We start from the raw sequence: 271,304 nt of genomic DNA on the forward strand, positions 1-271,304 counted from the left end.
AAACTGCGTCTGACTTGGTAACTTCTAACAAAGCAAGAAACCTATCCTGTACCACTCGTGCACTGTCAACAAACCTTGCTACCAAAACTAAGCTTTTCGTGGTACTAATATCTGTTGTTTCATCAGCGATAAGAGAAAACTTCGTATTTCGTAGCGTTTCAAATACTCGATCATTGGCCTTCTTTCCAATAATCTCGGCGATCTGCGTTGACTTTGTCCTACCACATTTAATCAGCTTGGCGATACTAGAATCTGGACAGCACTCCACCAACAACGCTGGCAAATATTCCATTATCAAAAATGGCAGATTATGGGTTATGCAAAACATCACAAGTGCGAATTCGGCATTTCTTACTGTTATATGTTGTTTTTCTTGTTCAGGATCATAAAACATTTCAAGCGTATGTTGCTTTTTGCGCGATTCGCAGTTTCGGATATGTGTCGCAGTTTTCTCATGAACTTTCAGGTGAGCGTTGTGGTTATCTATAGCTTTCTCACAAGCAACACAAAAAGCAGATCCATCCTTGTTTTGTAGCCAATCGAATGATTGTAGCCATTCGGCTCTAAACTTGCGTTTGTAATTTTCATTTTGATTCACGTCAACGCTGTGAAAAATAATATGAAAAACACAATTAAAATATGTCAATGTCCTGTGCCATGTATGTTTTAATAAAACTACCTGCCCGATGGCTGCTCTACCGTGGTTGACTTCGGTTTTTTGATTAAGAACCTGAAACGAAATTAAATAGTTTTTTTGGTATTTGTATCATATCATTTAATTATAAAATTACTTACTTTTCCATTTTGATAAATTCACCTGCGCCTGCTGTTTGTCAATTTGTAGGGATGTGTATAGTTAAAAGTTAAAGGTAACGTACGATTATTGTATGTCGATTTATCGAACAATCTGAATTATAGCGAAGTTATATAAGGTGAGTGCAAGACACCACTTCTTCACGTCTTTTGTCAGTGTTTATGTGAACATTAAGTTCGAGCTGTGTTTCATTAACATTAAAAAAACTTTACACTGAACAGATGTAGCAATTTGTAGCTACTAAACAAATTGTGCCCGCTTACAAAACGGACCAAAATTTTAATTAGATGCCCATCGGCCCAAAATAAATTTTTTGGACCAGATTTGGTCCGAAATGCCCAATTTCGGCAACCCTGGTCGCGCTATAACGGCTCCTCTTCAAGCGACAAAATGCAAATAACCAATCACAGCACAATTAGCGGCTGATCTAATATTACTAATGTGATGAAATTATGATTCTGGTGAAATACCCAAAACAGAATACTCATACACTCACACATACACATACAGTACGCAGCAACATGCGCATACAGTGCGTGCATACAGTACGCTCCGACACGGCCATTCTGACATTTACACGTCCTCGTGTACTCAACATTTGATAAAATATTCAATTCAACATTTCTTTCATAAAAACTTTTAACATTTATTCTTAATGTTAACATAATCATATTAACGTTATCAATCATATTTCAATATTTCATTTATTCAACTTTAAATAATAATCTTTCGTCAATCAATATTTCATTTCCTATGACCAAAATTTCAAACCTAATTCATTATTTCAATCATCGTCTCACTTGGACGGGTAACCATCGTCTCACTTATTCAACTTTAAATAATAATCTTTCGTCAATCAATTTTTCATTTCTTGTGACCAAAATTTCAAACTTAATTCATTATTTCAATCATCGTCTCACTTGGACGGTTCATTTTCAATTTACACTTGACCCTTTGACGAGTTTGAATCTTCCCTGTCAATGTCTAACTCTTGAGGAACACTTCCTTCTGGAAGTTTTCTAATATCTTCATGACAATATTTACATATTCGCTTGCTTGATAACGACTTTAACCTATATCTGTCACCATCCAAAATCTCTATTACCAAAAACGGTCCCTTAAATTTTGGGTCTAGCTTGGTTTGGTGTCTCTCCTCGTTTTTAAGAAGGACATAATCACCAACACTGTGTCTTACAACGGCTGCCTTGGATTTATCGAATCGATTTTTATCGTAAGAAGCTAAAGATTTCATGGTGCTACTGGCTCTAGCTCGCGTAGAGTCTAAGTCCACTTCCAGCTCTGTGTCCCATGGAGGAACCAATCCGAGAGGTCGAGCTTCTTTCCCTATCAACATCTCTAAGGGACTTGCATCCGTTGCCCGATTAGTTGTGCAGTTTAAGGGGTTATATCCACTTGCGAGGCAGAAAAAACGCGTTTTTTTGTGAATTTTTTCCAAAGAGGCATTTTATTTTATACATTAATGAACAAAATGTAATTAAACAGAATTTAATGTACTTTAACAATCAGTGGTTTATTTTAAAAAATATTGGATCCCCTAGCTCCTGTAGATGATCTGCGGAAAGACCTCCAAAAAAAAGTGCTTGGCGGTGAGCAAGATATCTCTGGTCCAAATTATCTGAAAACCAAAAACCAAAAATATTTAGTTTAGTAATAAATAAATACAGGTAATGATCGAAGGTCTAGTCAAAATTTTGATTTTTGACAAAATGGCGGCTGTTCAAAAAAAAAATTCAGTTTTTCATGAAAATTTTTCACTTCAAAGTGGCTTAAAAAATCGAAATTATTGTCCAAAACCTTATTCCTTCGATCATTACCTGAAAAATATATCTGAGTAAGTCGTGTGAAAATTTCAAACCGATCGGTTTAGCGGTTTCGGAGAAATTTTGCTCACCGACTCTGAAAACACGGTTTTGAGATAAACGCGTTTAAAGTTTCGGGAACGATTTACACTAAATTAAAAATTTTTTTTTTCAACTTACATCGTGTCATCTATTCCAGCACCATAAGAGGAACCCTCTGCTTCGTCGTTTGCGTCCAAAATGTTTAGTTGTTGTTGTCTACGAGCCATTCTCCCCTCGCGCGTCGACCCTTGCGCTCTTGCGTCCGAAATTGAGATGCGCTCTGCGTCCTCTTTGCTCACGTAGGAATGAGCATTGGGTCCAAGTGATAATCCCATAGCACTCATATAATAAAGAAGAGATGTTTTACCTTCATTAAAGACCCCGGCTGCAATGTTTGCAGCTATTTCAATAATTTTAGAGCCAGCTGGAATAATTTTTGGAGTTATTTTCCATATCAGCTGATTATAACTTTCATTATTGTTCTGGGTAAAACCACCAACGCATCGTTCCAATAATTTTTTGTTACTTAGATCTTCGTAAATTGGAAAAATAGCTGATGCAACATCAGGTGGTAAGGCCTCATAATCATGTTTATAGCTGGGCCAAGTTCCCAAGGCTCGCGCTTTTTGCCACGAACACCACGAGTTTTCTCCTATAGGGCAATTATCATGCTGAGGGTTTTTATCTGTAGAGCAGTTATGGAAATAAGATGCCCAAATGGCTTTATACATACTGTCAACAGAATCACAGTGTCTCCTAATCGCTAAACCATAGTAAACAGTTAATTTATCAATAAGTTTCCCAGTCAATTTACCTTTGCCACCAAGTAACTTTTTTTTTTTTGTTTTTCCATTCTTATCTTTCATTTCTTCTACTGTATTATTTACTATGTCTCTTAGCCGTTTGCCCATTCTTTTTTGAACATGCCCAATACATTCTTTCTTCGTTACTTCTGTCTCACCATAAGGAGCAGCCTTCAAAATCCCCGAATAAGTTTTAGAGTCACCATCACCGATGTAGTTTATAAAACGAACTTGAAACTTTTCCAATGAACGTTTGAACATGGTAATAACAGCATCAACTTCCATTTTTCCTGATGACCCCTTGTGGTTAGCTGAGCATACGTCTTTGTGCTCTTCCCACCATTCCTGATATTCAGTCGTATCCTTGTGAGATTTCCAAGGCTCGCATTGCTTACAGTAAGAGCTTTTAACTAAAAGATCAATTATTTTTCCACTGTAGTATCCAATTAGAGATGTAACTCCAAATAGAGAAGTAAATCCTCTTTTTTTCCAAGTTCCATCTCCCGAGACTGTTAAATCACTCTTATGTTCATCACCTTGCTGTTCAGCCGTGGCATTCATTTCCTCAACACAAGCTTTTTTTAAAAGTTTATCTGTGACTACTGAGACACATTCGTGGATATTTTTAACGATCATATCATATGAAGTTTGGAGCAAAAAAGCTGGCATGTCCATTAGCCCACAAAATTGAGTAGCACCTTTCAAACCTAACCCAAGGGTTCTCATCATAAATATAAATCGTCGATTTATTTCATACGAGTGTTTGACATAGTTACAAGAGTTTACACTACGAGGATTACATTTATCACATAAGATAACAATTTTGAAACCAAGTCCACGTTCTGAGGCTGTTTCAAATTTTACTGGCTCACGGCAAGTTTTACACAATACATACTCACTAATAGCCGTAAACACAGTTATAAAATTTAAAATTCTATATTCAACTGACGTATCGCGAGTTACATATATTTCCTCTTGCGCTTTAAATTTTTTTGCTGAGGCGCTGAAACTGCTCTCATCATATTCCACGGTTTTCGGATTAAAAACGTTCTTCCGTTTATTTCTTCGAGACAACTGTGCTTTGGAAGTTCTACGAGTTTCTCTGCTAATTTTGCGAGGCATTTTTTACTTTAATTAATTAAACTATACACACTGAGAAATACACAAACTGAGCAGAAACACAACTTGTCCACGTGGAAGATCACTTTTAACTGATGAGTTCACATATTTTTAACTTAAAATTCCTCAACATAGGTTTCAGGTATAAACTAGACCTTTGTATTATTATCTTAGGGTCCCAAACACAATATAAGTGGAGAACAAAAGTATAGCGGCTAGCAGAACCAGGTGCTACTCCGGCTCGTGCTCCGCCTACTTTCGAACGCTCGGAGACGTTCTTACTAATACGCTCATATCTTCGAAACTAATTGTCGGATCGATTTGAAATTTTCAGAGAATATTCTTAAATATATGTACATTCAAAAAATGAAAAAAAAAAAAATTCGATTTTTTGAAAATCACAAGTGGATATAACCCCTTAATGCTAACCGCACTTCGCCAAGAGCCTCTTGCCAGGATCTGTGACTTAATTCAACTGCGGTTAATAGATTTTTAAGCGTACTCATTACCCGCTCAACTTGTCCATTAGCACGACTTGCCCCAGTCGCAATTAAATGAAGTTTAATATTGTTTGAACAACAAAATTCTGAGAACTGTGTGCTTGAAAAATATCTACCCCGGTCGGCTATAATGCGCGTTGGTACACCAAATAAAGAAATTGAAGACTTCGTGGCCTTGATACAGCTCTCTGTATCTATCTTGAGAGTATGATATAGGTGTACGAATTTTGTGAAGCCATCAATTTGAACAATAATATATTCCTTCAAATCACTTTTGCCACTTAATTTACCTTTGGAACAGGGTGTAGCTCTGCTTGAATTTTGCCAGAGTGTGACTTGGCTGTTCTACAGGTTATACAATTGTCAACAAATTTACGGACATATTTATTCATTTTGTCAAACCAGTAGTAGTGATGTACCTTGTCAGGGGTCTTTTGCCATCCTAGGTGCATGATCGATTCATGTACCTGATTTACCACTGACCACCTGAAAGTTCGGGGCACGACTGGTAAACATCGTGTTTTACCCATTTTCTGTATTTTGCGAAACAACATCCCTTTTCTTAAATCTTATGTTTTAACTATATCGTCTGGTAACTCGTTGGAATTCAGCTTACCAACAATGTTGACGATATCTGGATCCAGTTGCTGTTCGGCCAACAGCCAATTACTTGATATTTCTGCTATGTTTATTCGCTTTTCAGGTATTTTATCCAAAACTAACTGTGGTGGTGAAGGAACTGGGTTTCTAGATAGAAAATCTACAGTGCCATACGTTTCCCTTCTCTATATTGTATTGTGAAATTAAAGGTTTGTAAATAGGACCACCAACGGTGAACTCTAGGAGTTAGGTCTATTTTAGTGCGTGATGCCTTTAATGAGTTGCAATCAATATAAATCACAAATTCTCTTCCAAGCAAATAGTGACGAAAATGTTTGACGGACGCAAATACTGCCAACGTTTCGAGCTCATAGGAGTGGTATCTAGATTCAGCGGCGGAAGTTGTTTTGCTGAAATATTTTACAACGTGGAGTTGGTTGTTGATACGATGTAAAAGCATGGCACCAAATCCGATCGAGCTAGCATCAGTGTGCAATTCTATAGGGTGTTGTGGGTCAAATATTACTAGAATCGGCTCATTTGTAAGGATGCTTACAATTTTCTTTCGTATACTTTCGAGCTCAGCATTCCATACAAAACTTTCTTTTCCTGATGTTAGAGCGTATAATGGCTTCATTATTTGAGAAAAGCCAGGTACAAACTTGCGGAAATAGGATGCTAGACCAATGAACTGTCGCACACTAAAAACTGTCTGTGGCGGTGGCAAGGAGATCAATGCAGTAATTTTCCGCTTGCTTGGTCGAATTTCTCCCGCCTTTATCTCGTATCCCAGATACTGAACGGCTGTTTTCAAAAATCTACATTTGTTGATATTAAAAATAAATCCAGCTCCCGTGAGAATGTCTAGCACTATTTTTAGCCTTTCTAAGCCTAACTCAATTGTGGGCGACACAATCATAATATCGTCTACGTAAGCAATCACATACGAATAGGCCAAGTCACCCAAAGCTTGCATAATCGCCCGTTGGAACACAGATAGCGCATTCTTCAATCCGAACGGCATAGTTAAGAATTCATACTGGCCATCCGGAGTAACAAATGCAGTATATTCGATGGAATCGGGGTGAATTGGGATCTGGTGAAAACCACTTGCCATGTCAAGACAGGTGAAGTAATTCGCACCCCGCAATCTAGCAATCTGGTATTTATTAACGGCAAAGGATACCTGTCTGCTATCGTATTAGAATTCAGCTCTCTGTAATCGACACAAAGGCGATCTGTCCCATTTTTCTTTTTGACGAGCAGCATGGGACTTGCAAAGGGAGAACAACTGGGTCGAATGATATTACATTTTAGTAGCTCACTCAACTTTTCCCTAACGATATCTCTTTCTTCAGGGCTAAGTCTATAGGGCCGGCGTTGTACAGTTTTGCTATGGTCAACCAATCGAATTTTCATTTCACCTGTAGTAACACGAGTAGATGGTGTTCCCTTACTAAGTGCAGAGGAATAATTCTCAAGTAATTTTATTAATTTGTTTTTATCAGATTCACACAACTCGGTGTCAAGATTGGTGAGGTCAACTGGTTCCACATCTACTGAACAAATATTTACAGATTTGGCTTTCATAATTTCGAACTTGTTTGGAGATATAATAATATTGAATCCTTGATTAATGATTTCACGACCAATAACAATGTTACTTTTCAAATATTTATCTTGCACAACATGAAACAATATCTGAAGTGAGTTTTCGTTTATAGTAACCTGACTTAAAATCTGTAATGTGCTATATATACCAGTATCACCAATGCCTTTTAACATGATAATGTTATGAAAGCGCTTTCCGGACAACTTACCGCTAATTTTCTCTTTTATAAGTGAACATTCTGCACCCGAATCAAAGGAAATTGGGTAGATCTCTCCTCGCTGTATCATAGTTCCCTTCGGCTCTGGCACGTAACACTGGTTCACGGTCTTCTGTTGAAACAGTCCCTTTTTGCTTGTTGATGCATCATTTGAACATTGATTTGCAAAGTGTCCAGGCTGGCCGCACTTAAAGCAGGTAACTAATGGCTTATCCCGCTGAGGTGTCGCATCGGCTTTTTGTTGTATTTTCTTTCTGCACTCAGCAATTTTGTGTCCTGGTTTCCCACAGAAATGACACACTATTGCCATTCTCCTCTTCTTGATATCAGGTCCAGAATCGTCATCACGGTCAACATTACGGTGCTTTTGAAATGTGAATGCACCAAGTTCAGATTGTAGCTCGCTTCTAGTTTGCAACTTTGATGTAAAAACGGTTGTCCACATTTGCCGAATGCGCGAGCACAACTGAAACAGCTATTTCCTCTATATTTTTGTTTTGCCAATTAGCAGTTAGAGATGTCACCAAACGACTAGCGTAAACCGCAAGGGATTTCCCGTTAGTTGGGCGGCTGTTCAGCAAATTTAAAAACATTGCCGACGACGTCTCGTTGTTTTTATAGCGGTGGAGAAATAATTCCTTGAATTCATTCCACTTAATGCCGGGATATGAAATTTGGGTTAACCACTGTGAAGCACTGCCCACCATAGCCTCACTTAACGCCATGATCAGCTTGCTTCCTCCTATGGGCTGCTCCGTTAATATTATGTCTGCGGTAATACACCATTTCGAGGCATCGGCGTCTGCGTTATCAGAAAAAAATTTTGGCAAAGTGACGCCACGTGTTTGCTGCTGTTCGCGTGTTGATGCTTGCATGGTTTTTACAAGCTCCAACAGGTTTTGATTTTGCATCTGTAGGATAATGCGCCATTGATCCTCTGAGAATGCAGGAGGTGGTGCCGATCCCACTTCTGATGTCAAGGAACGCTCGTCTTCCATTTTTCCTTTTTAAAGCGCAGTGAGTTTTGGTGCGTAGGTTTTGCGATCTCAAATTAGACTGGCCTTCTTCTGTTTCTCTACCTCGCACCGAACCACACTCGACGACAGCGCTACCACGCTGTAGTCGCGCTATAACGGCTCCTCTTCAAGCGACAAAATGCAAATAACCAATCACAGCACAATTAGCGGCTGATCTAATATTACTAATGTGATGAAATTATGATTCTGGTGAAATACCCAAAACAGAATACTCATACACTCACACATACACATACAGTACGCAGCAACAGCGTCTGATTGCTTTTACGTGGGTACCCACCGGCGACGGCCCGACACCACGGTGCTCAAACGCACAACGGATCAAAACAATGCGTTGATCAGCGCCCCAAAAATGCCGAAGCATTTAAGGATACCAATCGGTAGTGTGGAATGGACACACTAACCACCTTGGTAGGGTTCGAGGTCTATCTAACCCTCTGCCATTCTATGGGTCCCGGCACCCGGTTGCATTGCAACTCCACATCGAGCCAAAAGGCTCTACCCGCATTTAGGTGTTAACCACAGCCACCACGATACTCCCCGAAGGGCCTCAAGAAGAGGTCGGAACAAGCTCCGAGGGCCCCTGTTCCCCGTGGTACCAGATTTAAGTCTCCGGTCAGACCTCGTACCCGAGACTACTACCAGTTGAGCTTCCATACAGCTCTGGACTGGTTGCCATTCCCCACACCTAAAACCCCAATCCCACAGCAGAACACACAGACAAGAATGGCTAAAAACTAATCAACCGAACGCCTTAAATTACGTCGCCGTCTAAAAACCTCTCGCGCATATTGCCCTAACATTTCGACATTCCGACGGTTGGCAATCACACCACTCACATCATACCGTCCATCAGTCCAACTAATCCCCACACCCACAAGATCCCTAATGTCTGAGTACATCGGGCATTCACAGAGGACGTGCACCCAGTCCTCTCTTGCCGACCCACAAACACACTCCTCACTTGTGGACAAGCGCCTCTCATGCAAATAAGCATTAAGAGGCCCATGTCCTGTAAGGAGGAATCCCAGGCTGAGGGAAAATCCAAAATCAGGGTTTTCCCCGACAAAGGAAACATCCCGAATGTACTCGTATGTCACGCGACCTTTGGAACTATTGTCCCAACGGTCTTGCCACCCACGAAGCATACATTCATTCAACAACCTTTCACACTCTAGATACCCCCTTTCTACATCACCGTCGGATATCCATCCATCTAGCAGCGGCATACAAAGCCTCCTTCTCAACCTGAAGGCAAACGCCCGTTGCACGACTAACAGGTCAAGAGGAGGCGCACCTAACAACACCTGCAATGCATCCGTACTCACTGTACGGCATACAGCAGCATAATGCGCTGGCACGCCATCAGATAACGTTTGCCAACCGACTTTAAAGCCGATTCGTACCATACAGCGGCACCATAAGTGGCACAGGCCACGAATAGGCCCCGATATACGGTGCGAACCGCACGTCGGCTAAAAGGCCCCAGTCAAATCTAACCACGCGCCGAACTTGCCCAACAATTGCCTGCAGCCGCTCCCTCAACAACACTAAGTGTGGAGTAAAACACATCCTTTCACTCATAGTTAACCCCAGGTATTTGACTTGCGTCACATACCTAATCCCTACCCCATTCAAACGTACAATCGGTGGACGACTCGGGGACAATCTGCCCTTAAGCAGCATTGTCACCGTTTTGTCCATCGATATGTCCACTCCCACATCTACCCCCCAATTGTGAGTAAATGTAAGGAGCTGCCCCCCACTCGCTCCAGTTCCTCACGCGAACGACCCTCAACCAAAATGAGCAGGTCGTCCGCATACGCACAGTGTTTACAGAGTGGCTCTAACTGCCGAAGCAGGGAGTCCATCATGAGGTTCCAAATGAAGGGACCACAGACGGATCCCTGCGGACAGCCACGTTCCACCCCAATCTCCACACTCCCGCCCACTCCTACCATAGATGCTTTTCTGTCCGAAAAATAACTCCGCCATAGAGTAATTTCCGGACAGCCAAGCTCCTCTAATCGCTGACACACACGATCCCAGCGCAAGTAATCAAATGCCCCCTTAAAGTCAATAAACATGCCAAGGACATATTTATTGACGTTTTCCCTAACTACACTCTGAACATACAACCACGCATCTTCTATACCACGTCTTTTCCTAAACCCATACTGCCTATCCGATCTAACACCCCGAGTTAGCTCCTGAAGCCGCTCAACCATAACCCTTTCCAGCACTTTTCCAAGCACCGGAAGGAGGCTGATACCGCGATAAGATCGAGGATCGCTCCTGATCTTACCGGGCGACTTCAAGAGTGCAACGACCCTAGCAACTTTCCACTCTCGGGGAAAATATCCCTCCCATATGCATTGATCATAAATGGCCTCCAAATATTCCGGAATGAACTTCCACAAGCATTTGCACATCTCTCCGTTCAAACCATCGAAACCTGGAGATCTTTTAGACCTGACCAGGCCAAATGCATAATCCAACTCCTCAGCTTCTATTGGAGGGACAGGCACCTCTTGTGCAGGAGGAACCTGAACCTCAGCCCTGGGAAAAAACTCGCCTAACAGAACATTGGCGCACTCTCTCCACGTCGATAATACAGTGTCACCTACGCGAAGAGAGCTAGCCATCTCATTTCGACGACCCCGACAGATCCTAAGGACCTGTCCCCAAGGGTCGTCCCTATTTTCCCCCACAAATCTCCTCCACTCTTCCTCCTTTACTCTCACAAGCATCTTCTTATATTCTTTCATCCCTACACTAAATTGATACTTGAGCTGAGACAGATTCTCCGAATTGGTCCGCCTGGCGCGTTGAAACAACCGCCTCAAGCGTCGGACAGACCTCCTCTTTGAATTTAACTCACTCGTCCACCATTTCACACCTTTCATTTTCACAGCCCTAGCTTTCCTAAACAATAAGTCATTCACACCCCAGACACATTCATATAGACGAGCAATTTGCTCGTCAACCCCCAATTCCTCAAACTCCCTAAGCGGTATATCCAATACCGCTTCCCTAACAGTATGTCCATATCGGTTCCAGTCAGTACACGAGGTACGCCATCGCCTCAATGGACTCCCCCCTTCTAACTGCGGGGTACGGGGAGTAACCATAATTTGTATTAAATTATGGTCACTAATTCCCCAACCCCCCCTAACGCTCCATTTACACTCGAACCTGCTCGCTGCTACCTCATTCATGAGCGTCACGTCGATGTCACTCACACCTCTAGGCCCCTCGAACGTGTACCATTCACATGGCTCATTTGCAATGTGGAGGTTATTAGCCACAACCCATTCGCTCATAACCATACCCCGACCGTGGCTCCGATATCCAGCAGTATGCCTGGATACCTTGCTGAACCACATCGGGGAGGTAGCGTTCGCATCAAGACACACGATGGCAGGAATGCTACTTTCACGTAGTAGCACCGCATCTATGTATCTTAAATAGGGCTCTAGAGGCTCGTCAGACTTGCAGTACAAGCTGACGACAATCATTCTGCCGAATTCCCCCTCGACACACACACATACTCCCCACTGTGATGAGTCAACTACTACACAAGAGTAGCTTGGCTCACACACAGCTACTGCGGCATTGACACCAAGGTCCGTAAAGACCCTGAAGCCCCCAGGGAGACCTCTCACCACCCCATTGGTGGAGTATGGTTCCTGGAGCAAAGCAATGCCGCAGCCCCCCTCCGACATACACGCCCCCAATTCACACATCGCGGCATAAGACCCCTGACAGTTCAGTTGATATAGTCCAACCATCAATGTCTAGCGTTCGCACGGGCAACAATGGCACAGTACACCGGGCAGACAGTGGACATCATCAGATGTCCAGCTGGCTTGCCCTTAAATGCACAGTTGCGACAATGCGGGGCATTGCCACAACCTGCACTCCTGTGTCCTTCTTGCCCACACCTACGGCAGACATCCTTCTTGGCTCTGCATTCTGCCACCCTGTGATCGAACCCCATGCATCGGAAGCAGCCGGGCGTCAGTTGGTCCGGCCGTACCCGGAAGGAGAACCACTTAACGTAGCAACGACCTGCTTCCAGGAGCGCGGACATTAGCATGTCCGTGCCCTCAAGGACAACATTCGTCACTCCATCAGGGCTGACCTTCCAAGGACCGCTGACCATCCTCACGTCCTTCTCAAGGCACCCAGGGCTGAACTCCTTGAGGTTCAAACGGAACAACTCTCCCATGAACTCGTCAGGGGAGATCTCCGTGTGGACCCCCTGGACCACAACCCTAGGCCCCAGCTTCCGACGTATGCTCACATCGAGCCCCACCTCGGAAAACTTGGCATTTTTCGCCAAGTTGTCCCTCTCGGCAACGGATGGGGTGCGAATAATCGCACCTCCGTCCTTCAACGGGCGCACCTCGTGCACCCTTACCCCCATGGAAGGCCCTACCTCCTTAACCACTTTCTTAATGACCTCCTTGGATGTAGTGGGGGTTTTACCCTTCACTACTACCGACCAGGTCTCGACTGGCTTGGGCACCGGCAACGCAGGCAACACAGGCGCAGGCGCCTGAGGTGCCGGCATCAGCGCTGCACCAGCCAGCGCAGCTCCAGCCGTCCTCCGAGGTGCTTCCTCCCTAGTTATCTTTGTGGCTTCCAACCGCCCACGAAGATGGGCGATCTCCGCCACCATCTCAACAAATAGCTCCTCGAACTCCAAGGAGTATCCAAGGAGGTCCTTTGCCACACTTTTCGGGACGCCGTCCATGTCTATGACGGCTCCACTAAAGGCCGTCACAATGGACTTGAAGCGCCCCATAAACGCGCCCCCAACTTTCTTGCGTTCGGCATCCCCACCGAACGTTCCCAAATTCTCCAGGGAAGCACCCAATTTCCCGCGGATTTTCTCCAATCGCTTCCCTGCTGGACCTAATTTCTCCCCCGTCTTCCGCCCCTTGCTCCCACTCCCAATCTTTCCACTTTCGGAAGCGCCCTCGCTTCCACTCGCCCCCGACTTACTCGATACCTTCAAAATCGACTTACCCAGCTTCTCCACCGGGACCGCTGCACCACCAGCGGTGTTCTTCTTAGTACGAGGGGGGGACCGCAAAGTCACCTCCTCCTCTCCGGACGTCGTTTCGTCCATCGCCGACGATGGCACCGCCGAACCGCTTGGAAGAGGGGTGTTCGCCCTCTTCCTCAAGCCTTCTAATTTGGGCATTGCCCAACGCTCCACCACTAAGGTTGCCGAATCCGCCGGATAAAGGCCTCCCGAGCAACAACAAAAATTGGGTCCCTTTTTGGGCGACGGCAACAACTGCACGGCAGGAATGAACCCCGCACAGGCACGCACACAGCGGCTGCACCTATCGGCGAGCCAAAGCAAAGCGCGAGGGCGTAGCCCACAGCGCCAACCAAAGGTCTGGCAAAGGTCACCACCAATGCCTTGCCGGACGGAACACTGTTCCCCGAACAAGGACGGTTCGACCAAGGTGGAGCTAACGCCGAGCTCGACCGCAGGCAAAAACGCAGCACGCTCTGTTCGCAGCACCTGCACAAGGTATTCAACCTTGGCGCAGTACTGTACCCACGCACAAAAGGGGACGCCCTTTTTACCGTTGCCAAATATGGCAATATAACAGCACGACAAACCTAGTGTACGCCCGCACTCTACACCCACGCCGAAATGTAACGGCACGCGCACACGAAAAGGACGCCAAAAATTAGCGGCACACGCCTAAAACCACGCCAGAAATTAGCGGCACACAAAAGTTGTAAACAACTTGGTATAGCGGCACTCGCTTGAGCGTCCCACAATATACCAACAAAGTACACTTGTACACAATTGTACAGTCACGCGAACAGTGGCGTCACTTGCACTGCGGCACTCACTCACGCTATATATAGCAGCACTCACACGCACGCACTATGTGTCAATAGCACGGAGTATAGTGGCACTCACTGGAGTGTCCAACAACACTACCGTACGGCACTTGCAATCACTCGTAAACACTGTACCGCTATGGTACAGCTACGACAAAGTAGCGTCACTCGCACAACGGCACTCACTAGTGCAATTAATCGTAAACACTGTACCGCTATGGTACAGCCACGACAAAAATTAGCGTCACTCGCACAACTGTATAACTACCGGTTATCACACGCGGATAAAGCACACAGGCACACAGCGAAATCGCAAAAATTAGCACACAGCACACGGCACGTCCGTTCAGCTCAGCAGTCACACTGACAATGAGTACGCAGCAACATGCGCATACAGTGCGTGCATACAGTACGCAGCAACATGCGCATTAGAGGTGTCCTTATTTTTAAAAGTCAATTTTTTATTCTTCGCCGGGCTGATTTTCTTTCCTTTATGTCCAATATTATTGAATTAAAAATTGGTGAACGATTCGTTAATATTTATTGGACCCGGAAACGATTTAAAATACTTTAAAATGAAAAAACACAAATTTTTATATACTATTTAATTATATAACAAAAGTTTATTTTTAATATATAATTTGCATTTTTATGCGTACTCTACAATATTTAGTGTATACACTTTCTCATAAATTTGTCTAGCATAATGTAATTACGAATCAATAGAATATAATGTAGATAATTAAGATATGGTAATGTTATACGTATGGGTTTCCTAAAAGTATATATTTAATTCTGTCAGATCAGTTTTTTTATATGAAGGGTATTTTTTTCGATATGCTTCAACAACCTGAAGCGTCAACTGCTTTTCCTCTTCATCATTGGTTAAAATTCTATTATATTCCTGAATGAATTTTACGCCTCTCTCGGCAGTATCATTTACAACAAATAAGTCCTTACAGAATGTCCAACCTTCTTCAAATTCAAATGACGTTTCCCAAATTGAAGGCTCAAGATCTATAAATTCCGAAGACAAACCAAACCGACTGAAAAAATACTTAGTATTCTCAGAAACAAAATCGTGTAAAGAGTAATTTTGAAAGTCTAATAAATTCGAATAGTTTCGACCATTTCCTAATTTTACATTTGGTTTTTTGAATTTAAGTTTTTCAACCATTTTACGTTTTTCTTCTAATGAAATTTTTAAATCAAAAAAGGCTAGAGCTACTGTTTCTTCAGCTATATACCATAAATGATTGATTGCTCATTTTCTTAAGAAATATTGCTGAGATTTCTGAGTCTGTTTTTGAATAATTTATAGCGTCGTGAATAAAAGTAAGATCTTGAAGTGGTGCATCTATGGCATTAGTACATCCGAACCAGGCTTTGATATAAAGTTTCACTAAAAAAATGCAAATATCGCGTAAACCATTTGTTTCCTTTTTTGTAAGTGAGAATTGATTGCGAAACAAAAATATTTTTAAAGAATACACCGCCTTTGACATCCAGCGTGCATGGCTAGTTGCGCCAGGTGTGTGAAAGTTATATTGCTCTGCCCCAAGAAAGATTAAAGCTAACTGAAGTAACTCTTTATAGTCTTCTCGATTTTGAGATTTTTCCAACTGATCGTAACAGAACTGTTTACAATTATCACGTTCAGCTATATTTACTTGTTCTAAAACAAATTTATCTTCGATGCCACTTTTAAATGATTCTTTATTTAAATTAGACCATGATTTCTTGAATCTTTCAAAAATAGGAACTCTGGTGTAGAGGTTGAAGATAATTTTAATTCGAAGACGCTGCGTAATAAAATTTCATAAATATGGTGACGGCAAGGTAGATTGATTACATTACGTCCAATTTTTTTTTCTAAAAGAGCTACAGCTCCACTGTGGATGCCAGTATTGGTGGCTGTTGTATCATATGATAGGCCATTCACTTGATTAACAATATTCCATGTGACTAATCTGTCATAAACTACATCAGCAATATTTTTACCAGTAGCAGATACTAGTTTCGGTGCACCAAGAAACTTCGATGTGCCGTTGTAACTTACCAAAACTGCAATTCGTTCAACTTTTGTGGATCCAATCAAATCTTGCATTAACTTCCCATCAAAATGAGCTACCAAAGTACCATTTTTACTCAGCTATAAATGATAAGAAGATTATTATAGAGTTTAAAATTGATTATTAATGATATTAGATTTTAAAGTAAAACAAACGTACATTGTCCTTAAAACCTGCCAAAATTTCTTCAGATTCTTTCAAACGATTTTCTTGACGCAAACGATGAATACTTGAACGATTTATGACAAGTTCCTCTACACAATGTCCTAATGCTTCAGCAGCTGCTATTAGAATGTGTACTGCCATACCATCAGAGACTTTCGCATTGTCCAGCGCTGATACTAACCGAGCAGTTATGAAATTTTTGCGACCTCGTTTTCGTTTTGATGTAGGATTTGAGATTTTGTCTTCTTCGTTGATGATGGACTGATCAATTGTTTTATCACTAACATTGTCTTCATCACTCCACTCCATCAATTGCGAAACTTTTATGAAATATGAAAAAATTAAACATTGAAAACTGGAATTTAATAAATAAGGTACTCAACTTACCTGTTTGTCTCGAACTTTCTTCTTCGTACTTCCTTTTTCGTGCAGCTTCCTTCTCTTATCTCTCCTGAACTCTCTTCTCTTTTTCATATAATGCCATATCGACACCAGTCATGCAACCAGGACGTCCTTTTAGTCTTTGCATTTCTAGAAACTCTTTATCTTCTACAATTTTAATTTCTTCTAATGCATTCGCAGTGGCAATGTCAAATAAATTGTCTAGATTTTCTAGAAATGTTTCGGCAAGTTGTTTTTGCGCATTTGATCTTTTATCAGGTAATGTTTTTTGGATATTTTTCCACTTATCATATAATTTTATTAATTTATCCTGACATTTGTGATCTTCTCGTATCGGTATACGAGCTTGATGCCAAAATATTTTAACTGCATCGATTGTCAATTTCGCACTTTGCTTTGCTGTAAGATCTACAAAGCGCATGTTATAAAATAAAACTTGCAAAACCTGTCGATCTGACGGAAGTTTTGCGCCATTGATTTGGTGTGAAACATTCCCTATTAAATCGACTTTTTTTAAATTTTCAATGGCTTTACGTGTTATAAGCCTTGAAGTACTTGGTGCTTCTTCCGTAGTCAATTTTGCTATTTTGGACATCATAATTTTTGCTTCTTGAATCTAATGACTATGTTCAAAAATTCTAGTCCATTCAATGCAGAAACACTATTTGAATAATAAATTAAAATTTTTCACTTCACTTCAGTTCACTTTTACAAAGCTGTCTAAGAGAAGTCTTCTACTGCTTCTTTAAAACAAAGCTTCCTCGGGAGGAAACATTTTGGAAAAAATACTTTTAGTTCATCCAATAGACTGACTTAAAAGTTATTCAATATCAAATATATCTATGAAAATTTTGTAACTAGGTGAATTTTTAAACAAAATAACTGTAGAAATATTTAAAAAATTAATTTAAAAAAATTCTTTTTCTTTGTCAAAAATTAGTCAAGACCAGTGTTTTACCGTCCTTATTGTTAGGATTTACGAAAAATTATATTGCTAAATAAATCTACCTAATATTTACGATTATTTTTATGAGTCCAATAATGCGAATTATATGAATATTAATAATTCAAATAAATATTCTACAAAAAAAAAGACGGTAAATCATATTTTTCTTATTTTAGCCATATTGCTAACTTGAAGATCTTTCCGGGTCCATTTAATATCATCCTATCGGTCCCAAATCGGTCCCGTGCCTCAATGCCAATTCAATGGCCTCAATCGACAAATGTGACGTGTGATTGTCGAGAAGCAGAAGAGTTGGTGAATCCGCATTCGCGCCCGTGTGTTTGATGAAATGTTGCATATATCGGATGAAGTCTTCAGATGTCATCCACCCAGAACCATTTGCGAAACCAACTGCGCCAAGTGTTGCATGCGTCATGTACACCTCTTTCATGTTGTTCCGTGGGAAGAGATAAAACGGCGGAATTGATTGCCCCGTCGCGCTAACGGACAATGCTAGAGTCACATTTGTGCCTCTCTCGGCAGATGTTGATGTTCCTACACGCTTTTTTCCTTTCGGTGCAATTGTTTTGACTACTTTCGTTGGCACAGTCGGGCATGGACATTCGTCCATGTTCCAAATTCGATGCGATTCGAACTGGGTGGCACTGAGCACAGACGACAGATTGTTGAAGAAGGCATCGACATTCTCTTTGTTGAAAGACTTTGCACGATTCTGACTCACTTGTTCCGCTGTTCGTAATGACAAATTCCGGTGACGTTTCATGAAGGCCAATTGCCAATCCATACTTGCCTCTTTGTTGGCATTCCATGAGTTCGGATACGAAATGCCGATCTTATTAGCATATTCATATGCAAGTTTTCGCAGTTCCTTCAAACTCAATCCATAGTTGATGTTGCTGGCGTCAAGAAGGTATTTCATCAGCACACTCTCTTGCTCTGCATTGAAAATCTGAAATAAAAATAAACAAGCTGAAAATTATGATCATTTCATGAACATTTTGCTTCCTCATAGAGATAAAATTTTTATTATCATTGGATCATTTTTAATATTTAGGATTTTTTGCGGGTTAAAATGCGCATGAAATGCGGTTCATGAAATGAATATAAAAAAATTTACGAAAATGACAAAAATTGAAATTTTTCGGATATCTGAGATGAAATTATAGAAAATTCTGAAGTAATGGATCATTTCTAAGATCAGGTTCGTATTCTACGTGTAAAAACTTGCAAAAATCAGCCCTAAATCTTTTGTAACAAAAAAAAGTCAAATTTCACAGATTTGTGCTATCAACTTATAAATTAATGTAAAAAAATTTCGATTGAAGAATTTTTAAAAAATTCATAATTTGAAGGAAAACAAAGCTTTCTTCATGAAGCAAAATAAATGAATTAATGAATAATAATAAATTTATTTGTGATTGAATAAAAAAAAATTAATGAAATTAACACAACTCACTGTTTTGCCGGTCGTCGAATGTTCTTTCAGCAAATTCTTCATCACATCAACATTATCAGCAGCAACGTCAATATTTGCCTTGTCAAAATTCGAAATGTGCCAAGCCAAAGTGCTTTTTGGAATGTTTTTCGCCTTTGCAGCTTGTCGAATGGAGTTCTTGTGCAATTTCACCAGCTTAATCACCTCCAAAATATTGTCGAAATCAATCGTCTTTTCTTTCTTGGCATAATAACGCGGCATTCTGTCACAGAAAACTTTATAAGTCTAAAATAATAATAGAAATTGACAAAAAACAAAAGCCCTGATAAAATTATGTATGAAAAAAACACTTATACATACATATCAATCACACGAATTTATATTGTAAAACATCAAGAACTAAGTGTCCAATAATACCCCCGAGAAAAGTGTCCAATAATTCCCCGAATGCTTACTTTTACAAAATGTCATAGTACAAAAAACACAATGCAAACTTCATGCATAGTTCCTTTATGCATCGGTGATTTAAGGTTACACGAATATTATAAATATACTTACTTGAATTAATACGTTGAAAACAGCAGTCAAAATAAATATAATACTTAGTGCAAAAAAAATTTCACAGTGTCGAATTTTTTTACTCTTTGACAGCGCTGAATCTGCGTGTCTAAACAGGTCGACTGCCTAATAAAAAGTGAGCTGATTACGATATAAGTGCATGGCTATTGGTTGATACCTCTAGCGTTACGGGGAGGAAAGATACCGAGCTGTCCAACAATTCCCCGTGTCCAAGAATACCCCGACCTCCCCTAACTTTTCGCGTCCCTCCTTATTTAAACTGTTGGGTATGTTGAAAGCTTCGCTACTGACTTCGTCTATGTGCAAAACGCCGCTATTAATTACCATACGATACTCGCTGTTCTGCAATACATCACGACCCAGTAATATGTCCGAGGGTAACATGCAGTCGTTAACAATATATAGCGTAATTGGAACGGGCTTGCCGTCTATCAGAGCATTTATTTTCACCTTACGCGTAACCTGAACTTCTGACCCTCCGAATCCGATGAATCGTTTACTTGCTTCGCAACTTGTCATACCCTCTGCTGCCTTAGCCGTAATCAATGAACTAACACTGCCTGTATCTACGAACGCCTCAAAATTCTTTCCATTCAATACCACTGTTTTTGTTATAGGAGGTGCTTCAGCGTTGTCGTTTGGTTCCACAATTTTTACTACAGTGGGCTTATTCGCACAAAATTTTGCTTCATGTCCCACCTTGGAGCAGATCGTGCACCGCTGCTTGCGTTGTGGTCGTGGACATTTCTTTGCAATGTGCCCGTACTCGTTGCAGTTAAAGCACTTCGGTCCCATTGCCTTGCTGTTACTTTGACCTTCCGTTTTTACCAGTGGATTGTTATAAAGTGGAGCTGCCGCTGTAGTTCCAGTAATAGCTGTGAAATTCTTCAGTGCCATTAGTAGTTCACTACATGTCGAAAAATTCATCATTGCCAAACTTCTGGTTAGTGCCACGTCATTGAGACCGCTTATGATGTGTGAGTTGATGGAGTTGTCATCGAGTCTATCTTGCTGACCCATTGTTAGCATCGCTTAAAAGTATTCAACGTAGTCCTCTCCATTTTTACGCTTTCGTTTTATTAGTGTTTTGTGCGTTTCAGCTGCATTGCATTTGACCGGGAAATCCATTTCAAACGCACTAACAAATTGTTCCCAACTATTAAATACAACTTGGGAATCCAACCATCGCTTTGCTATACCCTTTAATTTGTGTTGAATTGCTACGAGAACTAAATCCTCACGCCAATTGTATGCACCACATAACTGCTCGATTCGGATAATGAATTGTTGTGCTGATGTAAGATCTTTTATGGGATCAAAATCGGGCATAATCCCTACCATATCCTGTATTGACATTATCCCATGTGCTGTTGAACTTTGCGTATTACTACAATTCAATACTGGTTGCGTTGGTCGTGCGTTTTCATTATTCTGTTGCGTTTGGATGGTGGTATCTATGGACCATAATAGTCTATTATTATTAACCTGATTATATACAGGTCGAGGATTAAAATTTCCTGATTGCGCTAGTTGCGTTTTCACTTCTTTGTGAAAAACTTTGGTTGCGGTTAAATAATAGCCATTAAGTTATGTTTTCAAAAAGTTTATTAACTAAAAAGTCCAACGACTATGACCAGTCGTCCTCGCTGCTCGGCCACAACTGCCTTTACTTAATTTTTAAGTCTTAAATATACCCTAAGAACATACATATTGAGTTCGTAAATATGTGTGTTCGATATTCTACTCAGCACCGTCCAAATAATTTACTTTTGTTTTGATTTGCAACATAGTTGCAATTATTTCTATTTGTTTTACTGTGTTCTCTGATTTCACTCAAGTATGTTTTGCATACTTGAATGTTGACACCAGTAAGTTTTGTTTATCTGCATATACATATGTATGACCTCACGTCATTCATATATGTATGCAATGAACGGATTACAGTTAAAGCATATACATATGTAGGTATATTTATATTTCTTTAACTTCAATAAAACTCTAAAGTGCTGAGTGGCATTCCTAAGGCTCATTTTAAGGGGGGTCTTCTGGTCTCGAGGCCCTGAAATGAAGGGTTTTTTTTGGGGATTGATTGTGACAAATCCTGTGAATATTTAAAAAAAAAATTTTTTTATTTTAAAGGTACATGTCTTGGCTTTTAAAAAATGGTTTTGACTTTGAAAAAAATTAACACCCGCGACCTTGAAATGGCGGTGAAGACGTCCACCTCCAAACGAAACAGGTCTCCATTTTGGTCACGGTTTTTCCACCTGGGTAATCAGAAAGCAAAAATTAGATATGCGTTGTCTTCAGAGTTGCCCTGGTTAAGTTTTCCCGTGACAGATTTTTTTTTTTTTAATTTTTTTCAAAAGTTATGCAACAATTTGCAAAAAAAATGTTTTTTTGCTCATTTTTTGAACTTTAAAAGGTTATAAAAATGGAATGAAAAAAAATTTCAAAAATCGTACACGGGGAAACTTTGCGGTAAGTTTTCCGAACCTTTTAAGACCAAAACCATTGAAATCGGAGTATAACTACTATGAAAAGTGTGACCAAAATGCTTAAAAAACACGATTTTCGGGGAAACGCGTTTAAAGATAAAGTTTATGATAAAACGGCCGGAGGAGGGTACACTTCGGTGCCCAGAAAAATGTGAAAAAATGCGACAACAAAATTATGCAAAAAAAAAAAATCGATTTTTTTTTCGCTGGAGACCAGAAGACCCCCTTAAACAAGCATAAATTTCCATTAAAATATGGTTGTTTTCTTTTTAATATCTTTATGTGTGGGAGCGCACTACGGTCTGAAATTCAAATTTTTTGGCATAAATTAGAAGGAGTGGTACTAGGCCATTGAAATTTCGCATACAGGTTATATATGATTTAGTTAAGAAAAATTCCAAGAATGGATGAAATCGGTCATTCCCCAGGGGTACCTCCCTTGGACCTATAGTAAAAATTTTTGAATTTCAGCTCCAAAAATTGCGATATCTTAACGAAAATTGGTAAATATGTTATTCTCGTAATACGTATCGACGATACCAAAAATAGTTGAAATCGGCCAGTCCCTAGGAGTACCTCCCTTGGACCTATAGTAAAAATTTGGTTTCATAAAATGAAAAATTTGCATATGATAGGCAAAAGTGGTCATACATATGTTTTTACTGAAACAATTATTTTTATAATAACATTCCTCTTTAAATCTATTAACCATACGATTATTTTGATAATTTTTCGCTAACATATGCTAATAAATTTTGTATTTTTTTTCTTATTTCATCTTTTTTCTTTAAACTTAACTCATTAGTATAAATATTTTTAAAAACCCAATCCAAACCAACATTAGTTTTGCGATCGCCCTCTATCCAAACTCCAAGCATTTCTTCGTGTTGGAATTTAAAGGTTGTTGAAAATTACAAATATACTTAAATGGGGCAAAAACGGGCAAATGTTACATACAGCTGCGGTCAATATAATAGTAGTGCGCATACCATGTGAAAGAAATTGAAAAAAGTGGGATTTTTTTCCGCAAAATTTTTATGTTGTGTTTTATTTTAAAAAGTAATGACTTTTAACAATGTAATTATAAAAAATATTTCGAAAAAAACCAATGTAATGCAAATAAAATGATATTTCATATGAACTCTTCGAATATGGACGGTCAAAAAAATAGTAGTATGATTAATATAAAAAAGGATAACTAAGACATGTGGTCTTTTGGAAGGAATTTTATGTTAAAGTAAGACTAAGGCAATATTTCTTAATAATAATAGTATGTTATTAATACTTAGTAGGGTATCCTTTATTTGCAATTACTGCAGCACAACGTCGATTCATTGAATTTACAAGATTTTCACATCTCTCCTGGGAAATTGATTTCCATGCATGCTCCACTGTTTCCCAAAGCTGATTGTTGTTGTTTGGATTACAATTAGAAACTGCCTCTTTCACATCGCACCACAAATTTTCAATCGGGTTGAGGTCTGGAGACTGTGCAGGCCATTCCATTACCTCAACCCTATTTTTCTGGAACCACTCCTTCGCTAATCGGCTTGTATGTTTTGGGTCATTGTCTTGTTGGAAGACCCAAATCAGCGGCATTTCCTCCCGAGCATATGGTAGCATGACCTCCTCCAAGATTTTTACGTATACATGGCGATCCATCATTTCTTTTATCCAGTATATCGGTCCTACTCCATAAAAAGAAAAACATGCCCAAATCATGATACTGGATTCGCCGTGTTTAATCGTTTTGCTGGTATATTTCGGATTGTATTCTGAGTTAATTGGCCGTCTGACATATTGGCGCGATCCTTTTGCACCATGAAGCACAATTTTAGACTCGTCTGTCCATAAAATATTTCGCCATCTCTCGTCTGTCCATTCCAAATGACTCTTAGCAAACTTTAGTCGGTTGGCCACATGTCGCTTTGTTAATAGTGGCACTTTTCTGGGGCTGCGAGCTACCAAATCGTGTTCCCGCAAACGCCTGCGAATAGTTTCCACGCTTGCTTCCACTTCCAATTCCGTTTTTATTTTTGTTGCTGGCGTGAACGGATTATTTTTGAAAAATCTTACCAAACACTTAATCATTTTAGTGGACATTGCTGGATTCCGTCCACGTGTTTCTGGCTGCGATTTGTATTTAAGGGCATTACAAATCATTGTCGGTGAACAACCAACAATATCCTGCACTTCTTTATAAGTTTTCCCCATCGAAATCATTTTTTTTATAAGCTGCCGCTGCTCAGCCGTGCAGTGTTTGCCTCGTCCCATTGCTGTAAAATGTTTTAATCAAATTAAATCAAAATTATATACAAATACACTAACAAAATGTAATACTTACCGGTGAAAGCACTTTTATAATTGTTTTATATATTAAGTAAACAATTTGTATTTTGTATTTTATTTGTATTTTTTGAGAGCAAACTCTTCGCACTACTATTATTTTGACTGACTCAATTCAGCAAAACATTGGAAAAAAATGAATTTGAAAAAACAAATGCTAACTTTGACCGGTTTAAAGGTACTTTTTTATTGTACGCTCTATGTACAACAGTATTGTAAGGAGAAAGTAAAATAAAGGAGTCAGTAGGAAAAAATAAACATAATAAACTATATACCTTAGTAGCACTACTATTATTTTGACCGCAACTGTACATGATTTTAAAGAACATACCTCAAACTTCCACCGAACATAAAAATCTGGAACAATACGGGACAATACACACAACTTTCACTCCACAGAACACAGGTTAATTCGAAATTTTCGGTTAAAAAAGCTATTAAACAAAACTCCACACTATACAGATATGACACAATAAACCACATTTTTTTTTCATTAAGTTAAAAAATAGATGCTTTTCTTATATTCTTCCATTATAAATTTATTTCTTTTCTTTCCTTTTTAACTATTATCGAACAGCTGTTTTCTTAGAATATTTTACTGAACTGTTTACAAGTTTGTTGTTGCTTCAGAAGCATCATGTTTTACAGCTCATATTTAGAACAGAGTTACCATATCCAAATAATTTTTTGTATATTTTAGACCACTGAAATGTCTCAATTAATACTGCGTACCAATTTTTTTTAAAATAAGAAAAAAAAAATTGGATTTATGCCAAAAAATTTGAATTTCAGACCATAGTGGAGCGGGGCCATTCCACATAACTCGCAGGTAGTGATCATCATGTTTGTTGGTGTTGGGCTGCATATCAAACTCGAGCATTGATTTTGCTATGCTGTGATAATTTGTTGTTATTATAAAAGGCAACAATATCACAATGAATTTTGTTTGGAAGGTGGCGAGCATATTGAGGCTGTTGGCAATGGGGTTTTGTAGGCAAGTGATCACATCGCCAGCTGCTGTTTGGTTGCTCATTTTGACTTTTTCATTTCTTTGGTCTTTGAGCTCTGCAGGTAGTCGCTAACGTATTGAATTAGTTTGAGATTTACTCTAGTATTCTCTATGTTCTCTTGGAATAACGCATTTGATATACCCAATGATTCGAGTAGTAATACGATTTCTTCCTTTTGAACGGAGACACTACCAAAGTAGCCCGCTAAATTCCGGTTAGCCGTTCGACCAGCAGGTACAAATCCAAAAGTTGGGTTTGTTTCCGTTCTGGAGGCTTGCGCCATCAGAACGTCACCACATACTCCGAGACTTGGAACCTCTTCGAATAGGCAGTGATTTCTCGACGTCATAGTCGTTGTGTGGTATCCAGTACGATTCACAACATTGGTAACGGGTAACACATGATCCGATATATAAATTTCTTTACCTGTTTTATCGTTCACATGACCTATTGCTTTAATGTATAAATAGATTGGTTGTGGCACGTTTAACTCCTCGTCAGTCAAGATGCGCAGGTAATCTCTCTCGGTTGTCGTCAACTCTGAGTGTGCGCGTTGAGCTTTGATTTGAATCAGTCTCAACCAGAGATGTAGCGATGTAGCGTAATACATAAGCATCTCCTTTGTGAGGCTTTTCGTCAAGCTCTTATCGTCTGTTCCCAAAGCAGAATATACTTCAGAGACGATATTTTTCAGATTAGCAAAGCTATTCTGAAATTCGAGATTCACTTGTAGTTCCCGAACAGACGTGTCTATGCCAAAGATCGACGCAGCCCATAAGGGCGAATTCTTTTGCGGTGTCGGTTTCTTTGCATCGTCAAGTTGTGTGGGTGGTGGCATCTCGGTAGGCGGACGTTGTGTCTTTGCCTGTTTTTGGTTCGGCTTTCCAGTCTTGATCTTGTGTGGATCAAAGTTTTCTGGTTTGCCACGATATCCAGGTGCGATCTTCTTTAATTCGTCACGAGTATACGTTTTTGGTTGGTTTTCCATTGTTGTGGTTAAGACTCTTTTAGCGTTCAGCGTAGAATTAACTGGGTCTTTATCTCCTCAATCGACTCGAAACGCGTTCCCCGGAGTTGTCTCTTGAGTTTTGGGAATAGCCAGAAGCCACACGGAGCCAAATCAGGTGAATACGGTGGTTGCGGAACGATATGCGTGGAATTTTTGGTGAACTGGTCACGAAGAACGAGTGCAGTGTGTCATTCTCCTCTTCGGGCATATCGACTAAATCGCTATCATTAAAAGCTGCTTCTAAACTTTTAGTTGGTATATCCATCTGACGCGCACCAAATTCCCGCGTGCTACCTATCCCGCCCACAGATTTATTTGTAGATAGCAACACCCCCCTGTACCGACAATATTGGTTTTGTTCCGACGCATTTTGGCTTTCAAATGGAGTTTGTAGTCAGCCCAAACCTGAAAATTATAATAATCTCATTATAGAAATAAAAAGTACAATACACATGTCACTAAAGTTACTTTTCTCCAGCCGGCCATATCACGCATCGGTGGGGAAGTTACTCTCTTCCATAAATTATTAACTGTTGTTTTTGCGTTGGGCGTTGTAATACCCGACCAATAAGCACACACTTTTTGGGTTATGGATTTACACTTTATTGTTCAACTAGTACGTGTTACACCCGGAGCGCATCGGATACATACTCAATATCAAAATGTCATTTCTTTCCCTACGCACCATCGCTGTCAGTGTTCTTTGGCATGAGTTGCCACCCCATCGCTGTAAGTTGTAAGTCTTTCACATGGGTTGCCACAGGCGTCTTCATTAGTCCCTTTGCCAAATCTGGATGTGTTGTCATGAAGTCCACTAGGATTTCGAATTGTTTCTTTTGTGTTTGCTTGTTGGTCTTTGGAGTTGCCCTATATGTTTTTCCAAAAAGCTACAGTGAATTAATATTTCAAATTTATAAAATTATCAATTAATACTTACATATTTGGAAATTGCGTATGGCTATTACTTGTACAGTTGTACACTTTTGTTTAAACGCATTGCATTTTTTTCGTTTACTTTAGACCTGTTTTAAGATTACAACAATAACAACAACAAATATTCTTCCAAACTATTCGTTAAGGTAACAGTAAACCATCGTTGCATTTGTTTCTTATCTATTGCTTTTTGTTGTAAAATAACGGGTCTCTATTTAAAATTGTGCTTAAAAATGCTACATATTCATAGAAAAGCATTTTATTATTTAAATTTTTTTCTAATTCTTACATAAATTAATTATTAATATTTTATTATTATTATTATTAATATTTAGTTGTGCCGCCTTTCGCTGCTACGACATCAAATAATCGATTTGGCATTGATTGCACCAAACTATGCAGAAGGGATCTGTCCACATCCTCGCATGCTTCTTTTATTGCTAATTTAGCTCCAAAACTGTTTTGTAAGTTTTTCTTTGGGCTTTTTGACCGTAAATTTTCCTCGACATCCATCTCCAGAGATTTTCTATTGGGTTCAAATCGGGACTACAAGCGGGCCACCCCAACAGGTCAATTTTATGCTCCTTAAGCCAATTTCGAGACTCCCTTGACACATGGATGAAAGCGTTGTCTTGCTGAAAAATGCTGTCTTCGTCCATTTTTTCATCTAAAAATGTGATGAGGGCATCTTCTAACATATCGGTGTACGTTTTTGAGTTCATTTTTGACGGCACAAAGCACAGTTGAGCCTTGCCAGCTGACGAAAATGCTGCCCACATTATAACACTGCCACCACCAAAGTGACGCTTCGACATGCGTACATTATTTTTTTGTAGATCATGCCAATAACATGAGGATGAGTCAGGGCCATCTGAATTGAACTTCTTCTCGTCCGAAAACACAACTTTCCTCCATTCCGTAGTCCAATGAATGTGTTTACTTTTTTATGATGTTCCTTTAACATCGGCTTAGACTTTGGTTTTTTCCATTTTATATTTTCATCACTTCGTAAAATGTGCGAAATGTGTTTTGCCGTTACAGGAAGACCCAATTTATTTTTTATTTGTGTGCATTTCAAAAAAATTTTCGTAGCCTCACATTTTGTTTTTGTCACGCTGTGACAATTTTGTGTTGCCTTTTGTTGCTTTCTTTATTCCATAATTGTCTGCTTTCTTTAAGAAAGCACGCACAACTCCTTCCGATCTTCCAATTTTTCGTCCAATTTCACGATTGGAATAGCCCTCCTCATGGTAAACACTGACCAATACCCGTTCCTCATCATTTAAGTATTTTGCCTTAGGCATTTTAGAAAATCTGAAGAAATTAGGTTAAAAAATTTAATTTTTAACTTCACTACTGCACTCTTTAACAAACTATGCGTTTATATGAATATGAAGCATTTTTAAGCACAATTTTAAATAGAGACCCGTTATTTTACAACAAAAAGCAATAGATAAGAAACAAATGCAACGATGGTTTACTGTTACCTTAACGAATAGTTTGGAAGAATATTTGTTGTTGTTATTGTTGTAATCTTAAAACAGGTCTAAAGTAAACGAAAAAAATGCAATGCGTTTAAACGAAAATGTACAACTGTAGCAAAAAAATGCGATAGTGACAGCTGTTTGACATTCACTTTCGCAATATAGAGTGCTGCCGATGCGAAAAGGGAGAAAAAATTGCGAAAGCGCAAAATGTGAATGCGAATGTCAAAATACCGAGTACCGATTTTGCATAACGGTCAAATAATATTCCTTATTAACAGTTTGGCCAAGTGCACCACACCACGAAAATCGAAAAAAACTGTCATCATGACCTTTATTTTTGAACGACTTTGACGTGCTCTTTTCGGTCTGGCCTCGCCTTTAACACGATACTATATGCGCATATGTATACAAATTCACATATTTAAAATTGCATATGCCACCTTCCTGAGTGCCTGTTCAGCAAAACTGTTTAAACATCCGGGTCAGCTAGTAACTATATAAAACTTAAAATTTCAAAAAAAAATTTAAATTTTTAACTTACATTTTCAAGAAATAAACAGCTGAGAAAATGAAAAACGAGAGCGAAAGTGGTGTTGAGCTGTATCTATCGTACGTTCGATATAACGCTACGACATTTTTTGTTAGAAAAAGCAAAAACAATACTTCTTCAGTACTGCGATTCACTAACTCATCGATTCGACAATTGTATGTTTTGTCGACAGCATATGTCGATTGTGCTATACACCAACTTATGTTAACTAACACTGAACAGCTGTTTTCTTCTATTTATTCAAACTGGTAGAGAGTGGGATCTTTGTCAAATTAAATGTCAAAATGAGCGACTAACACAAAGAAAAAGAACAAAGAAACATACTAGCCAAGCTGTTAGATTCAATTTTAAGTGTTTTTTACCCATTATTTTTGCATAAAGTAACTAAAATAAAATAACTATGCTAATGTTAAGTAACATTAATTAAATGAATTAGAATGTATTGTTTTTGTTTTTAAAAATTTACTGACCGTAGAATTTATACACCATGTGTACATACGCTTATGCATACCTATATACAGCTCCGGTCAACTAATTAGCAATGCGTCGGTACCGGTATTTGTTTTATTAATAACTAGAAGCAGCCCTAACATTATTGACTATTCCCCAGTAGGAACCTTATTGTGAGTAATGCTAATTAAACTCAACTTGATTTTGAAGCGTACTTCAAATATGTTCCGTTTTTTTGTTAGAAATAAAATCAAATTGTTCTAATCTATCGTTCACGTAATTAACAACGCTTTGGGTTTAATGTCTAAAAAGTATATTTTTATTAAGGAAGAGTTAATATTTGGTTGAAAATCCATTACTTCTAATAACTGCTTCACATCTACGCGGCATTGACTCAATTAGCTTTTTGCAGACATCGTTTGGAATAGCTTCCCACTCCTTCTTGACTTTTGTTACCAGATCTGCAAAATTTCCTATTTTATGTAAGCGAACTTTCCTCTTCAAGTGCTCCCAGAGATTCTCGATGGGGTTCAGGTCGGGACTACAAGAAGGCCAGTCTAGCAATTTTATCATCTTTTCTTCCATCCACCGTTTTGTTGCTCGTGCGGTGTGCTTCGGATCGTTGTCCTGTTGAAAGATCCATGTAACGGGCATGTTGTCATCGTAAAATGGGAGCATTACTTCATTTAATATAGAAATATATTGATGCTGGTCCATACGACCCTCAATTTTAGTAATAGGATCAACATCACGCCATGACATAGCGCCCCATTCCATTATGTTACCACCACCCTGCTTAAGTAAAAAAATTAGCAATCAGTCGGTCTTGGATGCGCTTTGCTGTTAAGGATGGTGCATCTTGGTTTACAAAAATGTTCTTTGTTCTGGGCTCTGTGAATTCATTTTCGGTCTGGTATATTCCTTCTCTTAAACGAATATTATGTAAAACTGAGCACGCGTTAACTACTTGTCCAGTAAATCCTGGATCATACAAGAGTGTCCTTTGTTGAGACAAGCACCGCCACGTTGCCTTATAATACAAGAATTTCGGACTACCTTCCGGTTGGTTTGTTAGAGGAGTCATCAGTCAAGGCTGCAAAGGGTACCTGGAATCACCTGCAGAGAATTTTTGATTTTTAATTCCCTTATTTTTATTTAAATATATTTATTAATAGATTAAAAAGCCTACCACTCAAAAACATGTTATGGTTTCCAATTTCAAAATTCCGTTGCATAACCCTTCGCACCGCAGAGGAACTCCAAATATATGAATCGTGCCGTGCTCCCGGAAATTTGGCATTTACGTTTAAAATTTTAAGAGTAAGATCACATATCTGTAAAACATTAAAAGGGAATCTTGATTCTTGAATACTTTACAAATTATGTTGTTACCATTTGTACATTAAGCGAATGGTAGACGTGGTGGTTGACATACGCTTCTTCATGACGTTTCGGGGCCAAAATTGACACGTGCGTGCAATCGATAGCTCCAATGGTACCAATGGTACCTCCCACAAACGGGGAGGTTGCTGAAGCAAAAATTTCTTTTGCCGCTTGCCGCTCCACTTGGGTCATGGGAAATCTCACCTTTGCGCAAAACATGGAGCTGTTGATTGCAGCTGTTACCCGATGAATGCTACGGCTAACGGACGACTGGCTCATAGATATTCCCCATTGCTCACCTACGGGTCGTTGATAACACCCGGTTGCAAAAAATTGCAGTGCAGCTAGAACCTAGTTGTATAAAGGCAGAATTTAGAACTGAATTAGCTTGAATGTTACCAAATTTACCTGTTTTTCAGTCGAAATCGCTGTTATTCTGGAACCTCTAAGATGGCTGTCAAGCTGCGAAACTACGTCCTCAGTCAAGTCTGGAGTTAAACGGAATAACTTCTGGAACTCCCCTGCATCCAAATGGAAAGGATTGTCCACATGCCGGAGCAAACTTCGACCAACTATTTGAGGGCTCACTTCCTCCTCTCCACGCGATAAATCATAAGCCAAATACTCGAAGGGCATACTCGCGCTTTTTAAATAAGTTTTTGATCATATAATTTCACAGTATTGATTAAAATCACTATCGTGTATCTTCTTTATCGTGTGATTTAACAACACCAAAATTATTGTCGTTTAGTTTAAGGCAGATCTCCGGCCCCTGGTTCTCATTTTGCTCTAAGTCGATTATCGTTTTTGCCCGATATCGAATTACAGAAAGCCACCCCTGAAGAGTCAGGACTAGTTGTTGGTCCCTGATTCCTAATGTTTTGTCCATTTCCATGCTGTGTTGGCTCGTATTGCCGATTCTTTTGTGTGAATCTATTTGATCTATTATTTTCGTTATTATATTTCCTAAGCATGCCTGTCTCTTCTAGCAAGTAGAAGCATCTCTAAGTTAATTTTTACTTCTGCTATACATAATGCTAGCAAGGTTTGGATCTATGCCGTTTAAAAATGTCTTCAAAATTATCGACTCATTAATTTTTGGAGCCAATTCTAAAGGTTTATTTTCGTCTTGTTCATACTTCGTATTTAGTTTATCTAAAATATTTCTAATGGTAATAAAATAATCACTTACGTTATTATTCCTGGTGATAATGGCTTGATGGTACAGGTGGTATGTTTCCTTGATGTCAAACTTTCTGATCAGTTCCTATTTTATGGTGTCCCTTGTTGGGGCGGATCCCAATGTCCTAATAGCTTTAAGTGCTGGTCCTTGAATTTTCGTCCTTATATATCGTTGCAATGCTGCATTTTCCTTGAAGAGGGAGAGGATAATTTCTACCTCCCTGATGAAAGCTAACAAGTCGTATGATATGTCACCTCGAAACTCCTTTATCCTTGAAGCTTCTTTGATCAGTTCAATTTTTTGATTACAATCCTTAAGGATTTGTCTTAGCGATAAATTCTTCGGAATTTAAGTTAGAGTAAACTCGGTATTTTAAGTGCACCATGTTGAATTGTTATAATCCTTCAGGAGTCGTGCCCTTCTGTTATTAATTCTTCGGAATGGATTCTTTTTTGACTGCGCCTGACCATTTTAAGTGCAAGTCGCGGCTTTTAATATCCGTAAATGTTCATTAAGCGTACCATGTAAGCGTTCAATGTCAGAATTACCTGTCTTAAGGTAAGGCGTGGTTACGTGTGGCTCAATATTTTCTTCACTTAAAAATAATTTAACAGCGCTATGTAGTATGCAACGCTTGTTATCGAAGATGAGTTTATTCATTTTCCCTAAAAATAAAATTCGTTCTTTTAAAGCTGCTAGAATCGCAATCCAATTTCTATCATTTAATTTATGAAATGTTGCATATTTCGAGAATTTGTCTATAGTGGTTAAATACATTTTATTTCTGCAAGGGTACCAAATATCTATGTGAACTATGTCATTAAAGTGTGTAGGGGTTTCTGTAATTTGATAAGGAAGTTTTAGGGGGTTTCTATCGTGCTTGGCTATAGCGCAAATCGAACAATTGTTAATGTAGAGTGTTATCATTTTATAAAGCTTCGGGTAAAAATATTTATTCTTCAGCTCTAAAAATACTTCCTGTATACCTCTGTGATTATTGCGAATATGCTCATTTTCAATGATAGTCAATATATCGTTTTTGTCGGTAATTTCAATTAGCTTAATGTTTGATCGATATAAAGTTAAAGAATTATTATTAAAGTTTCTAAGATAGATATTCTGAAATTCGATAAAAAGGTCATCATCTTCGCAATACATACACATTATTCCTTTATCTATTAATATATTTTCCATGATATTCCTAAGATCTGTATCCGAGGTAATTTGTACGTGATTTTGACACTTTTTGTTTACGATTTTTAGTACACATTTCTCTTTCTTGCCATAACCTAAGTATAATTGATTTTTGTAATAGTTTACTGGTTTTTCAGTAATAAATATGTAATTCAAATTATCTTCAAATGCGCTGTGTATTGTTGCAGCTGTTGACATAATATCAACTTGATCGTCAATGTTTCCATTAAATTTATTCGCTTCACCTAATTGGCTATTAAAAACATTTATATTTTCCAAATTTTTATTTACACAGTATCTACTTAGCACATCAGCAACTGTATTATCTTTGCCTTTAATATGTGATATATCAAAGTCGTACTCATTAAGAAAGATTTTCCACCTTTGTAGCTTCATGTTTGGTTCCTTAATATTGTGTAGCCAAACTAAAGGTCGGTGGTCAGTCTGAATTAGAAATTTGCGACCGTACAAATATGTACGAAAATGTTTCACGGACCATACAACAGCAAGAGCTTCTTTTTCTATGGTTGAGTAGCGAATTTCATGGTCAGACAACGTTCGCGAAGCGTAACAAATTGGGTGGCCTTGTTGGCTTAAAACTGACCCAATTGCGAATTGTGAAGCATCCGTTGTAAGGATGAACTTTTTGTTAAAATCTGGTGGTTGTAACACTGGCTCACTAGTAATAAGTTTCTTTAGTGTCTCGAACGAATTAAGAAATTCTTGGCTCTTAAAATCTAATAAAGCATTTTGCTTCAAAAGCCGAACCATAGGGTATGCGACTTTTGCATAGTCTCGCATAAATTTGCGATAATAACCGGTGATGCCTAAAAATCGTTTGATTTCCCTTATGTTTGAAGGTGGTTGTTTCTATGAATTGCCTCAATTTTCGAGGGATCAGGTTTTATACCTTCACCTGTTACAAGGTGTCCTAAAAATTTTGTGGTCAATGCAGCGAAATGGCATTTATTTATTTGTAACTTTAAATTTGATTCTCGTAAAGTGTTAAATATTTTTTTAATGGAATCAATGTGTTCCTGAAAACTAGTGGAAAATATTAAAATATCATCAAGGTATACAACGCAAATTTTGTTGATATGTTCTCTTAATACATGGTTAATTAAACGTTGGAATGTTGCAGGGGCTGTCTTTAGGCCAAATGGCATACGATTAAATTCGTAATGGCCACTTGCAGTTGAAAAAGCTGTCTTAGCCCTATCCTCGGGGTGTACCTCAATCTGGTGGAATCCCTTAGCGAGATCTATTGTGCTAAAGTAACAACATTTACCCAACTTATCAAATATGTCTTCCATATTTGGAAGTGGGAATTTATCGTCTACTGTTTGCTCATTTAATTTTCTGTAGTCGATTACAATTCTCCATTTTTGTTTAAAGATTTATGATGAGGGGCCAAGATATCTAATACAAAATCTGTTGGTTTATACAATGATAAAAAATGTTTATTTAAATTACGTCGGATTGAACCAAACACTGAAGCTACTGTTTTGTTTATTAATTTCAAACAATGCAAACACAACAAACTCATAATTGTTTCTGCATATTTTAATTCTTTGGTTACATTGGCATCATTTGCTTGACTCAACATTGTGAACAATTTATTCCAAAAATTTGCAATTACATTAGGATTATATATTTCTGGTTGAGCTTGATGTTCACCTTCAGTTGTGGCTTCGATTGAGTCGGCTAACATAGGTTCATCCTGTCTAATGGGAACATCAGATTCTTGAAGTGATGGAATATATGATGACGCGGGATTTATTCCAGTAATAAGCACGGTATCATTTGTTGAATTGTCCGCACTTGAAGAAATCCTTCCTAAACAAGATTGAAACAACATTTTGTTAATATTCGATGGATCACGTAGACTCAGAACAGTTATTCTAAAATCAGAGATAAATTTCTCATAAATAGAAATCTCTCCACTGAAAAACTGACAAAGTTTAATCATCGCAACTTTTTTGGACATTTGTGAGGATTCTGAAAATGGTGTCTGTGGGTAATGATTCTTAAAGAAATATGTATCATCCCAAACCGTCAATTCATTTCCAGTAATTGATGAATCAGGACATTGATTTAAAATGTCATAAACTTCACTATTAGGAACAAACGTGTCCATTATCTGAATAATTAAATCTCAATAAAACAATTGATATAATTTTTCATATAACTTATTGATTAAATTGATTACATTAATGGAATTATATATTTTATAAAAGAATTTTTTTAAGGGAATTATGAAATAATAGATTGAATTAATCGATAATTTATAGAAATTATATTTATTTTCTTTCGGAAAATTTGTTTTTCTGGCTTTTGCTTTTTTCAAGCATTTGCCTTTTAAAATGTTTGCGTTAATCACAATAAATTTTGATCACTTAATCAAATAATTTGATTTTCACTTTCTTTCCGAAAATTTGTTTTTCTGGCTTTTGCTTTTTTCAAGCATTTGCCTTTTAAAATGTTTGCGTTAATCACAATAAATTTTTATTATAATACAGAAGTTCTTTTCGAACAATGTGATTAACTTTTTTTTTTTTTATTTAAATTTAAAATTTTGCAGTGCGTGTAAGGTTCGCGATGGACTACGCCAGAAAAGATGTCAAACGTCTTCTTGTGACAAAGAACTTTATTGAACTCTCAGTTTTACAAAAACTCTTCTTAACTTAAAGCTTAACTAATATTTAACATTTAGTGAGAATGGGAGAAAGTAAAGCTAGCGATGAATGTAGGAATGCATGTTGTGTGTATGTTGAGTGCGTGAGTAAGCGTGTGGGTGTAGAGTGTGAGAAAGTATGTTGTTGGTTTACATAAGAGTTAGCATAAGTAATTAAATATAAGAGTAAGACTAAGTTAGAATTAAGAGTAGGTATAATATAGGAATAGGGTGATCATGTAACTATATATATGTTATTTTTCCTGCTCTTTGTGTTGTTAAACGGTTCCTTTTTTTTGAATGAATGAAGCTGTGGGTGCTAAAGGAACGTTCAGTAGCAGCTGAAGTACAGGGAGCTGTTAAAATTCGAACAGCTAATTTGCTTAATTGCGTGCTTCCACAAATTCCTTTCCACCAAGTTACTGGAGAAATTTCATCCAAACAGCTCCAGACAAAAGTTTTTGCCCAGAAATCATTTCTGGCCTTGTAATTCGCAAAATCTGCCATAACATTTATGTTTAGCGCCTGTGACATTGTGTGAATGAATTCCAATGCATCTACCTCCTCAGAGGGATGAAGATCACTTCCTTGTGCCTTAGGATCTAGCAAATTTGCAGCTAAATGTATCGGTTTTATGGTTTTTTTAAATCGTGTATTCAATATGTGAAAAAACCTTAAGCCTTTTTAAGATTAGTTATTTCGGGGGGATACGCGAACACAACAATTGCCTGAAATATAACTAGCGAGCGCGTTCGTTGTAAATTCACAAGTGACTTCTTTATTTCCTACTTCATGTTTATATAGGTTTTCTTACCCTAAACTTAACTAACGGACCGTATATAATTAATGTCATGTTATGTTATCTATGTACTTATACATATATAAGTTTACCGATATTGTGTTTATATGAACACTTGGTTTACCGATATTGGTTAAATGAAAAACTTTTATAAAGTTTCAATTAATTTTTATTCCTCCTATTATTAGGAGTTGCCGAGTTGTGATGCTTCACGTTGCCAGTCTGCCGGGAAAGTGATTTTACAATTTTTAAATAGTTATTATGAAGATAATTATAATGTTTATTCTACCCTGCTCTGTTGCTGCGCTGCCGTCATTGCCTCTGCCAGCGCATCCGCTATTGCCACAGTTATTTGATGCAATTCAACATGTTGTTTTGTTTGTTTAAATGTTTTGCATGGTAGCAGACTTATCGTCATTTCTTGTGGGAATAGTGTGTGGGTAGCTGCCCTTGATATTGACGTAGCACATCTTGTTATTGTAGCAGCTCAAAAGCAGGTGCAGTTTCATATTACTTTAAATTTAGTTGGAAAAACAAGAGTTAGCTTCCTCTGAAATTTGTAAGCTTTTGTGGATGAACACGTAGCCGGTGTTAACTATCGTAATCTTCGGATAGCTGTGCTTGTTGTTGATTTCAATTTAGTTGGAAAAACAAATGATAGCTTCTTCTGGAATTTGCAAGGCTTCGTGGATAAACACGTAGCCGGTGTTAACTTAAACATAGTGTTATTATAGCAGAATATACTTTGAACAATTTTATAACAATTTATTTCGGATAATTACTTAAATTGATAATTAAAACTATAAAATTAATTTTGGATAATTACTTAAATTAATAATTAAAACTATAGGCCATTTGGCGTGAAAAACCTTAAGCCTTTTTAAGATTAGTTATTTCGGGGGGATACGCGAACACAACAATTGCCTGAAATATAACTAGCGAGCGCGTTCGTTGTAAATTCACAAGTGTTTCTTTCATTAGAATGGGATCATATGAATAATACAATTTTTCTTGTAAGCATCTAGCCTTAACAGATGAAATCTTAAATTTTAGTGAGCCTATTATTGTTCCTGCAGCACTCTTGAGGACCAAACAGCTATCACCACCAAAACCTGGCAATAAAACTTCAATTTTCTTTTTTGTTGAACAGGTAGTTTTTCCTTGTGCAAGTTGCAAACAGGATTCTTCCTCAAGAACAGTAGTGCTCAAAACAGTACAGCTTAAACTAATACTTATTAGTCCAGTTATCAAGATAATTAATAAGACATTAGAACTTAAATTCCTTAAAGAATAATATTCATTTCTTATTTGTGCAGGAGTTTTTATAGGTTCTCTTACATAGACAGATTGCTCAGATTGAATTTCAATTTTCACATTATCCTTTTCATTAATTTGAGTGTAAATTCTTTTCCCTTTGGTATAATGGAAACCTCTCAATCTATAAATAATTTTAATAGCTATGAATGTTAACGATTTCACAAACCTAAGTAGTGAGTATAAAATTTTAAAAGTCATTAACAATATTCTTAATATTTTGCTTACAATCACTAAAAATAAGGTTGCCATTATGGATATTAATAATAAATAGATTTTATCTATAGTATCATAACAATCTACTTTAAGAATATTCTTTAAACATAGTTTGCAATGAATTAGATCAGATTTGTTCTTTATTTCACATTGTAAATTATTAGAGTAAATGAGATTATCATCATCATCATACATGGATACAGAAACAAAATTTTCAATCAACAACATTGAATAAGGTAGAATTAGCTCACTGGATTTGTTACTAATTTGACATGAGACCCTACTACAGACTTTCAATCTTTTAATAGATTCAGGTAACATGTTGCATGTCAATATGTTATTAACACAATTAAACTCACAATCCTTACATATAGTAGCAAGATTCTTCCTCCTGGGTTGTGTAGGTTTTTCTATTGATAGAAGAGAAATCTTTGTGTACATTTCGTCAACCAATATCTTGTTTCCTTCAATGAATAGTGAAATTAATCCTACAGTTTTTAAGCCTATTTCACAGTAGCAAGGCTTTGTTTTAGAGGATCCTATATGTTTAAGATAAGCTGAGTCTCCATCACATAGTAGACAATCCTCACTTTTGCATGCCTTACATTGGTAATTGCTTAGTATATTTAGATCAGGGTCAAATTGATAATAATGTTGTTTAGTGACTTCATGATAAATTCCATTGAGTTTAACAATGGAGACTCTTCTGTATTCATTATTTATGTTGTTGGAACAATTTTTGATATTAATGGAGTCGATGGCACAGATATCTTTATCCTCTAAGTTTAAATCTTGAGATAATGATAAGAGGTGCTTGAGAAGAAGACTTGTATTTCAGTACAAAGATTCTTCAGAAAATCAGTTTTACTTTTAGGAAAACAGAAATTTTCCTGATAAACCTTATTCTTTGGACATTGCAATTTTCTAAAACACAATCTAGAGAATTCGACCGTAATATCTAAAATTGAATTACAATTCTCTCCTATAAACTTTGAAGAAAAGATTTTTGTGTTATCTTTACAAGAACCAACATAATGATTTGTTTTCAGTTCTTCATTTGAGTCTTCAATTGCATTTGTTGATACATCTCTCTTTGACTTCTTATCTCCATAGCTAAGAGAAAAAGAACCTCGTTTGCATCTGAGTAAATTCCCCTCTTCTGTCAAAGCTTGAACACATCTCCTAATTCTTAAATTGTCTTCTTCTGAGGAGTCTTTCAGAGTTTGTTGAATGCATTCAGTGCACCTATTACAATTCCTCTCTTGTGTTTTCTCATTTAAATCTCGTCTACTATAGATAGAAGGTTTAAATGTTATGATTGATGAAAGTGTTGTTGTTGTAACATCATCCTCCTTTTTCATTTTAACATCCAAATTTTCATGAAGTGTATTGTCCGATGATCGAAAAACTAGGGGATTTAAATCTGAATTTGTAAGTTCTCTAAGGTAATCAAGCCTCAAGGGTACTGTTATAGTGTTATTATGTATATCCATGTATATTATGGAATTAATATTTAAGGTGTTGCATGTTATAATAGCAACATTGCAGAACAGAAGCATTAAGGGAAGTTTATATTGGAATACCGTGTTGATAAAATTGTTTTTTATTAAGACTGTCTATGTGTGTGAGATTAACTCAAAACTAGGAAAACTTTTATAATGTACAATCCTATTATCAATCCTAGCACGATTAATAGTACTAACCATAGTCTCCAAGAAGAAAATAAGTTCATGATAAAACTTGACATAACTTCTAAGAAGTTCTTATTGAGTATTCCAAAAGTAACCTTTGTTGCTATTGTATAATCTTCACTAAAAATGTTTAAGTCATCTGTTTGAGTTAAAAGAGTACCAATAACTTTGAGAGTATGGGTATATTTATTGACATTTATAGTACATTCCTCTTCAACTAAGGATGAGTTGCTTGAGAATCTTATATTAACCCTCATCGGTTGTTAGAATTCGTATTACATATACGTTGTTTGGTATGCGCACGAATACAGGATTAAAATCCAATTAAAGAAAAAGCAGACCCATACATTTTTTGCACGACTTTTATTGTTTATTCATTCCTCATTAATACAATGATTTTTAAAACGTAAAAATTCAATTTGAAACTATTCGACAGGCACAATTATGGCAAATTGAATATTTATGACTAGCACAGATAAATCTCGCACACTTTTCACATCGGGAAGCGAAAACATTACGATTGTTTTTACTGGAACAAATATAACATCGGCCTCTTTTGTTGTTCGGTTGAAGATGAGACATTGATGTTTGAGGATGCAATTCAGCATGGAATTGCTGTGACATACGTGGTGGATGACTACGGTTTGTAGCAAATGGAACTGTGAGTGCTTCACCCAATTCCTCAAGAAACAATCTACAACGAATGTTAATATTTGTTTTTTTTCTATTCCAATCAGAGAAAATATGGGTGAAAATAATATAAGCGTTCAATGCACTTATATCTAGCATATTGCAAAAGAGAGCCATTGACCAACGATTAACTTTTCTCTTTGATCGAAACGTTCCTACCATTTGGTCGAGCGTATCTACTCCACCTTTAGTTTTGTTGTAAAAAGTAATCAAATTTGGCTTCTTCTTCGCTGATTGTTCAATTTCTAAGCCTCGATGATATGTGCTCTACAATGTCACAAATCGATTTTTTTTTTGGAACATATGACAACAAAAGGGCTTGCAATTGTGGCTCATAAACAAATTCTGTATGAAAAACTGGCTTTCGCTTCATATCGAGCAGTATTGGTGGTAATTCAGCTCGATTCTTTCGTATTGTTCCCACTATCGTCATTTTTTGCTTGTGCAAATCCTTAGCCAGCGCGTATGTTGTAAAAAAATTGTCACAAGTAACGTTTCTACTTGTCAGCCCATGGCACAAATCGAGCACAACACGTTGCCCAACATTTCTTTCCACAGCAGTGTTTGCAACACGGCCAAGATAAACTTGAGCATTATGAGTGTAATAGGACTCTGAATCGCAAATTATCCAAATTTTTATTCCATATTTTGCCGGTTTTGATGGAATGTATTGGCGAAATGGACATCGGCCACGGAATGGAACAAGTTGTTCGTCTATTGTGACTGTTTTTCCAACAGTATACAATGTCTTGAGATGTGCAGTCCATTTGTCAAACTCAAATCGAATAGGTGAAAGCTTATCACGCCGATTACGTTCCTCGCGGTCATCAAAACGAATGCCCCTTTGAATTTTCTTGAACATGTCAAGGCTCATGGTTTTGCGAAAAATAGCTCTGCCTTTATCTACATTCCACAACTGCGTAACCATATGACCGGTAAACACCAGCAAGAAGAAGCAATCCGAAGTACGCACGCAATTGCTGAATTGTCAAATGTTCCCAGTTGTTGCGATATGTTCTTGCACCAAATAAATTTGTCATTCTGAGAATATGCTCTTCAATTGGCGAAAGGATCAAAAGAAAAGCCGATAGAGGAGAATCAACCGCAGAAATAGCAAAAGCAGTAGGACCTGTGAGCAAAATGAACAAGAATGATAAAGTTACCAAAACTACCAAACCAAAAAAGGAGAAAAACAGAATAAAAAATACCTTTAGAAACATTCGATTGATGTCGAAAAGAAAATCTTCTACCACGGACAAATGGTTCTTTCGTATACTCGATCAATCCATTTTTCGAATTCATGCGAATATCGAGATTTACTGCGCTACCTTCTAAAATTTCTTGTGACAGTGGTTCGATATCCGATGAATCACTTTCAAGGCTATCGTCACTCGATCTTTCAGATCGCTCATCGTCATTTTCTTCATATTCACTCGATGTCTCAAGCTCTGAACTTTCACTTTCCAACTCATTTTCATCAAAAATACGATTTCGTAGACTGCGGCGATTCATTTTCTTCAAAAAATGGTAAAATTCTCGTAAAATATCAAAGATATTGTTAGTGATGATTGATTCTCCGTTAATAACTCAACACAATATTTAACACTGGCTAAGTTTATTTTATAATAAAATCAAAAGACAATAGAATATATATACACGGATTCGTAACTGATCTGTACTTAGGAAATAGATCTATATATACCTGAAAAACATGACAATACTTGTTTGCTTCTATATTTTGGGAAAACAAGTAGATAAGGGACGGAATTTTATTACTGATAAGACTGGATTATTTGGATTATTGAAATAATACCCTCTTTGATCAATATCAAATTCATAGTTCAGTTTTTTTAGAGGTATTAGATTTTGTGCATGAATAGTAGACAAGTCTAAGAGCTCTGATTCAAGAACAAGATTAAAGCCTTGTATGTCGGACCTTATAAGATCTGGAGGCAGAATACAACTCTTTGAATCAATTCTGGGATCTTTTGAACATCTTATTTCACCAATTCGGCCTTTTATGTGCTCATCCTTATTTGAGCAGTCCACTAGTGAAAATGTTCTTTTACTTAGATCTGTCATAATACATTTTGACTTAGCAGAAATAAAAGGTTCTGAGACAGATGTAATCATAAATTCACCCACACTATTAGATGTAACAGTTCCTGCTTGTAGAGTTAAATTGAATTCCATATTAGTGTAGTCCGAGTACATTTTGCTTTCTATGAGGACTTCCCAATAAAATGATGAACATTTTTCCAACATATATGTTTTCTGTAATCTATCTGGGATGAACTATAATTTTGAATAGCAACAGCTAGAGGAGGATACTAGAGAAGATCCAAACCAGTCACTGTCAATTTTTCTACATAAGGTTTTTCCAGGGTTATCTAAAGGTTATGTAGAAAAATTGACAGTGACTGGTTTGGATCTTGTCTAGTATCCTCCTCTAGCTGTTGGCGTAACAATATGGTTGATAGCTCAGTTTTTTCGGCATCATATTTTTAATTTCATTAAACGCGAAATATACCCTGTGTATATTAAATTCATTTGATTCGAGCTTACAAATCCATTCTGTAATGCAACCGAATATGTTTGAGCTTAAATTTAATTGCTCCCAAAAGATTTCGCTAAGTAACTGTGATTTTATATCGGCTTGTAGATTAATTTGCTCATGAACTGCTAAGACCTGAAGAGATGCTTTTGTTTTTATTACACTCTGCATTGAATAGAAGTAACTTCCCCACCTTGTTTTGGCTGGTAGTTTTAATTGTTCACCGATTCCTTTTTCTTTCACAATTTTAGCTAAAGTTGCTGTTAGAACTTGGTTGTTTTTAATTGTTTTCATTATATTTACAACATCTAAGTAATTCTTCTGTAAGGTATCGCATTTTAAAAAATCCTGACAAATTAAATGAAGACTATGCGCTACACAACCCATAGGCACAACATTCGGGTAGGCTTCTTTTACTATTTTGAACGCCTTTTGTATATTTGCAGCATTGTCACCAATTAACACAAAAAACTTTTGTTCACCGTATTCCTTCATGATTTTAATAATTTCCTCTGATAAATAGTTAGCTGTATGCCGATTGGCCTGTGTTGCCAAACTTTTCACAAATACAGTTTCTGGCTTTGATATGAGAAAGTTTACAACACCTTCATTACGAATGTTACTCCATCCATCACATTGAATATGTAAAAAAATTTGCTGTTTTTAGTTGCAGAGTAATGTCCATACTCATCTCGTTATAAATTTTATCCAAATATGTGAAGGAAATTGCTTTTCTAGTTGGAGTCTTGAAATGTGGATTAAGGTCCTTAAAAAAGTCCTTCCACAATGGATGCTCCACCATAGCCAAAGGAGCGCCGGTTACAAATATAGCCTTAGCTAAGTTGTATTGTGCTAAATTTGAAGGAAGATGCATATGTAAATCAGATGAAGGCGGAGGATCAGTTGCTGTCTGTATCTTGCTTATTGTCACATTGGTTGCAAGCATGTCTTGAACTCGTTGCTTTATTAATAATGGACACTTGATGCCCGTTATTAAATGTTTTGCCATTTTATTTACATTTGCAAATTTGTACCGCTGTTCGCAATGTGAGCATGAAACCTCATTGCTACCTCCGCTTCTGTGAAAATGTTTCCAAACAGTTTCATTTTTTGGTCTTCCCATCATTTAAAATATAATTACAACCCGCGCACTTTATTTCATTTACTAATCGCTGGGAACGAATATTTAAGAATGAATGAACGAAATTCTTTTTATGCACCTGATGCTCAAGCTTGGGTTTCGAAACTTTGATCTTTCTAGTTACTTCAGCATTGTTGTTGCCATCGCTCCCACTCATTACATTGAATTGCCATAAGTTCTTATTAAGAATTGTTGTGTTCGATGCAGACAAAACTGCCTTATCTGAGCAAAACGCATCAAGAAATGTATAAACAATTCAAAATAAATTCGAAAATGTTCACATTTCTGTTACTCTACGTGACAATGAGTATATACCCGAAATTAGGTAAATACCCGGGTATGAAAATGGGTATAAATGGGTAAATACCCAGCGTTGGGTAAATACCCAGGTCTAAACCCATCTCTACTCTTGGTTAGGTGTTCCGTTAACAACACCGCGTTACACACATTCTGTCCTATGAACCAAATATACTTTTTCGGAAAGGGGACAAAAAATAAAAATACACGTGTATCGGCGATTTTCATGTACACGAAAATGGTGCGGTCTAATATATTTAGTGGCACCTTGGACTTGTCTGGTTGTCCGTTTACGAAGAGGTCGATTACCCCTTGTGTTATGTGGCTCAAGTACAATTGGGTGTATAGGCCTTCGGATAGCCATCCACGGCGAGTTGCTTCTTTGGAACTAATCAGGGATGTCGTTCCAATTAATTTTACACTCCTCCTCCGCTTCAGGTTCAGCTTCTCTGACGCTGATATCCTCTTGTACTCTGGGTACGTTAGGCCATGAATGAAATAGTGTTATGAGCTGCCTCTCTCCAGCTCGCGTAGTAGCCCTTACCATTGAATTCGGGTAATGATTTTATGATATCTAAAGTCTCATTACATTGATTTGTTTCTGCAATGCTTTGTGTCTCGAATTCTGTCACATTATGTGTGCTTGTCAAATTTCTTAATTGAAGTCTTAATTGCTCTATTTAAATTTTTAAATCGTGTGTCTGAGCTGCAATAAGTTGTGCTAAAATTTCTCTATCTGTACTCATTTTGTCCCTTTATAAATTTATTCACTTTGTCACTTTACAATTTATTCTCTTAAAAATAATTTTTTTACTTTTTTCCGGTGGTAGGATACTTGATTGCTGTGATTTCTGGCAGAGCTCCTTCGTCCTTTGGAGGTCCTTAATGTCCAGATATCTTGGATAATTTGATTGATGAGTCTCAAACTACGTCAATTTAAGTTAGTTGATTGTAGGCACAGAAAATAAAAATTAACACTTATTGCTTTATTTCTCCTTTTTTTTATCCCCCTTTTTTATAGCAATATTGAAAACTTTGATCTTAAGGATTACCCGAAGTCCTTTTCCGATCAATAATTAATTTTTGTATTCTTATAGCCCCACGTTGGGCGCCAGTTAAATATTCACAGGTTGACTTGTCAGTCGTCACTTCAAATTGAGTCTAACTTTATTTAATTATACAATTCTTAATCTAACTTAACCTGCTGTCGGTTGCTGTCGCTGCCACTGCAGTTTGAGGAATCTATTTTATTTTGTTTTATTGTAGGAAAAAAGGTGGTTCGTTATTTTTAAACACGTTTACTCTTTGTCTTTTAATATGGAACTGAATCCAATCTTTTATTTCAAAAATTACTTAGGCTAAATACATGCTGCTTATACATAGAGTTCTGCCGCTGAGAGCAGCGACAGAACGGGAGAGCGTAGTATGCATGTATGTATGTATGTTATTGTACATATATACATGCAGAAGGCATATATATAATGCGCTGGGACCGAACGGTCGAAGCGTCAAAGTGCTTGCACTGCAGATCCCACGCTGCAGGCCAGTCCGCATAAGTGACGGATCATATTGCTGCACTTATATATTTGATTGTATAAACATAGCAACAAAGTGTCGCTATGTTGTGAGTATGGCATATGACCACTTGATGTATTGTATACTCTACAATACTGTGGGCATATGCTTATTAGGCATACAACATACTACATTATTTCCATAATGTATTTGGTGCTGCTGCCGGTTATTGTAACTCGTTGTCTGTTGTGCTATTGCTTTGTCATGATAATAATTATTCCAGTGAATTTGATATTTAAGACATTTGTGCAGCTGCCCCAGATGTGACATCATTTGAATAGCTAAGATTATCAGTGTCAGCAGTTTCGGTAGGAAAGCGGTTGCATTCCTCAACTTGACATGCTTACTGCGTCCAAGTAAAATTTAAAAATTAACGTTTACTATCGCATTAATATATAAAATAACACACCGTACCTACTAGGGGTGGGACTATTCGAATAAAAATTATTCGAATAATAAAATCTTTTATTCGAGAGGTATTCGTAATTCGAATAATATTTATTCGAATTTTTTATTCGTTTATTCGAATAATGCTATTCGAATACCTCACTATTCGAATACCTCACTATTCGAATACCTTACTATTCGAATACCTTACTATTCGCATACCTTACTATTCGAATACATCACTATTGGAATACATCACTATTCGAATATTTTTGGTAAATATTTATTTAGATTAGCGGACTACTAATCGGTTTATGTACAAGTGCATGCACCATGAGAAGGGCCAATGTAATTTTTATATTTTTAAAAGCATTTTCTCCCTGATGTAAATGAATATATAGTGAGGTATTCGAATAGTAAGGTATTCGAATAGTAAACTATTCGAATAGTGAGGTATTCGAATAGTAAACTATTCGAATAGTGAGGTATTCGAATAGTAAGGTATTCGAATAATGAACTATTCGAATTATTTGAAACGAATAGTATTATTCGTTTTATTCGAATAATGTTTATTCGAATATTATTCGAAAATAATCCCACCCCTAGTACCTACGCTTAGTAGGCACATACGCACAGCTTAAAACATTGCATTTCAACAGATGAACATTCTTTAATAGTAATGAAGATTTTGATGAGGCGCAACGGACCCAACCTTTGATTTGACTTCTTGATTTGCAGCTGATTGGCCATCTTTGCTGTTATGCAATCAAGTTGCGAAGTGGAATCAATTATAGGGCTCTACACGGTACGAAAATACCTTTCTTCTTTTGGAGATGAGTGAAAAGTCTGCTTGGGATATCCTGCGACAAAGGATGCCTAGTGCTTGTAAAAAATTTACTCAATATTTTGAAGGTGTAATACCATACAAAAATCTTTCGGACTTATTAATAAACTCTTGATTTTTGAATGTCATTGGGCAAGACAGACAAGTAAAACAAAATAATTGTGCTGGACTAGAATTTTAACCAAAATTCATAAGAGGGTCAAATGCGTAAAAAACGCCAGATATTAAACTCGCAGTTTAAATGGAAAGTGTGTATGTATGTAGAGCTTAGTCGATACGAAAAGTTTGAGGGCGTAAAGAAAATTAATATTCATATAATAAAGAAAATGTTAGCAATACTCGTACGCTACTATGTTACACTACAAACAATATTCATATGTACAAATATATATTATACATATACACATATTATAAGGTATACTACATTTTTGAAAGAAATCTTGAGTAATTGAAAGTAAATACTTAAAAGTTAAACTAAAAAGAAATCCGGAGAGGATCTTATATTTACAATTGCAATGAGACCACCAACTTCTCCTAAAAAAGGGTGAGAAAAAAAATGAACATGAAAAACAAAAATAGCTGTAAATATACTGTGCACCAACATAAAATGTTCTGCAATGACCTATGCTAATGCAAAAACAATTGCACATGAAGACGACAAGTAAAATTTATACGCCATACCTATAACTGTATTTTCTTATACTCATACAAACAAATGTTGCTTGTTGCTAGTGAAACTGATTGTTTTATAGTTGTTGGAAAGTATAAGAAGAAATTCGAAATAAATTGTTACTACAGACATACTTTAGTTATACTGCATAGTATTTACCAAAGGCCTGTTGCTGTTTTATATAGTAACACATACAATGTAGAAGTGTTATTGTAGTAGACTTATGTAGTTATAGTCTTGTAGTTGCATTAAAAATGTACACTTACCTAGTGATGCTGTCAATAAATGCTTTATAAGAAAAGAATACTTAAATATGTAAAATTAAAAATATTAGAATAAAAATATATGCAGGCTGGTCCTGATAGAGTTAATTTGTGGAATGAATAACATTATATAATTAAATAAATAAAAATATTATATAAATAAATAAATAAAAATATTATATAAATAAATAAATTAAAATATTATATAAATAAATAAATAAAAATATTATATAAATAAATAAATAAAAATAAAACCTAAGGAACTAAGCAAAATTGTATCTATGCACTGCTAACAAAGAGCCTTACAACCAAATTTTCAAATAAATGTGTTGTTAAAACTTGCACTTTGTTGCGAGTTATAATTTAAGTTGTAATTTCTTTCGGTGGAACCGAATTGCAAGCCGACAGTCGTTTGCACGGCGAACAAAATATGTAAAGGTCAGCTGCAAACTTCAAGCTTTTGGTTGGTTTTTTTTTTGGCTTTATTATTTCCAAATACTGGGAGTATTTACTACTTATATTACTGAAAAAATAGGTATGTATGTATTTATATATGATATAAAATAAGTATGTTTAATATATTTAATTAAATATACTAAATTAATAAAGTATAATAATTAAATTGTATTTAATTAAATATATTAAATTAAAATATGCAAAACAAAATTAAAAAATATTTTGCTGTATGAAAATTCTCTCTCTCACACAAAACTCAATTAATCATCCCTCTTTTGTGTACCTAGTTATGGCAGAGTATGTTAATTAACATTTCAGAGAATTTTCATTAACATTCTCTGCTTACGGCTCTGGTTGCGTAACAAAGTAACATTCTTAGTCTCTGCTAACTTAACAGTTTCTGTTAAGCCAGCAAAGCAAAGCGAGTTTACAACACTTTGATACTGCTACAAAAACCAATGCATGGAATTGCAGGCATTTGCTCGTCATATACAGATTTCTATGAGCAAAACCTGGGAAGTTCGGCCAAATTAAAAAAAAAAAAAAATAAGACATGCTTGACTAGACTATGCATAGCTTAATACTATAATACTGGTCTACTCATGATGTACTTTCATTATTTCAGCGACCATTTTTTATTCTGATCTGATCTGCAAAATTATAAAAATTTGAATCACATAATTATTTAAATTGTTCACAATTTAATTGAGTTTTGTAAGGTCTTACTTTTAACGCGTAACAACTGGTTTCCTTACGTAAAAATATTTCCTCCTAATAAATGGTTTTTAAACGGGTTTCAATGCTTTGAAAAATGTAAATGCGTATAAGTGGCACATTCTTCAAAAACGAAATATTGAAAATTTGTTTATTCAACTGTCTTATATTTAGCAAAAAAAAATTATATAATTTGAATTAAAATATTTAAAAATAAATATTCTTTCTTATTAAGCATCTAAGTAAATTTTTAAACCTTGTAATTGAAGCTAATTATTAAGCCTTTGTAAATGCTCTTTGAGCTGATTACTTTAAAATTAAGAAAATGTACTAAGTATATAAACTTCTTGACCAACTATAATAATATAATAATTATATCACTAATTACTATTGCATATAAATATTTAAAATGTAAACTAAAGTTAACAATAAAATTGAAAATATCCAACTCGAACGCTGTTGTTTCTTTAATTTTTGATGTAAGAATAAAGAAGGGAAGGAACCAGACAGGCAGAATGGGCTTTGGATGATATACGGTTCACTAGACAGGGCTAGTTTACTGGGCGGCATCCCTTGGTCAGGAAAAACCCGAGTCGTTCCGGTAACGTAGTTACCGTCTGACAAGACAACAGGCGGCACAAACGACTGCCATGGGAATGTAGCTCCAGACTTGCCCAAACACTGTTATTCGGAGAGCTATCGGTTGTGCCTCCTGATGTCTCGTCTTCAACACTTTCACAACGAGGCACAGATGCTCCCGGTAGAGGAGCACAACAAACTACTCAGCAAACAGTTTCTGTTTGGGTGCTACCGCAGGTTTCACCCATACAGATACCTGCTTGAGCCAGAGCCGCCTCCCAGACTAGTCAGGAAACACCTCCTCAATCTCGCCGACGAGATCCAGGACAAAGCGAACAGACAACTACTGCACCAGACAGGGTTTAGACAGACAATAAACGACATTCATCGGGAGACCCTTACCACCTTCTTAAGCTCCTGACCATCGAATGGCGTAATCGGAGTCCAACCACCACCTGCAGGAAATGAAAAGCTTCAGCTTCCCCGTGAGACCCGCGTAATATTGGCACAATTACGTTCTGGATATTGGAGCAGGTTAAACTTCTACTTATCCAGAATTGATCCCGACATACTAAACATATGTCCTGCATGTGAAGGCACCCCGCACGACACTAACCACCTTTTCATATGTCCCACCAAACGCACTCATCTAACACCCCTCTCCCTCTGAACCCAACCTGTCGAAACAGCTTAGATGATGATGACGAAGACGATCGGTGATTTACACTACACTGACAATAATAACAAGAGGCTTTGGATTAGAGAATGACGACTAACGGCGGCCATTTACGTTCGTACTAACCGCTTCAAGCTGCCAATGAATTTCACTGGGTGTATGATATTTACGCTCGCAATATCCGCATGTGTAGTGAAAGAGTGAGATCCCAGATGTTTAAAAACCTGTGCCCGGCAAGAGCAGGCAGCTGAGAAGAAGGTGCTGAGATGATTGCACCTCGTCCTCCAGAGAGCTTCTGCAGAAAGGACTTGAAGCAATCTCAAGCTTCACCGCAGGAAAATGTCCGGTAAGGATACAACTCGGTAAGGATATACACCCTGTCTTACAAACCAAACTTTATGATAAAAAATATCAAATTATAGCTTATGCCTCGTAGTGTAGCAAAGACGGCACTATTAACAGGCGGCTCTGGCAATGAATGCCGATACCACCTGTCTATGTCTATTCTTTAAGGGGTTATATGTATATTTTTAAGGGGTTAGAAGTTTAAAAAAATCGATTTTCTTATTGTTTTTTTCTTAATATACATATATTTAAGAATACACAGAAAATTTAATAACGTTCCGGTGAATATTTTCGAAGTTGCATGCAAATTTAAGAAGGCGTTTTAGAGTGCTTGAAAGTGCAAGGCCGGAGCGCGTTTTTCTCAAAAATTGCTGGACAACTATTACTCGAAAACGGCTAAACCGATTAGTCTTAAATTTTAACACTACTTATACATATATATATTTTTTTAGTAATTAATCGAAGATTTTTTCTCACCGATAAATATTTTTTTATAAACAATTTAAGGCCGAAATTTTGTTCAAAAATCGATTTTTTTTTTTTGATAAACCGCCATTTTTTCCAAAAAATTCATTTTTGTTTATAATTTCGATTAATTACTAGATTTAACATTCTGTAACCAAATCTGTTTGGTTTTTTAACTTCAGAGGATCCAGTTCAGAGATACAGTGGTCACCCCAAAACGTCTTTTTTGAGAGGAGCTCCCGGAGATGAGCTGTAGCTCCCTTCCAAATAAATATTTTTACTAATACTAAGTCTTGGCGGCTAAAATCTCGGCGGCCGCCGTAGCGTGACTACCATTCGCAATTCACAGAGAGAACGTTGGTTCGAATCTCGGTGAAACACCAAAATTAAGAAAAACAGTTTTCTAATAGCGGTCGCCTCTCGGCAGGCAATGACAAACCTCCGAATGTATTTCTGCCATGAAAAAGCTCCTCATAAAAATATCTGCCGTTCGGAGTCGGTTTAAACTGTAGGTCCCTCCATTTGCGGAACAACATCAAGACGCACACCACAAAGAGGAGGAGAAGCTCGGCCAAACACCCAAAAAAGGGTGTACGCGCCTATTATAAACAAAAACTTACTAAGTCTTAAAATACAGTTAAAAGATAACATAATATAGGGTAAAATGTAAAATTTGCTTTTTGAATCGGCTATAAAAAAAAAAAACTAATCAATATTTTTTCAAACTTTTTTTTTTATTTTGAAGATTGAACATTGTCATATATGAATGAAAACTAATATCGTTCAAATGACTGCCACGACTGGCTTTTTACAGTAGGACATTCGATCAACCCAATTTTTAAGCACATTTTCGATTGTTTGGACTCCAATTTCATGAATGGCAACTTCGATTTCGTCTTTTAAAGCATCAATCGTCTCTGGATGGTTCGCACGGCATTTATCCTTAACGGCTCCCCACAGAAAATAGGCCAACAGGCTTAAATCACAGCTCCGAGGCGGCCAATTGATATCGGAATTCAAAAACGGTAGCCAAAAGTTCGAGTGTAACTTTGGCAGTGTGACAAGTTGCACCGTCCTGTTAAAACCAAATGTCATTTATGTCATCCTCTTCAATTTTTGGAAACAAAAACTCGTTGAGCATGTCACGATAACGCTCGCCATTTACTGTAACCGCGGCTCCTCACTAATTTTCGAAAAAAATATGGCCCGATGATGCCGCCAGACCAAAAACCGCACCAAACAGTAACTCGTTGTGGATGCATTTGCTCCTCTACAGTAGCGTGTGGATTTTCTGAGCCCCAAATTCGACAATTTTGCTTATTGACGTAGCCACCGATGTGAAAATCAGAAAAGAAGAACACTCACCACTTTGGAAATAGGTTTTCAATATTTCCCAATTTTGTTCAAGCGTATAGCGTCCCATTTCGTAAATGTCAAACCTTTAAGTAAAGTATGAACACATTTCACATGTCATTTGTGTTACCATTCTCAAAAAAATAGGTGGTTCAAGAAGCAAACGCTATATGGCCAACCCTGTATATGTACCATAGATGTTAAATAATGATTAGATAATGCTAATGATTGCTAATTAGCCTTCTTTTGTGAAATTCTCTAATTCATTAAACAATTAGAATTAGTTCAACTAATTCCCATTAGATAATTGAAATTTTTATTCCAATGGTAAAACTAATTGCAATTAGTTGCCATTAGCAAAAAAAATTGGTTGACCTTTACAATTAGAAATCTAATTGACTTCTGCTAATGCAATTAGATATTCAATTAGTTAATTCTAATTCGAGCTAATTAAATATCTAATTGCATTAGCAGAAGTCAATTAGATTTCTAATTGTAAAGGTAAACCAATTTTTTTTGCTAATGGCAACTAATTGCAATTAGTTTTACCATTGGAATAAACATTTCAATTATCTAATGGGAATTAGTTGAACTCATTGTAATTGTTTGATGAATTAGAGAATATAAACCAATTGCATCAATTGCTAATTCTAATTGGAACTTAACATGTATGATATGTACAAATGTTTTGATTAATAAATTTTAAAAGTTTTCTGTGTATATAACCCCTTAAATACACTTTCTTGGCCTTAAGCGCTTGAGTGCCATGGCCAATATTGCCCGAGTGCTTGGAAAATTTCCTGCTATCGACAATTCCATTACATTATACTCGTATTTGATGTCAACGTTTTTACAATGAAACAAAATTTTTTTTTTGTAAATTTCATTTCCTTTATTTCATGAAATATATCGCATTAATAAAAATATTACAACACTAAAGAATTTATTTCGTTTTTTTTTTTGTTTGTTTCAAAACATAAATAAGTTGAATTGCTAATGAAAAGTTTAGATAAGACAATAGGTATATTTTTCTTTCATAACAAAAATGAGATAATCACACAGATATTGTGTTAATGAAATATTTTATATGAATTCGTAATTAAAACTTTTTTAAAATTGTAATTAATATTTAAATTTAACAATGCTCGACACATGCCACAGTAAATTGATGAAGTAATTAAAAATATTATTAAAATGAAGTACTTAAGTGTAAAAAAATACAATACAAAAAATACACAAGTAAAAGTAAAATCAATAAAAACGAGTTAAGAACATAAAAGTGTTAGCGCAATTTTTCGTTAAGTTCTTTTTTTTCTTTGCAAGTCGAAATCTTTGTTTTTTGTTTTTTTGTTTTTTGTAAATTTTATATTTCGTTTTCAAGTCATCTACATATTTTTAACTCTTAAATTCGGCATTCGATATTTTTCGTTACCTGCTTGAACCTGCCATTTGTTGTATTTGTTTTATTTAATATTAATGGTATATTAATTTTCGTTGTTTTTGCAATCAAACCTATTTTGCAGTAAAACATTCCCTTCAGTTGCGTACAAATTCAAGCGTTTTCGCGTGTTTTGCTTAGACTTTAAAGTTGTTATAATTTTCGTTATTTATGCTAAAATTGCCGTTAGTCCCCCAAGTCTGTGGTCTAATTTTACTCCAAGTCCAAAGTGTTATTGTTGTTTAGTATGCATTTGCACTAATGTTGGACAAAAATAAATTTGTTTTATATTTATTAAAAAAAAAATCTATAACCAATTTCTATAGAAATGAGAAATAATTATAGATCTGATTGTCCAGGCCCTGAAACGAAAGTGGCAAAAAAGAAAAGAGAAAAATAAATTAGTTCATTGGGAAAATATTTCAAAATGTGTAGATATGGAAACATAAAAAGCTTTATCAAAGAAGTGGAATAAATGGCGCGCAAAATTGACAAGGAAAACAGATGTGAGTAACGGTATTGGCGAACGCCGCACCTTTTGCCAGCGCTAGCTTGACACAAGGACATAAATACAGTCGAAGCTTGTTAAGTCGAACGTTTGAGATGTCACAGCTTCATGAAAGCGGAGTGAAATTGTGTTGATTTTTGTTGACACATTTTTCATTGGAACTATGGTTCGAGGCATCGAAGTTCGACTGTATTTGTAAATATTGAAAATTCCATAAAAACATACAACGGTAGAAGGAGCGGCAAGGAGCTATGTACCATGATTTTTATGCTACATATTTTTAGATTGTTTTAATTTAATTATTGTTTTTATTTTTAATGTTACGCTTTTTTATTTTATTTTTACTTTAATTTGTATATCACTTTTTTTTATGATTAGCTAAAATTTATTTATACGTTTAAATTTATTTTCTGTACTCGAAATAAAGTGAGAGATTTATTTGCTACTACTGAACCGATCGCCTACACTAAGCTACACATTTCCAGCCTGTCATAGGTTGTGCTTTATTTTTTAATTGATTTGGAAGTAAAATAAATATAAATAATTTTTGCACTTAATAGCTAAAGCACTGGCAGCTGTGGCTTTAACTTCTCTTCAATTGTCGAATGTTTTATTTTAATATCTCGAAAAGTGTTGAAGGTAAAGGTATGCGAAAAAGTGGTTTTAAGAACACTAATTTTGATACTTTTCAACAGAATTGCACTGATAGATACCGCAATATGGGTATCAAACAAAATGTATTAAACAAAATTACTTGCAAAATCATTTTGAGGGCTGCCGCCTTTTTAATATAATTGATTTTTTTATATAATTAATTTTAGGCAAAAGCGCGTTCCAATTGTTGAAGATTGAATGAGAAGTTTGCAATCATCTAACCGCATATTTAGATTTCATTTTATCGGCGTTGCCACCTAGGTTCAATATGCCAAATTAAATCAAAGTTTAAAGTTAAACATACCAATAGGATGTTCCTGAATTTAAATTGAAAACAATGTCTTTGCAAAATTATTTTGAGGGTTGCCACCTTTTTAGTTTAATTCATTTTAGGAAAAAATGCGCTAAAATTGTTCAACATTAAATGAGAAGTTTGCAATCGTCTAACATATAGATTTAATTTTATCGGCGTTGCCACCTAGTTTCAATATGCCAAATTAAATTAAGGTTTAAAGTTAAATATATCAAAGAAGATGTTCTTAAATTTGAATAAAAAAAAAGTATTTAAAAAAATTTCTTAGCAAAGTTGTTTTGAGGGTTGCCACCTTTTCAGTATAATTAATTTTAGGAAAAACACGCGCTAAAATTGTTCAACATTAAATGAGAAGTTTGCAATCGTCTAACATATAGATTTAATTTTATCGGTGGTGCCACCTAGTTTCAATATGCCAAATTAAATTAAGGTTTAAAGTGAAATATATCAAAGAAGATGTTCCTAAATTTGAATAAAAAAAAGTATTTAAAAAAATTTCTTAGCAAAGTTGTTTTGAGGGCTCCCACCTTTTTAATATAATTAATTTTAGAAAAAATCGCGTTCAAATTGTTCAAGATTGAAGGAGAAGTGCGCAAACCGCATATTTAGATTTCATTTTATCGGTTCAATATGCCACCTAAGTTCAATATGCCAAATTAAATTAAGATTTCAAGTTAAATACATCAAATAGGATGTTCCTAAATTTAAATTAAAAAAATCTTTCCGTTTAGTCTTTAGCACAGTGTTGCCACACTTCTAAAATAACAATTTATAATCGAGTTGTTTAATATATTAATTGAAATTTTGCGCTGTTTTTATATATTTTTTAATATATTTTTAAAAACTTTTTGTTTATTATTATTTTTTTGTTTATTAAAATTATTAATACCTATTTATATTATAATATTTTTTTAATTATTAATTATTACTTTTAATATTTTTTTGTTTATTAATTATTAATATTTGTAATATTTTTTGTTTATAAATTATTATTTTTAATAATATTTTGTTTACTAATTGTTATTTTTTTGGTTTACTAATTATTAATATTTATAATATTTGTTTGTTTATAAATAATTATTTTTAATAATTTTTTGTTTATTAATTATTCTAATTTTTATTAATTTTTCGTTTATTAATTATTATTATTTTTAATAATTTTTTGTTTATTAATTACACTGTGGTACAAAAAAAAAAGTTGCAAAAAAACTTTGGATCGGACATGGTGAGGGTTGTAGCCTTTGAAAAACTGAAAATAATGGTATAGTTGAAATTTCCAATACACCCCCAAAATCTCATTTTATGGCCATAAAACCGTTTTTCAGTAGGTTGATATGAACAATCACTCCTAACTTCGCCAATTTCCATCCGATTTCGAATTTGCTTTTTTAGTTCGAAAGAACAAAAACAAGCCTTTTTGACAGTGTGTTAACATTTTTTCTGAAATGACAACTGACGAGACTGTAGACGGAAGTATTTGGAATTTTTTTATTTTTTCTCTATTTTTTCGACTTTGACATAATTTTTACGATATTATCCGATATTGAGGATTTTTTTTAGTACAATACTGTTATAGTAAATTTAATTTTGCGTCGAATGAGCTATATTTGACTGTAATTGAATTAAAATTAATAGAGTTGTGTGGGTTTTAAGATTTTTTCTTTTTTTACTACGAGATTTGGTATGCGTTTCGAAGCATGAAAATTATAACAAGTGTCATTATAAACGCATAATATTTATTGGAGTATTGTGCAGTGCAGCACTGTACGGTATGGTACGGTGCAGTACACAACGGCACTAGTTCCAAACTTAAAAATGCATTGGAAACGGCCCTTTGGAGTTTAGTATGGTACGGTACATTTGTCATTTCTTCATCAGTTTTGAATACTTCTCTGTAAGAAATTCGATCATCATCATTCATCTGAAGTCGTCATCAACTAAATTCCATTGTTTAAATCGAGAAGCGAGCGTTTCAGATTGTCTTCCCGATAGAAGTATGTAAATCACGAGAAAGATCCTGAAAATCTGAATTTGATACAATGTCTCGTTCTGAAAACTTAGAACCAGACGGAAAGTACTCTTCATCATCAGGTTTATTGTTATCAGTTTGATCATCATCAGCAATGAGTTGAACTTCCTTCAGTTCATGACCTGCAGTTGAGTCAATCATATCGTCCAAGACTACGGGGTTCTTAACAGTTGCAACATCAGCATACTTTATGTGCTTTCGAGTTTTATAATGATGACCGTTTACGTCCGTTTTACAAAAATAACAACCATCTGGTTTATGATAAGGCTGATGATGCCATATCATCGGAGAATATTGAGAAAATTGACTTTTCTGGCAACGTTTTGATTTATATCTTTTGAATTTCAATGAAACAAACAATAAAACTTTGACGTTTTAATAAGGTTAAATTATAATAACAAACTTCTTTTGTTAATCAATGTACAGTGTGAACTTTGGCACACTTGGGAGCTTTTCCATATTTCTATTGAAAAAAAATGTGCTATAATATGTCAGATATTTTCTTAAGTTCTAACCAGTTCTGTTGTATGCAGTACAGTGTACTCTTATGTATTCATATATACTCCAATAAATATTACGTATCTATAATAACGCATCAAAACACGTCCTTATTCCCATTTAGCGTAAGCTATACCAACATTCCAAATTAGTAAAAAAAAAAAACAAAAAATCTTAAAACTCGCACAACTCTACTAATTTTAATTCAATTACAGTCAAATATAGCTCATTTGACGCAAAATTAAATTTACTATAACAGTATTGTACTAAAAAAAATCCTCAATATCGGATAATATCGTAAAAATTATGTCAAAGTCGAAAAAATAGAGAAAAAATAAAAAAATTCCAAATACTTCCGTCTACAGTCTCGTCAGTTGTCATTTCAGAAAAAATGTTAACACACTGTCAAAAAGGCTTGTTTTTGTTCTTTCGAACTAAAAAAGCAAATTCGAAATCGGATGGAAATTGGCGAAGTTAGGAGTGATTGTTCATATCAACCTACTGAAAAACGGTTTTATGGCCATAAAATGAGATTTTGGGGGTGTATTGGAAATTTCAACTATACCATTATTTTCAGTTTTTCATAAGCTACAACCCTCATCATGTCCGATCCAAAGTTTTTTTGCAACTTTTTTTTTTGTACCACAGTGTTATTATTATTTGTTTATTTTTATTTTTTTATGTTTTTGCGTACTATTTAATTATTTTATTTTAAAATATTTCAACCCTTTTAAATTTTTATTACACATTTATTTATTTCCTTTGTATGATGAATTTTTTTAATTTCGCTTAATTTAATTTTTGCACTATGTTTTTATTTATGTACATTTGACTAATTGGGATTATTAAATTTTGTTTTTTTTTTTAATTTTGAGTAAATATTTTTTATGTACCATTAACTTTTATATTCAAGATTATTTTGGATTTATTTAATTTCTTAGTTGCTCTATTTTAATAGATTTTACTCATTGTCCTAAATTAATTAAATTTTTTTATATATTTATGTTTTTCTTTATTTTTTTATATATATTTTTTTATTTTTTTTTTTATTTTTTTAGTTTAACTAAATTTATTTTTAAATTGGCTTTAAAGTTTTTTAAATTAATTTTTGTTTTATTTGATTTTTTTTTTTGTTTTTATTTTCTATTTGAAATTTTGCCATTTTATCTATCGTGACAATAATATAATAATATAATAATAAAAATCATTATTATTTTCAGTAATTTTTTATTTATTAATTATTATTTTCATTAATTTTTTGCTTACTATTTAATTGTTTTATTAGAAATTTACTGAATATTCCTAGTGCGAACATTGTTTTAAGTTTAATTTAGATTTGTTTCTATTTAAAAAAAAGAATTGTTTCTATTTAAAAAAAAAGAATTGTTTCTATTTAAAAAATTTCAACCATTTTAACTATTTATAAGAAATTTATTTTATTTGCCTTGTGTGAACAATTTATTAATTTCGTTTAATTTAAATTTGTTTTTATTTAAAAAGTTTCAACCATTTTAATTTTTTTTAAGAAATTTATTTTATTTCCCTTTTGTGGAAAAATGTTTAATTTCGTTGAATTTAAACTTGTTTTTATTTATGATCATTTGACTATTTGGATTTATTTAAATTTGCTTTTTTTTAAATTTATTGAAATATTTTTTATGCCATTACTCCTATATCCAAGTTTTTTTGTTTTTCTTCAATTTTTTCTTTGCTCGATTGTAATAGACATTAATGTTTGTTTTTAAATTAATTTAATTAGTTAATTTTTTTTTCAATTAAAAACACATTTGTTTTATAATTTATAATTATAATAATATATAATTTATAAAAAAAAATTATATATTTTTCAAAAGTTTTTTTATGTTCAATTGTTTTGATTGTTTTTAAATATTTTTTTTTATTAAATATTTTTTTTTAATGTTTTTTTTTAATTTTTTTAAACATTTTTTAAAATTTTTTTTTTAATTAAAAAATTTTTTTTTTAATTTTTTAAAATTTTTTTTAATTTTTTTTAGCTTTATTTTGTTTTATTTTATTTGTTTTAATGTAATTTGTTTCCTTTTTTAGTTTTGTTTTTGACATTTTGACATTTTATTTATTTCTTCATCTTTACCTTTATCCGTAATCGTTATCTGCATCAATATCTTCACATTCACCCTTATGTTTATTCTTATTTTTATCTTTATTTTGTTTTTATCTTTGTCTCTTTCTGTGTCATTAATTTTGTGTTTATATTTATGTTCAATTTTATCTTCATCTAATGTTGGTTTTTATCATTATCCCTATTTTTATTCTTATCTTTATCTTTTTTTTTTTTTAACGACCTTATTTTTTTCTTTGTCTTTATCTTAATCTCTAACTTTATTTATTTATTTTGTTAATTTTTATATTTTGTTAAATTTTATTGTACTTTAATTTATTTAATTTTAATTTATTTTTCTTTTATTTAATTTAATTGTTTTTTGTTTTAATTTTGTAAACTTTTTTGTCTTTATTGTCTTATTTCATATTCATCTCTAACTTTATTTAATTTTTTTTATATTTTTATTTATTCTAATTTTATTGTACTTTAATTTATTTTATTTTAATTTATTTTATTGTATTTTATTTTAAATTTTTTATTTCATACTCCTTTGCCTTGCAAGACGAAAACACTTTTCACATTGAGCAGAGTAAAGCCAATTCACGCGAATTAAGAAAGGACAAAAAAATAGCGAAACATAAAATTTAGGCAAAAAATAATTTATTCAAATTAAGTTACACAAATGTAAGTAAATTAGTTTGCTTTGTATGAGAGAAAACTTCACCTTTTTTCATTTTATAAAAATATTTTTTCGTTTTAAATTTTAAATTTATCTCGCTTTTAATATAACAAACAAAATTTGTATTTGCGTCAAAATACTCAAACGGAAAAGCCATTCTTAGCTCAGATAGAATAACAAAACAGATGTAATTTAATATAAAAATATTTTATTAGAATTGTTATAAAATAGAATTAGAAGAAAATTAGGCGCTTAAATAAGTTAATCGGTTTTAGAAGGAAAACGAAGAGAGAAAACATTTAGAAAACGAACGAACGAGTGTTTAATGCGGTTAAACAATATCAAGTAAAAATATAATACAATATTTATTTTTTATTCAATACGTATTCACAATTATTAAGAAAAAATCTTCATTCGTTCCGTCGGTAATTCATTGAGATGATAGTTTCTATCTTTTCAGTTTCTAGTTTTCACACTCAGTAGCCAAAGGTGGAGTTCTTCTCTCCGTACGATTTTTTTGCATTACAAAAAGCACTTCAATAGCTTTTGTTGGCACAAAAAATATTTGCGATAAATATGTGGACATTGAAATTAAAAAACAACAAAAAAAATACATTGAAAGAAAAAATTCATTTAATGCCAATTGTTTGTAATGTAAAGCTTCACATTTAAGGTGTTAATTACAGTTTGGTTAGCCAAAAAATAACAATTCAATATAATACAAACCTTCAATTCAAAATTATAAAAATTCAATAATTTCGGTTTTTGATTATTAATTTGAATTAGTAAACAGTTTATAAGGAAAAAGAAGAATGGAAATATTTCGATTTTGAATTAAAAGATGTTGACGAATTTGAATGGGCATCTAGGATTGATGTGAAACTTTAACGATTTTTTATAAATGTTTTAACTTTTACATTTATTTATTTATCGCAAATATTTTACTGTTTGAGAAAAATATTAATAATTTAACAAAAGGGGTTGAGCAGAGGCGGCTTTGCTAGCAAGCTTGTTTTCATAAGAGAGTCCACACCTTATTGAAGGAAAAAAATGTACAAAAATGAAGAAGATTTAAATTATAAGAAAAATTATTTGATTTGTAAAGCTTTAAAGCAAAGCCAATTAACGAATTGGAGACACAGGCGATCTACATATTAGGCGTGCAGGCGCAGTTGAGAATTAAAATGAGTTGATTGATGAATTGATTTGAGAGATAATACAACATGGATTAAGATGAAAGCTCGCATAGAACGCACTGGAGTTGCTTGTTAGTACTAAATTGGGGTAATGTATGGCCTGAAACGTAAAGCGATGGACGACGTATTGCACATTATTGGACATATTCCATCAAAAAAGCCGAAATAATTGGCGAATTGGCCAAACAGATCATCAGATCATCAAATATTTCGCACACTTTTCATGCCTAAACTAACGGCAAGGAGTGCAAACTCAGAAAGAAACTCAGGCGGAAACAAGACGAAGACTTTAAACATTCAACCATTCTTACGGCGTGGGTGTCTAAGGCGGAGTGAGATGAGCAAACAATACAGCAATACACTAGACGAAGCTCGCGGAGATCAGGTATCTATTGAAGTAAGTAGCAGTAAAGGCAGCATCTGAACGAGAGTTGATGGTGATAATTGAAATATAATTCATGCGGGTGGTTGACCACTCTTATATTAGAAAAATCTTTGCCTATAATTTTAGTTTGAAGTCCCAGAAGTTGGATAACCGTCACGGCTGCTGTAAAGGCCTATTTGAAACTTGTATTCTAGATTGTCGGCTTAAGAAGATGAGTGGATAGAGCTTGTCACAAAGAACGGAAAGGAATTAACACTTGAAATAATTCATGGGAATGTTTGGAGATCGCAAATTCCTTGGTTGCATAAACTGTACACCAAAGATGGATGACGACGGCTGTGGTCATTTACTCGAAAGACGGTTTAACTCTCTAATTTACACTACATTTCCGGACACCTAATATCCACCGATAATTCGTGATTTCTTGCAAACACCTTATCAGATACTGAAGGCGAACCTAGAGATGGATAGGCGATAAAAATCCTGGATGATTTTTGTGACGTTGAGTGAGCGCATGCAGCAACAAAGTTTAGTAGGTAAGCACACATTCAAAACTGTTTTCTCTCTATGTAAGACCTATATTTCTTATTAAATAGATTGTATTAACAAGCATTTTTGCGAGCGGGACGAAGTAACACCAGAGCACGTCCTCTGTGAATGTGTAGCTCACGCAAGATGAAGACTCAAACCCCTAAATCCATTGGCGGTGTAGAACAAAACAGCCTAAGTAAGTACTAAAATTCTATAGAACCCTCTAAGCCATATGTTAAGTACAATAGACCACAACAGAGGCCGCACTGCGTCATGCACAATAAAAACAAGGGTCTTAATAAATAAATAAATAATTGGCGCGTACACTTCTGGTTAGGTTTTAAGACGATGTGGTTCCACAAATGGAGGGACCTCCAGTCTTAAGCGGACTCCGAATGGCAAATGGTTTTTTTATGAGGAGGTTTTTCATGGCAGAAATACGCGTGGAGGTTTGCCATTGCCCGCCGAGGAGCAACCGCTATTAGGAACAACTTTTTCTGTCAGAGATTCGAACCTACGCACTCCCGAATAGTAGTCATACAACCAAACCTCTCAGCTACGGCGATCGGATCTTACTATAAGATATTTGTGTATCATAAGGAAAAAAGGGACACTGCGACCTAGAAGATATTTTCTATCTAGATGAATATTAACCCAAATTAAACTCATCTGTGCTTCAAGCGGAGGTGTATGCTGTTCACGAAGCAACGAACTTTTTTGTAGAAAACAGGTGAAGAGGCAGATCTGTATGTGTCTGTAGCGACAACAAATCTGCGCTCATGGCCTTAGACAGCCCTCCAACCACTTTAAGGGTAATTGAGTGCTGTAAATCCAGGCTGAACTATGTCGGTAGATGTAAAATCCTGATGTGAACATGGGTCCCGGTACATGTGGGCATCGCGCGTAACTTTACCCCTCCCTCTTTAGCTAGAATGGGCTCTGAGGGTAACTTCTTTGGCCTGGAACCCGTTCTGCCACTTCTTCTTTAGCCACGGTTAGCAAACGGGTTACTTCAACCCACCAGCGAGCTGGGCAGGTGGAGAGAGGCTGGAAATGGACAAAACTGATGTTTCCCCGTCATGTCCGACCGACTGTCGCAGATTCTCCTATCATTAAGGGGACTGTAGGCAGTAGGTTGGACAGATTACGGGCCACTTTCTGGGGGGGAAGCACTTGGAACAAGGTAGGCATCTCAGAGAGTGCACTCTGCCCAGCATGTGTAGAGGAAAATGAGACGGCATACTACTTTTGGTGCGTCTGCCTGGCTTTCGCTCGAATCAGGCTTGAGTCTCCTTGGTGCACTACTCAGATTTCTTTGGAGGTCGAGTAAATTTAACGAAAATAAAAAAGGGAAACCGAAGGCAGTACAATGGAATGCACTTGGCAAAAAAAAAAAAACAAAAAAAAAACAACTAATGTGGAACAAAAATCACTTCAATTAAGGGCTCGCGGTAAAGCAGAATAGACCGCTTCAGATGTCACAGTGCTCTATGGTCCAAAAAAACTCAGCTGCACTAGAGGGCTTTCTGTATCAGTAGCCAGTCGGTGCAACCGGTTTATGCAGGGCCGTAGAGAGCATATCCGGGCCCCGGGTGAAAATTGCAAATGCGGGCCCTTTCCAATTACGCCTAATTCATATAATTCGAATTACTCTCGAGTCTGGGCACCTCTGAGAACTCCGGGCCCAGGGTAAAAAGTTCCCGATCCTAACCCCTCGCCTCTCGTTGGGCCTGGGTTTATGTTATTAACAGGAGGGGCCCTAGCAAAAACTACGATGCAGGGAATAGAAGGTAGCGGCTTATTTTATTTATCATTTTTGGCAATTGAGCGATGTCATATAGAAAGTAAACAAGTGTGCAGTTTGACACAACAAAATTACAAAAACAAACCCCTGATATGCTTCGAAAATCTAAAGCAGCTAGCGGTGCGCCTACGCAAAATGAATAAGAAAAAATTTCAAAAGTCAAAATCTATTTTATATACAAAAAATAGTAATTCTCGCAGTACATTGATAGCTAAAAACCCTAAAGCACATAATAAGCATCTGGATAAGCTCCACTAACAAGAAAAAAATGCTCATAAAGCTCATCTACGGCATAAAACTAAAACTGTAGGTCGCTCCATTTGTGTGAGAAAGCATCGATACTCACATCATAAATTAGAGAAGCAGCGCGGCCAAGTACACAACAAAAGCAGGTAAGCATCAATTAAGCATATATGTAAATATATATAAACAATTAGCGCCTAAAAATATGCATCTACTGCAAAGCAAGCATATCTCTCACATTGTAATTTGAGCGCTAGCAAATCTCTCCATAGCACATTTTTAGCTGTGGTGTGTGGGTGTGGAACGCCTCCCGAAAACATTTTTTTTTATTAGCACATGGAAAAAAACGAGCTTTTACGCAAAATAAAATAATAAAAAAACAATAAAATTTTAAAGAATCAGTATTTCTTGTTTAGGTACCTTAGGATTTTGAATGAGCTTGACAAATACTTTGTTCGTTGATGAAGTAAATTATTGGATTAACGTTTTGTGATAAATTTCGCAATTTACAATCTTTACGCTTTTTTGTGTGTGTCTAATTTCGATTGGCCTATAAGTACGCTTGGCTGATGGGTGGTTGGTCGATTCAACGATTTTGTTTTTTTGTTTTTTTTTTTACATATTTACATACAAATAGTTAATGATTTTATATGCATGTTTGTATGTATGTATGCACTGAGGTAACGAACGATCGAACGAACGAATGAACGATTTTTCTTTGTAGATATTATTTTCGACGAGTGATGGTGCGTTTTTTGTTCAGTTTTTCTCTTTTTTCGAAATTTTGCATATTTTACAATTTTTTATGTTTGTTTTCGGTTATCTATTCTTACACGGTTATTTAGCAGAATTATTTTTTTTTTGGTTTCTTTTGTGTGCATGATTTATGTGGTGGTTTTATTGTTAAAATTGCGTTATTTTACAAAAATGAATGATTCGTCAAAATGCAAAATCTGGCTGGCGAAGTGTGCGTTGTTTTTTTTACAAAAGAAATTTGTGTTTAAATAAGAATTAGATGAACTTCAACTTTCTCATTAATTATGCTTAATTTTTTAAATTAATTTTATTTACAGCATACGAAAAGATGAACGCATTTTATACGCCTTCTTCTCTATGAATTTTTCATATATATTTTTTTTTTGCGTGTTTTTTATTAATTGAGTACAAAAAGGCAGTGTTGTTGTTCTATGAATCTCTTCCGTTTATATGCGTGTGTCGCCTACAGCTCAGCTGTTGCGTCAGACCAAATTTTTTTGTTTTTGCTTTTTCTTGGTGGTCCATGCACTTCGCAATCTTCTTCATTAGTGTTTCATAATTTACAAGTATTTCAAGTTTTTAATTTGCATCACCATTTTTTCTGTTCCTAAAATTAAAACCTAAACTCCTAATGTTCTTAAGTATTTATTTGTCCCCCTCCCCTTTTTGGCACCGCTCATTCTTATGTGCCGCCTACCCTTGACCCTTGGCCGTGCTAGACTTTGCGCCAACGACTCACCGAACCCTCGCGCGATTGCGACAAATAGTCCGGACTTTTGCTATTTCGTGTGAAGATCTCGGGCGACTCTGTTACGCGCGCCAAATCGCTGTTTATCGTCTTCGAGCTGAGCACGCGTGGACACCGCACCGACCAGGGGCTGCGTCGCGTTGCATCTGTCGCTGCGCGATACGCTTTCGGCGGTGGTAAGGTATCAGTTCTACCATTCGCCTTCGACCACGTGTCATAATAGTCGGCATAGCTTTTGTCCGCTTTCATGTCGCTTGGTGTGGGCGCTGGGGTAGTCTCCACGGATGTGTTTTCCAGTGAGTCCAACTCTTCTTCGAGCACGCGTTTGGCAGCTGCCTGCAGCTTTTCCATGGGCATTTGACGCAAATGACTGCTGTCGCGCTTTAGCAGCAAACTTTGCACCAGCTCGTTGACTAGCTTATCACTTACGCTGCGACTATTTGCCGGCTGTCCCATGATGGGCGAGGCCGGACTATTGGGCGTCGAGGGATTGTCAGCGTCTATGCTTGTGTTTTTACGCAATGGCAGCGAGAGCCGTTCGCGTCTTTGTGACAAAGTCTCGGCCTCGACGAGTGCATTCGGGTTTTGGCGACGTGTAATCGATACATTGTGCACGATCTTGCGTCGACTGGGCTTGAATTGTAGCTCATCGGCGAGCTCTCTACTTAACTTATCGTCATCGAGTGGGTCGTTGTCGTCCTGCAGCAATTTGAAGAGTCTGGAATGTGTGGCGGCACGTTGGTAGCTACTCATTTTACGTAGCTCGGGGAAGCTTTCCGACTCGGTGTCGGTTTCTGAGAGTGGTTTGTTCATATCGGTAACGCCAGAATCATCTTCCTCCATTTCGGATTCGGAACGTTGGGAACTGTTGCGTGAAAGCGTGCCTTTTGGTGTGCACCTCTCGACCGAGAGTGAGTGTATATTTATATCGGATTTTTTCGATACAGGTGTTTCCACAGCACCAGTTTCGAAGGCGGAAATTCTATCACGCACTGAGATTTTATTTTCTTCTTTCTTAAGTCCTAAGTCGGGTAAGCCGTTGGGTGATAGTTTCTTTTCCACAATGGGTTCAACATACACCTCAGGTAAATTCTGCTCGAAATTTGTGGGTGTGGCGCTGCGTTCTGCATTGGCATCAGTGGGTTCTGTGTGCAAGGCCGGGATTTCAGTGTTTGCTTTGTTATGCGCCATATCGACGTCAACGCTTTTACCTCTTACTGTGCTGGGTGTAACTTTTTCAAGGCTTGATTTTTTAGAAATGTTGCCAACGCCAAGACTTTTACCTGTGGTCGCACTTTGTGTAACGGTTGTTGTGTAGTAATTATTAACTGCATTTTCTATGTTTTCTTGTTCATTTGTTTTCATGTTTCCGCTCTCAATGAGCGAGTTCCTGTTGGAGGAACGTCCTCTTCTCACTTGCCGCTCAGCGCTTGCTTCCTTCTGCTCATCAATGGAGGTAGTGAAAAAAGCCATTGCTTTGCGGTAATTATTACGTTTTACGTTTGCCTCTTCTGCATCGTCTGTGGTCTTGATTTTTGTATTGTCTGCCACCACAGTGGCCATGGTTTCTTCATTATCGTCGTTGTGTATCCACTGCTCCAAGTCTTGGTAGGGTTTACTAAACTCATTCATCTCCATAGGCGGCTCCCACACATTTGCCACAACCGGTTCATGCAAAGAGGCCACCTCCCAAGTTTCCGTTTCCGCTTCCGTTTCCTCTTCCTCTACTGGTATTTCATTGAACTGTGCAGCCAGTCTCTTCTCTTCCTCCACGACTGGGTCAATATATTCGGGCTCAGCTCCTTTCGCAGCTTCTAATGATGCCCAAAGTCCTAAGTCAACAGTTGGCTCATCGGGCAAAGTGGCTGCGAAGGATTTGGGCACAACCTTTGTGTAAGGTGTCTCATCGATGGAATTATGGCGTTCCTGTTTGGCCCAGAATGATGCAGCGTTATAGAAATTGACATCATCTGTATGATTCTTTTTGGCCTCGATTTCTGCCCAGAAATCTATTTCTTCATCGGTATCAACTTCGCGTGGCTCTTCCGGGTAGAGTGTAGGGTCATAAGTAGTTGGAGTTTTCTCTGCAGTTTGCTTGCTCCTGTCGATGTTAGCCCAGTAGTCGATTTCCTCCTCAACGTGCACATTTTCTTTGGTGCTTGGTGTGGTTTGCTTGGCTGTAGCCATTGAAGCTTTAACCTTTTCAACAGATGCCCAGAAGTCTTCTTCTACTTCTTCCTCCTGCTCCTTTTCTTCAACTTTTTGGTCTGTTGTTGTTTCTACAATATTCGCTTCTTCCCGCACTACTTCTTCGTGTTCCTCAGAATTGTCCTCCTCGCTCTCACTGGTCTCTACTTCCAACTTTTCGTCAACTGCTGTAGAAACCTCGGCTCGTAGTACCGTTGACATTACTTCTGTTGCTGATTTCATTGCTTTTGGTCCATAGGTAACCTCATTTATAACTTTGCGCAGCATTTCGCTGGATTTGGTCTTTGTTTCCGCAGTAGGTTTGGAATTCTGTTTGGACTTTTCTATTTCAGCCCAGAAGTCGACTTCCTCCTCTGCATCTTCCACTTCTGCCACAACTGTGGCTACGGTCTCTGACCTAGCTCTGTTTGATTTTTCTGCTTTTTCTACAACTATAACATCTTCGTCGATTTGTTCATGTGTTTTCTTGGTTGCTGCCGTAAACGTCGACCAAAAGTCGTCCTTGGCATCAGCTAGTGCGCCTGGTAGTTTTAATTTAGGCACCGGTAGCGGTAAGTCATCCTCATCTCTACCAGCCCAAATATCTTCAACTTCTGTTTCATCTGCTTGAACTTTGGCGGCTATGGGAGTTTCCTCTTTTACGCTTTCCGTTGTTGGTTGTTGTTTTTCCACTGATTTGCCCCAATAGTTTGCCGATTGCTCCAACATTTTCTGTGCTTGTAGCTTGGTTGCGCGCAGGGTGGCAAAGAAGTCCAAGTCGTCCGAGGGCACCACTTGTGTTACTGTTTCCTTAACCTCACATATGTCATTTTTGCTCTTAGCTGGTTCTTTTACCACTGCCATTTTACTATCATTTTCCAGCTCTTTTTTGACTTCCGCTATATTATTAATCACATCGTTCTTAACCGTCTGGTCCATAAATTTATTACGCATATTCAATGAAAATGACACCGATACGTCTTCGCTGCTCGATCCCACAATATCGCATACCGGTTCCGGTGTAGGTATTTCTTCAATGGGATATGCCGCTGATACGCGACGTTTATCCGGCTTGCGTTCCATTGAACCGGAACGTGAAGAACCACTCAAACTGATGGTAACACTAACTTCAAAATCATCATCGTACTCTTGTGCCTCTACTGTTTCATCGTCGGAGTCGTGTTTGAGGTCCGCCACAACGAAAGAATTGCGTCTTCCTTCCGATGAAATGCTGTGACGTTTCTCCTCAATTTGCGATTTTCCCACCTCTACAGTGGCCACATTCTCATCGTTAAACGAGAACTTAAGCGGCAATCGTACCGTAACCGACGTCGAGTCTTCTTCTTCATCGTCATTGTTGTCATTCTCTTCGATCTGCTGCTCAACGTGGGCTTCTTTCTCGACAGTTGTTGCATCGCTGACACTAGAACCTTCACGACAAATGATCGTATTCGGTTTGTCACTACTACGTTCCAAATCGCTGTCCTCTTCATAGATAACACTCAAATTATCATAGTCCATGTCGTCATTTTCCTCAATACACTCATCCAGCTCAAGTTCCTCGACAACCTCTTCATTGTCTTCTTCATCGAATATGTCGCTTTCACCATCCGCTGTGGTTACGTCATCTTCATCATCTGTCTCAATTATGTGCGACTGGCGATTCTTATAGACCTGTATATTGGTCACAGATTTTATAGCCTGCAAACCGGTTGTCTCAACACATTTGGGTGTCTCATCAGAATCTTCTTCTTCGTCGCTGCTGCTTGCGCCATCAGAACTTACTTCTGTTTCCGAAGCTAAGGTGACGATTTGTGCAGGCACAGGCGACGCATTGTCCGTTGGTGACTTTTCGCCGAATTCCTTGTCACGCTCGCCTGCATAGTTCTTTTCCACATCTTTGCTCATATTTAGATTATGCTCGACCACTTTGGACATATCTTCTAAACGTTGTGTCAAAATGTCGATTACGGAACCCTCACGTTGTGCGCGTCGCATGGCATTCGCTTTTAATGCATTGCCGCTAGTTGCGATCTCCTTAATTTCCACGGCATCGTTGCGTTCCGGCGGCTTACTTTTCTCCACTTTAATATGGTGCTGTAGTATAACTTGCGACGGCATATCATCCGTGCTGGGCGTAACGATGATGTCGGGCAGTATGCTGCTGGCGCGACTCGATGACGTACTCTGACTATAGCTAGGCGCTACCGGGTAGGGATATGGATATGGCGGCATATAAGCAGGGTACGCGGACGCATTTGAGTCGTATTTGACATTTTGCGAATCAAATTCATTTATGTTTTGTGGCGGCGGAGGATGCATGTATGGATATGCGGGTGATGTGGTTTGAGTTGCTGACGGGTTTGGAGGATAAAAGGGATAGTAATATGGATATGGCGGCGGTGGATGGGTTGGATAAGCGGCATTGCCGGTAAGATCATTGTTAGTAGGCGGTGGTGGCATATGATAGGCGTAGGGCCAAGGTGGGAAAGCCTCACCGTTGGCGGATGGCATGGGGGGTGGTGGATACCAGGGATAAGGATATGGATAACCGTATGCGGGATAGGGATGTTTGGGTATGTAATGAGAACAAGAGTCGGAACTTAACGATGAAATGGAGGATGAGGATGAGGTGGTGCAAGGCATATATGGTGTAGATGTGTTGGTAATTTCGGATGTGTCCTCATCATATTTATTAACATTATTTTCTATAGATTTTTTAGTGTCAGTTATTTTGCTATGGTTCTCATTAGCTTGCAAAGGATTTTCGTTCAATTCAACACAATCGGAGGCTGCCAACTCGGCTAAAGTGTGTGTTATTTTTTTTGATTTTTTTTGTTTTGTTTTTTTGGAATAAATTTTATGTCAAGGGGTTTGGAAAGAAATAGAAAGAAGAAATAAGAATAGTATAATTAACGTAATGAATGCTAAAAAAATTAATAAAAATGTACAGGGTGCGAATTTTTTTAATTATCAATTTACCAATAAAATGCTACATACAAGTAACGAATGTGGATAAATACATATCGGCCGCTTGTGGAAAGAAACTCATAACTCAAAATTAAAAAAAAAAAATTATTTTCAGATAAGTATGCAGAAGGGAACATTTATTTATTTTCATAAATTTTTGATTAATTAAATTTTTTAATTCAAAAATTAAAAAAGAAAAGTTCAAATAAGTATGCAGAAGTGATAATTTATTCATTTTCATAAATTTTTGATTAATTTTCATATTTAAATAAAAAATTAAAAAAAAAAATTTTTTTGATATAAGTATGCAGTAGTGATAATTTATTTATTTTCATAAATTTTTCATTAATTTGAATTTTTAATTCAAAAATTAATTTTTTTTCAGATAATTATGCAGACGTGATAATTTATTAATTTTCATAAATTTTTGATTAACTCAAATTTTTAATTCTAAAATTAAAAAAAAATTTTTAATTCAAAAATAAAAAAAAACTTTTTCCAAATAAGTTTGCAGAAGTGATAATTTATTCATTATCATAAATTATTGGTTAATTAAAATTTTTAATTCAAAAATTAAAAAAAAAATTTAATTCAAATATTAAAAAAAAATTTTAATTCAAAAATAAAAAAAAAAACTTTTTCCAAATAAGTATGCAGAAGAGATAATTTATTTATTTTCATACATTTTTGATTAATTTAAATATTTAATTCAAAAATTAAATTTTTTTTAAATAATATGCAGAAGTGATAATTTATTTATTTTCATAAATTTTTGATTAATTTAAATTTTCAATTCAAAAATTATAATTTTTTTTTTTTAAATAGCCAGAAGTGATAATTTATTCATTTTCATAAATTTTTGAATAATTAAAAGTTTTAATTCAAAAATTATAAATTTTTTTTTCCAAATAAGTGATAATTTATTAATTTTCTTAAATTTTTGATTAATTTAAATTTTAAATTAATTTCATAATTTATTTATATTTATAAATTCTTTATTGGATGAAATAGTGTTCTTACTTTTACTCGGCGGGGCATAGCAGTTTCATTACTTTGAAGCCGTTTTTCTCACATTTTTCATATTTTGAGTTATGCCGTTTTTTCAGCAAACGAGAGATATGTATTTTTTGCATGAATGTACATGTGATAAAATGACATGTAAATATGTTTAATAATGCGTTGTTGTGATATATATGTAACTCATTTACGAAAAAACTGAAAAATCCATTTAGGGTAATTTCAGGGCCAAAATGCTCACATCACCAATAAATAAATTTTGCTACAGCATATCCAAATAATCGAACAAAAGTGTAGCGAAAGTCACTGCATTGCTGTTAAATTTTCATAGTTAATCATGCACATCTCCATTAAATTCATATTTAATAATATTTTTTTTAGTTTTTTTTTTTTGTATCTAAATTAGTCTCAAATACATGTTTGTTTGTATATGTAGGTATATGTATAAGTAATGTAGTTATAGTTTTGAGACTTTTATTCATACTGAGTTATAATTACATCAAAAAATTATTTATCCCAAATGGATTAGCTGGAGATTTTTTTGTATATGAAATTAATATTAATTAATAAAAAATATTTCAAAGCAAATTAAAAATCAAACATTAGAAAAAGAAGCGTTTCATTTCAGTAGTAGCTATGGGCCACCCCAAAGGTAACTACTTTTTGCAGTTATTGTTGTAAACTTCTTTGAATCGTAAGTTAATGCAAACAAAAGGTGAAATTTCCCTTAAACTCAAATAAATTCTAAAAAAAAGTAAAAAAATAAACCATATAAACTATAAATAACAGTTAGAGTGTCGGATGATTTTTTTTGTTTTTGTATATGGCTGGGGGGTGTATGTATTTTTGCTCGGATCAAATGTGTTCGTGAATTTGTATGGAATATATGAAAATATTCTTTGAAAATTTCATTTCTTGTAAGTGAAAGTTTTTATGTGTGTGTGTGCTTTTGTTTTTTGTGCGATTTGGCGGTATCAATAGATGAAGCCTCTTGTAAAATTTTAAAAATTAAGTGCCTGCTGTTCAAAAGTGCCTGCAGAAATAAAAAGAAACCGGTTCAACGAGGCTGCAGGTAATAGGTAAATTCTGAAATAACGCAAAAGAAAAAAAAAAAAAACAAAAAAAAGAAAAAAAAAACAACGCTGAGATACGAGCACTTAATTTTAGCTCCTATATTACGGATCTGTGTGCCATTTTTTTCCATCTGGTTATGTTTTGCATTGGCAAAAGCCCATTTCGATTTCCACGCAAGGCAGTTGGTACACAGAAATAAACGAAACTACCGACATTCGAAGCTCGTGTCGCTGGGAAGAGAATCGACTCTAACACCTAAATGAGTCCAATCAGCAAAAATGCAAGCAAAAGGGGAAAATACTATATGTTTAATAATAAAATCAGCTCTCGATTGATGTAGGTGCCCGATTCGCGCTTTGTCCGTTAGGCAGGCTTGCTGTTGTGAGACTTAAGGGGTTATATACAGTTAGAATTTTCTAAAAATCGATTTTTTTAATTTTATTTTCTTAATGTCCATATATGAAAGAATACACACAGATAATTTAATATCGTTCCGGTGAATATTTTCGAAGTTACGCGCAAATATGAAATGGCGCTTTAAATGCGGTTTTCTCAAAGTCGGTGACCAACATTGCCCGAAAACGGCTAAACCGATTAGTCACAAATTTTAACACGAGCTTCCTAAATATATTTTTTTTTTGGCCGAAATTTTGGTCAAAAGTCAATTTTTTTTGAGATACCGCCATTTTGTCAAAAAAATTTATTTTGTTTATTATTTCGATTAATTACTAGATTTAACATTACTTTAACGAAATATGTTTGGTTTTTCAATTTTAGAGAATGAAGTTCAGAGATATAGTGGTCAGCCCAAAACGTCTTTTTTGAGAGGAGCTCCCGGAGAAGAGCTGTAGCTCCTTTCCAAATAAATATTTTTACTAATACGAAGTCTTAAAATACAGTTAATGATAAAATAATATGTGTACAAATTTTTTGCTCAATAAATTTAAAAGTTTTCTCAGAAAAAATTTGGAAAGTTCGCTCTTTTTCGGCCTTCTAACTGCATATAAGCCGATGAACTGGCAAGAGAGGGTTCTGCCATAAATAACGTTCTTACAGTACCGGTATTCACACCATTAGGTGCAGTCAATAATACAATTTCCCTAAAATACCTTCGAATCGCAGATTGTAGATGGATAGACCAGACGAAATGCAAAATCAGCAGGGCGTTATGGCCCACCTACAACCTCAAGCAATCGTCGACAATGATAAACATGAAACGACGGGACGCCTGTAGACTAACGGAAACAAGGAAACAATCTTCCATTTCCTCTGCGAATGCCCTGCCCTATGGAAGGACAGAATGTTAACCATGGGCAAACCGCTGTGCGAGAGTCTCGAGCAACTTTCTAGCTTAAACGTCAACAGCCTAATAAGGTTCCTAAGTCTTGCTGTAAAATGAAGCGCTAGTTGGATTCTGGATGAGTCACCACTCTAACCAACCCACCAACTGTATATAACCCCTTAAGAATACTTTGTGCGCAATTTGGCGGCAGCTGTCAGTTGGGATCATCTCACCTTCTCTTCAGTTGCCTTGCTTTCAGAGGACTCAAGTCTAGGCAGTTGGGATCTCATTCTTTTGAGCTGCCCCAGCAGAGTTTCAGCCCTTCCCTTGTAATGGCATCACCTTGGACTAATTTAGTTTCTAGTCCAAACTAAACTAACCTAACCTGCGTTAGATTTAAAAAAAAAAAAAATGTTTGCTTGCAGTTTTAAAATTTTTCTCCATATAAAAAATGTGTGCGATTTTTGAGGCACTTCAAACTTCATTTTATTGTACAGAAATTTAATGCGCCATAAAACTGTACGAGTATACTCAGAAGATTTCTAAAAAATCTGCTTAAAAAGTTGGAAATTCTGATAAATTTCTGTGAATTTCATACAAAGCTTGGGATTTTGATTCATATGACTTTTTTGTTAAGAATGAACTTTTTTGTTTTTGAAAACTACCTGAAATTTAATTAAAAAAACTTAAATGTCAAACTTTTCAGCCACAAGGGACAAGGCAAATATACATCAATTAAAATATTAACCCTTTGCGGTTGTATGTCTACTCCCAGACACCGAAGCTTTTTTATCATTTCGGTCGTATGTCTACTCTCAGTAAGGAACCATAGCAATTTTGTACTGCATTTATTTATAAATTCAGTAAATTTTGCTTATCCTTCCTAATCTTACTTGTTATGCTTCGCTGCTCTTTCAACGCAAACTAATTGCGACACGCAAGTCCAAATTTAATACTTAATTTAATAATATCACTAGATCAGCGGATTTGCTTTTTTCTTTCGCCGTGTATGTATGTATGTCATCACAAAGTGGAATGACGAAAAGTCATGGTGAAAAGATTTTTAGAGGTGTACAACCTAGCAGGTCGTTATTCGGCTCTGAGCGAATTTGACAGATATGCCGACTTCATTCGAGGTGTGTTTCACTAAGCTAAAGAAACAGAAAACGAATGACGTAAAATTCAAAGTTTGCCTCAACATTTTGTTTCACCATTCCTAACGAGCAAACCTGGTATCTGTCATCCTTGACGAAAAGCCGTTCTATACGCACTATCGTCCAAAGCTTATAAACTTCGTGTCGGCTGTTAAAAGCGGTTAGTCCGTTTCTTTTTTCTTTTATCCCGATATTATTTATTCACCACGCTATATTCACCTTGAATGAATGAATTCGCCTTGACAAGGGATGAGTGGAATTTTTTGTCGATATCTGATTAATATTTACGAGGGATGCCCTGTATATGTCGGGATTGCAATCTGGCAACTGACAGCTGTATCGCAGTGTTTGACATTTTTTGGCTTTTACGTACTCAGAACGTTTTGAAATACCAGCGCTATTTGTGTTGTTTACAGTAACTTAGAAGATTCATCTCGGTCCAAAAATGGAATTAAATCGTGAACATTTTCGTGCGATTATTTTTTACAACTTTCGACGTGGATTAACTCAGCAACATTGCATGGATGAACTTAATTCATTTTTTGGCGATGAAGCTCCATCAAGGACCAGTGTTTATCGATGGTATGGTGAATTCAATCGTGGTCGTAGTTCACTCCATTGATGCTGTGCGCGAACTGATATTGCAAGATCGGCATGTGACCTATCGTGAGATTGAGACAATCTTAGGCATCAGTGGGACCAATATTCAATATTGCATAAACATTTGACTGTCAAAAAAATTTGTTCGCGTTGGATCCCACACAATTTGCCAATCGCTCAAAAAAAGGCTCGTGTCGATTGGTCGAAGGAAATGCTCAAAAAATACGATCGCCGGGCTTCGAAACACATCTATGACATCGTGACAGGTGATGAATCGTGGATTTACGCGTGTGAGCCCGAAAGTAAACAGCAGTCGACTGTATGGGTGTTTCAAGATGAGCCAAATCCAACAAAAGTTGTTCGCGCACGAAGCACTTCCAAGCAAATAGTCGCTTGTTTTTTCGGAAAAACTGGACATGTCGCAACCGTACCACTAGAACAACGCGAAACAGTAAATTCTGAGTGGTACACAACCATTTGTTTGCCAGTTGTCTTCCAAGAAATTAGGAAAATCAATCGCCAAAGATGGATCACTCTTCACCAGGACAATGCGACCTCTCTCACATCGGCTCAAACAACTGCATTTTTGAGCACCCAAAACATCGAATTAATGGGTCATCCGCCGTATAGCCCTGACTTGGCACCGAATGACGTTTTTTTATTCCCGTACGTAAAAAACAAACTGAGAGTTCTACGTTTTTCGACACCTGAAGAAGCGGTTGCGGCATTCAGAATGCATGTTTTGGAAGTACCTCATTCAGAGTGGCAAAAGTGCTTCGACAATTGGTTCAAACGCATGCAAAAGTGTATAGATCTTCATGGAGAATATTTTGAAAAACAATAAAGTGATTTTCGATGATTAAAATTTGTTTTTGTTCTTAATCCCGACATATAAAAGGCACCCTTCGTAATGCCTTTGGAATGATTTTTTTGTCGACGGTTAATATGTAATGCCTTTGTAATGACTTCTTAGATTTGTCTTATAAATGCCTGTAATTCTCTGTCGACTTGTGAAACATTTAAAATGAATGACAATCGCACACAAACCTCTGTTACTCAATCTTAAAAGCTTTCAGGTCGTCTCTATGACTCAGCCCTACATAAAAGTAACTTTATAAGCATCTTAAGTCCTATTAAATTTGCTACGGACCGACCAATTTCAGCGCCCAAGCCCCAAAATAAGGCTTCATCTGCTGATTACCGCCTTTGAGTGAATACCAGTTAAATAAATTTGATATCAAAATGTAGGGAATCAAACAAAAGTGATGAGTAGGTTGGATATATTTGCAAATTAGAAAGCGCATTTTGTGTAAGGAAAACCTACCAGCATTTTCCGGTGTTGTCATCGCTTGCAATATCTTAAATGATCGACTTGGTATTGCGCTGCCGGTATATTTTTTCGGTTCGGGTACTTGTTGTTCACTGGGATGAACGTATGGTTGTGGCATGTCTAAAATGGTAATACAAATTTTTCATATTATTCTGATTCTGATAAACGAGAACACGACGCGATTTTCACACTACTACACTACAGTCCAACAAAGCTTGCTATGAAGCGCTCACCATTGAAATTGTTGTAAATGGTGTGTAGTTGAGTGCTTTTTAAAGCTTTACCTAAAAGAAAAGAAAGTGAGAAATTACATAAATTTATAAACTCAATGTGCAGTGTGCAAAATTTTGTTGTAAAAATGTATGTATAAATATGTGTGTATTGTGCACAAATGTAAATGTATTTGGGTAGGTGTGTGCGTGTTAAATATATTAATGTGCTTTTTATTAAAAAGCTACAAATTTCCATTCACCAGAAACCAGAATTATTAAGTTTTTAAAGCTCAAACCATAGGAAGCTTAATTAAGGAGGTAACAAGTTTTTTAAGTGTTTTTTTTAATTTCATTTTTTATCAAAAAAAATTAACTCAGAAAGCCGCAAGCTTTTTGAACAACAGCGCGTTAAAAAGCTTTGCAGCAATCGAAAGAGTAAAATATGTTAAAGCCAATAAACACTTGCTCTTCCTTCCTTTTAAGACTCCTTGTTCAAGTTAACCATTGTTACTCTACCATATTTACAAATCTACAATTGTCTGGAATTGGAATTAAAACAAACCTCACAAATAAGGAGAAAAAACCAACTATAGTAAGCTTTTGCATAGAGTCATATGTACACGTACATCAAAGCTTTCACATCTAATTCTACTGTTCGAGCAGCTTTCACTCACTACGCAAGCTTTCACCTTTTCCTTTCCTTTCCTTTCCCTATTAACTTTAACTTCTGAACAACTTCTACTTGTATATTGTTGCACTTGTGCTTTTGCAGGGTTGTAACCCACCTTGATTCCATGCCTGTGGCGTTTGTGACTGCTGCTGTTGCTGTGGGTCGGGTGTGATATGCATGCGCCGCATTTGTTCCACATTCGGTTGTTGGCGCGCCTGTTGGGCGCTCATTTGTCTCGCATATTGGGGTCGTTGTAATTGTGGCTCCGCATCCAAAGTGCTTTCCGCTCTCTTATCATCGCCATTACCGTCGTCAATGGTGTCAGTAATTTTTTGCAAAATTCTAAAGGATTTCGATTGTATGGGTGACGAGCGTGGATCGCTAGAAGAAGTGGGCGAGTTGCTGGTTAGATGTTTTAGTGGTGATGTTGCTTAGTTGCGCGTATCGTTGGTTAGTAATAAAATACAGACTTGCTAGTTGAACAAAAGCTTTTCTGATAATATTAGGTAACGACACTTGTGTGGGTGTATGCATGTGTTTGTGTGTGTGTGTGTGTTTGAAGGGCTACAGTGCTTGACATGTGGCATTATGAGAGCTTTGTGAAAGCTCGCTTCTCACGCGGAGCTAATGAATATTTTAAACTCAACGTGAAAGCTCTTTTTTTTAATTTTATCTTTATTGTCTTTAAGAAAACTGCTAAGTTTCTCTAGTAGGCAAACAAATAGATTATTGATAGTTCGTAATTATTTTACTTTCAGTAGATTTGAAAACTCAAAACCTTTTTATGGAATAAACGAAATTAGGGCTTTCATTTACATAGTTTTCTACAACAAGCTTCTTTTGAATGACTTGTACTTAATTGGCATGCTATTGAAAATATATATTTTAGAAACTAACAAAAGCTCAAGAAAGAAATGGGGAGCCTAGTGCTTAAGCTTTAAACGCCTAAAGCTTCCCAAAATTTCAAAACTAAAAAAATAGATATTTTAGAAACTATCAAAAGCTCAAGAAAGAAATGGGAAGCTCAGCGCTTAAGCTTTTAACGTCTAAAGCTTCCCAAAATTTCAAAACTTAAAAAAATTGATATTTTAGAAACTATCAAAAGCTCAAGAAAGAAATGGGAAGTCTACTGCTCAAGCTTTTAACTTCTAAAGCTTCTCAAGATTTCAAAACTTAAAAAAAAAATTGATATTTTGGAAACTATCAAAAGCTTAAGAAAGAAATGGGAAGCCTAGTGCTTAAGCTTTAACGTCTACAGCTTCTCAAAATTTCAAAACTAAAAAAATTGATATTTTAGAAACTATCCAAAGCTCAAGAAAGAAACGGGGAGCTTAGTGCTTCATCTTTTAGCTTCTAAAGCTTCTCAAGATTTCAAAACTTCATATTTTTTATTACAAACGGCCTTTTTTTATTAATAATTTAGAATTTATAGCATTCCCGGTTTTGTATATTTAAAGGTAACCTTAATTTTAACCCAATCAAAAAATAAAGAACCTGCAGCTTTCATGACTTTTTTTACCAGTTCGCGGTAACACAATAAAAAACAAAAGAAAAAGCCTCACAATTTATAAAGTATAGTATTTGTAAAGTATCTCCACTCAAGTGGCTTGACTTAGAAAATTTAACAGCATTTTAAGAAGGGGGTTTTTATGGTTCTGAGTACATAAAAAATTTAATAGCTTTTTATAAAAGGTGCTTGTTTTAATTGATTCTGAGTACTAGGATTTGATTTAAAAAATAAAAGGATTTGCTTAATAACTTTTTTAATCTATTTTTTGAAGCATTTGCTTCAAAATTATTCAAATTATTTTCAAAGCTTAAAAATACCTATTTATATGCAGAAGTTTGCGAACTCTAGTTTCAGAAGCCTATGAAGCTCGTGCTCAATATAAAGGGTCTGTCAAACGACGCGCCGAGATATTGTTTTAAAATATTTTTTTTTATTTTAAATTTTAATTAAAATTTTTATATAAAAAAGATTCTTTCAGGTTTCACTATTTTTGCTCAAAATATGGCTCTTAAACATTATATGTGGAAAATGACATCGTTTAAATGCCCTCCATGAGTACTTCTTCAGGTAAAATCCACCAAACCGTTGATTCATGAATGCCTAATTGTTGAGAATGTTGAGAACGTCGATATATCGATGTTGAAAATTGAAGGTTCCGTAACACTTTGCGCTACAGCAGCAATATTTTTAATAGAAGGCCCAGTTTTTGGTCTGGCAGTCCTTTTTCTATACTCGACAGAACCAGTTTCTTGAAATTTCTACACCAACTTTTGAATTGTCAAGTCATTCGGCCGATTATTTCCACAAAAAAATTTTTTTTTAATTTTCTTAAAGATCGAAGGTTTTCATAATAAAAATAAATGAAAAAAGAAAAAAAAATATAAAAAAAAATACAAAACCAAAATAAATGTCGAAGAAGACAAAAAAAAAGGTGCCGTCCACGAATTATGTACTTTTGACAACTAGGCGTCACTTTTGAAGGACCCTTTATTTTTTATCTGGAAGTGAAGAGCTTGCTTAATTAATCAGTTCTGACTATTCTTCTTATTTTGTGCCGTCTACGAATTATGTACTTTTGACAACTTTATTTTTTAATATAGCTGGAAGTGAAGAGCTTGCTTAATTAATCAGTTCTGACTATTTTTCTTATTTTGTGCCGTCTACGAATTATGTACTTTTGACAACTAGGCGTCACTTTTGAAGGACCCTTTATTTTTTAGCTGGAAGTGAAGAGCTTGCTTATAGCAGCAACTGTTTCGCAGTGATGAGCTTTGATAGTTTTTTTTGTTGATGTGCCAAACTTTGAGAAAAAACTTTAATTTTGAATACGCGCTAAGAACTTTAATGTGAATTCTAACTGTCTGAAATTTATGTTTCGTTGAAAGTTATGTATGAATAGCACGTTTTTTGGTCCTCGAGGATTTATGGAGGGTCTTCTTCGCACTTTTGAATATTCAATCTTCGAAAGCTCCCTAAAGCTCTCTCACATAGGGACAGCGATGCCACTTAGATCACGAAATAGGTCCTTTGGGAGACGCAGAGGCTCGGCTACATTGCTACTGAATATTGAGTGGTAAGATCCACATTTTCTAATTGATGAGAACTGTTTCTGGGGGATGAGTTGTTTATTTGAATTTAATATTTTCGTGTTTTAGTGTGCCGTGCTTTGAAAATTCGAAACATTTTATGCGGTTTAATAAAAAATTAGAATCGCAAAAGAAACTATAAATTCTCAGGACTGGGGGGAAATGTAATTATTGGTTTAATTGAAGATCTAAAGATGGGTATCGGTATTATAATCCTGAAATTCAGAGACGATTAATTTCTTTGAGTATATTTTGATAAAATATATTAAAAACCCATTAGAGAAAACTGTGCCAAACGATTAACAAAACCAACTGTACTTCGAAAACGATTAAACTATTTGTAGTATTTTAAATATGAAGATGTATTTCGTGTTTGTTCTTCTTTTTTTAATTTTTTTTTAATTTTTTTTTTATTTCAATTTGTTTTTTAATAAAATTTTTTTTTTCACAAAATTTTTTTTTTTTAATTTTTGTTTTTTTTTTATTATATTATAATTTTAATATTATATTTTTTTAATTTACATTTTTTTTAATTTCAATTTTTTCCTTAATTTTTGTGAAAGTTTTTATGAATCGTAGTTAAATGATGATCAACAGAGTCAAACTTTTCAACTGCCAAAGAAAGTTTTTGTTTTGTTTTTTTTCATGCCAAACGCACACATACATGAACTATATAACTACAGCACTGACACGTGACACAAACAATTTTTACACCTCTCACTCTACCTGAGACGATTCTTTCTGTACCGTATTTCCGCCTCAAGTGGGCAATCGTAAACTACCAGATTGTAGTGTTCACTTAATCACCAATGTCAGAGGCAACACAAAAAAAAAAAAAAACAAAAAAATAATACCAAACAAAGAATTAAAAAATGTTAATAAAAAGCTCAAAGTTAGTGTAAGCTGGTTTAAATAAAGTATTTTTTTTCTCTTCTAAAATATAAAATGGAAAAATATGTAAATGCGTGCTTTAAATATAAAATGAGATAACTGAGCTCATCGAATTGAAAAAAAGTAAATAAATAAACGAACAATAAATTGTGAACTTTTCCAAAGCTTTTTTTCGCATTACACAGCTGTTTACTTACTTTTGCAAAACGATTGGCGATGGCGAAATCGGCCCACGTGTGCCCTCACCGCCACTCTCCATAGCGATGGGTATAATGCGTGAACGGTTAGCGCCTGCACCAGCATTGTTGTTTGCATATTGCTGTTGTTGTTGTACAATGCGTGGTGCATTCAGTTGTTGGGTGGGCGACACGCCACGTTGCTGTGCGCCAGCCGAGGGTGGATAGTTGTTGTAGCCTTGATCAACAAATTGATTGGGCGAACGCACCACATAGCTACCCGGTGCTGGTGAGCGAAAAGAGATACCTTTTGTATGTTTTGTTTTTTATTCGCATGCCTCTCTCACGGTTACTTACCAGTTACAACGCCACCATAGCTAACATTGAAGTTCGGCTGTTGTGATGCATTGGTTGGTGTTTGCTCCAGTTGTATGGGTATAATGCGTTCCTAATACCAAGTAAATAAATTTAGAAATTCAAAAATGCATATTTGCTAGTAACAGGACTTCCTACTCACCCTTGGACCAGTTTGTTGAGTAGGCGCACTAATGGGATTGGCGTTGATTTGCAAACGCAGTCCAGTGTTGCCGACGCCGTGACTACCATAATTTGTGGGCGTTGCTGTAGCAAAGCCACTATTAGCCTGCTCGGTTGGGTAGCCATATAGTTGCGATTGTGGTTGCTGTTGTTGATATGTTGGTTGCTGTTGTTGTTGATGATGTGTTGGTTGCTGTTGTTGATGCTGTTGTGACTGTTGTGCTGCCATTGTGGCTGGTGGTGGTGGCGATTTGATGCGATGCAATGATGAGGGCACCACATTGCCATTCTCTTCTGGACGCACCCATTCCGGTTGCTCACTCATCTTTGGTTTGCTGCTCATCCAGGGTACGGTTGAGCGCATTGGCTGCGATTGTTGTTGTTGCGGTGGTGCCTGTTGTTGCGGTATTTGACGTACTGGTGATTCGCGCTGTTGTTGCTGCTGTTGTTGTTGCTGAAATTGGCGCACAACACCGGGTGCTTGCGGTTCAGCGGGGGCCGCCAATGGTGCAATGTACAGGGAGCCGACATTGGTCTAGAAATTCGAAAGAAGCAGATCGGATATTTTACTGATTTTTTCAACGTAAGAGTTGATGAAGAAAATATCAAGTAATATATTTCAAAAGCGCGCGCATTCAGGTCGTATGTTAGACTCAATAAAAAGTATACCAAATTTTGGAGCTACATGAAAGTCATAAAGTTGGTGATTCTGTACGATCATTTCACACATATTCACACACTCACCCAAACATATATTCTCACACTCGTCCAATCATTCGTTGCTTAGACGGCAACGAAGTGTCATTGGCTAATTTTTTTCGTATATTACTAACACAATCTTGGTTTTTTCGTAAAAAAACCGCTTCGTGTCGTCAACTCATCAGCCGATTCTGTCAAATTCACTCAGAGTGGAGTAAGGATATGATAAAGAAGACACCTTTGTAATCTTTGCACCAAGTCTTTGTTCAACTTTTGTTTTCATTGTCACAAAAGCAATAAACTTGAATTTTTTGAGAAAGCAGTTGAAGTGGCAATTCGAAGAACCGACTGCCATGGGACTCGGCAGAAAGTTAGACTTGTCTCTCACACTTTACAGACTAAAATGCCGTTTGATGACCTTACATGACCTACATTCTGACCGATTTGGTGTTGTTTTTTGGGAATTGCGGATACGCTGCCCCATATCTAGAAATTAATCAGTTCTGACTATTTTTCTTATTTTTTTTTAATTATCATTATTTTTGTATCAAAGTATAGTTTAAAGTCTAGTAAAAACCATATAAATCCAATTTAAAAAATTTCATACAAAAATTAGAAAACTTTCATAAATTTGTCATCCAAATTCCATGGTTATTATTTAGAATTTCTAGAAAAAATTTGGGTGTGGAATTTTATATCTGAGTGCAAGTTTGAAGTTTCTAAAAAATTTCGCTGATTTTTTTATATTTTTTGTTTTACAGTGTTGCGCATTTTCTCCACATAAAAAATCTCTTGAATTTGCCTAGAAATTCTAATTAAACACCGTCGAGTCAAAGTTTCATCATTGAAAAAAAGCTCCTCATAAAAACCATTGCCTCCATTTGTGGAACAACATTAAGACGCGCAACATGAATTGGAGGAACAGAAGTGTACGCGGCGGTTATTTATTTATTTTGAATCGTCTTAACGCTGGTGTTTTTTTTTTTATACTTATACTGTAAACCGTGGAATTTGACTCTGTAAACCGTGGAATTACCTGGAGAATGAACACCAGTCTCGAAGTTCTGAAATATGCAGATGACGCTGTTTTACTCTCGCATTCGCATCAACACATGCAGATGAAATTAAATTTGCTTCAGCAAGAGTCCGCGAAAGCAGGACTCAAAATTAATATTAAAAAGACGGAATCTATGCGTATCAAAGCTAACAATGCTGCGCCGTTTACAATTGCTGATGAAACCATTGCAGGCGTTGACAGTTTTTGTTACTTGGGAAGTACGATCTTCATAGACAGTGGTAACGCATTCGCTAGGCTTCGAAATATATGGCGCTCCAACAACATCAAAACTTGCACGAAGGTTCAAATTTTTAACGCGTGCGTTAAGTCTGTGCTGTTGTACGGATCGGCTTGGCTTGTGACATCGGCGACGAACGCAAAGCTGCAAGCGTTTATAAACGAGGAGCTCTGGAGAAGTACGCACTAAAATAGCATCAACAGTGAAATGAAGAAAATAACATATGGATGGATAGGGCATACTCTGCGAAATCCTTTTGAGATCAGATGAAATTTTATCCCACTCTTCCTTTATAACGAGTTTCAGCATATCCATATTGATGATTGTCCTTTTCCGGATTTGGCGGTCTAAGTGCTCCCGCAAATGTTCAATAGGGTTTAAGTCCGGTGACTGCGGAAGATGATCCAATGTCTTAAGAGTACAATAAAGCAGCCACTCTTTTACTATTTTTGCTATGTGCTTGGGATCATTATCTTGTTGGAAGATCCAAGATCCCTGGAAGTCTAATATCTGCACACTGGTTATTTTGTAAAATATTCAGATAATCTGTTTTGTTCATGGTACTTTCAATAAGAACCAAATTGTCAACTCCTCATGGCGCCATATATCCCCTCACCGTGCTTAACTGTGGTTATCAAATTTTGGTTGGCATACTCTTAATTTTTTATTCTCCAGACTTTAACCGGTTTTTTCTGCCGCAATACCTCGAACTTACTTTCATCGCTAAACAGGTCATTATTCCAGAAAGAAACATCCCGATTTTCGTATTTTTTTGCATAATCAAGATGTTTGTTTTTATGAACTGTCGATATTAGCGGCTTTGTTCGTGGGAGACGACAACATATAACCCATTTGCGTGCAACGCTCGTCGTATTGTGCTGGCACTTACGCTGGTACCTGATGCAGTTAAAACTTCATGTGATATTTTGACCGCACTTTTAAAGGGATTTTTCTTCACTTTTGGACGGCCTGCTCCTGGGCGATTTTCTACTTTGCCGAACTTTTTATATTTGTCAACTATTTTTTTCACAGTATTATGGCTGCTGTTGACAATAGAGCCAATTTCACGAAAGGTTTTACCTTCATTGCGAAGCTTTAGTACCAGTTCTCTAACATCAGTCGAAGTTTGTTTACCCATTATTGAAAAAAAAATAAATAATAAATATAATTGAATTTACTGTACAATATAATACAATATGAAAAAAGTTTCAATGCAACGAAAAAGGAAGTAAACAACCAAATATAACGGTATTTTTTACGGTACAACATCGCTAAAATGCTACTGATGTACGCTGTACACTTTATTTTGGCGCTCACAGTATATACAATGAATTAAACTTTTATAAAAAAAAATAATTTACAGTAAACAAACAAAAGTAAAATAGCTAAACAAAATTTAAAATGTTGCACACCAATTTTATTGTCCATGAGTGTATATAAATCGTAGACTAAGATGTTTAGGTCATACCGTGAGAATGGACCCCACGAGAGCAAAAATCATTGACGCTAAAATAGCAAGAGGCAACGAAAGCAAGACGCAGACTAAGAGCAAGATGGATTGACGAACTAGACGACGACATGGGGAAACCCAAGGTCAACAACTGAAAGGAATCAATCAAAAATCAGGGCAAATGAGACATTTTGTGCAGCTCGCCAAAGCTCACAAAGAGCTGTAGCGCCAAATGGTGATGATGATGAGTGTAAATAAAATAAAAAGAAAATACCAAAGTTGTAGGCCAAGGCGAATCTATTCAAGGTGGTAGCGTTCGAGCAACAATAACATATTTTTTAAATTAGAACTGCCACGGGAAAGAGATTGGAAGAATGGAATGAATCACAAATATTGGGTAGTCGAAAAAGTGTTTTCGTATTTTGTCAATAGATGTCGTTGGAGTCATCTCTCTCTAGTGCTACCAATCACATTGTGCCATATCATATGGTGTTAGAAAGGTGACATTTGAGCTTCATTTAACCAAAACAAAATTAAATTCGGAGAAGTTCAAAAAAAGTTATAGCTGTTCAAAAATGAGTGAAAATAATGAAGAAATTCGCTTTATTTTGAAATTTTTTTATAAAAAAGGAAAGAATGCAACGCAAGCCACCAATGAAATTTGTGAAGTTTACGGAGACGATGCTGTATCAGTTCGTGCAGCACAACAATGGTTCGCTCGCTTCCGTTCTGGAAATTTCGATGTGAAAGATGTACCTCGCTCCGGTCGACCTATCGTTGGAAAAAGTCGATGAAATTATGGAAAAGATTGACCAGGACCGTCACATAAGCTGCCATGACATCGCCAAGGCACTAAACATTCATCATCAAACGGTTTTGAACCATTTAAAAAAGGCTGGTTACAAAAAGAAGCTCGATGTTTGGGTACCACATGAATTGTCTGAGAAAAATTTAATGGACCGAATTGACATCTGCGATTCTTTGCTGAAACGAAATGAAATCGAACCATTTCTGAAGCAAATGGTAACAGGAGACGAAAAGTAGATCAAATACGACAATAATGTGCGAAAAAGATCATGGTGCAAGAGTGGTGAAGCTCAACAAATGGTCGCAAAACCAGGATTGACGCCTCGAAAGGTTATGCTGTGTGTTTGGTGGGATTGGAAAGGAATCATCCACTATGAGCTGCTCCAGCCTGCTCGAACGATTGATTCTACACTTTACTGTTGTTGAACTGATGTGATTGAAGCAAGCAATCGAAAAAAACGGCCAGAACTGATCAGCAGAAAGGGCGTCGTCTTCCATCAGGACAACGCTAGGCCACACACATATTTGATGACTCGGCAAAAACTGGGAGAGCTTGGCTGGGGAGTTTTGATGCATCCACAATATAAACCACAAAAGTTTTACACTGATGGAATAATGTCTCTAGAAGAAGGTGGTCGACCAAAATGGTACATATTTGGTTTAATAAAGTTCATTATAAATATAAAAAAAAAATGAGTTGAAGTTTGATTAGAAATACGAAAAGACTTTTGCGACTACCCAATAGATAGAATTAGTTTGTCGCGCATTCACAACACAACAACAAATTTTCGTCATTCCATTTTACTGACTTTTCTAAATTAAAAGCGAATAGAGGAACAAGCAATCAACTACTCGAATCACACCAACTCCTCTAGAAAAAAAAATTCCCCCAAAAGCTGCAAAAACAAAACATCCTTCAACGGTATGATTTCTTTAAGCAAATTTAGACAACAAAACAGATGGCCACATGAAGAGTAGATGAATTGTGAGAGCGGCGCAAATACTGTACACTCAACCAAATATAATATAACAGTAAGCAAGTGGTGAGTATTTGTTATTGAAAACAAAATTTCTGAATTAGCTCAGCAAATACTATTTATGGCATAAATTTCACACACACACATATATATATCTATGCCTAAGTGAGAATTTCTGAGAAATCGTCTCCGCAATTCATGCGATAATTTGCGACAGCTGCAAAAAAAGCTCATCGGCTTTAATTAAAATTTGTTAATAAGATTCCAAAAATACTATCTAATAATGAAATCATTGTCAAATGAATTTACAACAGCTGAACACAAACACACACATTTTCACTAAAATATTAAATATTGTTTAATACGAATTTTGCTCTCACACGCATATACATATCCATACACACATACCTACAATACATAAATACTGCCATTGATAAAAATAGACATTTCCGCATGTTACGAATTAGTCGACTCACACAAAATTTGCTATTTGGGAAATATAGAGTCGTACATACATACTATGTACATATGGACATGCCTACCTACAATATATCTGTATTAAATATCGTAGTATATGTTTTAGAGTAGCTTGGCTTATTAATTTTACTTTATATGTTGGCTACTTTCGAAGAGTATTTTTAGTTAAATTACCGGCGTTTTTGTTTTGTGTTTTTCTCGATGAATTGCCTTCATAAGTACATTTTTGATATGAATATCAAAAAGAGGTTGCCTGTAAAGTCGGTTTACTGACGATAGTTTAACGTGACAACGTCATAAGAAAATACTGATGTTATGGTTGCATTTTTCAAAAGAAAATTTTAATTTAATATGTTTGATAGATATTTTGTATGGACATAGAAAAGGAAGTAAATGAAATCGCAATGGAAGTGATCAAGATATATTTACACAAACGTGAAAAATTACGAAGCATTTATCAAATTCATGAGAGATATGTTTAATTTCGATTGTGCATCAGACGTTAATAAGTCAACAACACGAAGAGGCACCATCACCTATTTGACTTTTTTAAGAAACATTACAACAACAACAAATACATATACATATACATATATATATGCTCACTCAAGTAGGAGAGAGCCAGATGTCGAACGTTGCCGAATGCAGGGGCCGATTATGCTCTTTGTCGTTCGTTCCGCGCTCTCGCTTGCAGTTCAAGCAAGGTAACGACGAATGAGCAAATTAACGACGCATTTTTTCGTGCGTGCAGCCGGCCAAATCGAATTAAAAGACGTTATCACGTCAAAAGATTCAGGTAGCGGAACCGTAAACAATCGAATTTTGTTTCTCATTTGCCTTGGCTCCGAATTGATTCCTATACGAACCCAAGTTGAAAAGAGCAACGAGTGCCGAATTCCCAAGTGACATGACAGTCGAAGCTTCCCTCACAATTTTCTTTTTCACCATAGTTAAAGAGCAAAACTAGTAAATTTTTCATCCTTGGTATTAACCAATAGTCCCATCGCCTGGTGAAATAGGCTATGTGAATTCAGGAAGAGGAATGGGCGGAGGTTGCTTGCTTTCCACATTCAACATAGCAAAGAACGTGCAAGGGCAATAAGTTACAATCCCTTTAATAACGCACGATTGAAAAATTCCATCATCCACAAACCAAGTTAGAATCAATTACCATCCGCTAGAATCAAATAATTTTTTTAAGCGTTGAAATTTTCCAACCATGCGTTGTGCGTAAAGTTCAAAATAAAAGTTTCAATCACTCAAAATAATTTTTTTTTTAAATAGTAAATTAGTCAAAAACTAAATCGGCTGAATAATTTTGCGGCAACTTGTACTTTTTTTAAAGATAATTAACCGGAAGCTCTCCGATATTTTAACATTCGAAAGTTTTTAAGGCGTCATCTGCTCTATAAGGAAGTTACAATATTGACGCGAAAATATTGACGTATTGAAGTGTTCGACTCAAAAGATCTCGTGTGATTGTACTTCATTTCACCAAAATATTGAAAGCCTTCAATGTGGACTGATTAGCTTAGAAAGAGTGGAGTGCCGAAGTCAAGAATGAATCAATGAATGAAAGCGAAGGTTCGCATTTCGACTTTAAGATCTTTTGTGCTCTCTACTCATCGCAGTACCTCATCCGAACCCAGTCGCCTCAATAAACCTAGTATGAAGCTGCGTTGAGCTGAGCGTACATACATATGTGCCTTTTTGACCATACCAGGGCAAATGTCTATTCATTTTTATCACTGTGGCATCGCATTCGAGATCCGATCGAGATATGTTGCAGTTTCTGGTGGTTGATCACAGAAATGGCGGGAGTCGGTGAACCATTTCCCGAGCTTGTGTAGATGACTACACATTTCCCAGTGATCTCTGGGCGCATAATGCAAGTAGAGAGGCTTAAATCTGTTTTGATTATTCGCTTCCCATAAAGACTTAGTCTTGTGTAGCCTTAGTTCTTCGCTTTTAAGCACTTCTTTGATTGTATGTTCTGCAAAGGCAAGGAAGACCTCGGGATCTGTTAGTAACAGGCAACACTCACTCCAGCAAGTGCATCTGCTGCTTCGTTCTCAGTTCTTCCGCTGTGTACTGGGACCCATATGAGCCGAATCCGCTTATGCGCTCCTTGAAAGTCTCTACGCACTTAAGGGCTAATGAAGTCTTAACCTCACAGGATGAAGAGGCCTTGAGTGCAGACTGAGCGTCATTCAGAATTGTCTGTAACTTACAAGCGAAACATAATAAAGGGAATAATGAGCACAACTCGCTTGAACATAGAATCTCAACCAACTAGCTCCAAAGTCTCGTCTCTCAAAATTGTGTAGGCGATCGACTGAGTAACTTAATAATCATAGTCTGTGAGCAAATAGGCAGAAGATACTCGAAGAGGCCATCCTAACAGCACCGGTATGATGCTAAAGAGCAAGACTAAATATGCAGCTGGTTTGAAGTGATCCGCAGACTACTGTCTTATACAACTAGACAACGTTCCTCATGCTACCTGCGATCCACCCTGATAATAAGCTTAGAAGTAGTCCACCTGGCACGTTAATGCATCAGCGCTTTTTGATGCAAAACTATCTTTAACTAGCGCTTATCCCGGTTAAACTACAATGCAATAAACATTTGCCCGTTTGAATTTGCGGACTTCTTGTTGGTGTAGCGGTCGACTATTCTTTATATCAAATTCCAATATTTAGGGGGTCCTTGCTTAGAATCGTTCGTGCTAGCTGAACTTTTCTCTGTTCGATTGCAAACACAAAAAATTTCAATGATTGTGTTGGTTCAGAAAGACAGTGCCTAGTAGTGACAGACCTTAAAAAAATATTCGTGTCGGTATGGACTCTTGCTGTCCCTAACTGGGCTATCTTTTCTAGGAGAGAAAGTCTCTGTAAAGCCGTTAATGTACTTAAGTAGTATTTCACTTACCGGCTTTGGACCCTGATATGCTGGAGCTTGTTGAGTGAGTGGTTGCTGTTGCTGTGGCGAGACATTGTTGTATATCACTGATGATTGTGGCTGTTGTTGTTGTTGCGTTGGAGTACGTTGAGTGCGCCACGGCACAGTTTGTGCCGATGGCTGTGAGTTGGGAGAATTGTTGGTTGCTGCTGATTGTGCTCCTGCTACTGCTGCTGCTGTTGGTGACGACGTAAACGACTTCGGCGATTGTTGCTGTGGCTGTTGTACCAGCGGTGATATAGCTGGCGCAGCACGCTGTTGTGGCTGTTGCTGTTGCCCGCCATATCTGAAGGGACTTTCCGTGGCGCGTTGCGGCTGAATGCCAGCATCAGCGCGTGGACTATCCGTTTGCCGTGTATAGACGTTTACAGCCGGCGATTGCGGTGGGGCGACGCTACGGAACTCAGGCCGTGGCGATTGTTGCTGCTGCTGTGGTTGCGGTGGAGTCGAAGCCGACAACGGGGGCGTGGCATTGCTGTTGTATTGCGGCTGCTGTTGTTGCTGCAGCGATTGATAGGTTGGTGAGTACGTGGACTGAGTTGGTGTGGGTTGCTGTTGTTGCGGTGATTGAGTGGAGTTGTTGCTGCTATAGTTCAGTTCAGGTTTTTGGTTAGTCGTTGCAGGTTTTTTGTAACCTAATGGAAGTGGTGGAAAGTTTTTTTTATTTAAATGTCTGTAAATGCTATAAATTTAAGGATACAGTTTGAGGTTAGTATTCGGAACAGTTAGAGTTACTTTTGTCGTAAAGTTAGGGTGTGATTCGTGAGTGTTAGCGGCGCCATCACCATTTGAAAAGTTAGTAGACCCAACAATTAGCTGAGATTTATATTAGTAATAAATTGTACAGTGTTTCCCAAAGGCCTTGCCATTACTAGATTTCTTAGTAGTGACGGTTATACCAATACCCATAAGTAGAAGTTATTTCATTATATTAAAATGTGTCAAGCTGTTCTGGACTTGAGGTCAAGTGATTCTTCTGTGAACCCTTTCGCCACAAAAATCCGTGTTCATAAAGCCGTGTATATAAAATAAAGTTTAGCCGTTGCACAAACCACCAAGCACCAAAGTTATACCCATACAAAGCGTTGATGTGTAGATGAACTGATGAACTGAACCGTATAATAATCGTGGAAAATGTGTTCACACATTTTCTACTCGCATATCTCACCATCGACATTTTCGTTGACATCGTTGTTATTCACATTGTTGTTGTTGCTGTTCAGACTGACGTGCGCATGCTCACCATAACCGTCGTTGGCAGCGGAGCCAACATTGGCAGCCGCGCCATTGCCGTTATTCGGTGAGGTAGCTCTGTCATTCTCACCCACCATAGGACTCTTAGAACGATCGCGCACATACTCATCCTTCCAGAAGAAATTCTTCTCCACCGGTGGTGGTACTTTGCGCAAAGCCGCCATTGGATTTGGCGGAATCTTGATTTCCGGTCGGAATCCCATTGGTGGCGGTTCGAAACGTTGCGGTGTGGGCGACTTGCGTTGCGCGTTCGGCGAACCGGGCGCACTACCCGGCCCAGCGCCATTCTGTGGTGGTGCTAATGTGGAGAAGGAGCTGGGTGGTGGTGGTGGTGGCGGTGCCGATGTGCCATTCAATTTCTTACCCGCTGCTGTAGCTGGCGCTGGTGGTGGTGGCGGTGGCAGCACCTGGAAGGGCATACCCATGCCGGCAGCACCAATTTGAGAGGCAGCATTGCCACTACCCGGCGACTGTGGCTGTACCGGCCTGTTGAGCTGTGAAGCACCAGTTGCGCCCTCGGCTTGGGCGTTGCGTGCCAAACGCTTGGCCATGCGTTCCGACTTGATTTGTGAGAGATCAATGCCGCCCGGTGTGTATGTAAAGGGTTTCTTGTCTTTTGTCACCATAGCATTCTGGACGCAAGCGGGCGCCTCGTAGCCCCCTTGAGCTGCGGAGCCGCCATACCTGGAAAGAGCGAAATGAGAGAATATAATGACTTGAGTTGGATACTTTAATAAATTTACTGAACTTAAATAAAACTAACAAATTTTAAGATTTCGAATAAATGTTTTTAAAGCAAAACATTTAAAATTAAATAAAGTTGTTATTGAGATAAACTTATATGTATATGCGCTGTGGAGATCAATGAATGCGGAACCCATCCCATGGCAAATTAAACTCAGAAAATGGCTATGGATAGGTCACACCCTTAGAAAACCTCCAGATACCATCACCTGAAGGGGACTGGACTGGAAACCGAAAGAGAGCAGAGGTCACGGTCGGCCAAAGATCACTTGGCGAAGGTCGATGTTGCGCGAACTAACAGATGCCGACATCACGTGGGCGGCGCAAAACAAAAGCGCAGAACCGTGTACGATGGCAGAGTCTTATCGAGGTCCTATGCTCGTGGAGTGAACAAGGAAAATAAGAAACTTTTCATCGTTCAATGTCCCATGCCCACAACGGGCTTTGCACACGAAACAGAGCGCGCCCATCGAACCCACGCGCCTACTGCGGCTACCCATCTTAAATAGCTACCCTTGCAAGAATCATAGCACACTATAAATTGTAGTATTAAATCCTGCCGAAAAGCAGTGCAAATTATGTATTATTTTAATGCATTGCAGCCTTTGACGCCATCGAAAATTTTACGCAAAAAAAACAAAAAAAAGCAAAGTCGACGCACACGCAAAATATCTCTGACGTATTAAGTGTCTATTTTGTTTGCGCCAACTATCATATTTTTCAAATATTGCCAAAAAGGAATTTTCGCAGAAAAAATAGCTGAAAGCTTGGATAAAAAGCGCAAACACATGCAAACTCAAACGATGAGCCAAGAATTTTTGCCACATATCTAAAAACTAGTAAGACTAAAGATGATCTGGAAGTGCATACTTTGCATATATATTTAAATAGCAACATACATACATCTATACTTATATAAGTACAGATAACTTTTCATCAATACTTATACAGGGTCCTCCAATGTCGTGCTTCGTTTGTAAAAGTATTTTGTTTGGTATAGCTGTCACAGTTCGATGGCACCTCTTTTGATCAATGTTGCATAGAGTTTGATTTCGCTCGAGAACGGCATGAGAATAATTAAAACCGCATATAGATCTGTGAATTTTGGTTATTATAATTGTTTAAAATAAAAAAAAGTATCAAAATGTTTCAGTCGGCTAAAGACGTAAAAGTACCAATGCGGAATAGTCCCAGCCATTCGATTGAAAATATCGCCGATGTTCTAGAGAACCCGGAAGAAGATCAAAACTGAGCGTTTGAGTTGAGTTCACAGCAATTTATTTTATCTTTGTTGTTTGTGTGGCTATTAACGATATGTGGTTTCAAAAAGACGATGAGGCATCTCACATGACGTGCCAACATGGATTGAATTTATAGCAAATGAAATTCCTGAGCAGAATAGTTTCACGATATTCTGTAGCGATTTGGCCACAAAGACCACCTGATTGACAGCTGACTATTATATTTTCTGTGCATAAACCACACATAACTCAAACTTAAAAATGCAACATTCGGCTTTCACCTATGTCCAGGTTATGCAGTGCTGGCTGATCTGTAAAAAGATCTCACATTGACATCTAGGGTCCGCTGTGCTACGCATTTGGAGTCGAAGATATTATTTAAAGTAATTCTTAATGTACGTCTTTGCGAGTTTTAACAATCCTTTTGTCAGCAATATTCTTCAAAGTTGAAAAATATGTTGATTCTAGGCACATTTGTCGAGTCCTACAAAGAGCAGGGCAGTGGCAAAGTAGGTGCTCCAAAGTACCCCTAGCATTCGCTCGGAACTAATCCTATTTTGTCTGCGTAATGAGGGGTAAGGCAGTGTCTCGTCAGTACTCCAACCAATTTTTTGCGGTCTTTTCTAGAGAGTGATAAAATAATTAGAAATGGAAATAACTCTTGGCAACAGGTGTTACTTTGGGCTCAATAGGCAATTGAGAATTATAGCTCTCTCTCGAAGGACCAAACTGACTCCTGCTATATGGCGCAGAAGCATGGACGATGTCAATAGCAGATGAAAAAAAATTGGGAGCCTTCAAAACAATAATTCTATGTAAGATCTTTGGCCCCCTTCACGTTAGTGAAGAGTACCACGTACGGTGGAATAGCGAGCTGTATGAACTATATAGGGACATGGACATAGTTCAGCGTGTAAAAATACAGCGGTTACGCTGGTTTGGCCATGTCACCCATATGATAGAAGACGCTCCAGCAAGGCTAATTTACGACACGGTACCCCAAAAGATAAGACGTGGAAGAGGAAAACCACATCTCCGTTGGAAGGACCAAGGGCTCATCACTCGAGATTTCCAACTGACACCAATGAGCTTAGAACAGAAACAGCTGGCGCGCTATTTTGGATTTAGTCAAAATCGACACACGGTTGTAGTGCCACCTAAGTACATAGATGAAATAAAGTGTGTAGTTTTCATATTCGAAGTCCTCAGCATAATTTGGCAATTTTGTACGACCTTGAGTGTTGTCATATCGACTGCGTTCCCAGAGCAAGTTCCTCATTTAATTTCACTTTCAGAAAGGAACGTGATGGGTATATGTCTGACGTGCTCAATCTCGGCAAGCGAATGCCTGCCTTTGTGAGCTCATCGGTTCTCACATTTCCTCTTAAGCTTTTGTGCCCTAGTATCCAGTAAATAGTGATCTGCCCATTTTTCCAGAGTTCATACATTTTGTATCTGCATTGTGCAACACATTCCGAGTTAGTGCAAGGAGCCATAATTGCTTTAATAGCAGCTTGGCTATCAATGCAAATGTTTGTCCGCGTTTTAAGAGGAGTTAATTCCAGAGCAAATTCAGCTGCTTTTGTTGTGTCACAGATTTCAACTTGAAATATGGTACAGTAATTGGGGAGTCTGAAAGATTTTTGGAGATCAAATTGCGGACAAAAGACAGTTGCTCCTACTTCTTACGACACCCATCTGCAAAGAAATGGTATGAAATGATCAGTGGATTATAGACCTTTCTGTCATCCATTTTGCTCTATAATGACGCTAGGCTTTGAGCCAGATTGAACTTGTGGAATTACGTAGCTTGAATCCAGAATGCTGCTGTGACTAAAAAGCGTATGCCTAAATGTCATTGAAAATGTCACCAAGAGAATCGTTACGCGGGGCACATTTGAAAAATATCAATTATCATTTATAAATTTCACGCCCCTGACTGCTTACTTATGATTTATCAATAGACATGATTCATTTCTATCCTAAATATTTCCTTAATTTAATTTTAAAAAAGTGCTCGAACTTGAAAGACCCTGTACCTATATATAGATTGCTATATATATACTTGCATACGTCTATTCTCTGACGCACTTCAACCAGACACGCTTCTAATGGCTATTTGACGTACTTGTCATGGAAAATAATACCGAATGTTTGCAGTTTAGAAAGTATGCTCGAATGAGTATTGATGGATTGCAGAGATATTTCAATGAATCACGAGTTATTATACTGTAAAACACAATCAAAAATAACAAAGTTCCGATATCGAAATATGCGTGTATCGGCGATTTGAAAGTTTGCGTTTTTAGAGGGGCTTAAAATTGTCACCTTTTTCACATTCTCATGGCAAATCAGCATAGACTAATATGAGACCCTTACATTTTAGCAGTTTTTCAGCAGTTCTATATAAAAAGCAACGTTGTTTTCCCACAAATCTTTTTTTTTGCGAATTCCTTCACGTGAATGTCTCATAACGCCCAAATAATAGTCTTTATTAACTGTGTGACCCTCTGGAAAAATTTCGTGGCGTACAATAACGTTGTAATCCATAGAAAATGGGAGCATCGCTTTTTTTTTGACTGAAAATTACGTGGTTTTTCGTCTTGGTTCGTTCGGAGCCCTCTACACACGCGCCTGATGTTTAGATTGCATGTCGTACGCATAAACCCGCGTCTCGTATCCGGTAAGGATGCGTTTGGTGAATGTTGGCTAGAATTCAACCCTGAAAATCATCTCATTGGCGATATAGAATCGATCCATTTTTTGCCTGAAATTCTGGTCATTTCGAACCAAGTTTACAGCAACACGGCGCTAGCCCAAATCATTAACTAAAATATCCTGAACGGATTCATAAGCAATTTTCAAGTCCTCTGCCAGCTCTCTTATGGTTAATTTGTGGTTATTGATCAACTTTTCTTTCACTTTATTGATTTTTTCATCAGTTTTCGTGTCGACGGCCTCGTCATCCTCGATGGACGCACGATCTCTTCTTAAGCGTTCAGGCCCCTCGTAAAGGGCGGTTTTCTTTAGAGTATCATTACTGAAACAAGTTTTGTTATGATTTTTTATTATTGAATCCATTTTTAAAGCTAAATTTAATACAAACTCGTTATAACAGATCCAAATCCAGGTTTAAAAATCGAAAACGCGTGCAGAGGTAGATTTACTCAAGATGGCGTAAATTTTACAAATGTCAAGCAATGACGATATTGACTGATTTTGGTAGGAATGTTATTAACGGATGTGGTAACCTAACAAAAATAAAATAAATAAATAAAAACAGTTCCCAAACCAGTTGACTTAGAGCGCCACCTGCCGGTTCTTCCGGGAACTTTTTGATCAAGGTGGTATGTAATACGTCTTGTAATAAAGGGGTGAAGTATTTCGTCACTTGCGAAAGGTAGTTAGGTGGGTGAATTTGTTGAAGTACCATTATGGCACTCCACCCATAGCTGTTGATGTAATGGAGAAGATTTATGGTATTTAGGTTGGCGCACTGCGTCAGGCTGTCGAAGAAAGGAGCACCCAGTGATCTTAATCGTTTAGCTGACAACCTGGACATTGACAGAGAAAGTACTCAACAGTCTCCTTCTCTCAAAAGTCCCCACAGCTCACATCTACCAGTAACCAATAACGAATCCCCGTTGGCCGTTTTGTATGACATTTTTGTCAAACCTACCTCATGTTCAAGCTCACTGTGCGGGGTCACTCTGTGTTGAATATATTTAAGAAGATTGTGTCGATAGAAAACATGCACGAGTTTTGACAAATATGATAGGGCAAAAGAGAGAACTCCCTCTACGCTCTCCTATATAGTTGATCTCAAATGATCAGAATTGTGCTGAAGAAGTGACTTAAAATCGGAGATATTTTAAAATGAAGCAAAACTAAAATTAATTTTTTTTTAATTTCTAACTGGTCTTATTGTTCACTGCAAGTAAAGTGTGCATATACGGAGCTACACTTGGCGCTCAATGTGTTAATTTTTTATAACATACTAAATGCTTCTTATACAATAAATATTTTCTCAATTTGTATGCTCTTTTTATAAATAAAGACAGAAAAAATGTGCGTCACCACAGTTTGACTTTGTAGCATTTCATTATTGGAAACGCACCACTTTATAGGGCAAACACGTACACACATATTGCAAAACATACATATGTGGGTGACCACAACCTTTCAGTCACTACTTCAGCATACATTTGTAATAAATACTTAAAAACCAGAACTGTCATTTCAGTTTATTTAGCATCAGTTCGAAAAATAGGTAAAGCAAAACCTTCACATTTGTATTAAAATTGCTGGTTTTGTGGTTTGCGGTTTCCTATGATATTTTTTTGTTTTTATAATTTTCCACATATTGCTAGAGTCACTTTGCAATTTAGCTCATTTAAAGCATTCGATCGCTAAACCTGTCTTGCCATAATTTTGTGGTAATTCAAATTGTCGCGCAACTGTACCAGTTGTATGCAGTGTCTGGGGTTCTGCGCATGCGCATTTCTCATTTACACCACACAGAAATAAAAAGCATAAAACCATTGGCTGCATCTCAAATAACACTTTGCGTTTGAAGGCAACAAAACTAATTTTCAATTTAACAAATTACCAATTAGAGCAAACAATAAACAAGCAGCCAGATACTTGTAAACTTTTTGGTTATCTTTTGTGGTGGCTCAAATTTAATACGAGATGAGATTTCGTTAAGAAATCAGAGATTGGATAAACAAAGAAGATTCCTTTCAGACATTTTATTTTTATACTTTTTCTATAACTACCAGCAACTTGGATTCAGTACAAATTTTGGACTTTTGACTTCTTAGAGGTTTCTTTAAAAACACCATAGGCACACACAATTTACTGAGTTGATATTTTCCACCTTCAAGTAGTCAAAAAACATAGCTAGCGGAGACACAATCTGCATTGTGTGTTAGTGATCATCCGATACACTTTAGTGTACAAACTTTTGCTTGTTTCTGGCATCGGAACAAAGTTTCGGGTACTGAATAAATATCGGTAAAATGTATCGCGTACAATCAAGATCAAGTAAAAAATTCCAAAGATAATTTTCACTAACTGAGTGACAAAAAAGCCATTCCGCTAAATATTTTCCTGATATGCGGTTTCTTTTCAATGTGATTGTATTTCTTGCTTTCGAGAAAAGTCTTTTTCGTTTCCCCATTCAGTTTAGTTTGGAAATCTACGGGCATGTAAACTCAAAATATCTCGATTTTTGTGAAAAAAAACGAAAATTTTGCATATTTTTGCAACACCTCTGATAAAATTAGCTTTATTATGTCAGAACCAGCTGGTGTGCGCGGTTTCGCTTGCTTATAAAGAGAAATATATTAATTAAATCACTTCCAAATATTGAACAATACAAATTTAAAAACGGAAAGGCTATTGAAGTGCTGCTCTGTATACATTGTTTTTCATAATAAAAAAAAAAATAGGTGGCAACACCAGCAAAAAATATTTTTGTATTAACGCTTGTTCGAACACTTTTGATTTCATAAGCGTATTTTAATATTCAAATGAAATTTGTCATAGTTTGCTATGTTTGAAAATAAAATTATATGGCAACATCAGCTAATATTATTTTTTATCAACACTTGTTTATACACTTTTCTTTTAATGTTCATATTTTAGTATTTTGAAATTAAAACTATGTGGCAACGCCAGCTAAAAATATTTATTCATCAAAGTTAGTTTAAACGCCTTTCATTTGATATGCATATTTTAGTATATAAATGAAATTTGTGTAAAGTTATGTGGCAACACCAGCTAAAAATATTTACTATCAAGGTTTGTTTAAACACCTTTCATTTGATGTACATATTTTAATATATAAATGAAATTTGTGATAAGTTGCTATTTTTAGAATTAAAATTATGTGGCAACACCGGCTGAATTTATTTTTTATTAAAGCTTGTTTGAACACCTTTCATTTGAGATGCATATATTAATATTCCAATGAAATTTGTGATAAGTTGCTTTCTTTGTTATTAAAATTATTTGGCAACACTGGCTAAAAATATTTTTTTATTAAAGCTTGTTTGTACACTTTTCGTTTGATACCTACATATATTTCAACATTCTTGTGAAATTTGTTACTAAAGTTTTAGTGGCAACACTAAACATTTTTTTTATAATAATAACAGTTATTTATAATTGTAACTCTTGTAACTCCTTTCTGCTCTGACGCGGGATGGTTCCAGGCAAGGGTCAAGTTGATCGCGTGCTCGGATCAACGTTCGGTCAGCCTGTACGGCAAGGCCCTCGACCGACTCGGCGAGGTATGGCCCGGAGCGAATCTCCAACTTATCAAAAAGAGCGATATTCCCAACAAACCCCGCGGCAGAGCAAGAATTCCTGTAGAGTCATCCGATCCGGAAACCATCCTGGAGCTACTGAAGATCGGAAACCCGAACCTACCCACCGAAAACTGGAGGGTAGTTAAGGTGGAAGAGCCTTCAGGAAACTCCAGACATGTCACGCTGCTCCTGGACCAGGAAAGCGTTCAAGCACTGGACGACCGCAAGGGGATTGTGGCATTCGGGTTCACTACCACTACCATTTGGACCTATCAGCCGAAAAATCTCCTCGCACCCAGCGAAGAGAGTACGGCGGCCCCCGAGATGGATGTCGATAAGCCTCTCTCACAAGTTTCGACGATTGAGTCCGATTCGGAATCAAACAGCGAACTTGTGGGAAACTTATTCAACATTCAACTCGAGGACGAGGATAGTCTCTTAGATAGCGGTGATGACGCGAACGCCACAGTCATCAAATGTCCGTCTAAAAGTGCTGCAGATTAATCTGCACCACTCTAAGGCTGCCTCGGCAGCCCTCATTCTTCGTCTCTCTGACCTCAGAGAAGACATCATTCTCATCCAAGAACCTTGGATATCAAACAACAAGATATGCGGCCTGAAAGATAGGCACTACACCTTGTTTCAAGGTGAGGCTAACGTCAGATCGCGCTCTTGTATTCTCATTCGAAAACATATTAATGCTTTTCTTCTTCCCTTTAGCAATGCTGACACCACTGCCATAGAGGTTGAAGCAGTCCACGGCCCGATTTGGATTGTGGCGGCTTACATGCCTTACGACGCAGCGGAGGCGCCTCCTCCTGAAGCAGTGAGGAGGCTCGTCAATACGGCGCATCTGAACCAGAAACGCATCATCATTGGAGCAGACGCTAATGCACATCACATTGTTTGGGGCAGTACAAACAACAACACACGAGGTGAGCAACTTTTTGATTATATTCTAGCGAATAAGCTTGATATATGTAATAGAGGTGATGTCCCTACGTTTCTTAACTCGTCTAGAAGAGAGGTACTCGATATTACTCTTGCTAGCGAATCATGTACACAACTGGTGCAGGACTGGAGCGTTGATAAACAGCACTCTTTTTCCGACCACCAATATATAACATTCACCTTAAAAGCCGAAACGGCAAAACCCATGAAGTACCTTAACAAAAAACGTATGAATTGGATCAAATATAAAGAACATCTTGCCAATGGACTTCCTGATATCAGGCAGTTTGAAATGGCAAATAAAAACGATATCGAAAACGCTGTCAACATGATAACGAAGACGTGTCAAAGCGCAGCACGACAATCTTGTCCCCTGACAAAAACAGGAGGTAAGCATAAACCTTTTTGGTGGACTCCAGAAATCTCAGAACTTCGCAATCGAACTCGGAAACTCTTTAACCAATCTAAAATTACAGACGAATGGGAAGAATATCGACAATGTCTCAAAGACTTTAAGAAAGCTGTCAGAAGTGCAAAACGCACATCCTGGCGATCATACACTCAAGAATTAGAGAACACCTCAGAAGTAAGCAGACTACGCAAGATTCTTGCATCAAACCCAGTCTCTCCCAGTTTTATCATGACTCAAGATGGAACTTGGACTACTTCAACTGACCACACTCTTAGAATACTTCTAGAATCTCACTTTCCAGGCTGTGTTGCCAACCTACCTGCACTTCCCAGCACTCCTCAAAGTAATTATGGGAATAGATCAGATCTAATCAGCTCTAATAGCATCTCTACAGCAATACTAAGCTTTAAAAAATTTAAATCACCAGGTCCTGACAACATCATTCAAGCAGAACTTCAAGAAGGACTGGAAATTCTACTGCCTTGGTTAACAAGGATCTTTAACAAGTGTTTAAATCTCTCTTACCTTCCGACAACTTGGAAGAAATCGAAGGTAGTATTCATTCCGAAAACGGGGAAACCTTCACACTGCAAAGCAAACGACTTCAGGCCCATTAGCCTAACCTCTTTTTGCTTAAAGGCTTTTGAAAAAGTCTTAGATGAGCAAATCAAAACCCAACTTGATACTAAGTTGATCTCTGAGGCACAACATGCCTACACTAAAGGGAAATCGACTGAAACGGCACTTCATTCACTGGTGCAAACAGTGGAAACTTCCCTTCACAATAAGGAGTACTCTCTTGTCGCATTTATGGACATAGAAGGTGCTTTTAATAATATTGAACCCAACGCTATTTTATCTGAAATTGCCAAATTGGGTATTAATTACTCCATCCGAAAGATGATCGAACAAATGCTCCAAAATAGAATAATCACTTCAGAGCTTGGGCTAAGCCGCATGAGAATGTACGCCGTCAAAGGCACCCCTCAAGGCGGAGTACTTTCACCCCTTCTCTGGAATCTCGCTGTAAACAGTTTGCTTCGAAATCTCGAAAAAGCAGGCTGCAAGGTTGTAGCCTATGCAGATGATATTGCTCTCTGCGTGTCAGGCAAACACCTGAATACCCTCACTGAGCTCATGCAACGCTCAATCAATATTCTGTCAAAATGGTGCACCGAATGCGGACTAAATGCGAATCCAGCAAAGACAGAACTTGTTCTCTTCAATAGGAAACAACAATCTCCTCCACTGCAAACAATAACTTTAAAAGGGGAATCATTACTCCTATCTGACTCAGCTAAATATCTAGGAGTTATTCTAGATAGGAAGTTGAGTTGGAAATTGAACATCGAAAACAGATGTAAAAAAGCTTTCATAGTTCTCTATACTTGTAAGAAAGCTATAGGCAAAACCTGGGGTTTTTCACCTCGGATCATTTATTGGATATATACCTCGATCATCAAACCGATACTCTTCTACGGTGTGGTTGTATGGTGGACAGCACTCGAAAAACGGTGCAGAGTAGCCACAATTGATCGAGTTCAAAGAACAGCCTGCCTCCTGATAACAGGATGCTTAAGTACAACACCTACTAAGGCTTTAAATACGTTGCTTCACTTGTTCCCTATCGATCTGGCTGGCAAAGCGATTGCAGCGAAAGCAGCGACACGCATGAATGCTATATCGAAATGGAATAAGTATCTTGGCCATTCGGCCATACTGAACAGGAACACTGTTATCTCTTCCGACATAGACTATCATGTAAGTCTTCCATCACCACCCTTGCTATTCTCCTGTTCACTCCCAACTAGGGAAGAATGGAAGACAAATCTAACCGAAATCGATGGCCCACTGATTATATATACAGATGGTTCAAAACAAGACGGTAAAGTGGGATTTGGAATCTTTTCCAAATCCCCTCACATCAATCTATCATTTAGATTACCCGACTACTGTAGCGTATTCCAAGCGGAAGTATGCGCTATCTGGTATGCTGCGAAAACTCTCTTAGAAAATAGAATATCACTAGAGGATATCCGCTTTTTCACCGACAGTCAAGCGGCCGTTCGAGCACTCAGCTCCTCTTATACCCACTCAGATGTGGTTCGATCCTGTCTCTTATCTCTTAACGAGATAAGTGTTCAGAATTCTGTCCAAGTTATCTGGATACCGGGTCACAGTGGATTCGAAGGTAACTGCAAAGCTGATGAGCTCGCAAGAGCTGGAGCTGCGCAATCAAATGTTAGTAACTTACCCACAATCCACATTCCGCTCTCAACATGTAAATTACTCATTGATCGAGAATTTCACAGCATTGCTGATCGGAGGTGGCGAGTGGAAACTACTTGCGTTACGACCAGACAAATCTGGCCATCCTACAATCTGAAACAGACAAAAACCCTTATAAGTCTTTCGAAACACGAACTAAGGCATATAATATCTCTTATCACCGGCCACTGCCTGTTGGGCACTCACGCACGTCGGCTCGGGGTTCCTCAAAACGACCTGTGCAGATACTGCGAGGACGAAGATGAGGAAGTATCGAGCAGACATTTGCTGTGCAGTTGTCCCGGTCTAGCCAGAAGTCGCCTCGCTCTTCTTGGCTCTCCAACAATTGACAATCTTTCAGTACTCTCGAACCTGAAAATCGAATCTCTCATCAAATTCTCGAAACGAATTAATATCTTTGACCAAAATCCACAATAAAAATCTCGGTTAGGTGGGGAAATCATGTAACATAATGAGCTCCAGGGCAACACAACGGACCCAACTTGCGGTCTATGTGGCACTCCGATGCGGGGTCACCCTTAAACCAACCAACCAACCAACTCTTGTAAAAATAAATAAATAAATAAAAGCTGGTGTGTTCACTTTTCATTTAATATGTATATTATAGTATTTAAATAAAATTAGTGATAAGTTGCTGTTTTTGCAATTAAAATTATATGGTAACACCAGCTAAATTTATTTCTTATTAAAGCTTGTTTGAGCACTTTTCATTTTCAAATTTGTGATAAGTTGCTTGTTTTGCAATTAAAATGAGATAGTAGTTTTAAGTTTTTTTGAACACTTTTCGCTTCATAGACATATTTTAGTGTTTAAAAGAGATTTATGATAAGTTGGTATTTTTCCAATTAAAATTATGGGGCAACACAGGCTAAAAATATTTTTTATTAAAGTTTGTGTGAATACTTTTCATTTGATGCCTATATCTCCATATTCAAGTGAAATTTCTTACTCAAATACAGGTGGCAACACAAAAAAAAAAAATTTTTCGGAATCGATTTTTTTTTTTTCATATTCGCCTTAATACCCATGCTGTAAAACTTGTGTATACTTTTTGATCACTAACTACTTTTCTAATTACAGATGGTGACAGCACCCTACTAAAATGAATAGACAACACAAAAATCTTTTACAGTTTATAGGCTTTCTAATGGTGCAAAAAATGTTAAAATCGGCGCAGTAGTTTTTGAGTGATGATCTTTCGAAGAAGTTTTCTACATTTTCGCATATGTATACATGTAATCGTATATGTAATTATTCCTGCCTTAAATTGTGAAGCAATTATTTTAATTTCGCAGCATATCACTTAACCTAGAGCAACTGGCGAATGAAATTGCCATATCTATGCATATACAATGGCGCCCAACGTGTTAATATTTTTTCCTTCTCAACAACGCAAATCAAACCCATCAATTTTCCACATTACTTTTATTACAAACATACACTTCTACACCACTTTAATGCGACATTATCATTCAATGTCACAATAATCACAGACAATTGACAATTTTATTTGTCTACTTAGAAAATGATAAATAATAGAGAACAAGCCAGCAGTCATAATTTAGCGCGCGCATTGTACAACTAATTTCAAATGGGAAAATTGCATAATTTATCTTGTTTCGCGCCCATTTATGGGCATATTGCAATATGACTAGACAAGTGCCACTGTGACGCTGTTCGCTGGCTCCACTGCACTCGTAATTCATGCTCGTAATGGGAGTGTGCGGTAGCTGATTCGCATAAAACGGGAGTCGTCGGGTAGCTTTTGCGTGACGCTGGCATCAAGCTATTGTGGCTATTGTGCACATATGGAGGAATAGATTTGAAATTATGGGGTCTTAAAAAATCTGGTATTAGTGGTTGAACTTCAACTATCTAGATAAGGAAGTGAAGTGTGAGAATGAAATATGAACATAATATAATATGAAATATGAACATAATATAATATGAAATATGAACATAATATAATATGTAAAAAAAATTAAATTAAAAAAAAAAAATTTTTTAAATCTTCAAAATAAAAATGAATGTTCAATCTTAAAAAAAATTAATTACATTAAAATAATATATGGTATATTTGTATGTACAATAATTGAAAAATATTTTACTTAAGAATTTATTTAAATATTTTATGTAATTATTTATTAGAAATACAATTATGAATAATTATATTACGTTACGGGAGGGATTAACAGCTAAGACTATCGGCCTATGAAAATTTATATTTTCTCTATTCTGGTGTAGTTACGTAAGGAAAGCAATACTCGATAAATGGATACTTGTGCTTTTGATGAAATTTTCGTTGAAATTTTGGCATATTGCCGACAATCGTTTTTGCTTTTCCTATATTGCTGATCCAATTCCATCAATGGCGCATGGAATATAGCCGTTGACTTTAGAAATCTTAGTTTAGAAAGTCTTAGTCTTCTTAAAAAAAAAAATCCAAGAGTGTCAAATCGTATGATTCATAGCTGCCTATGTTGCTAAAGCAGATCTGCCCCTGCACCCAATGTATTCTAGAATTAATCGATTTTTTTTTTCAAATACAAAAATATGTTTTTAATTAAATAGCAAAATGCAATAAGATTTTACGCCCATATTCGATGAGAAAAATTTTGTACCTTACTTAGCAAAATCCTAAAATACTGCCAAATTCCTTTTCAAATTGTTTTTATTATTTCCCCAGAATTCTTTTGGAAAGTTATGACAACAATTTTTATTTTTATTTTTTATTGAAACATTAAAAATTATTTACATTTCATGCAACTTTACCTAGTTAACAAAACTTACAAGTAATATTTTTTTCCAAACATGGCCATATTATAACAATGGGTTAACCATAAAACTTACTAAACCAGTGGTGAGTAGGTATGGCTTCTTTGAACGCGATAATTTCTTTTAAGCGGGTGGCAAATAGCTTCTTAAAATTTTTTTCAAACAACGGAAGTAACGAGATTGAGTGATAAGAGGCTACATTATTCGCGTTTTTTCCTGGTTTAGTAGTCAGTATAACTTCCGAGAATTTCCATTGCAAAACCGGCGCATATCTTATTGTTTTCCGCTTAGATATTTAAGAAATTATTTCTAATGCGTAAATGGTTAAATGTCGTTGGTTCGTGAACAACAGGTGGTGGGATAAAGCTATCAACTATTTCATGGGGATGAAATATCCTTTTAAGGGGACAGATACCTATAAACGGCCATATTTTCCTTGATTTTCATTAAAATTATTTAAAATGAAGAAGCCAATATATTTTATCAAAATTGGCATACAGTTTATTTATACCTACATTAAAATAATATAATTTTTTTTTATTTTAATCATTTAAAAAGGCGGATGTACACTCAATTCTTCCAGGAAGGTCGCAGCGGGGCTTCCCAATTGGCGGGCATTGCAGCATCGGCGTCAGTGACTTGAATACAAAAAACCAAAAATTTTTTTGTTTATTAATGTCACAATTTCCATATGATTAAAAAAAATGAAAAAAAAATTCGCGGAATAAAATGCTTAAAAAAATGAATTTTGAGGCGGATTTCTCTACTATTTTTGCTTCAAAAAAATTATTTTTTCGAAAAATTTTCGAAAGCTTATAAATTCACATAGAAAGTAATACCATAAAAAATATGTGTGCAAAATTTCAGGGAGATCGGTCAATAACTTTTCGAGTTATCGTGTACGCCAATTCGAAAAATATAGTTTTGAGAAAAACGCGTCTAAAGTTTGAATACAAAAAAAATACTTAAATTTACGTTCTAAATTTTTTTTGACATATTCTTAAAAGATTATATTAACATTTTATGAAAACAAAAAAAAAAATTTTTTTTCGTAATTTGACAGGTATAAGACGTTGCGCGGAAACTTCAGCCATCTCGTTATCGCTATTTACATATATCAGACTTTTTTTTGGAGTTGAGAAATAAATTTTTAAGTTTTATTTTTACATCAAATCATCGGCACTATCGGTGGGAAACCCCATATACTACATATTTATGGATTACCAGAAGCACCAGGCCATGCATCTCTTCGCTTCTCGGGCTCTTGTTCGCTATCAGTATCCCCTTCAGCGGTGGTTCTCATAAATCTCGTATCGTGGAATCCAGCCTACTTCCTTTGAATCTAGTTTCAATGGTTAAAGCTGCTTGGTGAAAAAGCTTATCTTGATTCGGGGTGAAAGTTGGTAATCGAACCAATCCACATGATGATTTGGGAACAATCGGGTTTTTACATGGTGAAAAGATTTTTAGAGGAGGTCGTTATTCTGCACTGCTGCTGATGGGCTGATGTCACTTGGGATGTATTTAACAAAATTTAGCTTGGGTTAGTGATATAGCTTTTTCTCGATGTTTATCGAAAACGTTAGTGATTTCAACTTTTATTGCGTGCTATGCAGTTAATTGATTTTGATCCAAACAGTTATCAAATTCATTATTTTTCACAAATTTTTCAATAAAACCGGTTCGATGGCAAACAATTTTTTAGGAATTTTTTATGGGATGTGTAAATTTGCATTTGCGTTTTCAATCCTCTCCTTCCTAAATGACTATTTGCGGTTGCCCGATGAAAATTGAAGTTAATTAAAACGCCTGTAAATTGAAGCCATCCTTCATCTGCTCTTTCCAACAGCTCAGCAGAACTTGCATTCACTTCTGTGGGCTGTCATCGAAATTTTCAGAGCATTCATTTACATGAGCATTAAAATATTCGAGGGGAAAATTGAGGTCAATTAAAAAGTCGATATAGAACGAATCTGTTTTCACATGCTCTTTTCAACACTGAGCAGATTTTTCTTTCCCTTCTGCGGATACCTCATCGAAATCTTCAGTGTATGAGTATTCAAATACATTCAAACTATGTGACTAAGTGTTCGTCGCTGTTATTTGGAGATCTCGTTACAACTTTTCTATTGCCGTAGTTGAGCAAGTGTGAAATTAGTTTCTCAAATTTCTTCTTCTTCATTCCCCTTGCACAATTTGCGTTTTCTTTTTGTGGCGCTTACTCTTCACTTAACTTCCAATTACAGGGCTAAGTACAGCGAAAGGCTGAAGCTGTTGCAAAATTTGGGTTTAAGCTTGAAGTATTAACAAATATAGGAGAAGGGTGGCTCTTAATAGGTTTTTGTATGCTTTTAATGCATTTCTCCTTCCAATTTCGTGCTTCCGCAATACATAGACACCATACATGCCAGTTAATCAGCCAGTAAAGTTTCTCAAGGCCCGCTTTTCCTCGTACATTGACTACTAAATTCTTGTGCCTAATTCGGTCAAACCCATCACAGCTGACGAAACTGACAACCGTTTGGAGATGAGCAAGTTTTACCAGCTCAAATGTACTCGTACTTTTGCATGTGCACATGTATGTGTGTCAATTCATTCATTGCTGTATTAGCATCGCACAGTCATAAGCATTTAAATACAGTATATAATTATTTTTTATTTGCGCAATAACATTTCCACTTAGATTTTACGATATGTTCATGCCTTCATAAGTAGTTCTCTGGTAAGTAAGTAGGTGCGTTCGCCGCGCTTTCACAATCCGCCAATGAACGGTTATGGTAAGTAGAAATAGCGGGGAAATGTTTGCTGAAGATGACCATGAAATAAAATTTTAAATATGTAAATGATGTATGCATGCGAATGTTAATTGCAAAGCACACTGTCGTTATCAAAGCATATTATGAGCGCTCATATACATACATACATATCTACTCGTACATATATTTGTATACATTTTAATGTTTTTCCGTGGTTTGTTGCACTTGTTTTGCTGTGTAAACACCCGGCTACGCCAACTAAGCCAACAGGTTTCTTAGGCACACATCTTTCGCAATCACTTGTTAAAGTGGGAAAGCAGTTCGTTCTATCGCAAAACAAGTAAACAAGCGTACACTTTAGTGATGGCAGCGCCACACCATACGACCACACCAACAACTACCACCGACCACCCCACCACTCAAGAGCGCGCAAAAGTTGTATATATTAATTTTTCTAGGTAATGCTTTGGCCGCAGAAAATTTGGGTCACCAGACAGGAATCAGTTGCACTATACTACTTAGTGAGAAACAAAAAAAAAAAACAACAACAACAAAAAACAGTTCGGCAACCGTGCACCTTTGCATTATGCAGCGGTTGCGCTTTGGTTGAAGATTTTATGGTTGCCATCTGATGGCCAACAGCGTCCAACGACGTGTAAATAACAAGATTTTTATGAGTCTGAAGTTTAATTAGACTTTGGTTTCCATAAACGCACGTGCATTACATCCTGAAAACTATTTTTTGGGCTCCATTCTTAATTCATATTTGTATGTAGTCAACAGCCAAAAAACCCTAATACCCAAATCATAAAATGTGCAAGAGTCACTAAGTCCGAAAATACATTTTTTTGACGGGCAATTTTCGAGATATCGCCGAATGACGGTTTTGAATTGAAGAAACAAAAAGTAGATTATGAAAAGGTCTAATATCTAGAGCGTCCGTAAGCTGATTAAAGCGATTGATATTTTTAAAATTAAAGGTAATTAAATTTTTCAAGATATCTACAAAATTTCCAAAAAAAAAATTTTTATTTGCAAATATAAGGCAATTGTTTATTCATATTCTAAAAACTATTATATTATAAACGATTTATATAAAAAACGATTTCCGAAATTTTTTTTCCTGTTAACAGTTCTTTAATAGATATTGGGCTGGGGAATAAGTTCATAGCGTATTATATAATATTTTCTTTTATTTTACAATGATTTATTTGCTGCTTGGCAAAGGGTAAGTATTCATTCGATAGAATTATTTCTGCGCTTACAGAACTGTGTTTAATTTTTTGTTGTTTATTTTTTGATAAATTTTGAGGCTTAAAAATGGAATACCCAGAAGGCCAAACTCAACAATTTCGGCACCTGCTCTTCTTTGCAAAGCAGCCCGGCCATTTTCGACGTGTATGGAGAAGATGTCACAGGCGAGTCTACAGCACAGAAATGCTTTCAAACGGTTCAAAAATGCCGGCTTTCACGTCAATGACACGTCCAGCAGCGGAAGGCCTTTTGAATTCAATGAAGAACATCTCAAACTACTTTTGAAGCAGAACAGGCGCCAAACCAGTCGTGAATTGGTAGGAGAAATGAACAGCGATCATAAAACGATTCTCAATCACCTTCATTCAATGGGATTTACCGAAAAATTTGGGGGTTGAGTACCTCATGAGCTCAACGAAAACAAAAACAAACAAAGTCACAATCAAATTGCTTCTCAGCATCTCGCCCGCCATCGAGCAACACGCGGTGACAAACAGCGCTTTTTATACCGAATCGTCACGTGAGATGAGAAATGGTGCCTATACACCAATACGAAGCAAAGAAAGGAGTGGATGGCTTCAGGAGAAACGCCGAAGCCGAGAGTCAAATCGGATCTTCTTCGTGGGACTGGGAGGGCATGGTGGGACTAGGCGAAATGCTCGAAAAGAGCAGCGGTCAACAAGGAGCTCTCCATTGCCCAGCTACACCGCGTGAATGAGGCTATTCGCCTGAAAAAACCTGATCGACATGGTCAAACCATGACTCCTTCATGACAACGCCAGGCCCTATATTATACAAGTCGTCAAAGCCGCACTCCAAGAGCTCGAATGGGAGGCCCTTCAGCATCCGCTGTATTCTCCAAATCTTGCACCAACCGATTACCATCTTTTCCGTCCCTGTCAAACCATATGAAGGGCGTTAATTTCAATAACAAAGAGGCCCTTAAAAACTGGCTCAAAAGCTGCTTTGACACCAGACCAGGCGATTTTTGGCGGAACGGTATCAACAAATTGGTCGAGAGGTGCGAAGAGGTTGTAAACAGCAACGGCGAATACATAATTGATTAACTTATTGATATAATTATTGCGTTTTGTTTAAATAAAAGTCTTCGGTAGAAACACTACTCAAGCCAATATAATGCGATTATGATACCACTTTCGCATTGCTACTACCCTCTCAAGGAATTTAAAGGTACATAGAAGCATTTTCTACCGCAACCTAAGCCTAATCTTATCACTCCATCTGCCACTTCTTTAATGTTTATGGCGCTTCAGTCAAGTCCTTCGACAAAGTGCTTACCAAGCGGCTGCACCATGCTAGACAGATCTGAGATTGAGAAGTTGCTACCCTAAATATGAGATTGATACGTACGCGCTCAGTGAAATAGGAAAAAATCAAGAAACAGGTTTTTAAGTGGATACTTTAGTGTCTTCTGAACACCTCATTATTTAAATTTAGCGCCTACTTGAGTGGTACCGCTTTTTGTGAAGGCGCAGCGTATGCGGTGGCTAGGTCACGTGCTCCGTATGCCTGCTGAATCCGCTGTAAGGAAAGCCATGACTGGAAAGGTAATTGGTGCGAAGGCGAAGGGAAGACCGAGAAACCGACGGATAGACGCAGTAGGAAGCGATCTCACAGCAATGGGAATTCGCAACTACGAAGGAAAAGCAAGCGATAGAACACTTTGGAGCAGTTTTGTGAAGGAAGCTTTGACGCACCCCGCGTTGTAATGCTGTGAATGATGATGAGTGGTACCGCTTCTTTAAAATTACAATACAATAATTTTTTTTTTTTTTCAATTTTTTAGCTTAAAAATAATATCTATTTGGTGCTATATGAATTTTTATAATGTAAGCAATTTTTAAATGGTCTGTTTATCTCTTTTGCCGCAGCGCCTCGGAGAACGAATTCGCAACCAATTATACTTATACTTAAAACCCCTCCCTGAAAAATACTTAGTCATAAGCAGCAACAAATCAAACATTTTGCGCATTTCTTATCTTTGTAGAAAAATTAATGCACGCTCTTGTTTTTCAAAAATTCAAGGTTAGCCGGCACATATGTTTTTTTTTTTTTTTTTTTTTTTTTTTTTTTTTCTCAAAAAATAACAATACTTAAAAACTACACACAAATTTTGGTATTTTTTCGTAAACACTGAAATCCTTAAAGAAAAAATAATTGTGTAAGGCATTTATCAAAAAAAAAACAAAAAGAAACGAATTGTGGGCCGTTGAAATGCCAAGACGTTAACCAGACTAAACAGACTGGCTACAAAAAACAATTGATGAAATGGAGCATATGCAAACAAAGGAAAATGAAAACAAAAAGGATTGTAAATAAATGAAAGAAAATCATGAAGTGAGCACGTACGAAATGCGCGCAACTCTTCTATACAATTCAAATGCTTTCCCACACCTTTGCAGCTGCTGCATTAATGCAAATATCTGCATAATATTGATATTTTTGCGCACTTTTCTTCCATTGGCACACAGCAATAATTCGTTTTTCTTGCTGGCCTGTCATTTGTCAGTTGCAATAATTTGCAATCTATTTTTCCATTTCACTTTGCCGTTTCGTAAACAAAATGATTACTCATGCCTGTACAAAATGTAAAAAAAATAGCGAAATAAATTGCAAGATTCTTTATATTAAATCACAAACAATGTACGAATGGTACGAATGACTCACGAAATGACCGCCACTCTTCGAATCGTAGAAGATATGGCTTGTATTTGTGGTTTTGCGGAGGCGGCAATGAGGCAGATGATTAAAATTGCGGTCGAATAGAGTTCAAGAATTTGTTTTGTTTTACTTTGTTTTTGATTTGAATTTTTTTACTTTTGCTTATCTAAATAACAATTATTTGCAATGGATAGTGTTTTTTTAATGAATTCACCTTTTAATTTACACTCAATTATAATTTTATTTTCAAGTGGGATTTCTAAATGGTAATGACCTTTAGATCAGTACTTTTAGCAGCGGCATAGCGGCTTTTACTACAGTCCATAAAACTCAAGTTGAGTAAATTTTCTTAAGCCTTTTGTTGGGCATTTACTAGCGTCAATAATTTCAACAATACCTTCTTCATTAAGAAACCAAGTCGATAGTTCTGTAGAGAGTTCCATTAATTTTTAATTAAACGTTTCTCTAAAAATTCTGGGTGTGGCATTAGAATCAGAGAAGAAGAATGCTGATGTTGATTGCAGAGTTATCTCTTGGGTTTTTTTTCTTTTTTGAGAGTAAAGATTGAACCTTGGCTAGTTTCTTTCTAAAGTATAGGTTGATCGAAAAGAAATATTCTGCGCAAAAAAAAAAACTGTGAATTTTTAAATTAAAGTAGCCTTTTTGTATTGAATATAATATCGCTCATCTGCAATACACTTATTTCAAGTATGCTCTAATAATAATAAAAATTATTTTTAAACCATTCCATTAAAATATATTATTAAACCATTCCTGTAATAATTTTCATAAAAAATATTCTCATTGGCACTTTTCAGAATTTTGCATTCATGGTCAGCTGGTTTGGTGGCAATAGAACGCAGGTATAGCATTTCTTTTTTTGCTTATTTCAAGGGGTATTGTTTTATTTTCTGTTCACTTTTACGCAAGGCGAATCTACTAAAGGTGGTGTTGGTAAATCAGCTGAGTTTTTTTTTTCTTTCGCCGTGTCCATGTGGCTGTCAGCTCAGAATGAAACAAGGCGAATTCAGTATTTGTTTTCTAGTTTTTCAATACTTTGCTTTGATAATCAAACGTACAGAACGATGATGTCGCCTCTTAGTGTTGTTGACTTATTAACGCCTGACTTAATATATTAACGTCAGAATCGAAATTGAACACATCTTTCATGAATTTGATAAATGTTTCGTCATTTTACACGTTTGTATAAATGTAACTTGACCTATTCCATTGCGATTCCATTTACCTCCTTCTCTATATCCATACAAAATATCTATCAAACAAATAAAATTAAAATTTTGTTTTGAAAATGGCAACCATTACATCAGTCTTTTCTTATGACGTTGTCACGTTAAACTATCGTTAGTAAACCGACTTCACAGACAACCTCTTTTTGTCTGAGAATATCCCTAGCGCGGAGTTAATTGTCACTGCTTTTGATAGACTACAAGTGGAAAAGACCTATCTGTCTCTGCATATCGTCCCAGCTTCGCTGCAGGGCAGTTAATTCGTTTCGCTCAGTAATTGCTGAGATTTTGGAAAGGGTGTACTCAGTCACTGGGCTGCCAGATGTGGCCCCACAGTGAATTTCGACGAAACGGAGTTGATGCTATTCACCAGGAAATGCAAGCTTTCACCTTTTAAGCTTCCAAGACGAAACAATCAGTGTCTTATACTCTCATCGGAAGTCAAGTCAAGTATGTTGGTGTAATACTTGACCCCAAGCTCCACTGGAAGCTGCACATAGAAAATCGAGTTAAGAAGGCTAGCATAGCCTTCAACGCCAGTAAATCAATGTTCGGCAAAAAATGGGGTCTCAAGCTACGTGTCGTACTTTGGATGCACAACTTAATGGTTCTGCCAATTTTGACCTATGGTTGCCTAGTTTGGTGGGTAGCTCTTCAGTAGGGCTACAACACCACTAAACTAGAGAGAGTACCCAGAACTGCATGTGTGGGAATCCCTGGGGCTTGTAGAACATGTCCAACTGCTGGCCTCAACGTCATTCTGCACTTACTTCCCGTGGATCTGCAAGTTAAATTCATTGTTGCTCAGAGCGCTATTAGGTTGAAGGAGATTGCCCTCTTGAGGCAATAGGACATAGTAGCATCTTGAAGCAGATCTCCCCTTCCTTCTCTGTACTTCGCACTGATCTCTTCATCCGCAAACTGTGTTTTGAGGGTTGTGCTAGGGCTATCTTTCCGAGCAGGCAAGATCTGTTTTAACTGACGGATCCAAGATGGAATCTGAAGTGGGAGCGGGGGTTTTCTCAAAATCAGCCAATATTTCTGTCTCCTTTAAACTGCTGGAAACGAGCAGCGTTTTTCAAGCAGAGGTCTTCGCGATCCTGCAAACATGCCAAATGTGTAGGGATCGCTGTTGGGACGGAGACATCTCTCTTCTCGTAAACTCCTGTAAGGAGGAACTCAAACGTCTCAAACGTGGGGGAAACATTTCCCTTACCTAGGTTCCTGAACACAGGAATATAGAGGGAAATAAAATTGCCGATGAGCTAGCCAGGAAAGGGTCAACAGAACCGGTTTCAGTTGTCCCTTTCTCTGACATTGGTGCCCCCTTGACCATTGTTAAAGGGAAACTACACAATTTCTTTTGAAAAAAAAGCGCAAGACAGATGGAGGTCTGTCTCATCGTGTGCTATTTCGAAAACACTATGGCCCCAATACGATAGAAACAGAACGTTTAAGGTGATGGGAATGCCCCGCCATTCACTGCTCATCGGTGCTCATGCGGAAAAGCTTGGAATTCCGTACAACCCCTCTGGGGATTCTGCAAAGAGACAGTTGAGCACTTTCTCTGCAAATGCCCGGCTTTGGCGGCTAGGCGCTTGGGATTCCTTAGCGTGCCCTTTGGGGATGGCTTAAAGAAATTCTCCAGCCTAGATCCCTTTTCTCTCCCCCGCTACATCAACAGCACTGTGTGGCTGTAGAGCAGTTTTCTCTTCTTCCTAAATCTTTTCACAGGTAGTGGTCTACATTATGGTATCAAAACGGCACGTAAGTGCTACTTGAAGTGTACCTGGGGTACTCTTGCCATCTAACATATCAATATCAATGGGCACTAGGGCAAAAGAGAGTAGAGAGAAATGCGAGAGTTGACGAGCTTGCTAAGGTAGGCACCCGCTTGCCTAGAATGAGTACGTGAAACAAAAAAGTGCATCCCTCACTTTCAGTTTGAAGACGGAACTAGACGAGGAACTAACTCTCGAAGCTTCGACCTTCCACAGGATTGCCAAAATAATGCCACTCCTAAGGAAGGAATGTAAAATATTGGTTGGAGTGCTGATGGTACATTGTCTTACTCCATATCGGGCAGCTAAAATGGGATTGCTCCAGAACGACGCGTGTAATTTAAGCGAAGAAAAAAGAGGTACGTTAGAACACCTCATTTGCCACTGCCCTGCTCCAGGCAGAACTCGTTACAACTGCCTAGGATCGGTATACTATTCATGTGTGAAGGATATTGCGGACAAAAGTTTAAATTGTTAACTAAAACTCACCAAGGCATGCACCACGAACTACGTTTAACACGACTCCAGCTACATTGGAACGAACCCTTGTGATCTATGTGAGATCTTTTCAAACCAGCCAGATATACCTAACCTAAACTGCGCCACTTTGTACATATTTTTTGCACTTACTGTAAAACTACGAATTACTACTTCGCGTGCCTTATGCAAATTATTATCCGGCGTTTTCTACTCTTCATTAAAAGTTGTATTTTATCTTTCGCTGATTTTCAGTGGCATGCAATATTGACATTTCTAATTTCTTTGCGCCACTTCCTCAGGCTACCACAACTCAAGTGCCCGCTTGTCCGCTTTGACTGCCACTTTTTCGAAATCTCAATACTCGTTGTGAAGTTGTTTGAAGTGTGGATAATGTGGCCAGTTTTTGCTGTTACTGCTGCTGTGCATGGGGTTTTGAATGTAAAAAAAATGGTTTATAAAAAGAAAACACAATTGAAAAATGCAAATAAAGCTGAATGACACTTCTGACAGTTAAATTATGGAAATGAACTGCCATCGATAGGTGCTTGTAATTCATAGAAATTATTTGTGCATGGAAATGATGGAGTGCTGCTGGTTAAGAGGTTTAGAAAAAAACAGATAGGCATCAAGTCATAGAGCTCGCACATTGGTGAGTCAGATTTGGTATGACCTAAATAGTAAAGGCAGTTTTCAGATAGGAAGTGTTAAATTTCCTTTTATAAGCAATAGAAAAATGACTTCTATCACATTTTTTTTTATGTTTTGTCACATGCGAGTATCACTTCAATAATTGAATTTATTTCTGCATTGCTATTTTTGCGTCCTGTTTTTTGTCGCCATCTGACAGGTTGCATGATTTGAGAATGCGTTGAGACACTCATAAATGCAAAGTTATACGAAATGACTTAAGAATTGCGCTTGAAAATAAATGTTTTCAAATATCGCAGCAGAAACGCATACAAATACACGGCTATCTGTACAAAAATGAAAAATTTCGCATTTCATGAAATTTATGACTTTCCTAATTTGTAAGCGCTGACTAATCCCATCAAAATTGTCAACTTTTGTTTGTATACGAGTGGTGCCCCTCACCAAGAGGCAACACCCAAAGAAAATTCGTGTCACTTAGCATGTCACTTTATGACTATATATGTATGAGTGTGTGTATGTATCTTATGAGTGTATGCGTTTATTTTTGTTAGTAGTACATTTTGTGGTTTTTTTTTCGACATTCTGAGTGGCTTTACATTGACAATTTTTCTACATTTTGTGGAAAATCACAACAGATAAAATTTTCAAATTGAATGACGACAAGCAAGTGGCTGCACCTGAGTGCTGTTTATTTGTATAATTAAAAGCATGTAAATTAAAGGCCTTCTAAATATGTAGATATATATGTACATACATATTTACATTCATAAAAAGATTAATGCCAAATTCAGAAAATTGCGCATTGCACGTTTTTGCCATTTTACATATAAAAACACAGTTTTATGTTCTTTGAAAGAGAAATTTGGCAAAGGTGATACATCGCATGTGTGCGTGTGTGTTTCTTTTTGAATTAGCTTAGAAAAACGATTTTCAATATTTTTCGATTATTTCCATTTTAAGAGTTAAACTTCCACTGTAAGCCAGCCTTAAAAACACAGTGCGCTGAAATGAAGTTCCGTTCGACTAGGCCACTTGACTATTTTTAGTCCAAAACGCTACAGATCAGTCCCATTTGATTAAGTTCTACTCATTTCAATTAATTTCAAGTAATTATTTCAATTCAATTCAATGCAATTCAGGTTGGCGCTTTTATTAGATTAGATTAGATTTTTGGGGGGTTGGACAAGTTCAAACACTCGGTCAGGAAACCATTGTACTACATTCGGATAGATTTCAGTAGAAAGAATAGGGAGATAGGAAAGATAAATTGTGGGTGGTAAGACGAAAAAATTAGTTTGAGGTCGCTCTTTCACAAATCGCTTGGACTCATTGATGAATCTTAAGAGATCCGGAAGAGGAAGAGTATGAACTTTATCCATACTCAGTATATCGCAACCCAATATCTTAAGTCTGATTCTGGAAAATGAAGGACAGCTACAAAGAAAATACTCTGCAGTGTCGTCATTCTCAAGGCAAGATAGGCATGTCGGACTGTTGACGGGCCCAATGGCGGCCATATGCTGACCACAGACGTTGTGTCCTGTGATTACACCCACCTGTACTCTCAGGTCCTTTCTGCTGAATTTTAGGATAAAGGTCACTATTTTCCTCTATTTTACTCTGCACGAGTTCAACCCAGACCAACGTCCTCTATGGGCAGACCTCATGAAGTCGTTCAGGGCCTATTGGCATACTTGCAAAGCCTTCATTAGTCAGTTTATCAGCTAACTCGTTCCCTGTAATACCACAATGCCCAGGCATCCAAATAAGACTAACTTTGTTGTGTTTTGCAACACAGTTCAGTTTTGTCTTACATTCACCGACTAACTTCGAAGAGCAGCGTGGGTTAGCAAGGGCTTTCAGTGCAGCTTGACTGTCACTACAAATTCCAATACTGTTGCCCCGCCACTTTTTCTCAAATAGCCAGTATGCCATGTTCAAGATGGCATAGACTTCCGTATGGAATACCGTGGCTATCTGTCCTGTGGCATAGGCGTACTTAGTGTCTTCGTTTAAGTACCATCCAGATCCGCTACTATCACTGGTTTTGAATCCGTCGGTGTAGAGAATGTGTTGATATCTCGTTAATAGGTTCTCTGGGCTTAACCATTGATCTCTATCTGGTATCAAAACATCGTACTTCCTGTTGAAGCTAACGAAAGGCACCCGATTGTCCACTGGCATCGAGAACAGTGTGGACCGCTCCGACAACTCTTGGTATATCTGACAGTGGCCAGTGCTTTCTTCATTTCCCCAGACTCCGGTTAACTTGAGCCTGTACGCCGCCTTCATTGCTTCCTTTCGAATTTGAAGATCTAGCGATTGCAAGTTCAGAATAGCATTGGGGGCATCACCAGATGTCGTACTCATAGCACCTGTGATACCCACACTTCTCTGTAGCTTGTTTAGGGGTTTTACTCTAGAATTAACCATTGTGGCTTTTCGCTATACTACAGAGGAGTTTGTAATAATGGGTCTAATCAGGGTTATGTACAACCAGTGTACTATCGTCGGTCTTAGATCTCATGTCCTGCCAAAGATTCTCTTACACTGTCAGAAGACTATTAGTGTTCGCGAAACCTTCTGCGCGACGTGCTTTTATTGCAAAGAAAAGATTTAACAGCCTTCTGAAGAGTGGCGTTGGAATAAAGGGCCCGACTGTAATGCTTAAGTGTTAAGTTGAGAGACACGTTAGCGAATCTTGAAGCGAGATAATTCTACCTGTATAAACGTGGTCCAATAAAACTCCCTTGAAAGAGAGTTGGCAGCATTGCAAATAGTGAGTTATACCAGTTCTACGAGGTTGAATCATACGCGCCAGCGGCACATCTTGCTCGACAAGTTTTTTGTTGCTTTCACATTCAAATTTTTCGTCAAGCGATCAGATCCCAAACTTAGCGAGCACAGAAGTGACGAATCGAAGGCGCCTAGTTAGTAACCACCTAAAAATAGTTTTAAGCGATGTGCATCATAATTGGCAACAGAATCGAGAGAAAAACACTGCATTGGCGCTTACGCCAATTGTTGGTGGTTTAGCCGAGCTTCTTCTCCAATATGTGGTGTGCGTCTTGCTGCTGTCCGTTCTTTGAACAGCAGATGATTTTTTTATGAGAACCTTTTTTCATTACAGAAATGCATTCAGAAGTTTATTATTGCCTAGTGAAGGACGGCCGCTATTAGAAAAAACCGTTTCTATCATACTGGTGTTTCATGCCCACAATGGGCTTCAAAAATAACAAGTTTCCGAAAATCCCTTAAAAGCAAGCAGGTATAGAAACCCAGCCGAGAGTGAGGCACGCTCAAATACTCACAATTTCGTAAATTTTTATTAAAAAAGAAGCTTGGTAAATTTTTTTTGAGTTAAAAAATTTGTTTTAGATTCAAATTTTTTTAATTTCGTTTAATTTAAAAAAAAATTTAAATAAAAAAAATTAATTTAAAAAATTTTTAAATAAAAAAAAATTAAAAAAAAAAGGTTTTAATATATTAATTTAAAAAGTAGAAAAAAATTTTTTTTTAAATTTTTTTTAAATTAAATATTTTTAAGACTACATGTTTTGTACATTTCTTTTTAAATTAGTATTATTTATTTATTTTTTATTTTTTTTTTTCGAATATAAATTTTTTTTTAATTCTTTTTAATTTGTTTTTGGAATCAAAAAAAATGATAAAGAAAAAAAAATCTTTTATTTGTTTTTTTAATTAAAAAAATTTTTTTTCGTTAATTAAAAAATTTGTTTTTTAAAAATCGAAAACCCTGACTGCCAAATCTGTCTAAATGAGGAGGAGGAAGAGATGATCCCGTACCTTCTGTGCCATTGCGCGGCTCTGATCCAGACGTAGATTCATAATTTTAGGTATCCAATTTTTTTAAAGAGCTCGAAGATCTTTGGACTGGGGAATTTAGGGATCTTATAAAATGTTTGAGTAGAGATAAGGACAAGTTCCCCACGCGGCATCACAATGGGCTACGAGCTTGAATGTGTCCCGGCACCCGCTACAACCTAACCTAATATACATACATTCCAACGACAGTTGGTTCTACGCAACCGGTACGACCCAGATTTATATCTTCCGAGGACTATCATTTCAACAGCATTCCACGTATATATATAGGGAATGTTTATGCTGCTACAACTACAACAACAACCTAACCTACCCCTCTTTCAATTCAATTCAGTTCACTTCATTCGCTGAATTTCAATTTCATTCGCCAAGTTCTCTTCTCTTCTACGAATACTAAGCAATTTCTGTACTAAAATCAATTTCATTTAACTTCATTTGATTTTCGTTCAATCAACTCTAATTGAAACAGAACTTTAAAAATCATCGATATCCGTTTATTGATTTTTCAAATTACTCACTCAACGCATAAGTTTGCTAGCACTTCCCTTACTCATCGAGTTTCGATTTCCTTGCCATACATGGCTCTTTTGCTATGATTCCTCAGAAATCTGCGATCGCTAAAAATAGTGCGGCCTCAGTTAAAAATACGACACTCTGCGAATGTGCGACCCATATGCATGTTGCTGCAAGATATATGCGCATGTATGTGTGTGTGTGTTTGTAATACTGATTCGTCGTGCAATAATTTTTTTCGCTCCTTTTTCCGCCGGCATCCAACTTAATGAACACCATTTACTCGCGTAACACTCACTCCACTCCAAGTTACATTTTGCTTGCCCAAACAAAGGCTTCGACAAAGAAACGCGGTGTATTCAACTGATCCCATAGCTGCATTCACACAAATACAAATTTATATATATACATACACACGCACACACACACAAACGCACATGCATGCAGTCACCCATGTCATGGGTATGAAGCAACATGTTGCTGTTGCGCTTGTTGTCGTTGTTGCTGCCGTTGATTGGCATCACCCATTTGTTGCCTGTTTTCGTTATTGTTTTTTTTTTGTCTTTGATTTTTCTTTCTTCTTGGAAGGCATTTTTGAGCGTTCAATGGCATTTTACTTAATATCGTTCGGAGTGGGCTGCTGCCTCTTTGTAACGTACACAACTTTTCATTTTCTTCATTTTTTCACATCACACGGTGCTCCCTCCCCCACGCTGCTGGCTGACTCACACAATTTTTCAAGATCAAGGGCAATGCCAGAAAGCGAAGAAAAACAGCAACAATGGAATACTCTGCAATAAACGACATTGTGATGCGATCGGTGCAAGTTGTGTGCAAGTATTTGTGTGTGCGTGCGGGTAGTAGAGGGTAGAGGAAGGTGGTTGGCGCGCTATATATTGCATCTGCAACATGACATAATGACAGCAGGCGTTGCTATAAATAGATAAACACTAACAAGTCAGGCAGAAAGCGGGAAACCACAAGATGGGGTTGCGGTTGTCAGTGGGAAGGCTTAGAGTGGTGAACAGAAAAATCTTGGCGAGGCTGGCATAAAAAGAGTGCTGGCGAGGTATGAGTACGAGGTGATAGGTAGGCCATCTATTTATTAAGAATCTGTGCAATATGAACTATATTTTTTCAATAATAATTAAGAAGTAGCCGAATTTTCGTACAAGAATACAATTTGGATTCTGCGTACGACATTTCAAATCAATTGAAATCGATTCAATTCAATTCAATTAAATTCACTTCAATTAATTCAATTAAATTTAATCCAATTAAATTCAATTCAGTAAACTTGAATTCAAGAGAAGAAAGTAAAAATATTGATATACCAAACTTATTTTCCGAAATACTTTAAAATAAACTGAGATGAAAGTTAGAAATGGACTGAAGAAATCTCAGTAAAAATTTCCGTAAAAAGTTCATCATACCATGAGCTTGCCAATACGGGTTCAACACTGCTGAAGTCTTATGAAAACTTCAAAGGAAGGTTGGTGTTCCCGAATTTTTGAAGCGAGCCCTTCCTGGGCAGTCCCAAACGGATTATTTGACTACAAAAACTTAGTTAAATGTAAGTAAATGTTGTGTTGGTTACACAACCAAATTGGAGAAAAGTGTAGTTCTCGGAAATGCAAAATTTCAGCAATTACTTATGGAAACTTAAAAAAAAAATTAAAAAAATAATTGAAATGACATGAAAAAGCTTTTTATAAAAATCATTTGCCGTTCGGAGTCAGCTTAAAATTGTAGGTCCCTCCATTTGGGGAATAACATTAAGCCGCACGCCACAAATAGGAGGAGGAGCTCGAAGAAACATCTAATATAAGTTTACGTGCTAATTATTTATTTATTTTTAACTCTTGAAGGCACATAAAGCTGAAACACTAAAAATTTGTTAAGGCAGAATTTACCAGATTTTATTTTTTCTGAAGATTGGCTCAGATTCAAATCAATTTCACTGCGAATGAAAGCCGCATTTTGAGTTTATTGTCTTCAAAGTGCGCCACCGAAATTTGGAGAGTCCCTAGCGCGCAAATTTCGTCTACCAATTGCATTAGGGGGGCTGAAAGTCGTTTGCACCACTTTGTTTGGTGAACCAATTTTTTTTTTCTTTTGCAAACTGGGCATTTTTTCACAATTTTTTTCTAAAAAAGGTTACAATAAAATTCATAATTTCTTGTTTTACCAGTTTGCAAGTAATCCACACTGAAACTCTAGGAATTCAAGATGATGAAGTAATTCACAAACAAAATTCTTTTCGCATCGCTAAAAACTGATGCTAAAACCTTCTTGGCCGATTTCTGGGCATGAACTCGTTTCGCAGCGCGAGGCTCACATCACTCTTTAGCCTCTTGTTTTGGTGATAGACCCAAGTCTCAGCCATAGCGAAGAATCGACGCCCAAAATCAACTTTATCCTTTCGAAAACGCTCTAAATGTTGCTGAGAAAGTCCCATTCGAAGGTTTTGTTTTTCATTATTAGAGAATGCGGCACCCAGTGTGCACACAGCTTTCTGAGACCCAATACTTCAGTCAAAATGCCCAATGTGATGCCTGGGAATCCTCAAGGCAGGCGAACAAGAGGCAGGCTGAGAAACACATGGCGTCGTACTGTCAGCTATGAAACGAGGAAACCGCATAAGCTGGCAGAACTGTGTAAAATCCCTTGCTGCTTTATTGAGGTTTTTGTTTTTGAGTAATTGAAGCCGTTTCCTGATTTTTCTTTTTGTGAACTAACAATTTTTATACATTTTTATAATTATAAATAGTAATAATAATAATATTGCTACTATTTTGTGAAGATTTAAAATTTTTTAATATATTGTAATTTTGTTTTTATTTTTATTTTATTGTTTTTTTATTTTATTTTTTTTTATTTTTATTTTTTTATTTTATTAGTTTTTTGTTTAGTGTATTTTGTCTTTTATCGTGCCTTTGAAAATAGTGCAAATAAATAACATTGATTTACAGCACAGCAACAACAATTAGATAGCATCACAACAAAGTCTTTGCGTTTCCTATTTAGTTAACTCAAGAATTAAACTTCGCTTATCTCTACTACAAATCTACCCTTGCAAATATTTGCAAAGAGTAAAGCAGATCCACATACCTATGTAACCTAAACTAATATGTTTATATGTGTATATATGAATGTGTATGTGCATTCACATAAAAATATTTACACTCACGGAAAAATTGCGCACTTACAATTCGCTCACACGTTCACCCTGTGCCGCTGCAGCTGCCGCCGCCGCAGCAGCAACTTGGCGCAACAGCGCAGCCGCTGTGCAGTCTCCATTTGTAGGTGCTGCTCCTGCTGGTGGTGTAATCAATGTTGTTGTTCTTGCTGTTTCTGTTGCTAGTCGGCGTGTTGGCTGAGCAGTTGCTGGTAGCGATATGATTGTTTTTGCTGCTGCTGCGGTTGCTGTGCTGTTGGGCTCACAATGAAAGCCGCGATCCTCCCGCACCATATACGCAGGCAGCGTTTCGATAATTGCATTCGCCTTGCCATTGTATGAGCCCAAGAGTTCGCGATATTTCGAGTAGACAATGCGTTTCAGTTGGGGATTTGTTGCGCCATTCGCCGTTGCAGCAGATGAGGCAGGCGTGGACGCTGGTGGTGGTGGTGGTGCAGCATGTTGCATTGTGGCGGCCATTTTCACGTGATGGACGCTTTTGCTTTGAATGAAAAATGCAAATGCAAATGCAAACTTTTTCGAAGCAATGCAATTAATGTACGAGTACGTCGCTGAAGAATTTAATCACGCGTTGTTTCACACAATTTCACTTCAAGCAGAAAAAAGGGATCACCTCAATTTGATTTGTTGTAATTTTCTGCTTGTCAATGCGTACTTTACAGATCACTGTAGATCACTTTTTTGTTTTTTTTTGTTTTTGCTTAACAATAAGTCACTATTTGTAGTGGGGTTTCTTATAAAAAAATGTAACCCGTTGCTGATTTAATTTCGTGTTGAAATTATTATTCCAGTTCAATTAATTTTATTACTTTGTAATGATCACTTAATGAAGTCACTCGTATCGCCATTCACTGCCTTTATTGGTATACCTATATATTTTATTATCAGTTACCTGAGCATTGCTAAACATTTCTGTAAAATGCTCATCATCTTACATTCAATTAAAAGTTGAAGTGTGGGTGCCGCCGGAATTCCTTTATTACAATAGTATCGCGTTACGGCGGTTTCGCAAAACACAAAGCGTTCATAAATTTACGAACACATCAATACTGGAATGCATTTATACACCTATTTACTGTATACAAATCAATACTTTAAACCAGGTATTCCCAATCTGTGTTTTGCTAGGCCCTTGAGTACAAGTAGCCACTACAGCGATTCCAACATTTCATTGCTGCTGTGTGCATTTTTACTAACTCTGAAAAAGGGCAAAAATATCACTTCATTTTGAGCGCTTTTTTCGTTGAGCTGTATCTCATCCAAATTTCGAGATATTTAGCAGGGAAAATTCGCTGCAAATGTAAGTTAAATCACCATTCTTTTTTTTAACTTAATTTGATATTTACAGCAATGGTTTGCCGTGCAAAATATAAATGAAGAAAAAGAGGAAATGACCAGAAAAAAAGAGCGAGAAATTACCAAACTCAGGAGAAAATGAAGCTAAAGTCAGCTTCAGACAAAGTTTTGACGGGCTGCTAGAAAACGGTTACGTACTCTAGTACGCATCCGATGAGGCGTCCTTTGCAGTTTTTGAGAGAAAGATTCTGTGCAAGATGTTAGGAACTATAGTACATTGGCGAAGGCGAGTTTAAAATACTACTTGGTGTTTTTCTAGAAGTGCAAGTCCGCAAAAGGCTTCTGGCCCATAAAATTTTGATGCTGTGTCTATTTTCGCTAGGCAGTCCGCCTGTTCGTCCCTTGGAGAGTTTGAGAGAAAGATTCTGCCCAAGATTTTCGGAACTTTAGTACGTGGGCGACGGCGAGTATCGTAGGCGATGGAATAATGAGCTGTATGAGTTTTACGAAGGCATAGACATAGTGCAGCGAATGAAGTCTCAGCGGCTTCGTTGGCTGGGTCATGTCGTCCGAATGGAAGCAAATGCTCCGGCACTGAAAGTATTCGATGCGGTACCATTTGGTGCTAGCAGCAGAAGAGGAAGGTCTCCTCTGCGTTGGAAAGATCAGGTGGAGAAGGACTTGGCTTCACTTGGGGTTTCCAAGAAAAAGAAACGAGAAAGAACCGACTAGCGCGCTTGGTTGAACTCGGCTAAAATCGCTTAATCTGTTATCGCGCTAAATAAGAAGAAAAATAATTATTCGTACTTGTGTGGAACTGATTTTTCTGCAGGTGCAGTGATCAAGTCGAAATATGAATCACAAATCAATTCGCAAACAGAAACGAAAGTTGAGAGAAATTATGCTCAGAAAAGGAGGCTCTTTCTTCTCTCTCTCTCTCTCTAATGAGTAGTATTAATAAAAATTATATTATATATGTACTCTTGAGAGCTTTCTTCAAATAATGCACAGAAGTAAAGAGCACTAATACAAATATTTCCAATCTGTTGCCTGCCTTGTCAGTGCGCAGGTATCGGTACCTTTCATTTCAAAGCGGTGTCGTAGAAAAATGTCTCCTTTAAAGATGACCACAGTGCAAAAATGCTTGGGTACCGCTGCCTGAATCAGTAGACGCAATTGATTATCCGAGTTTATACAATTTTTTTTATTGCTCAACTTGAGCTTTTATCGAATTTGGTTAAAGCTGCTGTTTTTATTTAGAGTGACTTAATTTTTCTTTAAATAAATATAAACAGGCCCATTACGAAGCAAATCACATTCAGTATACAAACATAGAATGTTGCACATTTCCATAACTCTCCTTAGAGACGTTTATAGTATAATTGCCTAAAAATTATTATCTTCCTACGCGCACTGCAGCTGAGAACTCTCTAAGCCACTGGCAAGAAAAACAAGCAGCAGGTGGCGGGCAAAGGTCGTGATTTTATTTTGCGCTGACAAAAACTCAGCCTGGTTAGTTGCATCACCAAAGGAAATTTATTTGCGTATTGGTTTTTTGTTTTCGTATTTTTATTTTGTAAGCCCAAAACTGGTAAAGTATAAAACAACAAATTAAATTTGTGATATTATTTATTTGTCGATATTTTGACCTCAATTAGAAGGCATCTTCAAGAACTTTTGGCTGTGCCTGGTACGGAAACTAAATATTTGGAGGCCAGTAAAACTGTTAAAATCATACTGCTTTTGGTTTACAACCTGCTGAGCCAAATAAAATCGTAAGTATGATTTTTATAATTATATCGACTCAAATTTTCCTGACCAAAAGTGGCTGGGTTCTTTGTAGTTAACATAGAGAGCTACCACTAGCTGGTACCGTATCGAATCCTTTCAGAGTCGGTGCGTTTGTCTTCATTCGGACGTCATGTCTTAGCCAACGAAATCGCTGGAGCTTTATTCGCTGCACGATGTTTATGTCGTCGTTAAGCTCATACAGCTCTTTGTTCCATCATCTACGATACTCGCCGTTACAAACGTACAAAAGTCCAAAACTCTTCCTCTCCATTTCTCCAAGTGACGGAGAGGTGGACTGCCTTGCAATAATAGGCACTACATCAAAATTTTATGGGCCAGAACACTTTTGTGGGCTTACCAAAGCCCACATAAAGGAAGTTACTGCGAGAATACGGAATTTATAGAGCATTGGATAAAAAAATCTAGGACAGAAGAAGCAAAACAACGTTCGTTCCATCTGCAAGAGTATCAAGCAGGCTCCTAAATCAGTATGAAGAGGTCTTACGAGCTCTCGCTGCATACCAGTGAGACATTGCTTTCCTTGTTATCATTTCAAGAAACCAGAACTAGTAGAAATAAGCATCTGTCTTTTTTACAAATTGAGGAATGAGACGCTAGAGCACAACCTCTGCGAATGTGCAATTCTCGCAACACGCGAATTCATTCGCTTAGGTGGTGTGTCTCTAAATCCATCGGTGATACGGAATTATAGGCTTGAGGAAGTGTTCAAATTTATTAGAAGCTTCAAATTACAGACGCATTGTTAGTCATCCCCATCCTTGTATACGACGCCGCACGGGAAGCGTTCGAGAGAGAAATTCTCCGAAAAATCTTTGGTCCTCTTCGCATAGGCGAAATGAGTTCCTTATTCGATAGAACAGCGAGCTGTATGAGTTATACCGGGCCGGCTGCGCTGGCTTAGCCATGTCTCGAGGATGAACGGAAGTGCTCCGGTACGGCAGTCTTCTGAGAGGTAACCCACACGTGGAAGACGCGGAAGAGAAAGATCTAACCTGCGTTGGGGAGGCCAAGTGAGGCAATAACCTGACAGCACTCGGTGCCATCAACTGGCTCCAGCAAGCAGCGAACCCAGCTAGTTGGCACAGTGTTTTAGATTCGGCCAAAACCGAAATACGGTTATAGTGCCATTTAAGTAAGTAAGTGAGTAGGTTAAGCACAATAGAACGCATTAGAGGTCGCAGTCCATTATAGCCCAAACTAAGTAATTAAGCATCTAGTTTGATCATCATCATCATCACCGTTGCCTTTTTTTCCCATTGGAGCATCGGGCTTCTAGTTGGATATGTGATCGTTAATCACTCCGAAAATTTTGAAAACAAAAATTGTATATTTACTTTGTATTTTTTTAACTGGTTTATGAGCTATTTGTCAATATGCATTCCAAATTCCTTCTTGTCTTTTCCTGCTTTAGCGGTAATAGCAATTTGTCAATATTATTCTTTTTTTCGTCTCCAACTGTCGTCTCTTAAATTTTCATACAAGCACTTAGAGTAAATTCAATAAAGCTGAAAAGATCACCACATACACGCACTACAAGAAGTGATTTTTATGGATCATAAAATTGTCGGCTGTCAATAAATAATACTTAACGCTTATTCAAAGTCCGTCCACAGTGAATTCCAAACAGGATTTCGAAACGTTTGGCACGACTGACACAGAAAATTCACAGAAAATCCATAACAAACGCTGAGTGCGGCCGAAGTCTAACAAATGGCTAATCAGCAAACGTAAAACGGGGCATTAAAAAAGAAGCTCCCAATGCATACCCGATACGAGGTCAAACTATGCCATATAATAACAATCACATGCGGTAATAAGCTTAGCACATTAAATGTGATTGAACGATCAAAGAGGATCCTGATATGATCATTAATGAGCATTAACAGCTGTTTATTTATTTTTGTGTGCGTGTGTGAGCACAATTTCGCAAATCTTTTTTACTTCTTGCCAATTTACGGGCATACGCAATATCTGTACGTAAAAGACAAATAGTACGGAGGAATTGATCGCTGATCGATCGTGTGTGATCTGCTTGAAACCTCTCACAACGAAATATGGCTGACGGTCGTTTACGAGTAGACCTAAGCCACAGCTGGGTTTGCGTGTGCTCGAGTTGAACTCATTCAATTCAATTTAACCATTTGAGGCTGTTGATTTTTAGGGAAAAAATGCTGACTCATAACATTTCGTTGGAGTATGATTTCAGAATTCAATGCGACACACAACTAAACAGCTGATTTACTTACCACAAACGCACAGGCACAGACACACAGTCATTTGATAGGAAAAAATGTGTGTGCGTGCGTCTCATAAAGTGCGTTTCATAATCATAAGTCACCTTTAGTATACAATTTTTGAACTACCATAAGCTCGCTTTTACTTTCCAGAGTAGTTTTTTGGCGTCATTTTAACAGTTATAGACTTAATACTTACATAAATTGTTGAACCGTTACCTTTTTCCAAGAAACTGCACTTTTACTAGTCTTTCCAGCGTTTCATAAAGATAAGACACTAGTCGTAAATGAGCTTCTGAAGATATAGAAGATGCTGATTGTTGTTTTGAATGACTTAAACTATAATTCTATTTAGTTTAACTTGAAATGCCGAGGGGTTCAATATTATCACAAGAGGAACGTGAATTAATTTTAGCCTACAAGGATTCAGGCTCGTCAATCAAACTAATTGCAAAAGAAACACAGGCAGAACTCGCTGTGTTATCCGGAATTTTTTACGGAGTCCTGAGAATTACAACATTTTGAAACCCGTTGGAAAAAAATTATCACTATCAAGTCGAAATAGCGAGCAATCATAAGAAAAGCTTCTAACTCGTCTAAGGCTTGCACCAACTTGGCCGCTGTTGTTCAAAATAAGGTTTCAAAACCAACAGTTTGGCGCACATTAGAGAGGTGCAGTCATTTAAAATTATCAAAAATACGAAAAGCACCCCATCTTTTATCACCGCACATGCTGGCGCGTCTTCAGTTTGCAGAAAAACAGCTAGACATCAACGGGGTCACAGTAAAATATTTCGAATATTTTTAATGTAGCCCAATTTCATATTATTTTTTAAAAAGGTTATGTTTTAGAATGAAAAAAAGGAACCTTAATGGATCCGATAGTTTTTTAATTTATTGGAGAAATTTTTTTTGTAAGAGCCCCCTCTTATTTTCCAAGCGCAACTTCGGTGGAGGTTCTGTTATGGTTTGGCGTGCATTTACATCGAAAGCAACTCTCTACATAATCGCGAATGAGAAGTGGAGACTACAACAACGTTTTGGAAAGTAGTCTACTTTCTTTTAATCAGAATAATGCGGAAGTGTCCTTCGTTTTTCAGCAAGACAACGCCCGAATCCACGTAAACAGGAAAATAAGGCAGTATTTGACCGATTGCGCCATAGAAACTATGGACTGGGCGGCGTGTTCTCCGGATCTAAACCCAATAGAAAACATTTGGGGTATATTATTCAGAAGAGTTTACGCCAACAAACGCCAATTTGACAGCATTAAGGAGTAGGCAATTGAGTAGTAAAGTCCTCTCTCGACGAACAAAACTAACACTCTACAAGACTCTCATCATGCCCGTCCTAACGTATGACGCAGAAGCTTGGAAGACGACAACATCGGAGGAAGCGACGCTTGGAGTATTTGAGAGAAAGATTCAGATTTTTGGACCTTTGGCAACGGCGAATATCGCAGGCGATGGAACGATGAGCTGTATGAGTTTTACAACGACATAGACATAGCACAGCGAATAAAGATCCAGCGGCTACGTTGGCTGGGTCATGTCGTCCGAATGAATACAAACGCTCCGGCTCTGAAAGTATTCGATGCGGTACCAGCTGGTGGTAGTATAGGAAGAGGAAGGCCTCCTCTGCGTTGGAAAGATCAGGTGGAGAAGGACTTGACTTTACTTGGTGTGTCCACTTGGCGCCGGTTAGCACGAGAAAGAAACGACTGGCGCGTTTTGTTAAACTCGGCCAAAATCGCGTAAGCGGTTAACGCGCCAATTAAGAAGACGAAGGAGCTTAAAGCGGCAATTAAGGCAGAATGGGCTTCTCTAGATGTAGATTTACTTAAAAAGTTAGCAGAATCGATGAAAAAAGGTTATTTTGTGTCGGTAAAGTAAATGGTGCTTCTATAGAATACTAAAATATTCTAGACGACAGAAAAAAAATTCGAAAAAAGTATTCTTTGTTAAACGATCACTTTAATTGAACAGTGTCTTATGACTTTGAAACGCCTGGAAATACATTTTTGCAAAAAATTTTCTTTATGCTTTAAAAAAGTTCTAAATTCTGTAATAAAGATAATTTTTCTTACTCTAATCGATGTGTAAAATTTTTATTTTCCTCTGAAATCTATAAATTAAAATTCTTTGAAAAAGTAGGGGTGTCTTATGGTTATGAAACGCACCTTACATATGTATATTTTTTTTTTGGTATTTAAGAGAAAAAATATTCATGATCACATCACGTCATAGTGCCCAATGCTCGCACAACGTTCATGAAAAGTTCTAATGAAGTAGAAAATGCGATAAACCTTTTCGAGCGTGAGATGGAACCTTTTAGTGCGATCAATCGCACATTTGTCCGCTAGGTACGCGTATAATGCCTTGTAGCAATCAATGAGAGTCTGAGCTGCTGGCATTTAGTGGTGATTGCCTTTGGGCTAATAGGACAGTTATAATAGACATTGTTCTTGTTTTTTGTATCATTGTTGTTAACAGGTATGCGCATATGCGCCTATAAATGTGTGAGTAGGTAGATGGCTGCGTTTCTGGCACAAGGTAAGTGCGGTTGGCTGGTTAGCCCCACACGCATGACAAGAGGCCAAATAGCCGACTGAGGAGTAGGGAGCGTGCGATCTATCGAGGCAATGTAGTAGAAGATACCTCATTCTTAAATATAACCACCAAGTATTTTTCTATAACCACACACCACCACATACGTACAAGTGTATTTACATATGTATGTATGCCAATGTGCCAGTCAATTAGCCGTACATTCGGTCGTTGCGTGTGTGTGTGTGTGGTGCCCCTATAGTGCCAAGATGATTCATCACGTACATCCATATCATCAACAACACTGCCTTCTGTATCGCCTTGCCTTGCCAGGCACTCACTCATCCATTGTGTTTCCTCACCTCTACATATTATCGCCTTTTGCTCAGACATGGCGTTGGTGGTGGCGCAGTTCAAGCATAAATGCCAACAACAAAACATGTGCGAGTATGTGCACCGCGTCCATGTCGGAACTACCACAAGTTATTCGAGTAATATTAATAAATAAAATTAATTTCTATGAAAAACTGCAATGCGGCGCTCAGCGCATACTCAACTACATACACACATTTACGAGTGTGTTTGTAGTTGTAGAAAAAGATCAAAAGATGAAAGTACTTTGCGTTTGCGGGAAACTGCAGAAAGTTGTTGCTTTAGGAGAAGAAAAATCGTTACATACGCACTTATATACATACATACATACACTTACATATGCACATACATCCTCGCTTACACCTTTAGTAAATTTATTTATGCATTCATTTAAATATTTTATGTGGCACATTTGCGTTCTCACGCAGCTAACCGCATTTCTTGATTTATAGGCGTGAGGTTAAGTAAAGAAACGAAAAGAAAATAGAGAAAAAAGAATGCTTTCTTCAAAATAAAATAAACAGAAACTATTCTGTGCTTCATAGCAATTTTTTCTTTTAACATACCTATTTTGCTGAATGAGCAGCCGTTGAAAGATATGCGAGTGTTTGCAAAGGCATACAAGAAATATATGATTTTTCGAAATTCCTTGGAGGTTTTTCGAATTTTGTAACGAAAACGAAAATGAGTAAATATGTTCCATTATAGAGCGATTGGACATTTTCGTCAATTCTGCTAAAAAATGGTTCAAGGCAATTGTGTAAACAATTTTCAAAGAAATTTAATAATTTGGAGATTTATTCAATATTAAAAATTTTGGTATTAAGTTTTTTAAAATGAAAAATCTTGAGCTATTTTAGTATTAATAAAAAAAATTAAAATTTGTTCGGATAAAAAACACATTTAAAAAAATTTGTTTTTCGAAATATTTTGGACATAACATTCAATTCTGCAGAAAATCGGTTTATTTGTAAGCTTGAGTATAAAAAGAGGTAAACTGAAGGAATTAAAAAAGGTTTTTTTTTATTTAAGAAAATATTTAAACTCTAATTAAAAACAGCGGAAAAGTGGAATATGAAAAATCTAAGGCATTTTTCTAATTCTTGTATAAAATTTTAAAATTGGATTCATTCCGTTTTTATTAGACAATGAGGTACACTTTTATAAAGTAATAATGAACATAAAAAAATAGTTAAGAATGGTCGGAGTGCTGTAATAATCTATGTGCTATCGCTTTGTCGCGGGGTGTATTTAGGGTCATAACACAACCTATGCGGAGCCTAATTGGAGAAGTTTCGTCACTTCAAAAATTCTCTGACTTCACTTCCAAGTAAAAGTAAATGTCAATGCCAATCCGCCACATTGTGAACTAGGACGAGATTCACAATTCCGGTTAACGGCATGAAATCGACTGATTTTGCTTATTTTGAAACTAAGCACTTTTCGGTTTTTCGACCACCGGAACAGGAATTTATTAATTAATATATTGATGTACATATATTGATGTACATATATTGATGTAAATTCATGTACTGATGAGACGACCAACCGACGCAACTAAGTAGTTATTTGAATAATTCGGAAATGTTTTTCAAAGTGTGTTTTTTTGGAAAATTGTCAAAAAAAAATTTTCCACCAAAAATTTTGAAAAATATTGTTTTGAAAAAAGGTTTATTTAACTAAATTTTTAAAATGAAATATTGAGTATTTTTAAATAATTTAATTTTTATTTAAATATATGTCATTTTTGTACCATTTTTTATTAAACTAATTTAAATACATTTAAATTTTTTAAAATAAATTATTTTTTTGTTCAATATTTTTTCATTTAATACAATTTTTTTTTTCATTTTATTAAATAAATCAAATTTATTAAAATTGTTTTTTAAAGTCTGTAGTATCAAATTATTAAAAAAAAATTTATATTGTTGAAAATAAGCGTTGATATATGACTTTTAGAATTGTACAGCCCTCGAGAAAAATGTAGCACTTCAATATTTTGACCAGTTTTACTGCTTTTTTTATATTTATAATCTGTTTTTATAAAATTATAGCTCATTGTCTAACAAGAAAATTATATAAATCTCAACACCAAATTGTATATAAAATTTAGAAAAATTCCAAAACTTTTCATAAACATTTGAAAATTTTTATTTAAAATTAAAAAACCAAAAAGAAAAATTTCGAAATTTTCAAAGTTTGAAAAAAGCCGGTACGCAGTTTCATAGCCCAATTAAATTTAGTAAATAAAGTGCAAATTTGAAGTTGCTAGAAAATTCAGTTAATTTTTCATAATTTTTTTGCATGACGGTGTATTTTGTCTTTGTCTCCACATGACAAATCCACGAAATTTGTTTATATGGAGAAAATACGCAACACCGTCAGAGAAAAATTTTCTAAAATCATCGAGAATTTTGAACCACTTCGGATTTTTTCTTTATTGTACTAAAATTTATTGGGCTACACAACTGCGCCATTTTTTTAAATTTTGCAAATTTTTCAACTTTGAGGGAAATTTTTGAAAATTCCATTTGTTATTTTTTTTAAATTTTAATTAAAAATTATAAAATGTTTATGAAAATTTTTAGAATGTTTCTAATTTTGCATAAAGTTTGAATTTGAGATTTATATGCTTTTATTTTTGTAGGCAATGAGTTATAATTTTATGAAAACAGAAAATAAACATAAAAAACAGTCAAAACTGGTCAAAATATTGAGGTGCTAAATTTTTTAAACTATGAGGCAAATTTCTGGTATTTTTTTTAAATCTTGTACATAGTTTGAAATTTGGTTTCATATGGCCTTTATTGTACTTATAGATAGAATTTTATTTTCTAAAAAATATAATTTAAATAATAAAAATAAATTGATAGTCAAAACTTGTCAAATACTGAGGTGCTATATATTGTTATTTTTTGTACCTTAACACAATTACGCGTTGGATTGCATTGCCCAACTAGTTCCAAGTTAGCTAGAGAGCTGTACAATACTTGTAGGATAGTTTGGCTATCAAAGCTAATACGATGACTCGTATTCATGCCTCTTCCAACCGCAATAACAACATACGCTTGAAAATTCTGGACAAAAATTAGATTATGGGTCGCAATATGCGCGGCTGGTTATTGTGCCATGGTACCCAGCAGGTAATAGGTTTGTAGAGACATTAAAGAGTTAATTAAACTATGCTAAGTATAGCGTACTGCATTTTTTTTAGGGAGACAGAGTAAACTACAAAATATTAAAAAAAAATTTTAATTTTGAGATTTCGTAAAAAAATAAAAAAAAAAATAAAAATATTTCATTTTGAGATTTAGTTAATGTTAAAACTTTTTTTTTCAGTTTACTTCTTATTATACTTAAGCGTATAAATACCAAGTTTTGGAAAAATGTACGATAGTGCTCAAAATATAATAGTTGGATCTCTTGACATGGAATCGCTCTGATACTTGCAAGTGATTTCCTACGAAATCAACATTCTCAGGGGTAACTAACTGCCATTCGAAGGCATCTTAAAACAACGGTAGGTTTCTCAATTGCGAGATCTGCACATTCTTTTCCTAGTGCTATAAAAGCATGCATTATGTTTGTGTGTACGTAGTTAATGTCAGCACGGTTTCATAAAAAAAAATATAATAAAAAATAATTCTTTACAAATTCACATGTCTTAAAAATTTTATCATTGCGCAGCACCCACACACAAGAAAAGTTTTATCAGTCAGCGAAACAATTTATCTTACACAATCTTTGTTAATTGCTTTTTGTTTTTCACAATAAAAAAATAACAAAACAATAAATACACCGTCAAGTAATCTAAAATGAAACAATTTCGCGCATTAAAGCGTCTTTAAACAGCACCGCAACGAAGTAGTAATACAAATTTTTGAAGCGACGTTGACACTTGAATTACGCGGTCTTACGCGCACAGCCGACAAACATCGTTAGTGGCCAAATCAACGAGCTGAACTGTACGAAATGAAGCGGAGTGAAATAAAGAAGTTGGAGAAGGCAGTTGAACCGAAGTGGCGAACTGCACGCCGTGATGTTTGGACGCGCAATGAGCCGAGTCGTTCGTGGAGCGCAGCGTCCAAGCGGCGTTGCTGGTCGCCACCACAACTGGGGAAATGACGTTGTGACGCTTCAGTAATGACACAAACAACCATACCAATAAAGAAGGTAGTAAATACGATCAACAAGCACACAACAACCAACAATCTGAAGCTGGCAAGCTGGCAAAGCGTTGCTGTGTGGAAGAAAACTGATTCAAGCTGAGCTGTCGTAATGAGTGATTTCGGTGGAAGTGCTGATTTTTTTCTTTGTGCGCTTATTTTATGCCCCTTGCACTGGATTGTGTGTTGGGTATAAATTGATTTTGTTTTGTTGTTGTTGTTGTTCTTGTAAATATAAGTATATTTTGTTGTCGATATTGATCATGTTGCATTGCTTGGTTAGTTGGTGTTGCTGGTTGCTTGAAAATGTGTTTGCCAATGCAACTTTTAGTTTCGCTTTAAATTGTTATTGTTGTTATTTCCTTTGCCATGCCACTGCATATTGAGTGGTGCTCCTCTTTTGTGGAAATGAGGCATAAAAATTGCAGGCAGCAAGCAGCATGCAACAATGGGCAAGCGGCATGCAAGCGCTGCATGACGACGCCAACGTCACGCCAGAAAAAGAGACCATGACGTTGAATGGTTGGCGTTCAGCATTGGTTGGCATTGCGCGATACAGACAAGCCGCCAAGCAAAAAAGGGGAATGCAGACAGCCTGTGCGACGGACGGACGAGTGTCTGCTGGTCAGCCACAGCCAGAAGTTGCAGCAAGGCAAGCAGATTGTTGCTGTTAACGCCAACGTTTTGCGATGGTTGGCGTTGGGTGTCTGCTTGTAGTGGTTAGAGCAACAATTCTGGCGCGTAGGCAGCAAAGTACAAGCGGCCCACTGCCGCAGCGTGGAATGTGGGCAATTGCAACTTGTTAGGGCGAATGGTGTTGATGTTTTTCTCTTTTATAAATTTGTTCTCATACATTTAAGTTGATTGTTTCAAATTCATTTTAGTTTATTATTCTAAATTAACTTTAGTTTATTATTTTCAATTAATTTTAGTTTATTATTTTAAATTAATTTTAGTTTATGTTTGTAATTAATTTTAGTTTATGTTTTAAATTAAGTTTTTAGTTTATTATTTTGAATTCATTTAAATATAGGGTGAATTTTATTTTATTGCATACTCCGTTGCGAAATTAGTAAAGTACATACTGACAAGTTTTGACTGTTTTCTTATTTTTTTTATGCTCATTATTTTTATAATAAAAATATAGTTATTCTATGCCAAAAACTATATTAAAACGAGTTTTTAACTTTGTACAATATTTACAGAAATTCAGCAAACTTTTAATAAAGGTTCAAACTTTTTATTTAGAATTCATAGAAAATGTAGGAAAAGTGAAGGTTTGAAGGGACTCAAAAATTTTGATTTATTTTTGATATTTTTCCACTGACGTTGTTGCGGATTTTCTCCATGTAAAAAAATCATCCTTTCATTATTTATGAAATTTTTTTGGATTAAGTAATTTAACTTTGTTTTATTCAAAGTTGTTTTAATTTAATTTATTTTTGTTTATTTTTATTGTATTTTTCGTGATGTAATTTTTTTTATTTAATTTTTAATTCCTATAATTATAATTTATAGTTTTATCTTTCCAGATTTCTTATATTTTGTTTTATATTATTTTATTTTATTTCATTTTATTTTATTTGTTCCCTTCTTATACATACATAATTTAACATAAAATTATTTTATTTTGTTTTAATTTTATTTATTTTTCTTTCTTTTTTAATTTCATTTAATCTTATTTTTTCCTTTTGGAAATTTGTTTTAATTATATGTTATCTTATTTTATGTTGTTTTTTATATAAAACTAGCTTTAACCCCCGGCCCCGCTCTCGTAGGAGTAGTTGTGAGGGATTTAGGATACGTATATAAAAGAAGTACAAACAATAATTTCATAGAAAATAATTTTTTTATTAATAACCATAATATTACAATACCCGGCATCCGTTGCTATGCCTCGTTGAATAAAATCAAAACAACCGATCAGAAAAATATCAAGCAAAATTATTTTTATTAATTTTTTATCTCAAACCGTTTTTGAACTTTGCATTTGGGTCATAGTTGAACAGCTTATGGGGATTATGAAGTCTAGAGTGTTCTATTAATAGTGAGAAATAGGAAAAACTAAGATTTTTTAGATTAAATTTAAGCAAATATTCGATTATAAGTGACGAGTGAGAGTGGTGGCGGGGCCTGGAGGCTGTGGGAAGGGAGTTCCATCATAAAAACATGCATATAACCTTCATTGGGTGAAAATATAAATGTATACAAATTTTTATGTCATTTGTTGCCGTCGTTTCGTAGTGATGCGCGGACAACGTACAGACATTCACCTTTATAGTATAGATTAAATTTTTAAATATTTTATTTTGTTCTTTTATGGTTTTTTTTTAATTTTATTTTATTTTAATTTAATTTATTTTATTTTAAAATATTTATATATTTTATTTGATCTTTTTTATTTTAAGTTATTTTAATTTTATTTTATTATACATTGTTATACAGTTTTTTTAATTTATTTAAATGTAATATGATTTATTTTATTTTATCTTATTCCTTATACATAATTTATTATTTTTTTAATATTGTTTTATTTTGTTTTGCCTTAAATTATTATTTTTTTATTTTTTTTTCTTTACTTAATTTTATTTTTTAATTTCATTTCGTCTTATTTTATTTTATTCTAATTTAATTAAATTTTTACCTTATTTTACTATATTTTCTTTGGTTTTGATTTATTTTATTGTTTTATTTCATTTCACTTTATTTTTTCCCTTTTGGAAATTTTTTTAATTATATTTTATCTTATTTTATTTTATGTCTTTTTTATACATAACTAAATTTTTTAATTATATTTTTTGTTTGTTTTTGGTTTTTTAATTTCACTTTGTTTTGATTTAATTAATTTTTTTTACTTTATTTTATTTTTTAATTTTATTTCGTCTTATTTTATATTGTTTTATTTTATCCCATGTATAAGAAACATAATTTATTTTTTTAATATATTATTATTTTACTTTATTTTGTCTTAGCTAGTTTTTTAATATTATTTTATTTTGTTTTGTTTCAGTTATTTTTTTTTAATTTTATAGTGTTTTTAATTTTTTTAAATTTAAATTCCTTATTTAATTTAAATTTCGTCATTTTATTTTATTTGATCGTATTTTTGTATTCCAAGCTAAATTTTAATTTTTTAAATTTTATTTTACTTTTCTCGATTTCTTAAATTGTTTTTTACTTTACTTTATTTATTCCACATCCTATACATAATTTAATTTTTTAATATTAGTTTGGTCTAAATTTTTTTGTTTTGTATTTAATTTGCATAATTGTTGTTCTTGACTGGTTTTTACTTTGTTTTAATATATTTTTTAATTGTATTTTGTATTATTTTATTCCAACTTATTTTATTTTATTTCAGTGTAGTTAACAGTTTTTTATTTTTATTTATCTTTCTTTTGATTAAATTTTCCTTTTTTTATTTTCGTTTATTTTATTTTATTTTTCATTTTATTTTTTTATTTTTCATTTTATTAATTATTTTCTTGTATTTGTTGTATTTTTTCTATTTTTTGTTGTTGTTCTGTTTTTTTGATATATTTTCATTTTTTTTTATTTTTTTTGTGCATATAACATTGCCTGCATTTCACCTTAGTTACCAGCTTGTTGTTGCTGGTATATTGGCTTTGCTACGCCTGTTGCTTCCAATGTCAACCTAATTTATCTGCCAAATTTTATTTACAGCATAACAAGTTTCGCGCAAAGGCTACTACCAATTTATTTATTTTTTTTTGTTAAATTTTCTCTAATCTCTATCTTTCTTAAGCTATTTCATTTATTTTCGCTTCTCTCTCTACTGCTGTTCCTATTATTATTTATTTTGCTTTGAATTCACAAAATTGCAGTCAATCTTTTGTAGTTTTTGTTTACCAACATTTCTTTTGCTAACTTCATAATTTCGCTATCACTTTAATTGTTTTCGCATACTTTTATTGGTTTTGTTTTATTTTATTTGATTTGTTTTATTTCATTTGTTTTTTTTTATTTCATTTGTTTTATTTTATTTCATTTGTTTTGTTGTTATTTTGATATCTTGTTTTTTGTCTGCAGTAGTTTTTTGTTGTTTGGTTCGTATTTATCTCAATATGTCGAAATCCCACTGTTGTTGTTGTTTGTTACGAAATGGTATGCCTCTGGTTTCTAATCGTTTCGCAAATTTACCTATTTAAGACCAACTGTGCTGTAAGGCGTTCAACGAGAAAAAGACAAAAAACAAAAACAAGGGGAAACATACAGCTACGCATTCGGCGCGCTTCAACTCCAAACCGAGTGTAGTAATTTATCTTTATTTTCTTGTACATATATACATATGTACATATGTATGTGTGTATATGTGTATAAATAACTATGCAGTTTTTCGTTAAGTGATAGGTAACAGTTTCGTTTGGCAGACTAAATTGCCCGTCAAAAACGGAAAATTAATTAAGCCAGCTTTCCCCGCGCGCAAAAATGTTGAAATTTGTTTGTTTTTATTTTATTTTTTTTTTGTGATTTTTTATTCGATTTGGCTTCGAATTGCAATTAAAAGTAAAAAATCAGACTTTGCTTGAATGCGACTTAAACATGATTAATGATAAGCGAAGACAAGGTGTCGCTAATTACTTGGCCAATTTAGCGTTCATCATCAAGCTATCGCAATATTGTTGAAAGAAAAAATTTTGAATCTTCACAATTTTATTAATTACGCTTTTATATGCAGTTACGCTTACCTTGAAGTTGAATGTCAACTTGAAGCTTTCAAAGGTTATGCAATTATCGCACTTTCTTTATCCAGCATTTCTTACTTAAACGCAAAGTCTAAATACTTTTTTGCTTAATTATATCTGAGTCTTTTACATTTTGCTTTAGTAACCGCAAACTTTGCCATAATTGTTTATTTACTCGAGTACACAGAAAATAGAATTATGAGCAAAGCATTTTTATCACAAACTTTCTTCTGTACTAAGTGCGCTGATACAAGTATTTACGTACGTATTTACGTACTTTTATGAATTTACATAAGTAGGTACTAATGCACATAGCACACACATATAAACACATGCATGCATAGATATTATTGTATGATACAATTTTTATATGGAAATAAAGTTTGTCAACATCAACATTCCTACATTCCTCAGCGTGTGCGCAATTCTCGGGATTTCTTTCTTACATTTAGTTTGAAAAATTAGGTAATTTGCTTTAAGTAGTTCACATGCTTTGTTAGATGTGTGAGAGATAGTAGCCAATAATAATAATAATAAAAAACAATGAGAAAATAAATATTTTGCATGTGTTTGTTTGGGGCAGAAAGTACGAGAACAATTTAAGTGATGAGACGACAATAAAAAAGCTGTGAGTGATGAGTTTCGCATTTGCAAAGGTATTTGTATCAAATGTTAACTAGTGGGGAAGTGAGCTTGAGGGGAAACTGTATATGATTAATAACAAAAACAAGTGTAATTGCGGCTTAATCAAAGGGATTTTTACTTACATATGCACGTTTATGCATGTAAATATAATGAATATAATTATAATTTGATATGCACAGATAGAGGAATAGAGAACAGAAGAGTTACTAGAAAACGAAGCACGTCAAAAATCATTATTTTTGCTCTGCAGTAATTTTAATGAGGAGATGGAGTTATTATAAGCACTAAAAAAAATCTAAATATGTGAATGAAAAATGCACTGAAAATTGAATAATGCGTATGAGAAATATGCATTAAAAATAATCAACTTAAGCATTAACAATTGATTAAAAACACAAGTTTATAGTTGAAAACATATTTTATTTTTTTGTTCTTTCATTACATTCTAAAGTTACAAAACCAAGAGAAAATAATAAGATTGCTCGCTTCATTCTTCTACTTATGCGGTAAGTAATTGCATACACATTGCATCAGTGGCGCCAGCAAGAGGAAGCGGGCGACCTCGGTAATAGCGCAAACACACCAAATGTAACGAAGTCCTCAACCATCTGTGCAACCCTTCTGGCAGAAAAATGTGAAATATAGATGGCGCTCTTAGCAGTAAGAAGGCGCAACGACAGGTGAGAATTCCCACTACTTAGAACTGGTAGTGGCAGGCTAATCACCTACCCTGTCAGAACTCAAATAGATTAACGAAACCAACGCAAGACAAGAGTCTTGTCGAGACCCTATGCCCCCGAGTGGAGTGAACAAGGAAAAAAAAAGTAATTGCAGCAACTTGTAAATACAGTAGGTTCTGTTTTTATGCGGTAGATACGTTCCGCAAGAAACAGCATAAAAAAAAAAACAGCATCAAAAAAGCTACCAGTTCAATAGTAAAACTATAGATACGTTTCAAATGCTCAAACCGCATAAATCTGAAATAATTAAATAAAATCGCATAAACAAAATATTGTATTTTTGAAAATTATATCTTTATTTAAGAAACGTCAGAATCGAAAAATAAATTTAAGTCAGAAATAGAGTCAGACAATACCCACATGTTGCGCGTTTGTTTAGGATTTGGCGTAAAATCACTTTCGTCACTTTAGGAAATGTACACGTCTGATCTAGATAGTTATGCAGGCGGTTCCATACTTGTAGGGTTAGCATTTCTGATGTAATCTGTGATGAGTTTTTGCTTAGCTGGTTTAGAATCTTGTTTATATGTACAATTCCCGATAGGTCGAAATGCATTTTGTAATTAAAAAAAAAAACCGCACTATTTCAAAACCGCATAAAAAAAAAGCCGCATAAAAACAGAACCTACTGTATAGCAACCAGAAAGTCTGCGTACAGTTTATTTCTTTTAATAATACTTTATTAAGATTTTTTTTTCGTTTTAGCTCAGTTTTTATTATTTGTTATTACAATTGATTGGTTAGCGAACTCACTTGCAAATTTTATTTAAAAGATGAAATAATAAGAAAACATGGAAAAATTGTGGAAATATGTAAATAGTTTCCGAAATATTGGCTTTCCTCTGTTTAATGTGTAGTAAACAACTACAAACAAACCGGGATTTTAACATCTAAGTCCAGGTCTGGGCGTCCAAGAACACTATCGGACCGAGAAGAGCGCAGCATAATCCATATGGCAAAGGTTAAACCTCGAATAATAGCATCAAAAATTGTTGAAAACGTAAACCAAACTTAAAAAAAAAAATTTGTTCGAAAACTGCTTTAAAAGTTTCAATAAAGCTGGATATCATGGAAGAGTCCTTCGAAGAAAGCCTTTTTTTCACTTGTGAGCAGAAGAAAGCGCATTGAATTTGCTAATCATTATATAAATCAGCCTCCAGAGTTTTGGAAACAAGTCATTTTTTCAGACGAAAGTAAATTTTGTATTTTTGGGATAAGAAGTCGTCAAATTGTTTGTCGCATATCAGGCTTTCTGAGGCTCGTGAGAAACAAAATATTGTTGGCCATCCTCGAGACAGCTTCCGAAGAAAGGACTTGAAGTACCAGGATACCTACGAATTTCGAGAGCTGCGGTTTTGTTAGCCTTAGAAGTTCTCTCGAGCGCTCCCAATCTACCCGTGGCTGAAAAAATCTCGCGACTTTGTACGTTAGCGCACTAACACAATGCACGTTGAGTTGACGTGAGGACCGCCTTTCCAGTAGCAGACCACAAGTTCTCAAGGTAACCCCAACCCACTCATTGTGCGATGAAACCGACTCCAGGGTACCCTGTCTAGCCAGGCCAGCAGTTTCTCTCTATGCCGCTGTGACCGGGAACGCAAATGAGCCTAATATCGAAGTATTCAGATGCAATGGAGAGAGAAGTCAGCCATTCCCCGTCTAATTTCGAACGCACAAATAACGAGCACAAGGCACTGTGGGTCAGGTAGAATTTATAGAAACGACAATGGATAAGTGAGGGTATTTGAACATTTTAAAAAAGAATCTGACGCAGAGCACATTTTGGTTTCAACTAGATAATCACCCAGAACACCCAGCCAAGATTGTTAAGCTTTGGCTCCTGTAAAACGCTGCAAAACAGCTCAAAGCACCCCATCAGTTGCTCGATCTGAATCCTATGGAGCATCTGTGGGATCTGTTAGAAAAAAAAAACAATTTGACAACATGTCACAACAAGTAAGGTGACTTTGCGAAGTGTTATGCGGAAAGAATGGACGAATATTACAACTGAGGAGACAGAGAAGTTAGCTCAAAGACAAATAGATTGATAGAAGTCCTAAAGCATCGATATAAAATACTTTCTTTAGATCAAAAAGTTATCGAAGCGGTAAAGATGCTGTCAGGTACGCATCTATGAATATGACATTGAAACCAACCGACGATCATTGGAGTGACGCTTCTCAGATGAGTTAAAACTCCGAACAGATCCCAAGAGCTCGATTAAGGGCTTTGATGGCCGTTTTCTTTGAGTGTCGTGCTGTGGTACCCATGCCGAGTTTCTTCCACCAGGCTAAATAGTAATACTTTTATGTCTGTAGTGTGCCCAATGGCCGATACTTCGACGTAGAACATCTTTTGTGTCCTATGCTATACAGTAAATCAGGAATATTACTCCCGCATACTAAAGCAGCACAAGAAACCGGAATTAAGCAGAAAACTGTTCGAGGTTTCTTCATCACGACAATGCATGGGCTCACACATCTCATCTGACAGGCCACTATTCGACCGAAAAAAAGTAAGCACCGCATCCACTCTTTGCTCACTCTGTTTTCATTACATCTTCAACTCATATTTTTGTTTATTTTGATTCTCTACTTTCACTATTTCTTTCTAACTGAAAATCGGTTAACCCTTGTGCCGAAAGTAATTCCTTGGTCTAACACTTGAAACTTCTGATTAAGGCAGAGTCTAAGCTAGACTCACATATGCGCTAGCATTTGTGCATTTTTTATGTCCTACAAAGCTTTCCATTAACTACTGCCTAAATCCTCTAAATCTGACTAGTTAAGTCATCGATCTAGCCTGCTTTTCGGGGCACTGATAAGCAAAGCGGAAATATGGCATGACAGCCAAGTGCAGCAGTACCCAGACGCAAAACTGCCTACATAATTATTTAATCTCACTTTCATTTAAAAATAGACCATCACTCACTTCTTCCTTCTACAAATCAGAAAAAACATTTAAACATTTTTTTTTACTTCAAATGCTGTTCTTTCTGCGATATTTATCACATTTGCCAAAATATATTCGCGGCACTAGCCAAATTATGTGCATTTTTATTATTAAATTAATTTATAAACATTTGAACGCCCACAGGCAAAAACAAAAGCGACATGAAATCAACACCAAAGTACAAAAAAAAGACAAAAACAAAAAATAGCGAAATATCATGTGGAAGTGCTGTGGCCAGCACTAATTTACCGAGTAAATATTTATTAAAATCTGTTGACATCTGGCTTTTGTAATACTTATTTTTTACCGTAATCAAGTGGGCCTGTGAGTGGTATTAGACTATTAGACTGAACATGAAAAATCAAATCGTATTTTTAGCAATCGTCGGCAAAATTCTGAGTACATTTCTCGCATAAAAACTTCCAGACGCCATAAAAGTGCAGGCATCCCCACGAAGGCAAGTGACATAATATTAATAATATTACTATTGTTTTCATGCTGATTTGTTGAGTGGATTCTACCATCTTCGTACAAAACAACTAATAACTATGTTTTGTGATGCTTCACATCGCTTCGGTTGAAGAAAGATTGTCAACACCATTTAATTTTAAATTTATCAGTGACTCCACGCAACAGTTGCTGTCGTCGCATTTTGTATAAACAGTTAGCTGCTCTGCTGATTTTGCGTTCAGGTTTCCTGAATAGCCAATTCAGCTTGCAGACGTTCGAGTTGTTAAATCGCCAAAAGCTGTGGGCGGCATACATACGTACATAAATGTCTCATTGCTGTGCAAATGTGGCGCTTTTCAACACCAACGCGTAAAGTCGATAGACTGCGTTCAAATAAATCCGATTCGTATGCCGATTGAGTTGTAATGTAGGCGATATAACTTAAATTAATTAAATAGTAAAAGTAACGGGATTGTAAAATAAGTTAATTAAAATAATTGAATATGGTGATCGGCGCAGAAAAAGAGGCGAAATGAAACGGAAGGCAACATAAAAAGTTTAGTTTCAGGGTAAAGAGGTTTATACGATACGGATGGAGTTGGATATAGAGATGGAGATGAGATAGAGATAAGGATGGAAATAGTGATGGAGATGGAGGTAGATGGAGGTAGATGGAGGTAGATATAGAAATAAAGATGGAGATAGGGATAGAGATTGAAATAGTGATAGATATTGAGAAGGGGATGAGATAGTGATAGAGATAGATATAGAAATAGACATGAGATAGAGATGAGATGCAGATAGAGATAGGGATAGTGGTAGAGATAGAGATAAAGATAGAGATAGCGATAAATGTAGAGTTAAGGAAGAAAATAGTGATGGTGATGGAGGTAGAGATAGAGATGGAGATAGAGGTAGAGATAGAGATAGAGAGAGAAATAGAGATAGAAATAGAGATAGAGATAGCAACAGCGATAGAGATGGAGATAAAGATAGAGATTGAGGTAGAGACAGAGATAGAGATAGCGATAGCGATAGAGATAGAGATCAAGATAGAGATATATATAGAGATAAAGATAGAGATAGCGACAGCGATAGAGATGGAGATAAAGATAGAGATGGAGATAGAGATTGAGGTAGAGACAGAGATAGAGATAGCGATAGAGATAGATATAGAGAAAGAGATAGAGGTAGAGATACAGATAGAGATAGAGGTAGAGATGGAGATAAAGATAGAGATGGAGATAGATATAGAGATAGCGATAGAGATAGAGATAGAGATATAGAGATAGCGACAGCGATAGAGATAGAGATTGAGGTAGAGACAGAGATAGAGATAGAGATATAATGATAGAGATGGAGATAGAGATAGAGATCAAGATAGAGATATATATAGAGATAAAGATAGAGATAGCGACAGCGATAGAGATGGAGATAAAGGTAGAGATACAGATAGAGATAGAGATAGAGATAGAGATAGAGATAGAAATAGAGATGGAGATAAAGGTAGAGATACAGATAGAGGTAGAGATAGAGATAGAAGTAGAGATAGAGATAGCGGTAGAGATGGAGATAGAGATAGCGATAGCTATAGAGATGGAGATAGAGATGGAGATGGAGATGGAGATAGAGATAGAGATATAGACAGCGATAGAGATAGAGATTGAGGTAGATACAGAGATAGAGATAGAGATATAGATATAGAGATAGAGATAGCAACAGCGATAGAGATAGGGATAGAGATGGAGATGGAGATAGAGATTGAGGTAGAGACAGAGATAGAGATAGAGATAAAGATAGAGATAGCGACAGCGATAGAGATAGAGATGGAGGTAAAGATAGAGATGGAGATAGAGGTAGAGATAGAGATAGAGATGGAGATAGAAATAGAGAGAGAGAGAGATAAAGATAGAGATAGCGACAGCGATAGAGATGGAGATAGAGGTAGAGATAGAGATAGTGGTAGAGATGGAGATAGAAATAAAGAGAGAGAGATAGAGATAGCGACAGCGATAGATATAGAGATGGAGGTAAAGATAGAGATGGAGATAGAGATTGAGGTAGAGATAGAGACAGAGATAGAGATAGATATACAGATAGAGATAGAGTCGCATTATAGGCTACAATTCCAACAAATGGCTGCTGCTCTACGACCCGGAGGCTAGTGCTAAACAATATAAGGGACCGCTGGTGTGCCGCGTGGCTCGGTACTTGGTCCAACGCTATGGAACGCAATGTACGACGTCATGCTTAAATAGCCCTTCCTGCAGGAGCAACCCTTGTTGGTTACGCTGATGATATCGCGCTAGTGATGTATACAAACAATGACGCAATTTCGCGTATATGAAAATAGTTGATAGCATCAAAACTGGAACTTGCAACGCAGAAAACGGAAATAGTCTTGCTAAGCAAAAGCAGACCACGCGAAGAGATCGTGATAGCGGTAGGGGAGCACTCGATTAGGCCTCAGCCGTACTTGAAGTAGCTAGGAGTCATTATTGACTCAAGAATAACGTCCAAGGATCATTGGGCGGCAGTCACCACGCTTTCAAAACTTTTGCCAAATCTAAGAGGATCTCGGGAAGAAAAACGACAGCTGCTTTCAATTGTCACCATATCCATGATAACAAACGTAGTGCCGATCAAAATAAATGCGAAAAAATCGCGAATGAAATAAGTAAGATCCACACATAGACTAAGTGCGCTTAGAATGGCGAGCTCTTATCGCACTGTTTCAGATGGGGCAATAGCAGTCATATCGTGGAAAATCCCTATAGATCTCTCTGTCAAAGAGCTGCAGAGTCTATATAATCTAACACGAGAAATACTGCTATACGTTATTAAAGAAGAAGAGGGGCAGCGAACCATTAGAGAGTGGCAGCAACTTTGGGAAATTTAAAAAAATGGTCGTTGGGCACACAAACTGATACCAGACATACCAAAATAGTCTCGAAAGGAAAGTTGACTTCTACGTGACCCAACTTTTGAGCGGTCACGGATGTTTTAAGGAGTGTCTACACCACTTTAATTTGGAAAATTACCCTTTTCACCCGGTGATCTCTGACGAACATTCGCAGGTTTTTTAGCGAGCATCCCACGGAGGCGATATACCTGCAAAATGGCGAGTATTAAGTGGTGTAGAGGCGCGTGATGAAGAATGGGTCGGAAAGGCGAATCTGCGCCAACTACTGTTTGATCTCCAGGCTGATAGAAATGCTGAAGAGTCGTTGCAAGACCAGCACCGGACATATTCTAGTACTGACAGAGACTGACTGATATAAGTTAACGTAATCAATAACGGCCTCCCGACGTATTGCTTAACGGCAAGTTTCCGGGAGGAGCAAGATGGGGTTTTAGGTCGGGTTAAAGCTCCACACTGATGGGCACAAAGGCCATCAAGGCTTTTGATGCTTACCTCCTACTGAAGAAAAAGAAAAGATAAAGATTAAAATAGAGATGCAGATAGACACTTAGACAGAAATAGAAATGGATATAGAAATTGAAATTAAATATAAATAAAGGCATCCAACAACTTCCATTTTGTGCATCTTGATGTTAATGGAAGAATCGGCTCCGAAGCGTGGATGTTTTCTATGAGATACTTTTCCGTGATAGATAGAATTGTCATTGCCTGTCGGCGAGGCACCGTTTTAGAAGATTCCCGGTCATTTTCCCGAATCGAATTTCCCGAATGCCGCTGGCCCGAATGTCTAAAATTCCGAATAACCAAAATCCCGAATGCCCTTTTCCCGAATGCCAGTTTCCCGAATCCATTTTCCATTTCCATTTGGTTATTCGGAATTTTAGACATTCGGGCCAGCGGCATTCGGGAAATTCGACTCGGGAAAATGACCGGATACCGTTTTAGAAAAAACTTCTTTTTTTAATTTTATATTTCATACCTACAGTGGGCTTCCCGCGCGGACCTCCGAATGGTAGGCACGCTCAAGCGCACTCGGGTACGACGGCTGGCGCTCTGGTTTTTTAATGCTTCGATATTCCATATTTTGGGCAAATGGCAAAACTAAGCCACTTATATAGTTTGTGATCGCAAATTTATAATTAGTCAAGAAAAATTAAACAAAAATTTATTTTTTTTCAATTTTTGAGGTTAGTATGTCTGCCCCCAAGGTAGCGAAAAAATCGATGATCACTCGAATATTAATGTACGCTATCATGAATACATACATACAACCACATCTTTAGTAATCTGCTGTGTAATTATTTATCCGAAAAAGCTCAAAAAAACTATAATAAAAACTCGTAAAACAGAGCAAAAAAGTATTTGTGGTGACATTTTCATAGTCACTAAATATTTGCGATTTTCGGAGTGATTTATGATTTTTAACATATTTCATGGCCGCACGTTCAGCCATGGTAATGGCGCTTGAACTTCGCTGGGCGTACAAAAAAAAAAGAGAGTTAAATGTAAAATTAATATTATTTAAGGCGACAAGTAAAATGTTAATTCTTAAATAAATAAAGCGCGTAAGAATTTAAAGCAAAATGACAACAACTACGCCAGAATGAAAAATTCCATTACTGCGCCCGGCGCAAGTCAATGTAAACAACAAGCGAAATGAACAAAAAAAGCCCAAAAAACAAAAACAAAAACAAAAAACAGCAAATGTTTTAACATTCACGGTACTTGCAGCTCGTTTGGAAGATTTTCACACATAAAAATATCTTTTACATGTCACATTGACGGCGAGCATTAAATGTGTTTTTGTTTAAGAAACTAATTTTTGTTGTTGCTATTTTTAAACCTTTAGCATTACTCCACATAAACGTATGTATGTATGTATGTGCGCATGCATGCAGCTTTGATTTTGTTTACCTCTGTGCGAGTTCACATTTTATGGTCAGTGTTAAGGTAATGCAAAAAGGTCGTAAAGTGTAAATATTTGCGCAAGTTTACAAGATGAAATGACAACAAATAACTACATAAATGTGAAAAGGAAAAGAATCGGCGCAAAACATAAACCAAACTTCAGAAATAAAAGCCTACGATGCGCGCCGGCCATCAAGAGCGCAACGAAATTCATACCAAAAGTTCATGGCGTGAAATTATGTAAAAATATTAAAAATCAAACAAATAATGAGGCAAATGCGCTCACAAAGGCGGCGGCGGTATGTGCATACAAGTACGAGTATGTACTATATGTCAGTGTGTGTGTTCGACTGTGAGCGATCAAGTGTCGCAATCGCAGCCAAAACCAACAACGCCAAGCCATACCGTGGCTCGCCGGCCCGCTTGAATAGCTTTTATAGTGGATGAAAAAATCAGTCGTCGATGTCCAAAAATCCTTACAGCGGCAACTGATGAGCGCAGACTATGCCAGTGGGAAACTGACACCCGACATCGTGCAAGCTGCATGCGTGGAATAGAAAATTCCCGTTGATGCCAGCCGACTTTTTCCTAAAGAGGTATTACTGAGTTCGGCACAACTGCTGCGTTTGTCAGCTTCCCTTCTAGATGCATTACCCTAAGCATAACACTCATGTCATACAAACTAAGTTTTTTCGTCCCTTCTGAACTGTCTTACTTTTCTTACTCAACTTAATAATGACGTGATCTCTCTGCTTTTTTCCACGATCGAAAGTTTTGGGAGCTTTCGAGAGAAAAATTCTCCGTAAGATTATTGGTCCCTCGCATCGGTGGAGAGTATTGTGTACATTGGAACAGCGCTAAGCTAAGCTAACATATATAGCATAGAGCATAGAGCATGAACGCAGGTGCTCCAGCACGCGGAATCTACGATACGGTACCCCAAAAAGGAAGATGAGGAGGGGAAGACCTCATCTTCGTTGGAAAGTCTAAGTGCTGCAGGGCTTATCAGCGCTCGGGATTCGTATCTGGCACCAGCGAGAGCAGGACAAAAACAACTGGCGCGCTATTTTGGATTCAGCCAAAACCGACGCACGGTTCTAGCGCCACATAATAAGTAAGTAAGTATATTTTACTTCGGGCAAGAAATGGTTTTTTTCTTCCAATGCTAGTGCTTCTAGGCTGTTTGCGCTCTATTGCGAAGATATTTCGTTCTTACGCTCATTTGTTCGAAGTTTGGCCGAAAATTAAAAAAAAAAACATCCATTAACCGGTCAACATTAGCCGTCTCGCAGCGATTTTGTGTGACCCCGCAACCGGGGTTAGGCCAGCGATTTGTTTAATAAAAAACTGAAATTGTGTTGGTACTTCCTTACTTACATAATTGACCATAACAACCTGTCACCGAGTAACAGCCTGCCGAATAATAGCTCGCCAAGTGTCTCTATTGTCCGAACCCCTTTTCTAGTTTCTTTAGCCAAAAGACGCTAGATCGCCTTCAATTTGGTCTTTCCCCCGTATACGAAGACGTCCTCTTTGTCGTCGACCGCCAATTACGGTCTCAAATATTTTCTTTGTCCCTCCATACGCACAAAACGACCCAGCCACCTTAGTCGCTGCAGGCTTAACTATGCCATCTACGCGAGTAGGGCCAAAAACTTTGCGAAGTACTTTCCACTCGAAAACTCTAAGAGCGGCTACATCTGATTGTTTGATTGTCCAGGCTTCATCGCCATTAGAGAAGCACCGGGAGGATGATCGTTTTGTAGAGTGTTGTTTTCGTTCGTTGAGAGTGGGCTTTACTACTCAATTGCGCACTTCGCTCAAAGTAGCGTCTGTTGGCAAGAGTTAACCCTCGCTCCATTTTGAGCTTCACATTGTTGCTACTAGTAATACGAGAACCAAGATATATGAGGTGCTTAGTCACATCGAATTTATAGTTGTTCACTTCGATCTGTGGTGTAAGACGCCGCGACTCCCTGCAGGTCACCAGCATATACTTGACGGTGTTCTCGTTGTGTGAGATTGTGTTGGTGGTATGATAAAAAAATAATGCAGCATCCACTTATGTTGTGCTACTTCGTTGCCTTCCGAACAACAACTTATTTTACGAGTGTGTGAATACGTGTGAAATAAGCGGGCACAATTCTGTCGCCGAGTACCCGATGACGTGGCAGCCGACGTCACTCTCACAATTTTGGTTCGGATAGCAAAACCTAGTAATCTATCATCCTTGGAGACGTTTGCTTGGCGAGATTCTGCTATTGCAAAAAATGTATCAATAAATCTGAAGTTTTGTGTTTGAAATTTGGCTCCTTGGAACTTTTCTTGTTGCCAAAACAGAAATTATTTATGAAAAGTCAGAGATTTTGCACAATTTGGGAGATGAAGTTCGTATCAAAGGAAAAGCTGATGCCATAAGAAAGCGTTTCTTGGTCGGAGATGGTACGAATTTTGGAAAAAGCATTGACACAGGTGTACCCTATGATCAAAAAGTACTAGGAAGGTGATGTGTGCCATGAGTACTTTCCATAGGGCCAGACAGTCAATAAAAAATATTATTTATCCGTCGGAAATGTGGGCAAACAATTCTTGGATTTGGCATGATGATAATGATAATCGCGCCGAGCCCAAATTGTGCTGGATTATTTGACCAAAACCTCGATAAATACCATCGTGCAAGCACCGTATTCACTTGATATGGCCCCGTGCGACTTCTTTTTGTTTCCCAAGTTGAAGTTAACACTTCCTGGAAGGAGATTTGAGTGGACAGAGGAGATCAAAGAGAATGCGACGAAGGAGCTGAGGGCCATCCTTTCGTCGGCCTACCAGGAGTGCATGGAGGACTGGGTTAAACGTTGGCATAAGTGTGTTGCTTCAGACGAGTCATATTTTGAAGGAGATAAAATAAATTTGCCTGAAATTTAACTCTGTTTTGTTTTATTTAAACGTTCCAGGTACTTTCCGATTACATGTATATGAGGCGGATTACTGTGAAGAGAACAAAACAGGTCTTGCAAAAAAAGTCAACTCATTTTTTTGAACTTTTCTCGTACTCATATAGCGATGTCTCTCTCTCTCTGACTTTGCCGACTCCATAGTCATAGATAAGCCATTTTCCAACTGGGAAGTTGACGGTCATAGCCACAAACTCACACACACACAGCATTGCAGCCGTGACCATGCAATGTTGCGGTTATTACCACCGTCGCACCGATATTGCGGTGCAAAATTTCGTTCCACCTTAACTTTAGCTTTTATAAATATAGGTTTTTTTTTATTTTTACAATTTTTTTTGTATTTTCGGTTGTTGCCGCCTTGTTGACCAACACACTATCTCTACTGCCACTAAACGCCAGGTGACGCACCGCTTCGCATCGCCGCAGAAATTCATCAAAATTTACACTACATTTACAATACGCATTCCGCCGCCAGTATGAAATAAAGGCATAACAAATACAATAAACAGGCAAGCAAGCCGCCAATAAAATTTGTTCGTTCAATGGCGGGACAACTAACACTACTACACAAATCATCACAAATTTGTGCGAAAATTTACGACATTTGTGCAGTTAGCTTATGTTTTGATAAACAGTTTAACCAGGTTGTGTAATGTTCGGTGGCGGCATTTCGCGTTCAGAAAGATTTATGGCGCTGGTATTGATGACAATCTGAGACAGCCACATTTACGATACTGTCGTTATGATGAATATTACTGTTACATTAATGAGCCCAAAGCCGGCGCGATAGCAACTAATAATAATAATGAGATTATTACAATACATTTTTTTTAATTAGTGACAGCTGGAAGTCACTTTACAGAGGAAAGAAGGACGTATAAGAAGTGAGATTGGCTCCTTGAAGTAGTCGTTATATGCAAATGAATTTTACCTCCGGCCTATACGCCCGTATGTGGCTTGTTTGCTGGAAGAAAGTTATATACAACAATTTTTTTAGAGAAGTGTGCAAAAATTGGCTCCAGCTCTTTTTTATATAAAGTAATATGCAAATAGTTTATTATAATTGGCGCGTACATCTTTTGTTGGATATTTAGCCGAGCTACAGCGCCTATTTGTGGTGTGCGTTTTCATGTTCTTCCACAAATGTGGCTTTATGCTTTGACTCAGCTTTATGTTGTCTCCGACTTGACGGCAGGCTTACTTTCTGGGGCCAGATACGGCATGCGACTACCAAAGCAGCAAAGGTCACGAGAATGCTAAGTAAGTAGATTAATGGCAAACATCGATGGGCCAACACAGAGCAAAAAAAGGCTGATCATGGCGGCCACAAGCTCAATTCTCCTGTACGGCAGCGAAGTATGGGAGATGCAAAGCCAAGCGCAAAGCACTGGAAGCTGTGCAATGAACAGCGGCACTCAGAGTTGCCTCAGCCTACCGCACCACTGTCTTTGACGCTGCAGTCTTTGTGATCAGCGTGGACATACCCGTCGACCTATTGGCCCGAATGGAACGAATGGATACGTGGGACTCCAAGAAGAAACATGCCATCACTAGCTTCCCAGAAAGGAGACGCCAAACCTTGCTGCGGTGGCAAAGCCGATGGGACACAGAACCGAGTGGCAGATGAACGGCGAAGCTCATTCCGTCAATAGGCAAATGAGTCCAAAGGAATATCGGGGAAGTGAACTACTTCTTAACTCAGTTCCTCACGGGGCACGGATACTTCCGGAGATGCTATATCGCATGGGCACGGTAAGCGATCCCAAGTGCATATACTGCGAAGCGCCGAGCGATGACGCTGAACACACGTTTTTTAGTTGTGACAGGTGGCTCGTGGAGAGAGCTGTTCCCAGGAAGCAGATTGACGACATCGTACCGAGCAACATAATCAGTGAAATGCTCGAACGCGAGGACAGCTGGAAAGCCGTAAATAGATACATCGAGGACGTACTACGGAAAAAAGATAGACCTCGACACGGTGCAACAAAGCGAAGCCGTACAGACAGAGACACAACGCGACGAGTCTATAGCATGAAGGGTGGATACAAATATGGTGCACCCAAACGTGGGTGAATAGAATTGGTCCTTTATGAATGCCGTTCTGCGACCTCCCGAAGTAATGCAGAAAGTAATTCCGAGAAGGGTGCCTACCCAGAAGTAGAGGAGTGACTATTTTAGTGGACTCACCACTCAACGAAGTAGACGACGGTTACTGGAAGTGCGCAGGCATTTTGAACCCTACCTCACTTCAAAATGTCGCCTCCGAACAGCAAATGGTTTTTAATAAGAGCATTTTTCGCGACAGAAGTGCACTCAGAGGTTTCCCATTACCTGCCGAGGAAAACAACTTTTTTTATAATTTGGTGCTTCCTGCCTGCAGTAGATTTCGATTCCGGATCCTACTGGTCCGGTAGTCACGCATAAGTTCACACGATTACGATGGTTGGATAGGAATGCATATATCGCACCCTAAATACAAAAGGGTCACAACTCAAAATTTTCCACACTCGTTCTTGACTTGTTTATAGTAGCACAGAAAACAAACTATGTGACATATCACGCTGAAATTTGCCATGTAAGCTTATAACAGTCCTACCAAAAAACAAAAAATTTATTTTTGCCATATGTCATCCGCGGACCGTTTTATTGATAACGTCTTGTTCATATTTGAGCAGAAGGAACATTTTGAGTTGTGACCCTTTTGTATTTAGGGTGCGATATGTTAACTGTTTCTCTGGGAGGAACTTTCAAACCGCTCTTCTCGAGTTTTTTTTGGTTTTCTGGGATGCACATGGAATACCAAGCGAATTTGGCCAAAATCTTCACCGGATCCCAAGCAGTTTTTTAGTGCTGTTAGAAAATATTGTAAAAGTAGTATATTTTGATTTATTTTGGTTTTTAGAACTATTTTTTTACAATTTTTGGTGCCAACTGAGTGAACTCTTTTTAAGATAAGCCAATTCTATCTATTCTAACTTAATCACTGGTGTTGGAAAAACTTGTTGTTGTTGTAGCAGTTTACTAAACCCTACCAGTGCGGTGTAGTCACTGATCGTCTTCGTCTAACTTATCTAACAGTAGGCCAGAAAAGTGTTTCGACAGGTCGCATCCAGAGGGAGAGGGGTATTAGATGAACAGGTTTTTTAGGGCATTTGATTAGGTGGTTAGTATCATGCGGTGTACCTTCATATGGGTTGGTGTCGAAATTCTGTATGTACAAAATTCTAAAAACAAAATTCAGCTTTTTAAAATTCTGCTTTTTAAAATTCTGCTTTTTTAAAATTCTGCTTTTTTAAAATTCTGCTTTCTAAAATTCTGTATTACAAAATTCTGTATTAAAATAATAATGTTAACAATGTTAAAGAGGTAATGTAATTATTTTGGAAAAGTGCGCACATACATTACCTCTTTAACATTGTTAACATTATTATTTTAATACAGAATTTTGTAATACAGAACATTGTGGGATATTCATTGTCAAATTTAGGTATGGTTATTTGTTAGTAAAACTTTTTACACAATTTGAGTATATGCGCCCCATTGTTTTTAACATATTCGTACATACCTATGTACATACCTACGTTAATTATAGTTGACAACATTTATACATTGGTATGTACATAGGTATGTACATAGGTATGTTTGCAATCAAATATTACCTGGAGATGAGAACTTCTATCACAAATGAGGAATTACAATTTCACCACACCTGTCTACAACGGTTCTTATATTGTTTGTTTACCTTCTGTTAAGTGCTGACTTTTTGTGAAAGAGCGTGGTTTAATATTATATTGATAAAAATGTCCGAAATAAGAATTTTGAAAACAAATAAAAATAAGGAAATGTTAGGTGTTGATGGGTATTTCTATTATTTAGAAAGAATAACAAAACAAAGGACATATAATTGGTCGTGTTCCAAGAGAATAGCGTGTCACTGTAAATCTCGATTGGTGACTGAATTAAAAGACGGTATCCATTGTGTGATTAAAAGGTCCGGTGTACATACCCATAGCCCTGAGGCAGTGGAAGGTTTTGTTCGCGATGCTAATATAAAGCTTAAAGAGTTATCTAAAAAAACATGCTTGCCGGCTAGCCAGATAATTCGAGAAACCGTTGTGCTAACTCCGAGCGGTAGCCGTGATGCTTTACCTTCTAAAATGGCCCAAAAAAGTAAAATAATGCGGACTAGAAAAAAGAAATGGAACATGAAAGAACCAAAAACTGTAGATGATATTGATATGCCACTTAATTTATATGTCCTTGAAGGCGAGCTTTTTGTCTTAGCAGAAAAGTGGGTCGATGATGAACTTTTTATAATATTGGGGACAAAATCTTCATTGGAAATGCTGAGTAGCAGTGACTGCTGGGCTGTTGATGGAACTTTCCATGTTGTTCCTCGCGTTATGAGGCAACTTTTTTCCATACATGGCAGAGTACATGGCGAAATCGTGCCTCTCGTTTTTTGCTTGATGAGCAAAAGTCATATGTCGCTGTTTTTAACGAGTTGCTGACGATTGCAGGTAACCATGAACTAAATTTATACCCTCAGCGTATAATTTGCGATTTCGAAATGGGTATCATATCGGCAATTAAGCAATGTTTCCCAAATACTAATTTACGCGGGTGTTTGTTCCATTTTGGACAAATAATATGGCGAAAGGTTCAGAAGGAGAGGTAATTAAAGCCTATTTTATGGTTGTGTATGTATACTAAGTAATAGTATGTTCTTTTTATGTATAGATTGGCTCAAAAATATGGGACTTCGGTGGAATTCGCACTGCAAGTCCGAATGATTAAAAGCTTAGCTTTCGTACCGCCAAGCGAAATACCGAATTACTTTCAAACATTACTTAATAACTGCGATGATGAAAGTGTAAAAAAATTACTAGTTTGGTTTGATAAAAATTATATTGATATAAATAATAATAATTCCAAATATTCTCCCGAGTTTTGGTCAGTGCATGACCATAATGCATCGCAAACAGAAACGTTTCCTAGAACACAAAACAATATTGAAGCGTGGCATCGGCGGCTGAAAGTTATTGTTGGAAGAAGAAATTCGCAATTTTACCATCTTGTGCTAAGTTTGCAAAAGGAACTTATTTTAGCGAAAACTCAAATATCAAGAAAAGAAAATGGAGAAAGAGTTAGGAGAAAAAGGAAAATAATTAAAAAAAACAAACAGCTGCGAAGAATTATTAAGAAAAGAAATGAATTAAGTCACACTACATATTTAAAAAGAATTGCAAAAAATATTGTAATTGGCTAAACTGAAATATTGTTATCGCTTAAACATATATGTATATTTATGGAATAAATGTTTATTTTGGTACTTCTTGTATGACGAAAATCACAAAACTTGAATAAAGCAGAATTTTTCGCATTAAACATGCAGAATTTTGAAAAAGCAGAATTTTAGAAAGCAGAATTTTAAAAAGCAGAATTTTAAAAAAGCAGAATTTTAAAAAGCAGAATTTTTTTGCAATTTACAGAATTTTGTCACCCAGAATTTTGTAATACAGAATAATGACACGCTCCCCCTTCATATGCTGGACATTTATTAGGCATGTCGGGGTCGGCTCTGGATAGGTAGGAGCTTAACCTGCTACAACATCCAGAACGTAATTGGGCCAAAGTTACGCGGGTCTTGCGAGGTAACTGATGCTCTTCATCTACAATGAGTGGTGGTTGGATTCCGATAACGGTATTTGGGGGTCGGGAGCTTAGGGTGGTGGTAAGGGCCTCCCGATGAATGTCGTTTAACGTCTGTCTGTATATTGTACGGTCCAGTAGTTGTAGTTGTGTTTTGTAGTTGAAGAGACTCAGACTCTAGCAAATGCTTGCAGGGTTGCAAGTAGAAGTTGCTTGGTGAGCATTTTGCTATGCTCCTTAACCGGGAGTATTAAAACCTCATTGTGAAGGTGTTGCAGAGGCGACCTCAGGAGGTAGCTGTCCTGTTGCAGTATTATGTATTACTGTGTATCACTCGTGCCAGGTGACCAGACGGGCGCAGCATAATTCAGAGTCGAGCCGGCCAATTGCTTTAAATGTCGTCAGCAACATTTCTTTGTCTTTGACTCAAGTGTTGCCGGCAAGCGATTTGAGGAAAATTCATTTGCTTACTCACTTGGTTTTACCGAATCTATTAACCTCGTTTTTAAGCGTCTCAAATAATTCGTTGAAAAAAATGTGCAATTGCTCGGTTTATCATCAATTGCTGTGGTATGCCATTTGCGCTTACTCACACTTTTGTCACAGTAGACACAAGTATACATAAGTACAAGTATTTACTCTAAATTTCACAAGCGTCAGATATTCATTATTGTATGGAGTTTAAAATAATTTTCGGAAAATGATTAAGACATACAGTAAAATTCGTAAATACGCGCGTTTTAAAGCTCATTTCGCAATTTCATGGTATCTTAAAACAGTTACACTAATGTTTTGTGCGGCTAAATGCAGCTGCGCCCCAGGCTGATCGCTTATATAATTCCTATCGTATGGCTACAACTGGCAATGTGACTGAACAAAAGCAAATTAAGCATCATCAATAAATGAGGATACAGTATTTAAGTTTTTATTGGTTTTTTGTTTTTGTTTTTGTGTATGCGAGACAATATGGCATTCGTCATAGTTTTGGACGACAACCGCAACAGCGCGCAATGGTTTAGCAATGCGTTATTAATGCCGCGCATGCGTACGCATTGTAAACTAATAACAGCGCCAAACAAAGCAAAAGATGCTGTTAACATAAAAAAAAAACAAAAAAAAAACAAAAAAAAAAAAAACAAAAAAAAAACATGAAAAAAGACAAAAGCAGTTAACTTACGCATAAAACACTGTGGGGTGTGTTTGAAAAGCTACGGGCTGGCTGGCTGTCTGGCTGTCTGGCCGACGACGGACTATTGGCTGATCAATGAACTGTGTTACAGACGTATTTTTCAGCAACCACCTCCCGGCCTCTGCCATGTCGCGCATATTTATTATTATTAATGTAACTTTGTGAATACTAAGCAAGAAAAAATTCGTTTTAAAGTAATGATTGCAATGCTCGCATTTTGTGCAGTCACCAAGCAGACAAACAGACTAACAGACATACATACATACATACGCGCATAATACTTTTGCTCTTACAAATAACAAGTATTTGCCTACTGTCGACTTGACAACCAATCAGGCAATCAAGTCAACAGCTGTACAGCCAACCTTTCAACCAGCAGCAGCAACAGCAACGGAGAAAAATGCCAACAACAGCCTTAGCGCCCAGCCTCAACTTCGGCGCTTGCGAAAGTCAAGTAAAGAGTGAAAGCCCCACGGAATTGGCATGCGCCAAAAAGCGCTTAGCTAAGAGCGCTGATATGTGTGTATGCAGACATGTACAAATATACCGTAAGCGTCAAAATAAAGTCTACATTTTTACAATACGATGAACGCTGTTGGATTTTAGAAATATTGCATTCCGTTATCTCTCCTTTTTGCACCGATGATGATGAGTTCTCATTTCATTTATTCACACGGACTCACACTTAATGCACTCACATGACCTAACCTAACCCAACTCACGCGGTTGAGAGAGCAGAACAATTCGCGCTCCAAAGAGTTTTTGATAATTTATGGTGATTTGGAGAATCAATTGGGGAAATTCAGAAAACAAAGTAATATTGCCTTTTGAGCGAAGGCTAGTAGTTTTTGTTATGCTTTCGCGACATCCTCATGCATTTGCTGTCCAGCAGCTTATATGTGTACGTGTCGGGTGCATGACGCTAATATCTAAAATTTTTGATTTTCATCATGCAAAAGCCAACAACAAGTATGTGTGACACGAAGCAATTACGGGTGGATAGCAAATGCATGAGCGTGTCGCCGAAGCATTAGAAAAACGTTTACCAGCAGGAGAGACGGCCGATCGAGCACAACATGCTAATCACAAAATTCGATTTAGCGTTGGAAAAAGTGATATTCGTATAAATAATTCTCCATGTCTGAAGTAGAAAGTAAATCTACTTTTGACTCTATGGAAAGTGACTGGCGAACGCATTAAAATAAATAAAAAATTGGCGCGTACAATTCCGGTAGGTGTTTCTTGATGGGTGCGCCAGCTGTCAATGACAATAAAACTAAACAAATAAAAATTGTGAAATATTGATTTTGCAAAAAATGCCGAAATTGCATAGTAATAAGAAAAAAGTCAAGCATATCGATGAAAGCAAATTTGAAGTATTTGCGAAGAAAATACCTATCAAGTTACATATGGTGAGGCAAAAATCAAAGTTTTTTTATAATATCTTTAATGAAGTGTAGTCACGATTCAGTGGTGATATGGCCAGTGCTATCACCGGATATCAATCCAGTGGAGCATTTGCGGAAGCTTCTCAGGAAAAAAATTCGAAAAGTGAGCACGACTGGTGTAGATTTGATGAAATGTACTTTAACGCATGATTAGCAATTTTAGAAAAAAAAATGAGAAAATTCTATCGAAAAAAATATGAAATTTAGTGGAATAAATATCGAGGGGACTTACGCGAGCACGCTTGCTTTACTTCGCCAACTGTCAAAAAGCAATAGAAATGCACTCTAACCCTCCGTTGGACACCTGTTTTAAAACCTTCAGTTTGGCTCGCGGGTCTGGCCTTTGTTCGTCCTGTTCGGGGATCCTTTTTAAAAGGTTATATCCTTGAATTGATAGAGAATTAAGTTTTAGGAAGCTACCTGCAGGCTTAAGTCGTTAGCTATAATAGAACTAAGTTAAATTCACGTCCAAAGTTGAACGAGTCTGGCCAGACCTGGGAGCCCAACGGAGGGGTAATGTATGAAAATTGGCGAAATGCAGCTTTGAAGGTTGAATTTTGTTTTAATTTTTAATCTACTCGTAATTTAAATATAATATTATGTTTACGCTGTACAGTGCTGATGCTATGTACATTGTTGTTGTTGCGAAATAAATTAAAAACCTATGCTCTGAGTTAAGGAGGCAGCTTCTCCAGCACTTTCAAATTTTCCATTTTTTGCTTTAAAAATTCATTTGCAATCTAAAGAATATCTTTTCTATGTTTTAAGCTTCAAATAAAGTCTAAAAAGTGCTTATAAAGTCAGTGAAGTGATGACCGTCGAACGAAAGATGAATAAGAACGAAAACTTTAATCGCGTTTCTTCTCGAAATACGTTTTTTTCGCGTTGTCGAATACAACTCAAAAAGTAATCGAGATATCAATTTAAAATTTGACAGATATATTCTTTAACATATTGGCCTTTGCATATACTTCAAATTTTCTATTAATTATCACTCAAAATATTGTTTTGATCAATTTGTTTATGAAACAAAAAGTGCATTTTTTTTTCTTTTTCACTTTAAATTTTCATTTTTCTTTTTTTCCTTAAAAATAGGTAAGTGCGGAGTAGCTTATTTTAAAAAACATTTTTTTGTCTAGTTGATCTCAGTTTGATTACAAGGAACTGTACATTCAATGGCGTATATTAAAGGAGCCACATTTGAACAGCTGTAGCGCCGTCATTTTTTTTTTATTTCAAAAAAATTTGTGTAACTTCATTTAAGCATAAATTTATTATAAAAATAAAGGGTGGTTAAATTTCAAAGGCCGATGTGAATGTGAACCACACCTAAACGTCAAGTTTTTTTTTGCATTTCATGACATTTTTCAATTTCAGACTAACTAAATTTGAACCATGGAAAGATACACAATCGAGCAACGCGTTAAAGTTATTCGGGAAATGGCAACAGTGAATGGCCAATTTTCGAAGAAAATCATCTTCAGTGATGAGGCACATTTTCACCTCAGTGGATTCGTAAATTAGCAGAATTGCCGCATTTGGGCGAATGATAATCCAAGAGTGATTGCCGAAAAATCAATGCACCCACAAAGAGTGACTGTTTGGGGCGGTTTATGGGCCGGCGGCATCATTGGGTCGTATTTTTTCCAAAATGAGGCCGGTCAGGCAGTAACTGTGAATAGTGTTCGCTATCGTGAGATGATAACGAACTCTTTATGGCCCGAATTGGAAAATATGGATGTGGACGATATGTGGTTTCAACAGGACGGTGCCACTTGTTACACAGCTAACGAAACAATGACTCTTTTGCGCGAAAAATTTGATGACCGAATAATCTCACGTCGCGACGATGTCAATTGGCCTCCAAGATCATGTGATTTGACACCGTCGGACTTCTTTCTTTGGGGTTATTTGAAAGAAAAGGTGTACGTCGATAAGCCAGCAACAATTCAAGAGCTAAAGGATGAGATAATTCGGCACATTAACGGCATAGAACCTCAATTATGCCTCAGCGTCATCGAAAATTTGGACCATCGGATGGAGGTGTGCCATTTGGTCGATATTTTGTTCCATACGTAATTGAGCTATACAAATATTATCATGATAAAGAGAAATGATAATAGTTTCCTAAAAAAATTGTATTTTATATAAAATCAACACCGGCCCTTAAAACTTAATCACCCTTTAATAACTACTCTCAGTTTATCGCAAAACCTGATTGGAAAACTCGTTTTCTGGAGAAGCTGCCCCCTTAATAAACATTTCATTGGCACTTTGGAAAAAGTCCGAAATATTACTCGAAACCACTTTGCAATACACAAATTGAAATCAAGCAAACAAAAGTTCAATTTGTTCTATACACTTCCTTTTGGCGCCCACTGTACATGCATACATACACACATAAGTACGGAGGAAGAAAGAAGATATGTAGTAGCGCTTATAAATTAACGAAAAGAAAATCGTCGCATTTCTTTCGGCTGGTATTATAAATTTTTGGCAGCATGCGGTCCAGCGCACAGCTGCAATCTGCTGCCACTCTTGCCAATAAGTTGTTGTTATTGTTCTTGTTGAGCAACAATATTGCTGCTCGGGATGTTGTTGCAATATTTGTGGGTTTTGGTGGCGCCATAACCGTCGTTGGTAACTGTCCTACCTTCAATACATAACTCGCCTGTGTTAATTTTCGCTTGTTGTTGCGGTTTGCTTGTTATGTAGTTGTATGTGGTAGTAGCTGGTGTTGTTTTATTTTGTTTTGTGTAATTTTTTTTATTAACTGCGTTCGCTTAACCACCATTGCCTGTTATTTATGGTGGCCAACAAGTATCGGTTACATCTACGCTTATTGCCTCGGCGGCGCATGAGAAATTGTCGTGGCTGATTAGGCGTGCCATAGCTCATTACTCAATTTGTTGCAACTTTTTGTTGCATCCCCAAAAATTTCACTTGCATGTTACAGCCGCAGGAACGACACCACCATCAGCAGCAACAGCAGCAGCGACAGTGAAAATTTTGTAATTTGAAGGTATTGTAGATGTGCATAATTATCTGAGTGATTTCAGTTAATAATTTTGTTTTAAAGAGAAATTCGTGGGTGATTAGTTACTCGCTTTGAACAAGATCAGATAAAAATTTTTGAAAGAAATTGATTTCGTGTGGAAAGTGAAATTGTAAATGAGTAAGGGGAAAATTCACTAATTGATGGATTTTTTATTTTTTTTTTGATAATCTTTAACGTCATTGCGCTTAAGCTTTTAAAATTTTTTTAGTGCCATGAAGTAGGAGAACGAATTGTGCATTTTCGTTCATCGCACACTGTTTTTGTTCGAGAAGACCACTACTGAAATTTTCCGAGAAACATTTTTGGGGAACATTTTTACCCTCTATCGACACTAAAAATGTGATATTTTTCAGATTTTTTTAGTAAGGGCCAAAATGACCCGCGCAGGTAAGAAATACTGTGTTTAAATGCTCCACGAAAGCATGCGCCATTAAATTCTATTAACGATTTTTGAAGGCTATTTTAAAGAGAATCATTTTTGTACGACTTTTTTTTTCAATCAACTTGAAACGAAATGTGGAAAACTTATTCATATATGAAATTATGTCTCTCCATAAAAAGTTGGAAGCGATTTGAAAGGAAAAACTCCAAGCTTTAATTTCAACATATTTAAAAAAAGTGAATGATGTCGAAATTTGAAAATAAAATTTAAAATTTGTTTAAATTTTTTATCGGAAAGTTTGGAAAATATCATATATAATACTTTTATTTTGTTTTCTTTTAGACTGTAATGAGAAAATCAGTTTTATATGGCTTTTTTTTCAATCAACCTGAAACGAAATATGGAAAACTTCAATAAACTGCAAAAAATATTATATGACGTTTAAGGACTAAACCTACCTGAGTTTCAAGGCATAGCAACAGAGAGGAAAATTAAATTGCTGATGAGTTTGCCCAGAAGGGCACTGAATTGGTCTCAGAGACCTCCTACGCGGTCAGCGGCATCCCCATGACTGTTACTGAAGAAGAATTGCACAACTTATTTCTCAGAAAAGCGCTGAAAAGATGGAGCTCCATTTCTTCATGTGCTATTTCGAAAACCCTTTGGCACCAATACGATATACGGGTGACTCAGAAAGTCTTTGGGACTCTACGCCATTCAATTTCCTAACTCGTAGCTGTGTTTAACGATCATTGGACGATCGGCACACACGCGGAAAAGCTAACAATTTAACCCCCAATGTAGAAGCTGTGGGGACCTTTCAGAGAAGAAACTGTTGAGGATTTTCTCTGTAAATGTCCGGGTCTGGCAGCTAGACGATTAAGTTCACTAGATGCTTCTTTCTTCGACAGCCTGGGTTAGTACGCCAACTTAAATCCCATCAATCTTCTCCATTACAGCAACAGCTCTGGCTGGCTGTGAGATATCTGCCTGTTGGAGGAGTTTTAGATAAGTGCTTTGTGAAAAATCGACTAACAGTATCGCATTAGATGAAAATGTGTCTCTATTTCTCTTTATTAGGTAGACATTCAAAATTGAAAGTTTTGAAGCGGTTTTTGTCGAATTTTTAATTTTTCAAAAATTAATTTTTCTAGCAAACGAGCGATATGTAGACTTTCACATAGCACCTCCGCCGCCACTTACGAGACATAAAGCAGAAATAAATATTTTTAAGAAAACGCAATTATTTAACTCACGAATACGTTCAGCAGCAGCAATTAATTTTCATTAACTCTCTTGCGCACCAATTGCGCTCATAAATATAAGCAAATAAATTTTTAGTTGATTTAAGACCTAACGCGAGAAAAAATATTGCCTTATTAGAATAGAAAGAGAAACAATTGCCATTTACAGCGACACAACGCATACTTCTTCCGCAAACTTAGTGTTCTAAATTTCAGCGGGAGCTTGGCCCTTTCCGCTTACCAAGACAGGTTGTAAGCACTGAGGCGCACCCATATGAGTATTTACGTGTAAGCTGTTGTAATTTTTTTCTTCGCGGCTTTCTCAACCTTCATACTTCAATTGAGTGGTACTTGGTAAATGGTGGCTGGTAAATTCTATTTTTAAAATAAGACAATTTACGCTTTTTCATAATTGGTGTGATTTTTATTATTAATAATTGACGCAATACAGAACAGTTTGCTTACACAGATTTTTGTTTTTGTTTTTGTTTTGCTAAGCGATCATACGTAAACTTGAGAATTTTTTTTTTCTTTTTTGTGATAGAAAATTTATTTTTTCTGATTTTAGCAGAATTCATGTGTTCAGTAAAAATATGTAAACAATAAAATACCTTCATATTTTTCTAATTCGAACATTCTCTTACATAGAACACTCCTTCACATTCTTGAAACACATTTCATTCCACTTCATTAAATACACCTTCACTTTCTTTGCACAATCACTTGTTTATGTTGTTGCACACATATGCGTGTGTGTGTATGTGCATTTAATTTCTATGCATTACACAATGCAATTGGAACGTGGAAGTGCATGGATATCAAGCGCAGAGGACCGCGAACTGGGGCATGTAATCTACATGCATGTGCGTATGTGTGTATGTACATATGCATATATGTAGATCGGTATATGTATATTTTTGTGTGTTTACAGTAGCAAAACAGAATCGAGGGATACACCCACATGTGAGTGGATATACTTATAAATATATGTAAATAGCCTGATAATGGCTTAAGTCTATTAAAACTATTTATAAGTGCAGATGTACATAGGTATATACAAATTTACACGTGTATGTAAAAATACGTATATAGTATATGATTAAGTACGTACATATTTTCTGAGTTAGCACAAGATAAACAAAAACAAAATTTTCATGATTTCATGTTAAAGTGCTGTAAATGTGTTTTTCAAGGAGCTACACTTAGTAGGAGTTGTTATACATACATATGTACATAAGTGAGTACGCAGCATGTTACTTTTGGTTCTTAAGTGCTTGCACATATACTTATTTGTATATATATTCACATACCCATCTCACCTACAACCCTCTCTTTATTACACTCTCATTAATATTCTTCATTATCTTCATAGTTAACCACTCACTCTTACTAACATCTGTAGCATAACACTATAGCATACATTCTCTCTTAACATTTTCTGTTATTATTCAATGTAAGTCTGATCTATAAGCGTGAATTCCTTTAATGTTAGTAATAAGCTGCAGTTTGTAATAAAGAACTAGTGAATGAAGTTGGGCGTTTATGACTTTATATGTAAGTAGATACATAAGTAGGGTACATGGGGTAAAACACGGCAGGTGTACCTACTCGATTAAGGCTTTCGCCTTTAGAACGACAACTTGCTTTGTTTTTTCTAACAACTGTAAGTTGATCGATTGCGCCACGCCGTGACAGAAGAGTGCATTTTATTTAAAATTTAAAAATTCATACATGATGTATATCTCTCTACAAAAAGTTGGGTGCGATTTGAAAGTAAAAATTTAAGCCATTCATTTGAGCATAATTACAAAACATTTTAGTTGTCGAAATTTCAAAATATAAAGTAAAAATATATATTACTTTTTTATTTTTTATCGGAAAGTCCTAATTAAATTCCATAGAAAACTTTTATTTTGTTTTCTCTTAGACCGACGGTTATAAGAAAAAAAATAGCTCGAAATTTACGGAATTTTCTATCTTTAACTGCTATTTAATGCACACACACAAAGCACTTATATTAGAATTACAAAAAAAAAAAAAAAACAAAAAAAAAAGTTTATTTTAAGTTTAAAAAAACATGTTTAAAAAGTTAGAAAAAGGATTTTTTAATAATATCATTAAATCTGGTTGTTCGTTCCCTGCAACTACCTTTGTTTACGAAATGATTAAAGTGAAATTGCTTACGAAATTTGGAGGATATGATTCATTCAATTCGCACAAAATGAAATAAATAGTCAATGAGGATAGAGGCATATAAAAAAATCTACAGATTTAATAGCAAAACGGTTACTGCTGCACGTATTAAGAAAATAAATAAGTGCTATAAAAAAAAACAATATGCGTGTTTTGAAAAATAGAGTCGATTCAAAATAAATGTTCCTTAAAAAAATTTCCTCATTTAATAGATGTTCTTTTGTAATGCAATACTTAATTGTTCTCTTAATATTTTTTTCACTTAAGCTTTGTTTGGGTTAATTTAATTTGTTATGTGTTTTATTAGATTTAAAATTTATTCCATTTAAATTAGTTTCATTTCATTCAAATATATTTTTTAATTTGGTATTTATTTTATTTTTATTTTATTTTTTATTCATTAAATTTAACTTTATTACAATTTAATTATCTTCATTTTGGTTTATATTATTGCAATATATTTTGCTTTATTGTATACCAATTTTTTTGATTTAATTTAATTTTATTTATTCCCAGCGGGTTGTGGAAAAGAATGCACTCGCGGTAAGGCATGCCTGTCACAAAGTAGCCACGGTGAAAAAGAGCTAATACTTCTACCCAAAAAGCCCATCCATTTAGAAACTTGCTCAAATACGATAACCACAAAAAATGCTCTAAAGTATTTAGGCATAAGGCTAGCTTTCTGGGCCCAAATAAAACACTCAGCGGAGAAAGCCGCTAAGATGGCATCCCTATTCAGTGGACTCATGGCAAACATAGGGGGACCAACCCAAATGAAACGGAAAATAATGATAGCTACCACGCTCTCCATTCTCTTATACGGAGCTGAACTGTGGGCGAATGCGCTAAAGGCAAATCACAAACCACTGAAAGCGTCTAGCATTGGTACAACGAACGGCAGATCTGAGAGTTGTGTGTCTGCCTACCACTGCATCAGGCCCAGCTGTTCAAGTGGTAAGCGGTTCAATACCGATAGATTTACTAGCCTTTGAGAGGAAAAAGTTGTGGGCATTAAAAAACCAGGTGATGGAAGAAGAAGTTAGCAAACTTGTAGCGCGCGAAATAAAGGACGAAACAATGAGGCTTTGTCAAGACCGTTGGAGAAACGAAATACGTGGCAGGTGGACGCCTCGACTCACGAGAGGCGTCGTCACGTGGAACAGCAGGAATTTCGGTGAAGTCAATTTTTAAACAACGCAAACGGTTTCGGGGCACAGCTATTTCCAGAAATACCTGTTGCAAATAGGGAAATGCGAAAGGCCCACATGCATATACGGTGATGCAGCTGACGATAACGCTGAACACACGTTTTCCAATGCATGCGTTGGGAACAAGAACGTCGAACCTTGGAAAATGCAGTCGGTCACATAATCACCGAAAATGTAATCAATCAGATGCTAAGCCGCGCGAAAACGTGGGAAATCATCTGTGATTGCGCGGAAAAAAGTCTCCCGTTTAAAATGCAGGACCTGAGCGCAGGCACACAAACATAGGTTTTGCAATGCGGAGGATGGAACGCCACTCTGAAGTAAAACGAAAGCAGTTGCAGGGTGGGCGACGACAAACGATGAGGAGTTTTTTAGTCTCCGGACATACCATTATTGCGAGGGCAGCTTTGATGGTGCATTAGGCATTTTAAACCTCATCAACCGCAAAAAATTGTATTATTTCGATTTATTTTACTTTATTATATTATATATTAATTTGTCTAATTTTATTTTATTGTATTTAATTTAATTCAATTTTTTGTTTAATTTAATTTTTTTAGTTTTAATTTTATTTTATTTTTTTTTATTCCAATGTATTTCACTTTATTGTATATTATTTAATGTAATTTAATCCAGTTAATTTGTTTATTTATTTTGTTTAAATTAATTCATTTTTTTATTATTAACTTTATTTTATTTTATTTTATTTTACCTCAATTTATTTTATTTTAGTATGTATTAATGAATTTAATTTAATTTAAATATATATAGTGTATATAATGCCGTAGTTTCTAGAGGGAACAAAGGGCCTCAATTCAATTTAAAGAATTTTTTGTATATATTTTGTGTAATTTGATTCCATTTTTTTATTATAATTTTATTAAATAAATTTTATTTTACTTTATTAAATAAATAAGTTTTTCCATTTATTTTGTTTAATTTAATTAAATTTTTTTATTATAATTTTATATTATTTTATTTTGATTTATTTCATTTTATTTTGTATCAAATAAATTAATTTGTTTATAAATTTAATTTTACCTTGTATTAAATAAATACATTTTTTATTTATTTTTTTTAATTTAATTAAATTTTTTTATTATAATTTTATAAAATATATTTTATTTTATTTAAATTTATTTGATTTTATTTTGTATTAAATAAATTAATTTTTTTATTTATTTTGTTTAATGTAATTAAATTTTTTTATTATAATTTTATAAAATATATTTTATTTTATTTAAACTTATTTTATTTTATTTTGTATTAAGGTGTTATATACCTTGTGTTGGACTTAAAAATCGAAAATAAAGGTCGGAGCACTAGAAGGAAAAGTACAGACTGTGGAAGCGGGCAACCTTTCTTGGAACGAGAAGTGCATGCAAAATTTTAGACGCGATTATCTCGAAGTCGGGTTTTTTGAAAATTTCCGTCGCGGTGATCATTATTTATAAAAAACTATTTGACCGCTTTGCATAAACTTTTTTTTTAATTATCCGAAGTTACAGCCTCGTGAATCTGAACGATTCACTTTTTATAAATATTTGCAGAGTTTGCTGGAATTAATTTTTGTTTTAATTTTTCAACCCCTCAAAAATCGTTTTTTTTTTGTGCAAAGTGGTTTTCATAACGAGAAAATTTTTTGTTGGGTAAATAAACTGTTCAGATCCACTAAAAAACATTTTTCTACAATAATCATTTAATTTTTTTGATTTCAGTTGAGCTGCTCATGCGCTACGTGATCACCGCAAGCCTTTTCTAAAAAACGACGTTTCGGGGGAGGGGCGATATCAACAATAAATAATAACATTTTTTAAAATAAAAACACCAAAATGTATTCTTCGAGGGTTACCCTTCAGTATGATATATGTCTCATTTGAATAAAAGTTCTAAAACATGTTTAAGAAAAATTATGGCAATCGTGCATTTTTTCGGGCTCACGAGGTATATAACCCTTTAAATAAATTAATTTGTTTTTATTCATGTATTTTGTTTAATTCAATTTTTTTTAATATAAATTTATTTTCTTAGTTTGTTTTATTATAATGATTTTGTTATAATTCAGTTTGCTTTATTTTATATTTTATATTTTATATCATTTAATTGTATTTATTTTTTTATATTTACTTTGCATTTATCATGCAATTTACTTCAATTTGTTTTATTATTATTATTTTAATTTATTCCATTTTATTTTATTTGGTTTAATCCATTTTATTTCATTCACTCATTTTCATTCCATTTTATTATTTTATTGTTTATTATTTGTCAATTTGTATTTTTTATTTTTATTCTAACTTACTTTAGTTTTTTTTTTTCTTTTTTGAATTTTATTTCTAATTTATTTTTTTATTTATATAATTTTTTTATCTTAAGTTCTTTTATTTTGCCATTTTTTTTTATTTTGCCTATTTTTTATTTTGACCTATTTTTTCCTTCAATCAATTGACTTTGCTTGCATCAGCAATAAATATCATTTTTAAAACCTTGGCCTATTTTCCTTTGCCCTGCTTCCGTTTTTTAAGCAACTGCAATAGTACGAGTGGTCTACTGGCCTCTTTGGCTCACTTCATCCACGTGCAGACGCATTGACATTTTCGGCGCACAGTTTTCAATAGTCAGTATGCAAAATATCTATCAAATCTCTTTGCAACTGTGCGCGTTGTCCCATTGTCGAGATACTTTGTGGTGTTTGATTTGCTTAGACAGCTTTATGACCTATTTTTCTTGGACAGCGAAAAATTAGTAAATCATCGATGAATTCAAAAAATTGAAAATAAGTGTGACTAATGCCCATTTTTGTTGCTGTACAAATATGTGCATAAAATAACAATTAGCGAAAAGGAACCATTCTTGAATATTTCTATACAATGTCAAGCATTTTTGCTGTCATTTGCGTACTGACAAGTGTCAGCTGGCAATTGGCAATACCCCACTTGAACAGCTCCAAGTGCTGTTTTTAGCAAGTCATATCTTGCAGTTATTTTTGGTTTTTTTTTAATTGATTTAACGCTATTTTTTAATTTATATTTATATTTAAATTTAATTAAAATTTAATTAAATGCACTGAATTAAAATTGTTTTGTAAATTGCTGTGCCTTTGCGTAGTAGGATTAAGGGGGGACCCTCATTTAGACGGTCGAAAAATGCATCATTTTTGGGAATTTTTTTCTCAGGTAAAATAACTTCAAACGTTTTGTAATTCATAAAGTACTTTAATAAATGTCTTGACTGTCTACAAAAATTTTCGGAGAAGAAAAAAAACATTTTAAGTATGGAAATATACACTTCGTCCATGGCACCTCATTCTATCTGTGTACATTCTAGCGCTCTGAATTTTTTTCTGAAATAAAAAAAACAAATTTTTTTTAAAACTTTAGGATAATACCTTCGATGTGACATTTTGATTTAAAAAAAAAATGTCGAAATTGATATTTTTTACCCAGTTTTATGTTAAAAGTGATTTTTCATGCATAAAAATTGACTTTAAAATTACAAAAAAATATGAAAATCTTTTTTTTTAAAAAAACACTGAATGTCACATTGAAAACAATTTAATTATCTTTTAAATGAGCTATTGTAAAGCCTGATTGGTTCAATACAGCGTTCTCAATTGTGTACACAAAATCGAAAAATGATGTTTCGAGAAAAACGCGTTTAAAGTTTTGGATACAGGCGATCAGGCCACCCGTCGCGTCCTGTTAAAAATTTTGTCACTCCTTCAAAAATACAGATATCGACTTGAAATTTTGAAAGTATATTCTTAAATAGTTGTAGAATAGATTAAAATTATTTCCAAAAAATCGATTTTTTTGACCCGATACATGAGGGTCCCCCCTTAAGGGCTTGAAATTTAAAAAATATGCAGATTTTATTTGGAAACTTCTGAGGCTATTAAAGTGCATAACATTCAATAAATCGCCCTGCTCTTTGCCGTTTAAACAAAATTTCCAATGCAATTTAGGCGCTATGATACGTTAATTCAAGCATTGTTTTCGGGTTATTGGCATACACCTCGCCGTTCAAACCCGACCCCCTCAGAAAGCCTTAAACTGCATGATTTTAATTTCGCTGCGGTGCAGTTTATGCAGAACTCGCACCATCTCGGCAATGGCTTTTCCCAATTTATGCGTGTTGGGTGTTCATATAAATCTCCATGGCTAAGCCTTCATGTTCACACATGACAGCTGTCAAATAAGATAGCCGCCGCCACAAAAATATAGCGCTGAATTCAATTCAAAGTAGGCGGTCTTAATGGGGCACTCATTCGAATTGACATTTTTTGAAATTTGAAATTTTTTCAATAAAAATTAATCACATTCTAAGCATTCAACGCATTTTGCTGAAATATATCTTATTCGGCTAATATTTGCAAATAAATTATGCTCTCCATTTCACTGTTACCCAATCGAAAAACAATAATTTGCTTGAGAAACTCGGCACATACATATGTACATAAGTACTTGAAGATGTTGTGTAATTCCATGCGGCAAACATTTTTTTGTTTTTTATCTTTTATTTTCTTCTGGCGCATTTTGCGTAAGAATCAACATTTTTTCACGCACTTTTTTCTTTTGCTCTTCTTATTGTCGCATATCTCATGCGAAAATACGCTTAATTTTAGTGCCGTTTTCGTATGTGTGCGTGTAATTCTTCCATAAAACACGTGTGGATTAATGATAATCGGTCTGTGGTAGCACTTTTTCAGAGCTTAAATAAAATTTTACTTTTATATGTAACGCACCTTTACGCGCGTTAAGCTAACCAGTTCTTCAAATTTTTGTATTGAGAAGGACTTCGCGAGTAAATAAAATTACATTACAAGTCCTTTTTTTATACATATAAAAAAACTTTAAATTAAGATATAGACGGATCAATTTTTTAAACTTTTAGTTCATGCATATGCAGCAAATATTTATCAAACTTTATAAAACAAAAAAAAAAAACATTTTTATACACATATACACACATACATATTTACTCATTTAACAATACATTATCTACAAATCCATATATTTTTATATTTTTCAACTTTATTGTTTCTTTTTATCATTCAGTCATAAGCACCTGTCACTCTCTAATTGCATGTCACCATATTTTATAAGTATAATAAGCAGCTTGCAAAAAATAGAGGCAATTTAAAAACTGCCAAAGTCGTTGACGTTTTGCGAACGATATTGAAAAATGACAGCACGTTGCAAATTGGCTGCGAGATTAAGGCCAGCAAGAACTGGCCTAATTTAAGTTGCGGAAATTTTGAAAATTAGTGCTTGCTGCCTCAAAAATTTCTAAATAAAATTGTGAATAAATAGAACTGACGAGATATTAAAAATAGATTTACTCAAAAGCGAAAAAATCTATTAATCTGTTTATCAGTTTTTAGTCTTCGCAGCTCTTCTATTTGCCATTTATTAATTACATATATTTTAATACAAAATATTCAAAAATTTTAACAGCTTTTAGAGCAGAAATATGTAAAATTTTCAAAATCGGATTTACAAAGATGAATTGAAAAAAAAAATATCAGAAAAAATTTTAGAACTTAAAGTAAATAATTTTTTCAAACTTTAAATTAAAAATTTATTTAACCGTTTTTTCTATAATACTTAAAACCTTTTCCTATTATCAGATTTTCGTGTCTTTTGTTTTTTTTTTGTAAAACCAAAATTAAAATTTTAGGAAGGAAAGCTGGTCTTGGTAGGTTTAGTGAATAGGAGGATCACTGAATAAGTGAATTAAATGCTTATTTTCACAATTTTTTTTAAATAGTTTTTCTAATAATTTATTCCAACATTTTTTTTAATTCTTAAATTTTTTTTGTTATTCGATTATTTTGTTTTTTTGTATAAAATCAAACTTATAAGTTTAAGAAAAACAAAAACAGTTGTTTGAAAAACAAAACAGTAGGGGAAAATAAAAACAGTTGTTTTAAGCTTTAATCCGTGATTTCGGAATCGGTTTTTTGTAAAATTTGTTTTTTCTAAAAGAATTGTTTTACCAAAAAAAAAAAGGTTATAAGTGAAGTTTAAGGCAAAACAAGCAATTCTTAGAGGCATTGAACCGTGATTCGGAACTAGTGAATAACTACATTATTTCATATTGTTTTCTAAAATTCTTTTTACGATTATTTTAATTCCTACTGTTCTTTCTTTTCGATTTTGTTTCTTTCGTGTAAAAGCAAAATTAAAAGTTTAAGAAAAAAACAGTTCTTAAAAGCATTGAACCGTAATTCGGAATCGGTGAATAGGAGAATTAATAAACATTTTTCGTACAAAATTTTTTTTATAAACAATTTTTTTTACTAAATTTTTTTAATTCTGAAAACTGGTGCTTATTGCTTATTATCAGATTTTAGTTTTTCTTTTGTTTTTGTAAAAACAAAATTATAAGTTCAAGGAAAAAACCTGCTTTTGGAAGCTTTAAACCGTGATTCGGTATCAGTGAATAGGTGAATTAAACATTTTTTTTTAAACTTTTGTTTTTAATAATTTTTTTTAATTCTTAAAATTTGTTTTATTATCAGATTATATGATAAATTATGCCAATATTATGAGTGATACAAAGTTTTTTGGCAAACAAAAAATTTGTAAAAGCCTTAAATGGAGAATTCGGAATTGGTGTTAAACAATTTCAGAGAAAAAAATTTTTTTAAGTTCTTGCAATTTTTTCTTCTTGCAAGATTTTTGATTTTGATCAAGAAAAAACACATAATTCTTGAAAGTTTGAACCGTGATTCAGAATCAGTGTGTAGATGAAGAATAAATATTTTTTTATGCAATTTTTTCTAGATTTTTTTTAGTTCTTGAAACTTGTTCGTATTATCGAGTGTTCGTTTCTTGTGTTTGTAAAAACACTATTATGGACGATACAAAGTTTAAAGCAAACAAAAAATTCTTGGTTGCTTTGAACGGGGGATTCGAGCTTAGCTGTTTAAACAAATTTAGGTAACAAATATTTTTTTTTAATTTTTACAATTTTTTGTTATTACCAGATTTTTCTTTGTTCTATATATAATATAAAATCAAAACTATAAGTAATCCAAGGTTTAAGGGGGAATATTTTTTTAGTAATTTTAATCTTTTAAACAAATTTTATAAAAGAAGTATTGTAACTCAGTGCAAAAAGTATCAACAAATATGCATTGAAGTGGTGCTAACTATGTAAACAATTCTGTCAATAAACCATTCACGAATAAAAAAATTTTAAATCACAGTAATTGTGGCCCTAAAATTTCTATTTGGACGTTAAAAAAAAATTTATATATTATATATTAAAAAATGTACGAAATTATTACAACCTTTAAATGTAGGAAAATTTTTCAAAATTGTACTTTTCACTGTTTTTTAATTAATTTTAATCGTTTATTTCTTAGATGAAACCCATATGCTCATATAAATGTATGCAAATACGTATATATGTATATACTTTTGAGAAATTTTTCAGAAATAATGTAAGGAACATTTATAATAAAAAAGTTAATATTTGAATCAAAGTTGAGAGTTTTGTGAGGTATTTTGAGTGAAGGAAGAGAAACTGTAATAAGAAAGTAAATATTTTTTAGTTGGAGCTCAGTTCTTAAATCTGTAAGAAATACCAAAAAAAAAGAGAAATTCAATATTTTTTTGTTAATAACGAAAATATATTTTACATTATTAATTATTTGTTTTTTATATTATTTTACTTTTTATTATATTATTTTTTATATTAATGAAAACTAATTTGTTATATTATAAGTAAAAAAATAAAAAAAAAGAAATTTAGTATTTTTTTATTAATAAAAAAATATTTTTTACATTATTAATTATTTATTTACTATATTATTTTATTTTTTATTATATTATTTTTTTATTTTTTACTATATTTTTTTATTAATGAAAATGAATTTATGTTACTAATAAAAAAATTAAAAAAACAAAGAAATTCATTTTTTTTTGCAAATTTAAGTGAAACTTGTAGGTATTTTTCGCATAAAGTCTCCACCAGCTCTTAAGCACTTCTAACAACAGCTAAGTGTTGAATCCATTTCCACTTCCCCTCCAAAATTCTCCACCTGCGCTTTTAATTTCGCCCACAACGGCGCCCACAAGCGCACAATTATTAAATTAATTAATTGTTTATGTGACAGTTTTGTACGCATAGATTTTTCTCATTTTATTGTTATTTCGCCGGTCTGTCTCGCTGCCTGACGGAAAAACTAAAAACCGCTATGGCATTGCCCTAAATCACACGCGCACTAGCCCAGCCCAGCCAAGGTGAGAACGCAACAGCATTGACGACAAGAGAGCGCATACGCCAAGCGGGCCAAACTTTGAGCGAGTGTGTGCGTGAGCGAGCGCAGCCAGCGAAATGTCACATGATGCAGTGGTCGAGTGCATTTGTTAATAGGCGCTCGAGTTGTAGTATTTCCGGTATGAATTAAAAATGCAAAAAAAGTGACTTTTATGTCTTATTTTTACAAGAAATGAATGCAGATTTTTACATAGTTGAAATTTTGATGGGACGTACATTTCTTAAAAAGGAGCCTTTCAAAATTCATATTTAATGAATTTTAATTTTATCCCCACATGTAAGTCGCTTGCAAATTATATGATTCCACAGAGTGATTTTTTCTGTTTTTTTTTTTTTTTTTTGCTCTACCGTTTATTTTTAATTTTCAATAACTTTTGTTTTTTTTTTTTTTTTGTTTTGAATTTCTTTCTAAAACATCAGGTGCGCACACGCCATCTACATATAAACCCACAATAGTTTGACACTTCGGCCACCACTCGGCCGGGCGGGACCGACTGCCACAACACATTAACCGTCAAAGCTGCCACGGTGGCGGCCCTGGTGTTGTGGGCGTTGTTGGCCTTCAAATCCAAGAAAGCAGAGAACAAAAAATATTTATTATATGTGTTTGTATGTGAGTATATAAGCATAAAAACACAAGCACTCGGCACTCACTTCTTGGCAGCAAAAGTTTTGTTATGCACAAACATATTTACTTGCGTGTGAGAGAGATTTTCTTGTTTAACAGAAAAATAAAATAACTCAAAATTAACGTTTTATGAGATTTAAAGAAAAAAAAAATGTTGTACCATTACAATAAAAGTATGGGCAAGCGGTTCTTTGTTTACAACCATGAAATAAGAAAATGATTCAATTGATATCGGCAACTTGCACGAACTCCAAAATGCGCAGGCTCTTCATGGGATAAGGGCTTGAAAGCTGGTTAATAAACTAAGATTTTTACATGAGGAAGCTTGTCTTATTCACTTTAGGAAGGTCGTAGAGTAAACCTTAATTTCATTTATTCAACCTCACCCGATAACTCCCGAACGCATTCGCTTTTGCGGTGTGTGTGTGGGAGTTTCAAATACTGCCGTAGCATGTAAAATCATGAGTAAATTCGTGTTTTTTGTTTCTTGTTTCATTTAAAAGTGCGATAAATTATACAAATCCTCTTTTCTTATACGCGTACAATATTTTTAAAATTTTACTCAATTTATTTTGTTTGCAGATAATTTACGTTTTTTGTTCACTTCAAACATAGAAATTTTAAATAATTACTTACCCCGCTGAATTCATTGCTGCTTTGCTGCTGTCTTCAACTGTATGAATTTTTTACTTATTTATTTATTTAAAGCAAAAGTTTTCCCAAAAATCGTTTTTCTTTTCGCTGCGTTGGTCGCTCGTTGATCTTTGCGTTGCGTTGGTTTGGTTGACAACAGGCAACAGGCGTAAGCACTTTTTCTTTCTTTCAATTGATATTTTTTGTTGTTGTTAGATTCTTATGAAACCTGCTAATTTTGCCGCAATTTATTATTTCAATTATTTCATTGAATTTCCATGTAACGCGGCGCTATTAATTTTCGTTGCTTTTTTTTGTATTTATTTATTTTTTTAATTTTTGAGCAAAAAACTTATCACCAAATCACTGGAAATGCGAAAAATATTAGTATATAAAAAATATTGTTCATTGTTCGTTACTCTAAAAAACAGTTTTTATAATTTGATAACTTCACTATTATCACTTCATAGTTAGTTTTCATAATTTTTCAGATTATATAATATAATTTTATTATACTGAATTGTCCTGTTTTGGATGTGTTTCAGCACTGGGCGGATGTGCGCTTAAGTTCAATTTGTGTTTGTTTTCAATTGTTCGTGAGTTTTTAAGTTTCTTACACTTGGTTTAGTTTTTATTTAGTGGTCAATAATATTTATTGCATGCAAATTTTCGTTAGTGCTTTGCAAATATTTTGTGTATTATTGGCACATATAAATTAAATCTTGGTTAACCTCTTTTAAGTGATAGGAATGGGTCGGTATCGGTCATCTGTAATTCGCAGCAGGTTTATGTACTATAGAGTTTTATGTTATAGATGCCAAAGTTTTCCTAAATACGTTTTGCGCTTGTTATGTTTCTCTGGTCCGTTTCACTTCTCTAATGCTCACTTACTACTTATTAATCTTAAATCTTTAGACAACAGTGGGCCTTCCTTGTCTTCTATGTTTGGCAATATTCAAGCAACCGTTGATTGTTATTCCTTTTTGGAACGTATTAAATTTAATATATTGGAAAGAGTCCTCTGGTTTTCCCATACCTGCTTTAGCGGCAGTAATAAAACAAACTAGACTCGGGATGCTCCACTTTCCAGAGCTGTTAACGAATTCGATTCAATCTCTAATTCTAACGCTCTCGATTTTTGACTGTCCCTAGTCATAGTCATCACTCTCATAGTCGATTTTTGTGGGCATTTTAAGTTCACTTCTCTAATTTATGCAGTTTAATTACTAATTATTTAAAGCAAAAGTCTGCAAGAATATATTGAAGTCTCTGAAGAGTAAATAAAAGCAAGTATCAAAGTGTGAGCACCACAGAACTGAAGAACTGTGCGGTATTGAAAATGATTTATATGCCTACAATAGGTTTACTCCAAGCTCTGAATACTTAAAATACCTCTTAACTCTGTAGTAAAGTCTAGCAGATACTTGAATGCCAAATTGCAATTTGCATTAGTGAAAGGATCTATGCTGCAATACTTTGAGTGCTTCGATATTTGTACAGCCTATGGTAATAGTTGTAAGGGTTAGGCTAAGGTCTTTATGCATTGCGACCAGATTGATTTATTGTGCGCCTCTAAATGCTTAATTGCAATATGTAGTATTACGGGGAATCGAACCAGCTCCTTAGGAGGAAGAATTTGGTAGGCACGAGCCCAGGATTATGTGTCTTCTATGACTTAATGCTTCACAATTGATGATTAAGTGTTCCATGGCCTCCTCTTCACCACAGCATAACCCGCACAAACTAGTGCTAGATAGTCCTATTGTATTGAAGTGTTTATTGCAGGCAAAATAGTTTGTAAGTGCTCCATAGAGTAATCTCAGGCCCTTTTTGTCTAGGGTTAGAAAAGATGTTTTCTCTGTTGATATTGAAGTTCAGGAACTTTTTGGTGGTTGTACTCAAACCAAATCCTCTGCAACGAATGTGCGTGAAAACTGAGACGCTCTAGTGAGTAATTTTATTTCAGTTCTTCCTTTTCGTTTGATATCAATTTTTTGGAAGTATGGGATGTGTATTTATAGTCCAATGAGCCTTTCTAAATTTTCTGGTCTAATTGAATGTAGTCAGCTAACGAATTAATACGTTTGATAAATAATTCGTTTCTAATTCTGGAATTTTCTGGGGCCAATAAATTTTGAAAATATAATCACTTAGCAGTTAGCCGTAACAGCTAACTTAAGTATTGCACAGTTGTTTTAATATCCAAAAAAAAAAAAATTGCAAATAAAAAACATTAAAATTTAAGTTGATTAAATTTTGAAGTTAAACATTTGGTTTCATCTGAGACGCTTATGATTTTGCACAGTTTTTGATGAGACAATATAAATAATTTTTTTTTTAATATTTTTTTGTTCAAAATTTTTTTAAATTAAATTCTGAAATTAAGATTTTTTTCGACCTGAGGCACCTACGATTTTGTACATTATTTGATAAACAAAGTTAAATTAAAAAAAAATTGTTTAATATTTATTTTAATTTGCATATTTTTTTAAAGTATAGCACTGATTTTTTTAATATTTAAAACAAATTTGTTGCAAAAAATTGAAGTTAAAAAGCATTAAAATTTAAATTGATTAAATTTTGAAGTATTTAACTTTGCTTCTATCTGAAACGTTTCTGACGTGGTGTATTATTTGATGAGCAAAATAAATAATTTTTTTGTTTTTTAATTTTTCGTATTTTAACTTTTTTTAAATTAAATTTTGGAGTTAAACATGTTTTTTTTGATCTGAGGCGCCTTTGACTTTGTAACTTTGTGCATTATTTGATAAACAAAGTAAAATTAAGAAAAAAATGTGTTTAATATTTAATTGAATTTACATATTTTTTAAGTATAGGTTTTTCAATATCTGAAAAAGAATTTGTTGGAAAAAGTTTACGTTAAAAAGCATTAAAATTTAATTGATTAAATTTTGAAATTAAATATATTGCTTCGATCTGAGGCGCTTCTGACTTTGTGTATTAAAAAATATTTATTTCATTTCATTTCTTTTTTTTTAAGTATATCACTGATCTTTTATAAATTCAATTTTTTTCCAAAATTTTAATTTGTTTTTGCCTGCTTTTTCTGTTAATTACATTAATTAAATTTTTAAATTAAATTTTTTTTCGCTCTGAGTTGCCTGTAACTTTGTGCATTATTTGATAAACAAAATTAAATAAAAAAAACTTAAAAGAAAATATTTATTTTATTTTATGTTTTTTTTTAGTATAGCACGGATTTTTAATCCAATTTTTATTTCGCTTTATTGCTTTATTTTTATTGCTTTTTCCCTGCTTTTACTGTTTTTTTTTTGTTTTTGGTGCATGTTTAGTTCTTAAATATCTTGTCTCCTTATTTTCTTAGCAAAGGCAAAAAAATATGATTCTGTCTCTATTTTTTTAATACTGTTACCAATACCTGGCTTCTTCAATAAAAGTCATTCCTCATTTTTTTTTTCAATAAAAATAAATTCGCAGTTCTATCCTTATTTTTTAATTTATTTTGTTCTTTTTTGTTTTGTGTTTGGTTCAAGCAGCTGTGCCACACCGTTTTAGTTTAGTTTTAGTTCTGTAATAATTTACATAAAAAATTTTTATTCTCCACATTTTAATTTTTTTCTAAATTAGCACATAAAACCACTTATTATTATCAGTTCAAAGTCTCTCCATTCAGTTACACCTGAGTCATACGAACGCACAACATTTTTCTATGTGGAAATCCACTTTTCATTGTTTCCATCAGTACATTTTTTTAACGAACTTTTCTATTTTTTAAACATAAAAATCTCACTTCTTGCAGTACTTTTTTCAGTTTTCTTTCCTGCACATCCCTTATAACATTTCACATTTCAAGGTTCGCTTATATTTTCACAATTATTTCCTGTTATAAAAAAAATGTATTCTCGCAAAATCTCTTGTTCAAAATCAATATCGTTACAATTTTTACACTTAACACATGAAAAATATTGTATATTTTTGCAAATCGCATAAATTTGCTTTCATGTAATTTTCTTGCAGCTATTTTTAACTTTATACTCGATGTCACTTTACTTTTTCTCACACGTTGCAAGGAATTCGCGAATTCTTATTCGAATTCGTATTTTAGATTACAATTTCAGGCGTTGAGTTAACTTTTTCGATTTTTTTATGCACCAAGCAGCAAGAAATTGTTTAGCTTTCTAAATTTCTAAATGAAAATGTAATTCTTCTTCTTATTTGGTCGTTTTTTGGTGATGGTTCTCACTCAGAAAACAACGCGTTTCTTCAAGTAGCCCAACTCGCACTGAATTCGCAGGAAATTTTCCTCAACATTTTAGTCGAAAAATTTTTCAACTTTGTGAAAAATTCGTGCGCTTCGGTCAAGCGGCAAGTTTGCGCTTGTATAGGTCTGTGTATGTATGGTATATAAAAATACAATTATTTATACATATTTGTTTATATGTATAGTAGATAGTTTGTGTGCTGCTGCTGCCGTGTGTTGGCCATGTTGGAAAACTCACGAAAAATGTGCTCGCGAGATTTTCGGCCGAAACATAGTATAAATAAATGAAAGATTTCGGAAAATTTAAAGCTAGAAAAAGGAAATAAAATACATACAAGGCAAGTGCATGAGCACACATACGCACATACATATATCTGTGTATTATAGTATATATTTGGCATATAATAAATAAGTAAAAGATACAAATGTAAAAGAAATGGCGTGTGAGCTACGCACGAGTCCACCATTTCTTATTTTAAATACTGTTAGTTTTTTATTACTTTCTTTAGGGATTTCAAATGTTCATTTTTTTTTTTGCTAAAATAAAGAGATGAGCAACATACAGTGCATGCCAAGGCAAATCCCCAGAGTTAAGAAAAATAGAATAGAAGAAGAATTTGTGTGCGAAAAATGGTGGTGAAAAACAGCAATAAAAGGTGCATATATATCGGGTGTTTTTTTACCAGCGTCAGAACTACCGACATCGATAACTGTAGTTTGACAGCCGAGAATGGCAAACTGTGTTGACATTTTGTTCAGTAAGGTTCGGCAAGTCATCATGAATCGTTTAAGGGGACAGATACCTGTAAAATTAAAAAAAAAATATTTGTTCATAAAATGTTAATATAATCCTTTAAGAATATGTCAAAAAAGTTTTTTGGACCGTAAATTTAAGTTTACGTTGCTGACTTTAGACGCGTTTTTATCAAAACTATATTTTTCGAATTGGCGTACACGATAACTCGAAAAGTTATTGACCGATCCCCCTGAAATTTTGCACACATCTTTTTTATGATATTACTTTCTATGTGTATTTACAATTCGAAAATTTTTCGAAAAAAAAATTTTTTCGAAGCAAAAAAAGTAGGAAAATTCGCCCCAAAATAATTTTTTTTTTTTAAGCAGTTTATTCCGCGAATTTTTTTTTTTCATTTTTTTTAATTCATATGGAAATTGTGACATTAATAAACAAACAAATTTTTGGTTTTTTGTATTCAGGTCACTGACGTCGATGCTACAATGCCCGCCGATTGAGAAGCCCCGCTGGAAGAATTTAGTGTTTTATATTATTTTAATGTATGAATAAACTGTATGCCAATTTTGAAAAAAAAACTATTGATCTCTTGATTTTAAATAATTTTAATGAAAATCAGGGAAAATATGGCCGTTTACAGGTACCTGTCCCCTTAAATGCGCTTGGTAGATTTCAAGAAAAATTTATACTGCTTTTGAAAAACATAAAAAACTCCTTGGATCAGGATTTTTTTTTAAATTTTGATTTTTTTTAAACTATTAATTGTCGGTTTTTCTCGAAAATCTGAAAAATATTTCCAGAGGCCGTCATATTGTTAATTTTGAAAAAAAGCTTCGATTAGGCACAAGATTATCTATTAATAACACGAATTTCTCTCGTTCGATTGATTTTAGATGAATCTCCAAGGACTTGTGATGATCACCGCAAGGGGCTTCTGGAGTAACGGGCTCCACACAAACAGCGATGCCTTTTACAATAAATAATTTTTTTTTGATATTTTGCTAAAGTCAAGTCGAAACATGATGTATTAATGCTATGTTTTTATTTTGGTAAAATAAAGCAATTGACTAGCAAAAAAAATTATTGAAAATCATAATTTTTCAGGCCTCTGACTACCCCTAACCTCCTAAATAGAGTTTTGTCATAATACTTTTGGGGAAATCGTTGCTCGAAATATTTTAATATTCTTCACAAAAGTATAGTTGGACAATACAATAACCATTTTGCCTACAAAATCGCCAATTGGCAAGAATTTTTAGTACACATATTTTAAAGTCAAAGTAGCAAGAAAACACTATTTACTTTTTTCTAAGGTTTACTGAGGCGCGGATGTTAAATCCTTTAGTGAACTTTACCGATTCTTCTTAATGGCCGCCAAAACTCTATAAATAATTATTTCACTAAAAAATTTACAAAAACACTAAGTACTAAGTATGATACTAAGGCCTACGGCTTAAGGTTTGCGCAAAGCTGCTTTAAAAATAATTTACTTGAGTGTACGATATAGTTATACATCAGAGGAAAGATAGCAATAAATAAATAAATTTAATTTAGCTAAGTTTTGAAATTTGATTTGAATTCGAAAACGTTAATATTATTACAGTTCGCTGATTTCAAAAACTTTTGTTCGGCTCTGGCTTAGTCTGGGGCAGTCGTCCAGTAGATGTTACACTGAGAAATAAAGTGATTTTTTTAATATTAACCCTTTGGGGACGCGTGTCGGCATATAGCCGCCCAGATTAGTTCGTAGCTGCAAGGCTCGCGACGGCTTGTCTGAGCTATAAGATACGCATGGGTATAGTAAAAGAGTCACACTTTCATTCAAAGACATTAGGGGTCATTAGCGATGAAGTCTTATCTTCCTTATAATGTAAACTTACGATATGAGACGACGATAGAATCAGAACAAGTTTCAGTGCTTCTATTCAGTATCTCAGTGTCACTGCCAGAGGAACCAGCAGGCTTTTTATATATTTTATATTTTATCCTGGGCACGATTGCTAAGCGATCTAGATATGATACGTTAGATAGTGGCAGTTCAGATGACGGCATTACTTCGTCCAGTGGAATTGAAATACGTGCAATAAGGAATCCACTCAGGCATTTCAACATTAGCAGTGCTAAGAGTTTGTTTATAATTATTTTTTAATTTTATGAAAAATTTTTCATGTGTCAAATAAAGCCTTAGCTTTTATTACGTTCAACGTATTTATTTTCTTTACAGCGCCCTCCAATACCTCTCGTCCTCAGCGACACTTGCCCGTTGTCGGTTCGGCTCCGCGGAAAGGTTAAAATATCTCTGCGGCTCCATTGCCAAGGGTTGATTTTGAGTACATAAAAAGCTCAGAGTGTTAACATCAGGCGTGCACAGTGCTGCGACCATATAGTACCAGGAACTCTTGCCCTACAATAATACAGCCGACACAATTTTTAAATCATACACTGGACTACACTTTTTCGACATATTGAATCCGAATCTGAACTCACAACAAACCTCACACATCAAGTTTTTCACAAGTTCCGGCCTAAAAATAAAAAATACTTTTTTCACCATCACTTTGACATTAAGAAAAATTCTTTATTTGCTTCTGAGATATCATCTGTTAAATTGCAGACTCGGAATTAGTATGTCAGAGTTCTTGTAGCCTCGTTCTTGGTTCTAAAAGAACAACTTCGGGAACTTGTCCTTTCTCTCCTAAAACCAATGTGAACCCTTCAGAAACTTTAGAACTTCAGAAACTTTTTTCGACCGAGCTGAGATTTTCCAATTCATTGAAGATTCTGTGGCTTTAGCATTGAGAGTTTGCCACCAATATTGGGCGAATCTGCTGGTGGGATGGTTGTAATATGTAACTCACTTCGGCCTCACTAAAATTCAATAAATTTCGCTAGGGTCCATCGTCTGGTTTATGCTTCTTCGTTACCAACGTCATCGGTTGTCACAGTTTCGGCGGAACGACCAGTCTGGTGTTGCCCACGGTCCCATGTAGTTTCGGTGTGTTAAAGCCAATCAGCTAAGCACCGGACTATTTGCCTAATTGGTACGCCGTGATTAGGAAATTGTCATCGAAACCACCACCATGAGCGAATATTCTGGAAAAACTGCCACACATGGTGCCATATTCATATCTCCGCCGCCATTTAAAAATTTTTCTTTTTTGATATACATATATTTTTGTTTCGAAGCCCGTATTGCCGTTGACGACACTTGGTTTCAACTTACACTTTATTCAGATACGACATAGACGACTTCAATTTAACTTAAGAAGAGAAGAGACGTGCCATTATTGGTGCTATAAATGCAAATCAAACCGATTTAAAAATGTCTAATTTTCTTAAGAATTTATTCAACAATTGCAAGACCCTTAAAAATCAATTTGGACCTTGCGAGGGAATTGCATTGCACACGAAGTGTTCAGCCACTGTTTTGGTTTTAGGTGTTTCAGCAAAGGACATGTCAAGCCATCACACTTCTTTACTCAAGAATTTCGAGAGAATTCTGCTGCATACCCTATGATCAAAAAGTACCGGGAATGTTTACTTGACTGTTTTCTTCGATTGCCAAGGCTTGGTGCACCATGAGTACTTTCCATCGGGCCAGACAGTCAATAAATAATATTATTTACCCGATTTGAAGCGTTTGAGAGATGCTTTTCGATGCAAGCGACCGCAAATGTGGGCAAACAATTCTTGGATTTTGCATGATAACGCGCCATTGCACCGAGCCCAAATTGTGCTGGATTATGTGACCAAAACCTTGACAAATACCATCGTACAAGCACCTTATTCACCTGATATAGCCCCATGCGATTTCTTTTTGTTTCCCAAGTTGAAGTTACCACTTCGTGGAAGGAGATTTCAGTCGATAGAAGAGATCAAAGGGAGTGCGACGAAGGAGCTGAGGGCCATCCTTTCGTCGTCCTACCAGGGGTGCATGGAGGACTAGGTTAAACGTTGGTACATGTCTGTTGCTTCAGACGAGTCATATTTTGAAGGAGATAAAATAAATTTGCCTGAAATTTAATTCTGTTTTGTTTTATTTAAACATTTCCTGTACTTTCTGATCATAGGGTATATTAAGATTCTTGAGGCAGCAGTAAATCCCTATATCTTTCGCCAGTCCATATATCTTTCACCAAGACTCCTTTCCTTCTCACTAGCGAGAATGGCTGAAAATTTCGGTGACCACATAACCTCGAAGTTGTGGCTACCTAACTCCTCAACTAATGGAAAGTTAATGCATGTTTTCGTGGATATGTAAAAAGTTAGTGCATCAGTAACGACACACTGAGGAGATTAACGAACGAGGAACCCATCTTTAGGCAAATCAAACGCAGAAAGTGGCTTGGATAGGTCACACATTGAGAAAACCACCAGATAGCATTACGAGAATTGTACTGGGCTGGAACCCGCAAGCAGGAGGTCGCGGCCGACCAAAAAACACTTGGAGAAGGTCGATGCTACGCGAAATAGCAGGTGCCTACATTTCATGAGATGGTGCAAAAACAGCAGCACTGAACCGTGTACGATGGAAGAGTCTTGTCGAGGCCCTATGAAGAGGAGAGAATAAGGAAAAAAACAAAGGTAGTGTGGTGCACAAAATTTGTCAAGCTTCATTAAATTTTTTTCAAAATAAAATCTAAATGGTTTTATTCCCAAGTTGTCCTCAAATACCGTACGCAGCCTCTATATCCGGAAAACAGAGGTTAGGTTAGGTTTATCTGGCTGGTTGAAAGCCATAATATCGACCTATTGGTCGTTAGTGGTACCAGATGGAGCTTGACCTTTACGTTTTTTTGTAGTAGGCTTCTTGTAATATGTCTGCGTCTTTTGCGAATATAAGCAAGCCAATTTGGGACCAAGAATCTTCTAGTAAACAGTATCATATCCGTTTTATCGGCGTTTATCCCCAAGCCTGTTTCAGTTACCCATTGATGCACTGTTGCTAGTGTATTATTCATTATGTCGCTCACGGTATCTAAGTATTTGCCTGTTACTACTATGGCAATGTCACCTGCATATGCCGTGCCTTCAAATCTAGTTAATATCATAGTTCATTAGCTGGGAGTAATATGGGGTACCGCCACATGCTAGTTTAGTGAGTTTAGCTTCGTTCCATTTCGCACGTATTATTCTACAACCTAAAAGGTTATTTATCCTAAGCCCCTTAGAATGGCTTTCCTCGACACATAGTTGAAGGCACCACTAATGTCTAGAAATACTCCTAAAGCGTATTCATTGTACACTAGATCTTTTTCTATAACGCAGTCTCTGTGGGTCTGCCTTCTCAAGCGTTTTCAGGAGGAATGAGGTCAAACTGATTGGCCTCGTTTGAGAGTATGGGGTTGCTTTTACCTGCTTTCAGTATAAATACAACCCTTGCTTCTGGTACTGGCACATAGTTAAACCTCAGACATCATCCCGTGTATATCGCTTTTAGCCATGGTATCAACAGATTACCCATTGGAGCATGGCTGGGAAAACTCGTCTAAGCCCTGTGATTTAAATGGGTAAAAAGTGCTTATTGCACTCTATTTATTGAGTTGTAATAATGTCTTTCGGGATGTTTACTACGATATTTCTTACAGGCTCCTGACCTAAGTAGTCTATGCATCCTGGAAAATGCGTACTGACTAGATCTTGTCCTGAAAACATAATTTCAGGATTTTTCCTTGAGGAGAGGTCGTATCCGCGTTAAATTTACTTGTAATTGTTCTACAATGTATTAGGAATTTTCCTAACAATGAAGTTCCATTATTATTAGTATTCTTTTACTATGTTTCCTTTGTCTTTCATCAAAAGCAAACAGTTGCTTCCTACTCAGTTCTTAGACATTACATTACAACGTGACCACTTCAAAGTACTGAAAATAATACGCATTTTGCAACTCTTCCCTAAGTTCAATATTAAAATGCGTATCACAGACCGACAGACGGGGAAATGTCAGCCAACACATTTTGACAATTTTGACAAATTTCACATAACCTCCAAACTCATTCCTGGTGCTCAATCATAATCTTCGTTGTCGTCATAGCATTAAAACAAAAAACCTGTCAGTACTGATTCGCATTTTCCGCCCTGCTGCTTGTCTTCCGCCTCTCTCCTTTCCTTGTCTTGTCGTACTAAAGTGGATAAGCACTTTGTGTGAGTAGAACTTGGCACACGCGATTTTTTTTCATCTATTGTCTTGTCTAAAGGTTTTAGTCTCCGCATTCACAGCTGTTCAACAACTGAATGCCCCTTTACCCGTCCATCAACGCTAGTAGGTGACACCAATGGTCAGGGCGACTAATGTCAAATCTTGTGCTGATGCTGGCGACCGCAGACGTTCGATTTTTCATTTTTCCCTATAGTTTTCATATATGACTTTACGCGTACACGAGCCCGTCACGACAATGACAACAACGATGAGTCGATAGCCGTGCATTTTTCACCCATTTTGCTTCGGGGCAGTTGCGTTCGGGGTTGAGCGCTGTTTCAATTTTGGCATTTCACCAATTTGTCTAAATCGTATGTGAAGCAAATACATATACATGTGTATATGTATATGTGTGTGAGTGGGAGAAGCGGAAAAAGAGGAAAGAAAATTGTAATTAAAAATTAACATAAGATAAAAGTAAAAAGTAAAAACAATAAATAACAAAAAGCTGGTTGAATAAAACTTTTAATTGCTTGATATTTTATTAGTTGAGCATAGAAGCAATACACATACAAGATATGTATGAACGTGCTTATACGCGTATATATACTTATATGTTCCCCGCACTAGCGCCTTTAGATCTCGAAAACTCAAAGTTGAAGCTGTAAAAATCAAAAAGGGCAGCATTTGAACGCAAAAGTGACTTCTCACTTTGGCTTAAGGCGCTGTTGTGACCTCTAACCAACATTTTTTTTCTATGTAAATAAAAATTCTGTGACGAAATTAATTGACTGTTTAAAATGTTGTATCTAATATTTTTCAAAGAGGCAAACGCTTATGAGATTTTGCTTTTAAAACTACATCCCTCGATTGTCTGCTGTCTTTTCTCAAAATATATAAAAGTCAAATATTAAAATATTATGATTTGTGTACATCCATTTTCTTCTCATGTTATGTTTATAATTCTATCTTTGTGCGTACATACATACGTACATATGTCTCAATCTTTTTTGAAGCATCATTTTGAAGAGTGTGTAAAAAATTTAGTATATGGCGCATGTAAAAAAATTGTTTCAGTCATTAATTACTTAGAAACGGTGATAGAAAAACCACTACAGCCATGTGTACCTGTCGAAGCTTTCACGGCAGAACATGGGGTCTGGACTTTAAAAGGATTCATTGGATGTATGCCATGATGGTTAGAATGATCATCACCTATGCCTTGCTTGCTTGGTGGCCAAAAGCCAAACAAGTAACCACTAAATAACTACTTCATAGTTTCAAAGCCAAGCCTGCTTGGCAATAACTGATACCATGAACAGCTCTTCGGGTGTTGATATTGAAGCGATAGCAGGACCATCCCCACTACATTTTTTCCTTAAAAACCGCATATCTTGCTTGGGAGAAATCTTCCTGACTTTGGCAATACAGGTATCATAACAGAGATACAGGTATCATTAACAGACTGTAGGATTCCAAAATGTGTTTTTAACCGTAGGCTAGAAATCATAATCTAAGATTGCGATGAATAGGAACTGGATGGACCTTGGGTCGATCCCACAAGTCTGGAATTGTGAGGTATTCTGTTCGAAAACGAATACTGGAGTCGGTGCGGGTATCTACAGTCCAAACACGAAAATCATCAAACTAATGGGCAAATGGCCTAGCGTCTTTCAGGCTAAAATTCGAGCAATTTCAGTCTGCACGAGAATAAATCATATGAGGGTCAACAAGGGTGCACACATAGCTATATACTCGGATAGTCAAGGTACCTTAAAAGCACTGGCTTCATATTCTGTGGAATCGAAACTATGTAGTGTACGAATGCTTTAACAACCTAAGCCAATTTAATTGCGTGAAGTAGATATCAGGTTTTTTTACGGGTCACTATTACTTAAATTACTATCCCTCAAAAATTCACATTGGAAATGAAGCCGAGTGTATAGTAGACTCTGTAGTTGGCGTCTCATGTTTCTTGTTATCTGCTCTCTATAACTTTAATATTTCATCAGGTTAGAGCACCAAGAATCTAAAAATGGAAGTATTCGTTATATGGAAGAAAATGAGAAACGACGTTGTTCGTTAAACAAAACAGTTATAAAAAATCAACGCTGCTTAAAATTTTCACTACTGAAATTTTTACACATTCAAAATTAAATGGGTTACAAAACTAAATTTTGAATTGAAAAAATTCTGAATGACTAAGAAGTTTGAAATTTCGTTGAAAATTTTAAGAATTTTTTTTTATTTCGCACAAAGTTTGACACTTTGAGTTGTGCCATATGGTTTTTGTTGTGGTATGCACTTCATTTTTATACAAAAAAACTTTATAAATAAATAAGTATTCACAATTTTAGCTTTTTTTAGCTTTATTCTTATTATTCTTATATTTTTGTAAAAACATGATACATTTGACAACGAAAACACGAAAAAAGAAAAACACATTTCAAAAATACATAGCCCATATAGCCCATTCACAATATAACAAAGTGCGAAATTCAAGTAACTCAAAATTCTCGTTGATTTTTGCCAAGTTTTTTCGATGAGGGATTGAGCATTTTCTTCCTTATAAAAGGCTTCTAAAAATGGGAATAATATTCTCAATATCGTATAGAAAAAAAGCAGTCCCAAATTAAAAAAAAAAAATTACATGATGAAATATTCGTAGCTTTGTACTTAATATCTACTCAAAATGCCATTTAATTTGTTTAGTGGAAAACGATCGAAATCCTGTGTACTCATCATCATATTTGCATTGCAGTTCGGGGTGGACCATTGGCCCCTCTACAATACGCTACCAATTTTCTCTACATTTCGCTGTCGCTCTATGTTGTGGGATTCTCATCTTTCGTATATCAACTTCTACGTCCTGTAACCATCTGGTTGTGGTCACTCTTTCTCGCCTTTTCTGGTTTCGCTTCAAAAACTTTTTTGGCCGTGCTTCCGCTGCTGATTCTTAGGACCTTTCCATACCAACTTTATAAACCGCGTTACATATCGCTCCGCGATTAAAACATTGTTGTGTTCTAATCGTATAGGGCGGAATATTTTCTTAAGAATTTTTCATTCAAATCGCATCAGTAAATTCACGTTATTAGCTTTAAGGATCCATGTGTCGTAACCTTAGGTTAGAATCGGTCTTATTATAGTTTTGTACATCTGGAGCTTTTGTTCCTTTAATATCAATGAAGATTTCATAATTTTGGTATCCCCAAAATATGTTCTGTTAACTGCCTGAATGCGATCTTGCATTGATAAGAACGTATATTTATTTGTGCTGAATACTACGCCTAAGTATTTAAACTCTTGCATGATCTCAAAAATATAGCATCCGATTCTGGTGTGTCTACCTTGGAAGTATCGCGTCATGTATTTGGTTTTTTCTTCATTTATCTTTAGGTCCGCTGGTCTTGTTGCTTGCACCAGCCGCATGAAAACGTTCTGAAGAGTCTTCCTATTTCTGTCAAGGATGCAGATGTCGTCAGCATTTTCGCATATTTGTGTCGATTTATAAATTATTGTGCCACCCTGATATATTTCGTTGATTACTGATGTAATAGAGCCTGTGTAATATCTTTTTAAAACCTATGACGCACAGGTTCCTAACCTAGTCGATCCTCGATTTTTGGGATAGACACTTTTTATTTAGTTCTAGATGTTCTCCCAAAAAATTGTGCTGATATCCATTAAGCTATTAATTTGTATTTTATTAAAATAATATAAGTAAAATTCAATTCAATTGTGTGTAGTTGTTGTCGCAACTACTCACAACATGAACAGTGAACCACTTCGCGATTGGTCAAATCCTACTATTAACTAGTCATTTGTTTCACTAGCTCAGTGGTTCCCTTTAGGTTCTACATATGTATGTATGATATTTAGGTAACGTAGAATAGCTATATATGTATATTAATAGATCCACTTGAAGGCAATAAAATTTCTCGCCTGCTACAAAATTAAGATATAAACACGTGTCGGCGTTGAAAGCAATATTGGGTGCCCATTGAACTTATGACTAATCTGTCAACTTACATACATACAACTACAATCCCTCTTACATGTAGTTTTTCAGTCAAGTCAAACATGAATAAAAACCATTTCTTTATGTGAAAGCTTTTTAAGTTTTCATGGTTGGATATATTTTAATACTTTTATGTATTTTTAGCTTTTGTAAGATTTTTTTAAATATGTTGGTGTATATCAGTCTCTAATTTACATACTAATGGCACTTTTGCCCTTCAATATGACATCACTAATACACTTCATCTTGGTTTTGGAAATAATGTGTATGTTAAAGTATTTGAGTTTGCATAGCACTTATCAATTTTCATTAAGAGCTGAAGATGTTTTGCACACCAAGATTTTTCAATGCCATTAAGTTACAATTACCGAGCACGCAAATGCATTTGTCATTATGTACTGTTGAAAAGTGGGAAAATTGTATGAGATTATTTTTCAGTTGGACTCAAAAAAAAAACAAAAAATCTTAAAATAGAGCGATTTATGTCAAGGGATTCAAATATTTTGGGAATTGTCGTCAATTCATCTAAAATTTGGGTTATTTGTAGGTTTGACTATCATATATAGAAGGAAACTGAAAAAATTCTATGATTTTCGGATTTATTGAATATAGCAAATTTTGGTGTATGCTAAGTTATTTAAACTGAAACACCTTCGGTTGTTTTAAAAATTTTTATACACATTTTTAAATTTTTTTAATGAAATATAATTAAAAAAAAAATATTTATAAAAATATTTGAAAAATTTTAAAAAAAATTTACTAATCTTGGGATTTACTCAATGCCACAAATTTTGGTATACAGTTCTTTTATTTCGAATATGTATACTCGTTTTTCCCCCAAATTTTTACACTTTTTCTTTTTAATTTTTTAGAATAAAATATACTTTTCAAAAAAATTTTCTTTGGAAAAAATATAAGTATTTTTTAGGATAAAATATACTTAAACATTATCTAATAATAATATTTTTGAAAAAAAAAATATAACTTGAGATTCTAATTAGTAGTTTTTTAGATTACAATATACTCGTTTCTTTTTGAAATTAATTTGTTACAATAAAATATACTTCTTAAAACATTGTTTTTTTTTTTAAATTCTCGTTTTTCAAAAATGCTGGGAAAAATTTAATAATTTTTAGATTTATTCAATGTTACAAATTTTGCTATAAAATTCGTTTCTTTTAAAAAATTGTATATGTTTTTACAATAAAATAAACTTTTAAAAAAATCTTCGGAATAAGTGTTACTATCTTTTTAGGACAAAATAAACTTAAAAACTATCTATTTGGAAAGAACTTTAATTTTTTTGAAAATATTAAGAAAAAAATTTATAATTTTAAGTTTATGGCATAGAGTACTTTAAAGTGGAATATGTTAGTTCCTTTTTGAGATTGTTATTATCTTTCTTTGTCATTAGAATACATTTTTTTCGAAAAAATTTTACTTTTTACAAAAATTTTGGAAAAAATTTAATAATTTTGAGATTTATTAAACGTTAAAAAATTTGATATAAATTTGTTTAAAGTGAGATATATTAAATTCTCTTTAAAAATTTTGTAATTATTTAGAATAATATATACTTTTTAAGACATTTTTTTTGCAAAAAGTTTAGTTTTTGGAAAAATTTTAAAATTCTCAGATTTATTCAATGCTAAAAATTTGTGTAAACAGTTCTTTAAAGTGTAAACAGTTTCTTTTCAAAATTTTGTATAACTTTTCTTTTCAATTTTTTAGAATAAAATGTACTTTTTAAAGATTTCTTTGAAAAAATTTTATAGTTTTGAGATTTGTTTAATGTAGGAAATTTTGATACAGAGCTCTTTAAAATGAAATATCTTCGTTCCTTTCTAAAATTTTTATAATTTTTTTTTTTTTGTTTTTTAGAATAATTTTCAGAAAAAAACTTAACATGTTTTGGGAGAAATTTAATAGATTTGAGATTTATTCAACGGGCAAAACTTCGAAATAGAATTCTTTAAGGGGAAACATCTGCGTTTCTTTTTATAATTTTTTTTTTAAGTTTTTTATGATGAAATATAATTTTTAAAAAATATTTTTTGGAAAAAAATTTTATTTTTTTTGGAATTGTTTTTAAATTTAATAATTTTAAGATATGTTCAATGTTAAAAATTTAACATAGTATCCTTTAAAGTGAAATATATTCGTTTCTTTTAAAAATTTTAAAACTAAAAAAACTTTTTGTTGGAAATAAATATTATTTTTTTGTTAAAATTTTGGGGAAGGAATACTTTTTTTGGAAAACACACGCTCAGATTTTTTGTTCGTTGTTTTTTCATTAACAGCTGAGAGTATTTTCAGCAATCTCTGAAAGTTTCATGCTGGTATTCCTATAACCTTTGGAGGTACATTCAAATACATGCAGAGAGCCAGAAAAATTCATCCCAATCCTGACAAGGCAATATTGCATATAGTCATTATAGCCATGAGCTGCCGAGATGAGTTGTGGAATGGGCGGTTTAAGTGAATATTTGGCATGGACTAGATTTAGACTAATAGCTTTTATCAAACTTTCTGACTATTAGAAATTTTTCTCCTAAGGTCCTCTCAGCCTTTACTAGAGAGACTAAAAGTGCATTGCTTATTCAAAGTGCAGGACGAAATATCTGAAAACAAAATATCTGCCACAGCGCAATGCCACAGAGTTTCTGTATTGCTCATTGTCTGATCTTAAATTCGATGCATAATTTCCGCTGTTGATTCAGCTTTCATTTACTAGATTCGCTAAATCATTTCCATATTACTAAACAAGCTTCAAATATCAAAAAGTGTAACAATACTAATTCCTCACTCATTTCCTTTGACCACTCAATGCGAGCTAACTCGTCGTCTACCTATCATTTTGTTATTGCGAATGTTTGTGCTATTTTCCCCAACTCTCAAATACATTGACACAGTTTAATGACCGAATGTTTGATCACCGACAACAACAACAGTAAAACTAAGTTTATACCCAACGAAAAACACTAAACTTAACCAAACTAGCGTATAAAAATAGAATGAAACATATGTAGTTTACAAACCAGCCGAGTTTGGTGAGTAACAAAATAATTGAAGAAATGCTGAAGAGTTCTGCTGAATGGCTGAGGAAAATGAGTTGCAAAAAAGAATTCAAGTGCTACATTATTAGCTAACCAAACTATTAATTAAAAGATTTGTAGCATAGACAGTTTGCTTATATACATTTGTTTTCTCAATGTTTTCGTTTGTTCTTTTTTAAAATTTTTTTTTTCAGTGCTAAAAATGTCAATGTTCGCTGTGATGCACAACTGAAATTACAAACACGCAAGCAAAAAAATCATTTAAAATCAATCTTGAGAGAAAAACTTGAAAACGAAGCGGCCAGTTTGCTATTTTTGTGTGTTAAGCAAAAGCAAATTGAAACAAGTAATGAATCGACAGCATAAAGTCTGCATGTGTTTCTGGTTATAGAAAAGCGTGCGGGAAAATTCAAATTTCCGTTGACGCAAAAGAAAATCGTACAAGCGAATTGAAAAATAAATAAAAACATTATGCGTTATGCAGCTGTTTTTTATTGCTAATTTTTTATATATTTTTTATTTTAGTTCGCAAATGTAGATATATATATAGTTACTTGGTGTATTTATACATATTTGTGTATGCATATACATACATACATATACATGTGCAGCAATAGGGTGTGTCTGTGTACTTGTATATGGGGGAATAGTCATGCCGTAAGAACTGCAACAACAAAATATGTTATAATTTCACAGAACTAATTATACTGACAAGAATTTTCATTGCTAATTTTTTCTTATGTAATTCGATCTTCAGAACACGAGTTCAATAAAAAATGAAGTGAATCTCAACATATTTTAAAAAAATTTAAAAAACTTGTTTTCCATATTTTGGGCACACTTTACTGATTACGATGAGTAATGTGCTAATCGAGAGGTTAGGTTGGGTTGAAATGGTTACCCAAGGAGTGGGCACACTTGGACGAAGATAAACGGATTCGTCCTTTGTGATACCATTGTGAAGGAGGTAAGGTGAAGAAAAAAACCGAATGGTTGAAAGGAGAGGGCGGGCAGAAGTCATGGGATTAGAGTGTGTCGATTTGATAAGCTGTTGATGAAGTTCATCAGATTTTTAATGTCAACTCCTGCATATATCAGCAGACATAGATAATAAGTAAGAGCCAAGATACCTAGATCATAGCCCCGCGAGAGGAGGGCTCTCCCGAGCGCCCCCGATCCACACGTGACTAGAAGGATTTCGCGACTTTATAGGTTTGTGTACTTGCCCAGCGCTCGCTGAGTTGGCAGATAGTCAGGAGGGTCCCAATTCTTCGCGGGGAAATCACCTCACATATCCCTTGTTTGGCTAGCTCATCCGCCTCACAGTTTCCCGCAATGTCGCTGTGACCAGGAACCCATATGAGGCTTATGTCAAAGAATTCGAACGCAAACGAAAGTAAGGGCAGGCATTCCCTGACCAGTTTCGAATGCACTGTCACTGACCCAGGGGTCACTAATTGCCGCTTGGCTGTCGGAGGAAATATTTACTTTCTTGACTGTTAGTAAGTATGTGTGGAGCCAATCAGTTGCTTCCTTGATTGCGGTTACCTTTGAAACACACTGTAGTGGTCCGGTCTGAGTCTGATGAGGAGATCTCGGAAAAAATCTCCTCCGCCAACCTTTCCTTCGAGAGGTATAATTTATTTATTTATTATTTATTCGGTAAAAACTGTACATCTGTAAAATTTCTTAGTCTTTTATAATACTTATACATCAGCTGATTGGAACTTACAGAATATCTACTAAATCAAATATTTTTATACAAAGCATATTTAAAACTATATATGTATAAATAAAACCAAAATACGCTTAAAGATAAATATAGGAAGAGTGAGACTCATAAAGAGGAACCACAAGATAAGAATTAATAGTAGAAATTAGTTAGAAATTATCAAATCCGCAATAAACGTCTTAAACATTTGTTGATAAAAACTTGCAGATTATTTGCGAGCAAGTCTGCTTTGCGATCCTGCTTTGTATGATATGTCGTCTGCTGCACCTCCGTCTTTCACTTCCCAGGTAGGTGAAGTTGTTGATGTTTTGAATGCTGGAGTTTCACAGCATTAAAGAAGAACAGCCGACGAAGACAAGTAGGGAAATGTGGGGAAAATGAGATTTTAATGCCTATTAGACCTCATCGATCTTAATAACTCGTAAGGGTATTTGCCGGCTGGCTTTAAGACATGTCACTAACGACACGAGATGGAGATTGACCTCTATTAAGATTTAAAACAGACATCACGTACGACGTTTTTGGCAAATCTAAGTAACGCTGAAAGATCCATTTTTGAAATATTTCCAGACCCTCAAATTGTGAAGCTCCCAGGCATTTCGAGTGCGTTTTTGATAATGCCGGACAAAGACACAGAAAGTCATCTAAAGTTTCCTCTGTATCCTCTCTGAAACTCCTGCATTTGTCATTACTAAGTTAACAACACTTTCACTACCTATCTCCTAGCTATCTCATCTACTATTTCGTTCCCTATAACGCCTTTGAGTCTCGGTACCCAATAGATGTGCAACCTTTTGTTTGCAGCTAGCCTATCTATGGCTTTCCTAATCGATTGGACACATTTTGGACTTAATACAATATGAGGTTATTGTTTTTATTGCTACTTGACTGTTCACGTAAATATTAATTATTAAGTTAATTCCTGTTTTTGTGTATGCTATCCCCGCGACTTTCTCAACAGCAAAAATTTCTGCTTTTAAAGTACTGTTTTGGTCCAACAGCTTGAATGGCTGTCTAATCCCTAGTTTTGAGCAGGAAATACTCGCTCCCACTCCGTCCAGAGCTTTAGAGCCATCTGCGTAAATATGAAAAGGCTTCATGCATTTGTGCTATCCCTCCTCTTCAAATGCAATATGAAATCATCTCTCTCAATTAAAGCGCGGAGTCATGTAGTCTGTGAAGCCTGCACTCCTCTTTCCTATTGAGCAATGTCCGAAGTTTCTGTAAGTAAATAGTCCAGTAGCCACTAACCTTCTCACGGTTTTTCCGCTATAAGCTCAATAGGTGCTGAGTATCATTTCCAGCGCCGCCGAAGGAGTGGTTTTCATCGCTCTTGTTAGGTACAGAGTAAAGAGTCACTGTAGCCTTTCAACTGGTATTAAATATGTAAATTTTCTTGTTTCAGTGCACTACTACACTACGGGCAATATCGATCTAACTATTGTCTTGAATGCCATTAGCTTATGCATAAATATAAAATTTCTCACCGACAGATAATGAAAAACAATAATAATAATTTCATATCTTAGATACTTTTTCCACACATCAATGGCTTAAGTTCAATTGTCAAACGTTTGTAATTTTTTTTCATTTTTTCCAACAAAAAAAAAAAAATGCAGAAATTTCATTCCGAGTGGTGGACGCTTCTCTTTTTTTTTTGATTTTATGTGGATTTTTAATTTTAGTCATTTCTGCTCAGTGTTAGCTTAAATAGATAGTAATAAGTTTACTCACCCTAATGCGCTTTTAAATATTAATATAAACTTTAAAAACTTTAGGTGGGCACACAAATATGAATTGATGTTTTTTCCCCTCATTTGCAACTATAATTTGTATATGCAAAATCATTCTAATTGATTGCAATTAACTTAGTTGAAGCATAAATTACTGGCCCAGAGGGTTAGTGAAAATGTTTAATGTATAACATTTAATGTTTTATTGGTTAAACAATTTATTCACTTTTTTAATTACGCAGAAAGCTTACTTCTAAAATAATTTTGCTTGTGCCATTCAGGATTTAACTCAAACCAAATAACAACAATAAGGCAATCGGCCAGTTGTCAATGTACCAGCATCTGGTTTAGTAGTAAAATAAGGATGTGAAATTTCTAGCTTCTTTTTTACCTTCTCTCACATCAGCATGCCAATGAAAAATTTATACTTTTCTGGAACAAAGGTGGCAATTATAAGGTGCACGTTTGCTGAGTGGTCGAATTGATCCACAAGTTGTTGGGTGTTTGCAAAATATAGAAAATTTATTGCGAAAATGGGCTTCCATTTTTTGTATTGTGTAAACATAGAACAATCATTAAAAAGGTTGTACTCCCCTACGGAAGTGTATGCCATCTTGAATGTAGCGTACTGGCTAATTGAGAAAACGTGGCGGGGTAGCACTATTGGAATTTGTAGTGACAGTCAAGCTGCACTGAAAGCCCTTGCTAACCCACGCTGCTCTTCGAAGTTAGTCGGTGAATGTAAGACAAGACTGAACAGTGTTGTAAAAGGCAACAAAGTTAGTCTTATTTGGGTGCCTGGGCATTGTGGCATTACAGGGAACGAGTTAGCTAATAAATTGGCAAATAAAGGCTCTGCAAGTATGCCACTAGGCCCTGAACCCTTTCTAGGTGTCAATTCCGCAACGATTGAACTATGGATTGACGACTTCATGAGGTCTACCCACAGAGGTAGTTGGTCTGAGTTGAACTTGTGCAGAGTAGCCAAGTGCTTTGTGAAAAAAACAAATAGGAAAATAGCGACCTTTCTCCTAAAACTCAGTAGGAAGGACCTAAGAGTACTGGTGGGTATAATTACACGGCACAACGACTGTGGTCAGCATATGGCTACCATGGGGGTCGTAGAAAGCCCGATATGCCTATTCTGTCTTGAGAATGACGACACTGCAGATAATTTTTCCTGTAACTGCCCTGCATTTTCCAGAATCAGACTTAGGATATTGGGTTGCGATACACTTAAAATTCATCAATGAATCCAAGAGATTTGTAGAAAAGTGACCTCGAACTAATGTATCCGTTTTTACCATCCACCTTTTATCTTTCCTATTTCTATTCTTTCTATTGATATCTATTCGTGTGTAGTACAATGGTCTACTGGCTGAGTGCCTGGACTAGTCCAACCCCCTACAAATCTAATCTAATCTAATCTACTCCCCTACAAAAGGAGGCAAAATACCTTAAAAATTTTGCCATTTTGGCCCAATTCATGCGGAAGGGTTAATATAATTGACGTCTGTTCATTTCAATAAATTTTTAGTTAATCCGCTTTTCTAAACATACAAAAAATATATCTCATTCCCATATAATGCACTTTTTTTTGATTTTAAACGCTTGCCAAACTCTGGAGCGTTTCTTCTAAGGCTTCCATTAGCCGCCAATGTTTTCTAAGATTTCATTTAACAAACTTTTTTACGGGTTTGTATTTTACTTTTTTGGCTTTCTAATTGCTAGACTTTAGCGCCAGATGTTTGTTCTACATTAACATGGGAACAGGGAATATGATCAGAAGTACTCGCATATTCACGCAATACATCCTGCTTATTTAAGATAACAAAAAATTCTAAAACAAAAAAGTTCTAAAAAACAATTTTTTTTCAATTACGATGTTTTTTTTTTTTTTTTGTGATATTTTAATGCGTGTTGAAATGTTTTTGTATATTTTTGTTACTAACTCATATTTAATTATTATATGTGGATTTGCAATTGCGGGTACGCTTCATTTCGGGGGGTGGGCAAGAACCATTATTTGATGTGAATGAAAATGAAAGGTTAACGAACTGAAAACAGTATGTATGACATAGGTATGTATGTATGTATGTATGTATACTCGTGACTGTGCATGCCTTTTTATTTTTGTGTTTCTGTATTTTTAGAAAAAGTCATAAAATTTGGCGAAAGACAAAAATGAAAAGTGTTTTGTATAAAATACTTACCTACAACTCGTCTTTATTTCGAAACCTAAAATTATGTCCAAAAATTTGTATGCTTCAAATGAAAGCGAATTGCTGTGTTCTATCTTTTTTATGACATTAATAATTTTGTTTATATGTTAGTATGTGCTAAAAAGCCCCAACACATGCGCAAGTATGTGACTTTGTGTAGTGTGAATACCTATATGCACAATAATAGGCGTAAATATATTTATTCACGTATACTTATGAACCCCGCGACAAGGGATTCCGAATTTTGAGCAATTTTGACTATTTTTGTTTCACTTATTAGAGTGTTCATAACTTTTATATAAAAGTCTAACAAAAATCATATAAGTCTAAATTTCAAACTTTATAAAAAAATTACATAGAAAAATCCACACTTTTCATCACAATTCCATGATTTTTAAATAAAACTACTGGATTTTATAGCTCATTAAATTTTAGTATAATTTTTTTTTTATTTTACAAACATTAAAATATACAAAGGTATACAATATTTGTTGACACTACAGCTACTTTAAAGGTTAACTAACAAGCAATGTGATTTTAAAAATTTTGTAGGGTTTTTGTGAAGTCGGGTTAGGCCTGCGGTGTTGAGAAGTTTGCTGGCTTCCTCGCGCCTCTGGAGCCCCATAGAGTAGGCTTCTTCTTGTATTTTAATAACTTCAGTGGCCGTAGGAATGTTGAAGTCACGATGAATAACTGCATTGCGAATGTACCAAGGTGCGTTCACAATATTTTTGAGAGTTATATTTTGAAATCGTTGGATTATGTTAATATTATTTTGACTGGCACAGCCCCAAATTTGTGCGCCATAAGACCACACTGGTTTGATAATTTTATTGTATATCATTATTTTGTTATATAAGGAGAGTTTTGAATTCCCTCCAATGAGCCAGTTCATTTTTAATATTTTCAAATTGAGTTCGCTTCGTTTTATTTTTATATGTATGCTTCTTCCAACATAGCTTAGCATCGAGGGTTAAACCAAGATATTTTCCAGTAAATTTGCGCATGAAATTGGAGCGCCTAGTAATATTATCGGGTGATGGTTTGCTTTTTTTTTGTTTGGTGAAGGTCACATGAATTGATTTGTTACTGCTTAATTTTATTCGCCAAATTTTTGTTCATTTTTCTACTGCGTCTATAGCAGTTTGAAATTGAGCTGCCGCTACTTCGGCGGTTTTTCCTGTTACGAGGATTACTGTGTCGTCAGCAAAGGTGGCGATCATAGTGCTTGGAGGTAATGGTATATCTTTCGTGTATAGAAGATAAAGAAGGGGTCCAACGATGTTCCCTTGCGGCACGCCAGAGTGTATTTGAAATAATCATTCCCTTGTTTTACGCGAAAATAGCGTTCAGTTATATAAGATTTCATAAATGCACTGTATTGAAGTGGAAGGCATGAGTTCAATTTGTTGACAAAGCCTTCATGCCAAACCTTGTCGAATGCTTTGCGCGACGTCCAGGAAGACTGCTGAGAATATGTTTTTCTCTTCGAACGATTTTTCTATTTCATTTGTAATTTTGTTCACCTGATCTATGCTGGAGGGTTTACAACTGAATCCAAACTGGTGTGAAGGTATCAGATTGAGAAATTCAATGTTTGGTTTTAAGCGATTTAGAATGAGATTTTCTATGTAGTAGTTTTGAAATTTGTGGCAACAAGGAGATTGGCCGCTATAAAGAAACAATATGTGGATTCTTTCCTGGTTAAATTTTAGTCCATTAAAGTACAAGTTTGAAGTTGCTGAAAATTTCCGTTGATTTTTTATAATTTTTTTCTAGGGCTGTGTTGCGTATTTCCTCTATATAAAAAATGTGCATTCGTTATATGGAGAAAAAGCGCAACACTGTCCAAGAAAAATTTTTCAAAAGTCAATCAGAACTTCAACACATTGATATATGTACCAGAATTAAATGGGTCATAAAACTGCGTACACAAAAATGTTCTCTTAGTGCTGAATAAAAAGAGTGGAATTTCGTTGAAAATTGGTTGAATATTTACAAAATTATTTATATGGCTTTTATTAGAGAATTTTTTTAGAAAAATAATAATAATAATAATCAATATGAAAAAAATATGGTTAAAACTTATCAATAGCCAAAAATTATTATCAGGCCACTATTATACAATATAATACAATTCACTCACTTACACACTCAGATGACTGATGACACGTCAACGGGCAATAGTCAATCGTCAAAGTAATTTGCTCTCCATTCGTCAAATTTAAATTTTCCTAATGGGGTTAATACACATATGCAGGGTGACTAATATGAAATAATTGCTATTTTTATCCTCTTTATTTGCTCATATCCAAAATCTATAAAGGTTAAAATTGTCAAGAAGTACGAAAGCAAGATGTACCATATTTGCATGTACATAATATACAATAGATAAATAAAGAATAAATCAATGAAATTTAAAACATAAATATAATTATAGAAAATAAACAATGTTGTCATAAAATTCGCACAAGTACGAGTAATACAGCGAAACTAGGTTAATGTACTAGCAAATTTAAGGTGCTGAATTTCATACATACTTATATATGTATATGTATGTAGGTATTTATGTACCTAAGTAAGTGATCATTTGCTTTATAACACTTGTTGAAAGATAGATATGACGCTAATGCTCTATATGTTAAAATTTGTCTATAATTCTACGAAGTAGGAATAATGAATGGGTTTTAATACAGCTGCGTCATTGAAAGTTCCTGCCGTAGGCCAGTGTGTATGTCACACTAACTATTAGTGCAATTGAATTTTTTTCGAATGTCAAACAGAGCCCTTGTATAGTTTGCCGTGGAAATGGATTTCACAAAAATTGCCTACTGTTCAGGGAAAAGCTTTGTTCTACTGTGATTTGTCTGGTAAAATATAATATGAAGTGACAGATGTGATATGATATAATATGACTTGATCTGATAGGATATAATTTGATTTGATAAAATTTGATTTGATTCTACTTAATCTGATGTAATGCGAAGTGGTGTGATATTAATTGATTTCATGCGTCGCGATATGATTTAATTTCATGTGATCTGCATGCTGTGATGTGATTTTAATTAATAAGATCTGCTTAATTTAAATTTTTTTTTATCATATGATGTGAAGGATTTGATGTGATTTGAAGAATTTTGATGTAATTTAATTTACCGTAATTCGAAGTAATCTGATTTGATTCTAATAGAACTTGATATGATATGATATATTATAATTTGAGTTGAAATTATGTGATGTGATGTTATGTGATATAAATTCATATCATGTGATGTGACTTAATTTCATGTGATTTTATTTAACAATTTTATTCAATTAAGGTGGAGTGATTTTATATTTTGTGATATGATATAATATGTTACAAAATGATTTGAGTTGGGTTAATGGGATTTCTGCCATGTGATATAGGTTGATTTGAAGTGACGTGAAGTTATGAGATGTGATTTAATTTCCTGTGATTTGCATGCTGTGATATGCCGTGATTGATGCGATTCTAGTTAATGAGATATGATGTAATGTAAAATAATTTAATGTAATATGAGGTGGAGTGATTTGATATTATGTGATATGGCATGACAAATGTTATCATGTCGTGTGATATTAATTTAAATATATGACGTTACGAGAAGTGATGTAATATGATCTACGTGCATGTGATGTAAAAGCAAGGTGAAGTGATTTTATATTATGTGATATTAGTTAACATGACAAGGTGTGATATGGTATGGTATGTATGATGGCGCAGAGAATTCATGAAGGGGCCCATAATATTTTCCTGGTCGCTGGGCTAAATCCCCTTATTATAAAAATAGTATACAATATAATTTGAGTTGATTTGATGTTATGGCATGTCATTTGATACAAATTTATTTGATGTGATGTGAATGCGATTTTATTTAATAATACTACATCTGATGTAAATAATTGCCTAAAATTTCATCACATGAGGTTGAGTGATTTGATATTATATATCATATATGGCGGCCGCCGCAGCCGAATGGGCTGGTGCGTGATTACCATTCGGAATTCACAGAGAGGTCGTTGGTTCGAATCTCGGTGAAAGCAAAATTAATAAAAACATTTTTCTAATAGCGGTCGCCCCTCGGCAGGCAATGGCAAACCTCCGAGTGTATTTCTGCCATGAAAAAGCTCCTCATAAAAATATCTGCCGTTCGGAGTCGGCTTGAAACTGTAGGTCCCTCCATTTGTGGAACAACATCAAGACGCACTCCACAAATAGGAAGAGGAGCTCGGCCAAACACCTAACAGAAGTGTATGCGCCAATTATTTATTTTTTTTTTTTATAAGTATGTATGGTATGGTGTGATATGATATGATTTGAGCTGATTCAATGAGATGTCATGTCATGTGATATAAATTTATTCGATGTGACGCGAAGCGTTGTGATTTAATATCATGGGATCTGCAGAATGCATTGTGATTTAAATTTATGTATAATAATTCTAGTAAAAGTGGCATGTTGTAGTGTAAGGCAATTTTCATCATATATGATATTATGTGTTATGACTTGACATAACAAGGCCTGATATGGTATAATATGATACGTTATGATTTGAGTTGAGTTAATGTGATGTAATGTCATGTGATATAAATTTATTTGATGTGATGTGAAGTAATGTGATGCGATCTGAGTTTATTTGATATAAAGTGATGTGCTTTTATTTAGTAAGATTTGATTAATGTAAGACAATTTTTTATCATATGATGTGAAGCGATTTGATGTTGCATGAAATGTTGTGATGCAGTTTGAGCTCAGATGAATCGATGTGACTTGATTGCGATAGATCCTGATGGTATATCATAGCAAATAATTGCATTTGGGATATGAAATATTGAGAAATTGAAATCAGTATGCAATTTCCATAGACATGTGTATAAGTATAAAGAAGGAAATTAAGAGAATCATAAAATATAATTTTTTTTTGTCAAAGTCATACAATTTTTTATAGTTTAAAAATTTTTTCGTTGCCTTGCACAAAGAATTCAAAAAATACAATCCAGAGAGCTTTGTGCTCGATTCGTATAATTATTCAGCTTATTTCTGTTTATTCCAATACTATTACTGTGCTTTGTATTGTCGTCAGAGAACTTAAGTTACCTATATCTGCTAGTAAATATAATTTATATCAGGCAAAAATATATGGATTTCTAAAAATCTCAATTTTATTCCGATAATATTTTACTTATATAAAATTTAATCAACTTAATCTTAATTTTATTCTAATAATATTTCTCTTACAATACATAAAATGTATTTCACTTATTCTATACAAATATATTATAATTAAATTCGCCTTTGTTCCGATTGCTTTCATCACAATATTATTCAGCTGGTCGAAGTTCTTAGATAAAAAGTAAAGAAAAAAATGGTTTTTAGCAACGTAATTTCTATTCGCTCACATATCATAGCAAGGCGTGGGCTTGCGGCCACTTCTGGTGATTGGTATCGCACGTCAAGCAACTGAAAAAGATCGGCACAGTGAATTCAGTAATATTAAAAAAAAAAAAATTATTTCTTTTTCCTTACAATTTATCATTAAAATATATTGCACAAAAAAAATCTAAGTCAACTGCTGCTGCGGTTTTGCACTTCGCTATACAATTTTCGTTTTGAATCTTTAATACTCTTATATCATTTTAAGTAAATGAATGTTTCACTCTTGAAAATTTATTTATATTTCTAACGCAACTCTTAAAAAAATTAAATAAAAATATAGACCTTGAAAAAGTGGACTCCCGGTTGCATTTTCCCCAAACAATATACATATACTTATAATTTTTTTAATTGAAATAAAGGCTCTGAAAATACAAATAAATGGATTTTGCAAATTAAACATTTTTTTTTTATCTTAACCACGACAGAAAAATATGGTACGAATGCAATATTTCCATTTGGCAAACATGTTGAAATGTCTTAAGCTAATGTGTTGTGTGAATAAATACATACTTACATATTTAAAGAAAAAGTTTTTGCGTGAATAAGCAGTACTGTAAGTACATTAAGATTTTAGAATTGCTATTACTAAGTGTTTCCCCAAATATCTTGCTCTTTTTCACAGAGTGCAGCGCTTGGCACTCTCGCTTATTAAAAATGCTTGAGGCTAAAACTATACAGATCCAGTAAACTTATTATTCTTGTTGTAAGTTTTTTGCAGTATATTATGACTGTATACGAGAAAGTATATCTGTGAGCAGAAGCCGATTAAATTGAATGTCATTGAAAATCACTTTACGTACCTACACATTAACAAAAATTCAATACGTTAAGCCAATATATTTTATCGCTAGGTTGAAAAGTTGAAATTTGAAAAAAAGGCGAGCCAAGAAGCACCGGAATAATGGTAACTCCTAAATCACTCAGGCTAAAAAGCCCACTCCGGAAAGTAAAAGAGTTGATTGTCAAGGAGGAAAGAAGAGAAGCGACAGAAAGAAAAAAATGGGATAAAAAAGAATAGAGACAGAGACAGAGATAGCTAGTGCAGTGAGAATTTTCCGATTCTGTGCTTAAATCTGAAAATATCCTCCAGTTTGGGAGAACGAAACTCAAAACTCCTAGCAAAGGCAGGACACTTACAGAAAATGCTCAGTGCTATCCAGCTTCTCTAAAGAAGACAGATAATTCGAGGTCTGAAATCCTGAAACCCATATAAGTACAAGCTTATTCCATCTCGCAACAGAATTAAGCTTCTTCTTACATTCTTAAACAATCTTTGAGGTTTGCTGTGCGTTCTCCAGGGTGCTCAGTGCAGTCTGGCTGCCACTGAAGACAGTCAATAAATTTTTTGAAATTTTAAATTTTGTCGAATTTATTATAATTTGGCACTAAGTTCGAGATTTTAAGCTATATGGCTTTTGTTGTCGTATAAAATAAATTTTTATAACACAATGAAAAAAAATTAAATAAATGGTAAGAGTTTTGCAATATTTCGTGCTGCTGTTATTGTAAACACATAATTTTTTTTGTTGCTGCTATGGCAGCATAAACATTCGCCATACATATAAAGGGAATACTGATGGAGTGACAACCCTGTTCCAGTTATAAATGTGGGTCGTTCCTGCAACACCGAAGCGACCGTCATGGCAACCTTTTCTGCTTTAGTTGTTGTTGTTGTTATAGAAGTTTACTAGATCCTGCCATGCGGAGTAGTCAACTATTGTTATCGTCTAAGTTATCTAATAATAGGCTCAGGAAACGTGGGTTCCTTTGAGGATCTGTGGTCTACTCCTGAAAAGATGGGCCTCGCGTCAACTAAGCGAGCGCTGGGCTAGGCGCTGCAAGCGTGCAAACTCGCGAGACCCTTCTGACAACGAATAGATCAGGGACGCTCAAGGAAACTTTTAGGGCCAACATAGCCTCAGCTCTCGAATTTCGTAGGTATTCTTACCGGACATTGTCCCTTAGGGAACCATGCGGTGAGACTTGGGATTGCTTCAAGCCTTTTCTGCAGAAGCTGTCTAGAGGGCGAGGTGAAATCATCTCAGCACCTTCTTCTTAGCTGCGCTGCTTTCGTGGGGCAAAGATTTAAACATCTGCGCTCTCACTTTTTTGTGACATCTGCAGATATTGTGGGTTCAAATATCACACATCTGGTGAAATTCATCAGTAGATTGAAGCGGTTAATACGAAAGTAAGTAGCCACTGGAGGTCGTCATCCACTAATCCAATGCTTCTTCTTTCTATTTCTATTTCCATTTTTTTTTTTTTTTTTGGTTATTTCCTTCTGTTCTCCCCCAGCTCCCCCTCCGCCCTTTATGCTATCAAAACGGACAAATTTTGATTATTTGTCCAAGAGGGTCTTTTCCAAAGGCAGCCATTTATCCTAGGCGCTTAATCTCACAGATTTATTTTGTAATGCACATTCGAATGAATTACTTTCCGCTTTTCAAAATATTTCACAGTTAACCTCCTGTCGCCATCATAGCACAGCATTCGCCTAAAATTATGCAACCCAATTCAAACAACGCCAAATTACGCGATCAGTTGACGCACTGCTCTATCGACACTAAATGCTAGATTGTAATTTAAGAAAAACCGCCAATTCTTACAAAGAAATTTATTCATTTCGACTCGTTCAAATTTTACAATTAGAAAAATACTAAAGTAATCGATTTAAAATTATCACGTGGCTTTTCATTATATTTTCAGCAAAATTCATTTAACCTATTTGATATTCTTATAAATCCAAGGCAGCAATGAAGTGATTCTCGTATAGACGCCCGGATATTCACCCTTGCCGCAACCAATGCCCCAAGACACAATACCGACCAGCGTATAACGGCCGCTCTCATTAACGATCAACGGACCGCCGGAGTCGCCCTGAAAGCATAAATAAGATTGAATTTAATATCAGCAAGTAAGAAAATGGCAGAAGTGTAGCACAACTAAATAGGGGAGGCGACTTTTTGTTTTAATTATATAACGAACTAAAAAGCGAAAAATCATCGGCCCCACATATTACTAACACTTAATATTTGGTATTTGATATTCAAATTTTTCTTACACTACACGAATCCTTAGACGCCTGCCCGGCGCACACCATCGACTCAATAATGCCACCCGGCGCCGCACGCCCGTACTTCCGCGCACAATCTTGATTCGCCCAAATTGGTATCTGCACTTTCTGCAGAATTGATGGCTGTGGACCATTTTCGCGCAGACTACCCCAGCCAGCTACGGTCGCCACCTTGCCGCTGTAACTGCGGCTTAGCTGACTGCTGCCGGTGGGCAAGCAAATCGGTTGCACTTCGTAGGTGAACTTCATGGGCTCATTCACAGTCAATATGGCTATATCGTTGTGCTGTAAGGAGATATAAAAAAATGTAATAGTTGAAAGAATGACTCTCTCCTTTTACTCTCCTTCCTACACTCACCAATGTACTAAAATCGAAACCCTTATGGCGCACCAAACGTTTAATGCGGCGCACAACATGTTGCACCTCGTAATTGGTGCGTATATCGTAGTCGCCAAGATGTGCCGTTAGTGCCGCCACATCCCATGACGTCATTCTGCCAAATAACACACACAATTACAAACCATCATGAAAATATTCAAAATACTCACCTGGCCACACAATGCGCCGCTGTCAAAATATGATTTTTCGTAATCACACTGCCGCCACAGAATTGTTTGCCCGACTTGAAGAGCACCGCAATCCATGGAAATTCGTGTGGACTCGCATTGGTGCCGCCCACAATACGTTCCTGATCCGGCGTTGCTGGGTTCTTAATGCCGCATTGCGCAGGTAAGCCGTGATTAGAGGAGCCACTTGAGATTGGCGTTGCGGGGTACGTTGGACGATGTGTTGTTGTTGGCGCTGCAGTCGGACGATATGTCGGATAATTGGGATAACCAGGGTATCCAGGGTAACTAGGATAACTTGGCCGACGTGTTGTTGTTGTGGTTGGTCGTGGAGTAGTCACTGTGGCTGGCCGCTTTGTGGTGGTGCGACGTGTGGTTGTGTGCGCTGTTGGTCTAGTGGTCACCGAAGCGTGTGTTGGATAGTGGTGATTGGGTGGATGTGTTGGCAATGGCGGCGGCCATACAGCGGCGGACGGTGGGTGTGTTGGTAATGGTGGTGGCCATTGGTGTGCGCCTGTAAATTGATTTCCAAACTGACTTGGCCATTGATAGGCAAATTCATTGTACGTCGATACTGGTGTGCCTGTAGTAGTTTGCGGTTTGCTATCCTCATCTTCCTTGATGGGATCATAGACGACATTGTTTTCTGCCTGAAATTCTGGCCTACCACCAGCTGCTGGCACATGTAATGGATCCACTAAGGGATCAATTTCCGTTGGGTGATCCAACTCAATAATATCTTCCTCATCTTTTTCCTCTTCCAACTCGTCCTCTTCGGGTTCATTTGACGGTCTTGTTGGTATGGTAGGTGGTGTGGGTAAGGGATTCACACCACCCGGGTAGATAAAAGGTGGAAGCATGCCAGCACCTCCCAAACCATTGCCCATAAATGTGCCCGTACAGCAGATGCCACTATTTGGACGTCCAAATGGATCGTAGAAACTGCATATATCCTGTCCTACGCCCGGTGTTTGGGGCCACTGACGCAAGGCGAGAAAATTAAGTTGTCGTTTGAAACGATAAAATTGCTGGCAGGCAGTGAAGCGCACGCAGATGCCAGCGTAACCGCGCGAAGTAATGCATTTACTACCTTCAGCGCCGAAATTCGTGAGCATCAAAAGAGAGGGATCGTAGAAGAGCTGGCGTCGATAACGCGATGATTCCTCCGATGAGTGGACTTCTAATGCAGCAGCTTCTTGGTGAGCTGCAATGAAAAATGTAATGTTTTTAAAAGGGAAAAGAAAACTTTAGTATGCTACTCAATAGCTAATGTATATGTATGTGTGTATGTATGCATATGCTTGTAGAGGGACTCCTTGTAAAGTGAACCAAGAATTAAGGAAGTTGCCGGCAATTTATCCGAAAATGACTTTATTTGTAGTCTTGAGTATAAAAAAAAGTATACTAAAAAAATGGTTCAAAAAGCTCTGTAATTTTGAGTTTAATTAAATGTTGAAAGTTTTGGTATAGAATTTTTATAGTTGGCTTCTTTTAAAATATTATAATTTTTTTTCTTTTGAGTTTAAAACAAAAATATATTTTTTTTCCTTTTTCGGTTTTGTAATATTTTTTAGTAATTTGTATTTTTTATTTGTGTTTTTTTTTTAATTAAAAAAAATATCATTTGTTACTTTTCTCGGTTTTTTAATATTTTGTATTTTTTTGTTTTTTTTTTTCTAGAGTTAAAAAAGATTTTTTTTTTTACATTTTGCGGTTTTTTAATAAGTATTTTATAATTTGGTTTTCTAATTTTAGTATAAAACATACTTTTATAAACCAAAAAGTCTATACGTAGTGGACAGCATGTTGCGATTGACAATTACGAGTTCGGTGTAGTCAAGGACTTTGTCTACCAAAGACCCAGCATTAATACCACTAACAACGTCAGCCAAGAGATCCAGCGAAGAATAACTCTTGCCAATAGGCGCTACATTAGGCTGGATAGGCAATTGAAAAGCAGAGCCCTCTTTCGATGCACGAAAAAACGCTCTATCAATCACTCATCCTTCCCCTCTTACTGTATGGCGCTAAGTCCTGGACATTGAGGAACACCGATGGGCGATTATTAGAAGCTTTTAAGAAAAAAATTCTTCGCAAGTTCTATAGTCCAATTTGCGTGAATGATGCATACCGAATAAGATGGACCATCGAGCTGTACGCCGACATCGTCGTAGTGAAGCGCATTAATATTTAGCGACTGCCTGGTTAGGTCGCGTTAAGCGAATGGACAATAAAACGCCAGCAAAAAAGGTGCCCTTTTCGAAATGCATTGGTGGAACTCGCAAAAAAGGACGCACTCGTCTACGTTGGATAGACCAAGTCGACGACGACCTGACCGCACTTGGTGTTTCTAACTGGCGTCAGCGCGCGTAATGCAGAGGCGATTGGCGCAACATTTTGGTAGCGGTCAAGACCGACCATCGGTTGTGGCTGCGAGCTAAGTAAGTAATGCTTTAAAAAAATTTTTTTTGAATTTTATTGTTTTCACAATAAGTTTGTTTGAAAAATTAAATTCCAACCTAAAAAATTTTTAAATTAAAATTTTAAAACATTTTAAACAAAATTATAATTTAAAAAAACTTTAAATAAAATAAAATTCATTTTTTTTATATTATTATATCTTTTTCTCAAAATGTTTGTTTGAAAAAAGTAAATTCTGACCTAGAAAATCTTTTAATTTAGGATATGTATATAAAAGAATTACAAACAATAATTTCATAGAAAATATTTTTTTATTAATAACCATAATATTACAATACCCGGCATCCGTTGCTATGCCTCGTTGAATAAAATCAAAACAACCAATCAGAAAAATATCAAGCAAAATTATTTTTATTAATTTTCTATCTCAAACCGTTTTTGAACTTTGCATTTGGGTCATAGTTGAACAGCTTATGCGGATTATGAAGTTTAGAGTGTGCTATAAATAGTGGGAAATAGGAAAAACTAAGATTTTTTAGATAAAATTTAAGCAAATATTCGATTATTAGTGACGAATGAGAGTGGTGGCGCGGCCTGGGGGCTGTGGGAAGGGAGTTCAATCATAAAAACATGCCTATAACTTTCATTGGGTGAAAATATGAATGCATAAAAATCTTTACGTCATTTGGTGTTGTCGTTTCTTAGTGATGCGCGGACAACGTACAGAATTCACCTTTATAGTATAGATAAAAAAAAAGTTATTTAACTTTATGAAAATTTTACAAAGAATGGAAGATATTTAACTTTAAAAACTCTATACCAAATTTTCAGTATTGAATAAAAATCAAAATTATTGGGTGTGGGAATAAGTTTCCGCCCTCGTAAAAGAGGTGTCGCTACTGATACTCGTACTATTTTTGTGTTTGCTCTAGTAATATATTGGTGATTTGAAGTTGTATATGTGAGGTCTCGTTCGCAGTAGTTGACGTTTGAAGCGTAAAGATCTTCTTTTACCTGTTGCCAAAAATGTCTACGTTCGTCCCAAAAAAACAGTATTTGCGAGAAGTAATGCTTCATAATTACCTTTCAAGGAAAAGTGCAGCAAAATATTTACGGTAATCACACTCCATCAAATACAACTTGTAAAGAGTGATTTCGGCGCTTCCAAAGTGGCAATTTCGACGTGAGGGATAAAGAACGAGATGTTGACAGATCAATCGTCGGTAAACGTTTGCACGCAATGGGAATAGTCCAGAAATCAGGTAACTGGCTGCCACATCAATTGAAGGAGAGGGATATCGAGAGACGTTTGGTGATGTGTGAGATACTTCTTGAACGGCAGGAAAAAAAAGGTTTTCTGCATCACATCGTCCCTGGCAATGAAAAATGAATCCATTATGACAACCCTAAGCGTCGAATATGTTGGAGCCTGCCAGGTGAACCAAGTCCATCGACAGCGAAAAAAAATATTCATACTTCAAAGGGTATGATGTATATCTGGTGGGATCAGAAGGGTGTCATCTATAATGAACTCCTTAAACCATCTTAAACCATCACTGGCGTTCGTTACTCTACAAGAAAAGCGTCCGGAATAGGACGGTAGACATGACAAATTGATTTTGCTGCATGACAACGCCAGGCCACACATTTCTAAATCGGTCCAGAAATATTTAGAGGTACTGAATTGGGAAATCTTGCCCCACCCGCCGTATTTCCCGAACATTGTAACTTCGGATTACCATCTGTTCCGATCAATGCAGTCAGCCCTTTTTGGAGAGCGGTTCACTTCTTACGAGAGCATCGCAAACTGGCCGAATGAATGGATCAAGTCAAAAGATCTCGAATCCGGATGCTGCCTGAAAGGTGGCGTAAAAATGTAGCTTTCAATGGCACATACTTCACAAAATATTTCATTGTTTAAATAATTCGTAACTTTGGCTAAGAAAGGACGGAAACTTGTTCCCATACCCAATATTCATTTTTTCTTAAAGTTTTTCTGTTTACTTCTTATTCTACTACTACAGAATAAACGAATTTACGGTAATGTATAACTTGAATCACTTGACATGGAGGTGTATAAACTACCATCAACTGCGTGCAAAGATCACGGCATTTGAAATCATGGGATACAATTTTTATTTATTTATTTTTATTTATTCCAAGTGATTTTATTGCAAATTAAAAAAACTCTGCAAAATCGAAAATTCGTTATCATCGCCCAAAAATAACGGCAGTTAGTTGCCCAATTAATGTCTCTTAATTATGCGCAAAAACTAAAATAGACACTTCAAAATTCAATGAATTCCCAAGCGGTCAATTAGGTGCACTACTGTTTATGGCACAAAAATGCGAAATGAAGATGTAGATGGTAAGAAGAGATCTAATCTCACTGCTACAAGTGGCCACTTCGGCATTGCCTTATTGGCTCAATAGAAACGGTTTTAATTGGCTGGCGTGGGCTGAAATTGTTGTCAACAGAAATTTTCTTTGCATGATGAAGCAACTTGCGTAGAAAAAAGCTAAAATTTCTTATTTGAATTTAAAGCATAATTTGATAAAAAAGCTGCTGAATGATTTCTTAATTTTTACGTGTCCACTTGGAATTAAAATTTTGTATTCCAAAAATTTATTTTAATTATTTCTTCATTGCAGTAGTTTACGATGCGTGTGCTTGAAGAGGCATAAAATGTTTATTTAAAAATTGTTCACGCTAATGTCTCACATATTGGACCGAGCTATCAAAAATTGGACCAACCACTTGTTCCAGTTATTTGAAATCAGACATCAATATCTTATACCTCACTCGCACTTTTCCTTCGAAATTGAAGTCAGTAGATGGGTGTATGGATAGCCCCCATTTCTTTCAGTGGGAATTCGTAATAAAAAAATAGGTAAGTCGAAAAATGTCAGCTCAGTAGAGGTCTACCTGTGCAATATACAGCTTACCACTACTTCCACTGATAGATGATTTTCTACCTCGTGCCAGAGTTCATGAGTGGTTTACTCGTTTCAGAGATTGCGGTGAGGACATAAATGACAATGACTGTAAGGGTCGCCCAAAATCAGTAATCACCGAAAACTCCATCGAAATTCATCATAAATTTATCAAAAATGAACCGAAATCATCGTTGAAATTCATGGAATCGGAGTTGAATACCTCCAAAACATCATTCCGCACAAGTTAACTGAGGACCAAAAATTGCTCAGGCGAAAAAAGAAGCGAAAAAAGACGAAAACGTCCTTTACGTCCTGAAGCTAAGCGTCAATGTGCCGAATGGAAGGCCCCAGACGAGCCACCAGCCAAAAAATCGCGTTTGGAGAAGTAAAAAATCAAGTCTATGCTCATTTGTTTTTACGATTCCAAGAGAATTTTTCACAAGGAATTTGAATTTGAGAATTTCTATTCTCAATCATCATTCTGTATTACTCCAACAAATTGAAAAAGATCACCTCTTCTTCTGCAGTGAAGATTTTACCTCTTTTTCTTTTGTTGTATTCCCATTTTCGATCTTAATGATCATATTAAATAAATTTTTAATTAGTTGTTGAGAAAATGAGATCGAATTTTTTTATGTCCATAAATTTATCTGTTTCTTTCATGGTCCTTACATAAACATGCAATTGAGAAAACTACCCTTATTCTGGTAGACGATACCTCTAGTAGATGATATCTAATTATAACAAATGGACTGAAACGTACCAGGCCTAGCACATAGGTGGCACTAGTTTTATTGCATTCACCTCTTTTTCAGTTAGTTGTAGTCTTGAATAGACAGCTGTTAAAATTTCATGATATTCTATTCATTCACTTCAAGCGACTACTGGCTGTTCGCAGACCTAAAAAATGCTCGCCGATAACAAATTTCGCTTGAATGAAGAGGTTATCGCTGAAACTGGGAACTATTTTGAGGCAAAAGATAAATCGTTCAACAACAGTGGTATTGAAATCTTAGAGCGGCGTAGGAAAGATTGTTTCGAATGGAATGTTTTCTTTGTTAGGCCCGGGACTTTTTAGCGAATGTGTTACAATTATATTCAGTCAGCGAAGCTACAACATTTGACAAAAATAGACAAGTTGAATGGCTTCCAATAAAGGGGTCTTCAAAAGTGACGCCTAGATGTCAGTAGTGAATAGTTCCTAGCCAATACCTTTTTTAATGTCATCTTTGACATTTGTCAAATAGACAAATGTTCATATTTACACGATAGAACAACGCATTAAACTGATTGAAACTTAATATGAAACTGGGCGATATTTTAGAACAACAAATCGTAATTTTTTGGTAGAAATAATCGTCCAAATGAGAGAAAGTTTCAAGAAACTGATTTTGTCGATTCTGATAAGGATGGATACAGCACTGGCATACCAAAATGTGGGCGTTGTGTTGGGAATATTTTGATAATTTTGCTGCTGTAGCGCAAAGTGTTGCTAGACAACCTTCAAAATCGATGTCTCGACGGTTCCAACAATTAGGCATTCATGAAACGACTGTTTGGTGAATTTTATTTATTTTGCATATTTAGCCTATAAAACAATGATTTCTTACCAATTATTTAAAAATTGTATTAGGTACGCAACTAAGTTTCCGCTGTTTGTCAATATGCCGCCAGCAGTGTGTCGATAACCTAAACGTCATAAACCAAGCTTAGACATATCGTAAATAAACTGCTTCGACACATTAGTGATTTTGTTTTGGTATCATATACTTTTGGTTTTGTGAAAATGTCTGATTTTGTACCGAATAATCGTCATTTGCGGGAAGCTTTGATTTTCCTCTTTCATTCGAAAAAAAACGGCGGCTGAAGCGCATCGAGAGCTACACAAGGTTTATGGAGATGCTGTTTTAAGTGAAACAACGTGCCGAGATTGGTTCCGTCGCTTCAAAGACGGTGATTTAAATGTTGACGACCGCCCACGTGAAGGAAGGCCAAAAACCTTCGAAGACACTGAATTGGAGTCATTGCTCAATGAGGATCCGTGTGAAATGCAAGAAGAGCTTGCTTCAGTATAAGGAGTTACCCGCCAACCCATTTCCAAGCGATTGCATGCTTTTGGAATGATTCAGAAACAGGGGACTTGGGCTCCATATGAGTTAAAACCAAGGGATGTCGAACGTCGTTTTTTCGCATGTGAACAACTGCTCCAGCGGAAAAAAAGGAAGAGTGCATCACATCGTAACGGTTGATGAAAAATGGATTCATTACAGCAATCCAAAGAGAAGAAAGTCATGGGGACTGCCCGGTCATGCTTCTACGTCGTCGGCTCGGCCGAATATTCACGCAGCGAAGCTTATGCTATGTATTTGGTGGGACCAAGTTGGTGTTATTTATAATGAACTGTTAAAACCAAGCGAAACCATCACTGGGGATCGGTATCGACTTCAATTGATGCGATTGAACGGAGAACTGCGCGAGGAGCGGGCGCAATACGCGGAGAGACATGAAAAAGTGATTCTACAGCATAAAAACGCTCGGCCGCACGTTGCCACACCCGTTAGAACCTACCTGGAAACACTGAAATGGAAATCCTACCCCACCCGCCATATTCTCCAGATATTGCGCCGTCCGATTATCACCTGTTCTGATCGATGGCACATGGTCTAGCTGACCAGCACATTCATATAAAGGCATTAAAAAATGGCTTAATCCGTGGATAACCTCAAAAGATGAACAATTTTACCGCGACGGTATACGAGATCAACCAGAAAGATGAGGAAAAGTAGTAGCCAGCGATGTAAAATACTTTCAAGGATTCACTTGTAACCATTTTTAACACACTTTTATTAGGTCGGGTTGTATGTATGTATGTATGTAACGGAATCTTTGAGCTTAATTTTCACTGGCTTCTAAAAATCTGATCGACTTGAAATTTTGCACACCGATGACAATGCAATAATTTGATAAAAGTTTTCCATTATCCTTATTAGGATTGCCAGGATTAATATTTTCTTTTTTTACCTGTGGGCAAAAAGTAAGGTGAATTTGGTTGTAAAATGAAAAATCTTTATTTATTCTTGTAAACCAATTTCATCCCCTTCAAAACAATCCCCTCTCGATGAAATACACTTATGCCAACGATTTTTTCAATCCCCGAAACATGCCAAATAGTCCATTTTCGGTATAGCCATCAGCACCTTCTTCGATTCAGCTTTTATCTCCTCAATCGACTCGAAACGCGTTCCCCGGAGTGGTCTCTTGAGTTTTGGGAATAGCCAGAAGCCACACGGAGCCAAATCAGGCGAATACGGTGGTTGCGGAACGATATGCGTGGAATTTTTGGCGAAATGGTCACGAAGAACGAGTGCAGTGTGAGACGGTGCATTATCATGATGCAAAAACCAAGAATTGTTGGCTCATAATTCTGGTCATTTTAGATGAATTGCTTCACGTAAACGACGTATAACGCTCAAATAATATTCCTTATTAACAGTTTGGCCAGGTGGAAGGAATTCATAGTGCACCACACCACGAAAATCGAAAAAAAACTGGCCAATGGAGTGGCAATGATAACAATAATTTTCATTCATAATAAAAAATAGTTTTAAAAAAAACACGCTTTTTTGCTAATCGAACTAAAAAGTAGAAAATAAAAAATAGTTTAAAAAACTAAAAAACACGCTTTTATTGCCAATCGAACTAAAAAGTATAAAATAAATTTTAATGACAAAGAGACCTATAATGAAGTAATAGCAAATCGAACGATCAGTCATAGTAAACTACCTCAGAACAGAATTATAAATAAACTTAAGATACAAATAGAATAATTCAAATTCGAGTTAAAAGCGTGGGATGCATTTTGCTTCACTTTCATAACCCTCTGTACATAGGTAGTTGCCAATAGAATGATTGTAATATTTACTATATCAAGCATCCCACGCTTTTAACTCTAATTTGAATTACTCTATTTGTATCTTAATTTTTGTTATAATTCTGTTCTGAGGTAGTTGACTATGACTGACCGTTCGATTTGCTATTACTTCATTATAGGTCTCTTTGTCATTAAAATTTATTTTATACTTTTTAGTTCGATTGGCAATAAAAGCGTGTTTTTTTTAGTTTTTTAAACTATTTTTTATTTCAGAATAAAATTGTAGCGAGAACTTAGTTGCGCACCTAATACTTAAAATAGGGCATCGATTTAAGAATATTAGTAAACATTATTTTAGGCAAAGAAAAATCAAGATCGGCAGATGCTTACCTGCTCATGGTGGACATTTAAGTGATTAAAATTTATTAAGAGTAAAAAAAATTTTAATTCAAATTTAAGATGTAAAATTATTAAAAGCCGTTTTTTGCATAAAAATAGTGAAACCTGAAAGAAAATAAATTTGTGTATATTTTATAATATTTTAAAACAATATCTTTTGATAAACTCTTTGTATTCGTATAACTCAAGTTAACAACACTGGACAACCACATTTTGTTACTGTTTCAAAGCTTAAATTTTAAATTTCAACAAGCACAAATCAAGTGGAGATCAGACGAGAAAAAGCATCTCCTTTCCAAAATTCTCTACCGCCATTGCCATTGTTTGTATGCTTAGATTGATTGCTCAATATTAACATTATACTTAAATGGTCCGCTCGCCTGTGCCATGCTGAATGCCAATCGCCACATTCACTCCGCAGCCAAAATCATATTGTCAAGTTTCTTCACCTCACTCGTAGTTTTGTTTTTGGCCATTTGCTCGATACAGAGTAAATATGCGCACGCGTCACTGATATTCCATTTGCTTTTGCTACAACAATGATTTTCTTGAGAATTTCTATTTTATCATATTTTTCTGTGCGGCAAATTAGACCCGCATTTCGTATTGACATTCAGTCAGTTCAAAAAGCCATTTAAGTATATTTGACAAATTATTTGACAGCTACATAATTTAGAATCGCCACTTGCATTTCTATTTCATTGTTGCCTGTTGCTTTACGCTTTGACTGAGAGCAGCTTGAGCAGCAGCCATGACTTTTACATTTTTTTTTCGTTTTTTTAAGGTGTAGCCAACAATACGCTAATTAATTGTTTGCCACTTCATTGACAAACTCACACACATTTGTGAGTTTGTTTAGTATTCGGAAAAGGTGCTTAGGCAGAGGGGCTTGTCGAGTCACGCTTTATCAAGAAATGAATGCTTCTTATTTATTTTTTTTACTTTTGCGCCTGATTTTCAGTTAAACACACTTACTTTTTTACTACGAGTATAATCTAGAATAGATATTTTTTTAAAATAATTTTTTTTTTAATTTCACACCAATTTCAGTACCTATTTCGCTATTACCATTTAACTGGTTCATTGTCCTTAATCCTCATTGTAATTTCTAATTCATGTTGAGAACGCTGAACTCATCCATCATCGATATTTACTTTAGCCGCACGTGCGATGCATTCATAATAAATATGTATATATGTTTGTGCGTAGGGGTGTAAGTACTAAATTTTTCTGCTTGTCCTCTTATGAACTCTGAACGCATTTTTGTGTGGTAGTAAGCATTTTTTGTAAGTGTACACCAAAAACAAGAAGGCAACGCTGTGTAATTGTTACATTGAGCTGCGCGTGCATGCAAAGTTTTAAAGTACGTCTATTGAATAATGATAATTAAGGTCTCGTGTGGAATTTATACAGTATTGTGCACAACGTAAGCAACTTGGTTCCTATAGCTGAATGTTATTGGACTATTTTTACGCTCACCTCACTCAGCTGATATTGTGAATTAAAAAATTAAATCAATGATTGTAAGGAGTTAAAGAATTCGAATTTCTCCTCATAAAATGAAAGCTGCACAAAGCACACAATCTAAGCGACTTTGTTTTTATTTGGCATATTTCAGTGAATCCCGACAATGGTTCGCCTTCAGTTTTTGCTTAATTATAAGTTTTTTCAGAAAGATTTTTTCCGAACGCTGCGAAATTTGGGTTCCCTTTGGTTTTTTTTCATATCACCTATGTATTTAGTACCATAATCTATAGTAAGTGTGTGAGACTTCGTCAAGTGAGAGCTGCACATTCGCAGAGGAGATGCTCTGGCGTTTCATCTTCGAGGTCGGAAAAACGACAGATGCTTGTTTCTACTAGCCATGGTTTCGTAAAATGTAAAATCGTATGGCCTCCCTCTCTAGGTTTAGGTGTACAAGGTGAAGTCCAAAATAAACAAGACAGAGCTAAAATAGAAACGACAGGGGCTTTGTTCTGATAACTTCGAGTTTATTTATACAAAATAGTCCCCTTTGACCTCGATACACTGTTTTGCGCTATCTAAAAGCTTTTCGAAGGAGTGCTTCAGGTCATTGACCGGAATCTGGAATGTCCTTCGGAATGTCAGTAGAAGCCTTTTAGATGGCCTCTATTGACGCAAAAAATTTTCTTTTCATGGCCAAATGTAATTTTCCGAATAGGTAGAAGTCACAGGGAGCCATATCAGGCGGATACGGTGAATGATTGATGTTTAAAATGCGATTTATAGTCAAAAAATCAGTCAAGAGTGGATCGAAGAGATGGGGCATTACCATGCAATAAGCGCCAGTTCTCTCCTTTGCGCTATTCAGAGCGAATTCGACGATTGCGATGCAACAAAAGCTTCAAAACGCCAAGATAGAAAATTGCATTGATGGTTTGGCCCATTGGCACGAACTCCCTTGGAATTGTAAAAACAAATGAGCAGCGACTTGATTTCTGACTTCTCCAAACGCGATTTTTTGGGTGATGGCTCGTCTGAGGCCTTCCATTTGGCACTTCGATATATTGATGTTCTTCTAGAAAAAACCAGGTCTCTGCCCTGGACTTTCCATGAAGTGTCATAGGAATTATTTGTCTTTCAAGCCATTGATAATTTTGTGGGGATTTTGATAAGCCCGCGAAAGGATGCTAGTCCATGAAATTTCGATGTAATTTTCTTTGCATACGATTATTTCTCCACTCGATAAAACAGGTATTGGATATGGCCAAAAAAACAAAATTTCAGTTATTTTTTTAAATTTCCTTTTTGACTAAAAACACTAATAAAATAAAATAAATAATTGGCGCGTACACTTCTGTTAGGTGTTTGGCCGAGCTCCTCCTTCTATTTGTGGTGTGCGTCTTGATGTTGTTCCACAAATGGCGGGACCTACAGTTTCAAGCCGACTCCGAACGGCAGATATTTTATGAGGAGCTTTTTCATGGCAGAAATACACTCGGAGGTTTGCCATTGCCTGCCGAGGGGCGACCGCTATTAGAAAAATGTTTTTATTAATTTTGCTTTCACCGAGATTCGAGCCAACGATTTCTCTGTGAATTCTGAATGGTAATCACGCACCAACCCATTCGGCTACGGCGGCCGCCACTAATAGAGGGCGAGCAAATCGGAAGCTTATATAGTTTATAAAATTTAAAGTGTGTTCGATAAAAAAATGTGTTCTTGAATAGTTAATCTTGCACAGTCACATTGATGTTTTGCACGACAAAAATTGAAAATTTTGTAATTTGGAGAAATATGAATTGTATTACAGTTTAGCTTAGGTAGAAGATTTTATTCTAAAACATTCCTACGCTTTAACTTGAAAAATAAATATAAATAAATAAATTATCCCTGAGGTTAATATCAACTAATCGCGAATTTTCGCAAATCCGAAGACTTTCAGTTCCCTAAATTTTAGGATTAGTTGACTTGACCCCGAAATTTTCCAAAACGCATTTTTTTTTTAATTTTTCAACCCCTCAAAAATCGTTTTTTTGGTGCAAAGCGACAATAATCATTTAATGTTTTTGATTTTAGTTGAGCTGCTCATGCGCTACCGTGATCACCGCAAACCTCTTCTAAAAAACGGCATTTCAGGGGAGGGGCGATATCAACAATAAATAATAACATTTTTTAAAATAAAAACACCAAAATGTATTCTTCGAGAGTTACCCTTCAGTATGATATACCTATGCCTCATTTAAATAATATAAAAGTTCTAAAACATATTTAAACAAAATTATGACAATCGTCCATTTTTTCGGGCTCACACGGTATATAACCCCTTAAATCGGAAATAGAATTTTTTGTATGGCGAATAAATGCTGCGCCACTTGGCCTTAATTTCCATCCCAGCTGATGAGAGTATCACCTTCGCATATGACTGTGCAAAATTTTCGCACTCATAAAAGACTAAATATGTAAATGTTTATAGTAAATAGAAACGCCAGACAAATATGGACGCGCCTAATATAAAAGCACTCGAGACGACACACACCAGGCAATGTTTCTGGCTACTGCTTAACTACTTAGCAGACTTCTTTGATATATGCAAAAACGTAGGTGTCAAATAAATGAGATTCCTGCGCTTTATGTCCAACGACAAGACAAGAAATTTGATTATCTGCTATATTTGCCATGAACGAATAGTTCATTGCTAAATTCTCTATGGCCACAATAAATCAAAAACAATTTAGACAAAACTCGTAAATGTTGCCAATTAAAGTGTTGCCACGCTCCTGAGTTGTATGTGAATTTTTATTTTAAACCATTTAAATGACTTCACTTACCTGCGTCTCAAATACTTTCTTTTGCGCACTGCCAAGTGGAGTGGATAAATCGACGAGTCGTTGCTTGTCTTCATGAATACGCTAGAATGCCGGTGATGTGAGCAAGGCGCGCATGTTGGAATGCAAAGTAAATGCAAAAGGAGAACTCCCCCAACTGTCTTTCGTAATAATTCGCGCTGTGACCCAGAAAACGGACATATTTTTGTTTACATAGAAATTTAAAGTTTTTAAAATTTGTCTGGTATACTTGAGGATTTCTTGCTTCAGCAATTTACGATTTGTTGTGGTTCGCGTTACGGTAGTTTTACAATGGGAATTTATTTTTATTACACATTTTAATGCATTTTTTATGTGTTTATAATTCATGATGATAAAGGCAGGCGGGCGAAAATATTGAAGGCATTAAAAAATTGATTGACAATGAATGCGTAATAATCGTTGGCAGAAGAGAAACAAACTCAGTTAACGGTTCACAGCAAATAAATTTGCATATTCGGCACTGCAGTAGGTGAAATTTATTTGGTAAAAAACAAACAAGAACTGAGGGGATTTTTTGAATTTATGAATATTATTTATGTGTCCAATTTGTTAAAAATATTGTCTGCTTCTTTGCGTGGTGTAGCTACTAAGTAACGAGATTGCAGCTGCTTAAAAAAAAGTATGGATATTCCCTGCTGTTAAGCGTGAAACCTTTCCTTTCGAGTGCTGTTCTTCTGGCTTCTGTAAACGAATCAGTACAACGATTGGCTACGTTCGCATTAAAGCAAAATTTTTATTGAGGCGCACTGTGGGCCAGAAGACCAAAAAATTTGGCCAAAAGTCATTGAAAGATTTTTCAAAATGCAATATAGTATCATCATATAGATAAGTGAAAGTAGTTATTTTGTAAATGTTATAAGTTTTAATGAAATATTTAAGCTTGTATAATAAGTTAATATAAGTGTAAGGCTTAAATGATCACCATATAGCTATTGTTCTAAACTGTCACTGTTTTACTGAAATGTAGTATTTGTCATTAATTATATTGCATTTTCTCATTAGTTGCAATCATGTAATATGTGAAAATAGTCAATAGCTGAAAAAATAAATCTGATGTTAGAAATATTGAGTATAATTGTGAAAAATTTTGTTTTTTTTACTACTTATTAATACGCCGATTGAGCCTTGCGCAAAACTCCAGAAGCTATTAACAATTTCTTTACATTAACGTCTTCAGTAGTTCATGTGTAACAAGCTAAAGGTGCGGTTTGCTGCGGTTTTTCATTTTCTTTAAAAAAAAAATGAAGTTTTACTGATCTATGCGCGTGTTGACTGTATATCAATCATTTGCCAATAGGGTGTAAAAAGTTAACCAAGTATTAAGAGTCACACAATTTTAACTTATTTAATTCATAATGACTTCATTGAAGAAAAAAGAGGTTCTTCAAATTATGTTAGGTAATAATGACATGAATATAACCGTTGATTCAATTTTAACTAAAATTGGTATCAATAAATCAGATGTAGGTTGTAAAGGATTGGAACGCTTGAAAAATGCTTTAAATAGTTTAAAGTTAAAAAGAAATGCAAAATATCAGCATTGCAGTAGGAAAATAGCTGTCTTTGAGTCACAAAATTCAGAGTGGTTAGATTCTGAATTTACTATTCCTGACTTAGACCTCACAGCTAAAATAAGTAAGACTGAAATACTTAAAAGAGGTCGTCCATCGCTCGATTTTGCAGAAAAATCTACTAGATCGAAAAGACGAGAAGTGTCTAAAATCAGTGAAGAACATGATAATGATCGTCAGAAACTATTAATGGCTACTAGTCATGCGGCACGAGTTTCAGGGGAAGCAGATTTGCGATCGGTACTTAACGAACTTTCAAAAAACGAGGAACAGGCTAAGAAAATTAGAAAAATAATGACAAAACCTTTTCCTACAATAGAAAAGAAAAGCCCAGAAGTGGCTTTAGCATTTCTTTTCGATAATTCTATGTCTAAACAAGTCTATCAGAATATGCGATTAGCGACCAAATCTAGTGGAGCAGACATTTGGCCTGCGTATAATGCGATTAGAGAAGCCAAAGAAAAGTTAAGACCGTCGAAAGAGTCAATTAAAATTTCTGAAACGTTAGCTGAAGTATCACTTCAAGAACTTTTAAACCACACGGTGAATAGAATAATAGAACTACAAAGAGAAGTTTTACACTGTCTTATTCAAAAAAATAAAATTACTGAGCTCAAAACTGCTCTGATGTGTTCTTTGGGGATTTGATGGGAGTAGTGGGCATTCGCCTTACAAACAAGGTTATGATAGTGTCAATGAGAAACAGACTCCTACAGATGAAAATCCTCCTCCACTGTAACCTCCTCGTGGTAGATTCCGGAAACTACAACTTATTATGTAGGCTAACTGCAGGCGTGTCTCTTTATCTGAGATATTGGATCCACCATTTTCAATTGTTTAAATCTAATTGCAGATTTGTCAACAGCGATATAAAAAAGCCCGAGTAACAAGTTTCAAATTAATCAGATAAAATTTAAAAAAAAGGTCCGCATAGGGGATTCGACATTTTTAATTTCTAAAATCTGGTAGCAGATTCGTAATCAGCGCCCCCAAAAACCCATAAATACTAAGTTTGGTAAAAAATAATTATTTTTAAAAAATTTATGTCCGCCATATTGGATCCGCCATTTTGAATTGTTGAAATCTGACTTCATATTCGTAATCAGCGACCATCAAAACCCCTAAATACCGAATTTGGTGAAAAAAATCCAATTTTTTAAATTTCATGTCCGCCATATTGGATCCGCCATTTTGAATTGTTGAAATCTGACTTCATATTCGTAATCAGAGACCATCAAAACCCCTAAATACCAAATTTGGTGAAAAAAATCCAATTTTTTAAATTTCATGTCCGCCATATTGGATCCGCCATTTTGAATTGTTGAAATCTGACTTCATATTCGTAATCAGAGACCATCAAAACCCCTAAATACCAAATTTGGTGAAAAAAATCCAATTTTTTAAATTTCATGTCCGCCATATTGGATCCGCCATTTTGAATTGTTGAAATCTGACTTCATATTCGTAATCAGAGACCCAAAAACCTGTACATAGCGGTATTAAAAGTTATAAATTGTTGGTGTTTTGGGAATTATGAATTTTGGCTACTTATAAGGGTCTCCTGGCCCATAGTGAGGCGAAAAAATATTAGGTGTAACAATAAAACTGACGCATAAAAATTTTATGTAAAAATAAATTTATAAGCCCACAATTTACTGAAAAAGCTATTTATTAGGATGTGTTTATTAGGACGACGAGTTAGACACCCTTATCGGGGTGCAAATGTAATCAGGTACATTAAAACGCAAATACCTGTAATTTGATGGTACGGTCACATTCTACGAGTGAGCAACAATGGAGCTATAAAAAATATCTTCGAAACAAATCCACAAAGCATCAGAAGAGGAGCCCGGCCGAGAAAACGATGAAGAGATGCCATTGAACGCGCTTTTGAAGCTATGGGCATATCTGATATCAAACAAAAAGCTGATGACCGAGTGGTGGAGGGTAATTGTAACGGAAGCAATGGTTTACTCAGAACGCTGATACTATGTTGATGATGATAATATTTATTAAGATGGCCCATTTTTTATAGGGTAGAATAATGGATATACATTGATTCTATGTTACAGCCAAAAAAAATTGGTTTATTAAAAATAATGTAAAATGCTAAAAATTAATAAAAAAAAATATGGTTGTACCTGTTTTTTTTAAATTTTTTTTAACAAAATTATGTATTATTATGTTTTTTCTAAATTTATTTAAATTATTAAAATAATTTACTATTAATTTTTAATAACTTTTCATCCTGTCTAGAAAGTTGCACTTCCTTTTCAGAATTCTCGTCAGAAAAAAAAATTCAACTATCTTTGTATCATCCCATTAAAAAAATGTCCCACACGCCACTGTGCCCTAAGGAAACAATTAGCCAGTAATTCGATTTTCAGGTTCAAGGTTTTTTGTACGCAATCGAGACCCAGTTAATGCAACCGAGCACATAATACGTACGCATTTTAAAAAGATTTAAGATTATCACACTTCGACGACAAATAATAGTGGATCTACCACATTTTAAAGTACGAGTCTGCTGATTACATCGCACGTCAAAGCTTACTGCGACTGCCTACTGCACCGACGCAACTGCTACTCCACTACGTACTCGTATATGTATAAGTATATGTGCATGCTATATATGTATGTATGTGCAAGCCCGTAAAGGGTATGGCCAAGTAATGGCATAGTGCAAAAGTTTGCAATTTATTCCTTTTTGGATTTCAGTGCATACTTCTTCACTGCTCGAAAGGTAACCGAATCGTGGCTGATCAATACCCTTTTAGACCCAAGATTATTTATACTTAAAAGGCAGTATTACTACGAGAGAACTTTGGAATAATGCAAAAATTCAATAAAAACAAAAAATAATATTTTCAATATACTATACCTCCGTAAGTAAAAGTAAGTACAGAATTTCATCTAATGAAATACTTTTAATAGATTCCGCTATTTTTGCATTTTTATTTAAAAATTACATTTTTTATTACACTCTGACGGATAAGCGATATCTTTAAAATTATGTAGCAAGATAATTATCACTTGGGGTTAAAATAAAAAAGTTTATACTTCCAAGAAATTTGTTAAGTCCCCTAACACAGCCGCTTAAGATGGGTTTTAAAGGGATAGGTTAGATTAAGTTTTTGTGGTAGCCGGTTTATAATTTCCAACTCACTTAGCCCATTTGTGTAACACGAGAACCTCAGTGTTTATTCATCATGGACCCACTTAGATGCTCTTGTGAAGCGTTTTATCGATCCCCCAAATAGTTCTGTAAGATAGTCAAAAGAGTATTTTCCTAAAAACCTTTCTTTACTCCTAGCTAAAGCTTGACAATTACTAAGGAAGCGTTCTACTGTTTTTTTCTCTTCCTCATCTCTACAACTCCTGCAGTATTTATGAGAAAATACTCTCAGCTTAAAAGAATGCCTACCTAACAGCCAATAACTAGTAACACAAGCCACGACCTTCGAGATGTTCTCCCGTTGTTGCCATAGGAATTCCAATACTGCCTCTATTTTTAAGCAGTGGAAGCTTAGTATCCTTTCTGGCTAGAGAAAAAGAGATGTCTACTTATTATCATTAAGATCTGGAAGAAGATAAAATTTTAAGCCTCATTTGCGGCCAAAAATTTATGTTGTGTTTCCTTAGCACTGATTGTTCGACTGAATGGTTAGTCACTCTATAAAATGTTTAATCGGGCTTTGTTAGACGAAGACCTGATAACTTTTAAGAAAGAAAAAGAAAGTAAAGTGATTTTTAAGAGCTATAGGAAAGTTTTTCAAAAAAACACACGTCAAATTCAGAAAAGTGCATGAAATTTTTATTTAAATCGATAGTACAGTCCATATAATTTAATGTTTGAAGATTATTTCAAGCAAATGTTGTTGCACATGTCATGCAAGTCAAGCTTATGCATTTTGGGCAAAAAAGTTGGATATCATTTCACGGTAGCGCTCACCAATGACAGTTACGTTACGATTCGCAGCATCTTTGAAGAAGTTCGGTCCAATGATACCTCCGGCCCATAAACCGCACCAAACTGTGACCTTTTCTGGATACATTGGTAGCTCCTGCAATTCTTCTGGCTGATCTTCACTCCAAAATCGACAATTCTGCTTATTTATGTACCCATTGATCCAAAAATGAGCTTAGTCGCTGAACACAATTTTTCGATAAAAAAAAGTGGATCTTAAACATTCTTAACAGAACACGCATTTTTATAATAAAATTCAATGATTTGCAAGCGTTGTTCGTTTGTAAGACGATTCATGGTTAAATTATAGACCAAACTGAAGATGTTTGAGAGTGAAACAAAACACGAAACGTGCGTCAGCTGTTTAGATCAACTGTTTAAAAGGATAATAGCTAAAAAATCTCCCTTTAGTTCCACCATTGAGTAATAAGAGCATTTTTATGGAGTCGCCTGCTAATTTTTTGTGCACCTGGCGCAGAATTTATTTGGCTGCATCGCACAGTGTCTTCACAGCGAGCACAAGTAAACAATTTTGTTGTTTTGGATTGTTGAAATGCTTCAGAAAAAAATTTTTAACCCTCCTTTAGACTAAATTTCAACAGAAATATAAAAGCTATAGTACTTATATATAAATAATTTTTGCACTCTGCTAAAGGGTTTCCAATAGGAGGTGTTATTCCCGTAAAAAATCAATGGTTTCGTTGCTTGTGTGGCACGTAGCGCCGTCTTGTTGAAAATAAACGTTGTCCAGATCAATACCATCAAATTCCGGCCATACAAAATCGTTAATCATCGCTCGATAGTGCAATCCATGCACCGTAACTGTTGCTCCAGCTTCATTTTCGAAAAGGTAAGGTTCAATGACTCCGCCGGACCATAAACTGCACCAAACACTCACACGTTGAGGATAGAGAGGCTTTTCAGCAATAACTCTAGGATTTTTTGAGCCCCAAATCCGACAATTTTGCTTGTTGACGAAGCCACCGAGGTGGAAGTGGATTTCTTCACTCAAGAAGATTTTTCGATGGAATTCCGGATAATTTCAACGACCCAATCAGCAAAGACACGACGTTGATTTTGTGTTAACTGGACTTTATAAGCCTTAAGACCCAAATCTTTATGCAAAATACGGTGTAATGACGTTTGTGGAATACCTAATTCCAAAGAACGACGAGGAATGGACAAATCTGCGGTTTTTTCAACACTCTCAGCTACAACAGCAATATTTTCGGCTGTTATTGAGCAAATTTTTTCACCAATTTCTGTAATGCGGTCCGACAAAGTGCTTCACGATGACCCAAAAATGTTCGAGTTTTACGAACCGTCTCTGCCAAAATTTCACCATTTTATAGTAAAATTTAATGATTTCAATGCGTTGTTTATGTGTTTAATGGCGTATTTTCTACTTGTCAAATATCAAAAAATGACATATTCAAAAGTGACATCTACCGAAATAGCGGGCTATTCAAAATAACACCTGTTATTGGAAAACCCTTTACAAAAAAGATGTTTGCACTATTATTGTACCACCCTTTACAGGCATTTATATATTTATATATATATATATAAATATTTAGTTTATGTCTGCAACAGTTCATCCGACTCACTTGCCTCCGTTCTGGCTAATCGCACTCTGGTTGGCACGCTCCAGGCCAGCTACACTTGTTTCCACTCTTGGTTTTATTAAGCATCAACAGCCAATAAAAAAATTTCATCAGCTGCTTCTTCTGCTGCAACTGAATGCGATTCAAGATTATCAGCACATAACAGTTTTTTTCCATTGATTCATTCATTGCTTTCAATCCTTTAAATTATAAGGCATTTATGTAAATGGGCTACTTGCTGCGGGACATAAAGATTTATGGTTTTACTTGATTCGTGTGAGCAGCAAAGTGGATGCGAAAGAGCTCAAGCATAAGCGGTAGTTGGTGACTAAATAACAGGAAGTGGAAAGAAGTGTAGTAGACGAGCGAATACTACTGGAGTACACAAAAAGTCTGCAATTTAAAAATAAATCTTCGCTTCTGGCAACATTGGTTGAGTTGTTATGCAACGGAATTTTCTTTAGCAAGTTTGTTCTAAAATGGATAAATGGGTACTTTTAGAGTAGCAATGAGCACACCAACACTGCGCCGGTTTTTAATTGGTGTCGAACTTTCGAGCGATAATTAATAATTCCTAATGCTGTCAAAAAAGGTCGAACACCGATTAGATTACGATTGATTACAATTTTATAGTTTATTCTTTAGATGTTAATCAAATCTAATTTATTTAAATTTGAATTCTTATAATAAAAACCTGTTTGTGACATCGCAAATAATTTTATAATGAAGCAAAGTTAATTTATTTCAGAGATATATAAATTGCGCTAAATTCTCGCTGCATGCAGCCTATGACTGGTTAAGAGTAATAAGAATCGAAAAATTAATAAATATGCTCCCTTCTATTCACCATACGTTAGCGAGCGGAAGCAACTGGAGTAAATAAAAATACTTTGAGGTTACCGTTGAAATCAAAAATCGATAGAGAACTATTAAATAATTGTATTCAGAGCGCCGCATGTGCAGCCACGCCAGAAATTGACACTTTTATAAGCAATACTTTTCGGGCCAACGCTCATATAAAAACGCAAGCTGCGACAAACCAACCACGAAACAATTAAAACAAGTCTTAAAGTCTTAAAGAGCCGAAAAAATTTTGAAATACACGACTATCTTTCTATCTTACTCCAACAGAAGCAACAGATTATTTGCTATGAAAGGCAGCAAGCAAATATATCACAACAAACATCTTACATTGCACCAATAAAAACAACCGATGGTCACAAGCCTCTGAATTTACAAAACATCTTTCAATAGTTTTCAAAACTTTTCCCAGCCAAAATCCAAAGGAAGATAACAAAACATATGCATTTCCCACAGCACCATTCCAGATGGATCGCCCGGTTGCAGCATTTAATTGGAAAGAGGTTAAAAACTTAAAAAATAAAGACTTGAAGGTAAGTAAAGCACCAGAATACGATCGCATAACCAATAAAATTCTTAAAGAATTACTTTATCACCTAAATTTTCAATGCAATTTTAAGGACTGCTAAGCAATGGAAAGTAGCCAAAATTATCCCCTACTACAGACAGGTAAACCTCCAGATATGATTTCCTCCTAACGGCCACTATACCTATTATGAGATTTTCCAAATAGAGGTGTTATTTTGATACTCAAAGAAAAATGCTATTTTTTAATATAAATGATTGGATGTTTATCTCATCATAAAGAGAAACGTATGCCGTTAATAGTGGAAAATAACATCAGGCTAATGACTACCATGACCACGCTTACAGGACAATATCCTTCTTATGAAATTTTCCATAACCGAATTGCAAAGTGGCTGCCCTATGTCCTCGATAGCCTCACGAATTCCATCTTTGAGGTCTTGAATCGATCCTGGGCTGTTGGCGTAGAGCTTCTGTTTCACGTGGTCTCAAAGAAAAAAGTCACAAGGTGTTAAATCACAAGATCTCGGTGGCCAATTGTGATCACCTCTTCGAGAGATAACACGGTCCGGAAACTTTTCCCGTAAAAGATTAATGGTTTCGTTGCTTGTGTGGCACGTAGCGCCGTCTTGTTGAAAATAAACGTTGTCTAGATCAATACAATCCAATTCCGGCCATAAAAAATCATCAATCATTTCTCGATAGCGCGACCCATTCACCAATAACACCTGTTATTGGAAAACCTTTACCTGCATAATCAAAAGCTTTTGAAAAAGTAGTCTTAAAAAGGCTCAAGTCGATTTTTTCACGGAGGAAACTAATTTTCATTTTGTTCCATTGAGTTTCGTCAACATTATTCAACCATTGTGCAGATCGATTTTGTCTATAACTTCGTTAGAGAAGCGCTAGAAAAGTGAGATTACTGCGCAGCTGTTTTTTTAGACATAACACAAGCATTTGATAAGGTGAGCATGTAGGCCCTGTTAAACAAGCCCAAAATGAATACGCCTGACTGCTATTACAACGTGTAGAAACTTTCTTGTGAGAATTAACAATGAAGGTAGTAAGTAGTCTGGTCAAATACTCATTTTTTATAGATATTTTTTAGGAAAGTAAAATGCGATCGTTTTGGTTTTATAGTATGTTATTATTCACATCAAATAGCATACAAAAACAATTTTTTTTTACATATTTTTTTGTAGTAGAGTGGCACCAAAGTGAGCGTCTTAAAAAAGAGATAGGTATTAAAAAAAGATATTATTCTGTAGGCTTGTCATTCTGCCATGTGCTACTTTCGTTTCTTTTCAGCCCCAAACTTTTCCCAAAAACATACCTTTTTTTCAACAGTCCGCCATTTTGTTATTTTTCAAAAAAATTGTCCCATTGTTGCACCTGCCAGAATGACAAGTCGACAGAATGATAATCAGTGTAGCTGTTTCGTTTCAGATGTCCTGAAGAGCCAAAATCTTGTTGAGAAGCCACCTCTCTTTTTTTTAAAACGCTTACTTTGGTGCCACATTACTACAAAAAAATATGTAAAAAAATTGTTTTTGTATACTATTTAGTGTCAATAATAACATTCCATAAAATTAAAACGGTCGCATTTTATTTTCTTAAAAACAATCCCTAAAAAATATCTATAAAAAATGAGTATTTGACGAGACGTGCCTCAAGGTAGTGTTCTGTGACCTATTCTTTACACTTTATTTATTGCCGATATACCCTTGTGTTTAGGCCGCACCCTAATATTAAATATAAATTTTTAGCCACCCTAATGGTAACTGCGCCTACCGTTCCGACTGTTGCTAACCACCGTTTCCAGTCGCTGCAACGTGAAGGCCGTTAACCCTGGCATTTCCCCGCCGAACAGTTAAAACGTTTACCGTGTTAAACGTTGTTCGGCGAGGTTACTTTCTTTCTAATTTTTAACTAAAACTTTCACTTGGATTGTACAATCAGGAGCCACCAGACGTGTCAGCCAACAAAGTAAGTAATACGTTGTAAAATATAAATTAATACTTAATATATTAATACTTAATATATTAATGCGCATCTATGCATATATCTATGTATATATATATTACTGAAATAAACTAAAAGAATATATACTGACACGCTGTGTTTTCTGTTTTTTTAAAATATTTCATCGGAGCGACCGTGGAGGCCCACAGTTCAAACCGCCCATTGCGTCGCATCCGAGCGAATATACATGGTCCTTCGAGCCGGATAAAATAAAAGATCCAACCAACAGATCACCAGCAAGCAAAAAAAATCACCAGCAAGCCAAAATCACCAGCAAGCCAAAAGATCACCAGCAAGCTAACAGATCAGCAGCAAGCCAACAAAATCACCAGCAAGCCAACAGATCAGCAGCAAGCCAACAGATCAGCAGCAAGCCAAGCAAATCACCAACAATCCGTTCCAGAAAAAACAGGTACGTGGATTTATTGCACACTCTTTTTTTTGGTGGAAACAAGATAATTACAAAAAAAATCAAAAAGGGTCAACGACTCCGTCTGTCCGCAAACAGACAATACAAGTGCGCGCGGTATTTTCAAGTAGATCAACCCTCTAACAGCGCGTTGTTGGGAATTTTCATTTTTTTTCTTATTCCTTTTACTTGTACATTCCCGCTGTGAAGTTGAGTACACAACTACACAAACAACGCCGCAGTAAATTGAAATCGATCCCAGCGCACTTTTTGCACAGGTGTATACATACCGCTGATTATTGTGTGGGTGGCGAAATTCTCGTATATAAATTTAAATATATTATCCTTTTTGGTCAATAAATATATACAGACATACATAATATACATAATATACTGTTATTTTAATCTCGGTGGTGCATTTTTGGGCTTGGGTCTCGCTGTGAATTCGTCTCCATTTCGCGAAGGAGCATCTTTTTTTTGTTTAATACCGCGTAAGTTTTTGTATCCCATACCTACAATATGGATACGTATATTCGTTTAGTCGACGCCGTGACGGAATTCGAATCCGATTTTAATGGCACTCCGTCAAGTGACCATTCGAAGTTTTCACTCCGGATCCAACAGGAGGAGTTGAAAGCAATGTGGGAAAAAGCCAAAGCCGCGTACGACCACTTGCTTTCAACAGAAAGTCCTTCTCCTAAGGATCTTGCCGCGATAAAGAAGAGAAATAAAATATGTTACCATACATATTTGCGCGGCATGTCGACGATGGCTGACCTCTCTGCGAGGCTGGAAAAGGCAGACCGGGAAGGCGAAGAGCTTGCAGTACGCGAACTTAACATTCACCTTCCACCGTGCGATACGGACATTTTCAAAGGTGACTACGTATCTTGGCCAACATTCCGCGATATGTTCACGGCCATATACATTTTAAATAAACGCCTCACCCCGGTCGAAAAGCTGTTCCACCTCAACCAAAAAACGCAGGGTGAAGCCAGAGACATTGTCAGGAAATGCCCGCTCACTAATGACGGGTTTGCTACAGCGTGGAAAAATCTCTGCGAAAGATACGAAAACAAACGGATTCTGGTGAACACGCAGCTGAAGATCCTGTTTAACCTACAGACAATCGAAACTGAATGTGGCAGTTCGATAAAAAAACTCCAAAGAGACATTAACAATTGCATTTCCTCATTACAGAACCACCATATAGATATTTCAAACTGGGATGCAATTATTACTTATTTATGCTCCACGAAATTGCCAGAAAGTACTCTATCGCTTTGGGAACAAACGATAGAGAACAAATCTGAAATTTCAAAGTGGACAGATATGGACAAATTCCTTTCCAACAGGTTTCAGACACTTGAAACAGTGTCAGGCTTAAAAGGGATTAAAGCCTACAAAGCGCCCAAGGCGCAAAGCTTACAGCACCATACGGAAACTACACCAAAAAGGATGGGTAACTTTCAGGTAAGTGTCGCCAAACATATGTGCAAATTATGTGTCACTGACGACCACAAATTGCAAAGTTGCCCGAAGTTCCGGAAATTAAAGGTCACCGATCGCATCGCGTGCGTTAAGAGCAACAACTGTTGCTTGAACTGCCTGTCGTCAGGACATACGGTGTCGAGATGTACGAGCTCATATAACTGCAGCACATGTCACTCAAGACACAACACGCTCCTGCACATTACAGCAGTTCAACCAAAGGCAGCAGCTCTTAAAGAAAGCAGAGATCCCGCTGATGACCTGCCCTCAACATCCAAGGAGGCCCTAAAACGCCTCGACTCTAATAGGCCAACGGATAGCAGAATCAATAATTTTAAATCGTGCTATTCCAATACGGACAAAGGGGTTCTACTAGGAACAGCCATGGTGAATATATTCCACAACAATGTAAATTTCGCAGCACGAGCTCTGATCGATTCTGGTTCTGAGTGTTCGTTCATCACTGAACGCCTCAAACGTAGAATCAACCTGCCATCTAAACGCTTGCATGCCCAAGTCTCGGGCATCAACAATTCGATATCTGCGCAGGTAAGACAAGCGTGCTCTTTACAACTGCGGTCGCCTATCGACCCTTTTGTAAAAATAAATACAATTGCGCTAGTTTTGCCGCAATTAACTGGAAATCTGCCGACTTGCCTAGTAAGCGCAATGACAAGGCAAGCATTTCCAGATCTCACTTTGGCGGATAAGAGGTTCTTCGTCAATGAACCAGTGGACCTGGTCCTTGGTGGAGACATTTATCCCCAAATTATTTTAAGCGGCTTGAAGAAAAATGTACTAAGTACACTTCTTGCCCAAGAGACTGTATTCGGGTGGATACTAACTGGTCAAGCCGAAACGGTCAACCCACCCAAAACAAAAACAGTTTCTCTTTTCGGTTTTTTCGTGTGAATAAAGGCTGTATAAAAAGTGCGTAATGAATTTTATAATTAATTCTGTGTGTTATAGGTTCCGTTGTTGGGCAATCAACATCAAAAGCGGCTGTGCGTTGTAAGCAGGATTTGCCGAAGCGATCATCATGGAGCGAGGGCGAAATATGGTCGAGCCGAAACAGTCAGCCCACCAAACAAAATAGTTTTCTTTTTAGCGAAGTCACATTGGACAAGCAACTAGCTGCCTTTTGGGAATTAGAAGACATCCCAAAAAAGGAAAGACAGACTGAAGATGACTTGTATTGCGAGGAATTATATCGGACCACTACGCAGCGCAACCAAGATGGAAAGTATGTCGTCACCTTACCCTTCAAACGGGATTTTCCATCAACCATCAAGCTGGGACCGTCACTCAAGAGCGCCTGCTCTCAATTCTTCCGGAATGAGACGCGTCTCGCGAAAAATCCGTCCCTGCAAAAAGAATATAATAGAGTGGTGGCAGAATATGAAACGCTAGGTCATATGGAGAAAATCACTACCAACATACCTGCAGATGCAACTGACCACTACTTCCTGCCTCATCACGCCGTCATGAAGGAAGAGAGCACCTCCACCAAAGTACGCGTGGTATTTAACGCCTCATGTCCGACTGCCAATGGAATGAGCCTCAACGACGTCCTTCATCCAGGTCCGGTATTGCAAGCAGATATGACTGTCCTGATCCTCCGCTGGCGATTATACAAGTATGTCTTCAACAGCGATATTGAAAGGATGTACCGCCAGATAATGGTAAGCAATACACATACCAAATATCAGCGAATAGTTTTTCGCACTTGCCCGAAAGACCCAATCAGTCTATACGAATTAAAGACTGTTACTTTCGGCATAAATTGTGCTCCTTATCTTGCGATAAGGACATTACTTCAATTAGCTGATGATGTTGAAAATTCCTTTCCAACAGCATCAAACATACTTCGAAAATGCATGTATGTTGACGACGTTCTTGCCGGTGGTCATAGTATCGACTCTGCAATAACAGCCAGAGACGAAATTATGCAAGTTTTGCAGTCCGCTGGATTTCCATTGCGAAAATGGACTTCCAACTGCAACGATATTCTAAAGGGCATCCCAAAAGCCCATTTACTCAATGAAGATTTTTTAGATTTCGAAGACACTAGTTCGGTAAAGGCACTTGGCATAAGATGGAATGCTCATTACGACCATTTTTATTTTATGACAAAGCCAATAAAAAACCACGATGTTCTTACGAAAAGAGAAATCCTCTCGGCAATCGCCAAACTTTTTGATCCACTAGGGTGGCTCGCCCCAATAATAATTACCGCCAAGATTATTATGCAAAACATTTGGTTAGAAGGTACTGATTGGGACGACACCGTATCTGCGGTCACATTAGACCGCTGGCAGACATTTATGCAGAACTATGGGGAAATTGACAATATCCGCATACCTCGTTGGGTGCACTATTCACCAGCAGACGACGCCGAAAAGAGAAACTGTTTTTGTTTTGGGTGGGTTGACCGTTTCGGCTTGACCAGTTAGTATCCACCCGAATACAGTCTCTTGGGCAAGAAGTGTACTTAGTACATTTTTCTTCAAGCCGCTTAAAATAATTTGGGGATAAATGTCTCCACCAAGGACCAGGTCCACTGGTTCATTGACGAAGAACCTCTTATCCGCCAAAGTGAGATCTGGAAATGCTTGCCTTGTCATTGCGCTTACTAGGCAAGTCGGCAGATTTCCAGTTAATTGCGGCAAAACTAGCGCAATTGTATTTATTTTTACAAAAGGGTCGATAGGCGACCGCAGTTGTAAAGAGCACGCTTGTCTTACCTGCGCAGATATCGAATTGTTGATGCCCGAGACTTGGGCATGCAAGCGTTTAGATGGCAGGTTGATTCTACGTTTGAGGCGTTCAGTGATGAACGAACACTCAGAACCAGAATCGATCAGAGCTCGTGCTGCGAAATTTACATTGTTGTGGAATATATTCACCATGGCTGTTCCTAGTAGAACCCCTTTGTCCGTATTGGAATAGCACGATTTAAAATTATTGATTCTGCTATCCGTTGGCCTATTAGAGTCGAGGCGTTTTAGGGCCTCCTTGGATGTTGAGGGCAGGTCATCAGCGGGATCTCTGCTTTCTTTAAGAGCTGCTGCCTTTGGTTGAACTGCTGTAATGTGCAGGAGCGTGTTGTGTCTTGAGTGACATGTGCTGCAGTTATATGAGCTCGTACATCTCGACACCGTATGTCCTGACGACAGGCAGTTCAAGCAACAGTTGTTGCTTTTTTTTTTTTTTTTTTTTTTTTTAAATGTAATAAATTATATTTTCTACAGTAAATCTTAATTCTCTTTGCTTCGTTACTTAGTACCTATTTTTATGTGATCAACGTTGAAAAGTATAGATACATATATGTATATATATATATATATATATATCATATATGTATATATAAAATATATATGTATGCATGTAAGTATATTTGATGCAAAGTACACATAGGTATGCATATGTATAATTATGCAAGTCACCTTAAGTGTATACCTGCCCTTTATAGGTACAATTTATGGAACTTACTTGCATCGTTCGTAGGTTGTAGGGTTTGTTGTAGCTTCTTAGATTTGCTAGGGTATAACAAGGTGGTGATATCAATCACCTTCTAATAAAGGGTGAATCGCGAAGTGAAATTTGTTTCTACTAGGTAGGTATTGGAAGAACCAAACGCGCCGAAAAGATTCCTTAAATGAAAACTTTGACATTGTTAAAATAGTTGACGATTTTGAAGTAGTTTAAAATTTATTGCCCGAAAAAATGCAGGTGAAAGCAAATATTTCTTTTACATTTTTTCGGGCAATAAATTTTAAACTACTTCAAAATCGTCAACTATTTTAACAATGTCAAAGTTTTCATTTAAGGAATCTTTTCGGCGCGTTTTGGTTGTAGTTGTTTAGTTTGATGATGCGACGTGTCATACTCTCAATACTCTAAGTTAGATAGCACACGCGAATTTCTCTATTCAATGAAAGGAAAAATTAGAATAAATAAAATAAAAATAAAAACATAGCATTTGGTCATACCCTACGAATCGCGCATGCATGGGCGACCGCCTTTTGTGCCGCCCTAACTTGATGTTGATTTCTACCACCGAATGCACTTCTAGCTCCTTCATTTTATCCTTTACGAGTAAGCACCGCTTTGCCCAACATTCGTCCCACAAATTCGAATTTTTCTCTAGGTCAATTAAAGCTTGGATGACTCAAACATCTAAAAAGGCACATTTTTACTTTTACAGTCATACACGTATTAACATATTTACCTCTTAGCAGCGGCAACGAGGTGATTAAAGATATCCTTCCGGCTGGCGGCATCCCAGATAGCTTCAACATGGGATGGTCGTAGTCACATCAGCTTTTCTGTGCTTCAGCAAACTGCGCCTTGGCAGCATTCAAGTTGTACACATATGTTGATGATGCTTCTGATGGTGCAATTCCATTTTACGGCAGATGATTGTTTCCAAATTGATATTGATAATTCTTGCTAAACTGAACATATACGTATATATACATATATATTTTTTTTAAAAGATTTAATTCTTTTTAGACTTTTCAATCACAAATGTTCAATATTAATATCTACACTACTAGTACAAAATTAAAATTTCCACTTTATAATAAACTCACCTTTAATATAAATAAAAATTTAATTAAAATATAATATGTTGTTCCATGATGTTCCAAATGCGAGCTCCATACGTAAATTCTGATGGCGCTCCTTCTTTGCCGTGGTCCAAGGATTACTTGTGGGTGGCCCATCCACTAAATTGCCGTCACTGGTAACGCGTATATGTGGACTTTTTTTACATGCAACACCGAAATGCCAACAAATTACCACTTAACACTTGTGTAATTAATCTAAAGCCCGACCTGAAATTTTTTTTTTGCGCGACGATTTCTCACTGGGCACTACTCACTGGCACATTTGTCACTTATTTTTTTCACATATATAATATTAATTTTTATTTTTTCTTTTCACGACTTTTCATTTTGATCAGTATTTATTTAACTTTGTTATATTAAATTAAATGCAAAGTTTCTATTTTGGTTACTTTCACTACCACTAAATTCGTTTCATACAATAAATGCATGTGTAAACGACCGAAAATTACGCATATTACTTTTGTATTACCTTTGATGTGTGACTTGAAACCTTGTGCAAACGTGGTTTCAATCAAGCTGATTGTATGAATATAAATTCGGCAGCTGCCTCCATGGGCCTCAAATTCTCTTCACCTTTTTTGGCCACTCCGGTTACTTTAATGTCTAGATTTTCGCGCTTAACCTGATCGCGTGCATTGTTGAGCCACAACATATATGCGGCAACAGGACGCTCTGGTTTGCCAGACATTTAAACTTTTTTCAATTTTTTTAAACAAACACCTTGTTAACTTGTCACTTAAAAATTTTTTTACACGCACGTTAGCGTCACACGCCGTCTACACTTGAAAAGGAAATGGTGACGGCCATTAAGGAAATTAGTGATTAAGAAACAAAAACAAAAATACCCTACAGGAATGATATAAAAGGGTTCCACATTCCAGGGATAGTTTGCGTAAAGTAACGCAAACTATTAGTTTTTCTAACATCATGCACTTATGTATGCAAATGCTACGAAAAATTATATCTAAATATACATATATTATAATTTTTTTTCTTCTTTTGCTTATCATTCTGTTCTTATTGTAGCCAAAATATAATAAGAACAAAAGGAAAAAATATACCACGGCAGGACACCTTGTACTTGGTTACGATCCACACATAGCCAAGACACGATCCTCCTATGCGGCGAATATTGCAATGTCCATTAGTATGTACCCACCCCCTGGCGGTGAACATACATATTAAAATGACATTAATATGTGATTGTACTCAATTAGGTACATTTTTTGTTTTGGGTGGCAGGGTGTCTCATAGGGCTATGAAAATTCCTCATAGCCAAATAACAAAAAAACTAAAATGCCTTGTGTATATTTAGTTAACAAAATATATATATTAATTTATTTTTGTCTTCTCCTTCGCTGTGATCAGCACTGCACTGACCAGCCAAATGCACCACTACTAATACAATCCACAAAAGCTAATTAAGCAATTAAGCAACTATGTATAAAGCCGTGTACACACTACACATTTTCAGTTAAAAAAAAAAAAAAAAAAACAAATTAAATTCAATTTCCTTTTGTTTGTAAAACACAAAACAAAGGACTAAGTCTAGAGCGGAAACTAGGCCTTTTCGCCTAGACAAGCAGAGCGGAAACTAGGCCTTTCCGCCTGAACAAGCAGAGCGGAAACAAGGTCTTTTCGCCTCAATGAAGATAGGGGATTGGAGACGAGGCCTCTTCAACCCCAGCTGTAGCATGAACAGTGGCGTGCGCGTGGATCGGAAACCAGGCCTTTTCGACCACATGCGCAACCAACGATAATGCGCCAAAATAAAAGGACGGGCGACAATACACTGGCGACTAGGCCTCGCCAGGTATCACGGCCCTAAATGATTTGAACATAACGAATCAATAAATTTTAATATAATAAATTTTACCTTTTGTGTGCAATAATCCACGTACATAAAATTTCATATCTTTGCAGCATTTCAGACGGCACCAGCAGTCTCCGATGTCTCACCAATTTACCGAATGTTGGCTGACACCTCCGTCCTAAAAACATTCATTGCTTATCGCAAGGGGGCCGGCATGTTTAGGCCGCACCCTAATATTAAATATAAATTTTTAGCCACCCTAATGGTAACTGCGCCTACCGTTCCGACTGTTGCTAACCACCGTTTCCAGTCGCTGCAACGTGAAGGCCGTTAACCCTGGCATTTCCCCGCCGAACAGTTAAAACGTTTACCGTGTTAAACGTTGTTCGGCGAGGTTACTTTCTTTCTAATTTTACGACATATTACCTTGGATTATACCATCAGGAGCCACCAGACGTGTCAGCCAAGGTAATATGTCGTAAATTACTAATTATATTAACCTATGTAATTATATTAATATAACCTATGTAATTATATTAACCTATGTACAATAATACGTAGCAACGTATTGCACATCCATATGTATATCTATATATATATATATTGAAATAAACGTAAAAGAATATACACTGACACGCTGTGCTTTCCATTTTCATTTTTATAAAATATTTCATCGGAGCGACCGTGGAGGCCACATATAAAACCGCCCACTGCGTCGCATCCGATCGATATACACCTTGAAAAAAGCTGCATATGCGGACGATACAGCTGTAATGGCCAAAAATGAGCTTGCCTCCAGAGCTTATTCTCTACTGCAGTACAACCTCGACAAATCAAACCAAATCTGTTCTAGATTAGTTTCACGCTCATGCCCTCTAGTAATTTTGAATCTTTTGCCAAATACCTCGAGCTGGTCATGAAAAAAGACGCGGGTATTCAACTCGATAGAAGGCATCCATAACTTCTACATATATTCTTGAAGCGTAAACAACTGGGATTAACACTTCCCTCACCTTACTGGCCACTCAATCAAAGATCTGTATTACCACTGGATAACAAAATTTTGAGCAACAATCTAATACTTAAGCCATAAGGGCATATGGAAGCAAGACAGTTAGTGGGATGTATTCAATGAAATTATCAATATTAGTCATAAATATAATAATCGGCTTGCATCCATCCGAATTCTCGAGCCTCTAGTTTAATAAATAACACCAACTCACCGCGTAGGCTAAGAAAGTTTATACCCACTGATTTGCCACAAAGATTTCAAATCTGAGCTTCATTGGGAGCACTTACGCACACTGCTTTAAGCTTAACACAGATTTTATTTAATAAATGAAGTTATAAACAAAATATAAATATATAATATACATATGCGTGTGTATAAAAGTGATAGCTCATCTACAGTTCATTGACTCCTGCTGCCTATCACAATGCGCGTTGATTACTCACATAGGCGCACATGGATGGATTTTAATAGTCTTGTCACAACTCAAGTGTAATGCCTTTAAGTTATTTTATTTTTCGTATTCCTTGAGTTTTATATAGCCTAAAAATTTCATACGACCTTCGGTAATAAAAAGTAATTGCTCAGAATCAATCAATTTGGTTTCTTTTTATTGGACGGAGCAGCTAAAAGCTATAAAAAGTGTACATAACCAGAAATTTGAAATCCAATTACATTCGAGCAGTGATCGATATGAGCCAGCGAGCACAATTAGACAAGCACTTTGGCAATGTTTACAATTGGAAATGGTAACGAACTCAGGTACTGACAAGAGCAAAAGACGTGCCGCACGACAATGTCTAATAGCTTGAGCAGAGCGTAAAGCGTTTAAATAAAGTTAAGTCGTATGTACTTCTGTTCTTAGAAGTCTATTGCTGTTTGCTTATATTTTTTTCTCAGACCAAATGTACGCACGCGCCTTCATTCGCCGTTAGCCCAATTGTGTTTTCGATACATTTTTGTTGTATGAAAATTGTCACCCAACCATGTCAATGTAATCGTTTTAAAAGCTTTTGTAAGATTTGACAAATTGACAGGCCAATTGTTTGCCGAAGTAGTTACGTAAAAAAGGCATGCAGAATTTTAAATGAGGAATACCGTGTAAGAACTTATATGAAGAAGTGCTGGTTAAATGGTGAAATGTAAAAGGTGGTTGAACTGCTTATAGATTTGGTAGCAGTTGTAACAGTTGAAGAATGCTGCAGAAATAGCTTTCCTTAGTAACTATAAATGTATACTTTAAGTTAACAACGAACTCCCAGTAAGCAATGGCAGAGCCTGAAACCACTTATAGAAGTACTTCTAGCAAACCGCAGGTCTACTGCTCTTTCGTCTTATTCTTATGAGATGGCTCACTTGGTAGGATCTTATACCTTCATTTCTCAGAGAAGGACTTCAATATAGAATTCTCTAAGAAATATTCTTTCTTAAAAAATTTTACTATATTTGCTTCTTATGTAAGGGCTCACGAGAAGAATGTAATTTTATAGGTAATCTACTATTACTTTTAGAAATATACATAAAACAAATTTCAAAAAAAAGTTGTTAAGCACGAGGGCGGGTAATAAGTCCGTGGCTTTTTGTATTTCTGACCTCTTTACTGAAAAAGAAATACTGCTCCTGTCAACAGGCATCTGTCAGTTGACTCCTGTCAAAATTTTAACGTGCTGCGTTAGTTAGTTTGTGTTTTACAGCTACCTTTATCAGACTACCCAGTAATTTGAGGAGAAAATGGAAAAAACTAAATTTCGTGTGCTTATTAAGCCGATTCACCCTTAGAAACCCACTGTTTCGACTGTTGTTTGGTCTCTGGTGTGTGGTGATGAATCCACGTTTCGTCCACGGTTACAAAACGGCGCAAAAATTCCTCCATATTTCCATTAAACAACGCCAAACCTTCCTGTGAAGTTGTTCCACGATTGCGTTTGTGGTCGACTATGAATTACTGGGTAGTCTGATAAAGGTAGCTGTAAAACACAAACTAACTGACGCAGCAGTTCAAATTTTGACAGGAGTCAACTGACAGATGCCTGTTGACAGAAGCAGTATTTCTTTTTCATTAAAGAGGTCAGAAATACAAAAAGTCACGGACTTATTGACCCGCCCTCGTAATTTACGAAAGATTCTCATAAAATATAGCGTATTTTAATTGAACATCAAAGCTTATTTAAATGCCTTATTAAACCTTATCAAAAAAAGTGTTAACTTAAAATTATGGAAAGATTGTGTGACGCAATTGGAACTGGAAACTGCCTTAACTTTGATTATCCATTACGATATTGCAGAAGCGCATGCATCATCTCACATCTCGTGCAGGAACATTTGACAAAGAACAAAGTTATGCGCCTACGTCAGCTTCCATTTAGTGCTAATGTGGGTTCCTACAGCTTTTGGCTGTTCCTAAAATTAGAAATTCCACTCAAATGATATTGAAGTAGGGTTAAGCTACCTTCGGTTAGGCATCCGGATTTGTCCTTTTTTCGTCCTATTCGAGGATCCTTTTAAAAAGGTTATATCCATAAATCGATATAAAATTAAATTTTAGGAAGCTACTTGAAAACTCAAATCGTCAGCTATAAAAGAAATATATTAAATTCACGTCCAAAGTCGAAAAAGCCAGTCTGGTCAGGCCCGAGTGCCCAACGAAAGGGTAACCCAATACCACGCTCGCTATAAAGAACGCCCCAAAAACCGAGTTTACGAGAGGGAATAGCATTGAGTGCATATACTTCAAGTGAACTTTTTCGAAGGCATAAAACAACGCCGACGGGGAAATATGGCGAGAGGAAAGCTTGCAGAGAGCTTCGAATTTTCTCTAAGTTTGTATTTCTTACTAATAGGACTATGAATAAGTTCGTGCGGTTTTTTTTGAAATTTGAAACTTTATTGACGTAAAATGGTTACAAATTTAATATTCAAAGTATTGTCCATCGCTTACTACTACTTTTTCCCATCTTTCTGGCAATTTACGGATTCCCTTTGTAAAAAATTCGGTCGGTTTTGCCGCAATCCACGAATCGATCCATTTTTTGACTTCATCGTAATTACGGAAGTGCTGGTCAGCCAGGCCATGTTGCATCGATCGGAAGAGATAGTAATCGGATGGCGCAAGGTCTGGACTATACGGTGGGTGGGGTAGGACATCCCATTTGAGCGTTTCTAAGTATGTTTTGACCACTTGTGCAACATGTGGCCGAGCATTGTCATGTTGCAAAATAACTTTGTCGTGTCTATCGGCGTATTGCGGCCGTTTTTCTCGCAGTGCTCGGCTCAAACGCATCAATTGTCGTCGGTAGACATCCCCCGTAATCGTTTCATTCGGTTTCAGTAGCTCATAATACACAACACCCAGCTGGTCCCACCAGATACACAGCATAACCTTCAGGCCATGAATATTCTGCGCCGACGTCGATGTTGAAGCATGGCCAGGGTATCCATACGTTGCCCGACGTTTTGGATTGTCGTAATGGACCCACTTTTCATCGCCAGTCACAATTCGATGCAAAAAACCCTTTCTTTTGTGCCGTTGAAGCAGTTGTTCGCATGCCATAAAACGGCGTTCAACGTCTCTTGGCTTCAATTCATACGGCACCCAATGGCCTACCTTTCGGATCATTCCCATGGCTTTTAAACGTTTGGAAATGGTTGATTGATCAACTCCCAAAGTTTTTGCAACCTCTTCTTGCGTTTGAGCCGGATCTTGATCGAGCAATTCCTCCAATTCGGTATCCATGAACTTTGGCGGCGCACCCTCGCGTTCTTCGTCTTCCAAGCCAAAATCACCACTTTTAAAGCGTGCAAACCACTTCTGGCACGTTCGCTCAGCTAGAGCATGCTCACCATAAACTTCCACCAAGATACGATGACTTTCGGCTGCTTTTTTCTTCATATTAAAATAATGAAGAAGAATTCCCCGCAAAAACACATTATTTGGCACGAAATTCGACATTTTCAAGTGTGGTAAAAATATTGTTGTTTACGCTTCAAATAAAAAACTTATACTGACGTTTGTGCCTTACGACAGTAGCTCTCCAATGAATGTTTGGAAATGTGGATCGATGGAATAATAATCAAGTTACGCCATCTGTTGTAAAACCTCACGAACTTATTCATAGTCCTATTAATATAATAGTACATGGGTGTTTTAGTGCCTTCTTGCAAAAGAGTCACCAGTACGAAGCGCTAGAATGTATTCACGTCCTTCAAATGCCCGATGTACTCGGATATTAAGAATCTTTGGGATTTTAAGATAACATAGATTGGCGGACGGTGTGATGTAACGCAGTGTCCATGTGTCAGTCTTTATTCGGCGAACATGCCTTGTGTGCTGAATTTAGAACATCTATGTGTATAGGTGGGATGGTACGAAGAGCAAGTGTTATAGTACCATAGGCTCAACCTCCGGCCACTATTAGCAATCTTAACTACGGGGTCTGACCGAAGGCTTTGTTTGCTTACTAAAAAGAACAGGTGTCCTAAAAGTTCGCTACAATCTGTTCTAGGGAACGGCGCTCACGCCCGGCACTCAACTGTGTGTAAGTTTGACCTTGTGTCAGCTCGATTGGGAGTTGTAAAGGGTTTTCCAATAACAAGTATTATTTTGAATAGCCCGCTATTTCGGTAGATGTCCCCTTTGAAGCTGGTATTTTTTGATATTTTGAATAAAAATGGAACGATACACCCTTAAACAACGCATTGAAATTATTAAAATACACTATAAAAATGGTGAAAATTTGGCAGAGACGGTTTGTAAAACTCGAAAACTTTTGGGTCATCGTGAAGCACCTTGTCGGACAGAAATTGGTGAAAAAATTCGAGCTGTTGGGACAAATTAGTGATGTGAAGAATAAAACCTGTGCACGTCGTTTAAAAACAGACGAAAATGTTGCTGTTGTAACCGAAAGTGTTGAAGAAAACCCAGGTTTGTCCATTCCTCGTCGTTCTTTGGAGTTAGGCATTCCACAAAATAATTACACCGTATTTTGCATAAAGATTTGTGTCTTAAGGCTTATAAAGTCCGGTTAATACAAAATCAACGTCGTGTCTTTGCTGATTGGTTCATTGAAATGCATGGAAATGATCCGGAATTCCATCGAAAAATCATCTCGAGTGATGAGGCCCATTTCCACCTCAGTGGCTTCGTCAACAAGCAAAATTGTCGGATCTGGGGCTCAGAAAATCCAAGAATTATTGTTGAAAAGCCTCTCTATCCTCAACGTGTGAGTGTTTGGTGCGGTTTTTGGCCCGGTAGAGTCATTGGACCTTACTTTTTCGAAAATGAAACTGGTGCAACAGTTACAGGTGAATGTATTGCGCTATCGAGCGATGATTAACGATTTTTTATGGTCGGAATTGGATGGTATTGATCTGGACAACATTTATTTTCAACAAAACGGCGCTACGTGCCACACAAGCAACGAAACCATTGATCTTTTATCAAAATAACACCTCTTATTGGAAAGCCCTTATTTTAACCGTGTGTAGGACTCAAACTACTATCAAGGTGATCGATTAGGCGAAACCATTTAACGGTTAGCTGATAAGCGCATTGATTTGATTCACAGTGATTTCTGGCACTGGTGTCTTCCCTATTGGGGTGTAAAAGGTTTTGTATAAGATGAACATTCTTTCTACTTCAACTATGGTGATTGGCGTGCATTTTAAGCAAGTTAGTTCAATGGGAGCATAACTGCTAAAGATGTCACTCCCGTGCATTTGGCTACTTGAACTTAACATACCAGATATTCTTATAAGTTCCTCATTTTTTGCGGAATTTTATCAAATTTATCCCAATTTTTTGCTCAAGTGCACCCTATACACCTTGAAGGGCTGCATAACAACATTTTCCACGAGATACATTTGTAAAATAGCATCGATTTGTTAATGAATATCTCTACAGATTTTGTTTAAATTCAATTTTAATGAATATTAGGAGTTTTTTTTTAATAAAAATCTAAGTGACACTGACGCCTCTTCAATATTGAAGGCAAAATAAGCAATAGCTTTAAATTCTATTGAAGCACAATAAGCCTTTATTAATACAAACTAGAGCTTCTTATGGGAAACAGTCATTATATTGGAAGGACAAAAATCATTGTCTCAAACACAAAACTCTTTATTCGCATAAATAATTAATTTTATGCTCCTATAACTTTCCAAAAAAATGTTTAAATGCATTGAAATACGGACCCTAATGACGATTAAAAGCATAAAAAATATAGTCATAATTTATTTATTTTTAGTGCTGTGCTGTACCTGCTCAAATAGAAATAATAAAACGTTTCGGTAATTCCATTGAAGTTGTTGATGAATACACAAATTTATTTTTTACCACAGGCTATGGCCAAGACACCCAAAATAATAGAAAAGGTTTGTGTCAGAAGTGGTCGGCAGGCAATGGCAGACCGTCGAGTGTAATTCTGCTATGACCATCTACTATTCGGAGGACCGAAATGCTAAATTAGCAGAACGTTATGGCCCACCTACAATCTCGGCGAACAAGGCGTCATGGTTAACAGACGACTCAGGCGAGCGGACTTTGGTTCTGCATCCCATTTTATTGTGAGTAGATAATCCAAACGATTCAGGTTTCGATGTTAATGTAAGACAAGTCTCCTCGTAGAAGTAAATGTACTTACATTTGAACCTACCTACCTATCACCTAACAAATGGTGCCTATTATTACAGCATACTATTAATTATAATACAACTCTTTCACAAAGACGCTTTTAAATATTTTCAACAAATTACTAATCATCTCAGTTGCCATTACTCATACGCACTGTTGAACGCTCTTCATAAGCACTTTACACAAATAATTTAGAAATACTTATTTATACTTTTGAACTCACCCTCAACTGTTTCTGTATCCTCGCCATCATTTTCTGCTAGCGGCAGTGACTGCGCTGCGCTTGCATTACTCCGAGTTTGCAGGTCTTGTATGTCGGCCGGTAATAATTTCACTTGCGCCACTGTTGTGTTGAGCTCAGCGCACAATATGGCATGCCATAGTGAGCAGAATAGCAGCAAAGTCTTAGAATGTCGACGCATTTTTCTACAATCACAATAACTCGCATACGTTGCAGAGTTCCAAAGTAGAGTAGATAAACCAAAAACGATGTCAATTTGAAAATAACGCGAATTTAAAGAATTATTAATTTTAATTTATTTTTAATTAAAAAGTTGTTTTTAACTTAAATTGCACTTGTATTTGAAAAAGCGATTTTTATATATTTATTTATAATTTTTATAATTTATTTTATTTATAATTTTTTTTTTTAATTACGTTAATTTTTTTTTAAAGCACTTTGACTATGAATATTAAAAGGTTTAGTTGTTGATGTGTCCTTCACTTTTACTTAAAGATTTTCGTTGCAAAAAACCTCCCCGTTTCTGCAATACTTTTTACGCACCGCTTAAGACAACCGCTTACTTTGAACGCGCTTTGTGGTCTGAGCCAAAAATTCTACGCGGCACTTTTGTCAACAGTTACGCCGCTGCGTACGCACTAGAACGGTGCGGCTTCAACACGAACGATGACAACGGCTGTGCAGGTAAAGCCATGACGCATTGGCTTATGGCTTGCGAGTATTTAACAAATTGCTCACTACACTGAAAGCATATTGGCATGTGAATTAATGGGATTAAGACTTACAACACAAAGTGACACAAAGCAGCATAGTAAAAGTAAGATTGCAGAAAAATAATAATAAAAAAAATAGAAAATTAAATTGTGTGGGAGTTGTGAGTTATGCTTTTGCTATTCTTTTGGTTTCACTAATTTACAATTAGCTGGCTTTTCGAACGAAAAACTTTCTTCTACATAAAATATTTTTTTTTGTAATTTTTGCTTACAGTTTTAAAGCACAAATGCCATAACCCAAAGGCAGGCACACTTGCATGCGATAGAGTATATTGAGGGAGGCTTAAGTTTTTTTAGCAAAATTTTCAATAGATTCTTTATTTTTACCCACTACAACAAATTAATTTTTTTTCTTGTGAATTTTCGTTACACACTATTTGTTATCTTTGCTGTCCTCCATATCACCATACAACCACACCACTTTTCTTCAAAAAATTCTCACTTTTGCACCCACTAAGCTCGTCTTCAATCACTCGTCCACTCGCAGACGCGCCAATAAACCGACTGACTTCACCAATTTGTCGCTCCATTGGAATTGCAGTAAACTCAAAAACACCGTCTGGCTGCCAACTAGCCAAATGTCTGCCCGTTTAACAAATAACTATCGCACTAAGCAGGAACAAAAACCGCAGCAGACAAATGCTCAATTGGTTGCCAGTAGCTCGTCCATAGCGCAATATTCTACGCGCGACTAGCGCGCGAGTGTCAACTAATACTCGTATTACTCAATCCATTGCCGCTACTATCGAGCGCATAACTATTCTTCGTTCACTGCTTTTTCCTCCTTATTTCTAGATATTTTTACTTTTTTCGTGTGCATACATTTTAAGTTGATCTTTTGTTGCTTTCTTACTTCAATTGACTGCTTTGATGTTTTTTTATTCTATTTTTTATGTTAATTTATGCCTTCGATTTCCATTTTATGGCATTACTTTGTGCCTTTGTTTACATTTCTATCAGCAGTGCTAACTTCACTTTTACTGTATGACTACAGTTTGTGTTGGATTCGCAGTTGGGCGCCACTTATGCTACATTTTTCTTTTTGCCATGACAGTCTATGAATGTTTCTGTTATGTTGCCCTTTTAAGGTTTCGAGTAGAGGGCCATCTAACAAAAGACTTAGGAAACGAACTTGCATGTGCGAAAAATCAAAAATGAATAGTGAAAGAGTTTTTATAGTCACGAGTGGGAGAAATTTTCCTCCTTCTTTAAAATTGATATATAATATATGAAACATATTTCAATACTTTACATTTACCTTCTACTTAAATATGAACGAGACGGTATCAATAAAACTGTCCGCGGATGACATATGGCAAAAATAAATTTTTTGTTTTTTGGTAGGACTGTTATAAGCTTACATGGCAAATTTCAGCGTGATATGTCACATAGTTTGTTTTCTGTGCTACTGTAAACAAGTCAAGCTCGAGTGTGTTCTTCGAATTCTCTTTTATGACTTCAATTGTCTCAAAATGTTTTCCACGGAGCGTCAACTTGAGCTTGGGAAACAGGAAAAAGTCACATGGAGCCATATCAGGCGAATACGGTGCTTGCGGAACGATATTAACATTATTTTTGTTCAAATAATCGCGAACAAGACGTGATGTGAGAGCTGGTGCATTATCGTGATGCAAGAACCATGACTTGTTGTCCCACAATTCCTTCCTTTTAAGGCGAATGTTCTCGCGCAAACGCTTTAAAATGTCTAAATAATATTCAGCGTTAACCGGTTTTGCGATTTGTGCGATTTTCAAGCACAATTTCCTTTACTTTTCCGATGTTTTCGTCGTTTACTGATGTTGCTGGACGACGTTCATGAGGCAAGTTTTCAACCGATGTACGGCCCTCTTTGAACGATTTGTACCACTGGAAAATACGTGCACGTGATAGAGCAGAGTCCCCATAGGTTGTCTGCAAACATTTTTAAGGCGTCTGAAGCCGAAATTTTGTTGGAATAACAAAATTTCAAACAAATTCTTTGAATTTCCATCGTTAAATTCGAAGAACACACTCAAGCTTGACTGGTTTACAGTAGCACAGAAAACAAACTATGTGACATATCACGCTGAAATTTGCCATGTAAGCTTATAACAGTCCTACCAAAAAACAAAAAAATTATTTTTGCCATATGTCATCCGCGGACCGTTTTATTGATACCGTCTCGTTCATATTTGAGCTGAATGTATATAAGGTTAAGTAACAAGTTTTGAGCGTTTTCCGCTAGACGTCTTTAGTGAGCCATGTCTCACGATATACCTATGCATGCATGTATTGCATCTAGAGATGGATTCGATGAGCAATTAAGGGGTTATATATAGTTAGAATTTTCAAAAAATCTATTTTTTTATATTTGGTTTCTAGTGTACATATATTTAAGTATACTCACAGAAAATTTAACATCGTTCCGATAAATATTTTCGAAGTTACACGCAAATTTGAAAAGGCGTTTTAAAGTGCTTGAAAGTACAAGGCCGGAGCGGCAGTGCGTTTTTCTCAAAATGTTGATTTCAAAGTCGGTGACCAACATTACTTCAAAAAGATTAAAACGATTAGTCTCAAATTTTAACACAAGCTTCTTAAATATATTTTTTAGTAATTAATTGAAGATTTTTTCTCACCGATACATATTTTTTTTTATTAAAAATGTGAGGTCGGAATTTTGGTTAAAAATCAATTTTTCTTTTTTTTTTTGAGAAACCGCCCTTTTGTGAAAAAAATCTATTTTGCTTATTTCTTCGATTAATTACTAGATTTAACATTACTTTAACGAAATCTGTTTGCTTTTTTAATTACAGAAGATCCAGTTCAGAGATGTAGTGGCCACCGCAAAACGTCTTTTTTGAGAAGAGCTCCCGGAGATCAGCTGTAGCTCCTTTCCAAATAAATATTTTTACTAATACGAATTCTTAAAATATAGTTAAAAGATTACACAATAAGTCTACAAATTTTTAGATCAATAAATTTAAAAGTTTTCTCATAAAAATTCTGGAAAATTCGCTTTTTTTCGGCCTTCTAAATGTATATAACCCCTTAAGGGTGGCGCTTAAAATGGAGCTACAAAACAGAAAATTAGATGCCAGTACCATTCAGTACCACTACCACTAGGGATATCAACCTCGGGGTTGCAGAATGGCAGGACTCATTCTTTTTTCGAATTTCGAAAATTTCGAGGCTGGTCGAACAAAATCCGGAGATTTTTGAGTGTAATTATTTTACATCATACATATATACTTACATATACATATATATACTTATATAATTGGCGCGTACACACGTTTTGGGTGTGGGTTTGGACGAATACCTCCTCCTCTTTGTGGCGTGCGTCCACAAATGGAGGGACCTACAGCTTCAAGCCGACTCCGAAGGGCAGATATTTACTCGGAGGTTTGCCATTGCCTGCCAAGGGGCAATTGATATTAGAAAAAAACTTTTTCTTCATTTTAGTGTTTCACGGAGATTCGAACCTACGTTCTCCGAATTCCGAATGGTAGTCACACTCAAGCCCATTTGGCTTACATCTCAAGAAATTCCCCTTTTTGGGGTATTAAAAGCTTTATTTGCAACATTGTTTGAACTTGAAACATTTGCAACACAGCTGAGTTTGTATTTGAGGGAGAAATATGTTTTTAGAGTACGAAAACATAGGAGCTAGAAATGATTGGCACACGTGAAGATGTGCGTGAAGATTAATTAAAAATAAATATATAATTGGCGCCTACGCCCTTCTTGGGTGTTTGGCCGAGCTCCTCCTTCTATTGGTGGTATGCGTCCAAGGGGCGGCCGCTATTAGAAAAAACGTTTCCTATCATATTGCTGTCTCAAGGATAAATTATATAAGGTTTGAGCCGGACTAAAAAAAAACTCGTATGATATGTCAAAAGTCGTGATTAAATTATATTTTTTGGAATAGTGATGTCGATCTCGGGATCCTATTATTTAAGAGGGCCTATAATTTTCGGGATTGTTTGTCAAAAATCCCGGGATTTTCGAGATTTTTGTAATGGTGGTGTTTATGGATGCCAATCAAAGTATCCTGCTATTTTTAATTCCCGATTTTTTTCCAGACTATTCGCCAAAAACTCCGGTAATTTCCTGCATTTATAGTTTCTTAACCTGAGGGGGACGTTTACGTCCAATGTAAAAGTAGCGCGTACGGGCAAGACGTATGAATACGTCGTCGACATATATCTTGCGCCTTGGGACAGGTGGGGCGAATAACTGCGTACAGTAAAGGTATTAGTCATCCATGCGTATCTCGACATGAGCTTGAAGCGAGGTGAAGGTTAGTATCATTTCATTATTGAGAAGGGTAGGCGTACTCCGGGTGAGTATTAGAGTTCGTCATCTCAGTCATCTGACAGTAATTTTCATTACAACACGGAATGGAGCGATACTGAGAATGAAGATAGTGCAGAAGTTGATGAAGTTCATCATAGCAGCAACATTATTTCTGAAGCACAGCTACCTCAAAATACATAAAGACCACCATTCCCCTTTACTGCAAAGCCTGGAAAAACTTTCGCTACTCCTCCTAGAAAAGTTCCTCTCTTTTATCTGGAGCAGATTCTAGATGAGAAACTTATCCAATTAATTACTGAGTAAACAAATTTGCACGCCGCCCAATTTTTTGATAATAATCCTGAGTTCAAACCACGTTCGAGAATTCGGCAGTGCAAGGATACAGACAAATCTAAAATGAAGATTTGCATGGGGTTCCTTTTTTTTCAAGGAATAATTGGAAAACCGTCTTTGGAAACTTATTCCCCAAGAAAAGGAGTACTTGAAACACCATTTTTTTATGAAACTATGAGCGCAAGTAGGTTTGGATTATTATGTAAGTTTTTGCATTTTGCAGGCAATCTAAGTTTTGAAATTAACAAATCTAATAAAAAACATATCAAATTGACTACTTCCAGGATTCCCTAGTGCTGATAGAAGCTATTTTTGAATTTTTCAATTTACAATGGCTTTGTATACAATAAAGTTACTTGGACGTTAGGTTAGTTTAGATTAGTCTGGCTGGCATTAAGCCACGCAAAGACCTTTTGGTCCCTAGCAATACCAGATGGAGACCGACCTCTATTAATACTGAAAGTAGTAATATGTAGGATGTCAACGCTTTTGGCGAATCTATGCAGAGCTGTTAGATCCTCTTTTGAGATGTCCTCCAGACTCAAGCAGTGGGGTCCCCAGGTATTTTAAACGTGTTTTTAATAATCCCGGACAAACGTACTGAAGGTGTTCTAAAGTTTCTTCAGCATTAACTCTACATTTCCTGCATTCGTCTGTGTCAGCAATCCCTCTTTTCGGCGCATGTGCAGCCAATACATTATGACCTATCAGCATACCTATGATAGTTCTGCAGTCTTTTTGCGAGAACGTAAGTACGTTTTTTGTCGTTAATTCTACACATAACTTTTGCTGTTTTGCATGAGGTCAGATTAGTCCACCTAGCTTCCACTCGCTTATTCATGTAGTCATCCATTTCGTTTTATACTGTGTTTATCGGTTTTAATATATCGTTCTCTTGTTCAAATGGTAGTCTAACAGCACTTTTTGCTATCTCATCTACTATTTCGTTCCCCATAATGTCTTTCTGACCAGGTACCCAATAGATATGTAATCTTCTGTTTGCGACTAGCCTTTCTATGGCCCCTCTGCTCCGTTGAACATTTTTGGACTTAATACAGTATGAGGTTGTTGCTTGACTGTCCACGTATATACTAATTAATATATTAATTATTGAGTTCCTTCTTTTTCTTGTGTAGGCTAGCACCGCGGCTTTTCCCACAGCAAAAACTTCCGCTTGGAAAGTACTGCTTTGGTCCAACAGCTTAATAGGCTGCCTAATCCCTAGTTTTGTGCAGTAAATCCCCGCTCCCAATACATCCAAATTTTAGAGCCGTTTGTTTAGATGTGAAAAATCCTATGGCCACTTCAATTGTAGTACGAAACCTTCTCTCCCAATTAAAGTACGGAGTCAGGTAGTCTGTGCAACCTGAACTCCTCTTTTCTATTGATGTATGTCCGAAGGATCTACAGGTGAATACTTCAGCAGCCACTAACCTCCCCACGGATTTTGTTGCTGACCATTAGCTTGGAAGTTAACACTCTGGATACTTTAATTTGTTTAGGATCACACAGTAATAAATTCCCAACAAGTAAATGCAAAAACTCAATACGTTGGGCAACGAACGTTAATTTGTGTGTCAGACTTTTGATAAACTGAGTGGCTATTTTTAAATAAATCTGTTGCAATTTTCTTATAAGAAATTATGTGAATGTAACTTAAAATTACAGACAATTAATATCGATTCGAAGGTTAGCATAAGATTGCATGGAAATACTTTTCATATGATGTGTGTTTCCGACCATTCGAAATTGAGCCTTAGAGGTGTATACAAACTTCTTTTAATGAGCATGGCGAGAGTTGAAGGGCTCACGTGGAAACAAGAACAAATAGAGAATTCCAAAATGTTGTACACCGATAGGATAGTTACATATATACAAGGTGAAGTCCAAAATAAACAAGACTGAGCTAAAATGGAAACCACGGAAGCTTTGTTCAGATAACTTCGAGTTCAGATAACTTCAAAATAGTCCCCTCTGGCATTGATACATTGTTTTGCGCGATCTAAAAGCCTTTCGAAAGAGTGTTTCAGGTCATTGACCGGAATGTCCTTCAGGATGTCTTTTTGACAAGACTTTTGGATGGCCTCTAAGGACGCCAAACATTTTCCCTTCATGGCCAAATGCAATTTTCCGGATAGGTAGAAGTCACAGGGAGCCATATCAGGCGAATATGGTGAGCAATTGATGGTTAAAATGCGATTTGTAGTCAAAAAATCAGTCACAAGAGTGGATCGATGAGATGGTGCATTATTAGGCAATAAGCACGAGCTTCCTACTTCAAAGTATTAGGAGCGAATTCGATGAAGGCGATTCAACAAACGCTTCAAAATGATAAGGTAGAAAATTGCTTTGATGGTTAGGCCCATTTGCATGAACTCCTTGTGGCCAATTCCCTTGGAATCGTAAAAACAAATGAGCATCGACTTAATTTTTGTCTTCTCCAAACGCGATTTTTTGGGTGGTGGCTCGTCTGGGGCCTTGCCAGTGCGGAATGAAACGTGCACAGACCTTTCGGAAACCCAAATAAGCGGTTAATTTACGCTAAATCGAAGTTTTGGAGATACTTAACTCCGATTCTATGAATTTCAACGATGATTTCGGTTCATTTTTGATAAATTTACGAACAATTTCGATGGAGTTTTTGGTGATAAATGATTTTGGGCGGCTCTTACAGTTATTGTCACTTATATCCTCACCACCATCTCTGAAACGAGTAAGCCACTCATGAACTCTGGCACGAGATAGACAATCATCGCCATAAACTATTTGCATCAATTTCATCAACGATTGTAAAACAAAATTTAATATTAGCTCTTTGTTCGAACCTCATTTTGGTACCGATGACGCAAACATACTGACACCTTAGATGCAATGACTTCACTTGCACTGAACCGAATGTCACCAAGCTTTCACTGGAAGTCAGCTGGGAATGTAACTTCAAACGCACTAACTCATTAAAAAGATTTTTTGACGCCAGTTTATTTTGTATTTCTACAGTACAGGCAAGTACAAATATTTATTTAAATTCTTCAATCAATTTTTATGGATTCTTTTATGTAAACCTTCACTTTATTCGCAAAATAATTAGATGTTTGGAAATGAAGTGAACGTTGGCATACGTGTTTTTACCACCAATCGATCAATCACTTACCAACTCTATTATCACTGATCAAGTCCAATGTTTCATCGCCTAAATATGCTACAATCCGCAAATTTCAACAGCTTAAGAAGTGAATAACCTAAATTCCGTTTTCAAACTTTCATTAACCACAAAAGTACACCGAAGCATTTTATGCCCGTTAGGTGGAAATTACAACAAAATATTAACTTAATGAATTTATTTTCCCTTTTTTCGCAAAAAAATATCATTCATCACAAGCTTCAATGCAGCAGTCAATTCGAGAATTCTCACTTACCGAATTGTTGCTTTGGAAGTGTTAGCGGCAAGTACGCGCAATCCTCGAAATAATCACTGGATCTTAAGGCAGCAAATGCCAATTGTCCAAGAAGTGTATTGAATGATTCCGTTGGAGCGAAGAGAATTTGCTAAGCTGACATCGGCACTCAAGCTGTCTTGCCACTTACCGCACATTACAATTAATGCCCAATCATTTTGCCTTCGAAATTAATCATAAACAAAATCAATCAAAATTTAAGTGTGACTCAGGAGGACAATTTATTGTTATGGTTATTATATTGTAATATTCTTGAAATTTCACAATTGTTCGCAACTTTCTTTTTATTCCCATTTCGTATCTATCTGGGTATTCACTGGTATTTCCTGATTTTTTGCCCTAATTTAAACTACTTTCGTATAATTCCCTGCTGAAGTGCTACACACTCGTACGTATACTTACATACACACATACACAAGCACTGGTGTACAATAAAAGTATTTCGGTAGCTTTTTCTTATTTGTTTTCTGATTGTAGCAAACCACCACTCCTTTAACCTCATTTCTTTTATTGACATTTTATTTGCAAGTTCTTGGCCTTCGGCAATATTGAGTGAGTAAACACTTTGTTTGTGTGAAATAAGTTCACTTGGAACAAATTGGTCAAGTGGGATTAGTTTTTTGAATGAAATCTTTCTACTTAGGGCCTAAATATAGCAATTTACGTGACTGGAGGTATTTTTTCTTTTTCACTCCTCAGTAGTGATTGAAATTGCCCTCCTCGTAAGCAGCTGCCGATAGACTTGCACACGCGTTTAGCTAACGAAAATAAGCTAGTATGCATAAACTGATACAAAAACGAAACCAAGCATTGCATTAAGATAAATAAATATTATACATCGAATTGAGTGTGTAAATATCATGGTTTTAAAATTAATAAAAAAGATGTTTCAAGTATTTATTAATCAATAATATATTTTCCTTCATTATTTACAATGTCTTCCGAACGTTTAGGCAAATTTTTAATTTCCTGCTCAAAAATTGTTTGTACTTGGAGCCAAAATACGCTTCGATATCCCTTTTTATAGCTTCTTTTGAGGAGTAGTTCTTGTTACTCATATGGGATTGAAGTCTAAGGAAAAGGTCATAATCACAAGGTGCAATATCCGGAGAGTATGGTCGATGTGGCATTAGCTCCCATCCGAGCTCGTTCAGCTTGCCTAATGTTTGCCTTGCGGTATAAGTTCTTGCGTTGTCGTGGTGAAACAAAACTTTGCGTCCATTCACTAAAGGCGGTCGATTTTTTTTAAGTGCCTCATTCAGGTTTGATATCTGATGGGAATATAATCAGCAGTTATCGTCTGGTTTGGTTCCAGAAGTTCATAATAAACAATACCGACCATATCCCACCAAATAGACCGGAGAATCTTCTTGGGGTGAAGGACATCTCTAGGGGTCGTTTCTCGTGTTTCATCTTTATCTAACCATTGGCGTTTGCGAATAGGATTATTTTAAAGGACCCATTTTTCATCACCAGTAACGATACGGTTCAAAAAACTTTCATTTTCAAGCCGTTGCAGCAGCTGAGAACACACATTCACTCTCTGCTGAAGGTTGGCGACCGAAAGTCTATGCGGAACCCATTTTCCCAGCTTTGAAACCTTTCCAAACTGAACCAGGTGCCTGTGAACTGTTCCATGCGATGAATTTAGCCTCTGAGCTATCATATCGACTGTCAAATTTGGCTCAGCTTCCACGAGTTCGAGCAAGGCGTCGAAGTTAAAGACTTCAGGACAACCAGCGCGCGGGGCATCCTCCAAGTCGCAGTTACCACTTCGGAATTTTGAAAACCACTTTTGCGCAGTCCTTACACTCACGGGGTCCTCTCCGTGAACAGTGTTTATTTCTGCAGCAGCAGTGGTTGCATTTTTATCACTTTTATAAAAAAAATACAAAATATGCCTCTTATACGCGTTCCAAGATTCCATTTTATTTTTAACAACACGTGCTTATATCCGCGATTAAAATCACTTGTTGAATGCACAATATATTAAAGAAAATATAAAGAGTTCCGTTATATTCCTCGAATATTTTTTTGTATGCAAAAATCGTACAAATGTGAAATTATGGGTAAAATACGCTCGAACTTATGGACTGACCTGATATTATGCTGTTCCTTTTTTGAGATTAAAAGAAAGATCAACCTGGATTAACCTGGATCGGCCAATATATAGACAGACATTAAACGCTGTATAGGGGGCTCGTACTGCCTTCCTAAACTCCTAACCACCGAATGGAGTTATCGGAGTCCAACCATTACCCATTGCAAGCGAAGAGTTTCAGCTGCCTCCAGAGATTCAGGTAACTTTGGCTCAATTACGTTCTGGATATTATATCAGGTTAAACTCCTACTTATCCAAAATCGAGCCCGACGCACTCAATACTATACATATATGTTCATCATGTGAAGGTACTCCGCACAGCACTCAATACCCATTCGAAAGCCTCTTAAACCCACTCACCTAACACCCCCTTCCCTCTGGACCTAACCTGTTGGAACTGCACGTTTCCTGGGCATATCATTAGATGAGTTAGCCGATGACGATCGATGACTACACCGCGCACTGGGCAGGCATAGTGAACAGCTACAAAGCTACAACAACAACAAAACTGGGTTAATAGGACGCACTACTGCGAAGCCAGCCGACGCAGACACAAGCATAAAATCGTGTTCCATAAATATTGGAAATGTTTGCTCTTTCGAATAAACAGATAATAATAGGAAAAAATTTATTTTCGTTCATGTTTTTGAATTAAAAAAAAACTATATAGGCCACCCTATAGGCCACTTATGTGTTAAGAAGCAACCACCTTGGATCCTTGCCCCCACAAGATCTACTCAGATTTCTTCGGAGGTCGAGTAGATTTAAAAAAAAATTCTTCAGGATAGAAGCGGCCCGTCATATTGAGTATCTGGTCACCTTACCCGTGAAGCTCATCAGATCTTCCTTACGCTTGTGACTTATGGATGTTCTTCACGTTTTTCGAGTTATGTATATGTAAATATAAGTTTAAACCCGTCAGAAATATAGTCTCCAAGCGGTACCCATAGGACTGCAGATAATCCACCTGCTACGGCAGCATGCACGTCGGATTTGGAGAAGCAGAATTTGAGTTTATATGGAAATAGTTCTACAACCCCAAGAGGCCCTATATTCAAATGTTCAATTCGCGACAAAGGGAATTGATGATGATTAAGATGATATGGACCAGCCTTTATGTGTGCTTGCTTATTAGCTGGCTATATTGGAATGTGAATCAATAATAATCAATCATTTATCGTAATATATCGACTTATTATTTAAATGTATAAGATATTTCAAACCATTTTTGCTTACTTTAGGCTAGAAGCATACGGGAGCGAAAAAGCAAAGCAGCGATTACAAACGTGCTTATTTTCAGTGTTTTATAGAGTTTTACTTAGTTTTTTGGATTTTTCGAATTATTTATGAAAAAATACCTAATTTTTAAGGAAAAACTTCACCAAAATCGTTCTGCTTAGTTTTAGATGGAATAAAAAGTGTTAAACTGAAAAGAAATAAATCCTTTCTTTTATTTAATATAACCTCATTGGATTTGTTCGCGGCTTTTTGAAATTTTTTACATGGAGTATCTGAATGTATGCGGTTTGGAAAATGTTCGAACACATCTCCTGGTTTTGTATGAAAATAAAGTACTTTTGTTCCGATTTTTTTTTTTCAATTGTAGAATTGCAAATTCTTCCATACAATGAATGTTGGATTTTTTTTATATGAAAGAAAATGTGTAACACCATCCGCAAAAAAAAAGTTATCAAAAACCCATTCGAATTTCGAGCCACTTAAAACTTCCACAGTAAAAATTTAATGGATTATGAAACTGTGTATCCAAAAGTTTTCCAGAAATTATGACTACAAAGTTTAAAATTTCAATAAATATTTTTTGGGTTTATTCTAATTTTGTACAGTGTAACGATTTGAGTTGTTTATATGGTTTTTGTGTGCTTTTAATATACAGAAAGAATATTCTGTAAATCTCACAAAACCTATTTAGCAGATTTAAAAAAAAGTGGCAACAATTTGGCATTGGATGGATACGACGTAAATGGTATGTTTCTGACACTTTCCATTCGAAAACTTGAGTATTTTCATTGGACATATGCAAAAATATTTGAAAAATCGAAGCGACTTCCAGTTAAATGATAATATCAATTTATTATTTTTTATACAAAAAGAAAACATAAATAAATAGCCTTAAAATGTCGCTGTGCTATTATTGTGCCCACGTCTGTATAACTATACTTTATTAGCCATATGACTTACGCCTGAAAGTATGCAGCGACTTTTATCGTTTTGAATAAGAACATGCCACATCACTGCACTGTTTTTAAAACTGTGCGTGGGCGATCTTTTAATTCAGCCTAAAATTATGCAACAATAGTTTAAACTCAATTTCAATAGTTAAATACTCATATGCAAATGCAATAATTCAACGTGACTAAGCCCATGGATGGTAGAATACAAGGTTGCGTCTTCCGAATTCGCTGTGTCGTCAGGTTCTATGAATAAACAGACAAAAGTAAGGGGAATTACTTGTTTGTGAAGAGAAAGAGTAGGCGGCAGCAATGGAAATAAGCAAACACAAGAAATGATACATACACACACTTTCCTGCCACGGGGTCTTCCCCATAAAAACCCAAAAAAATGCATTTGGGGCTTTATATTAATTTGTGCTTTCACAATTTCAAATGCGGCAGTGCGTTTTCATTGGTTTGTTTAGTTTGAATCACACAAATCACAATATTACCAAGCCATTCACTGAATTTTCAGAAACATGAAATTTCTCTTACATTTGTTTTTTTTTATTAGAAAAAAGCTTGGCGTCAGACTTGTCAAAATTGCGAAAAATAAAGTAACTGTAGTACTCAATTCGCCAACCCACTATTTTCAATGCTGCCATCTCTCTTCCAAGAGAGTTTCATTCAATCCCGTTGATACAGTGAGACTTTTGTTGCTTCAACTGGGCAAATTCTTTTTTGGGAACGAAGTAACATGAGCAATGACTGTTTTAATTTTATCTTATATCACCAACACAAGCTTAGTTTTGTCGAAAACCCTCCGCTGGTCCATCCCTTGTTACGTTAGCGAATCAACTGATTCCTTTAAAGTCGCTGAGAGCCGGTT

At 36.0% G+C, this 271,304-nt stretch overlaps 4 protein-coding genes and 2 long non-coding RNA genes across 10 annotated transcripts; all 6 read right to left on the bottom strand.

Moving 5' to 3' along the window:
• Positions 1–2,234: 2,234 nt before the first annotated feature.
• LOC129249085 (uncharacterized) lies at positions 2,235–4,147 on the bottom strand. The gene is made up of 2 exons (XM_054888711.1): positions 2,815–4,147; positions 2,235–2,450 (listed from the first exon to the last, which is right to left on the bottom strand). The coding sequence occupies exons 1-2, from the start codon at positions 4,113–4,115 to the stop codon at positions 2,447–2,449; spliced, it is 1,305 nt and encodes a 434-aa protein (XP_054744686.1). The 5' UTR covers positions 4,116–4,147; the 3' UTR covers positions 2,235–2,446.
• Positions 4,148–25,931: 21,784 nt separating this feature from the next.
• Positions 25,932–26,900, bottom strand: LOC129247429 (uncharacterized). The gene has a single exon (XM_054886559.1). It carries the CDS (start codon positions 26,898–26,900, stop codon positions 25,932–25,934), a length of 969 nt encoding a protein of 322 aa, XP_054742534.1.
• Positions 26,901–55,539: 28,639 nt separating this feature from the next.
• LOC129247121 (uncharacterized) lies at positions 55,540–66,692 on the bottom strand. The gene is made up of 2 exons (XR_008582537.1): positions 66,586–66,692; positions 55,540–55,604 (listed from the first exon to the last, which is right to left on the bottom strand). It is a non-coding gene; the product is annotated as an uncharacterized LOC129247121 (long non-coding RNA).
• An 89-nt stretch (positions 66,693–66,781) lies between these two features.
• Positions 66,782–187,804, bottom strand: LOC129247120 (uncharacterized). Of its 5 annotated transcripts, none has more exons than XM_054886064.1 (11): positions 139,918–140,241; positions 127,931–128,789; positions 95,150–95,469; positions 93,502–94,166; positions 84,846–85,400; positions 84,686–84,776; positions 84,350–84,614; positions 80,281–80,567; positions 79,517–79,567; positions 79,278–79,403; positions 66,782–72,660 (listed from the first exon to the last, which is right to left on the bottom strand). In XM_054886064.1, the coding sequence occupies exons 2-11, from the start codon at positions 128,377–128,379 to the stop codon at positions 67,637–67,639; spliced, it is 7,833 nt and encodes a 2,610-aa protein (XP_054742039.1). In that variant the 5' UTR covers positions 128,380–128,789; positions 139,918–140,241; the 3' UTR covers positions 66,782–67,636. The 5 variants fall into 5 exon arrangements, with proteins under 5 accessions (XP_054742039.1, XP_054742037.1, XP_054742034.1 ...); XM_054886062.1 differs by lacking the exons at positions 127,931–128,789; positions 139,918–140,241 and adding exons at positions 183,555–183,917; positions 187,584–187,804 and having other exon boundaries at positions 66,784–72,660; positions 94,700–95,469; XM_054886059.1 differs by having other exon boundaries at positions 66,784–72,660; positions 94,700–95,469; positions 139,918–140,240.
• Positions 187,805–215,633: 27,829 nt separating this feature from the next.
• Positions 215,634–257,464, bottom strand: LOC129248632 (transmembrane protease serine 9). Its single transcript, XM_054888256.1, has 5 exons — positions 257,266–257,464; positions 216,535–217,756; positions 216,344–216,479; positions 215,974–216,270; positions 215,634–215,789 (listed from the first exon to the last, which is right to left on the bottom strand). Exons 1-5 carry the CDS (start codon positions 257,462–257,464, stop codon positions 215,634–215,636), a joined length of 2,010 nt encoding a protein of 669 aa, XP_054744231.1.
• On the bottom strand, positions 246,694–248,272 carry LOC129248633 (uncharacterized). The gene is made up of 4 exons (XR_008582633.1): positions 247,557–248,272; positions 247,193–247,418; positions 246,954–247,140; positions 246,694–246,888 (listed from the first exon to the last, which is right to left on the bottom strand). It is a non-coding gene; the product is annotated as an uncharacterized LOC129248633 (long non-coding RNA).
• Positions 257,465–271,304: the final 13,840 nt, after the last annotated feature.

Source organism: Anastrepha obliqua, chromosome 5, assembly GCF_027943255.1.
Source record: "Anastrepha obliqua isolate idAnaObli1 chromosome 5, idAnaObli1_1.0, whole genome shotgun sequence".
NCBI lineage: Eukaryota > Metazoa > Arthropoda > Insecta > Diptera > Tephritidae > Anastrepha > Anastrepha obliqua.

Excerpts from the sequence above, each read along its gene's own strand:
- LOC129249085 (XM_054888711.1), bottom strand. The coding sequence starts at position 4,115 with ATGATCGTTAAAAATATCCACGAATGTGTCTCAGTAGTCACAGATAAA.
- LOC129247429 (XM_054886559.1), bottom strand. The coding sequence starts at position 26,900 with ATGGAAAACCAACCAAAAACGTATACTCGTGACGAATTAAAGAAGATC.
- LOC129247120 (XM_054886059.1), bottom strand. The coding sequence starts at position 128,379 with ATGGCCGCCACAATGCAACATGCTGCACCACCACCACCACCAGCGTCC. Across the intron at positions 85,401-93,501 it reads CATATCAGGGTCCAAAGCCG|ACCAATGTCGGCTCCCTGTA; the intron begins GTAAGTGAAATA and ends TCGAATTTCTAG. Across the intron at positions 79,568-80,280 it reads GCCACAGGCATGGAATCAAG|GTAAAGCTTTAAAAAGCACT; the intron begins GTGGGTTACAAC and ends CTTTTCTTTTAG.
- LOC129248632 (XM_054888256.1), bottom strand. The coding sequence starts at position 257,464 with ATGCGTCGACATTCTAAGACTTTGCTGCTATTCTGCTCACTATGGCAT. Across the intron at positions 216,480-216,534 it reads GCGGCGCATTGTGTGGCCAG|AATGACGTCATGGGATGTGG; the intron begins GTGAGTATTTTG and ends GTTATTTGGCAG. Across the intron at positions 216,271-216,343 it reads GTTTCGATTTTAGTACATTG|CACAACGATATAGCCATATT; the intron begins GTGAGTGTAGGA and ends ATCTCCTTACAG.